At 51.4% G+C, this 243,793-nt stretch overlaps 9 protein-coding genes, 1 long non-coding RNA gene and 2 other non-coding genes across 27 annotated transcripts in view; 6 read left to right on the top strand and 6 right to left on the bottom strand.

Moving 5' to 3' along the window:
- Positions 1 to 6,838: 6,838 nt before the first annotated feature.
- Positions 6,839 to 44,549, bottom strand: MEF2D (myocyte enhancer factor 2D). Of its 5 annotated transcripts, none has more exons than XM_034937610.3 (12): positions 44,202 to 44,548; positions 26,761 to 26,940; positions 25,959 to 26,162; positions 24,335 to 24,472; positions 23,098 to 23,308; positions 22,802 to 22,858; positions 20,525 to 20,715; positions 20,007 to 20,027; positions 18,626 to 18,755; positions 11,887 to 12,127; positions 11,101 to 11,407; positions 6,839 to 10,764 (listed from the first exon to the last, which is right to left on the bottom strand). In XM_034937610.3, exons 2-12 carry the CDS (start codon positions 26,812 to 26,814, stop codon positions 10,753 to 10,755), a joined length of 1,566 nt encoding a protein of 521 aa, XP_034793501.1. In that variant the 5' UTR covers positions 26,815 to 26,940; positions 44,202 to 44,548; the 3' UTR covers positions 6,839 to 10,752. The 5 variants fall into 5 exon arrangements, with proteins under 5 accessions (XP_034793501.1, XP_034793486.1, XP_034793497.1 ...); XM_034937595.3 differs by having other exon boundaries at positions 26,761 to 26,952; positions 44,202 to 44,547; XM_034937606.3 differs by lacking the exon at positions 44,202 to 44,548 and adding an exon at positions 43,146 to 43,166 and having other exon boundaries at positions 26,761 to 26,952.
- Positions 13,139 to 13,276, bottom strand: LOC112438238 (U4 spliceosomal RNA). Its single transcript, XR_003026697.1, has one exon. It is a non-coding gene; the product is annotated as a U4 spliceosomal RNA (small nuclear RNA).
- An 8,946-nt stretch (positions 44,550 to 53,495) lies between the features above and the next one.
- On the top strand, positions 53,496 to 69,481 carry LOC129397900 (uncharacterized). The gene is made up of 2 exons (XR_008625524.2): positions 53,496 to 55,732; positions 56,029 to 69,481. It is a non-coding gene; the product is annotated as an uncharacterized LOC129397900 (long non-coding RNA).
- On the bottom strand, positions 66,115 to 116,892 carry IQGAP3 (IQ motif containing GTPase activating protein 3). 3 transcript variants are annotated; one of them, XM_063604517.1, is made up of 38 exons: positions 116,608 to 116,892; positions 113,468 to 113,555; positions 110,488 to 110,644; positions 110,125 to 110,202; positions 108,709 to 108,785; positions 105,253 to 105,320; positions 105,049 to 105,162; positions 104,630 to 104,808; positions 104,083 to 104,161; positions 103,334 to 103,497; positions 102,430 to 102,517; positions 100,260 to 100,423; positions 97,958 to 98,115; positions 95,705 to 95,826; positions 95,436 to 95,599; positions 93,992 to 94,082; positions 92,311 to 92,478; positions 92,078 to 92,214; positions 91,803 to 91,973; positions 88,134 to 88,217; positions 87,897 to 87,968; positions 87,726 to 87,795; positions 84,455 to 84,663; positions 83,585 to 83,737; positions 83,121 to 83,284; positions 82,556 to 82,780; positions 80,930 to 81,070; positions 78,917 to 79,001; positions 78,255 to 78,487; positions 77,763 to 77,895; positions 77,527 to 77,629; positions 76,734 to 76,860; positions 74,888 to 74,975; positions 73,833 to 74,045; positions 72,641 to 72,807; positions 72,234 to 72,335; positions 71,677 to 71,785; positions 66,115 to 70,321 (listed from the first exon to the last, which is right to left on the bottom strand). In XM_063604517.1, exons 1-38 carry the CDS (start codon positions 116,642 to 116,644, stop codon positions 70,208 to 70,210), a joined length of 4,896 nt encoding a protein of 1,631 aa, XP_063460587.1. In that variant the 5' UTR covers positions 116,645 to 116,892; the 3' UTR covers positions 66,115 to 70,207. The 3 variants fall into 3 exon arrangements, with proteins under 3 accessions (XP_063460587.1, XP_003821099.3, XP_063460590.1); XM_003821051.4 differs by having other exon boundaries at positions 92,078 to 92,217; positions 116,608 to 116,891; XM_063604520.1 differs by lacking the exon at positions 88,134 to 88,217 and having other exon boundaries at positions 92,078 to 92,217.
- On the top strand, positions 73,055 to 73,154 carry LOC112438727 (small nucleolar RNA U13). The gene has a single exon (XR_003027099.1). It is a non-coding gene; the product is annotated as a small nucleolar RNA U13 (small nucleolar RNA).
- An 8,553-nt stretch (positions 116,893 to 125,445) lies between the features above and the next one.
- Positions 125,446 to 132,433, top strand: TTC24 (tetratricopeptide repeat domain 24). Its single transcript, XM_024929828.4, has 10 exons — positions 125,446 to 126,151; positions 126,312 to 126,515; positions 127,123 to 127,251; positions 127,419 to 127,531; positions 127,875 to 127,973; positions 128,945 to 129,042; positions 129,193 to 129,299; positions 129,781 to 129,894; positions 130,017 to 130,113; positions 130,537 to 132,433. The coding sequence occupies exons 1-10, from the start codon at positions 125,446 to 125,448 to the stop codon at positions 130,616 to 130,618; spliced, it is 1,749 nt and encodes a 582-aa protein (XP_024785596.1). The 3' UTR covers positions 130,619 to 132,433.
- Positions 132,434 to 135,641: 3,208 nt separating this feature from the next.
- On the top strand, positions 135,642 to 151,060 carry NAXE (NAD(P)HX epimerase). Of its 5 annotated transcripts, none has more exons than XM_055113106.1 (7): positions 135,650 to 135,898; positions 136,017 to 136,121; positions 136,270 to 136,380; positions 136,462 to 136,575; positions 137,313 to 137,460; positions 137,787 to 137,995; positions 150,609 to 151,060. In XM_055113106.1, exons 1-6 carry the CDS (start codon positions 135,665 to 135,667, stop codon positions 137,987 to 137,989), a joined length of 915 nt encoding a protein of 304 aa, XP_054969081.1. In that variant the 5' UTR covers positions 135,650 to 135,664; the 3' UTR covers positions 137,990 to 137,995; positions 150,609 to 151,060. The 5 variants fall into 5 exon arrangements, with proteins under 5 accessions (XP_003821095.2, XP_054969081.1, XP_054969083.1 ...); XM_055113108.2 differs by lacking the exon at positions 150,609 to 151,060 and adding an exon at positions 145,894 to 149,570; XM_003821047.5 differs by lacking the exon at positions 150,609 to 151,060 and having other exon boundaries at positions 135,642 to 135,898; positions 136,013 to 136,121; positions 137,787 to 138,045.
- On the bottom strand, positions 138,910 to 145,883 carry LOC100972613 (G patch domain-containing protein 4). Its single transcript, XM_003821048.6, is given in 9 exon segments — positions 138,910 to 139,162; positions 139,165 to 139,756; positions 139,988 to 140,038; positions 140,294 to 140,385; positions 141,942 to 142,028; positions 142,134 to 142,226; positions 142,328 to 142,401; positions 142,877 to 143,013; positions 145,336 to 145,883. Coding segments are annotated over 8 exon segments (1,113 nt in total). The 5' UTR covers positions 142,956 to 143,013; positions 145,336 to 145,883; the 3' UTR covers positions 138,910 to 139,117.
- A 12,133-nt stretch (positions 151,061 to 163,193) lies between the features above and the next one.
- Positions 163,194 to 171,264, top strand: HAPLN2 (hyaluronan and proteoglycan link protein 2). Of its 2 annotated transcripts, none has more exons than XM_034937646.3 (7): positions 163,194 to 163,467; positions 163,991 to 164,090; positions 167,406 to 167,514; positions 167,746 to 168,099; positions 168,291 to 168,407; positions 168,541 to 168,723; positions 169,041 to 171,264. In XM_034937646.3, the coding sequence occupies exons 3-7, from the start codon at positions 167,430 to 167,432 to the stop codon at positions 169,322 to 169,324; spliced, it is 1,023 nt and encodes a 340-aa protein (XP_034793537.1). In that variant the 5' UTR covers positions 163,194 to 163,467; positions 163,991 to 164,090; positions 167,406 to 167,429; the 3' UTR covers positions 169,325 to 171,264. The 2 variants fall into 2 exon arrangements, with proteins under 2 accessions (XP_034793537.1, XP_003821094.2); XM_003821046.5 differs by having other exon boundaries at positions 163,195 to 163,467; positions 163,950 to 164,090.
- A 12,863-nt stretch (positions 171,265 to 184,127) lies between these two features.
- On the top strand, positions 184,128 to 203,452 carry BCAN (brevican). Of its 3 annotated transcripts, none has more exons than XM_008974515.5 (14): positions 184,247 to 186,227; positions 189,999 to 190,097; positions 190,747 to 191,121; positions 191,457 to 191,631; positions 191,932 to 192,059; positions 192,517 to 192,810; positions 195,396 to 195,617; positions 196,176 to 196,820; positions 200,210 to 200,317; positions 200,866 to 201,024; positions 201,603 to 201,685; positions 202,055 to 202,199; positions 202,471 to 202,661; positions 202,955 to 203,452. In XM_008974515.5, the coding sequence occupies exons 2-14, from the start codon at positions 190,007 to 190,009 to the stop codon at positions 203,060 to 203,062; spliced, it is 2,724 nt and encodes a 907-aa protein (XP_008972763.1). In that variant the 5' UTR covers positions 184,247 to 186,227; positions 189,999 to 190,006; the 3' UTR covers positions 203,063 to 203,452. The 3 variants fall into 3 exon arrangements, 2 of the variants coding, with proteins under 2 accessions (XP_008972763.1, XP_003821093.1); XM_003821045.5 differs by having other exon boundaries at positions 184,249 to 186,231; XR_008625522.2 differs by lacking the exon at positions 202,055 to 202,199 and having other exon boundaries at positions 184,128 to 186,231.
- A 9,205-nt stretch (positions 203,453 to 212,657) lies between these two features.
- On the bottom strand, positions 212,658 to 221,298 carry NES (nestin). The gene is made up of 4 exons (XM_003821044.7): positions 220,373 to 221,298; positions 219,108 to 219,232; positions 217,346 to 217,419; positions 212,658 to 217,097 (listed from the first exon to the last, which is right to left on the bottom strand). The coding sequence occupies exons 1-4, from the start codon at positions 221,153 to 221,155 to the stop codon at positions 213,217 to 213,219; spliced, it is 4,863 nt and encodes a 1,620-aa protein (XP_003821092.4). The 5' UTR covers positions 221,156 to 221,298; the 3' UTR covers positions 212,658 to 213,216.
- Positions 221,299 to 243,490: 22,192 nt separating this feature from the next.
- CRABP2 (cellular retinoic acid binding protein 2) overlaps positions 243,491 to 243,793 on the bottom strand; it is an 8,396-nt gene continuing 8,093 nt past the window's right edge. For all 3 annotated transcript variants that reach the window (XM_063604511.1, XM_034937739.3, XM_063604509.1), the window contains one exon: positions 243,491 to 243,793. This exon is cut by the window's right edge and continues 168 nt beyond it. The gene's annotated coding sequence lies outside the window, so the exon portion shown is untranslated.

The raw sequence follows: 243,793 nt of genomic DNA, 5'->3' as shown, positions 1-243,793 counted from the left end.
TGGCCGCACCCACTGCAGTGTTAGACGAGCGGATTGAGGACACTTCCCGGCCGCGGGCCGCAGGCTTGGAAGCGTTGGTTGGCCGAACCATTGTCTCATTTGCCTTGTCACAGCAGGGAGGACGCCGGGGGAGAGGGGTGAGGGGACTGCTGCGTAGGGCGGCGGGACTGGCGCTGCATCCGAGCAGGGTCCGATGGCCAGTTGCCAATCAGCCATTTATTGAGCGTCTTCTGTGTGCCATACACTTAGGACTATGTGATTTCTGCCTTCGGGGATTTTACAGCATAGAGGAGATTAAACAAGTGACTTTATTGCCTTCCCTCGACCTCCCTTCTACCCCTTCGCCTTAGATGGAGATTTTCTCTTTCTGAACCCGGAACCGCTCCCTCCTCCCCGCCCGGCTATAGCTGGCAGGACAGGGATTGGATGCCACGGCCGGTGCGAGCCTTCGCTCTCCGCCGAGGGTAGTGACACAGGCGAGGACGGGCCCCGCAGGTCACGTGAGGGCGGGGCCTGGCGGGCTCGTGACCTTCCCGTAGGCGGGGTCCCTCCCCTCCCAGCTCGGGCCGGCAGCGTCGTCACCAGCTTTTATGGGGCACGTGGCGGCTGATGCACAGTAAATAGAAGTGACTCTCCCCTACGAAGGCGGGGACCGCACTTTATGAGACCAAACAAACTGCCCGAGCGAAGCCCTTGGAGCTCTAAACACTTGGCAGCAAGTACAAAGCAAAGGTGGCGGGGTGGAGGGGGTGACGGGGGGCGGGGGGCGGGGGATTGTCAAATGTAAATCAGTCCGACTGGAAGCACTAAATCCTAAGCGCCCCCTCCCAGGCTGATCTGAACTAGACCTAGCAGGGAGAAGTGCAGGAGGCTGTAGGAGCTTCCTACTGCCTCCTTTTCCTCTTGGGCCTCTGGTTTACCAAGTGTGAAATAGGGCAGGGGAATGGACTTTGGATAGTGACACAGTGATTTAAGACAGCAAACAGAGTGCCAGGCGCCGTGGCTCACGCCTGTAATCCCAACACTTTGGGAGGCCAAGGAGGGCGGATCACGAGGTCAGGAGTTCGAGACCAGCCTGACCAACATGGTGAAACCCCGTCTCTACTAAAAATACAAAAATTAGCCAAGTGTGGTGGCACGCGCCTGTAATCCTAGCTACTCAGGAAGCTGAAGCAGGAGACTCGCTTGAACCCAGGAGGCAGAGGTTGCAGTGAGCCAAGATCGCGCCACTGCACTCCAGCCTGGGTGACAGAGCGAGACTCTCAAAAAAAAAAAAAAAAAAAAAAAAGACTGCAAACAGATACGAGGGGCTGATATGAGGGGGCTGTATTGGCTCCAGTAGAAGTGAGCCATTCTGGGACCTGGGGTGGGGTCGCCCAAGTGTCCCTTTCACATATGCTGTTCTGAAACAAGTTTCCACAATCACAAGGCTGGAAAAGTTACTCAGCCCATAGGACTGAGGGGTGTGAGTCAGAAGAACATGAGCTACAGAGAAGTGGTCTGGCCTTCTTGGCTGGAACAAATACCACCCTTTGCCTCCTGCCTACCAAGAGCCGCCTCTTTGGATACAGGAGCCCAGTGGGTGCTAATTCTTCTGTGCACCGATATCTGAGTCCAGAAAACTGGGACCCTAAGGATCTGTGCTGCTTCAGGAGCGATCTTGCAGCTGAAAAGTAAAGGAGAAGCTGCAAAAAGTTGTATGCTCTTGAGTATTATTTTTAAAAATCTATAGGGTTTGTAGTACTCCACAGTTTACAGAGTGCACTTTCACATGCATTATTTCATTTTAGCCCCACTGAACACATACTGTGTGCCAGGCATGGGGACAGATACAAACATGGACAAGGCAGTGCATTTTTTCTTTTTTTTTCCCCCAAGACAGAGTCTTGCTCTGTCACCCATGCTGGAGTGCAGTGGCACGATCTTGGCTCACTGCACCCTCCGCCTGCCGAGTTCAAGCTGTTCTCCTGCCTCAGCCTCCCGAGTAGCTGGGATTACAGGTGCGCACCACCACACCCGGCTAATTTTTGTTTTTGTTTTTTTTTGAGGAGTCTTGCTCTGCTGCCTAGGCTGGAGTGCAGTGGCACGATCTCGGCTCACTGCAACCTCTGCCTCCCAGGTTAAAGCGATTCCCCTACCTCAGCCTCCCGAGTAGCTGGGACTACAGGCGCCCGCCACCACACCCGGCTAATTTTTTGTATTTTTAGTAGAGATGGGGTTTCACCACGTTGGTCAGGCTGGTCTTGAACTCCTGACCTCGTGATCAGCCCAGCTTGGCCTCCCAAAGTGTTGGGATTACAGGCTTGAGCCACTGCGCCTGGCCTAATTTTTGTATATTTAGTAGAGACGGGGTTTCACCATGTTAGCCAGGCTGGTCTTGAACTATGACCTCAGGTGATCCACCTGCCTCGGCCTCCCAAAGTGCTGGGATTACAGGTGTGAGCCACCGTGCCTGGCTGGCAGTGCATTTTTAAAAGGAGCTTCACTACGGTTGTAGAGAGAAAACAGAAACTGGTACCTACATTTCCAGGTAAAATGAGGTAGGTGCTATAAAGAAGGGTTAGATTCCTGGCCGGGTGCGGTGGCTCATTCCTGTAATCCCAGCACTTTGGGAGGCCGAGGAGGGCACATCACGAGGTCAGGAGATTGAGACCATCCTGGCTAACATGGTGAAACCCTGTCTCTACTAAAAATACGAAAAATCAGCCGGGCGTGGGGGCGGGCGCCTATAGTCCCAGCTACTCGGGAGGCTGAGGTAGGGGAATCGCTTGAACCTGCGAGGCGGAGCTTGCAGTGAGCCTAGATCATGCCACTACACTCCAGCCCGGGTGATACAGCGAGACTCCATCTTAAAAAAAAAAAAAAAAAAAAAGAGGGGGGCAGATTCCTGAGACACTTCATTGGAGGATACCACAGCCAGCTGGGCAGGACAAGGGAGGGAGAGAAATCAGGAAAAGTTTCATGATGGGAAAATTGTAGGAGTAAAACCTTAAAGATAGGAAGGGTTGCAAAAATAGAAATAGGCGTGGTAGAGCAGTTTTTTGCTAGACCTCTTCTTACCTAAACCAAGTAAATTCATCTATTTTCATGTCTTTGACTAGTAGCAGTAGTAAGTATTCTCTTCAGTATCTACAAAACTCATTTTTTCTCCATCCTTCTGTCTACGACTTCCTTGGGTGTAGGCTCTCACTATTTCTACTTGTAGAGGATCCTGACAGGCCACTTGCCTCCAATGCGGCATTCCTTTCCAGTTGATTTTCAGCATTACTGTCAGAGGGGAACTTTTACTGGCAGGAGCTTTCTGAAATGCAAGTTTGGTCAAATCCCTCCTCTACTTAAAATCTTTTGATGACCAAACATCTTCTGCAGAATAAAGTCCAAGTCTTGGCAATCAAGGCCCTTCATAACGGGGCCTCTGCCTACCTCTTCGGTTCTATGTGCTGTTCCTTTGACCTGCACCACAGTATTTGATTTCCTGAAGCCACCATAGTCTCTCCATACCTTATGTGTTATTCCTGCCATAAGGAATGTCTTCCTTACTCTCATTTGCCCAGGCGACTCCTATGTCTTCAAAATCCAGCTCAAGCACCTCCTCTAAGAAGCCTCCTCTCATTTTCATTAGTTTGGATTTGGGTGTACCACATCTCTGATCCCAAAAGCCCACTTACATTCTTTCTATGTGACATTTAACACAGACTTAAGTATAAACTGTTGGTTAACTTGTCTCTTGTGGCCATTAGACTGTGAATTGCCTAGAGGTAGGAGCTATCTCATTCCTGTGTCCCCAGTGCCTAACACAAGGTTTCACACAGTATGTTTGTTGGATTTCAGACAGATTATGGCGTGAGCCATACCACAAAGGATCTGTCAGGGAACTGATAGGGCTGTCTGGTCTGCCTAGAGTTCAAGGGATGCAGAGGGAGCCATAGGGACTAAGCCTGGAAAAGAGGTTGTGCTGGCTCTTTGAAGGCCTTGGGAGCAAGGCCAAGGACTTAGGACTTTAGATGGTGGGCAGTGCAGAACCATGACATGTTAGATTATCAGAGCTGGGCCAAAGATGGGGAGGATGGATTGGAAACGGGGAAGGTGGGGGGTGAGAGAAAACAAGCAGCTATTAGCTCTGTTTTATAGAAACAGAGGCTTAAGAAGAATGTGACTACCCAAGACCACACAGCTGGTAAGTGGCAGAACTAGGAGTTGAACCAGTTAGTTCTGGACTATGCCAAGTTCAGAGATCCTTGTGCCACACTAACAAGGAGTATACAGTAGATCAGGCTTCAAGGTTGTCCAAGTGTGAGAGGGATACTTTATCAGTCAGGATAGGTTATATTGCAGACACAGTACTCAAAATCACTGTAGTTTAACAAAACAGAGTTACTTTCTATTCACACAAAGTCCACTCGTGCTGGACAAAACCTTAGGGCAGCTTAGCCGTCTGGGCTGCTTTGATCTGCTAGCACTCCTCAACACGTGCTTCTGCAATTCCCACAACAGGGAAAGAGTGTTTGAAGAATCAGGCACTAGCTGCATTTCAGAAGGGACACACATTACTTTCCATTATAGGCTACTGCCCAGAACTAGCCCAATAACCCCACTTGACTATACAGGGACTGGGATGCACGGCCTTTTGTGTGTCCAGGAAGGGAAGAGAACAGGAAATATGTGTGGGCAAAACTAATGCCTACCCAAGACATCATGGAATGATGCCTATAAGGAAGGAGGTACAGGCCAGGCCAGTCTGAGGAACCAACAGCAGATGTGCAGAAGAGAGTGGTCCTCTCTTCATGGCTGTGGCTGAGCTATAGTGTACATTGTACCAGTGGGTTCTCACCTGTACCAATGTCTGCAGAATTTGGGGAACTACAAGGACAGAGGAGAGGATGGCCTCACTCAGATGGTGGTTGGCAAAAGGCCTCAGTTCTTTGCCATGTGGGCCTTTCCATAGAGCTGCTTAAGTGTCCCACAGTATGGGATCTGGCTTTCTCCAGGGCAAATGAGAGACAGAGAGAGGGAGAGAGAGAGAGAGACCATGACTTAGCGAGAGACAGAGAGTAGAGCCATGACTTAGCCTTGGAAGTCACATGCCATCACTCTGCCTTTTTTAATTGGACACACATACCAACCATGATTCACTGAGGGAGGGGACCACACAAGGGCATGAATACCAGGCAGGGATAATTGGAGGTCATCTTGGAAGCTGCTACAGGGGAGCAGGTAACCAACAGGGAGCCTCCTCTAGAGGGTGGTATCCTCTTAACCCCTTCCTGCTCAGCTCATCGTTCCTCTCTGCCTCTACTGAGGGAGAAGTGAGGGGAAGACTGCAATGACCGTATGAGGGAAGCAGGACCAGTACAGATGGTCATCGGCATTTTGCAGATGAGGAAACCCAAGGCATGAAGCCTGACTCCTGTGTGCTCCCACAACTAAGGCTAGCACACACAGCCTTAATCATGCTTCATGGATTTTAGGCGTTCGTAGGCCTGTCTCTGCCATTGTATATGGCCCCTCACACTCCACGTTCGCCTCTGCAGCACCTGGGCTAGGTACAGAGAAGCAGCCACACCCTGTTCGGAGGAAGCCAAGCCGGATCTGCTTTCCTCCACAGCCGCTGCATCTGCCCCAGGGCACGGCTGTGCCGGGTATAAGGGAGGAGGCAGGGTTTTTTTTTTTTTTTTGAGACGGAGTTTCACTCCTGTTGCCTAGGCTGGAGTGCAATAGCACCATCTCGGCTCACCGCAACCTCCGCCTCCCAGGTTCAAGCAATTCTCCTGCCTCAGCCTCCCTAGTAGCCGGGATTATAGGCATGTGCCACCACGCCCGGCTAATTTTGTATTTTTAGTAGAGACGGGGTTTCTCCATGTTGGTCAGGTTGGTCTCGAACTCCTGACCTCAGGTGATCCCGAGGCCCGCCTTGGCCTCCCAAAGTGCTGGGATTACAGGCGTGAGCCACCGCGCCCGGGCTTTTTTTTTTTTTTTTTGAGATGGAGTCTTGCTCTGTTACCCAGGCTGGAGTGCAGTGGCATAATCTCGGCTCACTGCAACTTCTGCCTCCTTGGTTCAAGCGATTCTCCTGCCCCAGCCTCCCAGGTAGCTGGGATTACAGATGCACGCCACCACGCCCAGCTAATTTGTGTATTTTTAGTAGAGATGGGGTTTCGCCGTGTTGGCCAAGCTGGTCTCAGACTCCTGACTTCAGGTGATCTGCCTGCTTCAGCCTCCCAAAGTGCTAGGATTACAGGCGTGAGCCACCGTGCCCGGCCAAGGAGGCAAGTTTAAGAGAAGACGACCCTGGCTGGAAGGCATGGCAGAGTGGGGTGGGGTGGTCCTGTGGGGTGTGTCAGGTGGGGAGAAAGAGGCTCCTTGGCACTGTTAAAGCACTTTGAAAGGGCAAGAGCGGCTTCCTCTGCTGGAGGGAAGCATGCTGTGAGGAGCACGAGAGTGGAATCCACCTGTGCCTAACATAGTGCCCGGGCAAGTCTCTGCTGAAGGCTTTCAGCAGTCAAAGGTCCTCACCGTGCCAACTCCCACAACCAACACCATTCTGGTTTGAACTCAACCTTGGGTGGCATTTCTATTTTTGTGTCCCAGAATCCCTCCTGAGGCTTCTAGCTGGGCAATCCCTCCTTAGTGTGGGCTGGGGCTGCCTCCTTCTGACAGAACACTTAGAAGAAATTCTCACCTGAAAACCCCACCTGAGACATGTGGAAGTGCCCCGCCCTGAAGGCCGCCCCCCATTCTTCCCTGCTGAGATGAAGCACTGCCTCTCACCCTGATGGGGCCACACCAGTCCTTCCTTCCCATCCTCGCGGCACCAAAGAAACCAAAACCCACGCCGAAGTATCAGAAACGTGTATTCTTTTTCTTTTAATAGTAAACCTCTTTACAACAAATATAGTGAAAGAGTTTTCAAACAAAACTCATAAGAATCTCGAGGACTTTGTCTTTTCTTATTGTGTAGAATACTAAGAAAGCATCACCATACAGCACGAAAAGAAATATTGAAAACAAATCAACAGCCTCACACTTGGACTCGCCCTGCCCCAGGACCCAGGAAGAGCCCCAGGAGTGTGGGTGATTGTCAGGTGTGGGGGTGGGGCACCTCCATGGCCCATCCTGCCCCTCCCTTCCTCTTCCTCACCACCTCCCTCCCTCTGGAGAATGGGGAAGAGGAGAGAATCCAGATTCTCCATTCCAGCCTCCCTCCCCCCATACAAATACCATTCCTTCTACCAACTGCTTTAAGGGGTGGGGAAAGGCAGCAGAGGGGAGAACAAGGAGTTCCCAGGCTCCATGTCTCCTCCCCTCCGCGAAAGCCTAAACTTACCCCTCACCCCACCCCAGGGGATTCCAAAGAGTCAGTTAAAAATATATAGAGATATAGATATTTCTAGATACACTTTTACATTTCTGTCTCTCCAAACAAATAAATAATCAGCAAGAGAAGGTGCATTACTTCCTTCCTGTCCAAGGTGGGGAGGGCTGGGAGGGGGTCAGGGGTCAGTCTTGCTGCACTGAGTGTGCTGTTGAGGGGGGAGGATGGTGTGTTCCACTGAGGTGGTGGGGGGGGTGTCCTCTTGCCCACTGTCCCTGAAAGCTGTGGGAAACCTGGGGAGGGGGAGGGCCATTAGATGACTCCAGTGGTTACTTTGGCAAATGCCCAGTTCTTCAGAGGGAGTGGGTGGAGGCGAATTTGGCTTGAGAGGAAGAAGACATTAAGTCCTCATCTGAGGTCTGGGTTCCCAGGGACCCATTCATCTGGCCGCCCAGGAGCCCCTACCCCCAAGAGAAACCTTCGGATACTGAACTGCAGAAATGTCACATATTCACAGACCACCCCATCCCCAGGGACAGAGAAGAAAGGACACTGAAACATCCACACATGGTAATCAAAAGCCAGGTTTGCCTTTATGAGGCAGAGGGCAAAACTGGTGAATATTGCACCGTGAATTGCAGGGGCCCTCACCCCCACTCCGTGTTTAATGGTGGCCAAGCCCAGCCTAGAAAGGTGGGCAGACTAATGGTGGGAATAGCCTGAGAAGGGAAGGCCATTCATTCATTTATTGAGCACCTATCATTCAACTATTCACCCATTCAGCATTTATTGAGTGCCTACTATGTGCCAGGCACTGGGTGAGGCTCTGGGGACGCATGCATGAACAAGATTACACCCTGGCTTCTTTCAAGCCCTGGATCGAGGCTCATCAGTTTTTGAAACTCCGTCTAGAAGCCTGCAGGAGAGGTGGGAAGGCTGGACGTGCTGTCCCCACCCAGTCAGCGGATTGGGGTTAAGAGTGAGTAAGTGATCACTGCTCAGCTGAGGGAGAAGCTTCACGGAGGAAGAGGGACTTGAGTTTTGCTCTGAAAGCAGGTCTGGGGTTGGGGGAAGAGGGTACTCCAGGAACTGTGTCAAGTGTGGGTGACTAAGTGGACATATGTGGGTGGAAGCAGAGGTCCTTGGAGGGAGAGACCTTGGCAGAGGTAGGGCTGCAGGGAGAAGCACAGAGGGCTAACTGCCAATCCCCCCAACTGCAGTTCAATGTGTCAGAACTGAGGGTGAACACAGGGAAAGGAGCAGGGAAGACAGGAGTTGGGGTCCCAGGGCTGTGGAGCTGGAGCAGCCAACTCTCCCTTTGTAAACACACACCAGGCACACTCAGACACAGAGATGCCCCTAGAGCTCCAGTCACACAGATTTGCACACACACCCAGCCAGGGTCAGAGACACACAGAGGCACACCCGTGCAACCACACACACACATAAATACAAAAGTACACCCGTGCAATCAGACATACACACACACACACATAAATACAAAGCTACACTCAGACACATAAACACCAGATGCCCTCATGAACACACTCAGGTACACGTGTGTACCTGCGTAGAGGCCCCTCTGCTTCTGGTTCCTTCCCTGCATCAAGTATGGGAATACTGCAAGAGGCTGGGTCATAGAGGTGGGCAAAGACGGTCGGCTAACACAAAACTGGGCCTTGTCTTAACTCTACTCTCCAACTGGGAGGAAACCCCAAGGGGGCACCGCACCCCTTGGGCAGAGGAGCTGGGCTTGTGTGAAGGAGTGGGGCAGACAGTCTGCCTGGCCACGTCACCCCAGGCCAGGCTCCTTAGGGCGGGGGGTGATCCTAGAGAGCAGGCTGGGGGCCTGCCCCCTCTGGTTTGATCTCCAATCCTGCCTGAGGTCTCAGGACCCCGTGCTTCGGCTGCCCCTGGGCCCCTTGCCCACTGCCCCACTGAGGAGGCAGCAGGGAGGGGCGGACTCAGAGGAGGGGAGGGGAGCAAGAACAACAGCAGAAGAATCTCGTCTGTACAGTACGGGCCGTTTGAGTCATTATTATTACAATATACTTTGACAAAAATAGAATCTCATTTCATATCAATACAACAACAACAACAAAAAACAGTTTCCTGGACTGTTACACCGCTAACGTTTTCCAAAGGTCGCTATTTACAATTACAGTAGCCAAGAGGGAAGGTGGGATGCAGCCTGGAGGTGGTGGGACAAGGAGGTAGCCAGAGACAATGGGGGTGCCAAGAGCAAGGAGGTGGGGTCAGGAGCAGAAGGAGCTAACAGGAGAAGCTAGGGAGAGGGGCCAAGGAGGAATGAGGGAGGTGGGACCTCTACGGACCCATCCGTAGGCCCTCCCACCCCACAGACCATCCCAGTGTTGACTCCCCCAGGTAGTGTGCGTGCAAGACCAAGGACGTCCCCTCACCACACTCGCCCCAATGAAAGAGCTCTGGCCTGGAGCACCCCAGGGAAGTCCAGGCCGACTCTCGCCCCAGCCACCTCACTGAAGACCCTCTCCCCATTCTCCCTGCACATTGTGGCCAGCTTTACAGGGCTGGCGTCAACTGAGGGGTGGGGAGCTATTGCACTGTATATCTTAGAGAAAAGCTGGGGAAGGGAGGGGCCCAATTTGCCCCCTGCCTAGCCCTTCTGCCCTCCTCAGCCCTCTCCTCATGGCTCTCTTGTCTTTCTCTCCAAATGTGCTTCCAGAGAGGCCCCCACCTCAAACCCCTGTCTCCAGCCTCAGATTCCCAGGCTGCCTTCCCAGCCCAAAGCTCAGCCAGCACCCACACACCTTGGGGGTGCAGCACACACAAGAATCGGCGCAGGTGTGGCACGTGTGTGTGCAGGGGCATTTGGGGGCCAGGCTTAAGTATTCTGCTCCATGTGCCTATGGCTACATGAACACAAAAACAGAGACCCTTTTCAGAACCTCTGCCTCACTTTCCCCTTGAAACACAAACCCACCCATCAAGCCCACCTTGGGGTTTCAGTCTAGAGTGTGGGTTTCTGTTGTTTGGTAGTTTTTTGGTTATTTCCCTCTATCTGGGGGTGGGGTGGGAGGGCTCCACATGCAGGGCTCGGCACCTGTCCTTTCCCAAAGGCCTTATTGGGCCCCCCACCCCCTTCCTGCAGCATATGTGTACAACGTGCAAAGTGTCCCCCCTCCCCACGAAAAAGAGAGCCCCCCAGCCAGTGAAAATGGTGGGGGGTACAGAAAGAGGGGATGAGAGCATCCCCCTCTCCAAAGCGAGAATCCAAATTAAAAAAAATATAATAATAATAATAATAATATAATAATTATACACAAATGTAACCGTCAACAGGACACGAAGCACAAGAAAGGAAGTGGGGGTCGAGCGGGAGGAGCCCGGGGCAGGGAAGGGCGGGCGGTGAGATTGTCAACTCTTCATCAGGGAGGCTGAGAGGAGGGGAGTGGGAATCGTCACTTTAATGTCTGTGAAGAGAGGAGATGGAGAAGGGGGTGTGAGGGGGTGGCCCAGGCTTTGGGTATGCACCCCCCACTCCCCTCTCCCCATAGGGCCAGGATTCTAGTGGCAGGGCCAGCTGTGAGGGGAAGAAGTCATCGAGCAGAAGGACTGATGCTGGAGGGAGGGAGAAGATGGGCCTTTGGCAGGGGTGAAGGGGTGTTGGTGCTGCCCTAGAAGGGCTGGCGGAAGGGGTAGCCGGCCACAAGGCCTCTTGGGTGGGAAATAAAACAGGTTAGGGGGCACGCGGGGCAGTCCCTGGGTGTAGCAGACACTGGCAGACAGGAGAGGTGATGCTACAGTACCCAGGTATCAAGCCGCATCCTCTTCACAGCTGAGCCCTCAGCCTCAGGCTCTGGGGCTGGGCGCAGCAGGCCCAGTGTGGGCCCGAAGTCCCCCCGTCCGTCATCCCGGTCTCCCGTCTCATAGGATCCCCCGGCTGGGCTGCTGAGACCATCGCCAGGCTCAGGGCGGGCAGCTGGGAACACAGCTGGAGGGGGAGGCGCAGGGCTGCGCTCACGGCTTGGGGACACCGGTTCTGACTTGATGCTGATGTGGGGGTGGGTGGTGACTGTGAGGGCAGCACCCACGTGGGGCAGGGGGCTGCCCGGGCTGGAGGCAGGCAGTGGAAATGGGGTACAAGGGATAAAAACAGAGGGGGTGAGTGACAGAACAAGTGATAGGACACCAGACAGAAAGTGAGAGAGAACAGAGGATGAGAATATGGGGGATGGGGTGTTGGGGAGAGGCAATTGGATGGAGAGTGATCAGAAGAGGGTCGAATGAAGGGAAGAGAAGGGAAATAAGAAATATTAGTTCTCTTTCCATCCCATGTCATCTTCTGCAACACAGGGCCCCCCACCTCCCACCCCCTACCCTGGGGCTGGCTCTCAGAAGGGGTTCAGGGTGAGCCTCTTGGGTCTGTACAAGAGACCCCAGGGGTGCCACTGTTGCCTAACAGACTGTGCAGTGCACAGCCTCATAGGATGTCCACTAGAACCCTGCAGGGAACCCAGCTCCCAAGAGGTCCCTCCTCTTCCCGTTCAATTCTCCCTTCCCACACACTCACATGGAGTCTCCCCAGGACTCACATGAGGTTGCTGAGAGATACAGGGACCAGGTGGGACTGTTGCTGAGGTGGCTGTTGCGGCTGCTGAGGCTGCTGTGGCTGTGGCTGCTGTGGCTGCGGTGGCTGCTGCTGTGGAGGCTGTGGCTGCTGCGGCTGCTGGGGCTGCTGTGGCTGTTGCCAGGCAGTGACATTGCCTAGCGACAGCCCCCCAGGTGAACTAAAGGCTGGTAAGGAGGAGAGCTCTGCACTGGTCAACTGGTAATCTGCATGGAGGAAAAGTGAGGATGAACCTGGAGTTGGGGAGAGCACACAGGCTCCTATGAGGGAGCTGCCTCCAGGAGGACTGTGGGGATGAGGGGACAGGGAGTGTGTAATGACAGATGTAAGGAATTCAAGAAGACCACAAAAATTCAGTGAAGACGGTACTCAGAGTTAAAGAAACCTAAGTCATAATAACCATGAGGTGCTGTGTTTTAACAGGATGAAAAGATGTGGTTTTTGTTTTGTTTTGTTTTTTTGAGATGGAGTCTCACTCTATTGCCCAGGCTGGAGTGCAGTGGTGTGATCTTGGCTCACTACAACCTCTGCCTCCCACGTTCAAGCAAATCTCCTGCCTCAGCCTCCTAAATGGCTGGGATTACAGGCACATGCCACCACGCCCAGCTAATTTTTGTATTTTTAGTAGAGATGGGGTTTTGCTATGCTGGCAAGGCTGGTCTCAAACTCCTGACCTCAAGTGATTCGCCCACCTCGGCCTCCCAAAGTGCTGGGATTACAGGCATGAGCCACCGCATCCGACCAAGAGGTGGTTTTTAAAAATAGTGTTGAACTTAAAAAAAAAAAAAAAATCAGCTGGGCGAGTGGCTCATGTCTATAATCCCAGCACTTTGAGAGGTCAAGGCAGAAGGACCACTTGAGCCCAGAGTTTGAGACCAGACTGGGCAACATAAGGAGACTCCATCTCTACAAATAACTTAAAAATTAGCTAGGGTGGTGGGGTGCACTGTAGTCCCAGTTATTCAGGGGGCTGAGGCAGGAGACTTGCTTGAACCTGGGAGGTTGAGGCTGCAGTGAGCTATGATCATGCCACTGCACTCCAGCCTGTGGGATCTTGTCTCAAAAAGAAAAAAAAAAATCATGTGTAGGTATCACTTTCATAACAATTTAAAAAAATAAAAAGATGGAAAAAGATAAGTAGAGAAGGTCTATGTCTAACCGTCGTCTTTTTTCACCTGCCAAGTCTCCAATTGCCTTTTTTTTTTTTTTTGGTTCAGTTTCTGTAGAGACTGTCAAAAATTGCCAATGCCAATTATATTTCAAGTCATCATGGTGGGTATTGGTAAAGTTCTCAATTAGCAACTATCACACCTTGAATAAGCCTCATTGGCTATGATATCCCACTGTCCAAAGCTCCAATTGCCTTTCTAAGGTAGTGGGGAGCCCTGCTAAAAGCTTGGTGAATAGGGCTTCAGAGGCAAATCACTGCAACTACTATTCTACCTCCAGCACAGCCCCCAAGCCTCCTCAACTGTCAATACCTAAAATTTATAGCAGCAGGTTTCAGCTGCTGTGCCCACACACACATGTAAACACAGAGGACACAAGTTAGCCCCTGAGGCCTCATGCCCAAGGGCAGAGGGGCTGCAAGGGTACCATGCCGGGAGCATGGCTGGCCAAGGTTCCAGCAGATCTCCCCATGAGGGGGTGTTCATTACGTCATAAAATGTCTACCTTAAAGAAGAAACTGATGGTTGCACTGTCACAGAATAAATAGAATCACGGAATGTTTCATGATTTACACAGCACTATTGTTTCATGCTGTATCCTGTTTGGGACAGTTTAGAAAATGTCCTCCCTAGTTCAAGATTAGCCTGGCCAACATGGTGAAACCCCATCTCTATTAAAAATACAAAAAATTAGCCGGGCGGTGGCGCGCACCTGTAATCCCAGCTACTCGGGAGGTTGAGGCAGGAGAATTGCTTGAACCTGGGAGGTGGAGGCTGCAATGAGTGGAGATCGCACCACTGCACTCCAGCCTGGGCAACAGAGCGAGACTCTGTTTCAAAAAAAAAAAAAAAAAGAAAGAAAGAAAGAAAGAAAATGTCCTCCCTGAGGCTGTACTGTGGTAGTGGGAGTGCTGTGATAGGGAACGCACCCCTCAATCATCCGAATACCCCACCAGTATGCTATTACTCAGGGAGTCATTTGCTCCAGCCCTTTGTTTTTATGCAGGGAAGACAGTATTATCTCTGCAATATAGCAATAAGGTTAAAGGCATGAGCTATGAGGTCAAACTTCCAGGCTACCTCCACTTAGGCCATGTGACCTTGGGTAAGTTACTTACTCTGCCTATAAACTGGAGGTAATAATCCTACCTACATCACACAGCTGTTGTGAGGACTGAGCAAGTTAATACACAAAAAGCATGTAGAACAGTATCTGGTTCATAGAAAATAATCAAAAGATTTATCTATTATTACTTTACAAATGAGGCAACTGCAGCCTCAAGTTTGAGGAACAGGCTCCAAGTCATGGAGAAAGCCAGCGGCAGAGCTAAGACAGGACCCCAGGACTCTATTACCTTTAAATCTCTCTAGAGGGGGATCTGTGCTTGGCTCTAGTCTCCTAACGTTGGTCAGGAGTTTTGAAATGCTTATTAAAAAAGCAGAGCAAGGGCAGAAACGGGCCCTAGGATCAACTATTTCTTTTCTTTTCTTTTTTGAGACAGAGTCTCGCTCTGTTGCCCAGACTGGAGTGCAGTGGTGCGATCTCCACTCATTGCAGCCTCCACCTCCCAGGTTCAAGCAATTCTCCTGCCTCAACCTCCTGAGTAGCTGGCGTGATCTCGGCTCACCGCAACCTCTGCCTCCCAGGTTCAAGCGCTTTTCCTACCTCAGCTTCCCGAGTAGCTGGGATTATAGGCGCACACCATCACGCCCAGCTAATTTTTGTATTTTTAGTAGAGACGGGGTTTTACCACGTTGGTCAGGCTGGTCTTGAACTCCTGACCTCGTGATCTGCCCACCCTGGCCTCCCAATATGCTGGGATTACAGGTGTGAGCCACCGCGCCCGGCCAGAATCAACTATTTCTAACACTTGTTTTACAAACTAGGAAGCCAAGCCCAGAACAGTACAGTGCCTTGCCCAAGGCCCCTCAGTGAGTGAGTGATGGAGACTAGCTCCCAGCCCTGCACTGTTCCACCAGATTCCAGCCCTATCTACTACTGGGAGGCTTGGCTCCCCAAGGAGGACCATGGCCCAAGGCCACCTGGCAGCCTACTGGTCTGCTCCCAGAGCCACCACAGCCAGGCCTCTGCGGCCAGTGTCAACAAGGGGCCAGGCCCTCACATGAGGCATTACCATAGCCCGATTACCCCCAGCCGGAACTTGAACTGCAGCCAAGGACTGTAAACAGTGAACAACTAAACAGCAATGTGTTCACTGGGGTTTTGTTTATACACCTAGGGTCACCTGAAAACACCTGCTGTTTAAACTGAGATCTGCTTAGCTGCTCCTGTAACAAGAGGAAAGGGAGCCTGTGGTCTCTGAGAGGAGATGAGAAATCTCACACACTTCCCAGCAGGGCTCCAAGGGCGGCCCAGGGGCAGAAACTGCTTTCATGCCAGAGTGACAGATGAGAATCTTTAAGTCTAGCCTTCCTGAGTGCCTGTCCCAGGTTGGCTGACACCAACTAACTTTCCTCCTGCTTCACAAAAGACTGTGGGCCCAACAAGATGGCAGAAAAACAGAAAACCACCCTCACAGAGTACCTGATAAACAGCTCCAGAAAAGTGGTCTAAAAAGTGGTCTGAGCTGCCCTCCGCCAACTGTCCCTGTCCCCAGGCCACCCCACCCTCAGGGCTGGTTTTTCTGGTTGGGCCCCAGAGGCCCAGTGACAGGGCTGGAAAAGCCTCATAGACCTCCTGTCTACCCACTCCTCTTACAGATGGGGAGATGGGCCCACAGCGTGTGTCTTCTGAAGCAGCCATCTGTGAAGTTGCCAGGACATAGTAGCCTGGGGCTGGGCACACACATGGGTGCACATGCAAGGGAGAAGGGGCTCAAAGACACCTGGCTGGTAACTACACACAGACACACAAGCCAGAGTCTGGTCCCTCAACATGAGGCAGTCCCTCCAGCTCTCTTAACCTGCCACGAGGGGCTTTCCTACACAGAGCGCTGGGTTCTGGATTTTTCTTTTTTTTCCCTTTTTTTGAGACAAAAGTCTCGCTCTGTTGCCCAGGCTGGAGTGCAGTGGTGCAACCTCGGCTCACCGCAACCTCCACCTCCCAGGTTCAAGCAATTCTCCTGCCTCAGCCTCCCGAGTAGCTGGGACTACAGGCGTGTGCCACCACGCCCGGCTAATTTTTTTTTTTTTGAGACGGAGTCTCACTGTCGCCCAGGCTGGAGTGCAGTGGCGTGATCTTGGCTCACTGCAACCTCTGCCTCCCAAGTTCAAGCGATTCTCCTGCCTCAGCCTCCCGAGTAGCTGGGATTACAGGCACATGCCACCACATCCCACTTAATTTTCTGTATTTTTAGTAGAGACAGGGTTTCACTGTGTTAGCCAGGATGGTCTCGATCTCCTGACCTCGTGATCCGCCTGTCTCAGCCTCCCAAAGTGCTGAGATTGCAGGTGTGAGCCATTGCGCCCAGCCTTTTTATGTTGGAACTTTTTTTTTTTTTGAGAGGGAGTCTCGCTCTGTCGCCAGGCTGAAGTGCAGTGGTGCAATCTCGGCTCATGGCAACCTCTGCCTCCCGGATTCAAGTGATTCTCCTGCCTCTGCCTCCAGAGCAGCTGGGACTACAGGTACGCGCCACTACACCCAGTTGATTTTTGTATTTTTAGTAGAGATGGGGTTTCACCATGTGGCTAGGATGGTCTCGATCTCTTGACCTCGTGATCCTCCTGCCTCAGCCTCCCAAAGTGCTGGGATTATAGATGTGAGCCACCACGCCTGGCCTGGGTTCTGGATTTTTACATGTGGGGAGGAGGTGGGATTTTGTGGTTATTTGCACTGGTGGCTGGTTCAACTCTGGGAGGCTTGGGGAAGGGGGAGAAGTTTATGAGTCTTTTGGTCCAGACTAAACTCATCATAGGAACTGGCCTGACATAACCATTCACATGTGAGAGAACCTGAGGAAGGCAGAGGTCTCTAGCTGGAAATAGCCCAGGTTCCCCAGCCACATGAATGCTCTGAAACAAGGGGACAAGGCGTTTCCTTATTGGCAAGTCCTTCTTGACACAGTGGCTTAGCATACAGGCAAGGATGGCTGAGAGTATCATAGACTGTTCCTGCGCAGGTGTGAGTGAGTGGGTGACACAGGCCAGGATGGCCCTAGGGACCCAGGACTGCCCGCGCACTGGGTGTCCTATCTGAATTCTTCTATCCAGAGACCTTTCTCATGTCCTTAAGTGACTCTTTACCTTCAGATCCCCTCTCTAACCTTCTTCCCTCTTCTTCCTTCCCCAATCATCATTCCACCACCATGCCAAAACTAGAGGAGAGACGCTGTTCTTCCCCCTCCGCCTTGCCCTGGAGCCCCCATTTGGCTTTCCCAGGAAGCTAGCAAACTGACCCTGACTGTGCTTTCTCTCTGGCCTCCTCAGCCTCCTTGTCTCTTTTCTCTTATTCCTTCATTCTCTTCCAGGAAGCTTTTCTGAACTGACCACGTCCCCCTCACCACTCCCCATACCTGGAGCCTAGAGATTGGTCAGCCTGAATGATCTGCAGACCTGCCTCTGTCCTGTCTCGTCCTCAGGCTGCAGGCTTTCTGAGGACAGGGGCTCCCTCCTCCATTGAGTACTTGTTAAAAAATAAACAATGCTGGCCAGGCACAGTGGCTCATGCCTGTAATCCCAGCACTTTGGTGGATCACTTGAACTCAGGAGTTTGAGACCAGCCCAGGCAACATGGCAAAAACCTATCTCTACTAAAGATACAAAAATTAGCTGGGCATGGTGGCGCATGCCTGTAATCCCAGCTACTCAGGAGGCTGAGGCATGAGAATCACCTGAACCCAGAAAGAAGAGGTTGCAGTGAGCCGAGGTCACAACACTGCACTCCAACCTAGGTGACAAGAGTGAGACTACCTCAAAAAAACAAAAACAAACAAAAAAAACCAATGCCTAGTTAAATTTGAATTTCAGATGAAACAATACATAATTTGTTAGCATGAGTATGTCTTTGGTGCTGGGCACAGTCGGTAACACAGCACTTTGGGAGACTGAGGCAGGAGGACTGCTTGAGACCAGGAATTTGAGACTAGCCTGGGCAACAGAGAGACCTTGTCTGTACAAAAAAAATTTAAAAAGAGCCAGGCATGAAGGCATGTGCCTGTAGTCCCAGCTACTCAGGAGGCTGAGGCAGGAGGATCACTTGAGCCCAGGAGTTCAAGGCTGTAGTGAGCTAGGATGGCACCACTGTACTCCAGTCTGGGTGACAGAGTGAAACCCTGTTCCAAAAAAGAAAAAAAAAAAAACCCAAAAATAAAATATGTCTTTGGGACATACATTAGCAGAAGAATGTCTTTGGGACATATCTGTACTAAAAAACTACTTGTTTTATCTGAAATTCAAATTTAAAAGCATTCTGTGCTTTTATTTGCTAAACCTGTTAACCATAAGTAGGTGGGGGTTCCCCCAAATCAGCAGCCCTCCTCAGATGTGGCCTGTCCAGGGGATATCTAGCATTTCTGTCTGGTCACTTGCCTGCCCCAAGCCCAAGTGCACACATGCACATGTCACATGAACACTCACCTGTGTTGTAGGCAGTGGGCATGGAAGAGAAGGGGAGGCCCTGGCTGAGTAAACTCGGCGTTGCCACAGAAACCACTGGGGTGGTGAGCGAATGGGTAGACTGGGAGACCCCAAGGCGCTGGGCATTGTTCTGTAGGAGAAAACTGTCCGTCAGGAGGTGGCTGACAGGTGGGCAGCTTTATGTTGGCCCTCCATCCCAAGGCCAAGGTGGGGTTCCTGAATCCCAAAGCCAAGGCGGGGTGCCTTAGCACGGAGGCCCCCACAGATATACAAACACACGTTGGCGCATTCACAGAGACACTCAGATCCATGGAGGGAAACATGCACACACAGATTCACTGACACCAACACACGTGAAAGATGAAGGCACGTGTACTGGCCCTGTGGCCCCAGCACCAACACTCGCCCAGCCTCCCAGTGCAGAGTGAGGGAAGGGAGACATCGTCCATCCCCTGTCTCTCTGGAGCCCACTCTCCATCCATCACACTGCAGCACACGCCCCGGCAGAGGCGTGCTGGCATCTGCGAGGGGAATGTGGGGCCTGGCGTGGCGTGTGCCTGCGCGTATGCACACACGTGTGTGGGGCTGTCAGCTCCATCTGCCGCTGAGTCACTTGTTTATTCCAACTCCACGCTGGGGCCGAAACTGCCGCCGTGTTGGCCGCCAAAGCCTGCCTGCCTTTTCCAGCCTCTCTGGCCTCCCGTCAGGGAGTTAGGGAGGGAGGAGCCCCCGCCCCACTCCTGGCTGGGGGTATGTAAGTGTGTGAGACAGAGGAGGAAAATGAGCAGCTGTGCATGCCTCTGAGTGCCCGTGTCATGGACTTAAGTTCAGGAGGGAGCACAGGGAGACAGGGGAGGTGGGAAGCCGCCACCAAGAAGGACAAGTCCAGCCTGGGCCTGGGCCTTGGCTTCCCCTGAAACACCAGCTTCTCCTTCCAGCTGACCTCCCTCCTAAGAAGGATCCTGTCCTGGATCCCAAGAATGCAGTGTGGGCCTGAGTGGAGTCAGAGGACTAGTGGGATCCAGCCCCCTAGTCCAGGGCCTAGTCCAGGCTTCAGGGTGGGACCTCTGAGCCCTGGGCTGGCCCACTCCCCCTCGCACACGTACATACAGAGAAAGGTGTGTCTGAATGAACGTAACACCACATGCAGACATTCATGTACACACAGGCACACACACACACGTCTGACCTCTCACCCCCACCCCATTCACCTTTGAATCCCACTTGGCACCTAAGCACAGCTCCTGGCAACTAAGCAAAGAAACAGCAACAGTTCACGCACAGGCGAGAGGCCAAGGACGCACACATACTTCATGCTGGGGGACCGCAGAGCAATACCCAGAATTCAAAGCCACAGCAAAGAGCTCACAGCCTCACTTACCAGATCTAAATGGTCCTCAGTCTGAGAGCAGAAATAAAACCAAGGGGATGTTCAGTCTCTGGCCGCTGCCCTCCCCCACACCTCTGTCCCCACAGCTGTTCCAGTCACCTCTCTGCATAAGAGTAGGGTGGCTCTACCCAGCCTACAAAGGCAGAGCTCTTCACTGTCCTGACTCATTTCCAGAGATGCTCCATCCCAATCTCCACCAGTGAGGAAATGCTCACCATCTAATCCCCATCCCTCCTGCTATAGTGGCAAATCCTTTCTATGATCCTCCCCACCACTTCTCTCTCACCTCCTGCCCCTTTTTACTGCCTTAGGCTGGTACTTCTTGTGCTGCAACCTCTTAAAAGGCCCTCTGGGAAGAAAAATCTCATAAAAAGCCATGGTTCCAAGATTTCTCTTGGGAAGTCCTAACTGCTGGCTAGCCTTCCTCTCTCCTGCTAGAGGTCTGCTCTTTCCCCTGTCCCTACTCTTCCATTCCCCAGCCCCCACCCTTGGCCCAGACACCCACTTACCAAGTGATGCATTAACCCCTTTCCTGCCTGGGAAGTGATGACTCGCAGGTCGGGCTTGCGGCTGGGGGCTCCAAGCTGGGTGCTGTGGGTAGGTGGGGGTGGAGACTTGGCAGGGATGACCTTGTTTAGGCTGTTGCCATTGGCCACAGGGAGGAGGCCAGGGGAAGCCCGAGCACTGACGTAGCCATTCCCTGGAGAAGTGACAACAAGAGGGTAAAAGGAAAAACATGGGCCTATCCTTCAGCCCTATTAACTTCCCCACACCAATACTCCTGTTACCCGGAACCTCTCAAAGCTATGCTTAGGCTTTGAGTGGGGGCTGAGCTATCTGATATTCCCTGAACACTTCATGTCTTGGGAATAATGGGAGGCAAGTACCCCTTACTCCTGAATCTTTAGGTTCGTTCCCCTAACTCCAAGCTACATGTGATAGGGCTTGGTGATGGGACTCTGAAGTCAGTGGGAAGAACTGGAAAGCAGCCATTGCCTCTAGGCTCTGCGACAGCCAAGAGGTTCTTCTGTACCCAAGCCTCTCCCTGTCTTCTCTCAACTTTAGTCTCCACAGACAGGAAGTCCAGCATTTTTAGGTCCCACAGTCTACCCCGGACAGGACCCACCATGACCAGGATGTGGAAGGGGTGGCAGCCTGGAATCCGGGCCTCACTGAGAAGCCTGGTCACCATGACAAACCAACAACCACTCAGACTGCTCCATTTGCCGTGAGCTGGGGGTGGATGATGTGATTTGGATCAACATGTGACAAGTTGCCCACAGCTTGGGAGAAACAAGCCATTCACTGTTGGTGATGGTGTTATTGGCACTGGGAGACACATAACATAGCCACCACCATAATTAGCCTGGTAATAACAAATGTAATAACTATCTTTTATATCTGCTCCATATTCTACAATCCACACAGGCCTTTCACACATGTATTATCTTATTTAATCCTCACATTAACTCTGCAAGACAGACAGGACATTAGCCCTGTTCACAGAAGAGGAAACTAGAGCCTGCTTGGGAGAAGTGTAATGACCTGCCCAGGGCCACACAGCTGGCTGGAGGCCAAGTGAGGGCTCTCTCCCACTTTCCACATGCTGGACTCAAGGGCCTCTATGGATCACTGCTCACTTGAGGTCTACAAGCATTTCTCTGGCCTTCTCCTTGAAGAGGGTGACATATTCACCCACTCCTTTAATTTCCTGACCCTGTGACACAATTATCACCAGGGAGGTATTATACAGTGCCCCAAAACTGAGCTGGGGGATGCTGAGGTCCAAGGATGTGAGAGTGACCACAGTCAGAAATGCTTCCTTGCTCTGTCCCCTAAGAGCATGCTGTTGCCCTGGAAGTGTGTGCCTGCCTCCATCCCAATTCCCGGATCACTCTGGGAATGGCAGGAATGTCAGGGTGACGTCAATCGTGACATTCGAAGTCACAGTCACCCAGCCAGACAACGGCACAGGGTAGGAGGGGCTGTCCGCTGCCAGGGGTTGGGGGGCAGCCTTTCTTCTGTGGCTTATTTTTTTATTTTTTGAGACGGAGTTTCGCTCCTGTTGCCCAGGCTGGAGTGCAATGGCATGATCTCAGTTCACCACAACCTCCGCCCCTGAGTTTAAGCGATTCTCCTGCCTCAGCCTCCTGAGTAGCTGGGACTACAGGCATGAGCCACCACACCCAGCTAATTTTGTATTTTTAGTAGAGATGGGGTTTCTCCATGTTTGTCAGGCTGGTCTCAAACTCCCGAACTCAGGTGATCCGCCCACCTCAGCCTCCCAAAGTGCTGGGTTTACAGGCGTGAGCCACCATGCCCGGCCTCTTCTGTGGCTTATGTATGTGTGCTCACAAATGCACATCTAACATCTGGATACTTCTGTAAGAGGGAGAATGCACGTATGTGTGTTGAGTGCCTGCGTGAGTGTCTATGTGAGTCTGTCCCTGTTGTTTGTCTAGGGAACGCCTGGCATTCTCATCCTCCAGATCCCAACCACACTCAACTGCAAAAACTTGGGTCTTCCCTTCCAACTAGAAATGCTGGCCCATTCTCACAGTTTGCCCAGAATTCCCTGAGCCTCCATCTCTGCTGATCATCTACACCAATCATTGCTACAGAAAACAAAATCCAGGGGCTTAAAAATCTCTGACTGACTCTTCATCCAGTCCTGGCCCTGGGATCTTCCTCTCCTCTCATCTAGGTCGTTCCTGATCCTTGGACCCCCTGAGGCCACTGAGCGGGCACCCCTCCCCACCTCCAGGTAGAAGGATGACCGCACTCACCAACAGGGCTGGGGCAGGCTCCGTTAGCACTGTTCAGGTCACCCCCCAGCATGGCCCCTGGAGGAAAAACAGAACCAGGATGAGCTGACAACACTCCCCCTTCAAGAGTGAGTCTTGGGGACTGAACATGAAGAGGGGACCCCAGGAGGAAGAGTCATACTCCCTTCCCTCAGGAGCCATACAAATGGCGGAATACTGTGGTGGGTGAAGAGAAATACTTGCTGTTGAAAATGGAATCCCAAAGTCCCCATCACATCTCATTTCCACCTCACCTACCCACCTGCCAGCCCACTCACCCGCACTAGCTGGCCGCTGGGGCAGGCCAGGAGACACACTGTTCCTCTGTAGTGCTGGCTGCTGGGGGGACAGGAGCCGCGGGTCCGTGAGGGATGACGTCACCAGGGAAGGGGTGACCAGGGAGCCGCTGGGATTGCTGAACTGCAGTGAGCTCTGATTGGACACGGGCACCGTGACAGGCATGGCAAAGTTGGGGGCCGGGACAGCTGACTAGACAGAAAGATGGAGGGGCAGGATCAGGCCAGGTTGACCCCTTCCATGGAGTCCACTTTTCCTGGGAGGGCAGGCAAGGGTTCTTCTCATTTCTGGGCTACGCATCCTAGGGCCAGCAGTTCAAGCTCCCTGCCCTGTGCCCTTGTGGAGTCCTGCCTGCCAGTCCCACCAAGGAAGAACTTTGGGGAGAAACTCTGGGTCCATTTCTGGCCCACAGAATGAGAACAAGGCTCTGCTCACTGCAGACAGGACCAGGGACACCCCCTAGTGGAGGTGGGTTAGTCCTCAGCCAGGCAGGACACACGGGGAGCAGGTTAGAGGCCCTGATAACAGACCCAAATTCACACACGGCTGTTAAAGGCTTGCACCACGGGTAGGGATATCATTTCACTTGCAGTCTCCACCCATCTGGCCTGCTGCAGAGAGAGCTCACCCCCACCTTGCTGCCTTCCCTTTCAGCAGTTCTGCTTTCCCTACACAAGGCTGAGTGTCTCTGGTTGGGCTATCAGAGCAAGCCCAAGCAGGCCTCTCCCCCCAAAAAAAAACATCTGGACAAAGAGCACACTCCACTTTGCTGTCCTCTAAGGATCTCATGTCATCTACACACTTCTTGCTGGAGAGGGGGACACTCCAGGCCTCTCCAACTTATGCTCCATCCCAGTAGAGTCTCAGCAGGGATGCGGGTTTATCATGACCAAGGTCAGAGGTTCCTCAGTGGTCACTAAGAACCCGAGCATGGCTCAGAGCGGAGCACCCATCAGGGCAGCCGAGAGCCAGGGCGCGAAGCCACACCATGCACCACAGGGAGGCTCTGCTCCATGCGACTACTCACGGCCAGTCTATAACTCTGCATCATTTTATCAAACTCCTCGTCTATCTTTTTATATTTCTCTTCCGTCTGGGGGGTCAGGGCAAACACCTCGTCCACCTCAGGGCTCTCACATTCCCTGTGCTTCTTGTGCAGCGCCTGGGGGGAAGGGGCCGGAAGGGGGGGCCAACAGAGACAGAGTGAGTGGGGCTCACCCCATAGCGCCGGAAGAGCCCGTCGAGCTCCTCGCTGGCGCGTCGGTACTTGTCCTCCAGCAGGGGGCTCTGTTCCAGCGAGTCCTCCCCGTCGGGCTCGGGGCTGTCGCAGCCGTTGAAGCCCTTCTTCCTCAGGGTCTGTAACCGCACCACTGCCATCAGCTGGGTGAGAGTCCTTCCCGCCCGCCTCGCTGGAGTTCCTTCCAGCCCCTCCCTAAGGGCCCCCTACTCTTCCCCGACCTCCTTCCTCAGGGTTCCCAGCATCTCCCTGGCCCCTCCCGCAATGTAACCCGCCCCTCCCCACTGACAGTGCCTCCTGGGGCATCGTGTGAAGATCTGAAGATGGGCTTGGTGGGAGCTGTCGGAACACAGAGAACAAGGCTGGAAGGTGAGCCTAACCTGGGGGTGCACTTGGCAGGGAGACATGTACTTCCAAAGTGACAGGCAGGGAAGGGGCTTCCAGGGGATGGGGCCTCCAGGGGATGGGCTAAGGAGCTGGTGCCATGGATCAGTCCCTGCCCGACCACCCTGTGGTAAGCCCTGACCAGAAGGCACTGAGTTCTCCAGGGGGAGGTAGGCAGGGGGGCTCTGCTCCCAGTCCCTGGGCTCTGCTTAGGAGAATAGGAGGAAGAGAGAAATAGAGATGGAGACAGAGAGAGCGGGGAATGGGATGTGGAAAAGGAAAGGGGGATGAACACTGACTGAGTCCCTACTGTGACCACCCTACATTCTAGTGGAGGCACAGCTGGGGGATCTGCAGTAGACCCCAAAGCTGCCCTCTTCATGCTCAAAATAGCTTTACAGATACTTGCTTTGTCTTTAAAATGAATGCAAATTTTACCTTCTAGTCTAGAGTAAATCTGTCTTCTCTAACATAAAAATAAGGGACTTTCCTCCAAATCTCTGAGTAGGCCTGTGGCTTCCCGGGCACCCTCTTCGTCAGCACAAGTTCTGTATCCCCAAGGTGCACGCACCTCAGTGTGAGAAGCAGGGACATTCAATTCACACAGCACCCTTCAAAGCAGGCACTGACCCCATTTTGTGGAGGTGGGCACCAAGGCTCGGGAAAGCCTAAGCACCTGCCCAAGGCCATGTGGCCGGTAAAGGTCAGAACTGAATTCCAAAGCTCATGTCCTTCAACAGTTCACAATGTTGGCTCTCTTTGAAACAGAAAATAGAACTACCGGGCCCACAAACAGACAGAGACAGCAGGAGAGATGGAAACAAAGAGGGAGATTTAAAAAAGGAAGAGGCAGGTGCAGGAGCACACCAAAAGATGGAGAAGCGGGGAAAGAGAGACAAAGAGAAAGACAGGATGCAAGAAGGCAGGATAGAGATGTTACATCACACTGGATGACAGCAGACTCTTGGAGAGGGCAGGGTGGGTGTGGGCTGGCAGCCTGGCACTGGCCTGTTCACTTGAACTGCCCTTCCTTCCTCCTCAGACCCTGGGTTTGTATGACAGAAGGAGGGTTTGCATGTGTGTGCGCACAGGTGAGGGGCTACAAGGGGCATGTATACCAGTGTGTGTGCATAGGCAGGTCTGCGTGTACATGCAACGTGGGCACGTGTCCATGTGGATGCAGGCGGGGGTATATCCTGGTGCCTGTGTGTATGGGCCCACCTCGATGATGTCGGCGTTGGTGCGGCTCTCGTGTGGCTCATTGTACTCCGTGTACTTGAGCAGCACCTTGTCCATGTCGGTGCTGGCGTACTGGAACAGCTTGTTGGAGTGGTTGAAGATGATGAGTGCGATCTCGCAGTCACATAGCACGCTCAGCTCATACGCCTTCTTCATCAGGCCAAACTTCCGCTTGGTGAAAGTCACCTGCAGAGAAGGATGGGTGAGCGGCCAGATCTGGCTCAGTTAAGGCCTGATTGGGAGTCCCAGCCTACAGATGGCTGGACATAGCCCCTGCCCTCAGGAGCCCCCATTCTCAGTGTGACACAGCCCCTGGTCTCAGGAGTCCCTGGTTTGGGGAAGGACCAGGCTAGTGCTTGTAGGCCAACACACAGCTTAGATACAGCCCAGAGCCCACTCACTGAAGGGGCAGGATTCAGGTGGACAGAACTCCACACCTCTGTGCTGGGGGCTATGAAGAGGTCAGTGGAGAAGAAGAGGGAGAGGATTCCTGTTGGGAAAGGAGGAGTGCCTGGGGGTATGACCTAAGGCTTGCATATGGCTCTGGGATGGGAACATGGGCTCATCTAGCTGTGGCAGCAGAAGAGCCCTGGAGTCCTGGGACGCAGAGCTCCAAGAGCTGCGAAGAGGTTGGGGTTCCTCTTCTCCCAATCTCCCTTCCCCTTCTGTAATAGCTTATAGTTTCCCCTCTTCCACAAAGCCCTCTTGGAATGCCTGAAGGGAGTAGAGGCAGAGGCCTGCTCCCTGCCCTCACCCGCTTCGTGCGGCTCTAGGACTTCCCTACCTGTCGGTTCCGCTCGTCGGTGATTCGCTGGATCTGAATCTTTTTCCTCCCCATCTTCTCCGGGGGTCCTCAGTGCTACGGAGGGGAGGGGCTCGCTGGGTGGTGGGTCTCGGCACACCTTACACTGTGCTCATGAACGGTCTGGGAACAGTGCTCAGTTCATGGTCTGCAGGATACCTTCTGCACAGCCTCCTGGAAGGGGAGGGTCATGAGAGGACTCTGAGCCCCCAAAACCCCCAGCCCTGCTCCCTGGGCACACAGGCCAGGCTCACAGCACCCCTGTGAGAGGCTGGCAGCATCTGAACTCCACCCTCAACATGAGGCAATGCTGTCTGCCTGAGGCAATGGTATGCCACAGCCAGGCACAAGCTGGAGCTCACACCAAGGCCCAGACTCTTTCCCCTCGGTCACTGCTGTCCTCAGGCTCCAGGACAGAGTAAATGGACTTCCTGGCTTCCAAGGTCTGGGTCTCAGAGAATATCCCATGGCCCATTCTTCTCTCTAGAACCTGCTTGTACTATAGACACCTGGGTGCTCCAGCTGCTCCTCTGGCCTAGAACTATGGTTCCCATTCTGAAGCTTGGAGAAGAGACAACGCTGAGAGGACATCTGCCCAGTCAGTGAACAACAAGCATGGTATACCTGGTGCCAGGATGGGATGTCTCTGGTGCCCCTGGCTCAAGAACATACCAGAGCAGGTCTAGAGCAGTGGGCCTCATACCGACTCATGGAACTCTGGGGCCTGGAGTCCTGTAGTGGGGCTTGGGATTGTAGCACCCACATCTCCCTTCAACTAGAGTTCCTCCACACTAATCTGTTTTACTCAGTGAGCTTAAGCCTAAGGTTTCTTTTTATTTTTATAAGCCTAGTCAAGTGCAGTAGTGAGAAGAGAAGAAAGAGTAGAACAAGGAGTTCGATCTGTAACTGACTGTGAACAATCAATTGAGCTAACTCGCTACCTTTGGACACGCCCAGCCTAAGATTTTTGTTTGAGGAAAGAGTTGTGCTGCTTAAAACAATGAAACCATTCCTCTAGACCAGGAGATGGAAATTTTTGGGCCAGATAGTAATATTTCAGGCTTTGCAGACCATACAGTCTCTGTTGTAACTACTCAACTCTGTCACTGTACCATGAAAGCAACAGACAACAACACATAAACGAATGAGTGTAAGCATGGCTGTGATCCAATACAACTATATTTACAAAAATGGGCATGGGCCAGATTTGGTCCACGGGCCATAGTTTGCTGATTCCTACCCTAGAGGTATGGACCACATCTAGAACCCAAGCTCAGTCTAAGAGTAGTGCTTCCCAACCTTGTACATCTTGAAGCAGACAGAGAAAATACAGGGCCAAATGACATACACTGGGGAGGCCACTGGCAGCCAGGCAGATGCAGGCACCAGGCAGAGAACCTGCTGTCTCAGGACACCTGTAACCCCCTCACGGCCCACTAGTTGAACAGCTCCATGCTAAAGCCAGGATGAGAAACAGCCCCTGCACTGAACAACTCCAGGAGGCACCATAGGATAGGAGGGGGCTCAAGGACGGCAGCACAGCCTGGGCCAGAAAAGGCGCATTCTCTCCGGTATGGGCAGTGCCTACATAGGCTGGGTGAGTCCTTGGGGACTGGAAGGGCCCAAGATGGGACGGAGGCACGGAATGACTTCAGGGCCCCCTCTAGCTCTGATTCCAGGAGTCCTTGCATCAAAAGTGGAGCTTTCTGGAAGATGTTGGAAGAGGATAGTGAACTGGGGCCCATGCTTTCTAAAGCCACTCTATTTGGGTCCTGGGAGGAGCCTGGACCAGAGAAGGCCCGCCCTCCCCTCCAGAGCTCCCCTTCCATAGAGCCCCATGCCCAGAGACCCTACTATAGAGTCTAGGGATGTAGACCCCCAGCCACTGTCTGATCCTCTGCACCCACTGCACACTACCTGGGGAGAGGTGTTTGATGACAGAGAACAACCCTTACCCCTACCCCCCAGCTCCCACTGCCAATGGCTGCTGAGTTTCCCTGGAGCCTTTCCAGCCCAACTCTACATGGCCCCTACGGTACCACAGTAGATGCTAAAGTTCAGCCTTGGTCTCTTGCTCATGAGGGAAGGAGGAGAGGGAAGGCAAGGAATCTATCAATTTGGGAGGAGCTGGGATACTGGCCCCATCCCATTACCAAGACTGCTCCCCAGCCTAGCTGGAGAGCTTCTGCTTTGCCTGGATATCTACAGAAAACAATGCAGATAAATGCATTGCGCTTCAAACGACTCCCTACCCTTCTTCTTCTTCTTTTTTTTTTTTTTGGTGGTGGTTGTTGTTTTTTAAGATAGGGTCTTGCTCTGTTGTCCAGGCTGGAGTGTACAAATCACAGCTCACTGCAGCTTCAACCTTCCAGCCTCAGCCTCCCAAGTAGATGAGAATACAGATGTATGCCACCACACCCAGGTAATTTATTAATAATTTCTTTTTTTTTTTTTTTGGTAGATACAGGGTGTTGCTTTGTTGCTTAGGCTGGTTCAAACTCCTGGGCTTAAGTGATCCTCCTACCTCGGCCTTCCAAGTAGCCGGGACCATGAGTATGTACCACCATGCCAAGCTAATTTTTTTTACTTTTTTTTTTTTTTTTTTTGAGACAGAGTCTCACTCTGTCACCCAGGCTGGAGTGCAGTGGCGTGATCTTGGCTCACTGCAACCTCTGCCTCCCGGGTTCAAGCGATTCTCCTGCCTCGGCCTCCCAAGTAGCTGGGATTACAGGTGTCTGCCACCACACCTGGCTAACTTTTGTATTTTCAGTACAGACAGGATTTCACCATGTTGGACAGGTTGGTCTCGAACTCCTGACCTCGTGATCCACCCACCTCGACCTCCCAAAGTGCTGGGATTACAGGCATAAGCCACTGCGACCAGCCAATTTTTTGACTTTTGTAGAGACAGAGTCTCCTCCTATGTTGCCCAGGATGGTCTTGAACTCCTGGGCTCAAGCAATCCTCCCGCTTTAGCCTCCCAAAGTGCTTGGATTACAGGTATGAGCCACCTGTCTGGCCTCCTCTTCATCTCCTCCTTGTCCTCAAGGTGCTCCATGGGCCCTGGGCCTCCTACTGGTACCCTGGGACAAGAGCAACACCAGCCCAGCCAGTCCTGAGTGGCCCAGCAGACACCTGAGCCCCAAACCAGCTCCAGACACCCCATTCCTCACCTGTGACCCCAGTGTCTGCCAAGTTCCCATTGCAAAGGCTCCAGCCCAGGGATTTCAGCTCCCCTGCTTCCCAGTGCAATCCAAAGACTGTGCTTTCTAGAGCTATAGTGGTGTGGGCTTTGGCAGGGAAGGTAGGGGAGGGCACACAGAGGGCAAGGGGAGGGGGCTACAAATAGTTGGCTTTTTAAATGGGATTCTCTGGCCTAGTCTTGAAAACCCAATCTAGACTGTTAAATGCAGGAACTGCTGGGCTCCTCTGGCTTACAGCATCTACCTTCCCTCTCTCCCCTTTACTATCTCCCTCTCACCACCTTTAGTTCATAACCCAATTCTTGCAGAGATATAACCTCTGTCAGCTGATGACCAATACTGCCTCTTCCTCCAAACTGGAAGAGAAGCCTCTCTTTGTTCTCATGACCCTCAGAAAAGTCACTCTTGCAGTCTTTCTAGCATTTATCACAATTGTGAATAACTATGATTCTGTGCTTCTATTTAACGCCTGGCTCCTCTATGAGACTAAAGTTTCATGAGGGCAGGAATCACATCTGTCTTTTTCACTACTCTATCTCCTGTAAGAAGGAGCTGAGAAAATGTCTGTTGAAAAGAAGAAAATACTATTTCATTGTTGTGGTGCTGTGAGAAGTCCTTCTTGCAGTCTAACCTCCAACAGTCTTGCTGCAGTACCAGTTCCTCTCACTCTATCCTCTATGGAGCTAGAACCCTTCCTCTCCCAACTGCCCCTGAAGATTTGGACACCACCCACCCTCCAACCACCCCTGGTATCCCAGTCCTCAACCCTCCCCACCCTCAGGTTGGTTGGTGCAGAGAGTGAGACTCTAAAGTCTTCTAAGGAGCAGCCCTGAGCACATGGAGATGGAGAGGATGGGGTTGCTTAGGCAACTGTCGCCTGGCAACCAGCTCCCTGGCTGATCTCCTACACCGCCCCCCCCCCACCCCCGCCTCATGCTGGGGGAGCTGGGACGAGAGAGGGATCAGGGCTGAGAAGGCAGGGAAGCAACAGAGATTCACTGAGCATCGTCTGACAGAGAGAAGTCAGGGTTAAAAAGACTAGGCCCCATCTATCCCCACTCCCTACCAAGGTAGCCCAAAGCACTTTTTATAATTCCATGCTTCCCAGGCCCCTTTCCCCACTGCTGCTCCCACCTCTGTGCCAACACTGCCAGAGGAGGAGATGCCCCTGTCTTAGGCAGTCCTTCCTCCCATCTAACCACAAACCCCTCTACAAAGCAGACGCAGTCTATACTGACCTTTTTTCCTTCTGCTATCCATTCCACATTGCTGCAGGGTCTTTGAAAGCCCTGAGGCAAGAACATGAACTCAACCCTGATTTTGGAAGAAGGGGTAGCTGGGGCCTAGGTAGGCACAAAATACCCTAACCTGACCCTATCCAAGGTTTGGAGGCCTATCCTAGCTAAACTTCCCTCCTACCCAATTAGGGAGGTTTTAATGAACACCTGGACCTCCTTAATTAGCCCTCTGCCTAATTACCTAACCAACTGGCAGGAGCCAGAGGCCTGGGCATCTGTTCTCCAGATGTGAGTCTCTCCTCTCCAGCCTCACCTGGCCCCATTCTTCTCCTGTCTGGTCTACTCCTCCTCTAGGAAGCCCTCGCAGATGATCTGGCCCTTGGCTGCTTCTCTTCTAACCATCTCTCCTTCACCCTGCCTAGTATCTGGAGCTCAGGGCTTGGGAGGACTTGGGCTACCAAAGAGATAGGGGGTTGGCCAGGATGGCCTTCCTGTTCTGATGGCCCCAGGGCCTGCCCAATCCTGACCTCAGGCCACAACTATGACTCCTCGGGCTGACAGTATCTATGTCACCAAAAGTTCCCCTTCAAAGGCTCTCAAGGCTCTGGCTGATTGACTCTGATTCACCTGACTCCGTGGACAGGACAAGGGTGGGGCGGAGTGAACCTTGTGGGTGGCAGGGGGTTGGGACAGGCAGAGGCAGGGCCTTCCTGGTGGACATGGGAGAAGCAAAGATGGGGAGGACATTTGGCAATGCCCACCCATATCTGTTCCCATCCTAGTGGTCCCAAGGCTCAAAGAAACTACAGGGCATCTGCTTTCAAAGCTCCCATACCAGCACAGGTCAAAAGGGAGCAGATGCCCAGAGAGGGAAACAGGCACAAACTCACCAACTGTGGAGAAGGGTGGCTGAGGAGAAGCCTTCACAAATGGACAGCAGGGAGCACGCAGGGCAGGAGGCCCCTCTGACAACACCCTTGACAAGGAGAGCTGAGGGGACCAGGGGGAATCAAGAAGGACCCCACTGATAGCCATTTTTCCAATCCCAGGTACCAACCCAATTAGAACTTGTGGGTTGTGTTTACATGCAAATGAGCTACACATGATGTGCAAAATGTACCGTAAAGGAGGACTGGTTTGGAGGGGGCATGGGAGAAGAAACAGGTCCCTGCCTCCCCCAATGCAACACCTCTGGGTACCTGAGCAATATTCAAACCATTCTCGGGTTTCAGAATGATGCTATCTCAGTTCCTGTGTGAAGGTGGCCTGGGGCCAGTGGGGAGAGCGGTGAAGGGGAGAGGTCAGGGCAGCCTCCTTGCAGCTGCAGCAGGGCTGAGCAGGGCTGTCCTTCCCATGGAGCTGCAGGGGAATTCCTTTCCGATAGCCAGCCTCTATCCTCTCTTTCTTGCTCTTGGCAGGGGAGTGCCTACCTGTCCTTCTCCCCTACACCCTTCCACCCATATCTGTTCCCATCCTAGTGGTCCCAAGGCTCAAAGAAACAACAGGGCATCTGCTTCCAGAGCTCCCATACCAGCACAGGTCAAAAGGGAGCAGATGCCCAGAGAAGCTGAGTGAGCAGCCTCGCATCACAGAGCAGTGGGCCTCAACCTGCTCTTCCTCATGGTGAGAAAGGGAGCTCTCATTAGGCGGGCCCTTCATCTCTTCCTCCCAGGCTGCTCCGGGCTGCAGGCTGAGGACTGGAGGGGAAGGCAGGAGGCGCTGGAGACAGCTGTCATCCCTCCTCCCGCCCCTTCCCTGTGGCTGGGCTGCAGGGCATGAAATAAGCAGCAGGCGCTGGGGGAGGGGGTGACAATCCAATCCACCTGTCACCCCCACAGTCAGGCAGCCTCAAGCAGCCTGCTCAGTAACGAGGGAGGAGGCGTGGGTGAGGCAGACACAGAAGAGGGTGGCAGAGGGGGGACAGACACACAGACACAGGAAAGATGACAGAGAAAAAGAGGCAGCGAGGCCAGAAGGCATTATGGGGCAGAGGCAGAGACAGATAAGGAGAGGGCTAGAGGAGAGGGAGAGGCAGGAGACCACAGAGACAAAGATTCAGAGAGAAGCAGGTAGAGAACAAGAGACAAGTTCAACAACGGCTTCCAGGACGGACTCCTGGCCCAGCGCTGGGGGAATAACTCAACAGGACACCATCCCTGCCCTCTGAGAACTTGCAGTCCAGCCAAGAGACAGACAAGGGAGGGGCAGGTCCCACCCAGGGCAAGGGCAGGGAGAGGCAAGGGGGCCCTTGGGGGCCTGGACTGGACCCAGACACAGTCCCGGAAGGAGCATCCCAGAGCAGGCAGGCCGGCCCTGAGAGGCAGCAGAGGTGAGGACCGAGGACCAAGGACGACAGCTGCCCAGCTGAATCCCCAGGCCCTGCCTTATTACCCAGTCTACCCTCAGGTTCACAACCTTCCTAGTCATTCTCTCTTCCAACTTCAGCCCTGGGACCTCCTCCCTAGTACAGAGAAACAGGCTAAGGAGCTCTGGGAGACAGGGCAGGAAGGTGAAGCCGGTGATGCCCCCAAACACCCAGGCAAGATGGTCCAGGATCATTCTGTGGTTCACACAGTGAGCTCTTCCTTCACAAAAGAAGTGGGGGGCATTACCCCTCCGAAGTCTGAGCCAAGGCAGGAGCCTCACATTGTCCCTCTCCCCATCCCACACACAGCCCAATTCTCACACCCCCTCCTGCAAGGCCTGCTCCCCACGCCCCTGCTCCTGGGCCCCTCTCGGGTCTCCCTCTCATGCTCCGTTCCCTCTGCCCCCTCTCTGTCCCCACCCCCTCCCACAGCAGCATCTTTTCTTCACCCCAGAAGTGCTTCTAGGGTCTGATCTCAAAGGCAGGGACCCAGCCCCAACCCTTCAAAGTTCTGTCTGGCAGGCTCACTACCCAAATCCCTGGTTCCCACCGTCTTTCCCTCCCTCGGGGACTCCCCTCCCCCAGTCCAGCAGCCTCAGGGCTGGGCAGGGGCTATTTTTAGCCTGGGCACTGAGCTAATTTTAACTCACCGACAGGGGACCTGGGGGCGGGCTGTTGGTTTGTGGGGGCAGGCAGTCCAGGAAAGCTGGGCCTAGGGCAGGGGTGGTCTCAGGCCCCAGGCACCCTAAGAACTCAAGTGGGGGGCAGGCCCTGCAGTCTCAGCTTAAGGGACAGGAACCGACTTGCCAAGGGGAGCACACGGTATGGAGAGCAGGGCTGAGCCCTCCCCCTAGCTTCCGCTGGACAACTCTCCCGAGCCCCACCCTAGCCTTCCCGCCCTCTTCTCCCTGGCAAGTCTCCTGGGATGGGGTCATCCTGTTCTCTGCCCAGGAGATGCCTCTCCAGTGAGGGTCTGTCTCCTGAGCCTCCTCCATGTCTTCCTCACCCCAGCTTGTTCTTCCTGTAGTCTAGCTCTCATCCTTCCTGTAGCAGCTGTGAGGCCATTTGGCTCTCTACAAGGCAGCAGCCTGTCCGCCAGGGTCCAGCACTTCCCACTCCAGCTCTGACCTTCCCCTTATGGCCTCTGGGCTGGCTCCTAGGTAACCACCCCGCACCCCCACAAAACAAGCTCCTAGAGCTAGCCAGACTGTTCTCAGAAGTATTTGGGGGCAACAGGAGATTGAGTCCCAGTAGAGAAGGGATGGGTGAGGTAGGGCAATGAACAGCGTAGGGAAATATGGGGTCTCTAAGCTGGGATTCTGGATACCTGGGTTCTAGTCCCTGCTCTGGTCTAAGATGTGATCCTGAGTAAGTCACTGCCTTCTACAGGCTTCACCCCACTGGCCAGTATTATGGGTAGCTGGGTGGACTAGGTACCCAAATGCCCTTCTGGCCCAAACACATGGCTCCTGTGCTCTCTGGGGAGGCCCAAAGGGAAGGGAGGTCAGAATTGTGTAAGTCATGGAGAGGAACTGAAGAGATGGCCTGGCTGGGTCTGTCATCCTCCTGCTGGGGAGGAAAGGCAATGAGGGCGCTAGAAGACAGTCAGGATGGGGCGGGCTGGTGAAGGGGCAGGTGCCTTCTAAACAGTAACCCCCCAACAGATGGCCAAGGGTTCACAAAGGCTCTGGTCAGCCAGAACAAGTACCCAGTGGGGCACACAAGGCCCTTGTGGCAGAGGCTCAGTCATCCCAGTCCCCTCAAACACTGGGAATGCCTATCAGACCCACCTGCTTGTGGTTACTGAGCAGCAACTAGCCCAAGGTCACTGTTTGGTCCCTGGTGGGACCAGCTCTAGAACCCAAGCCTAAGGCTGTCTTCATACTCCATCCCCACAGGCCGAGCTGCAATGACTCACCACCACTCATTTGCATGAGGATTTGCATAGCGTCTCTGACCTTATTCCTTCAGGCTCAACTTCCCATTCCAGGACCTGGGTCACCCCCACCCAGGATCCGTAGGCACTTGCGGACACCAAGTGGAGTTCTTGGCACCTCAGGCCTTTGTTCCCATCTTTCCCCTCCAGAAAGCGTTCTTGGATTTATAGTAACTCCCAGTGATACAGTATAGAGCTCTCAGTCCAACTGGGTCCCCTACTCTTGTCTAGGCAGAGGTGGGGAAGGGGTGTGAAATCACGAGGAATAAGCAAGCATGGCAGCTACAGGAGTTTGGTAAGATTCACAGGGTGAAGTGTGGCTCTGTCACTGCCTTGGGGCGTCACAGGAGGAGAATCCCATTCCCCTCTTTAGTGCTAAGGTTGGGGCAGCAGCAGCAGGAGGGAGGTGAGCTGTCCTTTACTTCCATTTGTAGCTCCATTTCCAAAACGCATCCACAGTGCAGGGTGGGAGGAAATGGCCCAGGACAGCAGGTAGGACAGATATAAGACTACAGAAAGAACTTCTCAGGGCTGAGTCTTTGGACTCAAAGTAGTCTCTGGGGCTCAAACTTGTTTTGTCAGAAGCCCTCCAACCAAGCATGTGAGGCTGGTGACACGTGGGAGGGCATGGAGGCCCCAGCATTGTATGCCAACCAATGGCAGCTGCAGACAACCAATCTCCTACCTACCTTTAAGTCTGACCTACATTTGTCCAGAGTATCTACACCTCTCCCATATCTTCTGAAACAATGAAGCCCAGCAGTGGTCTCCAATCCTAGGAAGTCCTTCCTGCTATCTAACTGCCATCCCTCCCACCGCAGCCAATCTTCCACTGTTACCTAACCCAATTTGGTCATCTAGACAAGAGCAATGGACAGGGGCCCTTGGCTATCAGAAGCCCTGGCTGAGGAGAGGTGGGGGCGGTTGGGACGGTTAGTGTGTCACCTTCCACCTCCCCAACACAACTTCCCTCTGGGGTCTCAGGAGACAGAAGTGAAAGTGGCAGCTGGGGCCTTGGGGGCGGGTCAGCTTGAGAGCCGTTGGAATGAGCATAATGCCACCAGTGCTGGGTCTGGGCTGCCTGCCATTGCAGCGGGTGGGCTAATGGTTAGATCAGGGTTGGGACTTCCCATGGAAATAAGTGCATGGGGTAATGAGGAGTGTGGGCCCCTGGCCAAAGGAAGAGCAGGCTGAAGAGATAAAAATGGAGAGAGGCAGGCAGCAGACAGTCTCAGAAGGGCATTCTCTTCCCGGGCAGTGTTCGTCCCCTTTTTTAAAGCAGCAAGATCCTTTCTTCTCACCCACAGCACTGAGACAGGGCTGCTCTGGCTGAAGCAGATGAAGGGGGTCTGAGCCCTGATTGCTGGGACATGAGAGCTAAGAGAAAGGGGAAAGAGTCCAAGGCCTGGGCCCTCAGACTGGACAGCACCAATTATGAGGAAAGGGGAGGTGGAAAACATGAAGGGTTCACCTACGATGATGACAGGGGACCCGAAAGAGGCCAATCCAATCAGGGAAAGCAAATCCTCCTAGAGACATCATGACCTCGAGAAGCCACTGAGGATTTAAAGGGGCCGTTCAGGGCAATAGCTGGGTCTCCTTCTAACTCGAAGGACAGTCCTCTAAGCCCCTGGCAGCAGAGGGAGGGCGGGCATCGTGGCTGCGTGGGCCTGCTGAGGCGGCCAGCCAGGCAGCTCTTACAGGATTAGCTTGCTGCTTTCAGGAAAGGTGCCAGGTGAGGCTAAGATGCCCAGCCAGATGGAGGGGGGGGGCCCAGAAGGAAGGGGGTGGGGAGAGCAGTACCTGCACAAGGCCATGCAGATACATGTCGCCAAATCCGTGCTCCTTACCAATACCTGGCTTCTCACCCTTTCATGAGGATGCCGTGCAGGGACCCCTCAGATTTTTGCCAGCAAGGACCTCTGCCTACCAAGTTTTCCTTGCCATTACTATGATCTGGAGTTATCCTTCCTCTGAGGGGAAGTCCTGCCTGTTGTCTACTCTTGACTCCCCTGCTACAGTTTACAACCAGGGCCCCACCCCTCAGAACAGGTGAGGGGCTAAGCAGTTCCCCTAACTCCCCTCCTTCTTAGCTCCCCACCCCCAGGCTGACAGGTGGGGGAGATAAGAGGGAGCAGCTGGGCTAGGACACCTGTCCCCACCCAGCCATCATGGGCCCCAGAGGCCTGCATAAGGAGACTCAGCATAGAGGAGGCAGTGGTGGTGGCTGGAGGAAAGGGCCCATAGGTTAAGGAGAGAGGTGACAGGAAAGTCTGAGAAACCCACTTTCAGATCATCCCATCCTCCTGGTCTACCCCAACCATCATCCCTCACCAAAAGCACAATACACACATGCTTTAAAGGGAAAATCTCAAGGTTTGAGGTCATCCCTCAAACCCCTTGCTCTATTCCCTTGTTACTTGATCCAACTGGAGTGGGAAGATCCCAGGAAAAGGGACCAAGCCCCACTCTCTTCACTCCACCCGCCTGCCGTGCATTTCTACTTGAAACTCAGGGATGGGCTCTCCCCGTATTCTTTGTTCTCTCAACCCTCAACCCTAGGTATTTGCTGGTGGGCTGAGGATGAGAGAATCACGAGGGATAAGCAAGCATGCAGCCAGAGGGATCTGGCAAGACTTGTGGGGCTAAGTGTGGAGGAGGCAGGTTCTGAGACAAGGAGACGGCCGGATGGGGAGGGGAGGGCTGGGCTCAGCTTCCCAACCCATCCCAGGGCCAAACGGAGCCCTAGGCCAGGAGGAACCCTCAAGGCCTCAATCCCTACCCTGGACACCAAAGGCATTCCTTGCCCCCACCCCTGCTTCTGGGTAGCTGCCTTAGCAGGCAAGTCCTGGGCCACGCTGGGGCTGAAGGTCTGAGAGAAAAGATGCAACCATCACACTTTTTCTGGCGGAAACTCCTTCCCTTCCCATGTGAGGCAGGTAGCACCACCTCCCTTTCACAGGTATGGAAACTCACACAGAGATGGGCAGGGACTTCCTCAAGGTCACCAGAAATAAGGGGCAGAGGCAGACTGACTGTTGGGCACAGGGCTTCTGCTTACAACCTGGATGGGAGTGGGAGGGAGTCTCCCTCCACCTGGGAGTTCTAGCACATTCCTTCCAGGGCCCATTCCCCAGGTCTGGGCCTGGGAGGCTCACATTGGCCTTGTGTCTGCCTTGAGACAAGCCCAGCCTCTTGTGGTCCAAGCCTTCCCACTCTAGTGTCTCTTCTCATTCATCCCATGCGGCAGCTCACAGCGATAGCAGGAGGGGTCTCGGAGTGTCATTTGTTCCTGCCCTCACACCCTTGCTTTGGGGGCTTTCTCCATGACACTCAAGTCAAAACAATACCCTCCTCACCTTGCCACCAAAGGCTGATTCTCTGCCCTCTGCTGAGGAATCCTGGTTTTCTCTTCCCTTCAATTTCTCCTCCTCTCAGGTCTCCGTGGGCCTCCTTTCCATTGCCCCGTCCTGCAGGGCAGGATCTCTCCTTTAATCTCAGACAAAAGCCCTTTATACTTCATAACTAGGAAAGCTTAAAAGTCACTTAAATCTCTGAGACTCAGTTTCCCAATTCAAAAAAACAGTTTTAGAGAGAAACAGTCTTCTTATGTTCCCATGCTCAGTACAAAGCTTGGCACACAGGAACATAAGAAATGGAAGTTTCCTTCCTCCCTTTTGAGAACCCATCACCTCTCTTCATTGGGATCTCAAAAGTTTTGGTTTTTGGGTGGGGCACGATGGCTCACACCTGGAGTCCCAGCTACCTGGAAGGCTGAGGCCGGAGGATCGCTTGAATGGGAGGCTGCAGTGAGCCATGATGGCACCACTGCACTCGAGCCTGGACAATAGAGCAAGATCCTGCCTCAAAAAAAATTAAAAAGTTGTGGTTTTTGGTCTTCAAAGTATACTGGAAAGTTGGGCAAGAGGGGTAATGCTGAGGGTAAAGCTCCTTTGACCAGGGGGCAAAAAAAAAAAAAAAGCTCCCTCTGCATGGTTTCCTCGTCTGCTCAGCTCCTAGGAGAGTGGCCACAGCACCCAGCCAGAGGCACCAAGCCAAGGTCAGTGACCAGGCCTAGAGCCCAGAGCCTCCTGGGAGGGTAAGTTTAAATGAGTAAATATGGTCCCATCTGGGTGTGGCCAGCGACAGGCCAGAGCTTTGGACATGTCCCGCCCCTCCCAGCCTACAGCAGAAAGAAAAGAAGTCAGACAGGCACAAGTGCCTCCCGCCCCCTTGGCTATCAGGGTCCTGTGCAGAATCAATGAATGCATTCTCCTGTCTCCACACCAGCCAGGACTAACCAGAAGCATAACTTGGCTCTCAGAAAAGAGAGGCTTGTAGCCTCGGCCTCAGGAAAAGGAAAATGTCAGATGAAGAGGGCCTTGGGGATCACCTAGGCCAAGGATCTACCCCCAGATGCCTGAGGGCTTAGATGTAGTCTTGATGCCTCACAGTGGCCTTGCTCATCAGGGTGAGTGGGGAGGGCAACAGAGACCAGCGACAAACCACCAAAACACCCAGGTGTTAATCACCGAAAGGCGAAACTCTGTACATCTGGAAAGCTGGGGCCCAAGAGGAGGGACCCGGGGACACACGGTCAGTGTGAGGGGCAGAGGCAGGCTGTGCCAGGAACACAGAGAGGGGCACGTGGGGGAGGGGTAAGGGGCAGGGATGAAAGTCAGCCAAGGCTCCTTGACTCACAAGCCATGCTCTTTATTTTGCAGACAGGGCTCTGCCTGCCCATCTGTGGTCTAACCTTAATCCCTCCTGCTCCAGTCAGCCCTTCTCTCTTCAAAGTTCTTGCTATGCCCTTCGCCTTCTTGCCTCCGGTCCCCTCAACCCCATCCCAACTCTCCAATCCTTTAATCATCTTTGCCATTCACTACCCCCCACCTCCCGCAGTGCAGCAGCTGCTCTGTGGGTGTCTACATACCAGTGTGTATGTGTTGCACACCTTCCTGCATGTGTACCACTAAATGCTATGGACTGCATTGGGCATGCCTGTCTACATGAGACCCTTATCTAGCTCCCACTACTGGGGGAAAGGGGCCTAATGGCTAGTTCTCCCACAGCTCCAGGACAAACGCCTCAGAATACTTTCAGCCATAAGCAGGGAGAGGAAAAAGAAGATAAATATTCCGAGATCCAAATAGCACCAACCCCACCAAGCCAAAGGTCAAGGCCTTTCCTTTCGGAAGAGCCACTGGAAAAGAAAGTGCTTTGAGTTCCCCTCCTTTCCTATGCAAAATTAGAGCCATCTCTCTCCCCTCCAGCTTCCCCACTGGGAAGTTCTTCCTGAAGTCTAAGCTCCATCCTACCTGCTGTGATCATGGATAGACAGAGCGACATCGACCACAATACAGTCAGACGTCCAGCTTCTAGAACACAGCTTCTAGTACCTAACCGCCCCTCCCTCCATGAGTAAGTCACCAAACTGGGACAGAAGAACAGACAGTTGGCCGGACTCCGGCCCCATGACTGGCTCATAAAAGCCACCAGCAATTACAGTGATGCTGAGGTTGTGCCGGCCTGCCACCATTTCCTCCTTCTCTATAAAAAAGAGATAGTTGCCTCAAACCAGCTGGCCTGAGAGAGCCTCGAGAGTCCCAGCCATGGTCCCGTGGGATGGGGAGAATCCCAGCACCACAGTGCCATGAGACTCAGAACCTGACCCTTGATGATGGGTTCCAGGCTCACATCGGATCCTCATACCCACTTATAGAACCTGATGAACACCAACGATGACCTGTGTCCAAGAGGTCAAGGCCTGTATTAAGTCAAGGCCCTCAACTTCTCTTTTCCAGTAAGGCCACCACTCTCTCGACTAGAGGGGCAAAGAAGCAGGGGGCCTGACTCAAATAGAACTAGGGAAATGTTGGGCCCACCCACTTGCTCCTGGACTTCCCTTGTCCCCATAAAGGTACTCAGGTGTGTGGCAAAGTGTCCAACCAAGGGCCCACACCAGGCCAGCGTAAGTCCTGAGACTCTGGATCCAGTGCCAACCAGGGAGAGCAGGGGGCCCAGCTGGTCAGGAAGAGAAGGTTGACAAAATGGGGAGAGGTCCAGGCCTCTCTGGGGGTATAAGAGCCAGGAACGACCACAGCAGAGGGACCCTCTGAGGGCACGGTAGAGGAGAAGGGTCTGAGGGGCTGGGCCATAATCAATGAGGGCCTATCCCCAAGGCCTCCTCGGGGGGCCAAGGCACCTCCCACTCCAAGCTTCCTTACTACTGCTCCTTTAGCTCCCCCCAACCTGAAGAGTCTCCTTCTGGCTTCTCTTCCCTATCACATCTCCCAGGAAAGATTAAAAAAAAAAAAAAAACCCTGCTACAGAGAGATTATATAACAGCAGCCAGAAAGACTATCATATCTCCCAGCCTATGAGAAGAACCAGGAGCCAAGGGGGCAGAGCCAGGATGCCCAGGCCCTCCAGCCCAGGGGCACCAAGCACAGAGTGGGGTGGACACGGACAGCACCTGCCACCCCTCCAAGTCCTCCACCAATCTTTCAGGCATCGAGTACAGCAGACAGAAGCTCTAGCCAATTCCCCATGCCCATCCCCCAACACAAGGATCATGAGGCTCTCTGGGTCCTGCTTCTCCCCTTGGACTGGGGCTTCCATGAACACGGACTGTATGTCTCCTTTCCCAGAATCCCTCCCTACTATGAAGTTGTGCCTAAAAGAGTGGAAAGACGAAAGCTCTGACACAGATTTGCTGTGTGATCTCAGGTAAAAAACTCAACCTTTTGGGTCCCTACAGGGGTGAGTAAAAGCTCCTCCCTTCCTCCCTTCCCCCCTCCCCCCCTTCCCCCCAGAGAGACCAGAGACCTCTCCCTTTACAAATGTACATGCACACACATACATATACACACATATGCAAACATACAGGGTGTGTTGGCGGGGGCAGGGGAGTTACAACAAAGAGAATATAATCACTGAGACCCAAAGGTCCAAATGCCTATGCTGGGGCAAGTGGGGAAGGAGCTCCATATAAGCTCCAGTGTCCCCCAATCACCCCGTATAAAGAGGTCCTCAGCCACTCCCACAATAGTCCTACCCCACCCCCATCTCCTGCCCAACACACTGGGAAACCACAGGAAGGAAATTCATTCCCAGGCAGGGCCGTGGGAGCTGGGACAGCCAGACTAAGTCCTGGGGCGGGTGTGACCCCGTGGCCACAAGCGGGTGGACATCTGTGAACACTGACATGTGCCTTTTCAATGCTCTCCTCAGCTACTGAGACCTTCCTGTTGGGGTTGGGAGAGGAGTGGGAGGTGGACAGCTCCCAAACGCCAAAACACCCAATCTCAGGCTGACCTGCGCTCCCCTCCTATCTCCAGGCCAGAGCAGCCCAAGGTCACCGCCCCAGACGGCAAACTTCCCATAGTCTAGGCTGGACCCTGAATTGCTGCGGAGACCCACTGAAGGGATAGGAGGAGGAGTGGATAAGGGCCACCTCCACCCCAAAGCAAAGAAACCAGGACTCTGAGGAAAACTCAAATGGGGGTTGGGCACAGCAAAGAGGGACACAGGATCCCCCCCAACCCGCTATACCCTCCCCCAACCCATCAACAATGCACCAAGTAATGGGAGGCAGAGGGAGGCTCCCACTCAGAAGGGCAAACCTGGGATAACCCGGTCGGTGGCTCCTAGAGTGCCTTCCTTTCAGGAGGAGTCCTCGGAAGGCTGCTGAGAGGACAGCGTGATTCACTAGGGGGAGGGGGCCCCTTTCCCCATCCCCCTAAGACCCGAACCTGGTAGGAGAGAAGCTGGCATTGGAGTGGGGGACTAAAAGCATTTTGGTCTCCTTGGCCCATCCTCCCAAAAGCCCCCCCCAAACTCCCTAAACCCCCGCTCGCAGCCCAGCTCCGCCTGCCATAGGTGGAAAGGACTAGAGAACTCTTGCCCAGATGTTGAACAGCTGCAAACTTCTGGCCAGGGAGTTCTCCAGTTGGGGTTACTGACAAACCACATCAGGGGTCTCGGAAGCGGGGCTAGGAGGTCTCAAGGAAGGGTACTGCGTGCCCACCTCGTGGCGACTCCGCGTCCCAACTCCACAGGCACCCGGCAAACACGGGCCCCGGAGACACACACACTCACACACCCCAACCCACTACCCCGGTGTCATCTGAACAACATCCCCCCTCCCTCCCCCGCTTCCCAAACAGCTGCGGCTCCCCCCGCCTCCACCCTCCCGCCGCCCTCCCAGGCCCCCTTCTGCACCATTTCGGGCCAAGGAGGAGGGAACAGGCGGCGAGAGGAGGGAGAGGGAGGGAGGGCCGGCTGTTAAAATGTCAGTCGCTCCCGGCTGTCACCGGAGACCCCCTCGGAGGATGGCGCCCCGTCCCAGACCGCTCGGAGGCCGTCGTAAACCCCCTACACGAACAGGCGGGCGCGCCCCCAATCCGCCCGTCCCCACCCCGTACTCCCAACACCCAAGGGAATTGCAGCCCCCTCCACTTGTCCCCCACGACAGACTCCCTGACACAAACAGTCCCCTAGGTAATCCCCGCCAACGCCACACGAAAACACAGCCCGCTTCGCGAGTTCCTCCCGGCCCGGGGGCTGCCCCATCCCACCCCTCAGGGGGACGGTCTAGACCACCCTCCACTCCCAACCCCTGGACCGGGTGGGGGAGGGGGCCTCTTAAAGTGGCAGGCGCATTATTTTTCTCTACTCACCAGCCCGGCTGGGGGAACGGTGTTGTCACGGCAAAGAGCGGGTAGCCCTCGCCCCTGGTCCGGGGGATCTTCAACACCGGGAAGCCGCAGCTCCGGGCGGGGGGAATAATAAATGAGGCCGGCGTCCGCGCGGGCCCTGGGCGGCGCCGTGGGGCCTGGGCCCCCGTCGTGGGCGCGGGGGCCGGCAGGCGGGCGGCAGGCAAGCGGGGAACCGGGGCCGAGCGCCTGAGCCGCCTCGGCTGTTGTTGATATTTTGCTTCCTTCCTCCTTTCGGGCTCCAAAGGTAACTCCTCCAGCCCCCGGGAGTCGAGGCCGACGTAGGCACAGCTCAGCCTAGCTTGAGGGGTGGGGGGAAAGGGATGACGGACAGGCGTGGGGGCCAATGGGAGGCACCTGTGGGGGTGGCGGGGCGGAGCCGTGGCTGGGGCGGTCCCGAGGACGCGGCCCCGCCCCTCGCTTCCCCAGGGCTGGCCGGGCCAGGCCGGGTCGGCCCCCACCCCACCGCCCTCCCAAGCTAGGCTGCGGCGCTGGGAGCGGCGGATCCCTCCGCCTGCCAGGAGGGAGGGAGGAAGGGACGAAGCGAGGCAAAGTAGGGAGGCGAGACCCAGAGGCCTTTAAAGGGATCGGTCCGCTCCCACGGTGCCCCTCGGAGCACGCCGGCCGCCCGCCCGTCCGCCTGGCGCTGCTGCCACCGCGTGCTCCAGGAGGTTCTTTCCGGGGAGGCCGTGCGAGCTGCACGCACACTCTCAACACGCGCCACCTCGGCACCTCCTCGCGGCCCCGGGCCCCAGGAGAGTTGGGAGGTGGGAGTCTAAGTAGATAAATTAAGGGGAGACTGGAAGTGGTGAAAAGCTCCCATCTCCCCCACTTGGTGTGTGACAAAGCCCCACGCACGGGCGACATTCTTGGGGTTGGGGGGTGTTACCTAGGGAGCTCAGTTGCTCCCTCTACCTGTGACAGGCCCCCTCCCGTCCCAGGGCCCGGCTCGGCAGACGCCCAGCAATTTAAAGCGACAGCTCATAGTTCTTGGGTGACCTAATCTCCAGTGCTTGCGGGGCCCCACAGCACTTACTGCCGAGGGGGCAATTTAAAGGGGCGGGACCCTAATTCCTACCCACCTCCCGCCGCACAGTAAACACCCAGAAATGTCTTATTAAAGAAGCAGTAGTAGCTCTTTAAAATTTTTTATTTTTATATTCCTGGTTGCTCCAGGGTGTGGCGAATATTTACGTGCCCTACAACAGGAGTGTGGGTGCCATGCCTACTGGACAACTGACCCGTCAGGCTTCAGCATCCCTGTTACTTCCAAGTCCTGCTGCTTTCTCCCAGGAGCGTAAGGAAATGATGGCATCTGGCTTAGATCTCAAAGAACCTTGCAGAACAGAAGGGCACTCACTCAGTTCTTCACACACCCCGAATTTTTTTTTTTTTTTTTTTTTTGAGACGGAGTCTTTCTTCGTCGCCCAGGCTGGAGTGCAGTGGCGCGATCTTGGCTCACTGCAACTTCCGCCTCCCAGGTTCAAGCGATTCTCCTGCCTCGCCTCCCCTCCCGCCTCCCGAATAGCTGGGACGACAGGCGCACGCCCCCACGCCCGGCTAATTTTTTGTATTTTAGTGGAGATGGGATTTCACCGTGTTGCCCAGGCTGGTCTCGAACTCCTGAGCTCAAGCAATCCGCCCGCCTCGGCCTTCCAAAGTGCTAGGATTACAGGCGTGAGCCACCGCGCCCAGACACACACCCTGATTTCTGGCTGGATCTGATTTACCGGACAAAGACTCCAATATATAGAGAGAGGCAACATGTCATGGTGGTTAGAAATATCAACTTTGCCGTCAAGCTGTCCTGGTTCAGATCCTCACTCCACCATTCATTAGCTGTGAACACAGGCACATTATTTAACTTTCCCCTACCTCATGGTGACCATGACTAGAGATGGTGATAATAGTAGCTAACTCAGAAATTTAGTGTGAAGATTAAATTAGTTCTTCTAAGCAGATTGCTTAGTACAGTGTCTTATGCTGTGTAATAACCCAAACCAGACCATTGGGCCAAGGGCTGGTCTGCAAAGAACCCTCTAGGCCTCCATTGGCTCATGCAAGCCTTAAAGGAGGTGAGTTCAGTGGAATTGCTCTGCAAATAGGTTGGAGACTTATCTTGTGTGTCCTAAGACAGGAAGCCAGCAAGCTCCTACTTCCTTGGCCTCAGTTTCCAACCCTTCTACCTGACCCCCCCCTTTCAGGAAACAGTGTCCCACCGTGTCCCCAAATATAGTTTCTCAGTTCCTCATTGGATCTGGGAGGCTGGGCCCCCAACACCAGAAGATGTGAGTTACCCCTGCCAGGCAGGGCTAGTTTGCCCAAAAGACTTCAGGGTAGGCAGAGGGAGCCCATCTGCCTCTTCTCCCAAGGACAGAGAAGAACAGAGCCCTGTGCCAGGCTTGAGGCTGTGGCAGTAGCAGGATGGGAAAGTGCCAACCCCCCTCAAGTGGGGAACCTCCCCTCACTTGTGGCCTCTATTTTTAGTGCTTCCCTAGGCTCTAGCTGGAGAAACCGTTTAGTCATCAGGGTGTTTATTTTCCGGCTGTTTCCGACGTCGGGAAAGCAGAATGTTGAGACTGAAGAGATCCAAGGCTGCTGGAAAAGACTTCTTAGGGTCAGGCCTGGGAATTCAGCCGTCAGACCCCTGGGTCCCAGATCACACACACACAAAAAAGAAAGTGGGCAGGGGTCAGCCAAGCCCCCAGGAGACCAAGAGAGCTGGGTTCTCAGCCGCCTCCAGTTTCGAGGCTCTCCAAGCCGAAGAACCCTCTGGCTCCAGCTCTACTTGAAGGAGTCTCTACAAAAACTAACCAACCCGAGAACAAATTCTTGCCCAGGGCCGATTCCCAGAAACCCCCTCCCCAACATCCTTTATACCAGCGTGGTGAGCCTCCCGCCAACCACAGTTCCAACCAATCTCAAGCCTGAGGTAGGCTTGCCAGGGCTATGATTGGCTGATTGATCCTCCCAGTCTTGGAATGTTGGGTCCTTAACAAAGGAATGAGGAAGGAAGGTGAGTCACCTGGGGAGGGTTTTAAAGGGCCAGGAGCAGGAGGGAAAAGGGAAAGGAGGGAAGAGCTCAGTGGGTGAGATGCAGTGTGCTGGACCCCGAAGATGCTGCCACAATTCCCTAGAGAACAGAGTAGGAAAGACAGACACTACAAGTGGGATAGAATTTAGAATATAGAGAAAACTAAATGGGAGAGCAAAAGTAACAAACACAGGGCCTTAATTCCCATGGAAGGGTAATAAAGGGTCTAGGGAATAATGTTGCTGGAAGTTAGATTGAAATAAGGACTTCCTGAAAGTGACTCACTAAATCTTTTTCTTCTGGCCCCTGTATTTCCCATTCCAGAATCCCCTGGGTAGGAAATACCTGAGCGAGTTCAGATGCCTCGGTCTCGTTTTTCCTCCTCCCACTCTGGCTACCCATCCATCTTTCCTAGAGAAAAGTTACCTAACAGGCCAAAGCTGCTATAAAATCCTTTAGGAATCAAACACTTACATGCTCATTGAAGTCTTTTAAAAGTGTGTGTAAACTCCTCTCCACCATATCATCGTTGTAAGTTTATATGGCAAAGGGACATAGACAACTCCTTTTGTTCACCCCTTCCCAAGCATCCCTAATCCAACTTAATTTGTAAAAGTCTTCCTCATCCTCATGCCCCAAGGGCCGTTTCTCTGCCTGCCTGTCCCATAGCCCTGGGAAGCCATTACTGCTGCTCCAGCCTCTAATCTGTCTGGCAGCTTGGTTGGCCCCCTCTCACCTTCCCTACAGCCATCTGGACAATCTCCAGCCCCCTATGTCCATCCACCTCATCCCTTCCATTAGCTGATAATTTTCCCCCCAGTTTTCAATTGATCCCGGCAGTCCCTTCATCTGCCACCTTGTCTTGTGAGAGGAAAGGCCATCAGCAGGTATACAGCAGTTCTGTGTATACATGCTCTGTGTGGACTTGGGTATTATTCTGCACCTGCTTGTGTAGTGCACTCTACTCTGTGTATCTGCCTCCTCTGTACACACTCCTCACCAGATCCTGGGCCCCTTCAGGGCAGCAATCTAACTCTACTTTGAGTCTTCAGAGCCTTGCAGGACCTGGCATAGAATGCGCTCAGCAAATGTGTTAACACGAATCTGTATTTGTGTGTGCGTGTGTGTGTGAGCTATGTATCTGAGTTCAGATTATAAAAACGTTTATTGAACATCTCATTTGTCCATTGATAACTGTGCTAACCTGAGGATGGGGCTGTGGTCTGGCCTGTCCCACCACCCCGCACAAGTCCCACTTCAGGCCAGAATTGAGGGGAAAGGGCAGAGTCAGGCAGAGAGGTGTCAGGCTGAACCGGCAGAGTTGTGCCCCAAGCTCAGGGCCAGGGTGCCTGGGGCCAGGCCTGGGGCAAAGGGCAGACGGCCCACCCTGGAGCTGAAGCGGGCAGGGAGGGGGTGCCAAAGCCGGGTCCTCGGTCAGTGCATCACCCCCACAGAAGCTCCCTGCCCCCGGCTGGGCAGGATGTGGTGGCAGCTGCAGGAGAGTGGGCAGGATGTGGGGGTGGGGGCAGCTGAAACACAGCCTGACAGTCGTCTCCCCAGCTCCTCCCTCCTTCTCTCTTGCCCCCCCCCACATCCGCCCCCTCCCGGTCACGTGCTCCCAGCCAGGGCACCGACGGACTATTTCCCCCTTTCCGCGGAAGGACATAATTGTCATCGCAAACTCTAGTCGCCGCCGACTTCAGCTGTACCACGCCTTTTTCTTGCCCCATAACCCAGGACAGAAAGTTTGCCGAATACGCATTTCTTTAAAGCCCTGATCGCTAACCAGGGAGTGGCCCCTTTAAATGCAAATTAACCGCCTTCTCTCTCGCCCCCCCCCCCACCCCCACCCCCATCCCAACTTCGCTCCTCGTGCCCAGACTCCACCAGCTGCCATTGACGTCACGCGTGCGTCAGCGTCGCCAGCCCAACCAGACGGCACGTGGGGGGAAGAAGGCAGACTTAAAGGGCCAGACGCTCGCGGCCTGCCAGGTTTTGGCTATGAGACTTGGCCTGGGAGGAACGAAATGGGATGTGGGGAAATGTCTTGGAGCAGAAAGAAATGCAGGGTAGAGCCGGGCGCGGTGGCTCACGCCTGCAATCCCATCACTTTGGGAGGCCGAGGCGGGCGGATCACGAGGTCAGGAGTTCGAGACCAGTCTGGCCAATATGGTGAATCCCCGTCTCTACTAAAAATACAAAAATTAGCCTGGCGTGGTGGCGCGCGCCTGTAGTCCTAGCTACTCGGGAGGCTGAGGCAGAAGGATCGCTTGAGCCCGGGAGGCGGAGGTTGCAGTGAGCCGAGATTGTGCCACTGCACCCCAGCCTGGGCGACAGGGCGAGACTCCATCTCAAAAACAAGAAAAAGGAAATGCAGGGTAGACGTTTAGAAGGACTTCCCAGAGTAGGAGAGTATATTTGCTCATGGGAGAGAAACCCAGGAGCAGGAGGAGCAGAACCACTGTGAAAGTGGAGGCTTGGCATTTAAGACTCGCCCAGTCATAATTTCAGCCTTTCCCTTATCCCTGCCCCGCATGTGCATAAGCACAAGGACTTCGTTCACTTCTGTGTTGCCAGCACCTAGAACACAGCATGTAGTAGGGACTCAATTTAAGTCCAGTCCTTCCTCCTTACCTGATGGGGTATTGGTTCCGGGACATCTCCCATAGGAAAATCTGCTGAATCTGTGAGATAGTGTAACATTTGCATGTAACCTATGTGCCACCTCCGATACACTTTAAATCATCTCTAGATAACTTATAGTATCTAATACAATGTAAATGCTATGAAAATAGTTGTTATACCATATTGCTTAAGGAACAATGACAAGAAAAAAGGTCTGTTCAGATGCAATTTTTTTTCTGAATATTGACCATCCAAGGTTGGTTGAATCCACGGATGCACAGTATTTGTAGAATGAATGAACTGATCCATTGAGTCCAATGCAAAGCCACCTCCTTTAGGAGGCTTTCCTTGATTGCTCCACCCAGCATGCATAGCACAATCAGCTAAAGACAATTGAACTGTCTTTTGAACGCTCACAGCAATTAATAAACCTGTTGCTTCCTTCCATGCATTAGAGACCATGAGAGCAGTTGTTAAGAGCACAGAACTAGGAATAATATAAACTTGGGTTCCAATTCCATTAATACTGTTTACTAGTTGAGTGACCTTAGACAAGTCTCTTCATCTTAGTTGTAATAACTGTCCTTTGGGGTTAATGCTACTTAGACCTAGACTTGCTGTTTGAATTAAATGCAACCATTTCTGTGAAGTTCTAGTATGGTACCTGTTGCGTAGTAAGCATTCAATAATTGTGGGGGGTAGGTTTTAACATGGCCCTCTCCCCCACTAAAGTGTGAGCTTCTTGAGAACAAGGACCTTGCCATCCTGAATTACTCCCCAGCATCAAGCTGGGGGATAAAGTCTTATAATTGGTGCTTTAAAAATGTTTTTGGCCAGGTGCAGTGGCTCACACTTGTAATCCCAACACTTTGGAAAGCCAAGATGGGAGGATCACTTGAGGCCAGGAGTTCAAGACCAGCTTGGTCAACATAGTGAGAAATTGTCTCTATTTAAAAAAAAAAAAAAAAAAGGCCGGGTGCGGTGGCTCACACCTGTAATTCCAGCACTTTGGGAGGCTGAGGCGGGCGGATCACGAGATCAGGAGATCAAGACCATCCTGACCAACATGGTGAAACCCCGTATCTACTAAAATACAAAAAAATTAACCAGGTGTGGTGGCCTGCGCCTGTAGTCCCAGCTACTCAGGAGGCTGAGGCAGGGGAATTTCTTGAACCGGGGAGGCGGAGGTTGCAGTGAGCCGAGATCACGCCACTGCACTCCAGCCTGGCGACACAGCGAGACACCGTCTCAAGGAGAAAAAAAAAGTTTCTAAAATGAATAAAAATGACGGAGTGAAGCCGGGCAGGGTGGCTTTCATTTGTCATCCCAGGTTCTCAGGGGCAGAGGCAGGAAGATCCCTTGAGCCCAGGAGTTTGAGACCAGCCTGGGTAACATAGCGAGACATCATCTCTTAAATAAAAATGTAAAACATTAAATGAATATGTGAACAATTTCAGTATTCCCTGAAATTTGACCTCCAAACTCAAATCTGAAGTTGTTATCCAAAGGAAGAAAACATTATAAATACCCCTTTACCACCTGTTGTGCCCCTCTGTGCCCCAGGTTTTAAGGCTCTGTGGTAGAACCTCAAGGTAGAGTTGAGGTTAATCTCTGCAGTTGAACCAAAAGTACTGTATTATGCAAACAAGTCACAGAGGGTTGGTCTGCGATGAAGACCTGGGTGGGAAAGGGGACTTCTGACCTCTCCTCATCCCCGGCTTAGCTACTGAAACCCTGTCCCAAGAAACCCAGGCTGGGCTTCTGCCAAGGACAGCGGACACTAAAAGAGAGCTGGAAAAGGGGAGCTTTTCATCCAAACACTAACCCACCTTTGAGCTTTTCTTCTCTGGAGCCTCATCTTACTCCTCGACCCCGAGCCAGTTCCTCTCCTGTCCCTAGCTCTGGCTCCCACTCCCCACCCCAACCTTCATTCCCTCCACAGCTCCCCAGTGGTTATAGTGGAGGGGGGACGAGACCTCCTATCACCTGGTTCCGGCTCCTTGGCCAGAGGAGCAGTAGCCACCTTGTCCTTGTTCAGCCTGTCTTGCAGCTGCTTATCGATCTGATTTTCAATATCTGTCACCATCTCAGAAGTAGAAGGCCTGACAGGCAACAGGAGGGACTTCCTGCCAGGGGAATAGCTATGATCAGAAGGCAGTGAGAGCCCTCTCTTTCCTTGAGGAGGAGGAAGAAATGGTGAGACCCTCCTCTGGCTGAGAGCAACCTCCTCAACACAAGGAACCCTGGGGGTGTGGGTGGGTTTCCCCCCACAGGAATCTCCCATCAGCCTTGATGTTAGCTCCGCCCCCCTGCAGGGGTGGGGTGACACCCAGGAGCACTGTGTTCCAGAAAACCCCAAAATAACCTGCTTTCACTGTCCGGCTGCTATTTCTGTCCATCTTGTTTAATTATTCAAACCTAAGTTGGGGAGTGAACTATAAAAAGCTCTCCTACTTGGGGACCCAGGAGAGCTGGGAGGCTCGCCAGGTTGCAATAGCAGCAGACCACAGTGTTTGGGTGAGGTCACTTGGTCCGGCCTCCGGCCTAAAAGTTCCTTCTGCTGTTTCGCTGCTTCCTCTGCTAGAAGGCAGAACCCAGGCCTCCCTCCCAAAGTTCCCTTGTGCCCTCACTTCAGCACCCCTCCAGCCCCTATCCTGCCTGGGAGCTGTCCTCCACCCCACCCCACTTGACTCTGGCCATACTTATTCTCAGCTGTCCCTTTGCCAACCTGCTCCCTAGTTCAGGATTCTTAACCCACAGATAATATCATTAGACCCAAACATCAGCAGTGGAGGGAGGTGGGATGGCAGAGGACTAGTTTAGTGGACACAGAGATGGCACCAGGCCCTTGGGTGGCATCACCATCAGCTGGGGGTGGAGAACACTGTTCTGGGTGGGGCAGTTCTTGGCTGTCACGGGTGCTGAGCCTCTTCAGGAGCTTCTCTTTGGAACTCTGACATGGTAGCCGAAGGGATGGAGGTAAGGCAGTCCTTCTTTTCTTTTCTGGGCCTGGTCCTCTTCTAATTGGACTAGGCTGAAGTCCAATGTCAGTTTCCATTGAAACAGAAGCACAGGGCAGGCTAAGTGAGAAAGGCAGGTCTCCCTGAGGGCCACTTCTGTGACCCTCCTACCACAGGCCTTTCCTAAAAAGGTAGTAACAAAGGATTATAGTCATGGTGGCTCTAGCAATGTGGGGTTGTCACAATAAGCAGCCCTTGAGGGTGGGAATGAGGGGATTCTTGCTAGTGAGGGAGAGACTGGCAGTTACACAGCTTGAGCAGGAAGAAGGGCAAGAGAGACTGTGGCAGCCACAGAGACCCAGAGACCCACGCATGGACAGGAGTTATAGGATGGGCAGAAGGACAAGGGGCAGCAAAAGTGACACTTGAGCCCCAAGAGAGGGAGAGACCCCAGGAGCAGACCCAGAGACCCACGGCAGACAGAGGGGCAGACAGCCGAGAGCACAGAAGTGGAGTAAGAGGCCCAGTGTGGGAGGGAGACGCAGCAGCCTGGCAGAAGCTGGGGACAGGGGAGCATGGCAGGGCTTTCCAAGAGTCAGTGTGGGACCTGAGTATTTAAAAAAGCCTTGGGTTTCACACTCAGGCCTATTTTGGGGCTTGTTCCCACACATCTCCGTCAGCAGCAGTGGCAGCTCCTGCGAGGTCCAGCCCAGCTCTCCCTTTCACGGCTGCTCCTTGCGCTGCTGGGGGAGGTTGCTGAGGTATGGGGAAGAGGTACGCCGTCGCTAAGCAACAAGAGGCTGTGCACCTGGAGGTCCTAGGAGGAGACCCTGGCACCATCGGTATGGGGGAGGCAGGGAGACAGTAAAGGGTTGATCAAGCTCGAGGCTCCCTCTCCCATCCTCCCCAAGACAGTTACAGAGGAGGGATGTACCCATCGCTCAAGAAGCCTGTTGAATTGGCTCACAATCCTCCAGAAGGCTGCGATTGTGCATGCAAACCTGTGTGACATTCCATAGACTGAGACTTGGAGAGGGCAGGGGCTGGGGCCTGAAAGACAAGGGTGAGCATCTTTCACATCAATCTTGGAGGAAGGTCGAGGACTTGCCTGTCTGCTAAAAGGTAGGAACTTCCGTGGAAGTGCAAAGGTCTGAGGGCGGAAACTTAGTAGGGAGGCGACAGAATGGGAAGGGAAGCCGGTTGGACCCTCGGGCAGCCTCCCAGTCACAGAGGCTACCAAGGAGCCTACACAGAAGGGAGGTGGCAGGGCAGCAGGGGCCCCACACCCATCAGCCATCTGCTGGAATTCTCAGTGTCCTCAAAGCTGAAGTGCTGCACTGTATGCCGTTATTTTTCTTCTCTTTTATTATTGTTTTTTGGTGGACTGGAGTTTGAACGAGGTAACGAGCAAGAGGGAAAGACTCGTCGATTGACCCTGTCACCCGCCTCACTGCATCTCTAACAGGCCTGTAGGCCTGTAAACGTGAGGAGCAGCTCAGGGTTGACAGAGGGCCATTGCCTCCCTTTTTCTGTCACTTCCTCCATTGCCTCAACCCCTGTCCAGAAGAGCGCACCTTCATTCAACAAGCATGGATCAAGCACTCGTGACGTGCCAGCCAGGGCGCTGGGGAAATGATGAGGGGTGGGTTCCGTGGTGGCCGACACCCAGCCCCTCCTCCACAGTGCCTGTCTCCTTGCTGGTATCTTGGCAGGCTCCCGTTCTCCCATCAGACGCTACACTCACACATGCTGCACATACTGGTGAATAGCTTCTTGCAGTCCATCCTGGCACGGTCCCCAAATTCCGCAGGGAACAGGGTGTGCTTCAGCCCTCTCCCTCTCTCACTAAGGGCTAGGAAGTTTTGAGTCTTCCATCTCACACACCCCAGAGGCTGCATTGCCGAGAAGACACAGGGGCAATGTGAGGCCTTCTTATTCCTGACCCACGAGAAAGATGCCAAGTTGGGGACAAGAAGGGTAGAGGCTTGTTTTGCTTTCATTCCTGCTTTATGCCAGGCACTCTGAAAGGCATTGTGTACACTATTTTCATCATCAGACAATAGCCCATAATACTTTGTCTGACATCTGACAAAGAACGATCAGCCTCATTTTACAGATGGTGAAACTGAAGGAGCATGTTCATGTTCATACAGCACAAAGTGGCTCTGGGATTTCAACCCATAGAGTAGTGTTAGAATAATACCCTCACAAATTCAATGTTGAAAGTGCTAATGAAGGCCGGGTGCCTCATGCCTGTAATCCCAGCACTTTGGGAGGCCAAGGCGGGCAGATCATCTGAGGTCAAGAGTTTGAGACCAGCCTGACCAACATGGAGAAACCCCGTCTCTACTAAAAATACAAAATTATCCGGGCGTGGTAGCACATGCCTGTAGTCCCAGCTACTTGGGAGGCTGAGGCAGGAGAATTGCTTGAACCTGGGAGGTGGTGGTTGCAGTGAGCCGAGATTGCGCCACTGCACTCCAGCCTGGGCGACAGAGCGAGACTCCATCTCAAAAAATAAATAAATAAATAATAAATAAATAAAATTTAAAAAGTGCTAATGAGACAGAAAAGGGCACTGAAAGATCCGGTCACCCAGGGACCTCTCAATTGCTCAGATTTGGAGAAGGTGGGGAGAGAAGATTGCGTCAAACAGACCTGAGATCCAATCCCAGCTCAGTCATTTCCAGCTGTGTGACCTTGGGTGAGTCACTCACTTTTTCTGAGTCTCGGTTTTCTCAATGATGATGTGACGGCAATGTTCATGAAGTGCTGCCAAAATTACAATAGATCATGTAAACTATGTGCAATGTACTTCGTTGCCTTGCAGCAATGGATGGCGCCTCTCCTTCCATCCTCTACAGAAGGAGGAAGAGGTAAGCAAGAACAAATTCAAGAGGGTGCCAATCTGCTGGTATAGTATCAGGAAGCCCAAAGCCTGGCAGAGGTTTGTAGAACAGGCAAAGGATAGCAAAAGGCCCTTTCTCTCTCTCAAGGGGGCGTGGGGGTGGGGGGTGGAAGGAGGGCACTGGGGGAGGGGAGTCATTTTTGGAGCAAGAGTATCAAGAAAAGCCAAAAAAGGGACCTCTGCTGAAGCAGGTAGAGTAATGGTGACAGATGACAGAGTGAATAGAACTCCCAACTCCTATTTTCTTCCCATTTCTCTCTTAAGACAGATGTTTAAAGTGGAAATAAGAGAATTGGAGTTCTGAAAATGTGAGAATCAAATCTACAGCCCCATTTGTTCAGTGACTTCCTATCTCCACCCCGTGAAGTTCACCAGAGGTACCGAGCGAACTTGCCCAGATGGTTGTGGTGGCATTGTCCCTGGTGTGTGAGGAATTTTGGAGAATAGAAGAGGTGTAAAACTACTGTAGATGAAAATAGGAGGTTCTAATCTTTAAGAAGAGGGAAAGATATTTTCAAAATTCTGGGGTTTAATTACCACAACTGTTGTGGAAGTTTAGAGAAAAAAAGAGGGACCATCAGGAGCTAGATGGGGTTCACTAATTAATCCCCGACTACTCAAGTGAGAATGGGCATCACCCAGGAGACTGTCAGAACGTCAAGAGGATCCCACTCCACTCCGCACCTGTGAATCACAGTTTGCACTTAACAAGAAGCATAGATGAGTCAAATGTACACTCAAGACCAAGATGCACACCATAACCTGTTCGTTTTTGTTTATTTGTTTGTTTTTGAGACGGTCTTGCTCTGTCACCCAGGCTGGAGTGCAATGGCACGATCTCAGCTCACTGCAACCTCTGTCTCCCAGGTTCAAGTGATTGTCCTGCCTCCACTTTGTGAGTAACTGGAATTACAGGGGTGCATCACCATGCCTGGCTAATTTTTGTATTTTTAGTAGAGACAAGATTTCACCATGTTGACGAGGCTAGTCCCGAACTCCTGAGCTCGTGATCTGCCCGCCTCAGCCTCCCAAAGGGCTGGGATTACAGGCGTGAGCCACTGTGCCCAGCCCGTAACCTGTTCTTCAACCCTATAAGTAGGTGAGTGATTGTAAAGGTGCCATGGAAAGCTAAAAGTTCCTTCAGGAACCTCTTCCTCCAGGAGAGGATTGGAGGGGCACTGTGCAGGGCAGGGTTCTGCCTCCTTTGCCCCATGGTTTCGTTCACTTGTTTTACACAGTGGGCTTCCAACTAAACTTTCCTTTGAAGAGCCGGGCCACAGCCAAAGATGTTTGAAAATCGTCTGTGCTGTGTTATGGAACATCTGTGCTATGGAATGTTGCACAGCCTTACGAGGCATGAACTGGATCTGGGCCCACTGACAGAATGGTCCCAGAGACAAATTGTTTAGTGAAAAAAGCAAGTCTCAGGCCAGTCATGGTGGCTCACACCTGTAATCCCAGTGCTTTGGGAGGCCAAGGCGGGCAGGTCACCTGAAGTCAGGAGTTCGAGACGAGCCTGGCCAACATGGTGAAACCCTGTCTCTACTGAAAATACAAAAATTAGTTGAGTGTGGTGGCAGGTGCCTCTAATTCCAGCTACTTGGATGGCTGAGACACAAGAATCGCTTGAACCAGGAAGGTGGAGGTTGCAGTGAGCCGAGATCACACCACTGCACTCTAGCCTGGGTGACAGAGTGAGACTCCATCTCAAAAAAAAAAAAAAAAGAAAAGAAAGAAAGAAAGCAAAAAGCAAAAAGCAGCCGCCAGGCACAGTGGCTCACGCCTGTAATCTCAGCACTTTGGGAGGTCAAGTAGGGTGGATTACCTGAGGTCGGAAGTTCAAGACCAGCCCAACCAACATGGAGAAACCCCGTCTCTACTAAAAATACAAAATTAGGGCCGGGCGTGGTGGTTCACGCCTGTAATCCCAGCACTTTGGGAGGCTGAGGTGGGTGGATCACCTGAGGTCAGGAGTTCGAGACCAGCCTGACCAACATGGTGAAACCCTGTCTCTACTAAAAAAAAAAAAAAAAAAAAAAAAAATTAGCTGGGCATGGTGGCAGGCACCTGTAATCCCAGCTACTTGGGAGGCTGAGGCAGGAGAATTGCTTGAGCCCAGGAGGCAGAGGTTGCAGTGAGCAGAGATCGAGCCACTGCACTCCAGCCTGGGCAACAGAGCAAGACTTCGTCTTAAAAAAAAACAACAGAAAAACAAAAACAAAATTAGCCAGGCATGGTAGCACATGCCTGTAATCCCAGCTACTCAGGAGGCTGAGGCAGGAGACTGGCTTGGACCCCAGAGGCGGAGATTGCGGTGAGCTGAGATTGAGCCACTGCACTTCAGCCTGGGCAACAAGAGCGAAACTCTGTCTCAAAAAAAAGAAAAAAAAAAAAAAAGGCCAGGCGCGGTGGCTCATGCCTGTAATCCTAGCACATTGGGAGGCCAAGGCGGGCAGATCAGAGGTCAGGAGATCGAGACCATCCTGGCTAACACGGTGAAACCCCGTCTCTACTAAAAAATACAAAAAATTAGCTGGGCGTGGTGGCGGGCGCCTGTAGTCCCAGCTACTCAGGAGGCCAAGACAGGAGAATGGTGTGAACCCGGGAGGCAGAGCTTGCAGTGAGCCGAGTTCGTGCCACTGCACTCCAGCCTGGGTGACAGGGCGAGACTCTGTCTCAGAAAAAAAAAGAAAGAAGTAATTCTCAGTGCAATCTATAGAATAGGCTATTTATGTAAATAAGCATGTATAGGTATGTGTGTATTCATCAACTATCTATACTAAGTGACTTAAAACAGCAATGACTGCTTTTGGTTTTGGGGATTGACTGGGTTCCACCAGGTGATTTTCCCTCAGAGTCTCATGCTGTTGCAGTCTGACAGGGTTTGGATCGGGGGTCTCAAAGTCTTCTTCACATGTCTGCCACCGAGGCTGGGAACACTCAAGCAGGTGGAGTCCAGAACAGCTACAGTCTCTTTCTCTCTCTGGTCTCTCCTTGTGGTCCTTGTGGTCTCTCCAGCACGGTGGTTCAGGGTAGTCAGCCTTCTTACAAGGAGGACTAGGGCTCCAAGGACATTATTCTGAGATAGAGAGCTAAGGGGAATCTATATTGCTTTTTATGACCTAGCCTTGGGTGTCACCCAGCATCACTGTCATACATTAGTGGAGGCAGTCACAGAGGCCTGCTCATGTTCTAGGGTAGAGGACAGAGCCTTCCACCTCACGGAGAGGCTCCAAACCTCAGGGTTTTTGAAGAGCCCATGGAATGGGAAATGTCGTGGCCATATTTGGAAAATACATTCTGCCAGAATATGAACATATATATGAGGGCAAATGTATAGAAAGAAGGCCTGGAAGGATCTATACCAAATTATCAATAAGGCTTATTTTTGGGGAAGATGCAGATATATTTTACCTTACTTTGTACATATGACTTGAATCTTTTACATTGAGATGATATATACATTATTTCATTTGTTTAATGAGAAGGGAACTCAGAAAAAAAATTGCTGTAGGCTTTTTATAATAAAAGGGTTTAATAGATGGTATTTCTGAGGAGTGTTGCATAATGCATCTGAATTTTATGAAAGCATTTCATTAGGTTGATTATATTATCTTTTTAAAAAGATGCAGGAACATGGACAGCATTACTCATTCATTTAACAAATAGTCAGTGAATGCCTACTGTGTGTTAATGGAACAGCTATACCCAGAAAATCTTGTTAATAAATCTGCGTCAGCTTGGAGAGATATCACTGCTAGCTCCATCCATTGCCCTGTCCTGGTTAGCACTTTTGTCTGGAAAGAGAAAAGTCAGATTTGGCAAGAAGGTGGCTTATTGGTGCAAAAACACTTGAATATATTAGATTAAAACAGTGGCAAATATTCAGCTCCACTCTTCCATTTATCTATTGCTGTGTAACAGACCACCTTAAAACTTAGAGGCTTAAAACAACATTCTTTCATTATTATTATGGTCCTGGGCTCTACTGGGCTAAACTAGGCAGTTGTTGCTTGTCAGATCTCTTATGTGGTTGCAGACAGCAGCTGGAGTCATCTCAAAGGCTTCCTCATGTATCTGGTTGTCAGCTAGGACCTCAGTTGGGAAGGTCAACAGGAACGTCATATAGATGTTGACTTCTCCATGTGGCCTCAACTTCCTCACAGCATGGCAGTAGGGTTCCCAGAGCAAATGGCCCATAGGACCAGGTGGAAGCCATAAGTCACATAACCTCACTTTCACTGTAGTTAGAGGCCTTCCCAGATTCAAAGGGAGGGACTGTGGATGCCCCCTCTCAATGGGATGACGGATAATGCCCCTATAAAAAGAGCATGAAGGAGCAGAGATTTTGTTATGGCCATCTTAGAAAGTAAAACCTGCTGGGCCGGGCGCAGTGGCTCATGCCTGTAATCCCAGCAGTTTGGGAGGCCGAGGTGGGTGGATCATGGATCCTTTGAGGTCAGGAGTTCAAGACCAGCCTGGCCAATGTGGTGAAACCTGGCTCTACTAAAAATACAAAAGTTAGCCAGGCATGGTGGCCTGTGCCTGTAGCCCCAGCTACTCAGGAGGCTGAGGCAGGAGAATCGCTTGAACCCGAGAGGCAGAGGTTGCAGTGAGCCGAGATTGTGCCACTGCACTCCAGCCTGGGGCACAGAGCGATACTTCATCTCAAAAAAAAGGAAAAGAAAAGAAAAGAAAACCTGCTGCATTCACTAATTATCAAATAAATAAAAACTAATCAATGATGCTTCCCCTTCTTCAAAGAAACAGTTGACTCAGTTAACACAGAGTAAAAAATTCAAGCTCTTCTGTATTAGGCCAGATGGGCTAAGTTATGCTGTAGTGGTAACCATCCCCCAAGTCTCAGTAGCTTAACGTAATAAGTCTCAGTGGCAGATAGTGGCTGTCTTTCTTTCCAGGTTGCTACCAGCTGGTGATAGCTCATGACACATGTCACACTCAGGTTAGTAGGGGAGGCTCTGCTCCACATAGTCACTCAAGGACCCAGGCTGATAGAGGCTCTACCATCTTCTAGCTCCACCATCTGGAACACAGATACCATATCTGGGAAAGAAAGATATGAGAATCGCATATGGGATTTTTATACTTTTTATTTCTTTTTCTTTTTTTTGAGACAGAGTTTCACTCTTGTTGCCCAGGCTGGAGTGCAATGGCGCGATCTTGGCTCACTGCAACCTCTGCCCTCTGGGTTCAAGTGATTCTCCTTCCTCAGCCTCCCAAGTAGCTGGGATTATAGGCACCTGCCACCATGCCCAGCTAATTTTTTGTGTTTTTAGTAGAGATGGGGTTTCACCATGTTGGCCAGGCTGGTCTCAAACTCCAGACCTCAGGCGATCCACCTGCCTCAGCCTTCCAAAGTGCTGAGATTACAGGTGTGAGGCACCACACCCAGCCTTTTTATACTTTTAAAATTTTTATTTTTCTTAAAAAAAAAAAAAAAGTCCAGGTGTGGTGGCTCATGCCTGTAATCCCAGCACTTTAGGAGGCCGAGGTGGGGGATCCACTGAGTCCTGGGCAACATAGGGAGATCCTGTCCTTACCCGCCCCACAAAAAAAAAAATTCAGCTGAATGTGGCGACACATGCCTATGGTCCTAGCTACTTGGGAGGCTGAGGTGGGAGGATTGTTTGCTTGGACCCAGGAGGTTGAGGCTGTAGTGTGTCCTGATCATGCCACTGCACTCTAGCCTGGGCAACAGACCGAAAGCCTCTTAAACAAACAAACAAACAAACAAACAAACAAACAAACAAACATGTAATGGGGTTTGCTATGTTGCTCAGGCTGGCCTCAAACTCCTGGGCTCAAGCGATCTTCCCACCTCGGCCTTCCAAAGTGTTGGGATTACACGTGTGAGTCACTGTGCCTGGACTTATATGGGATTTTTATTGCCTAAGCATGGAAATGGTACACTGTGCTTCAGTCACCTTTCATTGGCCTAAACTAGTCATATAGTTCTCCCTAACTGCAAGGAGATTGGGAAATGTAGCAGAGTAAATGGAGTTATTGGTGAGTGATGGTATCTGCCACACCTTGTTACAGCCCACAAGGTTATGTCAGATCTGTCCTTCCAGCTTACTTTTTAGACCTTGTCTCCAGGCATTCACACATAGCTCACCTTTTAGCTTCTTCAAGTCATTGCTGAGTTGTCTTCTCAAGGAAGCCTCTCCTGATCACCCTATTTAAAATTGCAACCCATCCCTCACTCCTGTCCTCCACCCTTGATGTCCCTTACCCTGTTTTTCCTTTTTCCTAGGCACTTATTACTTTTTTTTTTTTTTTGAGACAGAGTCTTGCTCTGTCACCCAGGTGGGAGTGTAGTGGCGTGATCTTGGCTCACAGCAACCTCCGCCTCCCAGGTTCAAGTGATCCTCCTGCCTCAGCCTCTGGAGTGGCTGGAATTACAGGAGCGCACTACCACGCCCAGATAATTTTTGTATTTTTAGTAGAGACGGGGTTTCACCGTGTTGACCTGGCTGGTCTCAAACTCCTGACCTTAAGTGATCTGTCTACCTTGGCTTCCCAAAGTGCTGGGATTACAGGTGTGAGACACTGTGCCCAGCCACAAGGCACTTATTTTTTCTAACATACTAAAGTATCTGTCTTTCTCTGCTGCAACGTCAGCTCCACTAGGTCATTGATCTATGTCTGCTTTGTTCAATGATGTATCCCAAGTACCTAGGGCAGTGTCTGGCGCACAGAGGGCACTTAATAAATATTTGTTGAAGGATTAAATTTTTAAAAAAATATTCGCTGCTAGCAAGGGTGTGGTTACACTAACACTTCCACACACTTTTAATGGGACTCTACATTGGTGCAATACATTTTTTAAACAAAATTTTAAATTTTGTACTAATTTTAGATTTATGGAAAAGTTGCAAAGATAGTACAGTGAGTTCCTGTGTACCCCATACTGAGTTTACCCTAAGGTTAACATCTTACATTACTGTGGTACATTTCTCAAACTAAGAAACCACTATGAACATATTACTGTTAAATAAACTCTAGAATTTATTTAATTTCACCAGTTTTCTATTAATGTCCCTTTTTCTTCTGTGCCAAGATCCAGTTCAGGTTACCAAATTGTATTTGACAGCACATATTTTTTAAATGTCCATGTTTCTTGCAGAGAAAGGGGCCCTCTTACCTACACTAGTAGAAAGGCAACTGAGAGGTTTCATAAGCCCCAGCAGAGGCAGATTTGTGTTGATTTGCAGCAAAGTCAGTCTGGGCTTCTTTCTTGACCCTGGACTACTGGCCCCAGCAGTGTAGACCATTTTCTCTCACTTTCTGTCCCTTCTTTCTTTCTGTGAATTGGTACAGATTTTCTGTAGACATTAGGCCACATGTAAAAAGATCCTTTATAAAGTGCCCCAAGCATCTTCTCATCTAGACATGTAGTCCAATACAGCATTATTTTGTTTTATTTTTTTTTTTTTAATTTTGAGATGGAGTCTCGCTCGGTCCCCAGACTGGAGTGCAGTGGCGCGATATTGGCTCACTGCAACCTCCACCTCCCAGGTTCAAGCAATTCTCCTGCCTCAGCCTTCCTAGTAGCTGGGATTACAGGTGCACGTCACTGGGCACAGCTAATTTTTGTAGTTTTAGTAGAAACGGGGTTTCACCATGTTGGCCAGGCTGGTCTCAAACTCCTGGCCTCAAGTGATCTGCCTGCCTCGGCCTCCCAAAGTTCTGGAATTACAGGCGTGAGCCACCACGCCCAGGCAATACAGCATTAATTTATATACTAAAACTTAAACAATCTAGTTATTTTATAGTGGATGGATTAAGTAGATTATGTTATATCCCATTTAATATGGGAGAATGTTTATAATGATACGTGGAAAAAGCAGGTTACAAGAGAAGATACAAATATTATTGGAAGAAAATATATCAAAATGTTACAAGTGGTCACCACTTGTTATGGTATCATGAATTATTTTCACCTTTTTTTTTTTATATTTTCTAAATTTCCCACAAAAAATATGTATTATAGTCAGGAAAAAACCTATAACTTTTAAGAAAGTGTCTACTCTTTGAACTACCTTCTGTTCTAGTATTCTATTCTAAGGAGTTAATTAGAAATGTAACAAAGGACCCAGTGCAGTGGCTCACGCCTGTAATCCCAGCATTTTGGGAGGCTGAGGCAGGAGGATCACTTAAGTCCAGGAGTTTGAGACCAGCCTAGGAAACATGGTGAATACCCTGTCTTTACAAAAAATAAAACATAAGCTGGGCATAGTGGTACACGCCTGTAGTCCCAGCTACTTGGTAGGCTGAGGTGGGAAGATCCCTTGAGGCCAGGAATTGGAGGTGGCAGCGAGCCGTGATGGTGTTACTCCCTCCAGCCCAGGCAACAGAGTGAGACCCTGTCTAAAAAAAGGAAAGAAAAAGATGTAACAAAGATTTTGTCTACAAAGATATCCATTACATAATTACTTATACTAGTGAAAATGGAAAACAATTCAACATTGTAGGAATGTTAAATACATATGGGCTATATTATAGGCATTAATAATATTTTTGAAGAAATTTTAAAGACAAAGGAAAATATTTTTCATGGCTAAGTGAATAAAGCAGAATCTAAAATTGCATATACAATGTGATCTCAGCTACTCTCAACTCAAGTCTCTTTATTTTTTATTGTAAATTGACAAATTATAATGCTATATAAGTCTCTCTAGTTTGATTCAACAGAGATAATGCATTCTTATATCACATTATTAAAGTATGCCCTCTAGAACAGTTCTCAAACTGTCTGTAGTGAAGGATGCATTTTTAAAAATTTCCAATCTTTTATGGACTGATATTTTTGTGAAGTGCAAGAAATACTAGTTACTAGAAAACTGAAATAAAAAAGACCTATTAAATACAAGCCTCAATTTTTAAAATTATTACATTTAGATGAAAAATTACTGGCAGTTCCTGTAAGCTTCTAAATGTTTGCTCTCAATTATTGCATTTATCTAGTTGTGGACCAGTAACAGCTTGTGGAGCCCACTTTTAGAAGCACTGCTCTAGCAGAAGCAGCATGCCACTCTGTCATGTTGCTCACATCTGGGCAACAGAGGGAGATCCCATCTCTAAATTAAAAAAAAAAAGAGCAATATAAGCTTATCGTAATAATAGTACAAGAAGAGCCTTCTTCTCATCTCTACTCTCCAAAGGTGACCACTGCCAAGCTTCTTGTGTATCAGTCCAAAATGACGGCTTTCTACATTGGCACACACAGATCCACCTCATTTTTTTTTTTTAAGAGACAGGGTCTCACTGTGCTGCCCAGGCTGGTCTTTTTTTTAAAATTTAATTAATTAATTAATTAATTATTTTTGAGACAGAGTTTCGCTCTTTTCACCCAGGCTGGAGTGCAATGGCGTGATTTCAGCTCACCGCAACATCTGCCTCCCAGGTTCAAGCGATTCTCCTGCCTCAGCCTCCTGAGTAGCTGGGATTACAGGCATGTGCCACCACGCCCGGCTAATTTTGTATTTTTAGCAGAGATGGGGTTTCTCCATGTTGGTCAGACTGGTCTTGAACTCCCGACCTCAGGTGATCCACCCGCCTCAGCCTCCCAAAGCGCTGGGATTACAGGCGTGAGCCACCACGCCTGGCCTTTTTTTTTTTTTTTTTTTTTTGCCTGTCGTCCAGGCTGGAGTGCAGTGGCGCAACCTCAGCTCACTGCAACCTCCGCCTCACAGGTTCAAGCGATTCTCCTGCCTCAACCTCCCGAGTAGCTGGGATCACAGGCACGTGCCATCACGCCTGGCTAATTTTTTGTATTTTTAGTAGAGACAGGGTTTCACCATGTTGGCCAGCCTAGTCTTGAACTCCTGACCTCAGGTGATCTGGCCGCCTCAGCCTCCCAAAGTGCTGAGATTACAGGCGTAAGCCACCACACCCGGCCTTCCCAGGCTGGTCTTGAACTCCTGGGTTCAAGCGATCCTCTGTCCTTGGCCTCCCAAGTGCTGGGAATACAAGCGTGATCCACCATACCCAGCTTCCAGCTGATAATTTTTATTGGCTGCTTAATGTTCCATTGTGTGACTACCCTACTGAGTTTATTGCCAATACAAACAATACTGCAACAAATCCTCCAGAGCTCTTTGCCCACATATCCAGGTATATCCACAGGAAAAAGTCCTTGCTGGGTATGTGCACTTATACTAAGAAAAACAAGCTTTATTGAAATATAATTCACAGACCATACAATTCACCTTTTTAAAGTATATAATTGTGTGATATTTTATTATACTCAGCATTGTGCAGCTATCACCACTAATTACAGAACATTTTTGTCACCCCTAAAAGAAAGCCCATACCCATTAGCAGTCACTCTCTGCTCTCCCCTTTTCCCGGGCCTTTGCAATCACTGATCTACTTTCTGTTCCTATGGATCTGACTATTCTGGACATTTCACATAAATAAAAGTATACAGTATGTGGCATTTTGTGTCTGGCTTCTTTCACTTAGCAGCACATTTTCAAGTTCATCCATGTTGTTGCATGTGTCAGTATTTCATTCCTTCTGATAGGTGAATCATATTCCATTGTATGGAGATACTACTTTTGTTTATCTACTCATCAGATGATGGCCATTTGGATTGCTTCCATTTTTTGGCTATTATGAATAGTGCTGCTATAGATATCCATGTGCAGATATTTGGGTGGACATATGCTTTCAATTTTGTTGGATATATACCTAGGAGAGGAATTGTTAGGTCACATGATAACTCTATGTTTAACATTTTGAGGAGTGGCCAAATTGTTTATCAAAGTGGCTCCACTATTTTAACCCTTCCAGCAATGTATGAGAGTTATTTCTCCACATCCTCACCAACACTGATCACTGTGTCTGCTTTATTTTAGCCATCCTAATGGGAGTAAAATGGGATCTCATAGTGATTTTGATTTGCATTTCTCTAATGGCTAGTGATGGCCAGGCCCAGTGGCCCTGGCTTGTAATCCCAGCACTTTGGGAGGCCAATGAGAGCAGATCACTTGAGCCCAGGAGTTCAAGACCAGCCTGGGCAGCATGGCGAATACTTTGTCTCTACAAAAAACACAAAAATTAGCTGGGCATGGTGGCGAATGCCTGTAGTCCTAGCTATTTGGGAGGCTGAGGCGGGAGATCACCTAAGCCTGGGGAGATCAAGGCTTCAGTGAGCCATGATCACGCCACTGCACTCCAGTGTGGGTGACAGGGTGAGACTTCGTTTCAAAAGAAAAAAGGCCATTTGTATATGTTCTTTTGGGAGAAATGTGAATTCAAATCCTTTGCCTATTTCTTAATTAGGTTGTCTTTCTATTGTGATGAGTTCTTTATATAGTCTGGATATAAATCCCTTATTACATATATGATTAGCAAATATTTTCTCCCACTCTGCGGGTTTTTAAAATTTTTTTTGTTGTATTTTTATTTTATTTTTTGAGATGGAGTCTTGCTCTGTCACCCAGGCTGGATTGCAGTGGTGTGATCTTGGCTCACTGCAACCTCCACCTCCGGGTTCAAGCGATTCTCCTGCCTTAGCCTCCCAAGTAGCTGGGATTACAGGCACACGCCACCATGCCTAGCTAATTTTTGTATTTTTAGTAGAGACGGGGTTTCTCCATGTTGGTCAGGCTGGTCTTGAACTCCCGACCTCAGGTGATCCACCTGCCTCGGCCTCCGAAAGTGCTGGGATTACAGGCATGAGGCACCATGCCTGGCTTAAAATACATATATTTTTTAGAGATGGGAGTCTCACTATGTTGCCCAGGATGGTCTTGAACTCCCTGGACTCAAGCAATCCTCCCATCTTGGCCACACAAAGTGCTGGGATTACAGGTGTGAGCCACCATGTCTGGCCTTTTTTAAAGAGTTTCATAGTTTTATCTCCTACAGTTAGGTCTGTGGTTCATTTTGAGTTTATTTTTGTATCTGGTGTGGGGTAGGGGTCCGACTTCCTCCTTTTACATGTGGATTTCCAGTTGTCCTGACACCATTTGTTGAAAAGACTACTTTCGGTTGAATTATCCTGGTACCCTGCACTTAATTTTTTTCATGCCACCTTGTCTAAGAAGCACTTATATTTTTTATATTTCCAAATTGTCCTCCAAAGAGGTTACACTGGCATATAGTCCCATTCATAGGAGCTAAGAAACTGTATCTCAGATTGGGCATTGAAGGTTAGCAAGGACACTAATGAGCTCAAGCTTATCAGGGACCCACAGCAGAGTGGAGTGTTGGGGGAGCTTGAGAGTGTCACAAAAGGGGAGGTTGAAGGAAGTAAAAATGTTTCTCAGAGAAGAGAAAAAATGCTGGGGAATGTGTATCTGGTGGGCCTGCGTTTAAAGCCCTGTTCTGCTCCTTTCCAGCTGAATAGCCTTGGGTAGTTATCAGATCCAAATCGGAACCTCAGTTTCATCATGTTAAACCAAGATGAAGACCACAACAACCTTTGTAGGGTTGTTGTGAGGAGTAAATGTATGTAAATATCCCAGCCCACGACAGACTCTCAGTAACGGTAGCTATTGTGACATTTCTATATGTGGTATATGTGGCTGAGATCATGTGATTGTGGGGGAGCATTGCAGCCATTTGGTGAGTATGAGATTTTTAATGATGGCTGATCACATGTAGAAACTTGGATCTACTGGTAAATGTCACTGTCACCCAGAGCAAGGCAGTACTTGAAGTCTTTGCTGTGACATGTTAAGGGGGGGGAGAGGCTGTGACTGAGATTGGATGTGACAGCAAGACAGATCCTGAGTGACAGAATGGAACGGAGTGGAGGGAGGCAGACTGCACCAGGCAAAGGTGTGTCCCCAACAGGAGCTGCCTGAGAGTTCAGATGTCAGGGCAGGTGTCTGTCTCTACTGTCCCCTCCCCAACAGACTTCCCTCCCTACTTTCTGAAAGCAAGGAGGAAAGGAGGGAGTTTTCCCTTCAGAAAGGAGATTTTGATCAGAGTGTAGAATCTACAATACCTAAGGAGTTATGGCTTAAGCACCTTTGATATCACCACCCAAGGCTCAGGAAAAGAACCTGCAGGAACTGTGTGTAAAACGGGTGGGGTAGAAGTTAGAGTGGCTTCTCTTCTCAGCTTTAGTCTTCAGAGTGGCCGATAAAAACAGAATAGAAACCTAAGCATTCCTTCCTCCTCTCTGTCCCCTGGGGGAAGGAAGAGAGAATAAATGCCACATCTCATTAAGCTTTTACGAGCTCAGGCAGGCAGAGTAGGCCCACACCGGAGGCAGGCAGAGGGCTGGGGGAGGCTGCAGGAAGGATTCCCCAGTTCTCTCAGGGAGCTGTGTTCCAGAACTTAAAGGCCGGCTCTACAGAAAATGAAATAAGGGTTAACAACAGATGTGGGAGTAACAGCTGCTTTTATTAACATCAGAAGGGCAACAGTACAGGAAATTGGGTAGATGTGGGGACAACAGAGAGACTGTGGCAGAGGCAGGACTGCAGATCTATGGAAATTGCCTGGAAGAGTCAGCTGTAAGGGATGAGAATCCTGAGGGTAAAAGAGAAAAGGGAAAGACTCCTCTTTGATCTTATGAAGCTGAAATAACAAGATCTTAAACATGAGTGAGAAATCTGTTGCCCCAACCTAAGGTGACTTTAAATCCAAGGTAAAAAACACGGCATGGGTATTAGTTTGAATAGGGAAAATGAGAACTCTCTTTGAGCTCAAAAAAAAAAAAAAAAAAAAAATGAAAGCGTTAAAACCCTGATTAAGTCTGCACAATGATCCAGAGTGTAAGGATGGGAGAAAGAATAAATACCCTAGTGACCCACATATTAAACAGACCACAGACAAGAGAACAAGACTTGAAGCTAATGGAAGGTCATCTTGCCCATGCCGCCATGGGGGGCAACAGTGCCACAATGCCACATGGGCACTAACACACACTGCATCCCCCCAGTCCCTGCCCAGGTTGGAGGGTGTGCAGATCACAGCAGCAGAGCTGCCTAGACTCAGGCAGGGCAGGAACACCCACTGCTGATGCAGTGGGAGGTAGGGATGGGGAGCCTGGCCCTGGCTTTGTGGGAGTGCAGAGAGAAGGAAGGCAGAGGGGAAATCAAGCCGCTGGGGCAGTGCTTGTAATATTGGGGTGACTGTGGGAGGGCAGTAGCAGACACAAGAGTAATGGCTTTCCCAGGTCAAGGTCCATGTCCTACCATCTGGCAGGAAAGCCAGGGGTTTGTCATGCATGATAAAAGCCACACGGCTGGACTCTGGGCAAGGCCCACTTTAGCCAATTAGAAGATACACTGTCTGTGGCCAGGCAGGCAAGCTCCTCCCAGCTGGGGAAGGGGTGAGAATCCCTGGGCCTTGCCCAGTCCTGAGCTCTGGGTGTCTGCAGGGAAGCACAGTGGTGAGTTAGTGTTAAAGAAAGCATCCAGAGAGGTAAGAGGGGCTTGGGTAGCACCCTTTGCCTCTGTCACTTCCGCAAAAACTTCTTGTTGAGGAGGAAGATGAGAAGGTTGACATTGACTTTGGCCTTGTTGAAGAGTTTCATGACAGCCACACCCTCATACTGGAGCTGCAGGAGATCCTAGGAGGGAAGAGGTAGGGAGGGGAGTTTAAGGGCTTCTGAATGTGGTCCAGTCAGATGGTGTACAAAACACTCACATCATGGGGCCTTCTGCAGTCACCAGTGGCACTGGCCACTGAAGTAGGGCATTGAAATCCCACTTCACAAATGAGGAAACTGAGGCAAGAGAGGTACAGTGACTTGATCAAATGTCAACTCAAGCAGAACCAGGGCTTGAAATTGTTTTTCTTATTTTATTTATTTATTTTTTTGAGACGGAGTCTCACTCTGTCTCCCAGGCTACAGTGCAGTGGCGCGATCTCGGATCGCTGCAATCTCCGCCTCCCAGGTTCAAGCGATTTTCCTGCTTCAGCCTCCTGAGTAGCTGGGATTACAGGCAGGTGCCACCACACCAGGCTAATTTTTGTATTTTTAGTAGAGACAGGGTTTCACTATATTGGCCAGGCTGGTCTCGAACTGCTGACCTCGTGATCCGCCTGCCTCGGCCTCCCAAAGTGCTGGGATTACAGGCGTGAGCCACTGCACCCGGCCAAAATCATTTTTCTTACTCAAAAGGCAAAACATCAGAGCAAAAAGATTTGGATTAAAAACTACTGCTCGGCTGGGCATGGTGACTCATGCCTGTAAATCCCAGCACTTTGGGAGGCTGAGGCGGGCGGATCACAAGGTCAGCAGTTCGAGACCAGCCTGACCAACATGGTGAAACCCCATCTCTACTAAAAATACACAAAAAGCCGGTGTGGTGGCGCACGCCTGTAATCCCAGCTACTCAGGAAGCTGAGGCAGGAGAATCGCTTGAACCCAGAAGGCAGAGGTTGCAGTGAGCTGAGATTGTGCCATTGCACTCCAGCCTGGGTGACGGAGTAAGGCTCCGTCTCAAGAAAACAAACAAACAAAAACCCAAAAAAGCAACAACAACAACAACCACAACCAAAAACACCGTTGCTTCACTCCTTTCCTGAACACTGGCCTATGACTTAGCCAGCTTCTTAACCTTTTAGCCTAGAGCCTGTAAATTAGGGATAATACTTCAGGGCTGTGGAGAGGATTAAAGGAGGTAACATGTAAAGTCCCTGACATGTGATAGGGCTTCAAATATTAATCCTGCTTCTGACACCAGCAGCCCACTCCACTCTCCCTGATGCTTGCCAGTGGGGTCTGTGTCAGGGCATGGGGAAAGGGGGGCTTGGGCTGCACAGACCCCCACCCTTCTCTTCAGGAACAGACGATACTGATTGGGTGAAAAACTGAGCTGGTGTCATCTGAGGACTAGGAAAGTGAGGCCAGCTGCTCTCTTCAGGCCAGCACCTAAAGCCCAGCAGATGTCCTGCAGGCTCATGGGACTGTCCCCTCACCTGATAGTGAAGCTGAAATCGCTCCATGTCCACACCCAGGAACTTGGCATTTACTTCAAACTTTCCTGCCTCATCTCCCGGCGTGATGTCAAAGATGACGTTTCTGAAGCTGTCAGGAACAGGATTCAAAACAGGAACCCACTGCCTCTTTCCAGGGCTACAGCCACATTCTTGCACCCACTGCTCCTCACCCTGGGCAGCGGTGTCATCCAGAACCAGCTTTCCCTCTGTCACTCCCAGAGGGCCCAGCTCGCTGTCTTCTCCGTTTTACTTCTGCTCCCCACACCATCTCTTTATCTGCCCCGCCCTACCCAGCTGTTCTCACCTCTGGAAAGCTTTCCCAGTACCCTCTGCCTCAGGGCATCTAGAACTGTGCTAGACCATGTCCACGGCCCTTCACTTTCTGTCAGGGCATGCTCTGTCTCCACCATCATTCTAGCAGCTCCTTCAAGATCGGGACCATGCTTCTTCTCTTCCACCCGGTGCCCAGCCCAGAGCTCCACCCCCAGGTTAGAGGACAGGAAGGGGCTGACATCCTGCCCTCCAAAGACACATACTGAGAGGCGGGAAGATCTTCAATTTCCACCAAGACACCCTTTTCCAGGAGCTGAGCAGCAGTGTAATGAAGAGAAGGCTGCTTCTTCCCCTTCCCAGAACTCCTGATTAAAAGAAGGCCCCAGAGAATTCATCCAATAAACACTTTACCACCAAAGAAACTTGTTTTCTGTGGCTGGAAAGGAAATGAGACCCCGAGGAAGACTTCTCACTGATGGAAGACAGAGGAGGGGGGCTGCACTTGAGCCCAAGACTTTGTAAATGAGGCTCAAAGACCAGACTTAGGAAGGGACTGTGCTGTGCTGGGTGAGATTCCCCTTTCAAAGCTGGGAGATAGCAGGGCAAAGGTGACATGGGCAGGGGTGAGAAGTCACATGTAACCTTCCAAGTACGGGAAAGCAGCACCTACTTGGAGTCGGGGGCCAGGTGGTCCAGGCAGGCCCGGATGTACTGGCTGTAGTAGTCACCCTGCTCCTCATAGAAGGTGGTCTTAGTGCTCAGGCCCTGTAATGTGGCCTGCAGCTTCACCAGCTCTGCCTTCCGCCTGTGCCTGTGTCTGTGCTGGTTGCGGATGTCCTGGGGTTGGGGAACAGATGGAGGAATGAGTGGTCCTTCCTGGCAGGAGAGCCTTAGGGCCTGACACAGGCCCAGGAGCTACACACTGTGAGGCTCTTCGGAAGAACAGGCTTCAGGGCTGTTTTCCTAGAAGGAAAATCTCAAGGATGGTATTCCAAATCCTCAAGGCATGTCCTCAGGGCCTCTGCCCGTTGAGGACTAACTGGTTTCAAGGCTTTTTGTTTTTTAGTAAAAGAAAGTTGCAAGGATACTTTTGTAGGTCATAAGCTGAGGATTGGGTTTTCATGCTCTTGTGTGAGATATGCTTCTCTCAAACCTTCTGACCTGGGCACATTACCCAGCTAATGTGGGGAAGAAAAAAAAAGAGAGAGTTGCAAGAACACCCTCCTCTCTAACTAATTTCAAGATCTTTCCTTCAGGCTAGGAGTGGTGATTCACACCTATAATCCCAGCACTTTGTGAGAGCCTAAGGTGGGCAGATTACTTGAGGTCAGGAGTTTGAGACCAGCCTGGCCAACATGGTGAAACCCTGTCTCTACTAAAAATACAAAAATTTGGCTGGGTGCAGTGGCTCACACCTGTAATCCCAGCATTTTGGGAGGCCAAGATGGGCGGACCCTGAGGTCAGGAGTTCGAAACCAGCCAGGCCAACATGGCCTGAAACCATGTCTCTACTAAAAATACAAAAATTAGCCGGGCGTGGCAGCGCACACCTGTAATCCCAGCTACTTGGGAGGCTGAGGCAGGAGAATCACTTGAACCCAGGAGGTGAAGGTTGCAGTGAGCCAGGATCACACCACTGCTCTCCAGCCTGGATGAGAGTGAGACTGTCTCAAAAAAAAAAAAAAAGAAAAAAAGAAAAAAAAATCTTTCCTTCAAAAAGGACCCTCAGCCTTCCTCTGGCTGGAGACAATTTTGGGTGAAGACTCATCAGGAGGGGCCCACCAACACTATGGATTAACATGTATATGCACGCACACACACACGTACACACAGGCACACGGAGCCCAGGCCCAGGTTGTTACCTTGGCCAGCTCGTCCACTAGCCCCTGGTAGCCATTTCTGGCGCTGACCAACCCCAGGGCTTCAAGTCGGCGCAGGTTCCGCAGGACGCGCCGCTGCTTCTCTGCCAGTGGCAGGAGGGAGTGAGCTGTCAGTGAGCGGTGTCGTCGCAGTGGCTCCGGTGTCTGGGCTGTACAGGCCTGGCGTCGGCTCATCAGCTGCTTGTGGGCTGCTTCCTGGGGACACACAGACGCTGGAGGGGTCTACCAGGTCCTACCATTCTGCTCCCACACCAGTGAAGGTCCCATGGGCACCAGCAACAAAGGGAGGCCTGAGCATTTTTCTGCGTATCATTAAGAAAGTGCCCCAGAGCCCAGCCTCTGCAGGATATGGCTGGGGCAGGGCATCGCTTATGAAGAATATCAAGGTATAACACCATAATACATGGTGTCACACATGGGAGGGCCTCATAGATCACCACAGGGGAGGAGTGGCCCAAAGGAGACCCAAACCCAGGCCATGGCATAAAGGATTCCGGACAGACACTAGCTGTGACTTCCCAACAATGGATCTTTCTGACGGCACAGGATGTTTGGGGGCATTTCCCTGTCTGTTCTGTTTTGGGACATACCTCTACTGGCCATCCCCACCTTTTCTTTGGGAAGACCCTGGTTCAGTCTTCACTCCAGCGGGCCCAACCTGCCCCTGGCCCCCCACCTGCCTACTACCTTCTCCTGCCTCCAGGCATTCTAGCAGACCACTCTTCTGAGTGCAGGCCTTCCAGGGGAGCATTCCCAGACGGTCTCTCAGCGCCCCCCATAGCCCTAGTGTTGGTGCTTGTTTCAGTGTGTGAAGTGGGGAGAGGGGTGGGGCCCCATGACTCTGCAGCCCGAGGCTTCCCAAGGCTAAAGCTGTATCCCTCATCCTGTAGGCCTCCAGAGTTCTCATTACTGGTGAGCACAGGTGTCTGCTTCTGGCTGATGTGGGTGAGGTTCAGAGGAGGGAAACAGCAGCGGTGCAGGTGGGATGAGGTGGGGGATGAATGAGACAGAACCTATGGGCTAGCCCGGCTACTCACTTGCTCTCTGGAAGCCGAGAGGGACAGGATCTCCTTGAGGGTGTCCCCAGGATGGAACTGTATGATATCGGCCAACAGCTGCTTGGTGCTGCACAAGGAGGACAGTGACAGAGGAGAGGTAAGGGGCAGGGGAAGGGCCTGGACATGGGACTGGCCAGAGGTCTGAGAGTAAGTGGACCGTGCTCTATAGCATGGCTGCTAGGATATAAGGAGAGAGAGCGAGGGATAGGGGATGTCGTTGCCTGGAATACCTTCCCAACAAACTATCTTGCCTGGAATACCTTCCCAACAAACTATCTTCCTTTGAGTCCTTCAGCTGAGCACACATGTCCTTCCCACCCAGCCATCCCTTCTCCTTAGCTCTCAATGCATCTGACACCCACCACCCTCTTGGTGGTGCTCTGTGTTCAGCCCTAGCCCGATCCTGCTCTCAGCCCTTTGATGGCAGGACAAAGATGATACTCAGCTCACTTGTTTTTTTTTTTTTTGAGATGGAGTTTCACTCCTGTCACCCAGGCTGGAGTGCAATGGCATGATCTTGGCTCACTGCAACCTCTGCCTCCCAGGTTCAAGTGATTCTCCTGCCTCAGCCTCCCAAGTAGCTGGGATTACAGGTGCCTGCCACCACACCCAGCTAATTTTTGTATTTTCAGTAGAGACGGGGTTTCACCATGTTGGCCAGGCTGGTCTCGAACTCCTGACCTCAGGTGATCCACCTGCCTCGGCCTCCCAAAGTGCTGAGATTACAGACATGAGCCACCGCACCTGGCCAGCTCACTTGTTTATTGAGTGAATGAGTGGGTGCAAGGGGTTGCCTTGTTGGCAGGAGCTTGAGCTGGCACTTTGGCTCCTCTTCTGCCCAGATGACCAGCTCACCCCTACTGGGAGTCCTCCCTCACTTTTGTAGAACTGGGGAAGAAGAGCTCCATGCCCATCTCCTGACCATCACACTCAACAAGAATGCGGAATTAGGCTGGGCGCAGTGGCTCACGCCTGTAATCCCAGCACTTTGGGAGGCCAAGGCAGGCAGATCACTTGAGGTCAGGAGTTCAAAATCAGGCTGGCCAACATGGTGAAACCCCATCTCTACTAAAAATACAAAAATTGGCTGGACATGATGGCGAGCACCTGTAGTCCTAGCTACTCAGGAGGCTGAGGCAGGAGAATCGCTTGAACCCAGAAGGCGGAGGTTGCAGTGAACTGAGTTCGTGTCACTGCACTCCAGCCTGGATGACAGAGTGAGACTCCATCTCAAAAAAAAAAAAAAAAAAAAAGTGGGATTAGAACATGAGCTCTACAACCCACTGGCTGTGGAACTTTGGATAAATCACATAACTACTGAGTCTTTCCTCAACTATGAAGAGGGGAAGCCACCATCTACCTCATAGCTTGTTTCTAAGAATAAACGATAACTTATTAAAAAAGCATTTGGGCCAGGTGCAGTGGGTCAATCCTGTAATCCTAGCACTTTGGGAGGCTGAGGCAGGTGGATGGCTTTGAGGCCAGGAGTTTGAGGCCAGCTTGGGCAACATGGCGAGACTCTGTCTCTACTTGAAAAAAAAGAAAAAAGCATTTGGTAAACAGCACGATATGCAAACACCTGCTGTTGCCAATATCTTCACCATTCCTTTACTTTCAGTACAACACAGAGCAAAAAGCTGAGGATACCAGATGGAAAAGAGCCAAGGCTGCAGCGAGGGGAATAAAGGTAGGCTTCAGGGAGAACTTCCTGAAGGATAAGGGAGCCCAGGAAGAAGGTGGAATGGGCGCCTCAGAATAAGGCCATTTTACTGGCCTCAGGGCTGGGGAGCTCAGGTATGCAGGGGCAGAGGCTGGCATCACCCACCTCAGAAGCAGGCTACGGGTGTTGGAGTCATCAGCATCTGCCTCTAGTCCTTCAAACTTGTTGGTCAGCGTCAGGGACACTTCTAGCTTGCTCAGGTCCGTGTGCCCATCTGCAGCGATGCTCTCACCTGAGGTGTGGTGAGGAATGAGAGGGAGACAGGCATACACACACACATGCGCACACACACATACACACACACACATGCACCGATGGGGTCACGTTAAATCGGCTGCTCCACATGCCCCTCTTCCAGGAAGTTTTCCCACACTGGCCTGCAGAACTACCCTGTGTCCCCAACCCTTAGCACCGATGGAAGGGCTGTTACCCACAGAGCATACCCTTGTGTTACTGGGGCTGTGCCACCCCCACACCCTCAGCCCTGGGTGCCCTGAGGGTAGAGGAGCTGTGCCTCCCTGAGCCTGCAGCTCCTGGTTCTCTCCAATCACCATCTTCATTCTGTCCTTCCTCCCAGTAAGTTGGCTTCCTCCTATTCCATGGCCCGGAAACCCCTCCTTCTCAGAGAAACCTAATGAGGCCCTGATCCCTGTGCCTCTTTCAGATCATTTCATTGACCGTTTTCCATGATGATCGTGGGTCCCTCTACTGTCTGTCTACCTTCTCCACATCAATCTGTGTCCCTGTGCCCATGTCAGGACCAGAGGGAGAGTATGGAACTAGCCGCCTGGCACAAGACCTAGACTGCATGGGCACGCTCACATGCCCTGCCTGCCTGCCTGTCCCTCCCTCCATGCAGGTCCCCTAGCTGGCCCCAGCTGCTAAGGAGGGCACGTACCAATAAGGTCAGGGATGGTGGGCAGCTCCCCAAGATCCTCCAGGAGCTCATGCAGGGGGTCTTGGTGATCAGGGGCAATGCAGTCCTGGTGCTCCAGCAACAGCTGCAGGACGGAGAAAGAAAAGGAGATGCAGGGTCTGAGCCAGGTCTTCCCTCTGGGGCCAGCCCACTACCCCATCACAGGCTACCAAACCCTTGCCCACCCAGCCAACACCCTCCAGATCTCAGCCCCTCACCCTGTGCGTGTTGACCAGCTCCCCCACGGTGATGTACACCACGGGTTTGGCCACAGCCACCATGTCTGAGTACTCGTCCACTGCAAAACGCTCCTCTGGCTCTGGCACCTGGCAGGCTCTATGGATGAACTTCCTGTCCAGAAGGCGGGCATGTGAGAGAGCGGGAAGGGCCAGCACCCCACACATCTTCTGTCCCCATCATTTCCCCAGCCTTCTCCAGTGATTGCTCAGGCCAATTTGGACTCTCCAGTCTCAGCTTCTGCCCTCTGACCTGCCCTACCTCTGTCCCAGTGACCCCTCAAGCCAATCTCTCTTAATAGTCTCCTTTTCTCTCCACTGGGGAGTCCTTCCAACAACCTATCCTCCACCCCGCTCATTATGCTCATCCCTTCTATTTATGCCTCTTGTCCTCATGGATTCTGGAGGGGACAAGTGGGATGTCAAAGGTGAGAAGAGGGAAGAAAGGGGACAGAGAGGAAAGGGACCCAAGACCTGAACTTGAGGTGTGTTTCCTCCAGATAGTCATTCAGGACCCGTAGGTGCTGGCTCTGCCCAGAGAAGGCCTTGCCAGCCGCAGCGTGCTGTAGGAGCTGAGCCACAGCCCCCAGGGCATGGCGCTGGGGGGCAGCCAGGGCTCCACCAGCTGCCATGGCCACAATGTCGAAGGCGTCAGGAGCCACCACAGCTGGGTTCAGGAAGCGGTAGTACAGGAGGTTCCCGACCACCTGAGGGCAGAGGAGACTCTCCCAGAAGTGTCCAGGGGCCGCCTTGACTGGTGCGGCCCCACATTCTCAGCTTGCTTGGCTGGAAGGGACACCTGGGCCAACCCCCTCACTTCAAAGAAAACAGGCCCAGAGCAGGCAGACAACTTGCTTAAGGCCACACAGCAAACCTGAGCAAGAGCTGGGACTTGAACCCAGATCTCCTGACAAGAAGCCAGTGTTGCCCACTCTGTTCGCTCACACCCCAGCGTGAGCCATCTGCCACCTGAAGCCCTGTGGGTGAGCCAGGCTCCATTTATAGGGGGCAGCATATTTCCCTCCTTGGATTTTTATGGCATAGGATTTTTTGTGTTTTTATCTCAGTCTGGGGATTGCAGGTACCAGCAAAGCAAAGGAGGGATTGGGAGGTGGGGGTGGGGAGACAACACTTGCCTTATAGACCTCGCTGTCTGTGGCGTCAGGGAATTTCTCTGCCAGAGTTGCCTTCAGGACTTTGGCCACATATCGCATCCCATACCTGGGGACAAATAAACAGGTGCGCGTGCCTGTGCCTCTGCCCATCTCTCTCTGCCAGAGACAAGAGCTTGAGTGCCTGGCTGTCTCTTCTCCCCCAGGCTCAGCCACTCCAGAGTGGAGCTCAAGCACTGTCCCTCCACTAGCCATAGCCAGCTCCCTGCTGCCTTCCTCCAAACGTCTCTGGGCCTTGTCCCTTCCTCCTGCCTTGTGTCAGTAGTCAGGACCAGGGCCCTATCATCTACTAAATCTCTCACACAGCCTCCAACCTGGCTCGAGAACCTCTTCTTTGAGACTCTCTGGGTCCCCTGCAGAGCACCCCAGATCACCATAGCCATCCCCCATCCCCCAGAGGCACCATTAACCTAAAGCTTGGGTATCTGACACTCACAGCCAAAACCCTGTCCTAGGACAGCCTAGGTGGCTCCGAGGTAGTCAACCTTGTCAGCTGTCACAGAGCATCTGTGAGTGGCCTAGTCTGGGCTAGAGGTAGGGCCCCAAGGAGATCAGTGAGCCGGGAGGAGAAGCTCCAGTTTGGACTCCACCACCAACCAGAGATATTATCTTAGACTATTTCCTTCTCCTTTGTAAGTCTGTCCCCTGGTCTAGAAAATGGGAATGATCATTCTTGCCTTCTCTTCTCACAGGGCTTTTTGAGGATCAAGTGAAATTATGTCTGCGAGAGTAAGTATAATGGTAGAGTACTATTCAAATGTGCTAGACTGTATTATCATTATTATTCCTATTATGGATGTGCCACCTACAAATGTAATTAAATTCACTTAAAAGCAATTTCCACTCCTAGGGTACCAGAGACAGAAGTTTACAGCTCATTGTGTACTTTACTTTCTTAAGCCTAGAACAATCTTTTCTTACTCCTAATTGTAAACTCTTAATCCGGTTCTCCAGGTTTGGGGAGCAGGGTTATAAACTCTGTGGGTTCCCCCTTTCAACATCCTCATCTTGCCCTGGGCACTCCAGCCTGGGCAATGGAGTGAGACCCTGTCTTAAAAATAATAATAATAAAAAATAAAGAAAAACAAACAAAAAAAGAATGAAAGCCTGTCATTTTCGACAACATAGATGAACGTAGAGGTTCGTGTTAAGTGACATAAGCCAAACACAGAAGGACAAATACTGCATAATCTCACTCATATGTGGAATCTAAAAAAGGTGATTTCACAGGAGTAGAGAGTAGAATGGTGGTTACTGGAGTCTGGGGAGGGTAGGAGAAGGGGAGAGAGGATGGGGAGAGGTTGGTCAATGGGTACAAAGTTACAGCCAGGTAGAAAGAATAAGTTCTGGTGCTCCATTGCACAGAAGGTGACTATAGTTGATAATAATGTGTTGTATATCTCAAAATAGCTAGAAGGATTTTGAATGTTCTCACCACAAAGAAATAAATGTTTGAGGTAATAGATATGCTAATTACCCTGATTTGATCATTCATTGCACAATGTATACACGTATCAAAACATCACACTATACCCTATGAATATGTACAATTATCATGTGTCAAAAATAAATGTAGAAAACCAAATGTATTGACTAAATTTTAAGAAAAGAGAGAACTATAAAGTACTTTATGGGCTTAAAATATTTATTTTTGATATTGGGAACTGAAGAGTCCCATTTTCTCCTCATTTGCTCTTAGCTAATAAAGTGTCCCTGAGATCATTTTAGGGTCCCTTCTCTGGTTCCACTGACATCCTACCAGGCCACACACAGACTTGCACGCCGTCTCTCAGCTCAGCTCTCTAGCAGGAGCTTCGAGCATTCCCCACATCTCTTCAGGAACCCCTCTGAGTACCCCTGGCTCCGTCTCCCTCCCTGCCTTCCTCCCTGCAGGACTGTCACCCTGCTCTGCTCCCCATGGTGGCCTGGCCCTCTTGAAATCCCATGCGTAGGCTGGGGTGGGGCTGTTGCACATACGGAATTTGGTCCACAGATGAGGTGATGGCTAAAAGGAACTTATCAGTCATGGCGAGGAGGTTGCGTAGGGCGATGTCCAGTCGTCTCTGGACCTCGGGGTGGCTCAAGGCCTGCTCCGGGGTGACATCATATGGGAGATGGCTATGAGCAGAGAGAGACAAGGTGTAAGAAGGAGCCCCCTCCAATGGCCTCCTTCCCCAAGGCCCTATTCCTTAAATGCTTGTCTAACAACAAGATCTCATACGGATGTGCTAAGGACAGCTCAGCATGCTAAAGGAGAAAGGGCCAGAATGAGAGAAAGGACTGGAGAAATGCAGTTGGGAGGTAAAGAAGAGTTGGAGTATCTACAGGGAAGCTGGAAGAATGTAGGAAGGAACAGAGAACCTGGAATCTAGGGACCCTTCTAAGGGGAACAGATGACAAGCAGGCGGCTGCGCTGCAAATAGTCTTTGGGAGTTTGGAATAATGGAGAGGCTGGGCCAGAGCCTTATAGTTCCCTCACCTAAAGCCTCCTGTGCCATCCAGAGCAGCCACCAGGATTGCCTGTTCGCCTCTGTGGCTAGGTTTCCCTAGCACCTAGGGACCTGAGTAATGACCCCAGGCTATAAGGGCAACCTATCTCTCCCACTATCTCATTTGCCTATTCATCTGTAAATAGAAATATTCTTCTATACCCCTATCAATAGGAGTCCATATCCTAACTCCCAGCAAATTTTTTTTTTTTTTTGCGGGGGGACAGAGTCTTACTCTGTTGCCTAGAGCTGGAGTGCAGTGGTGCGATCTCGGCTCACCGCAACCTCCCAGGTTCAAGTGATTCTCTTGCCTCAGCCTCCCGAGTAGCTGGGACTGCAGGAGTGCGCCACAACACCCGGCTAATTTTTGTATTTTTTATTTTTGAGACAGAGTCTCGCTCTGTCGCCCAGCCTGGAGTGCAGTGGCACGATCTCGGCTCACTGCAAGCTCTGCCTCCCAGGTTCATGACATTCTCCTGCTTCAGCCTCCCGAGTAGCTAGGACTACAGGCGCCTGCCACCACGCCCGGCTAATTTTTTGTATTTTTAGTAGAGATGGGCTTTCACCATGTTAGCCAGGATAGTCTCGATCTCCTGACCTCGTGATCCGCCTGCCTCGGTCTCCCAAAGTGCTGGGATTACAGGCGTGAGCCACCACGCCCGACCTATATTTTTAGTAGAGATAGAGTTTCACCATGTTGGCCAGGCTGGTCTCAAACTCCTGACCTCAGGTGATCTGCCCACCTTGAGCCCCCCAAAGTGCTGGGATTACAGGCGTGAGCCACTATGTCCGGCCCTACTACCACCAAATTTGACACATCATTTGCAAGCACTGACATAGCAATTAAGCACATTTGCATATTCATCTGTACTCATTTTATGTTAAGCCCACCAGGTCTGAAGTCATTTACATCAGTTTCATGTTAATTATCAGAGGGGGTCTAAAAGACTACCTTATTCATGCCTACAAAGCTGGTGTCATATTTGCATAAATCAGCATGCCCATTTATATGCCACCTTCAAAGTACACCCAAGCTTCCCCAGTAGGGTCCAAGACACAGCTGATCAAGACACAGCTGATCAAAGAGAGCTCCTCCCTCTGCCCATGTGCTCACCTGCGCTGGCCTGTCTGGGCCTCAGTCTGGTTGATCCAATTCTTATAGAGGTGGACAGGGTCTGTGTGGACGCTGAGCACTTTGTCTTCTAGCACATCCTGGATAACCTTGCCCAGAATCTCCTGCAGGGCACTCTGTCCCCGCCCATTACGGTAGAATCTCACCACCAGCCTCACCACTGTTGGGTTGCCTGTCACCACGTCCTGGGGCTGCTCCACCTTTGACCTGTGGTTTAAGAGGTCATTGAAACCAGTCTTCTGCCTCTGTGTAGGACATACCGTTGCTTTTCCTTTTTGAGATTTTGGCTCTCAAAGCCTGCCCTGGTGTCCCCGCTCTTAAGGAATGTCTTGATATCTCTCTCATCCTTTGTGTTAGCATGTCAGCCCATATCCTCCCACTGTGCTCTCCCAGATGTTTTACGGTTTCTCCACAGGAGGTAGAGAAAAGAGGTCTTCTGATTCCATTTCTACCCTTAAGCCTCAACAAGTTGTCACCTTGTGAAGGAGCCAACAGGGGCATCTCTTAACCCATTCTCTCCCCATTCCTTTGTGTCTGGAGAGCCTACTTGATTTCCTCCTGGAGTGCTGTCTTGAACAGCTGGAGCAGGAGATAGGCCTCTCGGCGGCTGGAGGCATAGTTGTACAGGCTGAAAATCACTGCCTCCATGAACTTGGTGGTTTTGTTCTGTGGCATCTGAAAGATCAGCTTGGCCAGGTAGATGGGCTGAGTCTGCAAGCAAGAGGGGAGACAGGAATGGCTGACCATGCACTTCGAGGACCAGTGATAGGATAAGGAAAGGCTTTCCCCTGATGGAAATCTGGAATGCAGAAAGCACTACCACACTTTCTCCAGGTGCTAGTAACATTCCAGACAAACAGGGGAAGAGGTAGTCTCCTTTCCTGGGGATAAGGAATTAAGATTATGGGAAAGGACACCTTGCATGGTGCCAAAGGCACAGACAAGAAGGCCTTGAAGTCTCAGACCCTCAGGAGACGGGAGAGACTTCTCCTTGGAAAGTCCTCTGCTAACCTGGAGCAGGTAGAAGAGGTGTTGGTATGCTTCTAGTTTCTGCCGTTTCTCTTTGCTCAGCGACTTTAATCCCTTCTGCTTGTCCAGAACCATCATATCTGACAGCTGTTCCTTATTCCTCTTGGTCAGCTTCTTGCAGTGGGAGACCACTTCCTGCAGGGGTGGAGGAGCGGGTGATACAACTAGCCTAGGCCATCCCAGGGCACAGAACATACGGTCTAGAATCAGTGCCTTGAAGAGCCAGGGCTTTCTGCTGTTCAAGGAACAGGCATAAGCTGGGGGACAGAAGCAGTTCTAGGGTGAGGAAGGGCCCCTACTAGTGCCCTGAGACTCCATCTGTTTCCTCTCCTGTCATGGGAGTGAGTCCCCAAAGAGAACTGGGTTGCCAGGCTGAGGAATTGTGTCTATTTGGCTTTTGCTATCTCTTCTTATTAGACTGCTACACACATTTGAGGTGGAGCTATCACTGTATCACTATTACCCTGTCACTGCATATTTATATGGTAATTTATGATTTAAACAGCTTTCATATCTGTCTCTATATTTGGCCTGGAGAGGTGGACATTCTCATTATTCTCAGTTTGCTAATGAGAAAACAGACTTAGAAGTGAAATGAGCACCCACAGCCCCATCCCTGGGAATCAGCAGAGCCAGGCATTCTGATTCTAGGTTTCATGCTCTTTCTACTCTGTCATGGGTCCCCCAAAATGATTTATTAGAATGGCAGAGGGCCACTGGAACAAGGACCTGAGTCAGGTGACAAAATCCACAACATTTTGAAAAAAATTGATTAGCAAGCAGAGAATGGTCAGCATCACATCTCCAGAGGCAGGCAGATCTCGGGGAGGGGAGGACTGGTGGGCCCCATACCTGCAGAGTGATCCTGTTCTTCACCAGCAGGCCAATCTTGATGTCCATGATGTTGAGGTCCTGCTCCAGCTGCTGATTGGATCGGATCTTCCTAACTACCTCTTCCTGGAGCCTCAGCAGCTCTGCCTCAGCCAAGAAGTCTTGCTGGCTTTGATTCAAGAGATGGGCAAATCTGCGTACCACACTGAGAGGAGGGTGGGGTGCATGCACTGGGAGGAAGGGAGGAGGCATCAGGATTAGCCATGCCTCATCAGAGGCCTCCTCGCCAGCCCCTGCCCGAGTCAGCCCACCCCAGTCCCCGTTCTGCTTGGGATCAGCAGGTCCCCAACCCCAGTCCTCTTCTAACTGGTTCTGCTTGCACTTGGAGGGCAGTGGGTAGCCTCCTAGCCAGGCCTGTCCCTGAGCTTCCTGTCTTATAACTGGAGATGACATAATAGCTGCTCTTCCCATGCCTCTGATTCACCCCAGCCTGGGTCTATCCCAGGGACCTCTGACACCAAAGCCAGAGCCACAGCTCCCTCTGATTATCCTCCCAGACCTCCCTAGTCTACCCCAATCTATCACTCACTTCTGCTGGGCCAACCTGCTCCTCCTCCTCCTCCTACCTGCCAGCCACCACTCAGCCCTGCTTGCTCCCACAGTGCTCCTCTGTCAGGAATGTCTGTACACACCGGGAAGGACAGGTAGACGGGATGGACAGTGGGCTTTATAATTTAGGGGAGGTCAGAGCTAGCTGGTGATTCTCCTTGAATCACCTTTGGAATTGGCATTTGAGCAAAAAAGAAAGAAGCCTCTGAGCTAATTTATTGGAAATAACAACAAAACAACTAATACATAGAATGTTTACTATGAGACAGAACCTGTTCTAAGTACTTTACGTACTTAAGACCACCTGTGAGGTCAGTACACTATAACTATCCTCTCTTACCGATAATAACTCTGAGACTCAGAGAAGGTAAGCAACTTGCCCTATGTTACACAGTTAGTAATAAATGAAGGAGTCAGATTTGGAAGATGAATAAAACTAGTCCCTGTCCCTAAAGGCAGTCTAGTAGGGGAACTAGACAAATAAACCACAATTCACTGCAGTGTAGTTAGCACTTTGAGAGGAGCAAGCATGGGGATCTTTGGGAAAACAAAAGTGGGTTGCCCAACCCCACCTGGGGAGTGAAGAGACACTGCAAGGAGGAGGTGAGACACCCCAGATGTCGGTGAAAAGGAGGCAGAGAGGGTGAATGTGGGGAGTGCTGGAAGTCCACTGTATCTGGAACACAGTGCAGAAGGTGTAGGTGGTGAGGGGCAGGTCAGTGAAGTTAGAGGTGTAGGGAAAGGCTGGATCACAGAAAGCCCCAAAGCTGTGATTAGGAGGTTGGACTTTATCCTCAAGGCAACAGGGCATCATGATAAGTCTTAAGGAGGTGAGTGACATGATCACATGTACAGGTTTAATGGATTAATCTGGCTACAGTAGGGGAACAAATCTTTTTTTATTTTTATTTTTAGACAGAGTCTCGCTCTGTTGTCCAGGTTGGAATTCAGTGGCATGATCTCAGCGACTTGCAACCTCTGCTTCCTGGGCTCAAGAGATTCTCCTGCCTCAGCCTCCCAAGTAGCTGGGATTACAGGTACCTGTCACCATGTCTGGCTAATTTTTGTATCTTTAGTAGAGACAGGGTTTCACCATGTTGGCCACGCTGGTCTTAAACTCCTGACCTCAGGTGATTCTCCTGCCTCAGCCTCCCAAAGTGCTGGGATTACGGGTGTGAGCCACCAGGCCCGGCCTGGGGACAAATCTTTGAGGAGTGAAGAAGGGTAGAGGCCAAGACAATTCATGGCATCTTGGATTCGATGAAATACAGCATATTAACTCCTCAAAACAACCCTACAAGATAGGTATTAGCAATATGTCCAGTTTATAAAGGAGAAAAGTGGGCAAGAAGGAAGTTAATTGGCTGGGTGTGGTGGTTCACGACTGTAATCCCAGAACTTTGGGCAGCCAAGGTGAGTGGATCACTTGAGCCCAGGAGTTTGAGACCAGTCTGGGCAAAATGGGGAGACCCCCATCTCTACAAAAAATCAAAGTTAGCCAGTTGTGGTGGTGTATGCCTCCAGTCCCAGCTACTCAGGAGGCTGAGATGGGAGGATCACTTGAGCCTGGAAGGTTGAGGCTGCAGTGAGCCGTGATCATGCCACTGCACTCCAGCCAGGGTGACAGAGCGAGACTCTGTCCCAAGTAAATAAATAAATAAATAATCAATTAAAAAAAAAAGGAAGTTAAGTAACTTGCCAAGGGCCACACAGCTAGTAAATGGTAGAGCTCTGAGTAAAGTTTGGGGGCCAGTGAAGTGAGGAGACAGCACTAGGGAAAAACAAGTTCTTCCAGAAAAACCATAAACTGAAGAGAAGAAAAAGAAGATAAAGAATGGCCAGGACAATGGTGTTAGTGTAACCACAGAGACAAAATAGAATGGGCTAGGCTGGGGATAGGGAAGGAGAGAAAGAAGCTTGTTGACAGGAAGCAGATGGCCTGAGTGTGCATGGCCAGAGAAGGGACAGGCAAAGCCCCTGTGGGCAGGACAGGGGCGAAGAAGGACTGAGGAGGTGAAGGAGAGGATTCCTGAACAGGACATTTCACCAGAAGCCCAAGAGTGCAGCCTCAAGGCCAGGAAGGAAAGGGGCCTACTGCTTCAGGAACCCAGGGGCTAGAGGTGAATGTAGAAATGGACTACTTGTCAATTTCACAAAAAGGAAGGGGATGCCATTTGCTGGGCTTCTGAACTTGAAGAACAAGAGCCAGAAAGGACCTCTTTAAAGCTTTAAATGAGCACCCAACTAATGGGGAATATGGAGCAGGAAGATGGCACTCCCTTGGGTGCTTCTCACATTCTCCACACCACGGAATGGATGTACTCTGTGTGCCTCACCAGGCCTTGTTTGTGCTGGGCCACAGAGGTCTGGAGAGGAGAAGGTTGAACCCTAAGAAAAGAAGCAAGATCCTTTTCTTTCTGCTTTGGTGGTAGCAATAGGCAGATAATCTAAGCCTGGTCCAAAAAGAGCCTGGTTAGAAGAACTTTCACTGTGACAAGGCTATCTGTGATTGGGATGAGCAGGGGGGCTTTTGTTACAACTCCTGTTCCATGCTCCTGCACAGACAACTTGTGACTACCTTCCCCTTACCTGCTGTGCAGTCGCAGAAGGATGTCTAGACCTGCCTGGCTCTGTGGGGTCCTCTCCCTCCCAACAGCTGGGGAGGGTGGATCAGGCAGCTCACCTAATATCCTGTAGTCATCCTGGGCTTTCCTGGCTCGGAAAAATGCCTGGATCTTCACAATGGAGTTAACCTGCCACAAACACAGATGGGAAAAGGGTTGCTGGCTGTCCTTGCTCTAGTCTCATGGGCAAAGGTTGGGTATGTGGGCAGGGGGAACAAGGTGACACTCACATTCTTCTGGAAGTAGTGCAGACGCCTCAGGTATTGCCTCCGAGCTGCCCACATCCGGGCCCAGGCCTGGATCTGGGAGAAGAAACACACTGCCTCAGCTCCAGCTTGGGGCCCACCCTCACTCAGTCTCAGGTCAATTCAGCTAAATCTAGAGGTCACAAGAAGGTGACAAGACTACAAGATTGTTCTCAGACGGTCCTTTGAGAGAAAGGAGCCTGCCAAAACCACCGTAGCTACCTTGATTATGGCATCCAGGTTTGCTTTAAAATACTGCAACCACTCCAGGTAAATCTTCCGCTGCCTATAACCCCGCCAATGAGCCTGCACATCAGGAGAGAAAGGGAAGTAACTCAAGCAGGTCTCCTTTGGCCAGAAAGGCTTTTAAGAAAATCTTTGTCCTGGGCCCTCCAGGGAATGGAAGGGGGCAGTTAAATAGAGGGGGAAGGGGAAAGTGGCCCTGTTCTCAAAGAACTTCCAACTTCATGGGGAAGACCAAATGGCTTCACATAGCCAACAATGCCCTCTGCCATACTCCCTGGTCCCAGAACAAACACCCACATACCCACACCCACACACCTCTAACCAACACCTCTTCACAGAAACTCAACTATAAGATACAGTCCTAAAAGATAATAAAGCATACACCTACTCACCAACTTCACCAAAGTATGTACCATATCAGCCTAAAATATACTCATACACCCATATGCAGACCACCCACACCCTATCACACACTCCACCCTCCCTCATGTGCACAGAAAGTGGGCAGAGAGCAGTCTGGAAATGCATGCAGTTGTGTGGATGAGAAGTGTGTACAGGCACAGAACCGTGTTCTCACCATCTCTGCCCGCGGCCACCTGGGCAGCAGGTCACTAATGCTCTCATAACTCACATTCTCTTTAAAACACAATCCAGCTCCTGACCCTAGTTCTCAGCAAATCTTCCCACCAAGGTCCCCAGTAACTCAGCTGTCAGGCTGATGGCCTCTCCCCTAGCTGATCTGCTGCAAAGGGCCCAACCGACGTCTGCACAAATCATGCCTCCTTTGGTCTCTAAAATCTCAAGGCCCTCTTCCATTCCGGTCTCCTTCCTAGGAGACTTTTCCCTTTCCCTCCAAGCTTGTGTGGGATTAATTTTCCTAAAGTACCTCTTAGACTATAGACTATCCCAGCCTGTTTCCAGAAGTTCTCAACCATCTGACCCCACACTCCCTATTTGACTTGCCACTGGTCCCCACCTTCTTAAGGATCCTAGATGCATCAGACTTTTCACTTTCTTGTAAACATGCCTTATGGTTTTCTGTCCCTGAACCTTTTATACTCACCTTTGTTCCCACTGAAATACTTCCTGTCTTTTTTTTTTTTTTGAGACAGGGTCTTTCTCTGTCACCCAGGTTGGAGTGCAGTGGTGCTGTCATGGCTCACTGCAGTGTCAACCTCCTGGGCTCAAGTGATCCTCCTGCCTCAGCCTCCTAAGTAGCTGGAATCACAGGTGTGTGTCACCATGCCTGATTACTTTTTTATGTTTTGTAGAGATGGGGTCTTACTATATTGCTCAGGCCAGTCTTGAACTCCTCGGCTCAAGCAATCCTCCCACCTCGGCCTCCCAAAGTTCTGAGGTTACAGGCGTGAGCCACCATGCTTGGCCCTTCCTGTCTTTTAGGCCCCATGTCCAGCATCTCCCAGTGCACAGGCCCTGGGAGATACTCTATCACTGACATTGTCTCAGTTTGGTAAGACTTGGGAGCAACTCCTTTCATTCAGTTGCCCCTAGCCCTTCCTAAAGCCAGTTCTGCCAGCTTTCCCTCAAGGCTTACACGGCCCCTCTGTTGGGATAGGATGTAAAAGAGGATAGCTTGGTCCATGATGCCAGCTGTCCATGTTGGAGCCTAGAGGTCAGGAAGGCCCATTTCCAAGCCTGCCCTCAGGACTCTTTCCTTTCCTCCTCCAGGTACTGACTGGAAAGTTGCTGTGGGAAAAGGCAGAGTGGTCTGCTCTCTGCTCTTACTCACTACCCAACCTCCACCAGGCTCCTTAAGGCCTCTGAATTGGTCAGAATTCAGGACCCTGGATGGGGTTCTGGCCAGGGTCAGAGCTTTCAGGAGATAAAGTCTCAATACACCCAGGAAGCCTCATTTTGGATTTTCCTTTCCCCGGGCAAGAGGCTCAAGGCTCTGGGCTACCCCTCTCTTTCTCTGTCTCCCAGGACCCAGGCCAGAGCCCACACAGCTTTGGTACTAGTGACAAATGTTCCCTCTGACTCCATCTTCTCTCCCACTGTTGGTGTGGTTTTTCATCGCCTTAGTGTGAAATTCCAGACTGGGCTCAGGAGGGAGAAATCCCTATGATTCAGACCACTAAATACAGATCACTAAAGTTCTGTATTGAGTTCTGGGACCAATGCCCTGAAAACAAAATCTCATAATGGCTCCCATCAATGGAGCACTTACCATGCTAAGTGCTACATGTAATTTTCCTACTGAATCCTCCTAATCAACATATGAGGTGAGTACCATCATTATGAATGAGGAAACAGAGTGCTGGAGAGGGCATAAGTAAGGTGCCCAATGTCATATGACCCAGAAGTGGTAGGACCAGGAGGCAAACTCTACCTTCTGACCCCAAAGCCTGAGCTCTCAATTACCCCCCAACACCCTCAGTCATAATCAAGGGCCATTTGCCAGTCCCGATCTGCACATCTGTCTCCCTTGGTGTCCTCTGGTGTTGTCTTCATGTCCCTCCTATCACAATGTCTAACATCAAGTGTACTCCAATTTCTGTGAGGGGAGAGAAGTGATTACTCACCCATGGGCCTTGCACCCATCTCCCACCCTTGCTTAGTGCCAAGTGGCATGCTCTTGGCATTCAAAGAAGTTTGTGAAAGCATCTTTACATTGCCAGCACCTCCACGAGGCCCTCCAGATCACATCTGCCTGGGAAGGTATCTGCTCAATTGCCATCATTCCTGGCTTGCACAGTGTCTCTGGCTATCTTCCCTACCAGCCTCATGTCTCAATTACTTATGGGTCAGTCTCAGAGGCCACACTGGACCATCCACAGGTTGGAAGAATAAAAATGGGAAGGGCTGGTAGGAGAGGAAAGGTAGAAGGCTATTCTCTTCCTAAAGGATATTCCACCCCTTTTCTGTTTAACCACCACCACTTCTTCGAGCCCTCCTAGTGTCCAAGCCTTGATGTCTCACTAAATACACAGACACACAGACACATACACACAGACACACACACACACACACACACACAGACACACACACATTTTTAGAGACAGGGTCTCGCTCTGTTGCCCATGCTGGAGTGCAGTGGTGTCATTATAGCTCATTTCAGCCAGTACACTGCCCTCTAGCCTGGGTGACAGAGTGAGACCCTGTCATGCAATCCTCCCACCTCAGCCTTCTGAGTGGCTGGAATCACAGGCATGAGCCACTGCGCCCAGCTAAATCTTATTTCACTCTTCCCTTGGGGAAGCTAAGAAGCAGCTCTCACTCTCTGGATAGTGACAATAATGATATAAATAGCATGGTAACTTCTACCATGTTCTTACCTACCTCCCAGGCCCAATTTATAAACACTTGAGATATTACCTAACTTAATCCTCATAACAACTCTATAAGGTAGGTGCTATCGTTATCCCCATTTTCAGATGAAAAGACTGAGGGACCAGTGAGGAAACTGAGGGAGAGAGGGTAAGTAACTTGCCAGGGTCACACAGCTAAGAGGTGGTAGAGCTGGGATTCAAACATACATGGTCTGGCTCCAGAACCTATGCTTTTAACCACTACTATTCAGAGGCCGAAAGATCATTCCCATGTCAGTAAAAAGGAAGCAGCGTGGATACCCTGGAGCCCAGATAAGCCCAGGCCCTGAAGACTGAGAAAGCCAGAGCCTGCCACCTGGATCTTGATGACTGCTGGGAGCCAGGTCCTCAGAAAGTGGGAATGCTCAGCAAACTTCTGCCGAACTAGGAAGCCACGGAGGCGGGCCTGGAGCTGGATGACAAAGCCGACGTTGGCTTTCCAGAGCTGTTGGCGGTCATAGGCAGCAGTGACCTTGGTGACAGCTGACTGTGGAGGCAGGAGAGAGACGCTGTGGTCTTTTGGGGAGTGGGAGCCTCTTCTTCAGGACATTCCTATCCAAGATCCCCTACCCTTGCAGGGGCTCTGCCAACCTGGATCTCCTCCCGGGTCAGGTGAGAGGTGTTGAGGGGGCAGCCAGGAGGTTGCTCCCAGATCCCCTGGAAGGTCTGCAGATGGAAGTAGTAGGCAGTGCCATCCTTCATGTCATGTTGAACCCAGAAAGCTGTGTCTGCTAAGCAGAAACCAAGCAAGCAGAGAAGGTTCAGAGCAGGCAAGGGGTGGCTGGGGCAGGCAGCGAAAAGGAGGGTCAGGTTGGGGCCATTACCTGGACGCTGTTTCTTTGCCATGGCACTTTCCAGGGCTCGCTGGTAGCCGTTGGCACAGTCGGGAACTACCCCTCGAAGGGCCACTGCGGGGTTCCTCAACACCCGCTCAGTCTGGGCTGCCTTGCCCTCCTTGATGGCTTGATTGATGGCAGCCACACCAAGAGCCACTGACAGGGGCATCAGGAGAGAGCAGTCAATCCTTCCCCCGAGTCCCTCCCATGGGCCTTGGCCGGTCCACTAGGGACAGATTCCATGAAAGAGGACACAAAATCACCCTTCTGAAGGAGTAGACGGGAACATCCCAGGATGGACAGAGACACATACATGAAAAGCAGCAGCATGCAACTGTGCTTGGAGGGAAAGGCAGCAGCAGTCAAGGAAGCACTCCTGAGGGAGGCAGCGTGGGGCTAGGCTGAGTTGGGGCTTGATAAAAGGAAAATCAGCTTGAACAGAAGCATAAAGGCCCAGAGCAGTGGCTCCTGCCTGTAATCCCAACACTTTGGGAGGCTGAGGCAGGCAGATCACTTGAGCCCAGGAGTTTGAGACTAGCCTGGCCAACATGGCGAAACCCCATCTGTATAAAAAAATACAAAAATTGGCCAGGCACTGTGGCTCACACCTGTAATCCCAGCTCTTTGGGAGGCTTAGGCGGGCAGATCACCTGAGGTCAGGAGTTTGAGAGCAGCCTGGCCAATATGGTGAATTATATGTATTATATGTGCCTACTAATAATACAAAAATTAGCCAGCTGTGGTGGTGGGCGCCTATAATCCCAACTACTCGGGAGGCTGAGGCCCAAGAATTGCTTGAACCTGGGAGGTAGAGGTTGCAGTGAGCCAAGATTATACCACTGCACTCCAGCCTTGGTGACAGAGCAACACTCTGTCTCAAAAAAAAAAAAAAAAGAAAAGAAAAAAATTAGCCAGGTATGGTAGCGCATGCCTGTGCTCCCAGCTACTCAGGAGTCTGAGGTGGGAGGATTGCTTCAGAGGTTGCAGTGAATGGAGATCACAGTACACTGCCCTCTAGCCTGGGTGACAGAGTAAGACCCTGTCTTAAAAAAGAAGCACTTTATGCAGGATATGGGCAGAGGACCCTGGGACAGTTTCTTAGAAGAGAGCCTAAGAGGTGGGAATGGCTGCTGTAGCATCTGCCTTCCAGTCACTAGCAGACAGACAGATGGACAGAGAGACCCCAGCCACTGAGAACTAACACCACCAGCACCACACATCAGCACACCCCTGCCTATTTGCACTGAGTCTGCCTGTTTTCCTCAAACTCCTGCCAATTCCTCTTCTCTCATTCCAAGTCTAAACATTTTCTAGCCAGAGCTGATTGACTGCTGGAACCCAAACTCAAGCTACCAGCAGAAATGGGATTTCTGACTACCGCATGATCTCACATGCCCACATTACAGGGAAAGTGTCCACAGGAAGGCATAGAGGGAGGCAGCAGGTGAACTATGGATTCTCACCTCCTGAGAATTTCCTGCCCCGCCGACTGCCAGGAAATCCATCCTGCAGTCTGAACAGCAGCCCTCCTGCTCTGACTCTGGCCTGCCTCCCCACAGAGGTTGAAGGGAGAGGGTGGTGACCAGGGAGGCTGCCTGATTATCTGGGCTGCTGCTGAGCCCACATCACCATCCCTCCCCTCCCAGGGTCCCCCAACCAGTCCATTTACTTCTCTGAGCTGTATTAGTGTCCTGGTTGGCTCTGACCACTCCCTGGCGGATCTCCTCAAGCCACAGCACAGCTCCAGGATCCCCTGTCACCTGGCAGATTGAGGGAGAAAAAAAAGATGAGACCCCAAGCTAGTCTCTCTAGGTTCCCAGGCCAAGATGCCCAAGGGAACCAAACTGCAGGCAGGCATTGGGAGCCACAGGGACAGTGATCTCCACTCAGCTCTCTGCCCTGTGTGTGGGCATGTGTGGCATGTGGTTCCCTGGGATGCGGCCAGGCTCAGAAGGCTGTCTTATCCTATTGGGCTTTCAGGTCTACTCGGCTTGGCCACAGCACCTCCAGAACCACAGAGGCTCTGCACAGCTCCTCAAACCCTCAGCATCCACCACCTTCTCAACAGCTCAATTCCCTGCTCTTATGCCTCAGCCATGTCCAGGGATAGCCTACGCTGGAGGCTCCAACTACCTGCCCCCACGCCCCACTCCCCTATGCCTCATTGCACACCTTCTCAGGCCAATCCTGACCCTGACCCTTACCTTCTCTTTCCTTTTCTTGCTCCACACTCCTCTACCCGACAAGGTAGTGGGAAGATTACATTAGCCCACAGGTCAAGTAAGCCTATGCCTGCCACACTGTCAGACTGATAAAGGCTTGAACCCTTCCTTGCCTCACACAACCCCAGATTCTACTCCTTCCCAACTCTCCTCATTAATAATAGACTTTGTAAACTAACATTTTATTGAGTACTGACTATGTGCCAGGCAGTATTCTAAAGCACTTTCTTATGCATTAATACTTGTAAAGCACATAAAATGATGCTTGGCACAGAGTAAGGATTCAATAAATGTTAGCCAGTACTACTGTCATATTATCTCACTTACACCCGATAACTATGAGATACGCTCTTTACTGCCACAAGCTTCTAGGTGATGAAACAGAGGCACAGAGAGGTTACGTAACACGTGCAGGGTCAGGCCGCCAGGATGTAGGCTCCAGTAGTCTGGCCCAGGAGTCTGAGCTCTCAACCACTCTCTACTGCAATATACTAAGGGTGTTTCAGGTTCAGAACCCTGCCCCATTTGTCAATTCATTTGATTTTCACCCTCATTCTGGGAGCTGGGTAGGACTAGGGTAGGCAGTACTTTACAGATGAGTAAATAGAGCTCAGAGATATCAAGGGATTTGCTCAAGGTCACATGGTCACTAAGGGTCAGAGTGGGAAATCCAGCCTGGTTCTCTGGCTCCCAGGCCTGTGCTTTTCCCATGGACTGCCCACTGCCCTGGCAACAGGGCCATCCTTCTTTACCAGATTGGAACACCCCCCTCACCCCCACCCAGAAGCCATTGTGTCCATCAGAATAGAGCTCTGCCAGACTGGGTACAGTGCAACCCACAGAGAATGTTCTTCCTGCTCTGATGACCAACCCAGCCAGCCCTAACTTCACCTGGGCCTTCTGCCTTTTGGCTGCCACAAGGAGGAGATGGTACCGAGGGGCGACAGGGAGGCTGACATCATCTAGGCCAGCTGCAGGAAGCAGTAGGGCAGACAGAGTCTTCTCAGGGCTGCCTTTGTCCAGAGCCTCATTGATGAGGCTGACTGCAAGGACCCCTAAGAAAGAGAGATCTAGGTGGGCAGGGGGCCCCTAGACTTAATGGCTAAGGGACAGGACTGCCTAAGTTGGGCCATCTCCACCCAGCTCCAGACTATACTTACGGTCAGTCTCTTCCTGGGTCTGTGCATTGACCTGGCTCATGGTGGCCTGCAGGTCATTCCAGCTCAGGAACTCCTCACCCATCCCACGCTCCTGTCGCAATTTCAGCAGGGCATCGAAGTAACTGGCAGTGGGGTGAAGGGCAGAGAGGTGAGTAGCATGTGAATCATCAGCCAGAAGTCAGGGGAAACAGTTGAACGATTTTCCTCACTTGACCTCCAGGACACCACACTCTTTTAGTTCTCTTCTTGCCTCACAGGCTATTCTTTCTGAGACACCTCTGCTGGTTCCTCCCTGACATCTAAACATGGAAGCATCCCAATCTTCAGTCTTCAGACCTCTTCTCTCTCCATACTTACATTGTAGATGATCTCACCCAATCTCATGACTTTAACACCATATGCTCCCGAAAGCACACCTCCAGCCCATTCATTTATCCCAGCCAGCTCCTTGTGATTTCCAAGTGAATGTCTAACAAGCACCTCAAACCCAACAGCTCACATCTGAACTGGTTCCCCTGCTTAACCTGCATGTCCCACTGTCTCTCCCATCTTGCCCCAAATCTTGGAGTCATACCGAATTCTGTTCTCTCTTCTACCCCATATCTATTATATGACCAAATCCTGTCAGTTTGCTTTCAAAATGTATCCAAAATCTGACTCCTTTTTCCCATCTCCACTACTGCCCAAGGCCAAGCCCCCATCATCTCTTGCCTGGATTACTCCAATAGCTGTCTAACAGGTCTCCCTGCTTTCCCCTTGTACTCCTGCAGTCAATTCTCAGCACAGCAGCCAGAAAGATCCTATTAAGTAGATCAGATCGCTGGGCACGGTGGCTCACGCCTGTAATTCCAACACTTTGGGAGGCCAAGATGGGAGGATAGTTTGAGCCCAGGAGTTCAAGACCAGCCTGGGCAACGTACAGAGATCCTATCTCTACAAAAAATTAAAAAATTAGCCAGGCATGGTGGCATGTGCCTGTAGTCCTAGCTACTTGGGAGGCTGAGTTGGGAGGATCACTTGAGCCCAGGAGTTCAGGGATGCAGTGAGCCATGATTGCACCACTGCACTCCAGCCTGGGTGACAGAGCAAGGCCCTGAGCTGTGATTGCATCACTGCACTCCAGCCTGGGTGACAGAACCAGACCCTGAGCTGTGATTGCACCACTGCACTCCAGCCTGGGTGGCAGAGCAAGACCCTGTCTCTAAAAATAAAAAAAAAGAAGTAGGTCAGATCAACTCCCTCCTGGCTCAAAACCCTCCCGTGGCTTCCTTCCTCACTCAGAGTAAAAACCAGAGTCCTACATGGTCTGGCCTCGGCTACTTGGTCTTCATCTCCCACTCCTCTTTCTTCCTTACTTCACTCCACCACACTGGCTTCCTGATGTTCTTTGAACACACCATGCACATTGCTTTCTTAAGGCCTCTGCCCCAGGTAGCCTCATGGCAATCATTTATGCCCTTTAGGTCTCTTTCAAAATGACCTCCTCAGCAAAGAGATCTACATTATGTAAAACAGAAAAACTGTCCCTACTATGTCTCTACCCATTACCCACTTTGCCCTATTTTATTTTTCTCTATGCCTCTTCTTCTTTTCTTTTCTTTCTTTCTTTTTTTTTTTGAGATGGAGTTTCGCTCTTGTTGCCCAGGCTGGAGAGCAATGGTGCGATCTCGGCTCAACACAACCTCCACCTCCCAGGTTCAAGTCATTCTCCTGCCTTAGCTCCCAGAGTAGCTAGGATTACAGGCATGTGCCACCACGCCCGGCTAATTTTGTATTTTTAGTAGAGATGGGGTTTCTCTACATTGGTCAGGCTGGTCTCAAACTCCTGACGTCAAGTGATCCTCCCGCCTTGGCCTCCCGAAGTGCTGGGATTACAGGCGTAAGCCACTGCACCCAGCCACCTCATCTTCTTTTCTCATCATCTGTCTCCCTTTACTAGCATGTAAGTTTGACAAGAGCAGAAAGTGTTTTGTTCACTGCTGTTTCCCAGCACCTAGAGTAATATCTGGCACATGGGTCAGTACTCAAACGTCTGCTAGGAAAGAATGAATCAATGAAGAAAAGAGGAATGACTGTGACCCCATCCACTCCCAGGAAGAAACACAGGCCAAGGAACTGTGAACAGACCCAGAGGGTGGGCCTGGGCCCAAGAATGGGACATCGTACACAAGGCAAGTCTCCAACAGAAGAGTGCTGAGTCTTGGCTGCATTCCCCCATCCCTCACTCCCAATGTGTGGCTAAGCCTTTCTCACCGCTGGGCATTTTCTCCTTCCACCTCAGCCAGGCCTGTGGCAGGGTTCACCAGGCTGCTCCAGAAGCCACTGGCATCCCGGGCCTCCAGGGCCCGGTTAATCAGGACCACAGCTGAGAGCATCTCCACAGCCACGAAGAGCTCCTCCTGGCCAAGCTCCTACAATGGGTGGGAGGGCCAATTCCCAAGTGGGCAGGTGAAGGGTCTAAAGGCCTATTCACCATCCTGCCCCCAAGGTTCTTGAATATCCCAGAGTCTCTATCCCAAAACCCCAGTGGCCTGATTCACTCACTAATAATCATCATACAAAACACCTGAGAATACTTACTATGTGCTCAATTATAAGTACTTCACACACATTATCATTTAATTTTCATAATAAGCCGACAATAGAACCATAGTACCATTAACATCCCCATTTCATGGATGAGCCCACGACCAATAATGTAAGTCAAAACTAGCTGTCTGATTTCAAAGCCCACACTTAACAAGTAAGCTCTACCAGCTCCCATTGGTCCCTACTGCATATCAAGAACTGTATTAGCCGGGTGCAGTGGCTCACACCTGTAATCCTAGCACTTTGGAGGCCAAGGTGGACAGATCGCTTGAGCTCAGGAGTTTGAGACCAGCTTGGCCAACATGGCAAAATCCTGTCTCTACTAAAAATACAAAAATTAGCTGAGCATGGTGGTGCGTACCTGTCATCCCAGCTACTCGGGAGACTGAGGCAGGAGGATCGCTTAAACCCAGGTGGAGGTTGCAACGAGCCGAGATCATGCCACTGCACTCTAGCCTGGGTGACAGAGCCAGACCCTGTCTTAAAATAAAAAAAAAAATTGAACTGCACTAGGCCCTGGGTATACAGAGATGAAGATGGAGTAGTCGCCTCCACACTGCACTGCACCGCACACCCAAGAAGCTCCGGCCCCATTTCCCTGCCCTGTCCTTCTTCTGCTTTTCAAACATCTGCTTATGCCGTGCCCTTTGTCTAGAGCACCCTTCCTATTTTCTTCTCTGTTTTTTTGAGATAGAGTCTCGCTCTGTGGCCCAGGCTGGAGTGCAGCTGGCACAATCTTGGCTCTCCCGGGTTCAAGTGATCTCTGAGCCTCAGCCTCTGGAATAGCTGGGATTTCAGGCATGTGCCACCACCACACCTGGCTAATTTTTGTATTTTCAGTAGAGATGGGGTTTCGCCATGTTGGCCAGGCTGGTCTCAAACTCCTGGCCTCAAGTGATCTGCCTGCCTGGACCTCCCAAAGTGCTGGGATTATAGGCATGAACCCCCACACCCAGCCCCCTTCCTATTTTCTCCTAACAGAATGTTGTGAATATCAACAACAATAATATTAATAGCTAAAGTTTACTTTCTTCTCTAAGGTTCTTACTTTCTTCTCTTAGGTTCTTCTCTAAGCAAATATGTTCCCTTATTTAATCCTATAGCCTGAGGTAAATATATTATTGTTCCCATTTTATATTCAAAGAAATTGAGCAGCAGAGAAAGTAATTAACTTGCTCAATGTCACATAGCTAAGAAGTAGCAGAGCCAGATTTGAACTCACGCAGCCTGGCTCAAAAGTCCACAACTTTAGTCACAATGCTTTACTTCTTAGTACTTATTTTATGCTTCCTTGTACATAGTCATTCCTATGTTGAGACTGTGCCTTTCCTGAGGGCTGTGCCTGTATCCAAGTCATGCTGGGAGTAGATGCTCTATAAACACCTGCTGTGGGTGTAGTTCTCTATTGATTCTCTTCCAGGAAGACTTCCCGGCTCTGCTTCCTCCATTTCCTTGGTCTGAAGACTTCTTCCACTTATGTCATCTGCTCTTCTCTCCCTGTGTGTCTCTATTTGGACCCTCAGGTGTATTCTAACTCCTCCAACAGACTGAAAGTCCCTAAGTGAGGGCCCTGTCGCTTCACTGTCAGAGAAGAAGTATGGATTGGGATTAGGTGGGACAGTGAAGTGCTTCAAAGCATGGGCTTCTGCATCCACTCCCAGCACTGGCACTCACAGCTGTGTTGGGCAAGTGACTTAACCTCTGCATCTCAGTTTCCCCATCTCTAAAATAGAATGCCTCCCTCATAGGGTCCTTTTAAGGATTAAATGAGTATGTAAAGCAGTGTTTGCTCAAGGTATTGGCTATTAAAATACGCTCAGTAAGGCAGGGATGGTAGCTCTTTCCCCATCCTAATCTCGTGCCAGCATCTCATATTGCACTCACAAGAGGGTGGCCTGGGCTGCCTGTCCTGATCCCTCCAGCTGCATGGGGACTGCAGAGCTAGACCCACATTTCTGGGGCTTACCCCCTGCTGCTGCTGCTGGAGCACTGCCAGCTCCAGCTGGTACATAGACGATGCAACAGGGTACACTGGAGGCAGCTGGGCCTCAGGGCACATCAGCTCCTTCACAGTGTCAGCCGCCACTCCCCTCCGGATGGCTTTGTTGATCCGCTGCACAGCGTGGAGCACTGCAAGGGAGGAGAGCAACAGGTTGTACTGGTCGGGCATTCAGTGGCATCTCCACTCTCCTCACCAACTAGGCTCCGCCGGGGGATCTTGGTGGGGAAATGGCTTTGCAACTGCTCTCAAAAATCTGCTAGGTTTAAAATGCATTTCTAAGTGTTCAGGAAGAAAAGGGGCTGGGTTGCTTTAAGAAGAGGCTCTGTAAGAAGCAATTTGTCAGGCCTAGAAATTGAGTAGCTCAGCATGTAACACAGAGTGGCTGTCATGGCAGAGGGTGAGTTCCTAAGGTGGTGAGCACAAGATTGACAGGTGGCTATGGAACGTAACTAAGATGAGGTTAGTCAGGGGGCTCTAGGGACCAAGGCTTGATGACAGCACAGAGGAATAAGGAACCAGCTCCAAGGTGGAGCCGTTTGCTGCAAAGGGCAGTAGTAAGCTTAAAAGGGGCTGTGGTGCCTCAATGTAGTCTGAGTTTACAAACTCTGTGGCTTACAAAATGCTTAGCAGATACGGGCACTGACATCAAGGAGAGCACAAGATGGGAAGAACTAAGGATACCAAAGTACCTACAGTGCACTGCTGTCAATGTCATGTTAGAAGTCCACCTCCCGCCACCCCCACACAATGCTATGGCAGAGCAGGGGAGGAGGGATTCTGCCTGGGAGAGAGCAGAAGACTTCACAGAGGAGGAAGCCTTGGAGACAGCTCTGGAGAATGTTTTCACCCGCTCATCAACAGGTGAGAATGTGGGAGAAATGTAACCCACAGGACCAGAAGCCCGGTGATGGGAAAGGCTGGAGGGCAATCTAGGGAGAATAGATTGTTTGCTCGGCTGAATTGGATGGAATGTGAACAGAAGAGCTGGGGACGAACTCTGGAAAGGTCTTATCTGCCAGGACAAGGAGATAGGACTAAAGTGTGGGCTAAATAATGGAAGAACCCATGAAGGTCTGAAGATGTTCAACAAGGGAGATAAGATCAGATCTGTGCTTCAGAGATTACTCTGGCAGCAGCAATCGGGAATGAACTGAGTGGATTAGGAAAGCAGCCAGTCAGGAGTGGCCTGGGGGCTACTGAAAGCTAGTGTATGTCGGAAAGCTCTGTTAGACAAAGGTAAATGGTTACTGAGCAACCTCTAAACCTGACAGCAAGTCCAGACTAAGGCAAGCAACTGTAACAGGTCTAGTGTCCACAGGCTACTGCATTTTGCCTCAGCACTGTTTCTCTTCATACTTGCAGTGCAGATAGATCTCTTGGAGGAAGACAATTACTAACTCACATTCTTGTAATAAATAATTATATTTATGGCCGGTCACAGTGACTCATGCCTGTAATCCCCAGCACTTTGGGAGGCCAAGGTAGGCAGATCACTTGAGGCCAGGAGTTTGAGACCCACCTGGCCAACACGAAGAACCCTACCTCTACTAAAAATACCAAAATTAGCCTGCGATGGTGGCAGGTGCCTGTCAACCCAGCTACTCGGGAGGCTGAGGCAAGAGAATCATTTGAACCCAGGAGGTGGAGGTTGCAGTGAGCCAAGATTGTGCCACTGCACTCCAGCCTGGGCAACAGAGTGAGCCTCTGTCTCAAACAAAAACAAAAACAAACAAAAAAGAATTACATTTGTATATAATGTTTTTAAGGGAAACTGAGAAGATTAGTTTTTTGCTCATATTCTGGAAAATTACTACATTTCCGAAGCCAAAGGAATTCAAGCAGGTTGAAACTGTCAAAATTACAGGCAAACTGCCTGGAAGAAAACTGCCTGCCCCAGGAGAACAGCCCAGTGCAGTATTGGCATGTCATTATCTCTAAGGCCTTAATGAACTTATCTGTAGTGTCCCCCCAGGCAGCAGGAATAAAGCAGATTATGTGAGGGGAGAAGTTCCTAGCCAGGCTGGAAACAGCAGCAGTGTGTACTGCCTAATACAGAAGCCAGCAAAGAGGTGGGATACTCTTCTAAGAGTCAGAGATACGCACAGAGCAGGCCTCAGACCTGCAGATGACTTACTGGCTTGTTCCTGATCACCCTTTGTGTTGGCTGCAGCCACACCAGCCTGGACTTCCTCCTTTTCCAGAAGCTCCACCAGGCCCAGCTCCTAAGAGAGGGAAGAGATACAGTAGAATGGAGTCCTTCCGGGGCCATGACCATGCTTTACGAGTTGCCAGCATGAGCTCCCAGGTCTACCCAGCCACCTACCCTCAATCCTACCTCTCTCCGTTAGGCTGGCTCACTCATCCCTATTAACCCTTTTTTTTTTTTTAAGATGGAGTCTTGCTCTGTCTCCCAGGCTGGAGTGCAGTGGCACAATCTCGGCTCACGGCAACCTCTGCCTCCCGGGTTCAAGCGATTCTCTGCCGAAGCCTTCCAAGTAGCTGGGATTACAAGCGTGTGCCACCACACCAGCTAAGTTTTGTATTTTTAGTAAAGACAGGGTTTCACTATATTGGCCAGGCTGGTCTCAAACTCCTGACCTCAAGTGATCCACCCACATCAGCCTCCCAAAGTGCTGGGATTACAGGCGTGAGCCACGGTGCCCAGCCCTATTAACTCATCTTTAATCTTTCTTGCTCAGCAAGCATCTAAAATAACAACATAGACAACACGAATGTGTCAGGGGAAAAGTCAACTACTTTAAAAACAAGATTGCTAAGTGGAGGCACCAGTTCAACAATGGGGGAGCACATTACTGCCTATGGGACTGTCCTTGGGTTCCTCTTGGTCAGCCTGGGGGACTCTCAGGGACAGAAGCTGATCAATCTGGTCTACTAGGCCTTGGGGTGATTTAACCATTTAAACACGTAGTCAGCACTTACAGAATACAAAGGACCAACAGTGGTGATCTTTGAGTAAGAGGCCCTCTCCTATCCTATGGTCACATAGAGGGGGTGGCAGGTAATAGACAGAGGCTAACCTGTGCCTTCTGCTCTCTGTCTGAGTTCAGTTGCTCCAGGTACCAGTCAGCAAAGTCTCTCCTCACCCCTCGCAGGGCCAGGGCAGGGTCTTGAAGGGCCTTGAGCAAGGCTTCAGGGCTCTGTCTTTCCAGGGCATCATCAACAACTTCTAGAGCCCCATGGACTGAAAAAAAATGACTCCATAATGGACAGTGTGAGAAAGCCACCTCTCATAATCCCCTAGTCCAGCCCTAGGAATCTGCCCTCTTCTTGCCTGCCCAGAATTACCCCCACCCTTTCCCCCTTGGTTCCTGGGCCCATTTGGTTCAGCCCAAATTCTTCAGCTTGGTCTTCACAGCCTTCTCACTTTGCCGCCCCAGACCCCAAGGATATCCTCACCCAAATAGGCAAATGCCCACCCATCCTGAGCCTTCACACGGCTCCTACCCAGATCCCCCCATCCTCATGTATTCTCCACATTGCCCCTCTCGAAGGACCCCAGTCCAACTGCCCCCCCGGCATCAAGAGCAGCTCCTCTCTATGGTTCTCCAGTCAGACAGAAGCTTCCCGGACATGGACTACTTCTCTAGACACTGACGGCCAGAAAGCAGTGCACATACTCCTTGGACTCTGATCTTTCCCCGAGGCAAGAGTTGGCCCAAATGAGACCATAGGGCTTTCTGGCTTGAGAAAAGCTATCCCCAAACCTCCCAGTGCAGGGGCTTACCCTGAGGGCACCCCCAAACCACTCCTGCTCAATGTCTCTTACCGTTGACATGGTTGATATTGCCCTGGATTTCAGCCTGAGTTAGGTAGTGGTCATAGATGTCCTGGCTTTCTCTGTCATCCTGCAAAAACTCCATTGAAAGGGAACCTGGGAAACCCAATTTAATCTCCTTGTCCTGCTCTTCCCTGCCTGGCTACACTTATTTCTTCTTCTGGGGACCTTCCCAAGGCCAAAGGTCAGTCTGCTCAGAATTCAGGAATTGTGGGGTCTAAAACACTTGGCACTGACATAATTAAGCCAAACCAACCTTTGGAACCTCCAGTCCAATCTCATTCTGTTCTACATTCCAGCACCCCTCTCAGGCTTCCCTGAAGATCATCCCCCAAGAACCTCTTCTCCAGTCTTCTCTTCGGAATTCTCATCATTCTTCCAAGTTCCTTTCCTATTTCTCTAAAATCACTGATAAATTATGGTTTCTCTAAGAAGCAATTTTGGATACTAGAGACATGACAGATAGGAGTCCCGGTTTCATTTGAGACTTTCCAGCCACTCAACTTTTCGGTCCCTGCAACCCAAGACTACTCCTTACATGGTTCCTGGCATTGGCTGCCTTCTCCATCTTGGCCTGGGCCAGCATCTCCTGGTAGACGGCTGCCAGAGGCTCTTGGAGATTCTCCAGAAGAGCACTGGGATTCTGCAAGGCAGCCAGGGTGTCCTCCACCACCCCTCGCTCCACTGCTTCATTGATGGCAAGAACAGCTGCATGGACTGGGAGAGGGCATGGAAACAAGGTCAGGAGGCCAGAGTGAATCCCAGATTGGAGCGCAACCAGTAGCAGCCCACTCTAATGTCATCCTTTTTCCCACCCTCAAGGGCCAGACAAACCAGGTAGCCTGATGGCCCTATCTGTGGATGAGAGCTGGCCAGAACCCATCCAATGGCTGTGAGGCTTGGAGCCCTCCCATACGCATTGAGCCTACTCCTGGCAGGGCAGAGCCTAGTCCTTACCTGCAGCCTCATCCACCGAGAGCTCATTGGCCAGGATGCCCCCGATCTTGCTGAAGGCAGGCAGCTGGAGGCCATATTTGGCCAGTTCGGACGCCATGTTGCTGAGTTCCTCAGCTGCAATGATGCCACAGGTGCCCTTCATCAGGCCCAGAACCCCCAAGACCCTGCCCAGGCTGTGGTGGTCAGGGAAGGAGCTGGGCTTACCTGTGAATTTCACTTTCCCGTATAGATCATGTATCTGAGGGGCCAATCCCAGCCGGAAGAGGAAGAGACTAGGAAAAAACGGAAGGCATTGGAAGGCACTGGGGCCTATTCATTTTGACACTCTGCCCACGATGGGTTTGAAGGAGATACTATGGGGACCTAGAGATGAAGACCACTCAGCACCTGCCCTCAAGTCATCCCCAACCCACATAAAGAAATATGACCGATATTCAGAGAAGGACTGTGTGGTAGATAGAGCTCCCTCTCCCCTCTCCCCTCTCCCCTCTCCCCTCTCCCCTCTCCCCTCCCCCCTCCCCCCCCTCCCCTCCCCCCTCCCCCCTCTCCCCTCTTTCCACGGTCTCCCTCTGATGCCGAGCCGAAGCTGGACGGTACTGCTGCCATCTCAGCTCACTGCAACCTCCCTGCCCGATTCTCCTGCCTCAGCCTGCCGAGTGCCTGCGATTGCAGGCGTGCGCCGCCACGCCTGACTGGTTTTCGTGTTTTTTTGGTGGAGACGGGGTTTCGATGTGTCGGCTGGGCTGGTCTCCAGCTCCTGACCGCGAGTGATCCGCCAGCCTCGGCCTCCCGAGGTGCCGGGATTGCAGACGGAGTCTCGTTAACTCAGTGCTCAATGGCGCCCAGGCTGGAGTGCAGTGGCGTGATCTCGGCTCGCTACAACCACCTCCCAGCCGCCTGCCTTGGCCTCCCTAAGTGCCGAGATTGCAGCCTCTGCCTGGCAGCCACCCCGTCTGGGAAGTGAGGAGCGTCTCTGCCTGACTGCCCATCGTCTGGGATGTGAGGAGCCCCTCTGCCTGGCTGCCCAGTCTGGAAAGTGAGGAGCGTCTCTGCCCGGCCGCCATCCCATCTAGGAAGTGAGGAGCGCCTCTTCCCGGCCGCCATCACATCTGGGAAGTGAGGAGCGTCTCTGCCCGGCCGCCCATCGTCTGAGATGTGGGGAGCACCTCTGCCCTGCCGCCCCGTCCGGGATGTGAGGAGTGTCTCTGCCCGGCCGCCCTGTCTGAGGGGTGAGGAGGCCCTCTGCCTGGCAGCCGCCCCGTCTGAGAGGTGGGGGGCCCCTCCGCCCGGCAGCCACCCCATCTGAGAAGTGGGGAGCGTCCTCCCTCCTCGTCTGGGAGGGAGGCGGGGGGGGTCGGCCCCCCGCCCGGCCAGCCGCCCCGTCCGGGAGGTGAGGGGCACCTCTGCCCGGCCGCCCCTACCGGGAAGTGAGGAGCCCCTCTGCCCGGCCAGCCGCCTCGTCCGGGAGGGAGGTGGGGGGGTCAGCCCCCCGCCTGGCCAGCCGCCCCATCCGGGAGGCGAGGGGTGCCTCTGCCCGGCCGCCCCTACTGGGAAGTGAGGAGCCCCTCTGCCCGGCCAGCCGCCCCATCCGGGAGGGAGGTGGGGGGGTCAGCCCCCCTCCCGGCCAGCCGCCCCATCCGGGAGGGAGGTGGGGGGGTCAGCCCCCCGCCCGGCCAGCCGCCCCGTCCGGGAGGGAGGTGGGGGGATCAGCCCCCCGCCTGGCCAGCCGCCCCGTCCGGGAGGGAGGTGGGGGGATCAACCCCCTGCCCGGCCAGCCGCCCTGTCCAGGAGGTGGGGGGGGCGCCTCTGCCCGGCCGCCCCTACTGGGAGGTGGGGAGCCCCTCTGCCCGGCCAGCCGCTCTGTCTGGGAGGGAGGTGGGGGGGTCAGCCCCCGGCCCGGCCAGCCGCTCTGTCTGGGAGGGAGGTGGGGGGGTCAGCCCCCGGCCCGGCCAGCCGCCCCGTCCGGGAGGGAGGTGGGGGGGTTAGCCCCCCACCTGGCCAGCCGCCCCATCCGGGAGGTGAGGGGCGCCTCTGCCCAGCCAGCCGCCCCGTCCGGGAGGGAGGTGGGGGGGTCAGCCCCCCGCCCGGCCAGCCGCCCCGTCCGGGAGGGAGGTGTGGGGATCAGCCCTCCGCCCGGCCAGCCGCCCTGTCCGGGAGGTGAGGGGCGCCTCTGCCCGGCCGCCCCTACCGGGAAGTGAGGAGCCCCTCTGCCCGGCCAGCCGCCCCCTCCAGGAGGGAGGTGGGGGAGTCAGCCCCCCGCCGGGCCAGCCGCCCCGTCGGGGAAGTGAGGGGCGCCTCTGCCCGGCCGCCCCTACTGGGAAGTGAGGAGCCCCTCTGCCCGGCCAGCCGCCCTGTCCGGGAGGGAGGTGGGGGGTCAGCCCCCCGCCCGGCCAGCCGCCCCGTCCGGGAGGTGAGGGGCGCTTCTGCCCGGCCGCCCCTACTGGGAAGTGAGGAGCTCCTCTGCCCGGCCACCACCCCATCTGGGAGGTGTACTCAACAGCTCATTGAGAACGGGCCATGAAGACAATGGCGGTTTTGTGGAATAGAAAGGGGGGAAAGGTGGGGAAAAGATTGAGAAATCGGATGGTTGCTGTGTCTGTGTAGAAAGAGGTAGACATGGGAGACTTTTCATTTTGTTCTGTACTAAGAAAAATTCTTCTGCCTTGGGATCCTGTTGATCTGTGACCTTACCCCCAACCCTGTGCTCTCTGAAACATGTGCTGTATCCACTCAGGGTTGAATGGATTAAGGGCGGTGCAAGATGTGCTTTGTTAAACAGATGCTTGAAGGCAGCATGTTCGTTAAGAGTCATCACCACTCCTTAATCTCAAGTACCCAGGGACACAAACACTGCGGAAGGCCGCAGGGTCCTCTGCCTAGGAAAACCAGAGACCTTTGTTCACTTGTTTATCTGCTGACCTTCCCTCCACTATTGTCCTGTGACCCTGCCAAATCCCCCTCTGCGAGAAACACCCAAGAATGATCAATAAAAAAGAAAAAAAAAAAAAAAAAAAAAAAAAAGAAATATGACCATAAATCAGCCCAAGGAAAGTGCTGCAGAAGGTAAATTAGATGGTGTTGGGGGTCTGAGGGGATTAGGAAGGCTTCACAGAGAAGGCCACATTGCAGTAGCAGGTCATTCAATGGAGAGAGAGGACAGGAAGGCGCAGCAAGCAGATACCTGCTGAGCTAAGGCACAGGGGCACAAAGGAACATGGGAAGTGGTCAGAAAGAGATGGCATGGTAAACACAAGGAACCGGTCGGTCACTTGCTGTGATTTAGCCAACTGGTTGCTGATGGCTGGCTGTAAGTAGGACCAAAGAGCCTACACCATTCATACTAAGTGTCTTGCCTGTGTTGCTCTCAATAGGTCCTGTTCTGATTCCTTTATACCCAGTTACAAACTGAAGGCCCTACCCTGCTACTTTCCTATCTCTGGTACCCTGCCTGCCCTTCCCCTTCACCCACACAGGCCATACATAAATGTGCCCACAGACATGCACAAAAATCTAAACACAACTCTGTAAATCTGAAACCTCACTCTCCTGAGCAGTGCTCCCTGTGGTCTACCCTTCATCCTTCTTGCTGAGTTTGTTGCTGTTGATTGTTGGTCGCATTCACCTAGAGGAACCTGGATGATAAAATTTGAGGTCTCTCACCTGAGAGCATGGATGCAGTAGACTACCCGGGGCATGTTCTTTTTGTCATAGATGTCCGTGGTCTCTGGGAAGAAGGTCTAGAGGAGAAACCAGCCAGTTACTGCCATTGGGAACCTTTAAGCACCACCAAATACGCAGAGGGGGTGCCGAGGAATGGGTCTTCGTCTCCAACCTGAGGTGTGTGTTCCCTTGTTACCTGGGGTGTCTAGGTCAGTCTCCCCCAACCATTTCTAGTCAGCCTAGTATAAAAGAAATTCACTGAGGATGCATACTAAGCCAAGGCTCAGCCACAGACACATAGTCCTAGGGTGCCCTGGATTAACCAAACACCAGATAAGGCCATCAAGGCTACAGGATATAAGCCATATCCTCCAAAAACAATAACAGCAACAACAACAAAAAACCAGGCCCCCAGTTGTCTTCCAGATGTCTATAGTGAGCCTGCATGCCTCACCTTAGACCCTTGCCAGAGATGTGGTATGCTGGAGAGCTGGCCTACTCCCATGCAGGGCCCAATGAAGCATATATTGCCAAGGACCACAAAAGTGTCAGGCTGTTATCCCTGTCTCCAAGCCAGCGGCTTCTGATCAATGAGAGCCCTTCTAAGAACCGAGTGGCACCAGGTATGGCTTCTCAATGCCACCTGACAACTGTAATGAGGCCTAACCTCAATATATCTTGGTTATATTTAGATTCACAATAAAAGACCAAATTTAGAGACCTAGAGTGTTCCAGTCCCACTGAAGACACATGACCTCTATTGCTTCTGCCTCCCATCGAAGTGTCTTTCTTTACTGCTGTTTCCTGTCTTATAGTGCCTTTCTACAGGGAAGAAAAACAAAGCAGAAAGAAACCATACATTGTAGAATCCTATCATGCCTTCATTTGTATAGCTCTTCACAATTCACAAAGGGAGTTCACACAGACCATGTGATCCTCCTGACAACACTATAAGGTAGACAGGGCAGGGCTCACTATCCCCATTTTACAGATGAGTAACAAATTGAGGTTCAAAGAGTGAAATCATGTGTCCAGTTGGGGTTTTGGACCTAGGCTTCTAACTCAAAGTCTGCCACCTAGGGATGTGTATACCCTTGCTTCACACTGTGAAATTTGGTGGAGACAAGGCTGGCCAATACGAGCATGACATAGCAGCCTCCCACCCCCTGCATAATGGGAACCGTGCCACTCAGGCCAGGGAAACTTCACCTCCTTTCATCCACAGGGAAGAGGAGGCAGAGAAAAAAATAACCTGGTTCAAAGACACACAGCTGCAAGGAACTGTTCTCTTAGATTAAGTTAGTTTAGAAGACACATGGAAATAGGGCTAAAGGGTCCAGGGAGATAAAGCATGGGATTGTAGGAGGTGGCTGGTAAGGAGTAAAGATGAATACCAATCTTCAGGCCCAGTATTACCGAAGGCAGACCGATGTGGGCTATTGCAGATAGCCAAAAGTTGATGTTGTCTGTGTGACGGAAATGTAAGCCAGTTGCCTGAAAGGGAAGGAAAAAGAAAATCTATTTCCACAGTTCTCAGCACTCCCTATGGGTAAAGCCCAGACTACAGCTTAAAGATTCAGGAGAGATGGGCAGAGGGGAACCAGAGGACCACATCCTGCGGATTTTCCTTCCCTACCAGGACAGAGAAACATAGATTAATAACACTCCCTTTTATCCAGATTTGGACAATAACTTATATGGTCACTCTACCCTCACAGCTTTGAGGAGAAGGCATAGTTTGAGGGGACGAAGGTAGAAGGTGGGGTCCAATCCTCCCACCTGGTACCGCAGCTGCTCCACATCGTAGATCTTCTTCAAGGGAACCACGGAGGGTGCAAAACAGTGGCCCAGCTTGGCCAGCAGCACTCCATTCCGAAGGCTCTCCTCCAGCTCCACCGGGGAAGGAAGCTCCTCCTTCAGGCAGGCCTCCATCCAGCTATGAACATGAGAGCACCTTCTCATGCACTCTGGCAGACCACAGTGATTTATTCTAACAACAGGAACTTCCCTCTGTCCCTCCTTTTAAGTGGCCCCTGACCCTCCTCTGCTTCCTGTTCCTGCTCTACCTCCAACTCCCCTCTCTGCCCATTGCCTGGCTGTTCCCACCTTCTCCTAGGTTGCCCCAAATATCTGGACTGGCCAACCCTCAGCCCCGCCCACCCCAGCAAATCTTCCTTGACAGATCCTGAACCTGCCCATCTTCAGTGAGGCTTAACTGTTACATAGCTTCTCACTCAGTCTAGTTACATGTTTTTTTTTTTTTTTTTGAAATGGCGTCTTGCTCTTGTTGCCCAGGCTAGAGTGCAATGGTGCGATCTTGGCTCACTGCAACCTCTGCCTCCCGGGTTCAAGTGATTCTCCTGCCTTCAGCCTCCCGAGTAGTTGGGATTACAGGCACACCCCACCACGCCCAGCTAATTTTGTATTTTTAGTAGAGATAGGGTTTCTCCAGGTTGGTCAGGCTGGTCTCAAACTCCCGACCTCAGGTGATCCGCCCGCCTTGGCCTCCCAAAGTGCTGGGATTACAGGCATGAGCCACCGCGCCCGGCCCTAGTTACATCTTTGACTGCTAAACAAAATAGAATGTGCTCACTTCTTTCATTCTGGGTTGTTCTCTGAGAACCTGGGTGCAGAAAGGTCATGTCTGCCTGAATGATCTACATGGCTCATAACCCAGCTTTGATGATGATGAGAGTAGTGGGGCTGGTGGAAGGGGAGCAGCACAAAGGGACAGAAAGACCACAGCTCTTGGAGTCCGAAGGCCCCCTTTCCAACCATCTCCCCTACTTCACCTCTGTGAGCCTCAGTTGCACAATTTGCAAAATGAGGATAATGCCACCTGTATTTCCTTCAGTGGGCAGCTGCCAGGATCAAATGAGCTAATGAATGTGAAAACACTTTGAATATAAAGTATTATTATTACTGATGGTTGTATGAGGGAGAGATTAAAGTCTACTCAGATGGAATCTCCAAACTTCCCTACATATTGGGGTCTAATTGGAAAGTATCTGTTTCCAAAAAGAGAGCCAGTTACACATTGTTCCATGTCTTCCCTGCCTTAGACACCTGATTTTTCCTGATTGCCCCATCCTCCTGACTTCCTTTAAGAACATTAAAAGAATCCTGTTGATTAAAAGCAAAGAATTAAGTACGTATCCTGCTTTTCCTATACAGATTGACTTTTAGAGTAACCAAATAGTCCTAAGATGATGAGGGAATGTTCTTTAGGATTTCAGCTAGTAAATATGGAAGAAATGACAGAACTAGAAAATAGTCATTTTACACCCTTGATAAAATAATAAATTCTGATGTAGACCAACAATGAATGAAGGCATTAGATGAAAGTTAATGGGAAATTTTATGATGTGTAAATCAGGTTGGTTTCACCTAAACTCCCAGATTGAACTTAGCATCACTAAAAGTGGAACAAGCAGACATTGTATTCTTTCTATAAGATGTGATATGGAACATGTATCTTACATATGTTAAATATCACATATTTTAGATATATGTATTGCAGTATATAAGGGGTAAAAGGATCTGAGTGGGGGAAAAAAAACCACCAACACTAATGAAGTCTTCTTGTCAAAAATGGCTTTTTGTTTTTGTTTTTTTTGAGACAGAGTCTCACTCTTTCACCCAGGCTGGAGTGCAATGGCATGATCTTGGCTCACTGCAACATCTGCCTCCTGGGTTCAAGCGATTCTCCTGCCTCAGCCTCCTGAGTAGCTGGGATTACAGGCATGCACCACTGCGACCAGCTAATTTTTGTATTTTTTTGTAGAGACAGGATTTCACCATGTCAGCCAGGCTGGTCTCAAACTCCTGGCCCCAGGTGATCTGCCTGCCTTGGCCTCCCAAAGTGCTGGGATTACAGGCGTGAGCCACAGCGCCCATCCAGGTTTTTCTGTTTGTTTTTGGAGACACAGTCTCACTTTGTCATCCAGGATGGAGTGCAGTGGCGCCATCTTGGCTCACTGCGGCCTCCTCGAGCTCCCAGGTTCAAGCAATCCTCCTTCCTCAGCCCCCCAAGTAGCTGGGACTATGGGCACACGCCACCATGCCTGGCTAATATTTGTATTTTTTTTAGAGATGGGATTTCGCCATGTTGCTTGTCAAAAATGTTGAACCCAAATCTAATTAAGCCAACATTCATTTATAGGAAATACAGGGTATACAGGAATAAGCTGAATGACACAAGAAAGCAAACAGACACCCATCTCTAAAAAACAAAAGGAAAGAAAGAAAAGAAATAGAGACAAAATGTAGGATGTACTTCAGGAAAAATGACCCAGTTTTCTTCAGCAAGTCAATAAGATAATGAACTGAAAAAAGGAGATGGGCTGCTCTGGATTAAAGAAGACATACAAGCAGATGTAATTAGTGAGCTTTTTGGATCCTTATTTGAATAAGATAACTGTAAAAACAGATTTTTTTTTAAGACAAGCAGGAAAATTTGAAAATGGCTTGGGTATTGATCTTCCAAGGATTTAAAATAATTTAGTTGGATATTATAATGGCATTGTGGCTATATAAGCGAACGTCCACATATTTTGGAGATACGTATTGCGGTATATAGTGGATAAAAGGATGTGACTGGGATTTGCTTCAAAAAAAAAAAAATTAAAAAGCTATTTCAACTCGCCCTTTCCCACAGGATGGACTCTCGATCTGTTGCATTTGCTTTAGCGGCAGATGCCTAGGGTGGGGTGGTAGAAAGGGAGAGCAGAAAGAGTCCATCTTCCCGGACTCCGCTCACCGCTTGGCCTCCTCCAGCCGGCACAGGTACTGATAGGCAACGTTCTGCCGCCTCTGCTCATCCATCTCCTCAGCTGTGAGGCGTTCATCTGAGGAGTTAAACGGGATAAGGTCAATGAAGAGAGCATTAGAGGTGCCTTAGCACTGAAGGGTCTTTTTTTTTTTTTTTTTTTTTTTGAGACGGAGTCTCGCTCTGTTGCCCAGGCTGGAGTGCAGTGGCCCAATCTTGGCTCACTGCAAGCTCCGCCTCCCGGGTTCATGCCATTCTCCTGCGTCAGCCTCCCGAGTAGCTGGGACTACAGGCGCCCGCCACCACGCCTGGCTAATTTTTTATATTTTTTAGTAGAGACAGGGTTTCACCATGTTAGCCAGGATGGTCTTGATCTCCTGACCTCGTGATCCGCCCGCCTTGGCCTCCCAAAGTGCTGGGATTACAGGCGTGAGCCGCCACCATGCCCAGCCGAAACGTCTTCTCAACAGACTTGTTTAGGCAACCCTGCTCAGAGACCTGAAGCATCTCCCATGTGTCCCTCCTTCTCTTCCCAGGATACCCTTTAATAGGCAGCCTCCTCCTGTGCTGGAGGCATTACTTCTCTTTCCTCTGTAGCCATCTTCCTGTCCTCTTCCTCCTCAAGTCTACTCATGGAACTTCCCTCAGTACCTCCCAGCTGGGACATCCAGAGCCTTCCTTGGCTTGAAACTTAACTCCTTTTCTTATCCCTAATTAGACTGAGTTCTCCAAGAACTGGACCTGTGTCATCCTCGTTGGTTACTCTCTCAGAGGTGAGGTAATAGAACCAACCAGAATTCATCATTCACTCATTCATTCATTCATTCATCAATACCTCCTTTATGCCAGGCACTGGACTAGCCGACCCCTACTCTTAAGAAATGCAGAGATAAAGGCCTGCATGGTGGCTCATGCCTATAATCCCAGCACTTCTGGACGCTGAGGTAGGTGGATCGCTTGAGCCCAGAAGTTTGAGACCAGCCTGGGCAACATGGTGAGACCCTCTCTTGACAAAAAATACAAAAATTAGCCTGGTGTGATGGTGCACACCTGTACTCCCAGCTACTGGGCCTAGACGTGAGCCCAGGAGGTCTAGGCTGCAGTTAGCCATGATCGTGCCACTGCACTCCATCCTGGACAACAGAGATATTGGTGGGTTTGTTTTGTTTTTGAAACAGGGTGTCACTCTGTAACCCAGGCTGGAGTGCAGTAGTGCAGCCTTGACCTCCTGGGCTCAGGTGATCTTCCCACCTCAGCCCCCCCACCACCAAATAGCTGGGACCACAGGTGCGCACCACCATGTCTGGCTAATTCTTGCGTTTTTTGTTGAGACTGGGTCTCACCATGTTGCCCAGGCTGGTCTTGGACTCCTGGGCTCAAGTGATCCTCCCGCCTTGGCCTCCCAAAGTGCTGGGATTACAGGCGTGAACCACAGCACCCAAAGATTATTATCAGAAGAGAAAAACATCTGAATAAATTAATCTAACATGATAAGTATGATTATAGCCCATGCATAAAATCTATGGAAGCAGCAGAGGAAGCAAAGGACTCTAGCTATGAACTAGATCTTAAGGAATAAATAGGCAGAACACAGGGAAAGGCAGTCCAACAGAGGGAAACATGCCACTCACTTGGGATTAAGTGGAAGGACAAAGAAAATTTTAAAAGATCACAAAGGTATCTTCACTATCATTTTTGGTATAGGTCACCCGAGGAGGAAAAGAATCTTCAAGCTAAATAAAATACAGAGTACTGATTCCAAAACTCAAGAATAGAGAATCCCTCAAGTGAGACAGCAATCATAATTTGCCTTAGTTACAGTCTCCCTTAATCCTTCTCCCTTCTCTCCCCTCTCTCTATTCTCCTTAGAAACACAATACAAAATCAAACAGAAAGAGTAAGAGAAAGCTACACACACAGTAAGAAAATAAACTCAAGAGAGCTTGAAAAAAGGCAGAGCTTAGCCAATCTGTCTTTGACTCAGCACTTAATGTCATTCCCGGTTGTTATCCTATTTCCTTATGTTGCATATTCTGCAATGATTCAGGGAAGGGCAGAGCTTATTTGAATGAGCAGTTAAGTAAATTAAAACACATGCGCGCACACACACACACACACCCCTCCAAATACAGATTTGAAAACACTGGCCAACCACAGGAAAGCCATCAGTTCCTCCAAGGGGGTGTACAAGGAACAAGTGTTGGTTGTTAAGCATGGAAAATAAACCAGTAAGTGAATGACATCATCTCAGAGTTATGAACTGAGGACTGTGGGCGATGGGAGGGATTTTGTACATACACATGCTGTCTCAAAAAAAAAAAAAAACACCGAAAAACAGTTTTCCTGTCCTTCTCAGGTCTGGAACTAGTTTTCCTTTAACAGAAGACTGGACATGGACTTTGCTCTTTGAATCCTAATAGAAAGGAAGGGAGTGGTGGAAGGAGCAGGTTTTCCTTTCATTCAGAAAATCAGATAGAACCTTTCTGCCCCACCCATCCTTCCAGCTCCAGTCTCTCTCTCTAAAACAGTGTCTTTGAAAATGTGGCCCAGGGACTACCTTCCTCACAATCACCTGGGGTGAGGGAAGAAGCACAGCAGTGCTTGTTATAAATGCAGATTATGGGCCCCAAGCCAGACCTTCTGGAACTGAAGCTCTGGGACAGGTCCCAGGAATCTGCATTTCAAACAAGCTTCCCGGGTAATTTCACCCCGTTTGACAGGCATTGTCTGAAAGCGGCATCTCAAAGCCTAAGAGTCCCCCAGATCCCTTGAGGCGTCTTGTCCGGTGGCATCGCTGGGCAAGTTTGGTAGCCAGCAGTAACTGCTGAATTTTAAGGAGCCATTAGGATCACCTACATTCTCCCGACTCCGGAACCCCAGAACTTGGAAATAGGAAGAAAGTTCTTTGTAAGCTTTAAAGCGCAGCACATTAGTCAGGGGACAACGCGCCGCTCACAGTTCCACTCGGGCCCGCGGCGCCCGGGCTGAGGATTCCCGTCCCACTGAGCAGTCCCACCGCCCTCGCCCCTCAGGCTTCACGCCCGACACACGCCCCAATCTCTCCCGGGACGGCCAAGCCCCCGACCAGCGGCACCACTGCGAGACCCTTCTCTGACCCTTTCCGCACTCACAGGCTGCCCGGCCTGGGCCCGCTGCTCTCCTCTCCATGTTCCTCCTTCTTCCAGGTTTGAATCTCCCGCCGTTGGGCCACCGCCCCTCACCGTCGGCACCGCCAGACAGGACACTTCCCGTCCACACCGCTGAGAATCCTGGGATTTGTAGTTCCCGGCCGCGGAGCCGGGCCGCCCAGGTGCTGGGAGAAGAGGCGCCCCAGGCCCAGGCAGTACCGCTCCCCTTACAGCAGTTCCTCGTCTTGTTCCTTCCAGGCTCCTTTTCTGCTTAACAGTCTTATTCTAGCTGCTGCCCCTGACATTGCCTCTGTCATTTCCACCTAGTATTCCCATTAACCCCTACTCTGCTTCCTATGTGTTCCCGAGTCCGGCTAACTTGTGGGCCTACTTGGCGCTATGCACTAAGCTAGGTGATGCGAATGCAGAGATGTATGAGGGCAGTGAATGCTCTAAAAGAGTTTGCTGTTCTGGCACAAGTGATAGACATATAGTCAAATAAATTAGAGGTCGGTGATGCACAGAGGGAGGGGGTCATTGCTGTGATTAAGAGCAGCGAATGACAGGGAAGACGTCCTAGTGGAGGTGACAGCTGATTTGGGTTGAGAAGTGAAAGAGAATTCATCAGATTGAAGAAGAGAGGCAGTGCAGTCAGTGGAAACAGCATGTGCAAGAACAAGGAGGTGAGTTCGGGAACTTAAACTTGGTTCAGTTTTAGAGGAGAACAAAGCTCAGCCAGGGAGAGGCCAGAAGGGATCCTGGAGGCACAGGGCCAGGTCCAGTAGCACCTTGGGCACCATGCTAGGGCCCTGGCATGGGGTCTGGTGAGCAGTCACCAGCCAAGGAACACTTTAGACATAGGTCAGAGCCAGATTTGTCTTTTAAAAAGAGCCATCTTATAGCAGGGGATTGGAAGGGGGTGAGGCTAGGGGGAGAGACCAGTTGGAAGGCTACTGCAGTAGCACAGAAGAGAGATAATAAGAGCCTGAACTAGGCTGGGCACGGTGGTTCACATCTGTAATCCCAGCACTTTGGGAGGCGGAGGCGGGCAGATTACCTGAGGTCAGGAGTTCAAGACCAGACAGGCCAACATGGTGAAACCCCATCTCTAGTAAAAATACAAATATTAGCCAGGTGTGGTGGGGTATACCTGTAATCCCAGATACTCCAGAGGCTGAGGCAGGAGAATCGCTTGAACCCGGGAGGCAGAGGTTGCAGTGAGCTGAGACTGTGCCACCGCACTACAGCCTGGGCGACAGAGTGAGACGCCATCTCAGAAAAAAAAAAAAAAAAAAGAGCCTGAACTAATAAAAAATAATTATGACACCAACAACTATGCTGAAAAAATATTCTCTGATAGGTTTCCCCATCTTGTATTTCTCCTTTTACCCTTTCCCCACACTCCATCCAAACAACCAAGCAGCCTAGGCTTATAGCTTGGGCAGGTAGGAGAGGAGAATGTGAAAGAACAGAAAACAGAAATCCATACCTAGAGCCTTCAGAGGAACAGAGGAGACTCAGGGGCTGAGACAAAACTGGGAAAAGTGTGATTTGAAGAGAGTGGATGCCCCCCTGAAGATCTGAGGGATTCCCCTTACCTCTCACCAGCTGCGGGAGACAGAATCTAGATGTTGGTGGCTCCTGGCAACTGGGGTCCTATTCTCTGCTTCCTGGAAAGGACCCTAGGTGTACAGGACCCTGAGAAAGAACAGTTATATAACTAGCCAGGCAGACAATAGACAGCTTTGCAGAAATTCCTGACCTAGACAGAAAGGAAGTATCCGAACGAATTACTCCTCTCTTCTGCTTGGACCCTAGGCTTGAAAGGGCCAGGTAGATGAGAAGAAAGAAGGTGTCAATGGACACCTTTGTGAATAGACGGCTGAGGACCAGATGAGCCTCAACTTGGCATCATATACCTCCCCCTACTTAGACTCCACCCTGGGGAAAAGGAGGGGGCAAATCCCCAGACTGGTTCACATTGTTTCCATCATCCCAGTGGAAGCAGGGCTTGAAACAGAAGTTGAGTAGAGATTAATTTCTTCCACACCAGAGTTATGGACCAACACACATATAGTGTTTACTATAGGATGGGTACTATATTTAGCATCATCTTAAAATAACTATCTTATTTAATCTTTATAATACAGATTAGAAACTGAGGCTTAGAAAGGTCACACAGCTAATAACTGGTAGAGACTAGAGCTAAATACAGATAGTCACACTCCAAGCTTGAGTTCTCTTTTTTTTTTTTGAGACGGAGTCTCGCTCTGTCGCCTAGGCTGGAGTGCAGTGGCGCGATCTCGGCTCACTGCAAGCTCCACCTCCCAGGTTCACGCCATTCTACTGCCGCAGCCTCTCGAGTAGCTGGGACTACAGATGCCTGCCACTACGCCCGGCTAATTTTTCTTTTTTGTATTTTTTAGTAGAGTTGGGGTTTCACCGTGTTAGCCAGAATGGTCTCGACCTCCTGACCTCATGATCCACCCACCTCAGCCTCCCAAAGTGCTGGGATTACAGGCATGAGCCACCGTGCCTGGCCTTATTTTTTATTTTATTTTTTATTTTTTTGAGACAAAGTCTCACTCTGCTACCCAGGCTGGAGTGCATTGGCACGATTTTGGCTCACTGCAACTTCTACCTCCTGGATTCAAGCAATTCTCCTGCCTCAGTCTCCCAAGTAGTTGCGATTACAGGTGCCCACTACCACGCCTGGCTAATTTTTTTATATTTCTAGTAGAGATGGGGTTTCACCATGTTGGCCAGGCTGGTCTCAAACTCCTGACCTCAGGTGATCTGCCCGCCTCAGCCTCCCAAAGTGCTGGGGTTATAGGCGTGAGCCACCACGCCCGGCCCCAAGCTTGAGTTTTTAACCACTATATACTATACCACCTCCAAGGCATGAGACTGCAGTACAAAGGGTATACTAGAGGAGGATTTCAAAGGTAGAATCAACAGGCTGAGATTGAGAGCCAGAGAAGGAGTCAAGAATGGCTCCTCGGTTTCTGGTTTAGAGACTGGGTTGTTGGTCTACTATTAACACTGAGAACGCTGGAACGGTAGAGTTAGGGAAATGTGAGTTTCCCTTGGACAAGTTACATCTATAGGTATACATTTAGAAATTATGAGTCTGTCAGTGGTGTTAAAACCACAGGAGTCAGTGAAATGTTCTTAGAAGAGTACATAAAGTAAAAAGAGAAAATAGCAAAGGGCAGCATGTTGGGGGACATTAGCATTTAAGAGGTAGACAGAGGGCCCAGCAAAAGAGATGGAAATGGAATTTTCAGAGAAGGAAAGAGAGAGCCAGGAGACAGAACGTTATGGAAGCCAAGTGAAAAGAGAGTGCAAGGATGTGGTGGGTACAGAAAGGAATCAAACAAGAAAATGATTCAGAAATGATCACTGGATAATTGGGAGGTCATTGGAGCCTTGGTGAGAACAGTTTCAGTCCCTGCCCTCTCCCTAAATCATCCTCCCTTCTTAAGGGAAGCCTGCTGAGTGAAGGACAAACTGAGCTGCATATTTGGCCCTGACCAGGCTGTGGTAGCACCTTAAAAGCCCAGCTGTCTGCAGAAGCTGCAGACAGCTGGGTTAGCCTGCCTTGGGCATGGGACTCAGGACACACCACCCCAAAATATGACTGTAGGAAACTAGAATATGCCACCTCAAAATATACGTCTTTGGCATATTTTGAGCAGGTTATTCTGAGAAACTGCAGACACAGGAGTAGCGCTGAAAAGTTGTCCTTTCGTAAAAGAAATTTATATCTGTAAAGGAAATCTACATTAGTAAAGTATCTGTATCAGGAAGAGGGCTGCTGAGATAACTTCTGTTTGTCCTAGCTGGACAACCTCTGTTCACCATGCACTTGCTCCCCTCACCCTCCAATAACTTGGATCAGCACCACCCCCGAGATGCCCCAACCCCTATTCCTTTCTGTAGCTGGGGATGCTGTATAAACGTCAATCATCTGACCTTTCTTTGAGTCTCATGTGTTACGGGACTCCTGTGTATACGCACATACAGTCATGAGCCTCATAAAAACGTTTTGGTCAACAACAAATCGCATATACAATGGTGATGCCATAAGATTATAATAGACCTAAAATATTCCTATCACCTAGTGATGTTGTAGCCACCCTAACATCTTAGTACAATGCGTCACTCACATGTTTGTGGTGATGCTGGTGTAAACAGACCTACCGTGCTGCCAGTCATATATACATGTATAGTAATGTCCTAGGCTGGATGTGGTGGCTCATGCCTGTAATCCTAGCACTTTGGAGGCTGATGCAGGAGGATTACTTGAGCCCAGGAGTTCAAGGCCAGCCTGGGCAACATAGCGAGATCCTGTCTCTACAAAAAAAAAATTTTTTTAAGTTAGCTGGGCATGGTGGCACACGCCTATAGTCCCAGCTAGTCAGGAGGCTAAGTTGGGAGGATTACTTGAGCCCGGGAGGTCAAGGCTGCAGTGAGTTGTGATTTCACCACTGCACTCCAGCCTGGGTGACAGACAGAGACTCTGTCTCAAAAAACAAAAACATAAACAAAAAACAGTAATGTCCTAGGCCTTCACATTCACTCACCACTCACTCACTAACTTGCTCAGAGCAACTTCCAGTTCTGCAAGCTCCATTCATGGTGACTGCCCTATGCAGGTGTACCATTTTAAATCTCCTTTTTTTTTTTTTTTTTTGAGACAGGGTCTCCCTTTGTCACCCAGGCTGGAGTGCTGTGGTGTGATCTCAGCTCCCTGCAACCTCCGCCTCATGGGTTCAAGCAATTCTCCTGCCTCAACCTCCCGAGTAGCTGGGATTACAGGTGCGCACCACCACGTGCAGCTAATTTTTAGTAGAGACAGGGTTACACCATGTTGGCCAGGCTGGTTTCCAACTCCTGGCCTCAAGTGATCCACCCACCTCAGTCTCCCAAAGTTCTGGGATTACAGGTGTGAGCCACCGCACCCCACTTAAATCTCTTATACCATATACTTAGGGTACTTTTTCTGTTTAGATATGTTTAGATACACAAATACCATTGAATGACATTTGGTGACAGTATTCAGGAGAGTAACATGCTGTCCAGCTTTGTGGCCTAGAAGCAATAGGCTATACCAGAGAGCCTGGGTGTGTAGTAGGCTACACCATCTAAGTTTGTGTAAGTAAACACCATCTATGATGTTTGCACAATGACAAAATCACCTAATGATGCATTTCTCAGAACATATCCCTGTTGCTAAGTGAAGCATGACTGTAATTAAAATGGTTTTTCTCCTGCTAATCTGTCTTATGTCAATTTAATTTGTAGCCCAGCCAAAGAATCTAGAAGGGTAGGGAGAAGCCATTTTTTCACTCTGCCACAGCACCATCTGTAGCACCCAGCACTATGCCTGCACATAGCAGGCATTTAGCAAAGGCTGCAGGCCAAACGCAGGTGAGCCCCGTCACTTCATAATTTTTGTTTCTGGCAAAGGCCTCTTTACTTAAAAGAGGCCTTTCCCTAGGCAATGAGGACATTTTCTTTCTGATGCAGGCCACCCTTGGTGAGTTGGGGCATTATATTCCCATCGTCCTGGGGCCTGCTGTCCTCTCATTAAGCAGAAACTGTAGGTCGCAGATCAGTGGAGTTGGAAAAGGAGTCTTGGGGGAGTCTCTTCTGATCTCCAGGCCTTTCCTGACTATCAATCTTTCACCCTGTTCCCAAATGTGAAACCACCACACAGAAGCACAGTATGTAAGAGAGAGAGAGAGAGAGAGTGTGTGTGTGTGTGTGTGCGCGCGCGTGTGAGAGAGAGAGAGAGAGAAAGGGTTCACTTCCAGGACAGCTCAAGCCCCATTAAAGCTTGCTATCACAGGTCATGCCAGGTGCAGTCTGTAATCCCAACACTTCGGGAAGCCAAGGCAGGAGAATCATTTGAGCTCAGGAGTTTGAGACCATCCTGGGCAACATATCAAAACCCCATCTCTATAATAATAATAATAATAATAATAATAATAATAATAATAATAATAATTAGCCAGGTGTGGTGGTACATGCCTGTGGTCCCAGCTACTTGGGAGGCTGAGGTGGGAAGATCGCTTGAGCCCAGGAGGTAGAGGCTGCAGTGAGCTGTGATCATCTAGGCACTTCAGCCTAGATGACAGAGCAAGATTCTGTCTCAAAAAAATAAACAAACAAAAAAAACAACTTGCAATCACACAGTGTAGTGGAAGGGACCCTAGGCTACTCACCTTGAATCAAAAAACCTAGAGTTGGCTGGGCGTGGTGGCTCACGCCTGTAATCCTAGCACTTTGGGAGGCAGAGGCAGGCAGATCACCTGAGGTCAGGAGTTCAAGACCAGCCTGGCCAACATGGGGAAACCCAGTCTATACAAAAATACAAAAATTAGCCAGGTGTGATGGCAGGCACCTGTAATCCCAGCTACTCAGGAGGCTGAGGCAGGAGAACGGCTTGAACCCAGGAGGCAGAGGTTGCAGTGAGCCGAGATTGCACCACTGCACTCCAGCCTAGGCAACACAGCAAGATTCCGTCTCAAAAAAAAAAAAAAAAAAAAGACCGGGTGCAGTGGCTCACACCTGTAATCCTAGCACTTTGGGAGGCCAAGGCAGCCAGATCACTTGAGGTCAGGAGTTTGAGACCAGCCTGGCCAACATGGTGAAACCCCATCTCTACTAAAAATACAAAAATGAGCTGGTCGTGGTGGCGTGCACCTGTAATCCCAGCTCCTCAGGAGGCTGAGGCAGGAGAATCACTTGATCACTTGAGCCCGGGAGGCAGCGGTTGCAGTGAGCCGAGATGGCGCCACTGCACTCCAGCCTGGGTGATAGAGTGAGACTCCATCTCAAAAAAAAACCTAGAGTCTAACCCCAGCTACGTGACTGCTCTGTGACCTTAGTTAAGTCACATCTGCTGTCTGAGGCTTGGTCCCTTTCTCTGTGAAATGAGGGGATGAAGTAGATGATTTCTGAGGGTGTAACTAGTAAGCGCCCCTCTGATGCCTTGATTCATTTCTTGAAGTGAGGGACTTGAGGGGGTGTGTCTGCAGCACTACCGAGGTTTAGCACTAAGATACGGCTTCAGAGCTGTCACTCAAATAATTCCCTAGGACTGGAGGGTGGTACCTGGTTGTCTAGTAACCTCTAGGGCTTTGAGCTAACAGCTTGGGAGGTAACCCAAGCCAGAGGGGCCATTCCAGAGAGCCAGCTGCGGAGAAGACCCGAGGAGGTAAGGTGTCCTGCAGTGGGGATCCCCACACTGGATGGGGGTGGTCAGGAATGCCCTGGAGTGGAAGGCCTTGAAAAGGCAGGATTTCTGGGTGTTCTTAGAAGCAGGGGGAATTTCTTTTAAAAGAGACTGCTTTTCCTCTGCCTGCCCCTCCTAAAAAAGGGGAAAAAAAGAATAAAATGGGAGGGGTCAAGAGCCCAGGGCCTGGGTCTTTTCCACTCTTTTTCCCATCTCCTGGGAGGAGAGTTCATAAAAAGCTTTTGCCCTTCAAGGGGAAAAATACAAACAGGATATACAAGCTGCTGAGATGCTTGTATTCAGGTTTAAGAGGGCTCTGGAGACCAGAGCAGGAGGCTGGGGGCCTAGAACCAGCCAGCAGACAGAAAGCGGAAGAAATGGAGAGAGAGCTTCCCCTTGAGCTAGGGAAGGGGCAGTAAATGCATGTTCCGTCCCACACCACACTCCTTTTCAGAGAATCCTTCTCTCCTGGAGGTTCGCTCCTTGCCAATTCAGGAGCCTCCTCACCCTAGGGTCCCCAGTGCCTAGTGTGGCTCCTAGCACATAGCAGGGGCTCACTGAGTGCTTGTTGAACTGACCTGAACTACGTCTTGAGATTAGATAGCAGGAGTACCTAGATGATGAGTGGGGGGGGGGGGGGTGTCTGTGGAGGCACAGTGTGAAGGAGGTTATGGAGGAGAGGCCCTGCATATGCGGTTCCTTCATCTATTTATTTGCAGTTTTTTTTTTGAGACAGAGTCTCTCTCTGTCACCCAGGCTGGAGTGCAATGGCGCGATCTCAGCTCACTGCAACCTCCACCTCCCGGGTTCAAGCAATTCTCCTGCCTCAGCCTCCCGAGTAGCTGGGATTACAGGCGCCCGCCACCACACCCGGCTAATTTTTGTATTTTTAGTAGAGACGGGGTTTTGCCATGTTGGCCAGGCTGGTCTCTATCTCTTGACCTTGTGATCCGCCCACCTCAGCCTCCCAAAATGCTGGGATTACTGGTGTGAGCCATCGCACCTGGCCTATTTGTTCAATCCAAAAACACTCGTATGGTGGTAACATATACATAACATACAATTTACCATTTTAACCATTTTAAAATGTGCAGTTCAGTGGCATTAAGTACACTCACATTATTGTGCAATTAACACCACTATCCATCTCCAGAACTTTTTCATCTCCTTTCGTAAACATTTATTGAGAATCTACTGTGTGCCAGACCCTGCAAGTTGCTCCAAATCTAGTAGTGGGGGGAAGACAATAAAGTCATCGACTCTGACCCAGTGTGATAAATGCTATAAAAGACATAGGCATCAAGTGCTATGGGACCACAGGAGTACCCAGTTGGTTGAGAAGAAGGTGCGTTCTGAAGTAAGCTGTTACTTGACTTGAGTCTTGAAGGAGGACTAAGAATTAGTCAGGACGTTAGAGTGAGAGTGGATATGGTGCCCAATGGGACAGAAGAAACAAAGTGAGAGATCAGAGAGCAATCCTTGAAACCCTGAGGGTCATGCTAGGGCAGGGGTAGAGCTGAATTGCCCTAAGGGGGTCCTGCTATCTAGAGGAAGCCAAGGCTGACATACTGAGCCCTATGTTCCCCTTTGTCAGCCCTATGTCTTCCCCCAACCCTGAGGATGTGCCCCAGAGGCCAGAACCTGAGCCCTCAAGCTCCAATAAGAAAAAGAAGAAAAGAAAGTGGCTGCGGCAAGAAGCCAGCATCCAAGCCCTCACCAGGGCTGGCCATGGGGCCCTTCAGGCTGGCCAGAACCATGAAGCCTTGAACAACTTCCAGAGGGCCTTCCTTCTGGCCTCCAAAGCCCCACAAACCAGGGATACCCCTGTGCTCCAGGCCTGCGCCTTCAACCTGGGGGCTGCCTATGTGGAGACTGGGGACCCAGCCAGAGGCCTTGAGCTACTCCTGCGAGCCCACCCTGAAGAGAAGGCACAGGGCAGGCGACACGGCGACCAATGTTTCAATGTGGCTTTGGCCTACCATGCCCTCGGCGAGCTGCCTCAAGCTTTGGCCTGGTACCACAGGGCCCTGGGCCACTACCAGCCACAGGGTGACCAGGGAGAAGCCTGGGCAAAAATGGGAGCCTGCTACCAGGCTCTGGGACAGCCTGAGCTAGCAGCCCACTGCCTGCAGGAAGCAAGCCAGGCCTATGCTCAAGAGAGACAGCTGCGGGCCGCAGCCCTGGCACTGGGGGCTGCGGCAGGATGTATGCTGAAGAGTGGGCGGCATCGGGTGGGGGAAGTTGTGCAGGTGCTGGAGAAAAGCCGGAGGCTTGCCGAGAGGAGCACTGAGAGGCGACTGCTGGGTGAGACCTTCGGGCAGGGAAGGCATGGGATCTGGGGAGACACAGAGCCTGGTGATACTCAGAGGGCTGGGTTTGGGGAACCCTGGAGGAGTCGATAGGGGCTGTACCAGCCTCATTTATATCTGGTCCAGCTACCAGTGACCCTGGCTATTCCCTCTAGGGCACGTCTATAACGATCTAGGCCTGGGCTACTCCCAGCTCCAGCTGTTCCCGCTGGCCGTGGAGGCCTTCCTGCAGGCCCTGCCCCTGTGCTGGGTGCCAGGAGAGCAGGCCACAGTGCTAAGAAACCTCGGGATGGCCCACAATGCCCTCGGCAACTATCAGGAAGCTCGGGAGTTTCACCAGAAGGCTGCTGACCTACACGGTGGGTGCCTGGGGCCGGGGAATGGGACTGGGACTAAGACACTAAGAAGGGGTTCCAAAAGGGGCCCAAGGCTTAAGGGTGGATGGCCCTTTGGGACCACTTATGGAGCCTGAAAATCCAGAACCAGTGGGGGAGAGCTGGAAGTGCAGGAGATGGGACAGCCAGACAGGACAGAGGGTTGTGGGCCCAGAGGCGGAGGCCTCAGGGTTGGGAAGGCAACAGTGGGCAGGGGGAAGGGTACTGGCTGCGAGAGGAGGCCTGAAGCGGAGTCCAGCCCCTCTGCTGACTGTTTGTGTGACATTGAGGAACCACTTTCACTCTCTGAGCTTCAGTTTCCACATTTTTAAAAACGGGGCCATTAACACCTGCCTTGCCTGCATCACAGGGTTGCTGCCTGACTCAAACTAGCCAGGTGGAGGCACTCACACCATAACTCATAATGGGGCCAGGCTGGGTGTGGAGGGTTCAGGCCTCTCGGATGCATCTGGAGTGTGCTGGGGCTGGGCACCAGGCCTCCTGGGAGGTCTGTCTTGGTTGCTGGAGGGTGGGGTCCTGATGTCCCAGCAGCCAGAGTCCCCTCTGAGGATGGGGTGGGCTCTGTCCTCAGGCTCTGTGGGGCAGCGGTGGGAGCAGGGCCGGAGCTTTGGCAGCCTGGCCTTTGCATTGAGCCAGCTGGGGGACCACAAGGCTGCCAGAGACAACTACCTGCATGCCCTGCAGGCTGCCCGGGACTCTGGTAAGCGTGAGAGGGTTGGGATGTGACTGGGACAGTGGGGAGGCTGAGGGTCCTAGGGGCTGGCGGGGAGGCAGATGGGGGGAACTGAGGGTAGGGAGTGCCTCTGAGGGGGTGGATCAGTGGGGTAGGAAGTCATGAAAGGACCTTCCAGGCTCTCTTTCTCTCAGGGGACATGAAGGGACAGTGGCAGGCCTGTGAGGGTCTGGGGGCTGCTGCAGCCAGGCTGGGGCAGTATGACCAGGCCTTGAAGTACTATAAGGAAGCACTGGCCCAGTGTCAGGTGAGACCCCGCACACCGGAATCCACCTCTCCCCTGCTATCCCTCTTCTGGCTGACATTCCTGCCTTCACTCCTTGTCTTCTCCCCATCACTCACTCAATCAGCAAACATGCACTGGACACACTGTGTGCTAGGTCTTGGGATACTATTGTGAGGAAGAGTTCATCGCTGTCCACAATTCTGGGCAGGTGGTGGCAGGACCCTGGGAAAGGCATGGGGATGGGGTAGAAGAGAGGGGAAACAAAGCCCCCCCCACTCCCTTTCCTGTTTCCTTCTTCCCCAACCCCCAGAGGACCATAAGGTCCAGGCATTCCCCATTACCCTATTATCCACCCTCTTCCCAGAAGGAGCCAGATTCTGTGCGAGAACGGCTGGTGGCCAAGCTGGCAGACACCGTGAGGACGCGCTTGGCCCAGGTGGGGCTGGTCCAGACTCACACCCTGGTGAGATGACACCTGAGACAAGGAGATGGGGGTGGAGAGAGGTTACCCAGAGAAGGGGTTGGTGGTAAGCAGAGCCGCTGTTCCCTGGGATGCTGCGCGCTTGGCCGCTCATCTGTGTTCATCCGCCTTGAGCCTGCGCATGAGATATATCACTTTCCAAGGGTGGGAGGTGGGTGGGGGACTGTGGCACGTCTCCAACACAAGGGCTGATATGTAGGTGATTAAAAATAAAGAAATAAATTTAAAAGAATCGGTAGGCCATGTGTGCAAGGAGGTAGAAAGTTTCAAGTCCTTGACTGCAGTTCCCTAAATGGCCACAGGATGGAGATGTGCTCCAAGGAAGTCCCTCTCTCCCGTCTTTAAGTCTCTGGAGGTCATTTCTCTGTGGGTTCTCCACCGTGTTCCTCCTTCCAAGTCTCTGCTTTAACCTGTTTCTACCTCCGGGTCTCTCTGTACGATTCGTTGGCTCTCCAACCGCCTCCTCCTTCACATTTTCAGACAACCCCAGAAAACCTCTTCCCGCTCCGGGAATTGAAATGATACTTTAATATTTATATGTATTTAATAGGTTTTATGCCCTTGCATTTTAAAGACCATATTTAAAGACACCATATTTTAAATCTGCAAGCAAAATTAAATTAGCCTGGTACAGGCAGAGGATTGGATTGAGGGGTCAGAATACCTGGGTCCCAGCCAATGTCTGCCACCTATTTTCTGTGACTTTACGGTATCAGGCCCCAGAAGGGATGGGGTGGTCATCAGGCGCTGGCCAGGTCTGCTAGTCCCTAAATCTGAATTCAAGCTTGAGAGTTACTAGCAGGGACCTTAATAGAACAAAGAGCCTCACCCCAGAATTGTATTCTCCGAGACAAGCGGCAGAGCCCGAATTGTCTCTATCACATAAGTCTCTGGAGGGAGCTGGGATGGCCGTTTTTCTCAGACCTATTCCCTTTACTCCACTTCATTCCCAGACTTCGGCTCCGGGAAGACTCCAGGCTCCAGGTGGGGCCAGCCAGGCGGAGGGGACCCCAGCAAAGGCAGGAAGCAGCACAGCAGGTGCCCAGCACAGGTGAGGGTGGGAATGGTGCAGCAGAGATGCATGCGCCCTCTGCAGGGTGTTGGGGGCTGTCGCAGTGGGGTAGGACCCCATGTGTACCCCCAGGGAGGAGGGGACTGGTGTCGCTCTGCCAAGCTGTGCCCTGGTTCCTTGCCCCTACAGATCTTCCAGTGGGTGGGAAGATGAAGAGTTTGAGGAGGGCCACCAGAAGAAAAAAGAGGAGAGGTCGGCAAACGTTCCGGTGAGGGCTGGGCCGGGAAGACCAGAGCGTGAGTCGATGTAGAGTATTCCTGGCGGTGCCTCTCCTTACTGCAAATATGGCACTCCCACCCCCACCCGCCTGCCTCCGCTTCTTATGCCCATCCCACCATCCCGCCTTCCTGTTGTCATTTCTTTGAGGCCTGGCACAACCTCGCGCCACCCCTGACCCTGGCTGTCCCAGTTCACAAGTCCCCAACAGCCCTCCCATGATTTCTGCTTGTCTCTCAAGGCCCTGGACCATTTTCCCTGAACCCTTCCAGAACTCCCTCTTCCTTCCTGCTCTCATGGCTTTCCTAACTTCTAGAACTTTGCATCTTGGACCCCAGGGTTTTGTTGAAAGCCTACTCTGTGCCCAACACAGCGCTGGGTGCTGTTGGTAAACCCCAGCTCACTACTTAATAGCATCTCCCACAAAGACTTGCAACTCAGGGAGCAGAGTTCTTTGCTACTTGTTGAGCTGACCTGAATTTACCGATGTCTCCTTTTCAGTGTGTTTCCTTCCAGGCACAGTGAATCATTCGCACCATCTAGCTTCTAGTTGCCCCACGTTTACCAAGCACACGCCCTGCAGAGGGACAGTCCTCGGCAAAGCCTCCATCTATAGTGAGCAGTGCATCCCCTGACACCGCCCCAACTCGTGGTTCTTCTCTCAGAGCTTTTTTCCACCATGATAGTTCTTGGTGCAGAGAGGCACGTGATGAATGTGTCTGTCCTTCTCCATCTAGGTCCAGGACCCAGGGCCCATCTTCCATTTGTAGGTCCAGGCCCTCCCAGAGCGGAGTACCCTAGCATCTTGGTACCCAATGGCCCTCAAGCCAATAGGTGGGTCCTTGGGGGAAAGAAGGAGGCCTGGAGAATAGCAAAAAAAGTAGAATATGTGGCTTGGGATGATTTTAATGAAACACGACTGCTGTTGAAGTTGGGGGAAGCTGGGATCTCATGATTGGGATATAGGGCCCCGAGCCCCACTTTGTCTTTGCCCTTTAGCAATGTGAACAACCCTCACCCGGCTCTGGAAGCCCGGGGTATGCCCTGCTTCCTAAATGGCCTGATGGTAGGCCTCAGTGAAAGACAGGGTGCTGCAGGATGGGGGGATATGAAGCTTAAGCCAACTCCCTCCTTCTCTGGAGCCCACCAGCAGAGGTAAGGGCCAAATAGGGCAGAGGGAAGCTGAGGCCAAGGCAGGCTGCCTCCTGCTGTCTCCCCAGTCACCCCCACTGGCAAGCCCCTCCCTGCCTCTTTCAGGTCATCCAGGTGGCCCAGGGAAAGCCTCAGCAGGAGCCGCCAGAGGAGACCCACGGAGTCGGGCATCTGCACTATTGTGTGACCTCCCCCTGCCAGCCTCAGCCCTCATCCCTGAAGCACCTGTCCAACACGCACACACTAGGGGGTCCTGGGGACCAAGCCTCTTCCCAGTTGCTCAGCCCTGCAGGGATGTGGAACACAGTGCAGCCAGTGGACTCCTGAGGAGGCTGGCCAAGGGCTTTGCAGGCTCGGCCCTGAGAGGTTCTGTTTGTTCCTCCTTGGGATGTTTGGACTCAGTAGGTAAAAGAAAAAAGGAAAATGGATGGCAAATTCCCTGTCTTTCTGGATCCAAATCTTATGATTGCTAGGGGCCTGGCAGTTCTAAAAACTGACTTCGTGGTCAAGTAGCTTTGGAGTCACTGACTGTCTCCAGACGTCCATTTTTGCACATGAGAAATGAGGATATAATACTACAGAAGAGGCATCTTACCCAACCAATGCACCTTACTTCTCTGTGAAACACAGGGGATGCTGGGCGCAGGCCTAGGCTGTGGCCTGTAGCCTGTAGGACAGCTCCTGCCAGCAGCCACAGGAACAGTGATGTGATGTAACATTTCCCAAGTACTTAGCTCATGCCCCACCCTATTCTAGGTGCTTAGCTCATGCCCCACCCTATTCTAGGTGCTTAGCTCATGCCCCACCCTATTCTAGGTGCTTAGCTCATGCCCCACCCTATTCTAGGTGCTTCACAAGTGTATTCTCCTCTAATCCTCACAACAAATATATGAGGTGCTATTATCCCCTTTCACAAATGAGGAAAATAAGGCACAAAGCTTCAGTAATCTGAATTCCCAGGTCACGTAACTAGTATGTAGAGAAGCTGGGAATCAAACCCAGGCAGTGAGCACTTTCTAGAATGCTGTGCAGTTCCACTTCCCCAGCTAAGCCCTTGCTTACCCAGAGTCCATTGTGATTTAATATCAAGTGTGTCTATGTCCGTTGTATGTGTTATTGTAATTCATAATGTAATTAAATACTATACACATTGATGAACAGGCCAGGTGAGATGGCTCACCCTTGTAATCCTAGCACTTTGCGAGGCCAAGGTGGGAGGATTGCTTGAGCCCAGGAGTTTGAGACCACCCTGGGCAACATAGTGAGACCCCATGTCAATGTAAAAGAAAATTTATCTTTAAAAAAAAAAATTGATGAACTGAGAGTGGGAAAAGCAGCACTGTTTCTATAAAAACTAAGTTGGATCCTTAGAAGACTCGACTAAGATAAGTTACTTTTTCTTTATTACTCTTATGCTTTATCTTCCAGTGATGGAGGAAAAAGTGAGTTTATTTATTTATTGAGACAGGGTCTTGCTCTGTTGCTCAGGCTGGAGTGCAGTGGCACGATCACATCTTACTGCAGCCTCAACCCCCTGGGCTCAAGCGATCTTCCCACCTCAGCCTCCCACTAGGAGTACAGGTGCACCACCATGCCAGGCTAATTAAAAGATATATATATATAGAGAGACAGGGTCTCACTATGTTGCCCAGACTGGTCTCAAACTCCTGGGCTCAAGCCATCTTCCCGCCTTGGTGTCCCAAAGTGTTAGGATTACAGATGTGAGTCACTGCGCCCAGCCTGTGAGTCACTTTATTTTTTTATTTGTTTGTTTGTTTATTTATTTATTGAGAGGGAGTCTCGCTCTGTCTCCCAGGCTGGAGTGCAATGGCGTGATCTCGGCTCACTGCAACCTCCACCTTCCGGGTTCAAGTGGTTCTCCTACCTCAGCCTCCCGAGTAGCTGGGATTACAGGTGCATGCCACCAAGCCCGGCTAATTTTTGTATTTTCAGTAGAGATAGGGTTTCGCCATGTTGGCCAGGCTGGTCTCAAACTCCTGGCCTCAGGTGATCCGCCTGCCTCGGTCTTCCAAAGTGTTAGGGTTACAGGCGTGAGCCACTGCGGCTGGCCTCTGTGAGTTACTTTAAAAAGCTACCGTGGGCTGGGCACAGTAGCTTATGCCTGTAATCCCAGCACTTTGGGAGGCCAAGGTGGATGGATCACTTGAGGCCAGGAGTTTGAGACCGGCCTGGCCAACATGGCGAAACCCTGTCTGTACTAAAAATACAAAAAATCAGTGGGGCATGGTGGTGCATGCCTGTAATCTCAGCTACTTGGGAGCCTGAGGCAGGATAATTCACTTGAAACTGGAAGGTGGAGGTTGCAGTGAGCCAAGATCATGCCACTGCACTCCAGCCTAGGCAACAGAGTGAGACTCTGCCTCAAAAGAAAAGATAAAAGCTGCTATGGAATTAGATGTGAGCAACAAGATTATTACAAATTGGGGGAATAATAATAAAAATATAAATTCTGCACTCAAGATTGCTTCAAACATGCCATTAACTGTTTCACTTTAAGGAAGCAAACTGGAAATTGCGGGTGATACATAACTGGTGAGGTTTATATAAGAAAGAAGATGAGGAATCTAATCACAGGCTCCATCCTCAAAGAAAAGACCCTGGCCACACTTTGACAGATGGAAAATTAATGTATTTTTTAAAGTTGAAATAAAATAATCCACTCCTGATCATGTCAGATAAGAGAAAGTAGGGAAGGCAAAACTTTACCTCCACTCTCTTAGGGTCTCTAGCTGGGACAGATAATTAAATTGACATAAAACAGATTAACAAGAGAAAAGCATACAGATTTACTTAATATAAATTTTATGTGACACAGGAGCCCTCATAAAGCAATGAAGACCCAAAGAAGGAAAACCTAAATGTTTTGTACTAGGTCGAACAAAGAGCCAATTGTGGAAAAGCAGCTAAAATATATGGGGAGGCCAGTCGCAGGGGCTCACACCTGTAATCCCAGCACTTTGGGAGGCCAAGGTGGGTGGATCAGTTGAGCCCAGGAGTTTGAGACCAACCTGGGCAACATGGTGAGACCCCATCTCTACAAAAACTACAAAAATTAGCCAGGTGTGGTGGTGTGTGCCTGTAGTCCCAGCTACTAGGGAAGCTGAGGCAGGAGAATCGCTCGAACCCAGGAGTCAGAGGTTGCAGTGAGCCGAGATCATGCCACTGCACTGCAGCCTGGGTGACCGAGTGAGACTGTATCTCCAAAAAAATAATAAAAATAAAATATATGGGGAGGCTAAAGGAAGATAAGAGATATTTTAACAAGGTCTGTTTGTACAGAATTCTCTCAGCTTCGACTCCCTGTCTCTGGTGATAAGAATGTTTCTTTCCTCCTGGAGGAAGGCATTCATTGTTCACACGGGAGTTTTGTTTCCTGCTTTCAGGAAGAAAAGGGGAGGTTAGAGCACTCTTCTTATACTTACCATTTTTCTTTTTCTTTTCTTTTTTTTTTTTTTTTTTTTGGGATGGAGTCTGGCTCTGTCGCCCAGACTGGAGTGCAGTGGCATGATCTTGGCACACTGCAACCTCCTCTTCCCAGATTCAAGCGATTCTCTTGCCTCAGCCTCCTGAGTAGCTGGGGTTACAGGCGCTCGCCACCACGCCCTGCTAATTTTTTTTGTATTTTTAGTAGAGATGGGGTTTCACCATATTGGCCAGGCTGGTCTCGAACTCCTGACATCAGGTGATCCACCTGCCTTGGCCTCCCAAAGTGTTGGGATTACAGGTGTGAGCCAGTGCATCCAGCCCTAATTTTTGTATTTTTAGTAGAGGTGGTGTTTCACCATGTTGGCCAGGCTGGTCTTGAACTCCTGACCTCAAATGATCCACTCACCTTGGCCTCCCAAACTGCTGGGATTACAGGCGTGAGCCACTGTGCCCTGCCAAGACCTCGCTTCTACAAAAAATATGAAAATTAGTCGGGTGTGGTGGCACGTGCCTGTAGTCCCAGTTACTGGGGAGGCTGAGGCTGGAGGATCACTTGAACCCAGAGGTCCAGGCTGCAGTGAGCCATGATCAGGCGGCTGCACTGCAGCCTGAGTGACAGAGCGAGACCCTGTCTAAAAAACAAAAAAAAACTTCCCTTTACCTGTGTCTTAGCTTGGGCTATCATAATAAAATATCATAGATTGGATGCTCAAGCAACAAATTAATTTCCTGACAGTTATGGGGACTGGAAGTCAGATTAGGGTTCCAGTATGGTGACAGAGAGGAGGGGCAGCGAGAGGAAGAAAGTCTTATAAGGGCACTAATTCTACCAGATCAGGGACTACCTACCCCTTATATCCCAACTAATGCTAATCCCAACCACCCTGTCTCCGAATACCATTACATTGGGGGTTAGGGCTTCAACATATGAATTTGTGAGGGAGGAAGGGAAGGGAACACAAACATTGAATCCATAGCAGTCTGGATAATTATCTTTATCTTAGTGCCTTGATGGTAACTGGTTTGTTACTCTCCAACCTTTTCCCCTAACCACGCAAGACAGTGTGTTTGCATTCTCAAAACCACTAGCCTAAACTCTACTCCTCCTCTCAAGACTTCTAGTGAAACATCATCGTGACCTGGAGCCTATGGTTTCAATTACGTTTTAAACCATAGCTTACCCAAACTATTTAAGGATAATTTTATATTTCCATAGCTATTATCTCAGTAAAGGGGTTAAGCATGACTCGGGAAGTACAGCATGATACCCTGGTAAAACAGAGGTAGGGGAAGCTAATGTAGTGTAGAGGGGGCCTAAGTTACATAGGCTTGGTGGTGTAAATAAGAACAGTAGCTTAATTTCTATACCACGCCCTCTGCGACGGTTTGCAGGCATTAGCACCTATGGAAGTATGTACTCGTTTCCCTGTTGTATAGGCGAAAAACTGACACCAGCAGTTCCCACATTCACTCAGCCACTAAGCAGTGGGGCAGGAATCAAGGCTAACTGCTATGCCATCCATACACCTTTCTGAAAGAGTTACAAAATCAGCACTTATTATCAAAGGGCCGTTGGGAGCAACGCATTTCGGCGTATCTGGAAATGTGTGGCGATCTGTAAACGCTCCTGAGGAGAGCTGGAATCCCAAGTGGAAGGGAAGCTGGACCGGGTGGGAACGGCTCCCCAGCCCAAGGGCTGCTAGAACCCCAAGACTCCAGCCCCGAGCGGCTTCCGGAATCCGCTCGTGCTGGCCCGGCCTCTTCGGGGGCGGGGCGAGCGCCGCACATGCGCCGGGGTCGGGCCGGGCCGGGCCGGGGGCGCGCGTTCTGCGAGCTGGATGTCCAGGCTGCGGGCGCTGCTGGGCCTCGGGCTGCTGGTTGCGGGCTCGCGCCTGCCGCGGATCAAAAGCCAGACCGTCGCCTGTCGCTCGGGACCCACCTGGTGGGGACCGCAGCGGCTGAACTCGGGTGGCCGCTGGGACTCAGAGGTCATGGCGAGCACGGTGGTGAAGTACCTGAGGTAGGCACGGGTCTCGGGTGGCCTGCTCTGCCCCGGGGCGGGGCCTGGGACGGCCGGGCCACCTGCGCGACAGAGAACACGAGGGGCGGGACTCAGGCCGCGGGTTTTCCTCAGCCAGGAGGAGGCCCAGGCCGTGGACCAGGAGCTATTTAACGAATACCAGTTCAGCGTGGACCAACTTATGGAACTGGCCGGGCTGAGCTGTGCTACAGCCATCGCCAAGGTCAGTGGCACAACTCTCGACCTTTGGGAGCAGCCAGGGAGGAGTCACTGTCCCAGCCCCCTGGCCTAGGCACAAAGAGGTGGGAGAGACAGCTGGGCCAATATTACCGCCTGAAACCCCGCCGAACCACCCTTAACTCTGCCTTCAGGCATATCCCCCCACGTCCATGTCCAGGAGCCCCCCTACTGTCCTGGTCATCTGTGGCCCGGGGAATAATGGAGGAGATGGTCTGGTCTGTGCTCGACACCTCAAACTCTTTGTGAGTATGTGGGGAGGGGCTGTGGGGGAGGAGGGCGTGAGGGCTCTGGGATCTGGGGTTGAATTACCACTTTCTTCCTAGGGCTACGAGCCAACCATCTATTACCCCAAAAGGCCTAACAAGCCCCTCTTCACTGCATTGGTGACCCAGTGTCAGAAAATGGACATCCCTTTCCTTGGGGAAATGCCCGCAGAGGTAGGTGGCTCCAGTTGAATACCTCCATCCTACAGTAACCACTGCCTGTGCTCTGCTCTTCCTTCGTGTTTCCAGGCTGAGCTCATTTTAGTGCCTGGTACGGAAGGTGCCTAAAGGATGGTATTCGAATAAGTGTGCAAGAGTCTTCTCCTCCTTCATAAAGTGTGCTCCATGAGTCCCACACACCACCTTCTCTAAAGCTTCCTTGCCCTTTCATCTCCCTGGTCCCTCCTTCCACTCTGTAGTCAGATCCTCTTGCCCTAGCATGCAGTAAACACATGATCTACCCCTCAGGGGCCGGAGTGGCTGCCCTATCTGAAACCCTTCCTGCAGATGCATGGATTAAGGGATGGGAAATTGGGTAATTTTTTTCCTTAACCCATTTTACAGATGAAGATACTGAGGTGCAGAGAAGTGGTTTGCTTAAAGTCACTAAATTGTATCATGGCAGAGCTGAAACCAGAATCCGGCTCTCCTGACTCGTCTCAGGCTATCTCAGCCTGTAGCCTCCCCAGTGGCGGGCAGGCAGGCAGGCACCGAGAACAAAAACTGTCTGGTCTAAGTTTGGCCTGAATCAGTGACCAACTCACACTTTCTCTAGGCCTCAGGCTGCCCTCTGAATGAAACACAATACTTGTGCCTCTGAGAATGGTCTGCAGGTGCAGAGGACAGCCCTCTCCAGTTAAGGCTGTTTGTGCAGCTGCTGGCTCTGACATCCTTTTCCTGCTCCACCACAGCCCATGACGATTGATGAACTGTATGAGCTGGTGGTGGATGCCATCTTTGGCTTCAGCTTCAAGGGCGATGTTCGGGAACCGTTCCACAGCATCCTGAGTGTCCTGAAGGGACTCACTGTGCCCATTGCCAGCATCGACATTCCCTCAGGTGCTGGGATCCAGAAGGTGGGGTGGGGGAGATTGGGGCCCTACCCTCCTGACTTTTGCCCACACCAGGTCTAAAATAATTTTAGTCTAGAGGGGCAGAACACAGCTTTCTGGACCCCCATCAGGGCTGGGGAACAGTGTTCAGAAGTCCCCTTTACATGTTGGCCCCATGAAGAGACCACGGCCCAAGGGTACGTGGAGCTCGTTGGACGAGAGTTCCTCAGGTGGGAACTGAGGGGACTTCCCACTCCTCTGGGACTAGGGTAAACTAAGGTGTAGAAGGGGACGAGGCATCTGGCCTCTTCCTGAACACCACCCTCTTTTCAGGATGGGACGTGGAGAAGGGAAATGCTGGAGGGATCCAGCCAGACTTGCTCATCTCCCTCACAGCCCCCAAAAAATCTGCAACCCAGTTTACCGGTCGCTACCATTACCTGGGGGGTCGTTTTGTGCCACCTGCTCTGGAAAAGAAGTACCAGCTGAACCTGCCACCCTACCCTGACACCGAGTGTGTCTATCGTCTGCAGTGAGGGAAGGTGGGTGGGTATTCTTCCCAATAAAGACTTAGAGCCCCTCTCTTCCAGAACTGTGGATTCCTGGGAGCTCCTCTGGCAATAAAAGTCAGTGAATGGTGGAAGTCAGAAAGCAACCCTGGGGATTGGGTGCCATCTCTCTAGGGGTAACACAAAGGGCAAGAGGTTGCTATGGTATTTGGAAACAATGAAAATGGACTGTTAGATGCCAAGTGAGTTGTGCTGTCCTTTACACAATTCTTATTCATTTGGGACACAGACAGGGAGCTACTTCTACTTATCAGTGTAGCAAGACTACAAAGAGGTTAACCGAAGGAATTTCTTCAAAGGCCTCCAAGGAATATCTTCTAATTTGTATTCAGGACCTTCCCAGGCTGGGAACAGAGATGCCAGTCAGGATTTATCTCTAGGCTAGGAGCGCAAGCTCATGTTTATTCATTCATTTGGTAGCGCTAGAAACTGGCAACTGTGGGCTAAATCTAGCCCATAGACCTAAATTTATGTTTTTCTTAACCTTCACAATATTTAGAAATCAGAGCACTTCACATAGGTCTACATTTTCAGCTTCTTTTAGCAGGAATGCTCCTTCAAAGGGTATCTGCATTCCTGTTCCCACAGCCCCCAGCATTCCTTGTCCTTTAGCTGCCTGGCTTCTCTAGGCACCTGAGTTCATGGTCCTGGGTTAGAAGCTGCAGAAGGGACTGTGCTGACTCCCTCAACTAAGGGATGGTACTACCGCTTGCTCCTCTCAGCAGCTGACGTCCCAGAGATCAGTTTCCTTTCTGGGAGGGACTCCTCATTGAGGGGGGTGCAGAAGACCTGCAGACCTGCATCAACCCTGGTCTTTGAGGCTTCAACTCCTGAAAATCAATCAATTGAGCCCTACCTTTACCAGACCTTTAGTCTCTCTTCTTCTGTTTCTTTTTGGCTTTCTGGACAGTGCTGACTCCAGCTCTTTCCTTCTTGGGATGCTGCTGCCTCTTCCTCTTACCTCTGCTGCTTGAGCCAGTGTGTGCTCTGCTCTCTGCTTCCCTAGCCCCGCCATCCTTCCCATCCCTTACATCCAAGATGTCCTCCTCCTCTTGATGCTGCTGTCTTTTCTTCTTGCTTTTCCTGCTTCTTCCATCACTGCATGCTCTGCTCTCTGCTTCCCTGGTTCCACCACCTAAAACAGTTTCCTCACCTCCATCTTCTAGGTTCAAGTCCTCCTCCTCCCGTTGCTGCCTCTTCTTTCTTCGGCTGCATGGGTCAGCATATGCCCTGCTCTCTACCTCCTCTGTCCTGACACTGCCTGCAGCCTCCTTGCCTTTTCCTCCTTCCTCCAAGACCCCCATCTTCTCCTCTTCATGGTGCCACCTCTTCTTTTTCTTCCCTTTCCTGAGGGACTGATTGGTTTGCTCTCTGCTATTCAATTCCCCAAGCCCACTTGTTCCTGCAGCATCCTCCTTCTCATTCCCTTTAGTTGTACCCTCTCTTTCATCTGAGACCTTTCCTTCTTGATGTCGCCTTTTCTTCTTCTTGCTTTTTCTGATGTTCTGCTCAGCATGTTCTGGGTGCTTCTCATCTGCATCATTCCTTTCAGATGCTGTAGCTTCTTCCTCCTCTTTCTGCCTCCTTTTCTTTTTCTTTTTTTTGGGGGGCTTGCTCTCTGACTGCAGTTGAGGGGCCCCAGGGTCCTGGCCTTTGAGACGAGCCAGGAAGGCCTGCTCCTGGGCCTCCAGGCGAGCAAGCTTGGCCTTCATTGTGATCCCAAGACGGGCAGCCCTGAAACAGACAGGGTCCAAGTCAAAGCGAGGGTATCGGGGGAAATGGGCCTAGTCCTTAAGCCTGCAGGGAAAGTTGGTGGAGGGTAGGAGTGGGGAGCTGCCTATCTTCAGGCAATAGATGGGTAGGTAATAGGAATCATTTCCCTGGGGTAAAAAGAACCAAGAGGTGGCACAGGCCATGATCAAAGGTGGGGAGAAAAGGGAGCTCAAGGAGCTGACCACTACTTACTTGTGTGCTGTTCGCCCCTCACAGGCTTGGAGCAGCATCTCATCAGTCAGACTGTTAGGGGAGATCAGCAGTTACAAACAGACCTGGTGGAAAGGCTGGACCTCTCCTCCTTCTAAAACATTCCTTCAACACTGAGTTCTTGTTCAGGACCTGGCACTTTCTGAGGTACTAGGGATACAAAGATTAGTACAACACAGTTCCACCCACCCCCAAGAAGCCCCCAGTCAAGCATTAGATTTAGCCCTTTCTCTTGCCATCTGAGGACATCTCTTCCCACGTTCCCCAAGAGCTAAAATGAAGTCTCACATCTTTGGGGACTTGGGCCCCTGGTTGTCGTCATCACTGCAGCTCTCCAAGTCTTTGTTTGGCTTCTCTCCACCTGAAGTCAATGTAGCCATCTAGGAGGGGTCATGGGGGTAGATAAGGCCTTCTCAACACCATCACCATCACTATTCCCTTGTGGAAGCCCCCTAAGAATTTATAGCTCCAGGCAGTGGTTTGCCAGCCCCCACCATTGCTCCTTGAGGAGCCACAGGGAGGTGTGCCATCCTGCATACTCGAACTTGGATAGGAGATGGGCTGCTGCTGCTGGGATGTGCAGCAGCTTTGGCCTCTCTGGCCCACAGCTGGCTGGTGAGCAGAACAAGAAGAGGAAATGCTCTGGTTCATCAGGTCTTCACAGTGGACAAGTGCCAGTGACTGACAGTAAAGATGCCCCGCTCCACCCTGACCATAGTACCTGTTCACAGTACCTTCATTTAATCAGATTAATTGAGAGTCTACTATGGGCCAAGGAGTTGGGGATTCAGAGTGGAATAAGAATGAGATGGGCCCAGCCCAGATGGAATCTACATAGGCAATTATGATGGAAGTGTTGCCTGTGATAGAGGAAGGGTACTCAACTCAGACTTCAGAGAATGGCTTCTAAAAGTAACTGATGTATAAGCTGAGCTCTGGAGGATAAGAGAAACTCAGAAGGTAAAGGGGGAAAGGGAGAAGAATGTCCCAAGCAGAGGGAGCAACATGTGCAATAACCTGAAGATGGAAGAGTGTCGTACCTTCAAAGAAAAGAAACAGATTGGAATCTGTTATGCTAATGGTTAGGCTAAAGTAGTGGTCCTGGAGAAAAGTGAAGAGATGAGGCTGGAGATGGCAGGAACAGGCATGCAGAGCCATATAAGCCAGTCCGATAAATCTGGATTCTGTCATCCTAGGTCAAACAAGACCCAGTGACATGATGACATTTATGTTTTAGAGAGAACACTGGATGCTTTGTGGAGAAGTCCATCCTCCACAGAGGTTGGGGTGGGGAGTGAGACTACAGGTGTTCTTAGGAGGCTGCTGGAGAAAGAAATTAGGCAAGAGATGATGATGGCCCAAAGTGGGGTAGTAGATGGTAACAGAGATGTAGAGAAATGGGAAAGATTTGCTAGGTAACATGTATAGCCCTTAGCACATAATGACCATTACATGTTAGCTTCCTCCTATTGGTACAGTAGAAAGTGGAGGCCTGAAGTCCTGGGTTCCAGTCCTGTTTGCCATTACTAGCCAGCTGTGGGCTCTTCAGCAAACCACTTTTCACCCTTTTAGCCACATCTGCAAAGCAGGGATGGTCCAGATAATCTCTCAGGTCTCCTCTGGCTTCTAAGTCCTTTGAATTAGATGTCTTCTGGCCTCCCCAAAATTTGGCAGCTCCTGACTTAAGAGACTGTACCCTACCTCCCACGCCCTATTGCTGCTCCCTTAACAGATGGCAGGATCCACGGAACCTGAAGATCTCAATTCCTGCTGAGGGTCTGGGCAGTCTAAGTAAGCAACAGCAAGGCTGGTCACAGGATCCCACTATGTTAGGAAAGTCCTGAGAATTGATAAGGCATACAAGGCAACTGTTCAGGCCCCAGGGAAACCAGGGAAGAGAAAAAGGATGGACTCCGTTACCCACAGCCTCTAATACCTTCACAAACTTCTGATACAGCAAGTTGGGCTTGGGATGATTATAACGGGTGGTCTCCTTAGAAAGGCTCCTTATCTGTACTCCATCCTGTAGAGAATTATCAGTACCAGTGAATGGGTGACATATCATGACTGCCTACGCCACAGGTCCCAGGCCCTCTGTTTCATGTGCCCATCTATCAAGAGCTCATACCTGCCCAGTTTCCACTACCAAGTTGGCCGCAGTCTTGTTGAAGAGCTCATTCCACCAGTGGTTTGTGAACTCCTTGGCAGGGTCATGTCCTACCTGCCAGGGGAATAAATATGAGCTCTGAGTGCCTGCCTCACCTGCCCTCAAGGGTCCCCTCTCCCACACATGCTAACCTTCCTCAGTCCACCCAGTCTTACCCCATGAGTGTCTTGCTTCAGTGTCACCCTGAGAGCCTGGGTGATACCATTCTCCTTCCGGCCAAGGCCTTTGCCTGCAGAGGACAGTGAGCGATTTGGCTTATTCTCCTGCCTGCTGTGAGACCTCACAAGGCACCCCCCACACAGGCCTCTTGCCATTCCACACACCTGACATTGGGGTATACTCTGTACCTCTCAGAAGACCTCCTAGCGCACTTCTTTCTAGTACCACTCCATATAGTCCCCTGCCTTTGTGTGAGCCTGAACTATCTCTTCCTTCAAATTCTTTGGTAGAGAGCCCATATCTCTTTTTCCCTCCCCTAGTCCTCCCAACCACCACTTCTTCATTATCCACTGTCAAATTTCTTCCTTTCTTCCCTTTTCTGGGAAAGTTAGAAATTTTCTTCTGCAAATTTCCCTTTAAACTAGGTTTTCCTCCTTTAATTAAATGGACTACATGGGGGGTGGGTAATCCAGGATGATGCCTTTCCCCTGGGCAGATGGTAGGCAGGGAGCTGGGGGATGTGGAAGAGGCCCCATGGGGATCACCTTGAGTCCATCCATGCTTTAGCAGCTGCTCCTCAGCAAACTTCATCCCACGACTCTTGACCTCTGGGGTGACATTCATGGTGAGAAAAAAGTCTCTATCCTCAGACTCTCACCAGAGAAGAAGAGGTGATATCATCCTTTTAAGAAGAAAGTAGAAAGTGCCCAAACAGCCATCAGTTCCATCCTGACTGCTTGTTAAGAATTCTCTGCTAGTTGGGTGCAGTGGCACACACCTGTAGTCCCAGCTACACGGGAGGCTGAGGCGGGATTGCTTGAGTCCAGCCTGGGCAGTATAGCAAGACCCTCTCTCATAAAAAGAATAAAGCGGCCAGGCGCAGTGGTTCACATTTGTAATCCCAGCACTTTGGAAGGCCAAGGTAGAAGAATCACTTGAGCCCAGGAGTTCCAGACCAGTGTGGGCAACATAGTGAAACCCTGCCTCTAGAAAAAATAAAAAATTAAAAAGAAAGAAAAAAGAATTCTCCTTCCTGAGCCAGAGACAGAGGAAGGAGGTGGCCTGGTCTTTGGGGAGCTCCCTATCTGGCTACAGAAAGACCAGAATATAGAGAAGTCAAGGAGGAATGGTGTCAATTCTGATACCTAAATTTATGGTGTGCTCACCACATGCCAGGATGTGCTAAGACTTTACAAAGATTATTTCATTTAATCTTCCCAGCCCATTCAGGGAAATATTAACTTATTTTACAAATGAGTAAAGTGAGGCCTAAAGAGGTTAAGTGACTTCAAGGTCACACAGGTAACATGTAGAATTCAAGCCCAGGCAGCTTGTCTGCAGAATCTGTACTGTACCACTACATAGTATCTCCCAAAATATATTACCTTGTAAACACAAAGCTAATGAGGTGCTTATTAACCTAAGTCATACGATAATGGTACTCGGTAGAGACCGGATCCTGTACTTATGCTTCAGCATTTACACTGTCCTCTTGGTGTGGGGGCTACACACTTCTCCCACACCACTGCAGTATTTCAGTCTGGCTGGAGTTCCCCTTTTGAAAGTGTCCAACTTAGGAAGGGCACTCCTATTGAGCACTTAATGCATAACAGGTGGATTACACATATTGCCACACTGTCATATTAACTCAGTCAACCTTTTTTTTTTTTTTTTGAGACAGGGTTGCTCTGTCGCCCAGGCTGGATGGAGTGGAGTGCAGTGGCACGATCATGGCTCATTGCAGCCTCAAACTTCCAGGCTCAAGCAATCCTCCCACCTCAGCCTCCCAAGTAGCTAGGACCACAGGCACATGCCACCACGCCTGGCTAATTTTTGTATTTTTTTTTGTACAGACAGGGTTTTGCCATGTTGCCCAGGCTGGTCTCTAACTCCTGGGCTCAAGCTATCTGCCTACCTCTGCTTTCCAAAATGCTGGGATTACAGGCGTGAGCCACTATATGTGGGCTTAACTCATTTAGTCTTGATAGTCCTGTGAGATAGATATTATTCTTATTTTACAAATGAAGAAAACAAGGCCTGGGTTTCTTGCCTAAGGTTACATGGCTAGTAAATGATGGAGCTGGAATTACATGATGGAGGTGGAATGAGCCCAAGTTGCCTGACTCCAAAGTGGTTCTCTGTCTTTCTTTCTTTCTTTTTTTCTTCTTTTTTTTTCTTTTTTGATACGGAGTCTCACTCTGTCACCCAGTCTGGAGTACAGTGGTGCGATCTTGGCTCACTGCAACCTCCGCCTCCCAGCTTCAAGCGATTCTCCTGTCTCAGCCTCCCGAGTAGCTGGGACTACAAGGCTCATGCCACCATGCCCGGCTAATTTTTGTATTTTTAGTAGAAATAGGGTTTCCCCATATTGGCCAGGGGCTGGTCTCCAACTCCTGACCTCTGGTGATCCACCTGACTCGACCTACCAAAGTGTTGGGATTACAGGCGTGAGCCAAGGCGCCCGGCCAAAAACTGATGTTCTTCATCACTACACTCTTCAGTCTCTTACAGCTCTTTGTGCTTTCTCCTGTAAGACCACACACAGCCTAACCTTTGTCGCAATAATTGAAAACTACATGCCCTGGAAGTTAAGAGACCCGCTTTATTCCGCAACTCCAGAGCACGTAACGCGGCGCCAGAACTCAAGAACACATTCAGTCGTTATTTGTTGAACTGAATGGCATAGTTAGGAATGGCTTTACCGGATTTTCAGTGGATAATTGGGTAGAAGCTGTGCGCCCCAGTCTTTCTGAAACCTGTGATCACACTTTGGGCACTGTCCCCTCTACAGTCAATCTGTGTTTTCAGAAGTGGCCCCAGGTTCACTCGTCTTACAGTAGTCCTAAAGAGCCGGCTGCCCTTTCCCTAGGCTTCCTTGCTCTTGAGGGCTAAATTCCAGCCCTCCTACCCCAGTGCCACTTGGGTAAAAATACTCTGCTCCTCTCACGTTTGCTAATAAGCCCGGGCTCCGACTACCACCGTTCGGGGGAAGGGAGCCCCTTACCGTCACTGCGGGCTCCGCTCCGCGGAAACATGTGCTGGACCTGACTTGTGCGCCGCCATCTTCCCGGAAATGCCGTTTTGTTCCTTCTAGGCTGTCGAAACCATAGAGACGTCCGCGGGAACCAAAATCACGGTCTTTCCAGGAGAAACCATTGCGGAGCCCAATTAGCCAGTATGGTTGCCATAGAAACTGGGACCTGGAGCGTGCCCATTTTCGGAGGTTCCGAGGCTGTTCCACTTGCCTCATCCCTGCAATCCTTGAGCAGCCAAGGGACTTCAGTACTAACTGGCCCTCTCAGGATGCCAAGAACGGCTATGTGTCCTACACTGAGCTAGTCCCGGGCGCAAATACGAGGAAGGAAAACTCCAGGGAAGCATTGAGAGTAGCCTGAGAAATTCGTGGAGGCAGAGTAGGTGATAGCTGTGTCCTGATTTTTCAGGGTTGAATACTCATGAATACTCAGCCTTCACAGGAACAGTTATTTATGAAAGCCTAGAGACTAGACATCTCAATAGGTTCATCAAGCACTTTTTTTTTTTTTTTTTTTTTCTGAGACAGGGTCTCGCTCTGTTGCCCAGACTTGAGGGCAGTGGCGCGATATCGACTCACTCACTGTAACCTCCGCCTCCCGGGCTCAAGTGATCCTCCCATCTCAGCCTCGTGAGTATCTGGTACCACAGGCATGCACCACCACGCCTGGCTAATTTTTGTATTTTTTTGTAGAGAAGGGGTCTTGCCGTGTTGTACAGGCTGGTCTCCAACCCCTGGCCTTAAGTGATACGCACACCTCGGCTTCCCAAAGTGTTGGGATTACAGGCGTAAGCCACCGTGACCGGCCTCATCAAACACTTTTTGACTCACCATTGTGTGCCAGAACTTGTCCCTTTGGTACTGGGAGATACAAGGACGCATAAGACACAGGTCTTGATTTAGGGGAATACCCAGTTTAGCCTGGGAAACTTGGGACCTTGAGTGGGATTAGATGGAGGACATGCCAGTGGAACTTGGAGAAAGATACAGGATGGGTGAGACGCGGTGGCTCATGCCTGTAATCCCAGCACTTTGGGAGGCCAAGACAGGCAGATAGCTTGAGCCCAGAAGTTCAAGACCAGCCTGGGCAACATGGCGAGACACCGACTAAAAATACAAAAAAAAAAAAAAAAAAAAAAAAAGCCGGGCATGGTGGTGCACGCCTGTGGGTCCCAGCTACTGAGGTGGGAGGATCCCTTCAGCCCGCTGTGGGAGTGAGGGGAGGGCGGAGGTTGCAGCGAGCCAGAAAAAAAAAAAAGCAGGATCCCAGAATGCATGCCAGGCTGAGTTTGGACTTGCCCTGTAGGTATGAGGATGTATTGAGCAAAGGAGGGAAAGAAGATACAGCAAAAGGGACTGCACATGCCCCTACCCCTGCAAGCTGTTCCTTGGCCTCACTGAGCCACCCAAGAACTAAAACCCGAGAAAAGTATCCTTTTCTGCCTCCCCATATCGGTATTTCCTTTCACTTAGCGCCCCCTAGAAACTTCCAAACAGAAAAATCGCCATTTCACAGGAAAGCCTTGTCATAATTTCTCTGTATGTCATACCCATTCATCCCCATAATTTTTTCCATAAAATTAATTTTACTTTCAAAACATGCTACATGGGGACAATACTTTAAACGATCGATCTTAATTACTGGAATTTTAGACACTTGCAGAAGGGATGTGGGATGCTTCAAAGGCATTCGTTAGAGATGGATTCAACAGAGAAACATTTTGTGAAGGAGAGACATCTGACTCCTTTTCCCATTCTGCCACTCATTGTGTGACCTTGAACACTTCTTTTTTTTTTTTTTTGAGATGGGGTTTCCCTGTGTTTCCCAGGCTGGCCTTGGACTCCTGGGCTCAAATGATCCTCCTGCCTCAGCCTCCCAAGTAGCTGGGAGTAGGGTGCATGCCACTGTGCCGGGGCAAACTTGAGTTTCGCTGCAGTGTCCTGCAGCCACTGAGAAAATTCCACAGACAGGGCTTCAATTTCCACCCACCCCCACCTCTCCATCTCTTCTACCCCTTCTATCTAAAATATATGTGTGTGTGTATTATATACAAAATTGTATGTTATATAGAATATTTCATATATGTGTGTATGTATGTACATATACATATACATGTATATATATGAAATATATAAGAAGTTTTAAAATTCCGAAGAGGTAACCCTCAAGGACCCTTTCCAACTTAGAGTTTTTGTGTGATGCACTTTGCCAGCCACTCCCAAAACTTAATGGCCATAAATCTTTGAATCAAGATTCCTAGTCTGGCCTAAGTCTTTGAGCTCACTGTTCTGCCTGATTCACTCATTCAATAAATATTTATTAAAGATCTCCTATATACTAAGGGCTAGAGGTATAAAAAGGTCCATCTCTTGTCCTGTCAGGCCTCACGATCTTGTGGGGGTTTAAACTAGTTACCAGGCATTTATATCATTGAGTAATAAGAGTTATGGCAAGGTCAGGACCCAGTGCTATGGGGATAAGATGAGAAGCATCTGACCCAGTCTGAGACCCCTGGGAGCTTCTTGAAGAAGTCACTGAGGCTGCAGCCTGTCCCTGGGGGCTATGAGGGATCACAAGAGAAATGGGTCTCAAGGAGTTCGCAGTTTAATGGGGTCTCATACCTCCTCACAAGGGTAGAAACAAAGGCCATTATCAGAGAAAAAGAATACATGAATACTTATAAGGAAATGGCCTGAAATGCAGATAACAAGATGCATAGAAATATTTATTACAGTAATATTTATAAAATGGAAAAATTGGAAAGAATCAAAATATCTCACAACAGGAGAAAGGCTACATAAATTACAGTGTAAACATACAATGGACTAATGTGTAGTCTTCAACGATGATGTTGAAGAATTCTTTTTTTTTTTTCTTTTTTTTGAGACGGAGTCTCTATCGCCAGGCTGGAGTGCAGTGGCACGATCTTGGTTCACTGCAACCTCCACCTCCTGGGTTCAAGCGATTCTGCCTCAGCCACCTGAGTAGCTGGGACTACAGGTGCGCGCCACCACGCCCAGCTAATTTTTGTATTTTTAGTAGAGATGGGGTTTCACCATGTTGGCCAGGATGGTCTCGATCTCTTGACCTCATGATCTGCCTGCCTTGGCCTCCCAAAGTGCTGGGATTAAAGGCGGAGCCACCGTGCCCGGCCGAAGAATTCTTAATAGCTTGGGTACATGTCTGTGATATAATTGAAATGAAAAAAGAAGATACAAAATGTTACCTACAGTAAGAACCTATCTATGTTAAAAATTCATAGGCAATAGGATCAAAAGTAATAAAATACTTAGGAATACATTTAACAAAAGATGTGCAAGCTTTATACATTGAAGCTACAAAACCTCATTGAAAGAAACTAGGAAGAGCTAAATAAATGGAAAGATACCCTGTGTTCATGGAATAGAAGACAATATTGTTAAGATGACAGCACTCTCCAAATTGATCTATAAATTCAACACAATCTCTATAAAAAATCCCAGTTGGCTTTTTTTTTTTTTTTGCATAAATCAACAAGTCCATCCTAGAAGTCATATAGAAATGCAAAGGACCAGCTGGGAGCAGTGGCTCACACCTGTAATCCCAGCACTTTGGGAGGCCGAGGTGGGAGGATCATTTGAGGTCAGGAGTTCGAGACCAGCCTGGCCAATATGGTGAAACCCCGTCTCTACTAAAACTACAAAAATTAACCAGGTGTGGTAGCAGGAATCTGTAATACCAGCTATTTGGGAGGCTGAGGCACGAGGATCGCTTGAACCTGGGAAGTGGAGGTTGCAGTGAGCCGAGATCACACCACTGCACTCCAGCCTGTACGATAGGGTGAGACTCCGTCTGAAAAATAAAAAAAAAGAGAGAGAGAGAAAAGAAAAGAATAGAAATGTAGGCCGGGCACGGTGGCTCACGCCTGTAATCCTAGCACTTTGCGAGGCCGACATGGTCAGATTACCTGAGGTTGGGAGTTCAAGACCAGCCTGGCCAACATGGTGAAACCCTGTCTCTAATAAAAAAAAAAAAATACAAAAAATTAGCCAGGTGCAGTCGTGTGCACCTGTAATCCCAGCTACTCTGGAGGCTGGGCAGGATAATCTCTTGAACCCGGGAGGCAGAGTTTGTGGTGAGCTGAGATCATGCCACTGCACTCCAGCCTGGGCTACAGAGCGAGACTTGGTCTCAAAAAAAAAAAAAAAAAAAAAAAAAAAGCAAAGGGCCCAGAATAGCCATAACAATCTTTAAAAGGAAGAAAGTTGTAGGACTTACACTTCCTGATTTCAAAACTTACTACAAAGCTACAGACTGTGGGGTTTTCAAAGAGGATAGACATATAGATCAATGTAATGGAATTGAGAATCCAGAAATAAACCCATACGCTTATGGGCAATTGATTTTGCACAAGAGTGCCAAAACAGTTCAATGGAGAAAGAATAGTCTTTTCAACAAATGGTGTTGGCCGGGCATGGTGGCTCAAGCCTATAATCCCAGCATTTTGGGAGGCCAAGGCAGGAGGATCACTTGAGCTCAGGAGTTTGAGACTAGCCTGGGCAACATAGTGAGACATCGTCTCTACTAAAAATAAAAATTAGGCTGGGCATGGTGGCTCACGCCTGTAATCCTAACACTTCGGGAGGCCAAGGTGGGTGGATCACCCGAGGTCAGGAGTTCGAGACCAGCCTGGCCAACATGGCGAAATCCCGTCTTAGCCAGCATGGTGACAGGCGCCTATAATCCCAGGTACTCAGGAGGCAGAGGCCGGAGAATCGCTTGAACCCGGGAGGCGGAGGTTGCAGTGAGCCAAGACTGCGCCACTTCACTCCAGCCTGGGCAAAACAGCGAAACTCCATCTCAAAAAAAAAATTAAAAATTAAAATTAAAAATTAACTGAATGTGGCGGCCCACGCCCATAGTCCCAGCTACTTGGGAGGCTGAGGTGGGAGAATCGCTTGGAGCCTGAGCTGTGGTTGTGCCACTGTGCTTCAGCTTGGGTGACAGAGTGAGACTCTGTCTAAAAAAAAAAAAAAAAAAAAAAAGGAAAGAATCCTGTGAAGTCAATTTAGCATGAAGCCCTCCACTTTTTTTTTTTGACAGAGTTTTTCTGTGTTGCTCAGGCTGGAGTGCAGTGGCGTGATCATGGCTCCCTGCAGCCTCAATCTCCTGGACTCAAGCAATCCTCTCACCTCAGCCTCCCAAGTAGCTGGGGCCACAGGAGTGGCCCACCATACCTGGCTAATTTTTGTATTTTTTGTAGAGACAGGGTTTCACCATGTTGCCCAGACTGGCCTCCAACTCCTGGGCTCAAGCATTCCTCCTGCCTCGGCCTCCCAAAGTGCTGGGATTACAGGAGTGAGACACCGCGCCCAGCCTAAGCCCCCTTCTCTTGATACCTGATCACCCTTGATATCTGATCAGGTTCCTCATCCTTCACCATCCATCAGGTGATATCTGATTACCTCAGCCTGTCTTTGGCAAGAATCTTGTAAGGTTTTAATGCAAATCCCCTTTACCCCTGGTGTTTTTTCATAATAATTTCCCATCTCCTAACCCCCACCCTGCACCTCAGTTATAAATTCCTCAGTTATACTTCCCATGCTGTATTGAGAGTTGAGCCCAATTTCTCTTTCTCCCTCACTGCAAAATCCCATTGTCATGGTCCCTATACCTGTCACAATGGTCCTGAATAAAGTCTGCCTTACCATGCTTTGACAAGTGTCATCGAATAATTTTTTTCTTTAACAAGATATTTTCCCTTCATTTAAAATTGTCTACAATTAATGTATTATTTTTTCAGGAAAGTGATTTTAAAATAACAAATGGTTTTGGGAGGCCGAGGTGGGTGAAAGACCTGAGGTCAGGAGTTCAAGACCAGCCTGGCCAACATGGCAAAACCCCATCTCTACTAAAAATACAAAAATTAGCCAGGCATGGTGGCACGCACCTGTAATCCCAGCCACTCGGGAGGCTGAGGCAGGGGAATCGCTTGAACTCAGGAGGTGGAGGTTGTAGTGAGCCGAGATTGTGACACTGCGCTCCAGTCTGGGTGACAGAGCAAGACTCTGTCTCAAAAAAAAAAAAGAAATGGTTACAAATGAGAGCCCCTGAGTGCTGAGGGAGGTGGGGCAGAGGTGAGGTGCATATGACTGGCCCCAGGGGAAGACCTTCAGGAGGAAGTATGTGTGGCCCCTGAGACTGACTACCAAACCTTGAATGCCTCTCTAAATTCCTGGAGCAGAATTGAATCCTAAAAGTTAAGGCACTGTGTTATTTTTCTATACTGGGTTTAAATCTACACATAGTGTTGTAAAAGTCAGGCCAAGCCAGCATCTCCCCATGATTCATAAACTAGTACACAATTTATCTTCCTCCACTTCTTCCCAGTTATTTTTTCTGTCAGTAAACCCTGAGACTGAGGAAAGAGAAAATATCTTGTGGTTGCAATGAGTGTGGGATTTTTAAAAAAAAATCTATATAGCAAATACTGGCAATGCTTACCTATTTGAATATTATTCACTTTTCTTTCTGTTGAGGAAAAAAAAAAAAGGTGAGCCTGTGTCTCACAGGATTCAATCCTTAGCCTAGGCAGGTTCTAATTTTCTGACTTCATTAACCCTTTGAGTTCATGATAATAAAGATATTATGATCCCTTGCCAACAGTACTTTACTATTTAAAAATAATTTTCACACGGTGGTTTACAGTTTAGAATATCATGTTCACAAACATTACCATATTTGAGTCTCACTGTAATATTGCCCAGATTTGTGCTTACCTACAAATAGGGGCCGACAGAGCACAGAGAGAGATGGAATGAGACGTGCTCTCAGCACTATCACTGCTGCTCTCTGATGCCATCTAGTGCAGGTTCAGCTGAACACTTATTTCTATTTAAAGCACTATTGCCATCTGCCCCTTGGTGTCATCATTCTCTCCGATCTGGATGAAGCCCTGTCTCTGACCTGCATCCCTGTCCCTCTGGGTCTTGTCTCTGCCTTTCCCTGGCCTCATTGTCTCCTTTAAAACCTTCAGTGTGTGTAAATGCTGGTCATGGTGTAGGTGAAGGATGCCAAGAAGGGAGGCAGGGTATAGCAGGGCCCTTTTCTTTTCTTTTCTTTCCTTTCTTTCTTCCTTTCTTTCCTTACTTTTTTTTTTTTTTTTAAAGACAGAGTCTCACTCTGCCACCCAGGCTGGAGTGCAGTGACATGATCTTAGCTGACTGCAACCTCTGCTACCCAGGTTCAAGTGATTCTTCTGCCTCAGCCTCCCGAGCAGCTGGGATTATAGGTGTCTACCACCACACTTGGCTAATTTTTGTGTTTTTAGTAGAGACGGGGTTTCACCATCTTGGCCAGGCTGATCTTGAACTCTTGACCTCGTGATCCACCCGCCCTCTTTCTTTTGCAGTGCTTGCTGTGCTTCTAGAGTTCTCCTAGAGGGTGCAGGTTTCAAGGTAGCAGACACATCCATTTGGGTTGCTTTTTTATGTTTTTCATACGACGTATTTCCAGATACATCAGTAAAGATGCTGTGGAAAAATTTCTGAAAGGGGCAGTATAGAAAACACCAACCCCAGTGGGAATAGAGCTGGGAAGGAGGACCGTGATGGTAAGAACACCAAGGAATCCCAGCCTTATTCATTCTCCCTTCGAACAAGAGCTTAGCTGAACACAGGAAAAGCAGAGATCTGAAGCGCTGAGTCTGAAGGATGCCCCCAGAGCTTTGAGGGCTCTGCTATAGCATCTTTATCTTTGAGCATCCTCCACCATGGACACCTGGTGATCCCCTAAACATGCACGGGACCTGAGCCAGGTGCAGCGCCCAGAACGCTGCAGGGGCCCTCAGCACTGGGGATACAGCCTTCCTGCCCCACCTGCTGGCTGTCTGCCTTATTACATGTTACCATTTCAATCATGACTAAATATATTCATACACATCTTATATGAATGTATATAAATGCCTTGAAAGATTGCAAAGACAACAAAAGATTAAAAGTCATTTTCTCTATGTGGTAGGATTAAGGGGGCTTTTCACTTTTTAATGTTGTTATGTTTGTTAAATTATCTACAATTAAGTGCATCATTGTGTAATCAGTAAAAAATTAATCCAAGTAGTCTTCCAATTAAAAAATTATTATTCTATGATTCATCCTGGCATTTTGATGGCCTTATTTTTACATTTATATTTTTGAGCCTTCTGGATTTTAGTTTAAGGACAGTTATAGATCTGCTGTTTTCTTTTTCCAGATAACTAGTTGTTGCAACCTTTAGCAACCTAAATGTCCATCAATAGGCATCTCATTAAATAAATTATGCTCCATACGGACACAAATAAAGGAACAATAGACACCAGGCCTACTTGAGGGAGGAGGGTGGGAGGAGGGTGAGGATTGAAAACCTACCTATCAGGTACTACGCTTACTACCTGGGTGACAAAATAATCTATACACCAAACCCCCACAACATGCAATTTTCCTATAGAACAAACCTGCACATGTACCCCTGAACATAAAATAAAAGTTAAAAAACAAATAGAGGCTGGGTGCAGTGGCTCACGCCTGTAATCCCAGCACTTTGGGAGGTCGAGGTGGGCGGATCATGAGGTCAGAAGATGGAGACCGTCTTGACCAACATGGTGAAACCCCGTCTCTACTAAAATATAAAAAATTAGCTGGGTGTGGTGGCACGTGTCTGTAATCCCAGGTCCTTGGGAGGCTGAGGCAGTGAAATCGCTTGAACCCAGGAGGTGGAGGTTCCAATGAGCTGAGGTCGCACCACTGCACTTCAGCCTGGTGACAGAGCAAGACTCCATCTCAAAAAAACAAAAACAAACAAACAAATAAATAATGCTACAGCCACCCACTGAAATACTATGCAGACATGAAAAATGAGAGAATTTGATGTCATGTGCTGATAGGACAAATGCTCACATCATATTATTTGGTGGAAAAGCAAAGTAGGAGGCCAGGCGCGGTGGCTTACGCCTGTAATCCCAGCACTTTGGGAGGCCAAGGCAGACGGATCACCTGAGGCCAGGAGTTCAAGACCAGCTTGACCAACATGGAGAAACCCCGTGTCTACTAAAAATACAAAAAAATTAGCCAGGCATGGTGGCGGGAGACTGTAATCCCAGCTACTCGGGAGGCTAAGGCAGGAGAATCGCTTGAACCAGGAAGGCGGAGGTTGCAGTGAGCCGAGATCGTGCCATTGCACTCCAGCCTGGGCAACAAGAGCAAAACTCCGTCTCAAAAAAAAAAAAAAAAAGAAAAAAAGAAAAGTAGGAAACGGTTTGTATATCATGATCTCAGGTTAGAATATATGTATGATGTATGTTTCCATTTATCTACCTTCCTGTAGCTTCTTAAATATTTTTCTGGAAAGATACAGCAGAAGGCTAATAATGGTTCAGTTGTTCCTGGGGGAGGTGAGAAGAAAGAAAGAAAAAAGGAAAGGAAAATTTTACTTTTCATTTTATTCCTTTGATAGTGGTTGAATTATTTTTCAATATGTAATGATATTACTTTTGTTTCATAACAAACATAAAAATCATAAGTGGAACATGACTTTCATGTGTGTATGGATTTTATGTCCTCTTAAAAATTAGGTGGCCAAGCATGGTGGCTCACACCTGTAATCCCAGCACTTTGGGAGGCCAAGGTGGGCGGGTCCCTTGAGCCTAGGAGTTTGAGAGCAGCCTGGGCAACCTGGTGAATCCCCATCTCTACAGAAAAATACAAAAATCAGCTGGGCATGGTGGTACACGCCTGTAATCCTAGAGACTCAGGAGGCTAAGGTGGGAGGATCAGAGAGGTCGAGGCTGCAGTGAGCTATGATCGCACCACTGCCCTCCAGTCTGGGCCAGAGTGAGACCCTAAAAAAAAAAAAAAAGGCCAGGGGCAGTGGCTCACATCTGTAATCCCAGCACTTTGGGAGGCCGAGGCAGGCAGATCCCTTGAGGTCAGCAGTTCAAGACCAGCCTGGCCAACATGGGGAAACCCTGTCTCTACTAAAAATACAAAAAATAGCCAGGCGTGGTCATGCGTGCCTGTAATCCCAGCTACTTGGGAGGCTGAGGCACTAGAATCACTTGAACCTGGGAAGTGGAGGTTGCAGTGAGCTGAGATCGCGCCATTGCACTTCAGCCTGGGCAACAAGAGCGAAACTCTATTTCAAAAACAAAAAACAAAAAAACAAAAAAAACCCTAAAACTTAAAGTATAATAATAAACAAACAAACAAACAAACAAACAAAAACAGGTGATCCCTTCAATCAATCAGTAGCTGTCTGTGTTTTGATTGATTCTGTTCCCTTTGAAACTTCTTCCCCTACCAGTGATAATGCCTAAAATGTATTGATTACTTTCTATGAGCCAAGCACTGTTCTGCTTATCAATGCTGTAGTTATCTAATGTTCCTTCGTTAGTAGGTAACAGGGCTGAGATTTATGCTTAGACTTTCAACCCAGAGGATATGGAACTTTTTTGTTAAGTTTGTTTTGTGCACAGGGAAAGAAGGAACAGAGCCTGTGGAACTTAACCCCTACTCCATACTGCCTTTTTGTTAAACTTGCAGAAATTGGAAGAAAACTTCAATTTTATTTATTTATTCAGAAAATATCTTCTGGGTTTTTGTTTTGTTTTGCTTTTTTGAGACGGAGTTTTGTTCTGTTGCCCAGGACAGAGTGCAGTGGCATGATCTCACTTCAAGCTCACTTCAAGCTCCGCCTCCAGGGTTCAAGCAATTTTCTTGCTTCTGCCTCCCCAGTAGCTGGGATTACAGGTGCCCACTACCATGCTCAGCTAATTTTTGTATTTTTAGTAGAGACGGGGTTTCACTATGTTGGCCAGGCTGGTCTTGAACTCCCAACCTCAGGTGATCCACCCGCTTCTGCCTTCCAAAGTACTAGGATTACAGGTGTGAGCCACCGTGCCCGCCAGTAAACATTTTCTGAATGCCTGGTATATCCAGGTGAAGCTGTTAAGTTGCTTCTTCCTTTTGTTTGGATATTTTTTTTGGAGGGAGGAGTGGTCCCACTCTGTCTTCCAGAGTGGAGGGCAGTGGCTAAATCATAGCTTACTGCAGCTTTAAACTCCTGGGTTCAAGCAATTCTCCTGCCTCAGCCTCCCAAGTATTTGGGACCACAAGCACATGCCACTGCTCCTGGCTCCTGTTTCTTGCTTCTGTTAAAGAAAGCTTCCCGGAGGAAGCACAAATGGGTGAACCTAAAGTCTCTTTGATGTTGCTAGTGGGACTGAGGAGCAGGAAATGGTGGCTCACGGGAGCAGCAAACACTAAAGCTGTCCTTAGCTACGCGAAGGACTTGCAGAGGAGTCTTGCTGATAATGGCCACTTCATCTTGGAGTTCATAGCTGGTTCCTTGCATGCTGGAGATACAAAGTGGTCCTACCCTTCCAAGAGTTTCAGCTTCCTAAAAACTCTTGCAGTAATTCTGCCAGTGGATTTATTATTAAAGGGAAGCGGAGGGTGCTAGTGTGTTGCCCTCAATAAAGGGAAGTTGAGAAGTGGAAAAACACAGTTCTCAAACTTTTTTGTTATTCATCATTTTATTGAACTCATTAATGAGAGAACCAATAAGGAGACAAAAGAGCTGCTTTGAGGAGGATTTGAGAAACAGGAATTTAAACAGTCAATAAGAAAAGAATTGTCAGGCCAGGCATGGTGGCTCACGCCTGTAATCCCAGCACTTTGGGAGGCCGAGGCAGGCGGATTGTGAGGTCAGGAGATCGAGACCAGCCTGGCCGACATGGCGAAACCCTGTCTCTACTAAAAATACAAAAAAATTAGCTGAGCGTGGTGGTGCACACCTGTAATCCCAGCTACTCAGGAGGCCGAGGCGGGAGAATGGCTTGAACCCGGGAGGCAGAGGTTGTAGTGAGACAAGATCACACCACTGCACTCCAGTCTGGGCAACAGAGTGGGACTCCGTCTCAAAAAAAAAAGAAAAGAATGTCAAAATTAGATTGATAATTTAGATATAGGACTGGCTAACTTTCTAGCACAGTAAAACCAAAACCCCTTTGTGATTAACTTCTCAATTGGGCAATAAAACCCTATCATTGTATCAAGTTCTGCAGGTTAGCCTTTACCCAACAGGACTATAAATGTCTGTGCATTTGTAAGTTGTAGATTATTTATCAAATGTACTGTGACAACAAAGTCACATTCCCTGGGAGAGTCAGATGAGTGTCAAGCAAGCTTATTAGAAAATGCTCTAGACCAGGTGTGGTGGCTCATGTCTGTAATCCCAACAATTTGGGAGGCCAAGGCGGGTAGATCACTTGAGGTCAGAAGTTCGAGATCAGCCTGGCCAACATGGTGAAGCCCCGTCTCTATTAAAAATACAAAAAATTAGCTTGGTGTGGTGGCTCACGCCTGTAACCCTAGCTACTTGGGAGGCTGAGACAGGAGAATCACTTGATCCCAGGAAGCAGAGGTTGCATTGAGCCAAGATCATGCCACTGCACTTCAGCCTGGGTGACAGAGTGAGATTCCTTCTCAAAAAAAGAAAAAAAAGAAAAAAAAGAAAAAATGCTCTAGTGTGATATAAAAAAAAAAAACCCTCAATTTTACCATTTCCAAGTTTCAAGAAATTATTCTTTCACAGCAAAGAAGAACTCATCTAGCTTTAGAGATAGGCTACCTGGGTTACTTAGTAAGTATATGAACTTGAACAAGTTACTAACTTACTAACCCTTTCTGAACATCAGTTTTCTGGTCTATAAAATGGGAATAATAATACTGTGATAGAGTTTATTTCTCCCATGTGAAAGAACATACAGCTATAAGTTGGGGTTCACTTTTTTTTTTTTTGAGACAGAGTCTCACTCTGTCACCAGGCTGGAGTGCAGTGGTGCAATCTCAGCTCACTGCAACCTCCGTCTCCCTGGTTCAAGCGATTCTCCTGCCTCAGCCTCCTGAGTAGCTGGGATCACAGGCACGCGCCACCACACCCAGCTAATTTTTGTAATTTTAGTAGAGATGGATTTCACCATGATGGCCAGGATGGTCTCAATCTCCTGACCTCGTGATTCACCCGCCTCAGCCTCCCAAAGTGCTGGGATTACAGGTGTGAACATGGCACCCAGCCAGAGTTCACTTTTTCAAATTATTCCAATCCTGGTCTGAGAATGGTTGATTAATACGTGTAGATCTTACTTCTGGGTTTGTTTGACCAATATGAGATTGGGAGTGAGAATCTATACAAACTGAAGCCAGACCCCATTTAGACTGGCCAGAATGAGAAGACAAGCCAGCAATTTGAGAAACCAAGCTTTGAGGCCTGGGAGAATAAGATGGGCTTAGAAAATAAACAGTCAAGATTTTGAGATGTTTATTTGGAGGGATAGTTGAGCAAAAATACAGTTTAAACGGTCCACTTGAATATCAGCAGTGAATTGACCGTTATAAACAGAATGACAAGTGACATGATTATTAATAAGTAAAATCTAATTTTACATCTTGGTAACTTTGCAAACAGCTTCTTGACATTTGCCTTTTACTGTTCCTTGTGCTTTCCATTATTTCACTTTATCCTTATCCACCTCTGAGATGGGCAGAAGAGGTACTATTTTGTTTGACTGAGAACTTCATACAGTCAGGAGCTTCATACAATCATTTGCTCCTGTGTCTCTGCAGACTGAGGCCCTTTAGAAAGTAATTTAAAGAGAATTGAGTTTCCATTGTGCAGATGAAGTAATAGGCCCAGCAGCGAAGCCTGGGCCTGTGTCACCTAAGGTGACACTGTGGCAGAACTGTAACTAGAACCCAAGCCTCCTGTCCTCTACTAGAAGGTCTCCTATGCCCAGCAGCTGTAAAGGTTTGTACTGCAGAGTTCTACCTTGCACGCTCTGGGGAGTAAGCCTTGCATACTTCAGGCCTCTATATGTGGCCAGGAGTGGAGTCTAGGAGAGCGTCCAAATAAAGCACCAGGCTGAGTTCAATGTTGCTGCCTTTTGGCCCTGGAGAAATGCTGGAAAGCCAGGCATGGGGGTGCCCGCCTGTCCTCCCAGCTAATCAGGAGGATGAGGCAGGAGAATCACTTGAACCCAGAAGTTTGAGGCTGCAGTGAGCAATGATCACATCACTGTACTGCAGTTCTGGGTCACAGAGACAGATCCCATCTCACTCTCTCTCTCTCTTTTTTTTTTTTTTTTTTTCAGACAGAATCTTGGTCTATCGCCCAGGCTGGAGTGCAGTGGTGCGATCTCAGCTCACTGTGACCTCCGCCTCCTGGGTTCAAGTGATTCTCCTGCCTCAGCCTCCCAAGTAGCTGGGACTACAGGCACGCATCATCATGCCCGGCTAACTTTTTGTATTTTTAGTAGAGACAGGGTTTCACCATGCTGGCCAGGCTGGTCTTGAACTCATGACCTTGTGATCCGCCCGCCTCGGCCTCCCAAAGTGCTGGGATTACAGGCATTAGCCACCGCGCCCAGCCAAATCCCATCTCTTAAAAAAAATTTTTAGAGATCCCATCTCTTAAAAAAATTTTTAGAGATCCCATCTGTTAAAAAAATTTATTAAAAAAATGTTGGAAAGAGAAAGACCAGAGAGAGCCATGCCTTTTAAAGTCCTCCCTAAAGTGTCATCTTGCCAGCCCTTCCAGTCATTCACACAACAATCCTAGTCATAAACTGGGGCCATGCTTGCCATCACCAGGGGTCAGGAAAACTGGCCAGCTGAACCTGCTTGGATGGTGGAAGCGAGTGTGGGTGTTAGAGAAGGAGATGTCGGGACTCCGTGCTTGTCTGGAATCACTCCACCACACTCTGGTCAGTAGGTATAGGACTGACAAAGCCCTTCCTCAGAGATGCTGGGTCAGTGAGGAGACCCCAGCTTGTCTCAGCCATCTCACCCCACTCCCATTTTAGCGTCTGGGGGGAAACTGAGAATGAAAGTGACCTTGAGTAAACTAAACACAGTTTGGCTATTCATTATATGTATTCCTGTCTGTTCCTTTCTCATTCTATCCTCACTGGGTTGTTTTTGCATCTGTCAAATAGTTCTAGGCTTTCCTCCCCATCAAACTCAGCCTTTTATGGATTTACATACCAGAGACTTCCAAGCCACAGTTCAGAAGTGATTTGTGGAGAAAGGAGCAGTAAATTTGTGGAGAAATGAGCCTGGGAATGGAGGCAGTGGCCAGGCTGTGGAGCCATTTATATCTACTTCTCCCTCTGCCGGAGACTGTTTGTTTGAGTTGGCAGGAAGCCAATCAGATGCACTGGATCAGGGTGTCCTGTCCAAGGAGACAGGGGGCTATTTGTCTTCTCTCATGAGAGAGACAGTCGTGGGAGGAGGAGGGAAGCGCTTAAGAACAGGGATGGAGTAGATAGGGAAAAGATAGTCAATCAGATCTCTCAAGAGTATAGTCGGCCGGGTGCAGTGGCTCGTGCTTGTAATCCCAGCATTTTGGGAGGCCAAGGAGGGAGGGTCACTTGAGTCCAGGGGTTTAAGAGCAGCCTGGGCAAGATAGGGAGACCCTGTCTTTACAAATAATTTTTAAAAGTTAGCTGGGTGTGGTGGTGCACATCTGTGCACCAAGCTACCCGAGAGGCTGAGGTGGGAGGGATCGTTTGAACCTGGGAGGTCGAGGCTGCAGTGCGCCATGATCGTATCACTGCACTCCAGCCTGGGTGACAGAGTGAGACCCTGTTTCAAAAGAAAGAAAGAAAGAAAGAAAAGTATATTCAAGGTGAGCTTCCTATTATTAGATATGGCCCAAGTGAAAACCTGGAGCTTGTCTGAATTGGACAGCCAAGGAGAGAGGCAGAAGAGGATTAGTGGAAAAAGCAGAAACTTCTAGGCTTGACTCAATGACTGTATTGTGCGTGATTTGGGGCAAGCCACCTTCCTCTCCATCTCCTCCTCTAGTAAATGTTCAGCATCCTGAGGTCTCCAGTTCTGAAAGGGTATGGTTCTTTTTTTTTTTTTTTTTTTGAGATGGTGTCTCACTCTGTTGCCCAGGCTGGAGTGCAGTGGCACGATCTCAGCTCACTGCAACCTCTTCCCGGGTTCAAGCGATTTTCCCACCTCAAGCCTCCCGAGGAGCTGGGATTACAGGCGCACACCACCATGCCTGGCTAATTTTTGTATTTTTAGTAGAGACAGAGTTTCACCATGTTGGCCAGGCTGGTCTCGAACTCCTGACCTCAGGTGATCCGCCCACTTTGGCCTCCCAAAGTGTTGGGATTATAGGTGTGAGCCATAGTGCCCAGCCTCTTTTTTTTTTTTAATTTTTAACTCACAGAACATGAAATTATATGGTTTTAATAATGCAAAGCTACTTCCATGGGGCTACAGCAGAGAGAAAATAAGGCTAAAATGGAACTTAAAGCTCAAAACATTTCTACATGGCTGTTTACAGGGGCAGGTGGAGGGAGTCCTCCCTCTGCATTGATAGAAAACAAAAACAATTGGGCCTATTCGGCATTGTTGGAAATGTTCTATATCTTGATCTGGTGGGTTTTTACCTGTGTACAATATATGTACACAGGTAAAAATTCATTTAGCTGTACACATAATTTCTATGACTTTTTTGTATGTAAATTATACCTCAATGGAAAGGTTTTAAAATGGACTTAATTAGGCCCAGCATGGTGGCTCACGCCTGTAATCCCAGCACTTGGGGAGGCTGAGGTGGGCGGATTGCTTGAGCCCAGGAGTTCAAGACCAGCCTGGGCAACATGATGAAACCTCATCTCTACAAAAAAATACAAAAATTATCTTGGCGTGGTGGCGCACGTCTGTAGTCCCAGATGCTCTGAAGGCTGAGGAAAGAGGAGGATGGCTTGAACCCGGGAGGCAGAGCAGAGGTAGCAGTGAGCCGAGACTGCGCCACTGCACTCCAGCCTGGGTGACAGAGCCAGACTCTGTCTCAAAAAAAAAAAAAAAAAAAAAAAAGTTAATTAGACGGGTGTGGTGGTGCGCGCCTGTAGTCCTAGATAATTTCGAGGCTAAGGGGGAAGATCTCTTGAGCCCAGGTGTTCGAGGCTGCAGTGAGCTATGATTGGGCCACTGCACTCCTACTTGGGCAACAGATAGAGGCCTTGTCTTAAAAAAAAAAAAAATTTAAAAAGGCCGGGCACGGTGGCTCACGCCTGTAATCCCAGCACTTTGGGAGGCCGAGGCAGGCGGATCACCAGGTCAGGAGATCGAGACCATCCTGGTTAACACGGGGAAACCCCGTCTCTACTTAAAATACAAAAAATTAGCCGGGTGCCTGTAGTCCCAGCTACTTGGGAGGCTGAGGCAGGAGAATGGCGTGAACCCGGGAGGCGGAGCTTGCAGTGAGCCGAGATCGCGCCACTGCACTCCAGCCTGAGCGACAGTGCGAGACTCCGTCTCACAAAAAAAAAAAAAAAAAAAAAAGACGAGAGAAAGTGAATTTCCATCCAGGAAGATTAAGGATCCCCTTCTGAGTACTTTAAAAAGGTTATCTATTTGTGCTGAGGGAAGAGGTAGAATATTAGGGAACCAATAAGATAACTTCTCTTTTGGAGAGATTTCCAAAGTCCTTCTATCCTCAGAAATTCTCATGTTCCTCCCCAGGGACAGAAAAATCCTCCTTACTGTCTAATCTCCATCTCTCCTATTGCAATGCTAGCCACTCCCTCTGCCCTCATGGAGCCCAGCCTTTCCCCTGGCCTCAGACAAAATCTCTTTAGAGCCCTGTAGTTTGGAGTGTTGAGAGAGATTCCATTTCAACCTTTTCACCATCCGTTCTCTGCCCCTCACCCTATTCTCTTCTTCTTGGGGATGTCAATTCCTGTTCTGAGCCCGCCCCCCACCCAGGCCCTTTTCCGGTGGTATGTGCCAGCCGGTCCTGCATCCCACATCCCCAGCTGTTGACATTTCATTGCCATTACCCACAGAATAAAGAAAGAGGCCCTGTTATTCAACAATAGGGGAAAAGACAGAGACAATGGGAAATTGTGCTTCCGATGGGGTGGGGACTGAGAAGGAAAGGACAGACAGACAGACAGACAGGGGGTTGTACAGAAGAGGTCCGGTTTCCTGAAGCAGCTGGAAGTCCTGGATAGTTCCCACCTGAAAGTCTGTTTGCAAAGGCAATGCGCACTCAGGCACCAGAGGGCAGAGGTGAGTACTCTGTTGTGGGGAGAGGGGAGATGGGGATGCTGCTTAGATGAGGCGCATATGGAAAGGGAGGCAGCTCGAGCTTGGCAGTTATGGATCTTTGAGCCACATTTAGAGTTCATCCCCATCCCCATCAGTCCAACACCTTCATATCCACCGATCAATCTACACCTCTCTGGTTCAAAGGCATCGAGAAAAAATGAAGCACCTCACTTTCTGCACTCTTCCAGGTCATCATTCCTGGGTTGCTCCCTTTATTCCACTCCCCTTCATGGGTTCCCAGCCCTCATCCCAACCCCAGCATCTTCCCCTGGTCCCAGAATAGTGATTTCCACAGATATAGTCACAGGGCTGGACACAGGTCTCTTAACATGGCTTAGTGGACTGATGGGGGTGGGGGTCGTTCTTGGCACCTTGGCTTCTTCTTTGAGCACAGGACAGAAGCTTTTCCTCAAAGGTGCAAAAGGAGCAACTGTGTTGAACAGGGGCTCAAGTTCCAGGGTTTTAAGGTGCTTGGAACTCCCAGGAGCCTGGCAAACCTTCATCCAGAACCTCTTCCTCAAGCAAGACAAAAAGCTGCTAAGCACTGCTCCCTCCGTCTCTGTGAAGAGACCAGCTTCTAACAGGTAGGCAACGGAGCTGCTGACTACTCTCATTTTCTGTAAGAGGTATGAAGAGCATGTGTGTGCACTGTTTTGAAATGCAGAAATATAGATTAGTGATTAAGCGCTTGAGCCTCACTGTCAGATCTGGATTCAAATCCCAGCAAAACCTTCCTCTTACTAGCTGTGTGACCTCATTTCCTAAAATAGGTGCACCTTGGTTTCAGCATGTGTACAGTAGGATTTATAATTGTTTCTGCCTCAGGATTGCTGGGAGGAGTAAATATAAAAATATACATGTAAAGTGCTTAGAGCAGTGTCAGGCACATTCAATTTTAAACGTGTTCATTTGAGCTATCATTATTGTTGGTCTCAGTCAATCTCAGTCCTCACGATCATTCTTACTTACCAAGTTCTCCTATAAAGAAGTGGTTCTCTTGCTCATGTTTGCATCCCAGATACTTTCACCTTTAACCACTGAGAAGTTTTCTATGCCTAACCTCCGTTTCTCCTACTGCAAACTGGTCTTTGGTCCTCATTTGCAGGAAGATGGAGCTCCATTCTTTAGATTTCTGGCAACTTCTCAGGGTGCTTCCTCCATCTCCCCATTCCCCATCCCATCTTCCCATGAATCCTTAATGTAAGTTCATTAAACCATACACACTTATTTAGCACCTACTATGTACCAGAAACTATGCTGGGAACTGGAGATAACAGCTAACACATAGACAGCACTTATTACATTCCAGACACTATTTCAAGCATTTTGCATATATCAATTTATTTACTCCTCACAACTACTCAGTGAGGTAGGTGTGCTATTATTCCCCACATTTCACTGATGAGGACACTGAGGCAGAAAGAGGTTAAGGAACTTGTGCATGATAATTAACTTATGCATAGTCATGCAATTAGGAAATAGAGTAGCCAGATTTGGAAAACGAATGCAGTGAAGTCAAGAAGTCTTCATTTTTTTTTTTTTTTTTGAGACAAGGTCTTGCTCTATCCCCTAGGCTGGAGTGCAGTGGCACAATCTTGGCTCACTGCAGCCTCCATCTCCTGGTTTCAAGCGATTCTCCTGCCTCAGCCTCCCAAGTAGCTGGAATTACAGGTGCATGCCACCACGCCCAGCTGAATTTCGTATTTTTAGTAGAGACAGGGTTTCACCATGATGGCCAGGCTGGTCTTGAACTCCTAATCTCAAGTAATCCACCCGCCTCAGCCTTCCAAAGTGTTGGGATTACAGGTGTGACCCACTGTGCCTGGCCCAGTCCAATTTTTTTTTTTTAAGGTCAGAGGGATAAGAATGATACAATAGGTGCTGGAGGCGATGGCTCACACCTGTAATCTCAGCATTTTGGGAGGCCAAGGAGCGTGGATCACCTGAGGTCCGGAGTTCTCAAGACCAGCCTGGCCAACATGGTGAAACCCTGTTTCTACTACAAATACAAAAATTAGCCCGGAGTGGTGGTGGGTGCCTGTAGTCCTAGCTACTCAGGAGAATCGCTTGAACCCGGGAGGTGGAGGTTGCAGTGAGCCAAGATGGTGCCATTGCACTCCAGCCTGGGCAACAAGAGTGAAACTCCCTCTCAGAAAAAAGAAAAAAAAAAAAAAGAATGTTACAATAAAGGAGGAGCTGGGTGCAGTGGCTCAAACTTGGGAGGCTGAAGTGGGAGCATTTCTTGAGCCCAGGAATTGGGCAACCTAGTAAGACCCTGTATCTGATTAAAAAATTTTTTTTACCGGGAGGTGGAGCTTGCAGTGATCTGAGATCGTGCCACTGTGCTCCAGCCTGGGCAACAGTGCGAGACTCCATCTAGGAAAAAAAAAAAAAAAAACAAATTTAAAGGGGGGAATAACTACAGTACTGAAATAGATAATTGCATTTGAAGTAGTTTTTAAAAATAACTTTATAATTTTATATTTTTTAACTTCATAATTTCTGGAAAACCTCCTTGATGCAGTCTATATATGGATACATATTATGTTCAAATTCACACTGTTAAGTTTAGGTGCTAATAAAAGTACTTGTAAGACAAAAAAAGTCCTGGCTGGGTGTGGTGGCTCATGCTTGTAATCCCAGCACTCTGGGAGGCCAAGACAGATTACTTGAGCCCAGGAGTTCAAGACCAGCCTGGGCAACATTTTGAAACTCCATCTCTACAAAAAATAGAAAAGAAAAAAAATTAGTGGGGTTTCATGGTGTGCGCCTGTAGTCCCAGCTACTCAGGAGGCTGAGATGGGAGGATGGCTTGAGTCTGGGAGGGCGAGGCTGCAGTAAGCCATGATCATATCACTGCACTCCAGTCTGGGTGAGAGAGTAAAACCCTGTCTCAAAAAAAAAAAGGTCCCCAGTCCAGCAGATCACAGTGCACTACAGTGTGGCAAACTGGGGGTGAGTAAAGGTTTCCCAAAGGAGGTGAGGCCTGTGCAACCAATGCAGGCACAAAGGAAAGGAAATGAATGCAAACTTGGACTGTGTGGGAAACTGCCAGAAATCCAGCATGTCAGGGGAATAGTGCAGAGGCCAAAGTGGTTAAGAGGCGAGGCGGGGGCCATGCTGGAGGTGCAGGGAGCAACTGGATTATAGACAGCCTTGGAAGCTGTGGTTATGAGATTGGATTTTATCCTCAGGGCAACTGGGAGTCACTTTCAAGCAGGAGAGTGACAAGGCCAGGCACGGTGTCTCACGCCTGCTGTAATCCCAGCACCAGCCTTGTCAACGCAGCATGACCTTGTCTCTACTAAAAACTTAAAAAGAAAAAATTAGCTGGGTGTGGTGGCACATGTCTGTAGTTCCAGCTACTCAGGAGGCTGAAATGGGAGGATCACCTGGGGCTGGAAGTTAGGGGCTGCAGTGAGCCATGATCATGCCACGGCACTCCAGCCTGGACCATGGAGCGAGACTCTGTCTCAAAAAATAAATAAATAAATAAATAAATAAATAAATAAAATAAAAAAGCAGGAGAGTGATAAGATCATTTTGACTCTGGCTTCAAGATGGAGAATGGGTGTTGGGAGAGGATAGAGACGAGCTGGCAGTCCAGATGGCAAGCTTGGGAAGTAGCACTTGTGATGAGGGGGACAGGTAGAGAAGATGCTAAATTAGTACCTGCAGGCTGAGAGGATGTGACAGAGGAAGAGAGGGAGAGGAAGGGGATTGCTACTGCCTTCTTCCCCTCATCACCTTCCTTTTGTCACCAACGCCTTTTCTCTGCCCCAGTGGCTTCCAGCTGGACAGTCCCTTCTAGGATCTCTGATGGGAGTTCACCCACAACCCTGCTCCTCCCCACCCTTTTGCCCCAGTCCTAAGAACTGCCCACTCTTTGTGCCCTGCAGACAGTGCTGGGCTGACCCCCCATCATGCCAGGCTGGCTCACCCTCCCCACACTCTGCCGCTTCCTTCTTTGGGCCTTCACCATCTTCCACAAAGCCCAAGGAGACCCAGGTAAGACCCCAGCCCAGGCCAGAATCTGGGGGAGGCTTGGGGAGACTGCAAGGGTGGGGAAAGGGGAAAGGGCAGTTGTTGCAGGTACCCAGGGACTGAAAGTCATTGCTGAGAAGGCAATGGAGGAGAGGGTTGGGGGGCTCTGGAGAAAGCATTTGGGGAGCAGGGTCTGATGGGCACTTGGGGCAGTGAGGATTGGGGGTTCCTGCCACTGTGGCCCCCTCTGCCCAGCATCCCACCCGGGCCCCCACTACCTCCTGCCCCCCATCCACGAGGTCATTCACTCTCATCGTGGGGCCACGGCCACGCTGCCCTGCGTCCTGGGCACCACGCCTCCCAGCTACAAGGTGCGCTGGAGCAAGGTGGAGCCTGGGGAGCTCCAGGAAACGCTGATCCTCATCACCAACGGACTGCACGCCCGGGGGTATGGGCCCCTGGGAGGGCGCGCCAGGATGCGGAGGGGGCATCGACTAGACGCCTCCCTGGTCATCGCGGGCGTGCGCCTGGAGGACGAGGGCCGGTACCGCTGCGAGCTCATCAACGGCATCGAGGACGAGAGCGTGGCGCTGACCTTGAGCTTGGAGGGTGAGGCCCTTCCGCTCCCGCCCCATTCCTGTGTAGCAGGCGGGGCCGCCTCGCCTGGGTCTCCCAGGGCTCCTTCCCAGTATCTCCTCCGCACCCCTGGGGACCCCAGCTCCCTCTCCCAGGCCGCGCCGCCCTTCCTCCCCCTCCGCTCCCATCCGCTGGCCCTCCCCAGGATCCCCGCCACCCCCTAGGTGTGGTGTTTCCGTACCAACCCAGCCGGGGCCGGTACCAGTTCAATTACTACGAGGCGAAGCAGGCGTGCGAGGAGCAGGACGGACGCCTGGCCACCTACTCCCAGCTCTACCAGGGTGAGCGGCCGAACCCAGCACTTCCCAGGCCCCGCGGAGCTGTCTCAGGGGCCCGAGAGAGGGCGCCAGGCGAGCTCAGTCTGGCTCCTGCCTGTGACGCCTCTTATCCCCGACCTCCGCCGTCTCCCGCCAGCTTGGACCGAGGGTCTGGACTGGTGTAACGCGGGCTGGCTGCTCGAGGGCTCCGTGCGCTACCCTGTGCTCACCGCGCGCGCCCCGTGCGGCGGCCGAGGCCGGCCCGGGATCCGCAGCTACGGACCCCGCGACCGGATGCGCGACCGCTACGACGCCTTCTGCTTCACCTCCGCGCTGGCGGGTGAGGCGCGGGGCGAAGACAGGGTCTTGGGGCGGGGTCTGAAAAATGTGGGGGACGAGGAGTGGACCTCAGCTTGAGATCAGGGCAGGGTCTCCGGGTCCCTCCAAGGCACCGCCCCTCCATCAGCCCGCCCGCCCGCCCAGGCTCCAGCTCACCTCTCCAAACCCTCCCTGCACTTCTGCCTCGATCCCCCAACTCCTCTTACCCAAGTTCCATCCAGCACCTCTACGGTCCCGCACCCCAACTCCGCCTCCTGAGTGTCAGCCGCCCCTCTCCGCCCACCCTACTTTCGGTCGGTGACCCGCTGTGGTCCCCAGGCCAAGTGTTCTTCGTGCCCGGGCGGCTGACGCTGTCTGAAGCCCACGCGGCGTGCCGGCGACGCGGCGCCGTGGTGGCCAAGGTTGGGCACCTGTACGCCGCCTGGAAGTTTTCGGGGCTAGACCAGTGCGACGGCGGCTGGCTGGCTGACGGCAGTGTGCGCTTCCCAATCACCACGCCGAGGCCGCGCTGCGGGGGGCTCCCGGATCCCGGAGTGCGCAGTTTCGGCTTCCCCAGGCCCCAACAGGCAGCCTATGGGACCTACTGCTACGCCGAGAATTAGGCGCCCACCGTGTCCCCTCCAGCGCGCGCGAAGAAGCTTGGGAGTCGTGGCGGGGTTCTCTCGCCACCCCTTTCCGGAGAGCCTCCCCTCCCTCCAGACCCGGAGCGGCCTCTCCAGACCTGCTTTCCCAGCCGGGGGCTGCGGGCCTCGGACCCCGGCTGGCCCGGCGGCGGGGAGGGGAGGCGGGGGCGCCCCCGGCGGCGAGATGCGGAGGTGACCCTCGGACCTGCTGCCGTTCGCGAACCCTAGCAGAGGACTCAGCCACCGCCGGGGGGAGGGAGAGGCGGCCGGGGGCATTAACTGACCTCTGAGTACAGCAATAAAATAACCTGGGGATCTTTTGTGTTGGGTGGAGCTGTAAGAGCTGCGAGGCGTGGAGGGGTGTGTGTGTGTGTGTGTGCACGCTCATGTCGGGGCTGATGACCCGGGATCCTGCGTGCCCACTGAGCACCTAAGACAGGGTAAGGGGCAGGGCTGTTGCTGTTAAGGGATGGGTCAGCGGAAGAGCGGGAGTGCGGCCGGAGGGCACCAATAGGCCAAGGGAGAGAGAGAAGTGGAGACTTCTCTCTCTGGGCGCCTGGCCCAGGACCCACGCAGAACCCAGCATGTTGTTGTGCCAGGCGCCACGCGGGGGCGCCGCACACTCACCTAAGATTAGTTCAAATCTGCCAGGGGCGCCCCATGCCACCAGGCCCAACCTATGTGCCCCAGATAACAAATATAAGACAACTTAAACATATTTCAAAATGTGCAGGCTGCAGACCTCCCTGAAGCGTTTGCGGGGACTACTGTTAAAGATAGGAAAGTCATATTGTTGCTAGAATTGACAGGAAATTAACCTTGCGGAAGGAGGAGGCAAATACCAAACACCAGGGCCACCAAGGCAAATGGGGAACTGGACAAGTAACATTCTTAACCTGTGGCTAAAGGAAACATACTAGCAATTCAAGAGACAAATTCTAATGTTATTAATTCACTTTTCACATATATATTGGTGTGTATATACATAGGTTTCTAACTATACTACAAAAAAGCCTGAGCTAGATAATACTAATGAATGGGGCAAAGGGCACGAACACGCTAATGGTGCGTGATATATGTTGTAAAATTGATTTCCAAGGGGGTTCTTGCTATAATTGCTAAAGAAAATTCATCCCATGGAACATTATATAAGGGACAGAGAATGATAGAATGAACAGAGTCTTCAATAACCATCATGCAGCAAATGAGATATTTGTGCCATTTCCTAAACCTTGATTTTCTCATCTTGGCAAGGGATAATAATGTTTGTCTTTTGTGTCTGTTGTGAGAATCAGTTGAGGCATTGCATGTACTGGGTAGTACATGCCTGGTACACATAATAGGCACTCAAGTGGTACCTATAATATAATAATTAATAATTATTGTGATTACAGTAATATGGCAACAATAGTAGTTTTTCAGCTTCTTATCAGGCAGCCTGAAGGGTTGGTTGTCATATGGCACTATATTAGTCAAGATCAGGTAGATTATGCTGTGAAAACAACTCCCAAATCTCAGATAACAAATATAAGATGACTTAAACATATTTCAAAACGTGCAGCCTGCAGACCTCCCAGAAGCGTTTGCGCTATTAAGGATAGGAAAATCAGGCCCAGCGCGGTGGCTCATGCCTGTAATCCCAACACTTTGGGAGGCTGAGGTGGGCGGATCATTTGAGGTCAGGAGTTTGAGACCAGCCTGGCCAACATGGTGAAACCCCGTCTCTACTTTAAAAATATAAAAATTAGCCAGGCGTGGTGGCGGGTGCCTGTAATCCCAGCTACTTAGGAGGCTGAGGCAGGATAATTGCTTGAACTCAGGAGGCGGAGGCTGCAGTGAACAGAGATCGCACCACTGCACTCCAGCCTGGGCGACAGAGCGAGACTCCATCTCAAAAAAAAAAAAAAAAAGATAGGAAACTCATACTGTGGCTTAAAATAACAAAGGTTTATTTCTCACTCAGGCTACACGTGCGTTGTGGTCAAAAAGGGAGTTCTTATTTTTGTCATTCAGGGACACAGGCTGATAGAGTAGCCACCATCTTGAATACTGTCAGTCACCACACTAGCAGGAAAAAATAATAAGAGCTCTGCAGGGTTTCACAAAGGCAATTAATAGCTTCCACCCAGAAGTGACACCTGTCCCTTCAGTTCACAACTCATTTGCCAGAACTAATCACATGGCCCCACCCAACCACAAGGGGGCAAGAAACAGCAATCCTTCTTTGGCCTAGAAATAGGAAAACCGGAAATATTTGATGGACAGCATCAGTGTCCACCATAAGCACCAAGGAGAGCAGTCTAGACTCTCTCTTAGACATAGTGGTAGTCACCCAATCTTTTCTGGGTTTTCTAAGCTATTGCCTATGATGAAGTCAGAGCCCCAGAAAGCCAAGATACTGGACCCCAGCAGCTCAGCCAGCAGGAGGATGGCTTTTCTTCAGTGTAATGCCTTCAGCCTAAGGGCAAGAGATCATACAAGAAATGGTCACGGGCCAGGCGCAATGGCTCATGCCTGTAATCCCAGCACTTTGGGAGGCTGAGGCATTTGGGATCAGGAGTTTGGGACCAGCCTAGGCAACATGGCAAAACCTCATCTCTACAAAAAAATACAAAAATTAGCTGGGCTTGGTGGCACACTCCTGTTGTCCCGGCTACTCAGGAGGCTGAGGTGGGAAGATCGCTTTAGCCAAGGAGGTCAAGGCTGCAGTAAGCCAAGATCGCACCACTGCACTCCAGCCTGGGTGACAGAGCAGGACCCTGTCTCAAAAACAAAAGCAAACAAACAAACAAACAAACAAACAAAACGGTGAAAAAGGCCATAAGAAGAGCTTTCCATTTGCTGCAAATCTCCATTTCTTCAATCACAAAATCACAGTACCACTCATTCCTACAACTACTCTGTATATTGCTATCAGCATTATTTCTTATTATAGAAAACTTTAAACATACACAAAAGTAAGGGCCGGGCGCGGTGGCTTACGCCTGTAATCCCAGCACTTTGGGAGGCCGAGGCGGGCGCATCACGAGGTCAGGAGATCGAGACCATCCTGGCTAACACGGTGAAGCCCCGTCTCTACTAAAAATACAAAAAATTAGCCGGGCGTGGTGGCGGGCGCCTGTAGTCCCAGCTACTCGGGAGGCTGAGGCAGGAGAATGGCGTGAACCCGGGAGACGGAGCTTGCAGTGAGCCGAGATCGCACCACTGCACTCCAGCCTGGGCGACAGAGCGAGACTCCATCTCAAAAAAAAAAAAAAGTAAGGAGAATAGTATGATGAACTACTCCATCACCTGGCTTGACCATTATCAAAATTCTGCCCTTCTTTTTTCATGGGTCCTCTCAGTCATGTTGGGTTTTACTGGAGTATTTGAAAGTAAATCCCAGATATCCTATCTTTTCACCTGTGAGACTCAATATGCATTTCTAACACACAATGACTTCTAAAAATAACCATAATTCCATTATCACACTTCCCCAACAAAATTAAACTAAATATTAGTCATCTAATATTTAGTTCATGATCATTTTTCCCTGAATGTCCAAAAAATAAAATTTTATAGTTGGTTTCCTCAAACCAGAATCCAACTAAGGTCTACAATGTTGCAATTGGTTAATTTGGGGGCTGAGGGAGTTAATTAATGCTTTTTTTTTTTTAAGGGACAGGGTTTCACTATGTTTCCCAGGCTAGACTTTAATTCCTGGGTTCAAGTTATCCTCCTGCCTCAGCCTCCTAATTTTTTTTTTTTTTTGAGACGGAATCTTGCTCTGTTGCCCAGGCTGGAGTGCAGTGGCCAATCTTGGCTCACTGCAAGCTCCACCTCCCAGGTTTATGCCATTCTTCTGCCTCAGCCTCCAGAGTAGCTGGGACTACAGGCGCCCGCCACCACGCCCAGCTAATTTTTTGTATTTTTAGTAAAGATGGGGTTTCACTGTGTTAGCCAGGCTGGTCTCGATCTCCTGACCTCGTGATCTGCCCGCCTCGGCCTCCCAAGTGCTGGGATTACAGGCATGAGCCACCGCGCCCAGCCTGAGTAATTTTTTTTTAAGTCTCTGTTAAGCTGCAATACTCCTGCCCCCTTCATTTTATCTATGCCATTGTATTTGTTTGCTTAAGAAACTAGGTCATTTTTTCCTGTCAAGTTTCTCACATTCTGGATTTGGCTGAGTGTACCCTTGCAAATGTCATTTAGCATGTTCCTTTGTCCCCTGTGATTATATTTAGAAGTTTGATTAAATTCAAGCAAGCACAGTGGCTCACGCCTGTAATCCCAGCACTTTGGGAGGCCGAGGTAGGTGGATCACCTGAGGTCAAGAGTTTGAGACCAGCCTAGCCAACATGGAGAAACCCCACCTCTACTAAAAGTACAAAAAATTAGCCAGGCATGGTGGTGGGTGCCTGTAATCCCAGCTACTCAGGAGGCTGAGGCAGGAGAATTGCTTGAACCCAGGATATGGAGGTTTCAGTGAGCCAAGATCACGCCAATGCACTCCAGCCTGGGCAACTGAGTGAGACTCCACCTCAAAATAAATAAACAAACAAATTCACATTCACTTTTTTCTGGAAACATTCCATAAGTGATACTGTATACTTCCTCTTTCATCACATCAGGAGGCACCTGGTGACTGGCGGTTCTACTTTCTTTTGTTTGTTTTTTTGGTTTTTGAGATGGAGTCTTGCTCTGTCACCCACGCTGGAGTGCAGTGGCACGATCTTGGCTCACTGCAACCTTTGCCTCTCAGGCTCAAGTGATCCTCCTGCTTCAGCCTCCTGAGTAGCTGGGATGACAGGCATGTGCTACCACACCCAGCTAGTTTTTTGTTTTGTTTTGTTTCGTTTTCATAGAGACAAGATTTCACCATGTTGCCCAGGCTGGTCTCAAGCTCCTGGCCTCTAAACATCTTCCCGCCTTGGCCTCCCAAAGTGTTGGGATTACAGGTGTGAGCCACCACACCTGGGCCTTAATCTACTTTCAATGATGTTGAGATTGATCAGTAAATTCAGGGTGTCTGTCCATTAATTATAAGGTTATCCATTGTAGGTCGGGCGCAGTGGCTCACGCCTGTAATCCCAGCACTTTGGGAGGTCAAGGTGGGAGGATCACCTGAGGTCAGGAGTTTGATACCAGCCTGACCAACAAGGTAAAACCCTGTCTCTACAAAAAATAAAAAAATTAAAAAAATTAGTGGGGTGTGGTGGCAGGCACCTGTAGTCCCAGCTACTCGGGCGGCTGAGACAAGAGAATTGCTTGAATCTGGGAGGTGGAGGTTGCAGTGAGCTGAGATCACGCCATTGCACTCCAGACTGGGTGAGAGAGCGAGACTCCATCTCAAAAATAAGTAAATAGATAAAAGGTTCTCCATTGTATTAGTTTCCGGTGTCTGCTGTAACAAATTACCACAAATTTTGTGTTTAAAGCAACAGACATTTATTCTCTTACCACAGAGACATTTATTCTCTACCAGCCAGAAGTCCAAAATCTACGTTTTCAATAGCACAGTGGTAAACAACAACAACAACAGCAACAACAACAACAACAACAACAGCAACAACAACAAAAACCTAGGTGTCAGCAGGGCTGCACTCCCTCTGGAGATTGTGGGCAGAACCCTTCCTTGCCTCTTCCAGCTTCTGGCGGCTTCTGTTCCTTGGCTTCCTTAGCCACATCACTCCAATCTCTGCCTTTGTGGTCATGTAGCCTCCTCCTCTTCATGAGTCTGTGTCTTTTCCTCTTCTGTCTCTCATAAGGACACATGTCGTTGGATTTACCCCACCTAGCTAATCCAGGATGAACTCATTTCATGACCCTTAACTGAAGTTAAGGAATGAATTCATGTAATGAATTACATCGGCAAAGATCCTTTCCTCAAACAAGATAACATTCACAGTTTTCAGGGATTAGGCCATGGACATATTATCTTTTTTTTTCTTTTTCTTTCTTTCTTTCTTTCTTTTTTTTTTTTTTGAGACGGAGTTTCGCTCTTATTGCCCAGGCTGGAGTGCAATGGTGCGATCTCGGCTCACCACAACCTCCACCTCCCGGGTTCAAGCAATTCTCCTGCCTCAGCCTCTCGAGTAGCTGGGATTATAGGCATGTGCCACCACACCGGCTAATTTTGTATTTTTAGTAGAGACGGGGTTTCTCCATGTTGGTCAGGCTGGTCTCCAACTCCTGACCTCAGGTGATCCTCCCGTCTCAGCCTCCCAAAGTGCTGGGATTACAGGTGTGAGCCACCGTGCCCAGCCTATGGACATATTTTCTAGTGGCCACCATTCAACCCTCTACACCTATCAACCTTTTATCTGATGGCACTGCTGATCATTGTCTAGATTCATTCATTCATTAAGAGTTGCAAAATGGAGATTGTCTAATTTTGTCATTCCTCCTTCTTCTTCTTTTTTTTTTTTTTTTCGAGATGGAGTCTTGTTCTATCACCCAGGCTAGAGTAGAGGTGCAGTGGCTTGATCTCGGCTCACTGCAACCTCTTCCTCCTGGGCTCAAGTGATTCTCCTGCCTCAGCCTCCCTAGTAGCTGGGATTACAGGTGCGCGCCACCATGCCCAGCTAATTTTTGTATTTTTAGTAGAGAAGGGGTTCCACCATGTTGGCCAGGCCGGTGTCGAACTCCTAACCTCAAGTGATCTGCCCGCCTCTGCCTCCCAAAGTGCTGGGGTTACAGGCATGACCCGCTGCGCCAGGCCCACCTTTGTTTATTAGCTGTGAATCATCTGTAAGAAAAACTGCTCTCAATAACTGCTTTGTTGCTCTGACATTTCACCCATTCAGGAAAGGTAGAATTAATGCTTGATTATCTCCCATTTGTCTTAGGTGGGCTAAGAAGGATCTGCTTCCTAGAAGCAGATCTTGAGTCAGGAACAAAAGTAGTGTATTTGGTAAGTGATGTTAACAGGCACTGGGAGAGGAGTGGAGAAGTGGGACAGGAAAGGGAAGGGAGCCAGTTAGAGGCATGTATTAGAGCAGGTGGGCCAATGGGGATCAATCCTGCTGAGGAACCTGGGAGAAGTGTAGAAGCTGCCTCAGAGAATCCTACCCAAGGGGCAAAGAAATAGGATATAATTGTCAACTCCCTCTCTGTTGGTTGAGAGCTCCTTCTGGGAGCATTAACTCTCTAGCATTCCTGGCTTGCCCTGAGCACAAACATGCTCCCACAGCCAGAACAAACGCCTCCAGGCAGAGTCACAGATGTTCACAAAGATGCCTTCTCCTTTAGAGGTGAATGCTGAAGGATATGGGTCACAGTACTGTCCACCCTTTGCACTGCGTGGATCCATTTGTGCCTCTCGTTCCATGAGTTCATTCTATTCTGTCTCTGATGCTACAAGGTGGTGGCTGATTGCAATTTCTAATTCTTTTAAAAGAAAGTCTTAACAACAGGCTGGGTGTGGTGACTCCTGCCAGTAATCCCAACACTTTGGGAGGCCGAGGCTGGAGGATCACTTGAAGCTAGGAGTTTGAGACCAGTCTGAGCAACAAAGCAAGACCTCTGTCTCTAAAAAATAATTTAAAAATTCACCAGGCGTGGTGGCGTGTGTCTGTAGTCCCAGCTACTAGGGAGGCTGATATGGAAGGATTTCTTGAGCCTAGCAGTTTGAGGCACAGTGAGCCATAATCATGCCACTGAACTCCAGCCTGGGTGACAGAGTGAGACTCCATCTGTTTTTTTTTTTTTTTAAATTGTACAATGGGTGGGTTAGTAGGACAAACCATAACCATTGCTGCAGTTGGTTGCAAGGCTGAAATCAACATTCAACATTTCCCTCCTCTACAGTTCATTCTGTTAGTCTGCAGGGCTTTCTCAGTGGAAAATCCAGACGTTCATGACTGAAGATCTCTGCCTTACATTACCATGCCCTTGCCAGGCCATCATTGATACAACTGCCTGTTCATGGGATAATGAAGATCAAATATCTCTGCTTGCATAATTCCTTTCTTTGTGTACTGGCCAATTGGTATGAGATGCCCCAAATGACCCAATGGCTGCTGTAGCCTTAGGTTTAGTAGCATCTTCACTGTGACCTCTGGGAGCTGCATCTGCCACTTCAAGAACCAGGGCTTCTAATCCCACAGACCTTAAATATATAAGGACAGGAGGCACAAATTCCCCCAAGTGAGTCACTAGGACTGATGGTGAGAGGGCTATTCCTTCTTCCATACCTTGGTTCCTGTACCCCTGATTTCTAACTGTCTGGCATATAGCACTATATAATGGCCATTAACTCAAAATATATACTGCATTTTGCAGGACTGCACCCAAATCCCACAGGATCTTTTCCCCAGGCTGGCTTTAGATGTGCTGTAAAGAGGCCACAGTAATGTACTAACAAGCTGGCAGTTTCAAGGTGATGTGATATATTATAGCATAGAACCAATGGATCCAGTGGCTGTGCATCCATTGTCACATTTCCTTCGCTATAAAGTGCAGACCCTTGGTTAGAGGTGAGACTATAAGGGGTCTCATAAGGACAAATCATTGACTTTGGGCTCTTGATATTTGGTGCTGGCCCAGGCATTTGGTCAGGAAAGACAAATCCATATCCAGAATATGCACTAATCCCAGTGAGGACATATTGCTCCTCCCCCAGATTGAAAGAGATACATTGAAATCAATATACCATCAGGCAGGCACAGTGGCTCACACCTGTAATCCCAGCACTTTGGAAGGCCGAGGCAGGCACTCACTTGAGATCAGGAGTTGAAGACCAGCCTGGGCAACATAGTGAAACCCCATATCTATTAAAAATACAAAAAAAAAAAAAAATTGCCAGGCACAATGGTGTGCACCTGTAATCCCAGCTACCCAGGAGGCTGAGGTGGGAGAATCACCTGAGCCTGGGAGGTCGAGGCCACAGTGAGCCGAGATCACACCACTGCACTCCAGCCTGGGCAACCAGAGTGAGACCCTGTTTCAAAAACAAACAAACAAACAAACAAAAAACATACTATCAACTGGCTGGTTGATCTCCTTGAGGGCTGGTACCATGTTGAGGGGTCAGCATCTGTCTCTGCTGCAGACAGGCCAAACATTCAGCAGTGGCAGTAGCTAGATGAGCCTTGATGAGAGGTCGCCCATGCTGGTGGGCCCTTGCATAGATTCCAGATCTACTGCCACAACTACTCCATTCATGGGCTCACCATGGAAGCCCTGGCATGACAAAGGCTGGTTTATCCACTGGAGTCCTTCTGTCCCCTTAGCTCTTCAATGCCCCCTCTGCAATGAATGTTCTTTGATGGTACTGACATAAGACACAAAGATTTATCACTTTGTGCCCACTCCTATAAGTCCATCCATATACCTCTTCCCTGGACATCCTTACCTCCAACCTTCCAATCTTACTCTCTTCTGGGCCCTGACCAGCCAACTAAGCCACTGCCACTGCTCAAGAATCCATGTGTATATACTTTCCTCAAGTCACCTCTCTCACTGCAGAGTAGACCACCAGCATGCTGCTTGAAACGTCCTCCCTGGAGGATTTCCCCTCATGTTGTCTTTCAAGGCCACCCCTGAGTGGGGCTGTAGTGTGGCAGCATCCAAGTTTAGCTCACATCAATAAATCAGACAGGCCCATCCATGAACCTGGCCTGCATTTTTTCCTCCTCTAAAGCCTGGTTATAGGGAAATTCCCACAAGGCTACAGGGTGAGCTAAGAGAGGTACAGGAGCAACAGGGACAGGTAAAGTGGGATCTGGACTCCCTGCACTTGTAGCTTATTCGTGCCCTCTGGACATGCTTACACCCAATCCTAAATGTACCATTTTTTGTTGCTACTGTGCCCATATGTCCTCATGACTTGGTGGGTCTGAAAATTCCCAGATCTTGATGGCAAACAGAGACAAGAAAGGGAAGGAATCCAGTAAAGGGTGCATAATGGAATAGGCTATGGCCATGGACAAATGAAATGCACGCTGCTGGGGCACTCTGGGAGCCAGTGTAGAACTTGCCGCCGTTTTCCCACCTGAGAGATGAGGAGGCTGGGGTTTTAATTTACCAACTCTGGCAAGGTGCGGTGGCTTACGCCTGTAAGCCTAGCACTTTGGGAGGCCGAGGTGGGCAGTTCACCTGAGATCAGGAGTTTGAGGCTAGCCTGGCCAAAGTGGTGAAACCCCTGTCTCTACTAAAAATATAAAAATTAGCCCGGCATGATGGCATGTACTGTAATCCCAGCTACTGGGGAGGCTGAGGCAGGAGAATCACTTGAACCCAGGAGGCTGAGGTTGCCGAGCCGAGATCACACCACTGCACTCCAGCCTGGGTGACAGAGTGAGACTCCGTCTCAAATAATAATAATAATTTACCACCTCCCCACCTGTTACTGGTTGAGGACTGGTCCCAGGGGCATTAACCTTCTGGTGCTTCTGACTTACTGTGCATTTAGGCCAAGCATTTAGGTACAGACACAAATATCCTCGGGCAGCAAGCAGTCTTTGGTTTGTTGAGTGCTAAGAGAATATGGGTCAGGCCACCAACAGGATCTGCTACCCCCTATTAATTTTCAAAACCTTAAATTGGTGCCCTATCAATGTCCAAAGGTGACCAATGGTTTTATTTTTCAGTATCATTATGAACTTATGGAATTTTCATGTATTTGATGTGTTTCAATCTCATACAGTCATTATTCATTTTAATGCTGAAACTGTTTCATCTTTGGCCAGTGGAAGTCTTCTCAAGTTGGCTACTGGATCTTTTTAAAATGACCCTCACCTGACCTGAGTTTTATAACTGTAACTTCCTTATTCTCTCTCCCTCTTTTTTTCTTTTTTGTTTTAGAGAGACAAGGTCTTGCTCTGTTACCCAGGCTAGAGTGCAGTGGCACTCTTCCAGTTCACTGCAGCCTCATACTGTAGGCTCAAGTGATCCTCCTGCCTCAGTCTCTCAAGAAGTCAGAACTACAGGCATGTGACACCATACCCAGCTGATCTTTCCTTCCTTCCTTCCTTCCTTCTTTCCTCCCTCCCTCCCTCCCTCTTTCTCTCTCCCTTTCCTTCTTTCTTTCTTTCTTTTTTCTTTCTTTCTTTCTTTCTTTCTTTCTTTCTTTCTTTCTTTCTTTCTTTCTTTCTTTCTTTCTTTCTTTCTTTCTCTCTTTTCTTTCTTTCTTTTCTTCTTATTGGTAGACACCAAGTCTTGCTATGTGCCCAGGCTGGTCTCCAACTCCTGGATTCCAGCAATCCTCCTGCCTTGGCCTCCCAAAGTGTTGGGATTACAGATGTGAGCCACCACACCCAGCCAAATTTCCTTATTCTCTAGTCTGACAAGCTATCCTGGCCCAGACCTGGAATTTCTCCAAAGAGTCCTTGTTCCTTTTAGCAGGAAGTGCTATGTAGAGATCACAACTGGGACCCACAGGGGATTCATTGTTATTGGGTTGTCACTGCTTCTGAGCCTTTTCAGTGGCATGAGTTCATGCTGATAGTTCCAATTCAGATGAAGGATTAGCAGTATTTGCTGGGCATGGTGGCTTATGCCTGTAATCCCAGCACTTTGGGAGGCTGAGGCAGGCAGACCACCTGAGATCAGAGTTCGAGACAATCCTGGCCAACATGGTGAAACGCCGTCTCTACTAAAAATACAAAATTAGCCGGGCATGGTGGTGCGCTCCTGTAGTTCCAGCTACTTAGGAGGCTGAGGTAGGAGAATCGCTTGAACCCAGGAGGCGGAGGCTGCAGTGAGCCAAGATTATACAACTGCACTCCAGCCTGGGCAACAGAGAGAGACTCTGTCTCAAAAAAAAAGAAAAAAGAAAAAAAAGATTAGTAGTTTTTGCTTAACTCTTCTTCTCTTACAGTCAAAATCTTGGTTTCTAACACTATTAATATAACTAATTACTTATTTGCTTTATTATGATAAATAGTGTGTTATAATAATGCTCAAAATAATGCCAACATTAAAATTAATCCATGGCTCCTTTTGCCCTTAGAGGGCTGGAGACATATAGTCAAAATGTTGAGTTTTATAATCACTTGAAATATTTTTTTTTTTTTGAAACAGAGTCTCACTCTGTCTCCCAGGCTGGAGTGCAGTAGCACAATCTTGGCTCACTGCGACCTCCGCCTCCCAGGTTCAAAGGATCCTCATGCCTCTGCTGCTCCAGTAGCTGGGATTATAGGTGTGCACTACCACACACAGCTAATTTTTGTATTTTTAGTAGAGATGGCGTTTCACCTTGTTGGCCAGGCTGGCCTCGAACTCCTGACCTCAGGCGATCCGCCCATCTCTGCCTCCCTAAGTGCTGGGATTACAGGCTTGAGCCTGGCCGAAAGAAAATTCTTCTATGTGGTTTTGCTCCAACTTCATATACAGTTAGGTACATTTGTTACAATTTGTTTTATACTTTTAGGGATTGCTTCATTTTTCTTCATTTTAATTTAATTAAAATTAATGTAAACTCTCTCTAATTAATTTCGTATTTTAATTATATAAAATATTTACATGGCTCCAACATCAAACCCATACAACAAGGGGTTATTACCATTTTACAGGTGAAGAAACTGAAGCACAGGGAGATTAGTACCTGCCCCAACATCACAGACAAATGAGTGGTCCTTCCCCATAGGAGGCTGGGAGAGGCACTACAGGCAGCCTTCTGGTGGGACCTCAAGAGGTAAATTCAGATGTACTCGGGCTCCAGCCCTCCAGTTCCTCCCGCTGTTCTTTGTGGAACAAGCTGATGGTCTCCTCTGAACACATGGGTTTGCAACCCTCAAAGCGCGGTCTGACCAGCTCATGGGGACGCTGGCTCCTGCTGGTGCAGCAGGGGGGCTCTCTGATGATGCTGTTCAGCCTGTAGTTCCCATTGCTGTCTCCCTACTGCTCCACATCCCCTCCCACTCCACACTCCCCGTCTTCGGCAGCAAGAGCCCTCAGAGCCACACTCAGCCATTTCTGCCCCCCACTCCCTCCTGCCTGGGCTGGGGTCCCGTGCTTCCTGGCCTCTTTCAGAAGCTATCAAAGCCCCCATTCTCTGAACACAGCTGTGCCAGCATTCAGAGCCACATCCCCCTCTTCAGCCCTACTCCCACATGCCTATGGCACAAGACCCAGATGCCCGTGCAGGGCCTTGGAGAGGAACTCAGCTGCCTAGGCCCCCACTCCAAGTCTGGGAGAAAGGGGGCAGGTGTTCAAGGAGGTTGGCAGGACAGGCTCTCCCAGTGGCCACTGTGGAATAGAATCCAGTGAGGAAGGCCCAAGGCTAACACTGGAGATGGGGGGAACTCAGGGTGCAGGAGTGTGGAGGGCAGATTCTCTTTTCTCAACCTGGGTCATGGCCTCGGCTTTGGCATGGATGGGGGATGTTGGGGGTCCGGTGGAGGCAGGAGATTGATTGTTCTCATCCAGAGAGGCTGGAAAATTCCCCAGGGCCCAGGAGACTGGGAGGCAGCCAGCTGGGCTGCACGTGGGAGAGGGAGGAGAGCTGCCCACGCTCTCCCTCTCTCTCTTTCTTCTCTCCACCTCCCTCTTTCTCCCTCCCCTGATAGACATCTGGGGAGCCCTGGCAAGAACCTTGGCCTGGGAGTCAGGACACTTGATTTTTGGTCATGGTTCAGCCAGTTCCATGCTGTGTGACTCTGGAGAGTTGCTTGACCTCTTTGGGTCTCAGTTTCCGTGTTCAGAAGATATTCAAGGTTACTGGAGAAATTTTTCTCCTGTTACTGAGACAGGAGGTTCTACCTGAAATCTGACTTTCATTCTTCCCGCTGCCATTGATTCTGTTTGCTTTCAGCCAATCCCCAGGGATCTCTTTCTGAGATCTGGAGGGGCTAGGCAGAGCCCCTCCTCTGGAGGGGGTTCTTGCCTCCTCTCAGAAAGTAAATAGAAACGGGGGAAGACACATATGGCCAAGTGTCCGTAATTGTAAAGAGAGTCTCTGATCAGCAATTCCTGGTTCAAACTGCAGGTTAGCCTTCAGTATAAATTTTCTCAGCTGGAAATGTTGGAAAAGCCTCAGAGTGCCCATTTCCTCCCCTGAGAAATCCTCTGGAAAGGTCTCTACTCCCAAATAATGAGCTCTCCAGGGCAGTGGTCCTCTGACCTCCTGGCCAGTAGATCTGGGCAGATTAGGTTGCTGTGTGTGTGCGCAAGTGTGTGTGACTGGGAAAGGAAAAGAACTAGATTTTGCTAAGCCCGAGTCATGGGCCAGGGGTTTCTCTTGCTTAGAACAGGTACAGTAGATATTGCCCAGTGCAGTAGATATTATTCAGCCCACTGTTCAGAAGAGAGAGTTTCAGAGGAGGAATGGGGCCCTTTCTGAGGTTTGCCACTGCAAATGACAAAACAGGAATTTGACCTCAGTGCCTGTGATGCCAGAGTCCTCGTCTGCGCAACAGCAGCTGTCTGTTCTCTCACCACGTCTGGTCTCCCACCAGGGATCTGCTTTTTGGAACAGACTGTCTGGTACCAGCCCTTGTCCAGACCCAGGTGCTGCTGGCCTCAGTCAAGGGTGGATTCCCCCAGGGCACCGAAGTGAGTGCCAGTCCTTCTGGTCATGAAGAGAGGTGGTAAGGAAGGTCACTTTCTCTGCCTTCTCTGGTCACAGCCAGGTTTCCCTGAGGCAAGAACTGTGGTTACATCTGAGCCACCACTGGGATTAAATTTCAGCCGCTTGGTTGCCTGGCTCAGCCTGGCTGGCCTCAAGCCCTGTAGAGCCAGTGTGGAGGTAGGCTGGACACATGCATCCATGCTGAGACTGTCCTGAGGAAGGGGGGTTTTCTTGCAGCTCTGAAATGCAACGTCTAAGGGGAGCAAAAAGACATCCTAAGGCTGCCCAGATCTGTCCCCAAAGGCCTTCTCAGATCTGCTCTTTCTACTAGAAGAATTGGAACTGCATTTCCAGGCCTCGAGCAGTTCCTGGTCCACAGCTGGAATTCAATTCAACTCATATTGGTCTAACGAAGTAAATAGATTGAGGTCCCTTCCTCCCCAGACTGTTCCAGGCACCTTCCTCTGTCCCCTTCAGTCTTGCGTCCTTTCTGGGGCATTTTTCTTTTCTTTTCTTTTCTTTTTTTCTTTCTTTTTTTTTTTTTTTTGAGAGGGAGCCTCACTCTATCACCCAGGATATAATGCAGTGGCACGATCTCAGCTCACTGCAACCTCCACTTCCCAGGTTCAAGCAATCCTCCCTGCCTCAGCCTCCCAAGTAGCTGGGATTACAGGTGTCCACCACCACACCGGCTAATTTTTGTAATTTTTTAGTAGAGATGGGGTTTCGCTATGTTCACCAGGCTGGTCTTGAACTCCCGACTTCAGGTGATCCGCCCACCTTGGCCTTCCAATGCTGGGATTATAGGCATGAGACACCGCACCTGGCTGGCATTTTTCTTGGTAAGGAAATTTACCATCTACCCCTCCCTACCCCCCAGGTCTTCTTTTCCTGTCCCTACAGTAGATGGATCTCTGGGAAGGGGCCAGAATCTTCCCTTTAGACCCTCAAAGTTTTGGAGTGGGTTTTTTTGTGAGGTTCTCAAAGCCCTTTGGAACCAAGTCCATGGCACTGGGAGTGAAAGCCAGGCAGTGGTGAGTGGGGGCGTTGGCACATTCAGTGGGGAGCAGTCCAGAGTTCCCAAGAGGGACCTAGGGTGCAGTCTAGATGGAAGGCTGGGGATCTGCCTTGAGGTTGCATTTGCATTGAATGCACCTTACTTTACTTGGGGTATTTTGAAGATGCTGTGGAGATTATGGGGATCAAAGCCCTCCAAAGCTATCCTTGGTGCCAATATTGGTATCCAGGGGAGGGAATCTAGGCATCTGGCTGTCCTGCCCACTGTCCGTGCCAGGGGCTTTGCCTACAGTCCCAGGAGGGAGGAGGGAAAAGCAAAGAGAGCCTGGGAAAGGAGAGGGAAGCAGAGGCCCTGGAGCTGGGGGAAAGGAGGGTCATTGGTATTCTGGGCGCTGAGGAGTTCCTGGCTGGGCAGCACTCAAGGCCCACCCACCCCCTGGCATCAGGCTGCACATTCAGCATCGACAGCCCTGGCCAGTAGGCCTTCTGGGCTCCCAGCAACGCCTGCATTTTGCACATTGGTTTGCATGACTGGTAATGTCCCTTCACAGGGCCACCCGCACCCCACCCCCACCCCAGGTCTAGAGATTTCCTGACTTGCTTTGCTTAACCCATGATTCTGCTGTCTAACCTCCATCCTTCCAGCTGCAAAGTCAGCTCCTCCTCTGTGCAGGGAGTGGGAGCACCACAGGAGCCAATGCCCAATCATAGCTGCCTCCAGGGAGGTAGCTACGGTCCTTTGCACCCCATTCTGCCTCCAGAAAAGAGTTTTCCATTTTTTTTTTTATTAGAGAGGGTGTCTCTTTTCAGGAGCAAAGCCCCCATTCTCCTTTCATCCACTTCTTACAGTCTAATTGACTCCCTCCTCCTCCTTCTTTGAACAACGAGAAGACCCTCCAGTTGTCCAACTTCCACCCCCCCAGCTGCAACATCGTCATCCTTTAGCTCAGCGAACGCTGGGCGAACGCTCCCTCCCCGCCCCTCCTGCCCCTCCTCCCTACTCCAAGCCCTCGGCTTCTCATCCGCTGAACGATGTCCTATTTCGCTCGTCCTTGCTCTTGCCGCTGCTGCCGGGAGCCGAAGCAGAGAAGGCAGCGGGTCCCGTGACCGTCCCGAGAGCCCCGCGCTCCCGACCAGGGGGCGGGGCGGCCCCGGGGAGGGCGGGGCAGGGGCGGGGGGAAGAAAGGGGGTTTTGTGCTGCGCCGGGAGGGCCGGCGCCCTCTTCCGAATGTCCTGCGGCCCCAGCCTCTCCTCACGCTCGCGCAGTCTCCGCCGCAGTCTCAGCTGCAGCTGCAGGACTGAGCCGTGCACCCGGAGGAGACCCCCGGAGGAGGCGACAAACTTCGCAGTGCCGCGACCCAACCCCAGCCCTGGGTAGGTGAGTGCCTCCGCAGCCCCGCCGCCCGCCGTGGGGTCGGGGACAGGGAGAAGGGAGTGCCTGCCTGGTCTGCGCCCCCCGCCTGTCAGCCCTTGCCTCGAGGCTCTGGGGCACCCAACTCGTCGACTCCTGACACCGCAGCGGGGTAGGCTGCTGGACAGCCCCGAGCGCCTGCAGCTGCTGCTGCCATCTCTGATCTACATGCTTCCAGCTCTGCCAGTGGCAGCCCCCCTGCTGCTCGCAGTCTGATCAGCAACCCCTCGGGTCCTCGCGTCTTCCCTGCTGCGCGCTCCTGTCCCAGCGCGGCCGCCGAGATTTCCGACCTTGTCCCAGGCAGGGCGGTAGCGTTCCGGATCAGTCCTTGCCTCCGTGCCCCCACGCACTGGCAGCTCCAGGAGCAGCGGCCAGCAACCCTTCTGGGGACACCTTACTGTAGTCCGGCAGGACAGCCGATCAGAGCCGCTCTAGGGGGTGGTCGGGGTGCCCATTTCGGCTGGAATCCCAACTCGGCTCCTTGCTCTGTGACCTTGGGGTAGTTAGTTGACTTCTCTGAACCTCGGGTTCCTCATCGGTGTCATGAGCAAAACATAAACAATCTTTTTCTCACAGTTGAGGTTATCAACAGGAAGCATTTAGGAGAACTGGCTCAGGTAGACATCAGTAACTATTAGCTGGAATTCGGTTACCACTATTGCATTCCTTCCTAGCACTGCCAGGGGCCTGGGAATTCCCTCTCCCAGGTATTTCCATATCCTGTCAGGTATTCCCCCACCTATTGGAATAGCTCTGCCTACATGGTTCTAATAGGACCAAGAGATTGGCGTCAAGTCCAAGGGGCACCATTATTATCTGCATTACTTAGATTGCAGATGATGACAGTAAGATCAGGGAACAGTGTTACCCTTAGACCCACCCACAGTATTACCAGTGCCTATGTTGCTATGGCTAACTTTGCTATTTATAACAGCATCATCCACATTTCAGATTCTTTACGAGAGGGATCTGCAACTGCTCGGCTGGTGTCATTGCTAATAGTATTATTAGTTTTGCTTCCAATAAAAAGGACTATTTATATGATGATTGCAATTACTCCTACAGGCCCTAAGGCCCTGCTTATATTGTGTAGGCTCATGTTGCTCCTCATGAAGCCGTTAAGGGGGTAGCAGAGAGCTTCCCTCCTGCTATAGCCAAAGCTCTGGCTTCTTGTGCCTCCCTGCTGACCCTGCTGAGTGCTGGAGCTCAGTTCCTATGGGACAGACCTTGGCTGCCGGCTGATGGGCATTCAGCATGGAGGTGGTGGGTGTTGTTAGATATGTGTACACACGTGCATGCCTACACACACACACACACACACAGAGAGAGAGAGAGAGAGAGAGAGAGAGAGAGAGACCTGGTCTTAACTCTCTGGGTTGGGTCTATGAAGACTGTGAGGGAGATGGACATCCAGGGTCAGACAGAAATGATGTGACAAGAGGAAAGTTTCCTGAACAGCTCAAGAAATTCAAAACAAGGGCAGAGATACAGACGCTGGAGCTGAAACAGAGAGGGGGATGTTGTGGCGTCAAGGGAACGGACCGCATGACTGCTGAGCTCTCAGGGTTAGAGTTGGAGAGGTGTGGCCTGCTCTGGAGGAAGAGAAGAGGAAGTGGAGATGAGTGGTGTGTGGGATAGAGAAGGCCACAGAACCCTGGACCCCTGGGTTCCGAGGCTGGTACCAGATGTGGGGAAGTCTGAGTTTCCTCAGGGCTCCTAGCTGCAATTGGGAGGCTGAGGCCCGAGACTGGAGAGACAGAGCTCTCTCAGAACTGCACGGGGCTACCCTCTTGGCCTCACTGGTCAGTGACTCCCATTTTTGGGGTCAAGGGTAGGTTGCCCTCCATGTTCCAGAGCAGTTAGGTCCTCACTGGCCTTAGGCCCTCTTCCCTCACTCTCCCACTGTCAGACAGAGGTGAAAGGGTGGTCCAGGGTGTTGACCCCAAAATGACTCCAACTATATGGGTCTCTGGGCTGCCCGTCAGAGAGATGGGAGCCAGGTCTGTGAGCAGCTCCAGCTCCAGCCCAGAGAGAAGGGAGGGAGGGCACCAGAAGGGGGCCAGGCCCAGGCCCTGGCACAGCTCAGATGCATGGCAAACAGTCTTCCCAGCACCCGGTGGGCACTGGCTGCTCCTGCCCAATGGTCCCCACTCCAGCCCCAGAACAGTCCTCCCAAGCACCCCGATGCCTGGAGCTGGTCTCCGCACCTCTAATCTGGCCCCATCAAGAACCTCGTCCCTCTGAAAGGTCAGAGAGAGGCCCTAAGCATCTGGTTGTGCCACTCCTCTCCCAACTCTGACCCTAGGGAATGATATCCAGACACAGTGGGGGAGATGGGGGTTATGATGGCAGGGAGGTGGGAGGATCTGGGAAAAGTAGGAAATTTCCCATCATCTCAGGCTTAGGAAAGTGCAGGGACAGGTATGAAGGCAGACGCTGAGAGGGCAGGGAAGATGGGGGATAAACAGTGGGCCTGGAATGGGAGTGCCCAGCCAGTGGAATAAACCTGATCTCTAGGAAGTCCTGCCTGTAGTCTAACCTTCAATTCTCTTGCTGCATCATTGGCCTATTCCATGGCATACCTGGATCTCCATGCTCTTCTAAGTTTAGCCCAACCCTTCAAGATGATGTAGCTCTGAGTCTTCTCTCCTGGGAGCACATTGCCCTCGTGCCTGACTTGGCTTTACTAGGGATCCAGGGTCAGCCCTATCCTTCTCTGAGCCTCAGTCTCCATTTCTCAATGTCACAACACATCCTTTTTATGAGAGTGTAAGTGCTTCGAGATCTTTGGAGGAATATTCTGGGTTCTAGAGCTTCTGATAGCCAGGGGTAGGAAGGGGTAGCCCCTCCCATTTATTCTCACCCCCCTTAGTCCACCCTCCAGCCCAAGGCTTTCACAAAAGGTAGGGTGGGGGAAGGGAGGGGCTGGATAGAGGCCAGACTGGCAGAGACAGGGGCTTTGTCCCAACTGATTTCTGAGCCAAGAGTTCCGGTGGGAAAGCCCGTGCCAGGCAGAAAGGAGAGGCTGGGAAGAAGAAGGGAGGAGGCAGCCAAGGAAGGGGGATGGAGAATGTTGGGGAGTAAAGAGAAGAGTTTCCTTACACATAATGGTGGGGAGGAAGTAGAGGAGAGGGTGGGCTCAGGAGAAGCTGTGCTTACTTGCGTTCAGTCTAGGAGGCCCTCCTGGAAAAGGCCAGGTGAGTATGGTGTCCCTGGAGGCAGGGACAGTCTAGAAGGCAGAAGAGGCTAAAGAGATACTATGGGAGAAGGCTCTGGGTTCGAGGAAGGAGTCTGGCACTGGGAGGAGCAGATGGAATTCTGAGTATAAGAGCACCCACCATTCATGCTATAAACTGAGCTCCTACTGTCTGCCTGGTGCTATGCATTTGTACAGGATTTTTAAGATACTAAACACTCTCAAAGCACATGGTCCTATCTCAACTCATGAGATAGTAATGATGATGCTTTTTTATAAGTAAGAAAATAAAGGCTCAGAGAAGGTAAGGAGCTTGGCTTAGGTCACACAGTGAGTTGACTAGGACTCGGGTTTTGGATCTGAGAAGAAATCACTTGCTGGGAAGATGGGGATCAGAAACAGAGAGTCCATGGTGATGTGAAGGTAGGGGACTTCTGGAGCCAGGATATGTGTGAACCCACATGGGTGTGGTAGGGAGCAGGGGGGAAGTCCATCCTGAAGTCTAACCCCATCTTTCCTTCTCATGTCCCTCTGTCAGCCTGCAGCATGGCCCAGCTCTTCCTGCCCCTGCTGGCAGCCCTGGTCCTGGCCCAGGCTCCTGCAGCTTTAGCAGATGTTCTGGAAGGAGACAGCTCAGGTAAGCAACCCCACTTGGGGTCACCGTCTCTGTCTTGTTCAGCCCTAACCAACTGCTTCCAGGCTTAGGGGCCCCAGGAAGAGAGAGAATTGGAGGGCTGTGGGGAAGCATCCAGGCTGGAACACTTGGAAATAAGGGCTGAGCTGTGAGGTGGGTTGGAGAAATCACGGGGCAGGACTAGGGAAGGGCACTGGGTGCAAGGCTTTGGGCCCCTAAGGTGGAGGATAGGGGATCCTGAAGCTAGGAGGTGGGAAAGGGGTGGAACTGGGAGAAACCCTGAAGGAGGCCCTAAAGGGAGCAGACTGGGAAACTGGGCTGGAGGACTCAGGGGGCGAGGTTGGAGGACCCTGGGGTGTGGTCTAGGAATTTTGGAGAGGAAGTGGAAGACTCTGAGAGCAGGGCAAGGAATCCTGGGGGCTGAATTGACTGGGAGACTTTGGGGGATGGGTCTGGAGACCGTCGGGGTGGTCCTGGAGGACCTAGAGGTAGGGCTGCAGGACCCTGGCCCCTGGCCCCTGGCCCCTGGTCCTAGGGGGGCCGGGGAATCCTGGGGCCGGAAGGAGGGATCCTGGAGCGGGGCTTGGAGGCCACCGGGTGGGACTCTGAGGGTCGACAGCGTTAAGTTCCAGCCGGCTCCACCCGTTCACAGAGGACCGCGCTTTTCGCGTGCGCATCGCGGGCGACGCGCCACTGCAGGGCGTGCTCGGCGGCGCCCTCACCATCCCTTGCCACGTCCACTACCTGCGGCCACCGCCGAGCCGCCGGGCTGTGCTGGGCTCTCCGCGGGTCAAGTGGACTTTCCTGTCCGGGGGCCGGGAGGCAGAGGTGCTGGTGGCGCGGGGAGTGCGCGTCAAGGTGAACGAGGCCTACCGGTTCCGCGTGGCACTGCCTGCGTACCCAGCGTCGCTCACCGATGTCTCCCTGGCGCTGAGCGAGCTGCGCCCCAACGACTCAGGTATCTATCGCTGTGAGGTCCAGCACGGCATCGATGACAGCAGCGACGCTGTGGAGGTCAAGGTCAAAGGTGAGAGGGCAGGGAGGTTCCGGAGGGAGGGAGGGAGGGAGGGAGGGAAGGGAGGACTCTTGCCTTCGGGGATCCCACAGTGTGAGAGGAAAGCAAAGGTAGCTGGAAGGCACAGCCTGGTTGGAAAAAGAGTGAGGAGACACAGGCCTTTGTTGTCTCCTTTCTCTCTTCAGGTGGAGGACATTCTACCCACAATCTAACTTAAGTCCCTCATGCTGTAGAGTGAGCACAATTGAACTTTATTTACCCTTGTGTACAGAGGAGTGACAGGGAGGGTGAGGGGAGGCCAGCGTGCTGGGTGCTCACCTGGCTCAGGGGTCCTCTCTGCCCTACAGGGGTCGTCTTTCTCTACCGAGAGGGCTCTGCCCGCTATGCGTTCTCCTTTTCTGGGGCCCAGGAGGCCTGTGCCCGCATTGGAGCCCACATTGCCACCCCGGAGCAGCTCTATGCCGCCTACCTTGGGGGCTATGAGCAATGTGATGCTGGCTGGCTGTCGGATCAGACCGTGAGGTGGGCAGGGGCTGTGGATTGGGGCTTCTATTGGCCCCTGAGGTGGCCATGGCCCCCCTTCTGCCGGGTGCTGCCTGCTGTGTCAGGCTGGACATGCAGGGCTTTTTGCCTCTGGGGGATGAGGCTGGTCTGAGGAGGGGAGGTGAGGACCCTGAGCATGTGCATCCCTGCAGTGCTAGAAGGACAGCCAGCTGTCAGCAAGTGTCTGCACTGTGGTGGCAGTGGGGTTCAATAGAATCAATATGGGCTGGCTCCCTGGTGAAAGCATCTGTACTAAGTGATTCTGTCCTTCCTCCCTAGGTATCCCATCCAGACCCCACGAGAGGCCTGTTACGGAGACATGGATGGCTTCCCCGGGGTCCGGAACTATGGTGTGGTAGACCCGGATGACCTCTATGATGTGTACTGTTATGCTGAAGACCTAAATGGTGATTAGGAGTGAGAGGTTCTCAGGGGACAATTTCCTACTCCCATGCTGCCCATAGGTCCTCCCGGGGCCTCTGCAGGACCTTACTATCCCTCCTGAGTTTAAGGGGGCAAGCAGGAGTAAGGAGACAATTGGAGTCCCTCTCTCCAAACACTGTCACAGAGGCAAGCTCATGACCAAAGTCTCAGCCAGGCAGCAGGATACCGAGTTTAACTCATCTACCACCTGCCAGGTGGACTCTGTGCATGACTCTGCAGAACAAGAAGTTTGGGCCCCATCTCTTTGAGCTCTAATATCCATCTTGAGGTTCTATTCAGACTATGATCCTATGAAGTAGAGTAGTTGACTCCCTGCCACAGATGAGGGAACTGGAGAAGCTTGCCCAGGGTTCCCATGGGAGACCAGAGTGGAAGGAGCTACCAGCTGCCTGATAACCCAGCCTTGTCTTCTCCACCCAGGAGAACTGTTCCTGGGTGACCCTCCAGAGAAGCTGACATTGGAGGAAGCACGGGCGTACTGCCAGGAGCGGGGTGCAGAGATTGCCACCACGGGCCAACTGTATGCAGCCTGGGATGGTGGCCTGGACCACTGCAGCCCAGGGTGGCTAGCTGATGGCAGTGTGCGCTACCCCATCGTCACACCCAGCCAGCGCTGTGGTGGGGGCTTGCCTGGTGTCAAGACTCTCTTCCTCTTCCCCAACCAGACTGGCTTCCCCAATAAGCACAGCCGCTTCAACGTCTACTGCTTCCGAGGTGAGCCCACCTCCCTGCAGAAGCTGAGACCAATCTCAGAAAGGCAGGGTTGAGTCCTAAAAGTCCTAACCCAGTCTGATCAGTTTAGCTCAGGGCTTTGCCATTTGCCTGAAGGGGTCGTGGGTGAAATCCAGCTTGTCATCTAGGGTTCTAATTCTGGGCATGCCCTCTGGTGTGGTGTCTGTCAGCTGTTTGGCCCAAGGAGTAGTCACCTTTTGGCCTCTCCTTATCTGCCTTCCCACCAGTAGTCCATGCCTTGTTTGCTCCAGCTGGGCTGCTGAATAAGCTCCCATCTCCTGTCAGCTTATTGGCAGAGCAAAGACGACCAACATTCTGTGAATTCAATGAGTAATCTGCCCAAGTTCTTCCAGTCAACAACCAAATGCCCTCAGGAGCCCTCTGGAGGATTTCCAGAAACTACAGCTTAAGAAGGTGTCAGATCTTTAACTACCAAATACTGGTGGATGGATACAATTCCCCCTAAAGGGAGCAAGACCTTAAGTACAGTTGGGAATAGAGATAGCTTTCTGCCCACATCTTATGGTTTGTTTCTTTTTTTGAGACAGGGTCTCACTCCGTCCCCCAGGCTGGAGTGCAGTGGTGTGATCATGGTTCGCTGTAGCCTCAACCTCCCTGGGCTCAGGGGATCCTTCCACTTCAACCTCCGGAGTAGGTGGGACCACAGGCTTATGCCACCATGTCTAGCAAATTTTTGTAATTTTTGTAGAGATGGGGTTTCACCACATGCCCAGGCTGGTCTTGAACTCCTGGGCTCAAGCAATCTGCCTATCTTGGACTCCCGAAGTGCTGGGATTTATAGGTGTGAGCCACTGCACCCAAACCTGCCCATATCTTATGTTGGGAGCTGGAGCGGGAGGCAGTTTCTGGGACTCTCAGATGCAAAAGGCCCAGGCCAAGGGTGACCGACAATAAGAGAGGCATTGCCATGCGGTGTCTCGGTCCTTCCCCAGTTTTAAGCCTGAAATACTGTTACAAGAGCTGGAAGCAGAAATGGAAGGAGCAGACACAGCCTTGAACCTCAGGGAGCACTTGGTCTGAAGGATGAAGACACAGCTTTTGCCATGGGAACCCCCAGCAAAGGGGAGACAAGATGCCTCACTCCCAGGATGAGGAGAGACTGAGAGAAAAGCATTACTTCCATTCGGACAGATCTGTGGACATATTTGGCTGGGGTTGGGGAGGGGTGGGGAAGTAAAAGTCCATAGGAAGACAGGTCCATCTGAAAAGACCTCCTGGAACAGGGGTAGTAGTAGTAGTAATAATAATAATAATAGTAATAGCTAAAACTTCTGTGTGCTGGCTATGATTGTGTGCCAAGCCAAGCACTGTTTTGGAAAGAAATGGCCTGGATCATGAGGAGGGGCAGGGGAGGGGGAATATGACTACATTTGGGACTACGATTGGTGGAGGACACAGGCAGCAAGGACACAAGGTCTGGTGAGGAGTAAGGCTCACTGGAGCAGGTGATGAGGGCAGGGACTCACTGTCCTGTCTTGCCTGGCTGAGCACAGACAGCCCTCAGGACTTTTCTTAGCCCAATTCCACCTTCACTTCATTGGTTTTCTGCTCTTGGCTCCCTTCCCTAGAGGACAAGTAAACCATTCTAAACTTCTGGTTATTTGAAAGGAGTAGGTCCCAGAAGGAGGTGGCCTTTTCCCTTGCCTACTTGCCCCACCACTGAGATCCTCAGGTGATGCCTGAAGTTATTCCTGCACTCTGCCCTCCAGCTATCCTGAGGGGATGACAGCCTCTCCCCTTCTATTTCAAGAATTTTGGAGGCTCGGTGCAGTGGCTCATGCCTGTAATCCCAGCACTTTGGGAGGCCAAGACCACTTGAGGCCAGGAGTTCGAGATCAGCCTGGCAAACACGGGGAAACCCTGTCTCTACTAAAAATACAAAAATTAGCCAGTTATGGTGGCACATGCCTGTAGTCCCAGCTACTTGGGAGGCTGAGACGGGAGAATCGCTTGAATCCAGGAGGCGAAGGTTGCAATGAGCTGGGATCGTGCCACTGCACTCCAGCCTGGGTGACAGAAGGAGACTCTGTCTAAAAAATAAAATAATTTGGGGATACCTGGGACACCTCACACCTTGCCCCAAGCCCAAGATCACAAGGTGGTGAAGCTATTTCATCCATCCTGCTGGCTCCAGCCCCTCCCCCTAGGGAATATCTCTCACCTGAGCCTTTCCTGACCACTCCAAAGTAGTACTTTCCATCACTCCATCTTCTAACTCTGCTCAAGTGTTCTTTATCTTGTAAGATTATAATATATGTTTGTTTGTCATCTCTTCTAGAATATAATTTCCCTTGAGGGTAGGAGGTTTGCTATTTTGTTCTACACTGTATCCTCAGTGCCCAGGGGAATGCTTGGCATGACACACTGTAGGCACTTGATGAATGCTTGAGAAATGAGTGACAAAGTTCTGGGATGCTCCCTGGGCCCCAGTAGGTGCTCCACAGGGAAGATGTGAGAGAATTGAGAGAATTCCATGGTGCAAGCTGTGACCTTGGAGGGCAGAGCTACCTATTCAGCCTCGCATCAATACTTTCCTCCTGCCACAGACTCGGCCCAGCCTTCTGCCATCCCTGAGGCCTCCAACCCAGCCTCTGATGGACTAGAGGCTATCGTCACAGTGACAGAGACCCTGGAGGAACTGCAGCTGCCTCAGGAAGCCATAGAGAGTGAATCCCGTGGGGCCATCTACTCCATCCCCATCATGGAGGACGGAGGAGGTGGAAGCTCCACTCCAGAAGACCCAGCAGAGGCCCCTAGGACGCTCCTAGGTAACTCGGATCCCTTATCCTAAGGATGTCTTGATTGAAAGAAGTTGGGGGCAGAAGAGGCAAGCCCAGGCTGATGCTAGGGTGATGGATGGCATGACTCTGCCCTGTCCTTTCTCAGTAGCTCAGGGGTGCAGGGCACCTTTCCTGTCCCTCTCCCAACCTTTGCTTTTCCAGTAAATTCCACCCCCAACTCTATGGAGCTAGAGATGCTTGCACTAAGGAGCTGCGCCCTGGAAAGGTGGAACCTGCCTTCTTTGGTCCCTCTTCCGCCTCACACACCCAAAACAGACTAGAGTTTTCACAGAGTAGGAGGGAGACAAATGACCATGTTCTCCGGGGCTAATGATGGCTCACAGAGCCTTCTCAAGTGTTGCCTCAACAATATGGCTGGGGTCAAGTTCTTCCAGTGTGGCGCAAGGACCACCTGTCCTCAGGGCGGGCTCTTCCCTATTCCCCAGGGCTCACCCTCCTGAGCCCTACTTTTCTCCCCTTCCCTTTTTCCTTTCGATCCTTGGACAGACGCTGTCCCTGGTGCTGAACCGTTTGTGCTTTGCCTAGAATTTGAAACACAATCCATGGTACCGCCCACGGGCTTCTCAGAAGAGGAAGGCAAGGCATTGGAGGAAGAAGAGAAATATGAAGATGAAGAAGAGAAAGAGGAGGAAGAAGAAGAGGAGGAGGTGGAGGATGAGGCTCTGTGGGCATGGCCCAGCGAGCTCAGCAGCCCGGGCCCTGAGGCCTCTCTCCCCACTGAGCCAGCAGCCCAGGAGGAGTCACTCTCCCAGGCGCCAGCAAGGGCAGTCCTGCAGCCTGGTGCATCACCACTTCCTGATGGAGAGTCAGAAGCTTCCAGGCCTCCAAGGGTCCATGGACCACCTACTGAGACTCTGCCCACTCCCAGGGAGAGGAACCTAGCATCCCCATCACCTTCCACTCTGGTTGAGGCAAGAGAGGTGGGGGAGGCAACTGGTGGTCCTGAGCTATCTGGGGTCCCTCGAGGAGAGAGCGAGGAGACAGGAAGCTCCGAGGGTGCCCCTTCCCTGCTTCCAGCCACACGGGCCCCTGAGGGTACCAGGGAGCTGGAGGCCCCCTCTGAAGATAATTCTGGAAGAACTGCCCCAGCAGGGACCTCAGTGCAGGCCCAGCCAGTGCTGCCCACTGACAGCGCCAGCCGAGGTGGAGTGGCCGTGGTCCCCGCATCAGGTAATTCTGCCCAAGGCTCAACTGCCCTCTCTATCCTACTCCTTTTCTTCCCCCTGCAGCTCTGGGTCACCTGACCTGTAGTCCTTTAACCCACCATCATCCCAAACTCTCCTGTCCTTTGCCTTCATTCTCTTACCCACCTCTACCTATGGGTCTCCAATCTCGGATACCCACCTTGTGGGTATCCCAGCTCTCCGCGTCTTTACCCTGTGATCCCAGCCCCGCCACTGACCATCTGTGACCCTTCCCTGCCATTGGGCCCTCCACCTGTGGCTCACATCTCGCCAGCCCCACAGAGCATCCTCAGGCCTCTCCAAGGGTCCTCATCACCTATTGCAGCCTTCAGGGCTCGGCCTATTTTCCACTACTCCCTTCATCCGCCTGTGTGCCGTCCCCTTTAGCTGCCTCCTATTGATCTCAGGGAAGCCTGGGAGTCCCTTCTCACCCCTCAACCTCCGGAGTCCAGGAGAACCCGTACCCCCACAGAGCCTTAAGCAACTACTTCTGTGAAGTATTTTTTGACTGTTTCATGGAAAACAAGCCTTGGAAATAAATCTCTATTAAACCGCTTTGTAACCAAGCTCTGGTACCCTCTGTCTCCATCTCCTGCTGTCCACCCCTCTCATTTCATGGGTCTGTGTCATGGGGAGCACTTGGATGCTTCTTCTCTGGCTCCCTGTCTCTCCCTGTCTCTGTGTGTGTCTTGGCCTCTCTTCCTTTTTCATTTTCGGCTTCTCCCCTTCTCTGTCCTGGCAGTCTAACAGCCCCTCATTGTTCCCCCAGCCTCTCCTTCTCAGGCCTGTCTACACTTTCCTTCCTGGCTGCTAAGATCCCAAAATTTGACTGTTCACATTACCCCTGGAGAAGTCATCATCCATAGTCTGAGGCAGTGCTGGGAGTTGTAGTCCCTCACTCCTGATGAGGAGAAACCCCTGCAGCCCGGAGTGCATGTGTTGTGCATTTATATTCACTTCCAATCCATCTTGGTGGTGCCAAGGGTCATAGTAACTGAGGGAACCGAGGGTCTCTCAGCATAGAGGCAGTTCCCTGGCATTCAGTTGCCCTCACCCCCATCCCCTAGCCCTGCATCTCAGCAGGGGGTGGTATCTAACTCTCATCCCACTACCTACAACTTCCGTCTTCTCCACTAACTCCTGCACTAATGATCATTCCCTACTCTCCAGAAGGAATGGCTTCACCCTCCCCAGACCCAAAGGGTCTCAAAGTACCTAATGCTGGAGAAGACACTGATCAAAAGCAAGTGATGGAGAGTGTGAAGGAAGGAATCAGGTTCTGGGGTCTGAGAGAAGCCCTCCCTACTCAGGAAGGCTAAGATTCCCAGTGGAGGTTCCTGGAGAAGGCTGGGATTCCCTTAGCCCTAGGACCCCCGTGTTAGATGGATCACATCCTGAGTCCCACCCAGGCTTACCCATGTCAACTGTTAGGTCCCTGCACAACTGGCCTTGGAGTTCAGCCCTGTGGGGGATAGGGAGGGGGTTTGGTGGGAAGAGGAGCACAATTGGAGGTATCTACAGTGTCTTAGTTTCCCCACCGGGAGGGTAAGTGAGAGGTCTCCTTGGCTGCTGTTTCAATGGAAAGAAAGGGAAAACTTTCTGGTTGTGTAGAGTAGTTGTCCCCAAAAAGGGAGAGGGAAGATGACAAGAAGAAGAGTTCTTCACCCGACTCTGCCTGCGCTGGGTTCAGGTTCTGTAGCCCACAGCCAGGGGGAGGGGCCCATGGTTTGGGTAGGGGACCAAAGACCAAGTTTGAGAGCCTCTGTCCCCCAAGGTTGGAGGGTTGAATGGGAAGGAGCAGAAAGGACAACAGGAGGGACAGGAAAGTGTGAGGAGTGGGAGGGGAGTTCAGAATTCTACCCTCTGTGGGGCCTGGTGCTTAATGGGTTAAATGAAATACCTCTTCCTCTGGGGTTGGGAGGTGGGCAGCACCACAAGCTGGGAAGAAACTATTGGCAGGAGGGAAGATGACAGAAGGAGTGCTGCTGGAAAAGCTGATTCATTTCACCCAAAACAGCTAGGTCATCCCAGCAAAATTCTTTGAATCCACTCCAGCTTCTCCTCTCTCCACCCCTACTGATTCCCACCAGGCAGTGGGACCTGTGGCCAGGCCAGCGTGAAGCACTGTGGACCTTGGCCATGGCTTCTAGAGGTGGATGGTAAAGTCTGAAGGGTTCTGCCCTGGAGTGGTTTTGCCTCTCATGGCTGAGGGCCTTGACCTTACCATGGCTGAGGGCCATGACCTACACAGTTGGTCTGTGGAGCCATCTTCCTTTGGGTCATCTGAACCAGAAAGGATTGGAAACTGACAGCTCCTGTAGCACCCAAGCACATCCTAAGGACAGCCACCTCCTACCCCAGGATCCAGAGAGAAAAAGTCCAGTAAAGCAGATGGCCTAGCCAGATGGAGCTAGATCCAGGCAACAGATTGCAGACCTTCAGGGTAGTGTGTTAGTCTAAGAGGACTGCCTGGAGGAGAGGGAGCCAGAAGGAGGGATTGAGATGGATTCTAGGTTGGAGAACCTGCAGAAGGCCCAAAGTGGAGTTGGGAGAGGGAGCCTGGTAAGTGGAAGAGTCTGTGGATATAAGAAGGGGAAGTGAGAGGTTGGGTGATGTTGAGAGAAAGCTGCATGTGTGAGGCCAGTCAGCACTGCAGGACAATGGGAGCTGCTGCGACTTAGTTCCTAAGCTGGGGGAGAAGGGGCAGGGCCTAGAGTGAGGAAAGTGGGCTGGATCTCCACTAACCACTTCTGGGACTGGCTGACTGCCCAGTGGACAGCAGGAGGAATGGTTAGTATTCACCTGGACCACACCAATATCAGGTCTCAGGAGCAGTCAAGGGATACCACCCTCCACTGTTGCTGTGGTAATCCTTCTGTCCCCTCCTTCACTTCCATTCATTCCACCTGGACTATACAGAACTGTGCTGGGACCTGGCACAAAGACAAGGGGGTGTGGCACTAAACTCCAAGCCTAGAGAAGGAAAATGACCTGCCCAATATCACACAGAAGCCAGATAAGAGTTTAGAGCTATAACTTTCTGTGCCCAGTATCTTTCTCCATTGTGGGACTGGGTTCTCAGGGCTCTCCTGGCCACTTCTCCCCAGCCCCTTTTGGGCTGGGCTCACACTGGTGGCCATAACAATGGAAGGCTGAGCCAATGCTGAAGTCGGGAGCGGGAAGAGGAAAGAAACCCAGAACTCAGGGCTGGGTTGTGACCAGAGACAGGCTCTAGGGAGAACTTTTAGGGTGCTGTTATAGCTTCCAGGACAGAGAGACCAGGGCTGGGGGACCCTCTGCACCCTCTCCTGGAGGGCTCAGGCTGCAGAGTGCGGCTGCCTCGCTCCCCCCGCCTCACTTCTTTCCCCCTCTCAGGTGACTGTGTCCCCAGCCCCTGCCACAATGGTGGGACATGCTTGGAGGAGGAGGAAGGGGTCCGCTGCCTATGTCTGCCTGGCTATGGGGGGGACCTGTGCGATGTTGGTGAGTGTTGAGGGACGGGGGGCAGATTTGAAGCCTGGCCCCTGCCACAACGTGCTACTTCTGGAGGGGGGAGGGAGAACATTGGTTTTGGCCTTGTCATTAATGAGTCCCTGTTTTAGGCAAGTTGCATAACTTCTTTGAGTCCTACCCTCAATTTTCTTATCTAAGTGAAACCAAAATGCCTCTCATAGGGGGTCCATTTGAGACCAGTGCAAAGCATACTCCTGGCATTAAATCGGTGGTCAATACATGACAGGCTCCATTCTCCTGGAGAGGAGAGCCACTGCTCGTTAGGATGGAGACACAGGCCGGAACTCCATCCCTCACCCTGGTTCCTGTCTCTTAGAAAAGGCACCAGCGCCCCTGCCCAAGAGCCCCTCCAGGCTCCTGCTACCCCCTCATTCTCTACTAGCTCTTTTGCACCGCCCTCCTGCCCCCCTTAGTCCCGCCCCTCTCGGCCTGCGGTAGTGGAAGGAGACCAGCCCCTTCCAGGGGACCTGGCCCTCTGGGTTTTGGGGCCCTAAGATGCCCGCCCTTATGTGCCGCAGGCCTCCGCTTCTGCAACCCCGGCTGGGACGCCTTCCAGGGCGCCTGCTACAAGCACTTTTCCACACGAAGGAGCTGGGAGGAGGCAGAGACCCAGTGCCGGATGTACGGCGCGCATCTGGCCAGCATCAGCACGCCCGAGGAACAGGACTTCATCAACAGTGGGCTGGGAGACAGGGCGGGAGGGGCCCCCGCCATATGCTCTCACTCTCTCTCACTCGCCTAACCGCCTTCCTCATTAACCCATGCACTTATTCCTTGGTTTTCTCAAGCGTGCATTCCCTCACTCATTCGTTCACTCCCCTTCTCATTCTCTCTCCCTTCCCACCCTACGCTTAGGCAGTGGCCTTCGGGAACGGAGAGTGGAGGTTCGCGCAGTAGAGTGCGCCTGTGTGGGCCGGGCCACCGTGCAGGGGGCCGCCTCCAATCCCTCCAACCTCCCTGCTCTCCGACCTCCGTCGGCCTCCTCCGACTCCAACTCCAATCTTGTTGAAAGTTTTGACTCTTTTTCCAAAACTCCCCTTTTCTAGCCTGGGTTGATATCTTCCTTATTCTCCCACCCCCATTCCCCTGCTTTCCATCTGGCCCTTGAGCAGAGGCTGGGGTAGAAGAACCCGACAAGGGCAGGTGCTGGATCGCGGGGAAGGGTTTCCAAGGCAGTCACCGCAGACCGCCCGGGAGCGGGGAACGGCCGCCATCTGCTGGCGGCTGCGCTCACTGCACGCCTTCGTCTCCCTAGACCGGTACCGGGAGTACCAGTGGATCGGACTCAACGACAGGACCATCGAAGGCGACTTCTTGTGGTCGGATGGCGTCCCCCTGGTGAGAGGCCCCAGTCGAACCCCGCCGTCTAGCTCACTTCCTCTAAGCACTTCTGTTCCCTACCACCCCCACCCCTCCCGACCCTGTCCCCTTCTTTTTCCGGCCTCCTTCCCTTTCTCGTGCCCTGTGCCTCTTCTCCCTGGGCTCTCCTCCCTTCGTTGTGTCCTCTTTCTTCCCTTCTGGCTCCCATTCTCCCTCCCCTAAAGTCCCTGCCCTCTCCTTTCCCCTTCCCCGGGAGATCCCCTACCCCCTAGCCCTAACCTTCCCTCTCCTGGGGCCCCGCTCACCAGTCCTCCTCCCCAGATCCTCTAGGCCCTCTCCCGGTGCTCCTGGTGTAGGAGCTCCTCACCACCTCCTCCGTTCCCCCAGCTCTATGAGAACTGGAACCCTGGGCAGCCTGACAGCTACTTCCTGTCTGGAGAGAACTGCGTGGTCATGGTGTGGCATGATCAGGGACAATGGAGTGACGTGCCCTGCAACTACCACCTGTCCTACACCTGCAAGATGGGGCTGGGTGAGGGCAGGCAAAGGAGGGTCCCAGCAAGGAAGTGGAGGGGTGGGCTAGGGGACCAGAGGGACTGATGTTTGTAGACAGAGAGTGCAAAGCAACATAGAGGAGTCAGAACGTGTTCCAGACCATGGGAGAGCTAACAAGTTACGTGGGTCCACTCGGAATCCCTGATCTTTTTTTGTCATGTTGTGGCCCATTTTTCTCTTCCCCATGGAGATTCTGGGAACTGTCACCCACAGAGCCAGGCTCAGTTCCTAACTGTCTTCCTTTGCAGTGTCCTGTGGGCCGCCACCGGAGCTGCCCCTGGCTCAAGTGTTCGGCCGCCCACGGCTGCGCTATGAGGTGGACACTGTGCTTCGCTACCGGTGCCGGGAAGGACTGGCCCAGCGCAATCTGCCGCTGATCCGATGCCAAGAGAACGGTCGTTGGGAGGCCCCCCAGATCTCCTGTGTGCCCAGAAGACCTGTGAGTGCCAGGAGGAGGCAGGTGGGAGTGGGAGACAGTAGCCAACAGTAGCCTTGGACTCCACTCAAAGTCCTGCCTGTCACTGGCCATGTGACCTTGGAGCCATCACTGCCCCTCTCTGAGGCAAAGGGGAAGAGGTGGGCTGGAGGCTCTGGGGTTCCTTCAGTGCTGATGTCTGATAACATGCAGCCACATTCTGGGCTCTTACGGGCTGAGCAAGAACATCAGAGGGCAGGCTCTGAGGAGAGGAGAAGGAAGAGCCAGGGTGGAGGGTGAGTGTGTGTCTTCCCCAGGCCCGAGCTCTGCACCCAGAGGAGGACCCAGAAGGACGTCAGGGGAGGCTACTGGGACGCTGGAAGGCGCTGTTGATCCCCCCTTCGAGCCCCATGCCAGGTCCCTAGGGGGCAAGGCCTTGAACACTGCCGGCCACAGCACTGCCCTGTCACCCAAATTCTCCCTCACACCCTGCGCTCCCGCCACCACAGGAAGTGACAACATGACGAGGGGTGGTGCTGGAGTCCAGGTGACAGTTCCTGAAGGGGCTTCTGGGAAATACCTAGGAGGCTCCAGCCCAGCCCAGGCCCTCTCCCCCTACCCTGGGCACCAGATCTTCCATCAGGGCCGGAGTAAATCCCTAAGTGCCTCAACTGCCCTCTCCCTGGCAGCCATCTTGTCCCCTCTATTCCTCTAGGGAGCACTGTGCCCACTCTTTCTGGGTTTTCCAAGGGAATGGGCTTGCAGGATGGAGTGTCTGTAAAATCAACAGGAAATAAAACTGTGTATGAGCCCAGGCAAGTTGGATGCTTCTGTGTGTATGTCCGTGACAGACAGAGAGAGGTGTGGTTGGGCAGGGCATCATAGGATACATAGAGCTTCGGGGTTTATTCGCTTCCAAAGGTCAGAGACGTCCCCAAGATGTCAGCAAGTAGAACAGTGCCAGAATAGCTGCCAGGAAGTACTTATGGAATGAAGGAAGGCACAGGGGTTGGGGGACAGCTGGAGTGATGAAGCATGTTTGCAAAGAGATGGAGTGCCCTGAGTGCCTAAGAGTCAAGTGAATGTCAATGAGTTCTGTCTTGGGAGGGAGAAGGGCTGGGGTCCCAGAGAGGAAGGCAGAGGTTGGTGCCTTGGTGTCGCAGTTCTGAGCTTCCGGAAGGGCCGGCCTTCCCTCATGGGGGTGTGAGAGTGAGGGTGATGGGAGAGCTCCGCTGGCACTGCAGCATGTCTGGGGGTTAGGCCGCAGGAAGGTTTACGTCCAGCAGAGGAGGCAGAGATGCAAGAAATAGGGAAACAAACTAAGGGCCAAGGGGAGGTTCCCAGCCCTGCGGTGGACTGGGCTTCGGGGAACGAACTGGGGGCCCGCACAGGCAGCGGCCAGCAGAGGGCGCCGCGGACCCAGCACGGTGCTCTGAGAGTGCCGTGTACGCGTGCGCCGGTGGAGACCGGCAGAGGGGTGCGAGGAGCCCCAGGATCCCGCCAGGGGGCGCCGCGGACTTGCGTCCTGAGGAGGCGGGAGGGGAAGGGGGGTGGCTGGCTATGTGGGGGGGTTAGACTTCCGGCCAGGCTGATCTGGCCCTGGGGGCTGTGAGTCAGCGGAGGTTGAGAGGATGAGGTCACTCAGAGAACTGGAGAGTGACCCAGCGCCCGCGTGTGCGTGTGTGTGTGTACGCGCGTGCGTGTGTGTGAGTGTGCACCCTTCTCCCAGTGCACAGAATTGTTGGTGAAGTGCATGTCAGGATGCGGTCTGTCCTCATGATGAGGATGAATCATTGCTGCAGATCCTCAGGCACACACGGTCACACATAGGCACACACGTGCACACTGTCGTGTGTACACACTCCTGCATGTGCCCACTTAGTTACAGCACATCACCCACATGGGCAATACTTATTCCTTCTCTGAAGCCAGTAAAATCCAGAGACAGGGAGACAGATCCGGAGGAGCAAAGGCTGATAGTAATACGGGGAGACCCAGAGATAGTGGGCAAGACAGGCAGACACAAGTTCAATACAGCTCTGTGTTGGTGGGAGCTGGGGCTCTCCTAGGCCATCCCTGCCCAGCTCCTGGGCCTTCCCCACCCTATTTCTAAACTTGAAACCAGCTGGTCTCTGATATACCAGTGTGACCTCCCACACCCACCTACCACCACATTCCTCCCTCACCCCAGGCCTCACCTCCCCCACCTTCTGCCCCCCGCACAACTCAGCCCTGCGTGGCTAGGGAGCAGGGGCTTCTGTTTCTTAAGGAGCTATAGGGAAGAGGATGATTCTGGGGCCAGAGTAGATCCTCACTGTATCCTGTATTACCCTGTGATTGTCCAGTCAATGCATTTTTAGGGCTCTCGGGGGCATTTAGGTGGAACTGTGAGTGGATGAAGATCAAGGTGGGCCTTTGAAAGTAGGGCCTGAAGAGGAGAAGGCTGGGGAGGGGCAGTGTCTGTCCTTGGGCTCTTACGGGAGGTTCCCTGAGGTGGAGTTTAGATAGTATATTGGATTCCCCAGAGAGCCCATGGTGGTGAGCTGGAAGGGGCTTTGGTTTCCCATCAAGGCATTCTCACCAACTCTCCCCAAGAGCGGCAGGAGGGCTCCATCATCTTCTCTGATGTATTGATCAGGAGAGCTCCAGAGGTAGACAGGCTGAAGCTGGAATACTGCCCTGTCCCTGACACCTGCTGGGGTGTTCTGGCGGGGCCCGGAAACGGAAGCCCTCTCCTGGCTTTGTTGGGTTTCCTGGGGAAGGCGGAGCTGGTCCACGGGTGACTCAGCGTCCTGCACAGAGTCCAACCCCTGGCCCAGTCCGTGTGTGTGTGTGTGCGTGCGTGTGTGTGTGTGTGTCCTATCCTGGCCTTGGGCAGGAGGAATTGGCCCCTCATAGAGTGTCAGCCCCATCTCTGGGGATGTGGAGTAGGGGCCACATCTGTGTCTGCCTCTGCCTCCAGGGCACAGCACTAATCTAACGATGTGCTCGCCCCTGCCAAGCCCCTGCATGTGTGGTTAAGCTCTCAGCCTCCTTCCCACATGTCTAAACAGGGGTCCCTTCGCAGAGTTTTCAGTTTCCTGGGAATGAAGGAGATCAGAATGTGTATGGAGGGAAGAGACCCAGCCTGGGTGAGATTTAGGGGCTTGAACATTGCCGAGGGGCTTGGCAGCCTGATGAGATGGCCTTCCAGAGAGCCCCAACTTATCTGCCAGGGTCTCCAGCTTCCTTCCTTCCAGGCTGCTCTACCACACACCTACCTCCCCATTCCTCCCCCACACCCCCAACTCCCACAGCACTGTCCTGACCTCACTGGGGCCTTTGTCCCAGCCGTGAGGCCCTGTCTGTGGGCCTGTCTCCTGCACAGGGAGAGAAAGAGCCCCATTGTTCTGGCTGCCTGCTGTGACACAGCAGCTCGCAAAGACTTCCAAAAATGCTCAGCCCGTCAGGCTCCCGTGGGTGAGTGGACTTTCCCTGGGGGCTGCAGGCAGATCTCTGCCTGGAATGAGGGCCCAGGTGCTGTCTCTCCCAGCTGTGCAAGAGTTCTTTCAATCTGCAGACTGGAGGTCCTTCCTGAGATCTGACTTCCGCTCTGCATGCTGCAAAGCAGCCTACTTCCTCCCGAGAAGGGAGAACTGAAAAAGGCAGGGACAGAGCACGAGGAACGAAAGGAAAGGAAGGAAAAAGAAAAGAAAGCAGGAGAAAAGGAAGAATGCGAGGAAATTCCCCCCACTGAGAGACTCTAGACTAGTTAATTGTCTGAGTGGGTGGATCTTGTGGCTTCTGTGTTTATTCCCGGATGCTTCTTCCTTAGTATTTAGAGAGCTTGCTAATGGGGAGGCTGTTGACCACAGGACTGGAATATTTAAGGGGGCTAGCCCACAGTCCCCTGGCCCATGGATTTTTGTTTCATTTTTTTGAGACAGGGTCTCACTTTGTTGCCCAGATTGTAGTACAGAGGCACGATCTTGACTCACTGCAACCTCTGCCTCCCAGGCTCAAGCGATTCTCGTGCCTCAGCCTCCTGCGCAGCTGGGACTACAAGGCGCATGCTACCATGCAGGCAAATTTTTGTTTCTGTTTTTGTAGGAACGAGGTTTCTCCATGTTGCCCAGGCTGGTCTCGAACTACCGGGCTCAAGCAATCCTCCCGCCTCAGCCTCCCAAAATGCTGGGACTACAGGCATAAGCCACCTCGCCTGGCCTGGCCCATGTTCTATAGACCCCAAGTGGCATCTAGGAATTCCTAGTATCATTGGCAAGGGACATCGCTCTGTGCCTCAGTTTTCCTGTCAGGGTGAACTGAAGTTCTCTCTGACATAATTTCCTGGCAAGTGAAAGGAAGAAATCCTGGAGAGACCAAAAGACTCAGAAATTGGGAAGGGGCCAGGGAGGAGGGAGGAAAGTAGGTAGAAGACAGAAGAGAGGTGAAAATGGGGAGACAGGGAAGGAGAGTTGGGTCCCTGAGTGGCAAATGTCTCTCCTTTATGAAGAAGATGGAGTCCTGAAGACCCAGGAGGGGGCCAGAGTCAGTGGAGCATTCCCGAACTGTAAAGTCTCCCAGCCACCCTTCCTGGGGCTCTGGGGCCCTGGCGCTTGCAAGCAGCTGAGACGGCAGCTGTTGGGAGGGGGGGTTCCTCGACAGAGGCCTCCTGGCACCTGCCTCGGTTTATTTCTGGAGACACAGCTGAGTCATGGGGGTGGGGAGAGTGAATGGGACTGGGGGAGGGGAGACTGTGACTAGAAGAGAAGGTTGAGGAAGGAAGAGGGCTCTAGGGCCTGGGACTCTGGGACCTAGGGTCCATCCCTTTGGGGCCAGAGCATCAAGAACAGGAGGGACATCCACATTGGAGCCCCTGGAATAATGGGGCTTGGGGAAGGCTTTGGGGAGTCGGAGGCAGGGCCTCTACCCTTGAAATGTTGGAGAAGAGACAAGCCTGATCTGGGTGTGGGAATGCTGTGTTAGAAAGACTGGGAGGCCAGTCACAGTGGCTCATGCCTGTAATCTCAGCATTTGGGGAGGCCAAAGCAGGCGGATCACTTGAGCCCAGGAGTTCAAGACCAGCCTAGGCAACATAGCAAGAGCCCGTCTCTACTAAAAATATAAAAATTAGCCAGGCCTGGTGGCTTGTACCTGCAGTCCCAGCAACTTGAGAGGCTGAGGTGGGAGAATCGCTGTTGTGAGCCAAGGAGGCCAAGGCTGCCGTGAACTAGGATAGTGCCACTGCACTCCAGCCTGGGTGACAGACAAGATCTCCATCTCTTAAAAAAAAAAAAAAAAAGAAGAAGAAGAAGAAAAGAAAGAAAGCAGAAGGAGAGGGGAAAGAGGGCTCCCAGCAGGGAGGTAGATGGGAGACCCCAGTGCCATGAGAGAGGAAAGAGAGAGGGCCACGTTTTCCTCTGTGGGCCATTCTTTCTGTCCCTCCCTCTGCTTCTGAGCCAAGCCGCCCCTCCCCTTGTTCAGCCACTTGAGATTCTCATCCTAGTCTTTCTAAGGTCGGCCTGTAGATTCAGGAACAGAGTACTTGGGTCCTTTCTTCAGGCACTCGAGCTGCATTCAAGAGACATCCTGTTTTCCCACCTCCCAGAAAGACCCTCAAGTCTAACTTCCATCTGTCCTGCTGCAAGACCCATCCTGGAACTTAGCTCTCCCCTGTGGGTGGGGCTGGGGGTCCAGTTGGGACCCAGGAGCCTGTGCCCAAGCCCAGAGTTGTCTCAGGTTTCCTGGGCTTAGGTGGGCTTTTTTTCCATCCCCTCTCCCTTCCATGGGCAGCCTCAGAGAGCACATTCCAGCTGAAATTAAATCACATTCCTCTCTCCCTGCTTCATGAGGATGGCATTGCTGACAGCAGCTGTGACACCACAGGGTCAAGTGGCAGCAGCTGGTTCCCCAGGGAGGGGCTGAGAAGGGGGCAGGGAGGGAAGTGGAGGACCAGGGCCTTTCTTTGGAGGCAATAAATGAATTCTGATTCTTTGATCTCAAGAGACCAGAGAAAGAGGCATAGACCCTGCAGTGGCAGGGATCAAGGTTAGACCACAGGATGTCCTAGCTGTGTGGGGATGACCCAGTCCCAGGAAGGCCCCGTGGGGGAAGGAGGTGTCCGGCATCTCTTTCTGAGAGGACACTGGAAGAACGCGCTCTCCCCACTCCAGGGCTGGGCTCTCACACAGACATTGAGGCTGAAGGAGCCCTTTAAGAGGCCACGCTCTGCACTCCCTTGGCCAGAGCCCAATGCCTAGGTCTTTGATTTCCTCTGAGACTCTGGTGGCAGTGGCGGCAGGAGCAGCAGCAGCAGCAACGGGACAGCATCAGGCTGGGTTGAATGGAGAGCTCAGCCCCTGACCTCACCCTCTGAGGCGCCTCAGCCTGCACAGCCTTATAAGGAAGTGCCCCAAACAAACCGAGGAAGCAACCTCCGGCCCCCCACCCGGCCCCACCCCGTCCAGAAGCTATATTTACCCAGAGGAGGCCCCAGAATAACCTCCCACTTGTCCTTGCACTGATTGGAGGGGTGGGGGAGGGGGGGGATACTGTCCCTCTGTGCTCCCTCCCCTGGGACTCCACCCTCAGAAGTTTGTCCCGTTGTCTGTCATGGTCATTCATTTATTTAATACGCATTTATTCAGCACCCCCTGGGCTCCCAGGCACTGAGCTAGGCTCTGGGCGATGACCAGGACAAAGGTCTTGCTATCCCAGAAATTCCCATGATGACAACATGTCTGAGACCCCGCAGTCTCCTGGTTTTACTCCTACTCTGGCCTCCTTTTCCAGCTCCTTCCCAGTCATCTCCTGTCTGTCAGGAGCTCCTCTGGAGCTCTGTCCAGGGCTCTCTTCATCCTATATGCTCTCTCTGGGGAATCTCTAGGCCAGTGACCCCCTAATTCTTGTCTCCAACCTGGCCCTCTCTCCTGTGCTCCAGTTCCATGTGTCCACCCACCCCAGGCACCTCCTCCTGGAGGTCACAATTTCCTGCTGGACTCTGCTGCTCAGAAAATAGTCCTACGTCTCCCAGCTGCCCAGGCCAAAAACCTGGGACCCTCTGCTGGCCTATCCCCCTCCCTACCGTGGATTACCAAGTCCTGAGATTCCCTTTCCTCACATGTCTCTTCTCCACCACCACTGCCACCACCACTGTCTCCTGCCTGCACTGTGGCAGGCAGCAGCCTCCCTGAAGCCCTCCTGCCCACACCAACCTGTTTCCACACAGCAGCCAGAGAGTTTGACTTGAAATGCAAACCTGGGCAGGGGGCGGTGGCTCACACCCGTAATCCCAGCACTTTGGGAGGCCGAGGCGGGCAGATCACCTGAGGTCAGGAGTTTGAGATTAACCTGGCCATCAAGGTGAAACCCTGTCTCTACTATACAAAAATTAGCCGGGTGTGGTGGCAGATGCCTGTAATCCCAGCTGCTCTGGAGGCTGAGGCAGGAGAATCTCTTGAACCTGGGAGCAGAGGTTGCAGTAAGCCGAGATCGCACCACTGCACTCCAGCCTGGGTGACAGAATGAGACTCCCGTCTCTAAACACAAACAAGCAAACAAAAAATACAAAAATTAGCTGGGCGTGGCCTCGGGCGCCTGTAATCCCAGCTACTTGGGAGGCTGAGGCAAGAGAATTGCTTGAACCCAGGAGGCAGAGGTTGGAGTAGCCAAGATTGCATCACCGCACTCCAGCCTGGGTGACAGAATGAGACTCCTTCTCAAAAAAAAAAAAGAAACGCAAACCTGGTCAGGTCACCTCTGCTTACAACCCTTTAGAAGCTCTCACTTCAGAATTCATTCATTGCCTCCAAATACGAAGAATTCTTTGTTTCCTGGCTATCTAATGAGACCTCTGTCCCCGAACCCTGGCTCTCTCTTCAGTCTCATCATGAACTTTCTCTTCCCTCCTCCACCGTCTGGCACAGGAGCCTTCCTTCTCTTCCTCAGTTGCCCAGGCTCTCTCTTCCTGCCTCTGAACTTTGCACGTGCTGTTCCCTCTGACCAGAACCATTTTCCTCCCCCTCCTCCCCCACTGGCCACTCCTGCTCATCCTTCAGGTTCTCAGGAGAGCCTTCCCTGTCTACCCCCTCCCGTACACCCCCCAGCCCAGGTCGGGCGAGGTCCCCTGCACTCTGCTCCCATAACCTAGGGCACTTCTCCGTTTTCAGATATGATTTCCACTGAGAAGCCCTTGTTTAACTGGTAGGTAAAGCTGCCTGAGTGAGGAAACACATTGTTCTTTATCTGTGGCTCCCCAGTGCCTGCACAGCGCATGGCATGTAGTAGATGCTCAGTAAATAGTTGTTAACAAATGATGACTACTCCTGTTCTCACCACCAGGAATGTCCCTGTTACTGTCCAACCCTCATTCCTCTTGCTGCATTGACAGACAATCACTTCCAAAGAGAACACGCCTCCCACGACATATATCCTTAGGGAAGTCCTCGCTTCTACCCTGTTTGAGATTATTGGCAGCAATGGCCAGTTTGGTAACTCTATAGGCGATCAGGGGCCCTGTGTGGGGGGTAGGGTGGGCACCAGGCACAGGGAAGGACTGCTTGGCTAGGCCCCTGTCCTTGGCCCTTGCCCAAGCGGAGGTGCCCAAGGGCCTGGGGAGATCAAGCACAGGGCACCTCTGTCCCATTGGAGGGGCAGGGAGTGGGACTTCCTTGCCTGGATGCCAATGCACTGGCCCCAGGCCTAGCAGCCTGGCAGGATTAGATAGGGCCTTGTTAGCAGTGGGTACAGGAAGGAGAGAGCGGAGGTTTGGGCTGCCAGGAGGGTGGGGTGGGGAGAGACAGGATCTTGGCCCCTGAGGGATGGGGCATAGCGGCTGTGAAATGGAGCCTGGGTGCCCGAGACAGAGGTGCTAGATGGAGACGGGCAGAGAAGCAGACAGTGAGGGCCTGTCAGGGAGGCCCCTATCCACCTCTCTCTGGCTGGATGACAGAAGTAGGAGCCAGAGGGGCTGGGACTTCATCTTCTCATCTTTCTCCAACCCTCAGCCCTGAGCCCAAAGGGAGGAAGAGCCTGCTCCTGGACTTGGGATTGACTCCAAATTGGAACATTTGTTTGGCAGCCCCTATCCCACCCCCACCCGCGCTATTTAGAAGTGTTGCCAGATCTTCCTTCCCTGCAGAGCTGAAGCAGCGAGTGGTTTCTATTTGGGTATCCTGACTTCAAGGCCTGCAGGCCCCACCTAATCCAGGAACCCCTGGTCCCCTCCCTGTCCTACACAGGGACACAGAGAGCTCCTGGGAAGTGGGGTGAGGAGGAGACACTGTGGCTGGAGGCCCCTCGGGCTAAGCTGCTGCCAGCACAGCACTGTCATCAGCACACCCCTAGCTCCCACCCTGACAGTTCAGCTCCCCCTCCACTTTCCCTTCTTCCCTGCCTCCTGCTGCAGCGTGTGAAGGAAGTCCTACTGAAGAGCTACGCTGTCTTCAGCCTCCTTCCTGCTCTCCTGGGCCCTGGGAGGCTCCCAGGTCACCTGGCCCAGCCTCTCTCATCGTGTGGCAGAGTCTGAGGCTCAGAGAGGATCAATGCTGACCTGAGGCCATGCAGCCAGACTGAGGAAGAACAGGCCTGCCTCTTCCCTCACCCTGCTCCCACCCAGTCAGGCTGAGGAGATCAGGCCAGACAACTTGTTTGGGTTTAGAGACAAGGGGGCTTATTATGCTGGCGGCACCAAGGCGCTAATGGGGGGGGATATACAAGGGTGGGGGTGGCCCCAAGGCCTAATCCCTGTAATCAGTACTGTGGGCAGAGATGATGATGGGCCTGGCTTCTGCAGGCGCTGAGATCACCTGGACTGGCCTCCCCCAGCCAAGCAACAGCCCCTGGCCCTCCCCAGGCCCCAGCACTGCTCCCTGCAGCTTGGGTCTGTCTGCCTTCATCCCCCCAGGTCCTCCTCTCCTCAGGAGGCAGCCCCTCCCCAGCACCAGCTTCCTCCTCTCCCCCGCCCCCCCCCGCCCCCCCCCCGTCTCTCTCCTGTACTAACCCTGAGGGTCCCCTCTGAGTGGGGGAAGGAAGAGTCCAGACTTTGAAGCAGAGGCATTACTTTATTCAGGCAGGGACTAGCCAGGCAGGGCCACAGCGTGGCAGGGATGGGGGGAGTCAGGACATGGGAGTGCCGTCACCTCCATTAGCCACAGGCCAGACGGCCCAGGAGGGCGTGCTACTGCAGTGAGATGGTGCGCTACTGCAGTGAGGTGGCGCAGGGCTGGTGAGCTTGGGCACAAAAGCCAGCATGTCACCCTCCCTTTGGAGAAGCCTCTGGGCCACAGGCCTTTTCCAGCTGACGGGATTCGGAGGGAAGGGGACCTAGTACTATCGGGATTCAGCTGACTTAGCCTATGAGATGGAGCAGGCAAGAGATTCCCTTTGCAGGGCGGGAGGTTATATTCCTACAGCCTCCATTCTTGGAGTAGGCTCCTTTGCCACACCCCTTTTCACCTTAGCGGGCCAGGCCTCTCAGCCAGAAACCGTATGTCAAGAGATCGTAAATTAAGAGTGCTGCTCCTGAGCAGGGAGCGGGCTTGGAGGCATCCTTCCCCTCCCCGCACCCCTAAGTCCCCAGTGCCGGGCAGATGGTCTTTTCCTAGTCCTCCCCTGAGGACCAGGACTCTCTATCTCCTTCCCTCTGAGTGAACTTCAGGAACTGACCCTGGCCCAGGTGAACAGGAGCCCCTGCCCAAGAGGTCTTCAGGGCACTCCCCTCCTCCTCCTGAAAGGGGCTCCCTCGGTCTCCCTCAGAGACCAGCGGCATTCCTTGCCCCACTTCCTCAGACTGCTCCAGCCCGTTCATCACTCCCCCATTCACATGCTGTGACTTCCCCTCCAAGTTGGGACCCTGGCCATTAACACCAATGATGTCTGCCCCTGGGCCTGCATCCTCCATCCCACTGGGGATCTCTAGAGGGCCAGGGACTTTGTCCTCCCTCTCCAAGGAAACAGGGTCAGACTCTTCCTCTGAGCCAGAAGGCTCAGCACTGTCCTGGGACTCCGTTTCCAGGGCAGTCTTGGGGGCACCAGCCACTGCACCCCTCAAGCTGTCATCCCAGGGGACACTGACACTCACAGAATCAGACTCCAGGAATTCCCCTCTCTGGGAGCTACTCAGGGCCTGGAGGCTGCCAACAGAAGACCCTGGCCCCCACCGCCCAGCCCCTGGCTCCCTCCCCTCCTCCTGATCCTCCTCTCCCTCCTCCCCACTTTCTTCCTCATCTGCAAACCCATCGGACTCCCCATCTCGATCCCAGGCTGCAGGATCCAGTAGCAGCTGGGGCACCTGGCCCAGAGGTTCTGCCACCTCCCCAGGGACCCCAGGAAGAAAAGGTGCCTCAGTCCCCAGGTCCTCAAATTCTTCTGACATGTCAGAGTCACGGCCACACTCCTCTTCTCCCTCCTCCCCCTCCTCCTTTTCTGAGGGTGGGGCCTCAAGGCCCTCGGAAGCCAGGACAGCAGGATCCCAGCCCTCCTTTCCAGTCTCCCCTTGAGGGGGTGGCCTCTGCTCTCCAGTGGGGTCCCACCTGGGGGAGGTGGGGGACCTGAGGTAGAAGCCCAGGGGAGTGGAGTCTGGAAGGGTCTCCCCGAGCTCATCCTCCTCGCTCTCTTCTCTGCTCTCCTCCCCTTCCTCCTGGAGGCCCTCGGGGATCTCCCCAGAACCCAACTCCTCCTGCTCGCTCTCTACTTTCCCCAGGGCTTCAGCCCTCCCCTGCACCCCCCAGCTAGCCTCCTGACTCCCTTCAGCCTGAGGCTGAGGCCCAGGGGCATCTTCCAGGATCGGGGTGTACGTTGGGCTGGGGGAGACCAGCACTGGTGGTACATCCTCCTCAGCTTCCTCTGACCCCAGAGGCCAAGGTGAAGGGGCATCACTTCCAGTGTGGCCCAGGGTCTCAGCAGGGAACGCCTCCTCTGCTCCCCTGGGGGCCTCAGCCTCTGACTCCTCCCTACCCTTGGGAGGCTCCCAAGGGTCTCTGCTCTTCCCAGGCAGCTCGGAGAACTCTGTCCCCAGACCACCTGCCTCCTCTAGGTCCTTTCTAGGCCCTTCCAAGCCCTGAACCCTCTTTGCCTCCAAACTCTCCTCTTCCAGGGGTGGTTCCATCACCTCTCCCCTGGTCAGATGGCCTGGGTCCTCCAGCCCTCCCACCCCCTGCCCCGGGCCTGGCTCAGCTCCCGCAGCAGACTCACCCATGGCAGGCTCTGACCCCAACATGACCTCTGGGGAGGCTTGGTCACCCCCTGGGGCCACATCATCTTCCACCAGGGGCTCTATCGCCTCTGGCAGCCCCTGGGGAGCCTGGAGGCCTGGGGCCACCACCTGTTGTGATTGCCCTTCAGGGTCCTGGAGGCCCTCAGCCCCTCCCTTCACACTGGCTCCCTCAACCAGGCCTCTCTGCTCTTTGGGCTCAGGGCTCTCTGGGTGCCCCTCGCCTGGGATCCAGACCTCCTCTGTGGCATTCAGCTCTCCCTGCTCTACCACCTCCTCCTTCCCAGTGAAGCCATCCTGCTCCCTCAGATTCAGCTCTGCCTCATCCTCATTTTCCACTCCAGCCATCCCAGGAGGGCTTTCCTGAGCCAGTTCTTGGTCCTTCTCCACCGTATCTTCCCACCTCTGCACATCTGCAGACTGCGGCAGCTCCTGTCCCTCCTCCTCCAGAGACCTCAATGACTCTTGGTACTCTCCCTTTCCCAGGTTCTCTTCCTCTTCCAGATTCCTTTGACTTTCCTTGTCTACCTCCTCTGGAGATCTCAAATTCTCCAGGTTCCATGCTCCCAGAGATCTCAATGATTCCTGATTCTCCTCTTCCAGGAGTCTCAATGTCTCTTGGTTCACTTCCACAGACTCCAGTGGTTCTTGAATTTCCTTTTCTAGAGGTTTCATTGTCCCCTGATTTATTTCTTCTGGAGTCCACAGTGGTGCTTGAGTTTCTGGAGATTTCAGTGTTTCCAGGTTCTCTTGTCCTGCAGACTTCAGTGATTCTAGGATCTCTGTTTCTAAAGATTTTACTGCCTCTACACTCTCTTCTTTGAGTGACTTTAAGAACTCTTGATTCTCATTTTCAAGAGGTCTAGCTATCTCCTGGTCAAGAGACTTCAGTGGTTCTGGATCCACTTTTTCTGGGGGTCTTAATGTCATCTGATCCTCTTCCCCTAGAGACCTCCGTCGCTGTTGAGTCTCTTTTTCAAGAGTTCTCAATGTCTCTTGGTCCTGTTCTTCTAAAGACCTCAGTGATTTGTGATTCTCTGTTTCTAGAGGTCTCACAATACTCTGGTCCTCTTCTTCTAGAGTCTTCAGTGGCTCCTGGTTCTCTTTTTCTAGAGATCTAAAGGCATCTTTGTTCTCATCTTCAAGAGACCTCAGGGGTTCCTGATTCTCCTTTGTCAGAGGTCTCAGTGCCTCCTCATCCCCTACTTCTGGAGATCTCAGTGGCTCTTGATTCTCCTTTTCCAGAGCTGTCAATGACTCTAAGTTCTCTTGCAGAGAACTTACTAATTCTTGATTTTCCTTTCCTGGAAATAAAAATGTCTCTAGATTACCTTCAAGAGATTTCATTAGTTCTTGATTCTCCTTTTGCAGGGATTGCAATGTCTGTGTGTCCTCTTTTCCTGTAGGCTTAAGTTGGCCTACAGCCTCTTTTTCTAGAGGTCTCACTACCTCCACATCCTTTAATAGCTCTTTATTTTCCTTTTCTAGACTTTTTAGTGTTTCTAAGTCTTCTTCTAAAGACCTCGGACATTCTTGATTCTCCCTTTCTAGTGTCTCATGGCTCTGGTTTTCCAGAGTCTTCAGTGACTCTTGAATCTCCTCTCCCAGAGACTTCAGGGTTTCTTTTTCCAAAGGAACCTGGGAGTCCTGGATTTCCTTCCTGTTTAGATCCTCTTCTTCCCATATTTCCTGCTGCAAGCTGCTTACCACTTTGCCCTCTATGGCTGTTTCTTTCTCTACCAACCCCCAGATTTGCCCTTCACCTTCCCCTTGGCATATGCTGAACACTCTAGACCCACCGGATTCTCCATCCTTAGCCTCTAAACTGGAGTGGTCAGGGCTGAGGGGTGGGGCCAAGGAGGCATGGTCCTCTGGGGACTGGCCTGTACTGGCCTCTTGCTGCTGGCCCCCAGGCTCCTCTGGTCCAGGCAGGACGCTGGCAGGAATGGCCACCCTGGCTTCAGCCCGCAGGGGCTCTGGAGCCTGTTTCCTCCCACCCTGTGTCTGGAGCAGAGAGAGAGGAGCATCCTGGGCTCTGATCTCTGCATCTGCAGCAGGAGAGGGTGCCTGAGGTGTGGGGGGGATGGGGGTGCTGGCCAAGGTAGGGGTACGGGCCTGGAGGAATTCTTGGTTCTTAAGAAAGGCTGGCACAGGTGTCTCAAGGGTAGCAGGCAAGGGTGAGGGGAGGGAAGTTGGGCTCAGGACTGGGAGCAAAGATCCAAGACGCCGGCCCTCTGGGGTCCCAGGGAATTGCAACTCCAGCTTGGGGTCTGGAAAGGCAGAGGGGGAAGAAACAGCATCAGTATATCACTGGCAATGAGGGGAGCCACAGAGCAGCCACCGCTGGCAAGAGTATCCATGCGCCTGCCCCTGGCGCCCATGGCTGGGCTGAGAGCATGCTCACTGACACTGGAGGCCACGGACTTGAAATTTAGATTGGTGCCTCTCGGGAAAGATAGGTCTGGGTATGAAGAGCAAAGCAGGGTAGTTTCTGGGGGAACTTGGCCCCTCCTCTTACCCTGAAAGCTGAGGGAAGTCTTGGAGCCACCGCCAGGTGTTTGCAGCCGGGAGTTCTCAGCCTCCAGGAGGGTCCTGGAGAGGACAGAGGGAAAGTGGGGTCAGCCCTCTGCCCCCAGGCCTGCAGGCAGCAAGCCAGCTGGGGACAACTCAGGCTGAACTTGCACCATCCAGGCCCTGCAGGCTTCCTCTTCATTTGACACTGTCACACAAAAGCCACACTCAGGGTGAAATCACACAGTCACATACCCACAGACATCACACACTTGGTCACACAAAGTCACACTGTATTTGGGATACACAGCAGAGCGCAGACATAGAAGCAGATTCCCACACAGTCGGACATTGCCCTACACACACCCACACAAGGCTTAGGCTAGCCTCCTCCTCCCACCCCAGGCCAATGACCTCATCCTCTGTGTGGGGGACCGATTCTCATGCTAATTGCTGCCATTGTCCAAGCCACCATCTGGAGGGTCTGAGAAGGAGAGGATTCTGGGGAAGTGGGAATTCTCAGGCCGTTCCCATGGGATGGGCTCCCTCCTCCTTCCCCGGTGGCCCCCAGAGCTAGCGACAGACAAAAGCAAATGAATTCAGCTCCCCCTCTCCAAATCCTTTTCATGCCTCAAAAAATAGCAGTTAAATTCCTCGGGGCCCACCAGACCCTTCCCCTCGGTGGCTTCACTGGGGGTCAGGGCCCTCATCTCAGGATCTCTAAGCACTCTGGATCCTAAGCTCTTCGGGGCACAGAGGTCTTTGTGTCCAGGCCCCTTCCTCAGCGCCCCTTGAACCAAAGGGGGGAGCAGGGACCAATCAATTCAATAACTTAGGATGAGCAGCTGCTTCTCTCTGCTTTGCTCCATGATCTCTGAGTCTGGTTAGCACTCGCTGTAGCCTCACCTCTGTCCTTGCCAGTGCTGCGGCCTTCCTTCTGGGCTTCTCTTCCCTGGCGGTGGAGCCCCTCTCCTCCACGTCCTCCCCAGAGCCTCACTGACCTTCCATCTCTGGGCCTTGCCTCCCCTCCTTTCCTGGATCTCATGTGGCCCCTCACCAGCCACAGAGCCCCTTCCTCAGGCCCCATCAATGGCCCCTCAGCCAACAGGACCAGTTTCCCAGAAGAGACTGCGGGCTTTGCCCAAGGCCACATAGCAAGTGAGAAGCCACCCCTCCTTGGTCTCAGCCATTTCTAGGATAACAGAAAATGTGGACAATGAAGGGCTGGGCAGGACCAAGGGCACTAGGGGCATCAGAGGAGTCTGGCCCCATGACATCCAGGCTAGAAGAGGCCTTGGAAGTCCCCCAGCCCAGCCCTCAGCCCCTAGACGAGGCTGAGGCCCAGGTCAGGTGGCAAGTCAGTGCAGCCACCCCATGCCTGCAATGCCTCCTTTCCGTGGCTGCCAAAGGACATGACCCCCTGGGTGTGGGCACACATAGAGTTGGAGCTTTGCCCCTTGGGGGAAGGGTCTGGATGCAGTTGCCCCACACGGGCCCAGCCCCTCTCCAGAGGCTGTCTCGCTCGGCAATATCATCTCTCCTGGGGGGATTTCCCGGGCACAGGACATTTCTCAGGTCTCCAGCCTATGGGGGAGCAGATGGTTTCAGGCAGGACATGTTCCGGTGTGGAAGTGACCAGCCTAGAGTCACAGAACCCAGTGGCAGCAGAGTTGCCATCACCTACACCTCTGGTCCCCTTCAGCCACGTAGTCTGCCCCAGCATGTGTGTGTGCCTCTGCGTGCCTGGGTGGACAGGGCTCGTCTCGTACCTGTACGTGGCCACCTCCAGGCTGAGGGACATCTTGAGGTGCGCCAGCTGCTGCCGACCTTCCAGGACCTGAGCGATCTGGCTCTGTAGGCCCTGTTTCTCCTGCTCCAGGGCCTCCACAGCCAGCTGCAGGGCAGGCGAGAGGCAGTCAGTGGAGGGGCTGGGGTCCCTTCTGTGAACCAACCTGCATCCTGCCCGCTGCCGCTGCCCGGGAAGCACCTCCTGCTCCCTGGCTGACTTATCTGTGTAGCAGACCCCCGCCTCCCCTACCCTATTCCCTGCCCAGAGAGCCCCCTCTGGATCAGCCAAGATGAGCCCAGGGCCCCTGTCAGCCCTCTCAGCTCTCTCCCATGGCCTGCTCCTCCTCTGAGGATGCTGATTAAATGGTAGCACATGTTGCTCAGAACACAGCTCCCACACGAAGGGGAGGTGAGGGAGGAGACGAGATGGGTTATGGAGAGAGAAGAGGGGAAAAAAAAGCAAAAGCAGAAGGAAAAACGATTAATCAAGATGGCTGGAGCCTGCAGGACTGGAAGGCAAACAGCCCCTGTCCCCCATTGGTCCCATCTCCCACAGCTGTCTCCTGCTCCTCACAGCAGGCTCTCACCCCCGCCCCACCCCCACTTCCCACATGTTCTGGATTCTCTCTCCTCTGAGAGGAGGGATGGGGAGGTGGCCATGGCACCTCTGTGTGGCCCAGGCAAGAAGCTGTTTTCTCAGCTGCTGGTCACATCTGTGCCCTGTGAGAAGGAGCAGCTGTTATGGGCCTCTGGAATGTGCTCCAGGGAGCCGAGAAGCCATGGCATGGGAGGGGGCTGGTAGCCATTCATTCACGGCCCCTCACTCCTCCCCTCAGGGGGAGGAGGGCTGTGAGGAACTTGGTGATTCTGAGTGGCCAGGCCACCAGATTCAGCGCAGAGGCGACAGTGCTGGGTGTCCTCCTAGTAATACCAGAGCCTGGGAAGGGGCCCGGAGCCCCAGTCATCATCAGAGCCAGAAGGTGCCATCCAGAGAGTGGCGGGGCTGCTGCAACGGGTCTTGGGCCTGACTGCCCACCCGGGATGTGCTTCGAGAAGCCCCACCATTCGCATCCTACACTAGACGGGCTGTAAAAGTCTAGGACGTGTGGCACCAGGTTTCTGAGAACTGGCTCCTGATTCAGCAGCCAGCTAGCCCCACTCCCTTCCCAGAAGGTCTCTGAGCTTCATAAGGGACTTTCTGGAGCGTTCTGGGACTTTCTCTCACCCAGGCCCTCAACCTCCTCACCTGGAACTTTTCAGTAGCCCGCAGCCGCTCCTGCCAGCGGTCCTCCAACCTCTGTTCCAACGCTGCCCTGCGCTCCTGGAGGCCTCCGCGCTCAGCCTGGAGCTGCTGCAGCTCCAGGCGGCCCTCGCGGGCACCCTGCACCGCCCGGCCCAGCCGCTCGCGGGCCTGGCCCAGCGACGTCTCCATGTGTGCCACGCGCTCCTGGTAGCCGCGCACTGCCCCGCGCCACGCCTCGCCCAGTCGCCTTGCCAGCTCCTCCACCTCCGGGGCCGGCGCGGGAGGCCCGCGGGGCGGCGCTGGGCAGCGGGGGGCACAGGCAGCCTGCGCGTTCAGGCCGACGCGCTCCTCCTCGTGCGCCACGCGTAGAGCCTCTAGCTCGCGCTCCAGCTCTGCCGCCTGGCTACTCAGCCAGGCCCGGGCGCATTTCTCTGCCTCGACGGCGCGCCGGTTGCGGGCTACCTCCTCCGTCGTCCGCTCCCGGGCCAGCCGCAGCTGCTGGCATCGGCCTGCCACGCCCTCCAGCTCTTCAGCCAGGTTGTCGCGCGCCACCTCGGCCGCGTGCTTCTCCCGCCAGCGTTGGTCAACGAGGGCCCGCAGGGCCGCCAGCTCGTCGTCGGCACGCGCCCGCCAGGAGGTGTCCGCGGATTGTGCCCGGAGCCCCCCGAGCTCCGCGCTGAGCAGCTCATTCTGCTCCTCCAGCGCCTTGACCCGGGCCAGGTAGGCCTCCAGGCGCCGATTGAGCTCCCACATCTGAAACGACTCCTCCCCCATGCAGCCCTCCATCCTGCTCGTCTGACCCACTGAGGATGGACAGACGCGGGGCACCGGGAGAAGGGAGCGGCTCGCAGAGCTTTTAGGACGGAAGAGAAAAGAGACCGACGGGGACAATGACGGGGCGGGGCGGGGTGGGAGTAGCCTGAGCGACTGAGAGTCGGGAGTGGGAGCGAGGCTATTCATACTCCCGCCAGGCGGGCGGGAAGAGGGGCGGGACCCAGGCCTTAACCCCTTAGAGGTCAGAGAGTGGCAGCAGCCTCTGTCCCTGCTTCCCCAGGGTGCTGGAGAGTGGAACCAAAGAAGAAGCTGTACCATGGAGAATCGGATCTGATGGTGGTGGCTTTCTGAGGGAGGAGGCTGTGAAGAAGGGTCACAATCCCCGAAAAAGGCAGATAATGCACAGAACTGAGCCTGTGGGGGTGGGAGTGCCAGGACGTTCCAGCCTGGGAGGGAGTGCAGTCTCAGTTACTCAACACATCCGAGAGAGGTATCACTTACTGAATTCCTCTAAGACTCAGTTTCCTCATCCATAAAATGGGAGCAATGATGGAAATCGCATAGCTGCTGAAAAAAATGGATGTGGCCAGGTTTTTGTTTTTTGTTTTTAAAATAGCAAATGCTCCTCCTCCTGAAATACTGGAGAGAGTACTACAGCATTGCAGAAAGAAGCTAGAGAGACGCTGCCTGGAAAACAAGAACAAATGTCTGATATTAGGACACACGGATACACACACACACACACACACACACACACACACACGCTATTGCCTGAGTCTCCATCAGAAAAGGGAGCGACCAGGTTAAGGGCCGTCATGGGCTTAAGAACGTTTGTCCATCCTTCCTACAAGTCTTCTGTATAACTGCGAGGTTCAAACATCCGCTTTAGGAAGTTCTGTTCTTGGGGAAGGGCCCCTTCTCCCGCACCCCCTGCCAGGGAATGTTGGGTAGTGGACGCCCTCTGGCGGCTTTCAGAAGTGGAAGCAGCAGGAAGAGGCCATTCTTTTCCTTCCTAACGACTAGCCCAAGTTTATCCAGCCTTTATGTTGTGCCCAGTCGTGTTCCAATATTTTACTTCCATGATCTGACTTAATCTTCAAAACAACCTTTTAAAGATTCTACAGTTTATGAAGTAGAGAGCTCACCAAGGGTGAGAGTAGTAGGGAAGGCTTTCTGGACGGAGTGCATCCTTGAGCTGGGAGGTAAAGGACAGGTGGGATTTGGGGGATTTACAGTGAAGGAGAAGTAGGGCTGGGGAGGAGATGCAGGGATAATGAGACGGAGGGGATCTTTGGGGAAGGCGTTTCTGATCAAGCTGCTAAATCCAATTTAGCTCAAGTGTTAATTGAGTACCTACTATGTGTCAGCACCAAAGAGATTGCAGGAACTCTGTCCTAGCCCTGGAAATGCTTATAGTTTGGTGATGTGAGGTCAACAGTGATGGGCACTCATAGTCTGGTGGTGGAGGTAAACATAAAAAGATGACTACAATACTTAATCAGCCTCCAAGGTGCTGGGGACAGAGCCAGGCAGCACAGAGGATGGAGAGGGTTTTCTGGGTAGAGGGTACAGCCAGGTCAATAACCAGGAAGTCATCCCTCCAATATTCCCTCCCCTTGAGGAGTCTCTCAAGGACCCCATCCCTGTCCCCAGGCCAATGGGGCTTTGGAATTCACCACCAATATGTAGAATAGAGGCCAGGGAGGGGTTAGTGACAGGACATTGACTGAGAGTCAGTGCAGGCCGGGAGGCTGAGGATCTGGGATGCCCAGGCTCCTTCAACCTTGCATTACCTCATAAATCCTGCTGTTTGGTTTGGGCTGAGGGCTCCCCAAAGTTGTGGCCAGCAGAGCTTGCTTGGAATCTCCTCCTCTCTTTCTTTTATTTTTATTTTTATCTTTGAGAGGGAGTCTTGCTCTGTTGCCCAGGCTGGAGTGCAGTGATGTGATCTCGGCTCACTGCAACCTTCGCCTCCCTGGTTCAAGTGATTCTCCTGCCTCAGCCTCCCAAGTAGCTGGGATTTCAGATGCCTGCCACCATGCCAGGCTAATTTTTGTATGTTTAGTAGAGATGGGGTTTCACCATGTTGGCCAGGCTGGTTTGAACTCCTGACCTCAGGTGATCCACCCGCCTTGGCCTCCCAAAGTGCTGGGATTACAGGCATGAGCCACCGCACCCGACCTCCTTCTCTCTTTCACTTTCTGTCTGGGAGGAGAGGGATGCTAAATGTTTGAGATCCCCTGGGATTCTTGGGGGGGGTCCCCTAAAGAGGTAGGGTGGCATTGGGCTGGGGGTTCCTCTCTGAACCCCTCACCCTAACCCAAAGGGGAGACATTTGGAACTGTGTCTCATGCAAAGATTAGCTGACTTTTGCACTTTCTAACTGAATGACATTGGACAAATCACATAACTTCTCTAAGTGAGCCTGAGTTTACCTATTTGGTAAAGCAGATTAATACCCACCTATCCCTATAAGTTTGTTCTGATAATCAAATAAGACCAGGTATAGGGAAGTCTTTGTATAAAGCCTTTTTTGAGGACCGTCACAATGAAAGCCATTAAGCTAAAGAAAACCTCCTCTTGTGAATCACTCTTGTGAGTTTTAGGAATTATGGGGAATAGAGATTGTTAAGAATTCTGGGGAAGAGTGTGGTGTTGATTTTCCTAAAACAGGAGATGGTAGGTTCCAGCATTCACAACCTAGAGGATCTGACGTCAGTGCTTACCAGATTCTAAACAGATACCTGATATTTGAGGCACTTAGAGAAATAAGGCCCTCCCTAGAGAAACTTAGGCCCTCCCTTCCTCTCCTTCCCTGGTGACTGCATTTGGTTACTGGGATGTTTGTGGGGCCATTGGCCGTACCTTTTATTGGGTCTCTGGACCCAGGACATATGAACTATGTGGTACTACAGCTGGTGGATACAAAGTCAGCCCAGCAGTCATCCCCAGAGATGGCCATGAGCAAGCTTAGGGGGTTCTGTGTGCTGCCCCGAGGGAACCTGTCCTTGGTCCTGACAATTAAAAGTTTTAATTAAAGACTTGAATGAAAACATGGAAGCCATGTTTATCAGATCTACAGACTATGCAAGAACTGAGAGTTATATTTTAACAAAATAGAAAAAAAAAAACCAGATGACATTTAATTGGGATAAGTGTAAAATTCTGCTTTTGGTTTCAAAAAATCAACAGCATAAGAAGAGGAGAATAAAGACCGGCTGAAGAGTAGGGAGTGTCTAGCGAAGAAGAAAGAGCTGGAGGTTTTAGAAGACTACAAGCTTGTTAGGAAGAAACCAATACTGGGTGGCTGTCTAAAAAAGTGAAAAGGATAAAAGTGACTATAGATTCAAGGTGTCCAGATGAGCAATGGCAACACTCCCATTGCCCTCCACATCTGGAGTGTTGTACTGGACACTATATTTTAAAAGGGACCTTGATGGATTGGAGTTAATCCCAGAAGAAGATGACCAGATGGTAAGGGATCTTGGAATAATGTTTTTGTATTTTTAATTTTTAAATTTTTTAAAATTTTATTTATTTATTTTGGAGACAGTCTCGCTCCATCACCCGGGCTGGAGTGTAGTGGCGTGATCTCGGCTTACTGCAACCTCTGCCTCCCCGGTTCAAGTGATTGTCAGTCTCCCGAGTAGCTGGCACTACAGGCTTGTGCCACCATGCCCAGCTAATTTTTTGTGGTTTTTTTAGTAGAGACGGGGTTTTCACCATGTTCGCCAGGCTGATCTCGAACTCCTGGCCTCAAGTGATCTACCTGCCTCAGCCTCCCAAAGTGCTGGGATTACAGGCGTGAGCCACCACACCCGTCCCAGAGTGTTTGATAAAGACTTTCTGAATGAACTTGTGTCTAAGCTCTGAAACTAAAAATAATGGCCTCTGAGTAGCGCACACACAGCCTAAAGGAAATTGCCAGCCCCCACCCTGAAGGCCTTCTCCCCACCGAAGTCTGCATTAGAGAAGGCAAGCGGAACGTGAGGAGACTGTGACCAGCAGCACTGGAGTGTGGAGTGGCCAGTCCAGGATGGCAGGCTGTGGCTTTCCCTCCTCTGCTCAGAGGGCAAGGACGATGCCCACCAAGGAGAGTGGGTGCAGCCTCCCCAAGGAAGGACTCCTCAAGGCAGGGCCTGCCAAAGGACACATTGGCATCCCGCTCCAGGCCGGCTGTCTTTTAGGGTGGAGGACTTGCTCATCCACTCTCTTAGCCTCACTGAATAAGGGACACAGAGCCTGGAGAGAGATGAATGGGGAAAGGAGAGGGGCACAGGAGGAGACAGGTGAGGTTCTGTGGGCCAAAAGGACCCCACAAACGGAGCCCCCATGGTGCAGCCGGCTTGGGTGTCACCACACCCAAGGGAGGTTCACGTCTGAGGGAGGCTGACTGTAACACTAGGTAAGTGGCACCTACCCCGGTGTCTTCCTCTCTCCTGCAGAGGGGAAATAAGCCTCAGAGGGGGCCACAGGGGTGGGGGTGGGTGCAAAGAGCAGAGCATTCCTCTCCCCAGTGCCAGCCTTTGGACCTGGGGCCAAGCCTTGGCTAGCAGGTAATGAAGAATGTTTTAATGGGACAGGAGATTGAAGTTTAAAACTGGGTCAACTGAACTATATAGGACTTGTATAGCCCAAAGTACCTAGAAAGCTCTAGAATCTGCCAAAAAGTCATTATAGGACAGGAGGAGGAGATACAACAGAACACTGCAGGCAGTGGTCAGACAGATCTAAAACTCTTTCATTTTTGTTACCTCCCCTATCCCTTACCTTCTTTGCCTCACAATGCATGGGCTAGGGCAGGGGCCAGGAAGTCGCTCTTGCCCTCATCCCTAACTTAGCCCCTCCTCTACTCTCCCTTTCCCTCCACTTCCCAGCTAGACAGGTCTTACTGGACGCATGTGGCAAGGATAAGGTCAGCAATGAGTCTTAGAAAAGAGATGGGGAGAGGGAAACAAACAGGATGGAGACCAGGTGGCAGGGGAGCAACTTTGAGAAGCTCTGTACCAAGGCACCTGGGAAGCAGGGAAAGGGAAGGGCCTCTTCTGGGCAGCCTGGCTGGGACCTGGGAGCTCTGCATCCTGGCTGGGCCCTGCCTTTCTGTCCTGCTTTTCCCCGGCCACAGGAGGGAGGCTTGGAGCTGGCACCAGGAGGTGGGAATGTCCCTTCTCACTCTATTTTCTCCTTTCCCTAGTGGAGGGATGATGGGACTGGCTTTCTTGCCCTCTCCTTCCCTTCATGTCCACAGCAGGAAAGGTGGCCTTCCCATTCTCTGTCCTGGGGGTAGAAGCTAAGGAGCAGCCCAGTGGAGTGAAAAAAACATTGAACGGGGAGCCCTGTGTCACTATGGGATATTTGAACTAATCAAGTCACCCCTCTGGGACTTGGTTTCCTTACTGATATATTTTTTTAAATTTTACTTCCTTTTATTTTTTGAGACAGGGTCTCGCTCTGTCACCCAGGCTAGAGTGCAATAGCGCAGTCATGGCTCACTGCAGTCTTAACCTCCCAGGCTCAAGCGATCCTCCTGCTTCAACATCCCAAGTAGCTGGGACTACAGGCACGTGCCACCACACCCAGCTAATTTTTTATTTTTTATTTTTGTAGAGAAGAGGTCTCACTGTGTTGCCCAGGCTGGTCTCAATCTCCTGAGCTCCAGCAATCCTCCCACCTGGGCCTCCCAAAGTGCTAGGATTACAGGTGTGAGCCATCGAGCCCAGCTTTTTTTCTTTTTGAGACAGGGCCTCACTCTGTCACTCAGGCTGGAGTGTCGTTGTGCTATCAGGGCTCACTGCAGCCTCGACCTCCCGAGCTCAAGTGATCCTCCCACCTCAGCCTCCCGAGTAGCTGGGACCACAGTTGCATGCCACTATGCCCAGTTAATTTTGTTTATTTTTTGTAGAGATGGGGTTTTCTTATGTTGCCCAGGCTGGTCTTGAATGTCTGGGCTCAAGTGATCCACCCACCTCGGCCTCCCAAAGTGCTAGGATTACAGGTGTGAGCCACCTCACCTGGCCAAACAATATTTATTAAGCACCTATTGAATACCAGGTGCATGGCAGGCACCCAATAAATGTTGCAAAGGAATCAAAGGTGACCAATATGGAGCCCTTCCCCAAGGAGCCTATGGGTGTGTTAGAGGGCAGGCCTGGGAGCCAGGGAATATGTCCTGTGCAGACAGGCAAGCATGAGCAAGGGAAGTTAGAGGAGGGGGCAGGCATGGTGAAGGGGCAGGCATGGTGAAGGGAGGAGCATCGGCCTTTGTCCTCTGGGCAGCAAGGAGCCATGAAGGGTTTTAACCTCAACCAAAGGGTAGCCTGGTCAGATTTGCATCTTAGAAAGATCATCTTGGAGGGTTGGGGTAGTGGCGAGTTAGAAGGCAGTTGCCACCAGCAAGGTCAGATGAGACCTGAGCCTAGGGGTGGAGAGGAGGGAAGAGACATGAGAATTTCTAGGCTGTGTGTGTTCCAGGATAAGTTAGATGTGGGTTTGGAGGGAGGGGACAGGGAAGACTCCCAGGTATGTGGTTAAGCCTTGGGGAAGGGGAGGGATAGTGGCATGGGGGAGATACAGCAGCTTCCAGATATGCAGCTTTAGGTTTGGGGGCTGGGATAGAGATTTAGAAGGATGCTGCCTGGTTAGAGTGGATAAAGGGCGACTAAGAGCATGGATGAGGTCACAGAGGATAAGGGTAAGGGTATAAAACAACAAGCTGTTCCCTTTTAACCCTAACTCTCTGGGTCTGTGGGGTTTTTTGTTTGTTTTGTTTTTGTTTTTGTTTTGAGACAGAGTCTCACTCTGTCACCCAGGCTGGAGTGCAGTGGTGCAATCTTGGCTCACTGCAACCTCTGCCTCCCGGGTTCAAACAATTCTTCTGCCTCAGCCTCCCAAGTAGCTGGGATTACAGGCACGTACCACCATGCCTGGCTAATTTTTGTATTTTTAGTAGAGACAGGGTTTCACCATATTGGTCAGGCTGGTCTCGAACTCCTGACCTCAGGTGATCCGCCTGCCTTGACCTCCCAAAAGTGCTGGGATTACAGGCATGAGCCACCACTCCAAACCTGGGTCTGTGGTTTTGATGAGCAACTTCAGAAAAGCACCCTGCCCACTTCCTCACTCAGCGCAGGTCTCTGTTCTGCAGAAAGTAGTGGGGTCTGTTGGGGCATGGCCACCAGGGGCCATTATTGCCTCAGGAAAAGCTACATTCTCTGGGAAACAATTTTTGAAAACCTTAAGATTTGCATAGTGAGACAGGTAATATCATCATCATTATCATCCAGTTTTCTACCTGAGGAAACAACTCAGAGAAATTGAGTAACCTATCCAGGATCACACAGCTAGAACTTGAACTTCACTTCTGACTCAGCCTGTACCTCCCCCTTTCTGGGAAAGAAGGCGATGTTGGGGGATCAGAGGATGAATCAGAGAGGAACTAGTAGGGAGCCTTCAGTATCTTTGCCATCCCTCATGCTCCTCCTACCATCTCACTCAGGGCCAGCTTAGCTCCCCTGGAGCCAGGAAATGACCAGCTCTGGATTCAAAACCCTCTCCCTAGGTTAAAATCTAGTCTTCCTATCCCATCACCACCCACCTACCTAGTTTTTGGGAGAAGTAAATAGAGGAGAACTAAAGGCCAGATGGGGCTGGACTGGAGCTGAGATTAGGGGGCCAGGGTTAGGCTGGGCTGGGCTGCCAGGAGAGGCTGAAGCTGAGGTCTATGTTTGGCAGTACCTCTGTGCCCTCCCACACTAAGTTCCCATTAGGGAGCTGACTAAATGTCCACCCTCATGCTAGCCTGATCACATCTCCAGGGCTGAGTGTGGCTCTGAACACCCCACTGAAGGAGGGCACAGATACCACAGTGTGCTGACAAGTGAAAGATGCATTATCCAGAAGCAGTGTGGCAAAGCTATTAAGAGTACAGGTGCTGGCCGGAAGCGGTGGCTCACGCCTGTAATCCCAGCATTTTGGGAGGCCGAGGCGGGCAGATCACCTGAGGTCAGGAGTTTGAGACCAGCCAGACCAATGTGGCAAAACCCCGTCTCTACTAAAAATACAAAAAATTAGCCAGGTGTGGTGGTAGGCACCTGTAATCCCAGCACTTTGGGAGGCCGAGGCAGGAGAATCGCTTGACCCTGGGAGGCAGAGATTGCAGTAAGCTGAGATCGAGCTATTGCACTCCAGCCTGAGAAACAAGAGCACAACTCCACCTAAAAAAAAAAAAAGAGCACAGGTGCTGGAGGCAAACCTGAGTTTGAGTTCTGGTGAGGCACTTAATCTTTCTGAGTCTCAGCTTCCTTATCTATAAAAAGGGACAATAATACCCACCTAATCCGAGCAGAGAGCGATCACCCCTGTAAGGGACTGGGTCTATCTTATTCAAATTCCCCGTGCCTGATCCTCCACAGGTACTCAAAGTATGCTTATGAAATGAATAAATTAATGAATAAAGGGGTGTCTAGGTTTTTACTGATTGTGCTGCTGTGAACGCTCCTGCCCGTGCTCCTGGGCACATGCACATGCCCATTTCTCAGGTGCGACCTGGGAGGGAATTGCTGGTTGTAGGGAAAGCATATCTTCAGCTTCACCTGATAATGCCACATTGATTTGTGTTTGTTTGTTTGAGATGAAGTCTTGCTCTGTCACCCAGGCTGGAGTGCAGTGGTGCGATCTTGGCTCACTGTAACCTCTGCCTCTCAGGTTCAAGTGATTCTCCTGCCTCAGCCTCCTGAGCAGCTGGGACTACAGGCCCACACCACCACACCCGGCTAATTTTTTGTATTTTTAATAGAGATGGAGTTTCGCCATGTTGGCCAGGCTGGTCTCGAACTCCTGGCCTCAAGTGATCCGCCTGCCTCGACCTCCCAGAGTGCTGGGATTATAGACATGAGCCACTGCACCTGGCCCCCAAGTTGTTGTATTTATTTATTTATTTATTTATTTTGAAGACAGAGTTTCGCTCTGTCATCCAGGCTGGAGTGCAGTGGCTCGATCTTGGCTCACTGCAACTTCCACCTCCCGGGTTCAAGCAATTCTCCTGCCTCAGCCTCCCGAGTAGCTGGGATTACAGGCACTTGCCATGATGCCCAGCTAATTTTCTTGTATTTTTAGTAGAGATGGGGTTTCACCATGTTGGCCAGGCTGCTTTAGAAATCCTGACCTCGAGTGATCCACCCGCCTCGGCCTCCCAAAGTGCTAGGATTACAGGTGTGAGTCACTGTGCCCGGCCCACATTGCTTTAAAAAATGCTCATACCAGTGGCCGGGCACGATCGCTTATGCATGTAATCCCAGTACTTTGGGAGGCCAAGGTGGTCAGATCACCTGAGGTCAGGAGTTCAAGACCCGCCTGACCAACATGGAGAAACCCCAGTCTCTACCAAAAATACAAAATTAGCTGGGCGTGGTGGCACATGCCTGTAATCCCAGCTACTGAGGAGGCTGAGGCAGGAGAATGGCTTGAACCTAGGAGGCGGAGGTTGTAGTGAGCCAAGATTGTGTCACTGTACTCCAGCCTGGGTGACAGAGGAAGACTCCGTCTTAAAAAAAAAAAAAAAAAAAAAAAGTGCCCATACCAATTTACTCTTGGTACTGTGAGGCTTTTATTTATTTATTTATTTATTATTTTTTGAGATGGAGTCTCGTTCTGTCACCCAGGCTACAGTGCAGCAACATGATCTTGGCTTGCGGCAACCTCTGCCTCCCAGGTTCAAGCGATTCTCCTGCCTCAGTCTCCCGAGTAGCTGGGATTACAAGCTCATGCCTCCATGCCCACCTAATTTTTTTGTATTTTTAGTAGAGACGGGGTTTCACCATGTTGACCAGGCTGGTCTCGAACTCCTGACTTCAAGTGATCCACCCGTCTGGGCCTCCCAAAATGCTGGGATTACAGGTATGAGCCACCATGCCTGGCGGTACTGTGAGACTTTTAAATTTTTCACAATTGTGAACTATGCTCACTTAATACAACTGGGGAAATATTAAATGAATGAAAATTGCAAACATCATGTGAGCAGGAAAAGCAAGCTGCAGTAAAATATGCACAGTGGATGCCACTTATTTAAACGTTTAAAACCCTGCTAAACCAAACAATATGTTATTTATAGATACTTACATATGTAGTGTTTATATATAAATATATATATATATATATTTTTTGAGACAGGGTCTTGCTTTGTCTCTCAGGCTGTAGTGCAGTGGCAAGATCACAGCTAACCGCAGGCTTCACTTCCTGGGCGCAAATGATCCTTGCACCTCAGCATCCCCCGAGTACAGGGACTACATGGGCGCACCACCACGCCGAGCTAATTTTTGTATTTTTTTTAGAGATAGGGTCTCACCATATTGCCCGGGTTTGTCTAGAACTCCTGGGGTCAAATAGCCTGCCCACCTTGGCCTCCCAAAGTGCTGGGATTACAGGCATGAGCCACTACACCTGGCGGCAAAAATATTTTTTTAATTATTTTTTATTTTTACAATTATTTTTAATTATTATTATTATTTTTTTTTGAGACGGAGTCTCACTCTGTCACCCAGGCTGGAGTGCAATGGCAGAATCTCGGCTCACTGCAACTTCTGCCTCCTGGGTTCCAGTGATTCTCCTGCCTCAGCCTCCTAAGTAGCTGGGTATACAGGCGCCCGCCACCACGCCCGGCTATTTTGTATTTTTTAGTAGAGACGGGGTTTCACCATATTGGCCAGGCTTGTCTCTAACTCTTGAGCTCTGATGATCCTCCCACCTCGGCCTCTCAAAGTGCTGGAATTACAGGCGTGAGCCACCATGCCTGGCCTTAAAATGTTTTTTGTTTGTTTGTTTGCTTTTGAGATGGAGTTTCACTCTTGTTGCCCAGAATGGAGTGCAGTGGCGCCATCTCGGCTCACTGCAACCTCCACCTCCCAGGTTCAAGTGATTCTCCTGCCTCAGCCTCCCAAGTAGCTGGGATTACAGGCGTGTACCACCATGCCCACCTAATTTTTGTATTTTTAGTAGAGATGGGGTTTCACCATGTTGGTCAGGCTGGTCTCAAACTCCTGACCTCAGGTGATCTGCCTGCCTCAGCCTCCCAAAGTGCTAGGATTACAGGCGTGAGACACCACACCTGGCTTAAAATGTTTTTAAAAATAGAGATAGGTCTCGCCACTATGTTACCCAGGCTGGACTCAAACTCCTGCACTCAAGTGATCTGCCCTCCTCAGCCTCCTACAGTGCTGGCATTACAGGTATGAGCCACCATGCCCAGCATGCAAAAATATTTTCAAAAGGCAAAATAACAATAAAAAGAATGGAGAGGACAGTGGCTCTGACTTGGGAGGAAGAAAGAGATGCCAGCAGGGGACAGGTGTGGTGGCTCACGCCTGTAATCCCAACACTTTGGGAGGCCAAAGCGGTCGGATCACTTGAGGTCAGGAGTTCGAGACCAGCCTGGCCAACGTGGTGAGACCTCATCTCTACAAAAAATACAAAAATTAGCTGGGCGTGATGGCAGGTGCCTTTGCCTGTAGTTCCAGTTACTTAGGAGGCTGAGGCAGGAGAATCATGTGAACCCAGGAGGCAGACGTTGTAGTAAGCCAAGATCACGCCACTGCACTCCAGTCTGGACGACAGAGTGAGACTCCATCACAAAAAAAAAAGAGAAGCCAGCAGGGAATTGATGCTTGGGAGCTGTGGGGGCTTGAGAGGCACACCACCGTCTGGAATGTGATTCTTTATTGATCGAGTACATGAACTATTTCAAAATAAATAAAACCTAGAGTGGGGCCATCTTAAGTGTCTAAAAGGCTCTTGGGTAAAAGAGATCGGACTTTTCTTATATGGTTCCAGGAGGCAGAACCAGGTCTGAAGGGTAGAAGCTACAGGCACCAATTTCAGCCCAAACGAGCCAGTCACAATACTTGTCTCTGTCCTGGAACGAACTGCCACCAGAGGGAGTGAGGACCCTGTTCCTGGGTGTTCAAACACAGACCAGATAACCACTCTTGGGGGATTCATTTTGAGATCTGTTCTAGAGGACTGGTGGCTTCTTGAATCCCAGGAACTCTAACAAGCTGGGAATGAACAGCAGTCCATCTTGATCCCTGGGCTCCCCTTCTGTCCTCTCTGGGGAGCTTCAGTTCCTGCCCTTAACTATTTCCAGAGACCTGGAAATGAATTCCAAGAACCTCCCTGGATTGTGGGATCTAACAACGGTTTGGAATCACAAGGAGGAAGAGGCAGTGGGCTGTAGTGCCCCTCGCCTGGCCAAGTGGGAGAGGGGTCTCAGGGCCCAGGCTCAGCCTGGAGGCTCAACCACTAGCAGAAGCAACTTCTGCGCGGCGCCTCCTCCCCGCAGTGTTGTGAAGTCGTGCCCCAGCCGGGTGGCATCAAGGCGAGGCTCCCGCTAGACCCCTTCGCTAGGTGTGGTGTCTCGAGAAGCCACTAGGTGGAGCCAAGACACCGAGGCTCTCCTCCCGTCCCATTTCTGAGATTGGGGGTCAAGCTGTCTTTCTGCAGGGAGTCCAGGGTCCAGAGGGACTGACTAGGAGAGAATGTGAGCAGAAGACGTTCGGGTGAGTCAACTCGACGTTGAGGTGAGTGGATGAACGGTAGGAGAGGGAGTGAATTGGGAAGGGATGTGTTACTCCGTCCAGGACGGCTGGGGGGAGGGGAGGTATATTTATCTCCTGAGCTGGTGGCATTAAAAATAACCAGGGGCCTGGGTAACCCAAGCTCCCCAGCCTCCTATGCTGGGTGGGGGCCATCAATGGGGACTGGAAGGGAAGAGTGAGGAGGAGGCAGAAGACGGGGCAGGAAAGGTCTTGCGTGCTGCCCTGCCCCCCAGCTGGGGCTACCGCATGCCAGGGACTGGGCTGGCTGGAGGGGGGCGCAGAGAGGGAAGGAGGAGGGGAGAGGGGAGCCAGGCAGGAACAATGCTGGCTCCCAGCCAGCAGCTGAGAGTTGAGTGGGAGACTAAAGAGAGAGGAGGGAAGGAGAAAGAATGAGGCGTGGAGAAGAGAAAGAAAAGAAAGCTGAGAGAGGTGGAGAAAGTTTTCCCACTTGTGCGCCCACAGCACTCCCCACCCCAGTCCCTGAGCCCCTTGAGAAAATAAGCCTATCTTCTGGGTTTCATCCCCTTGAGAAGTTAAAGCGACAGCAGGAGGCACTTAAGTTAGCCCCCAGGAAGGACTTCCCTGGAGGAATGTGGGCAAACCCTGGGGAGAAGTGAGCCAAAGAAGGTTGTGGGAGGGTGGACTCTCTCTGAGACTCAGCTGGGCTGTGGAACGCGTTCTTGCCCTGAGACTGGGTGCTAGACAGGATGACCTCACCTTTCTGCCTCTGTGTTTCTACAGCTCCTTGGTTGGTTTCTGCATCAGGGGCTGTGATGACAGAAGGACAATTGCAGGAAAGTTTTGATGAAAGATTGAGCCTTTATTTGCAGCTGTGAGGACGGGGGCTGGGGCTGAGACACAGGCAGCCTGCGGGCAGCAGAGGCTGGCGGTGGTAGAAGTGGGTTCTTCTGGACACTCGTCCCACAGTGCTTGCTCTGGAGGTCCCATCCTGGCTCCAGAACTTGGTGGGAGGAGCGGGAGTGGATGTGCTTGGCAGAGAGTAGGAGCTCAGAAAATACTTCTTCAATGGATGGAAGGCTGAATGAAAGTTCTGGAGTCAGAGAGTGCATGGGTCCCGCTCACGAGCCTGTGACACATAGCTGATGCTCAGCAAATGTTTGTCAAGGGACTAAATGCTGCCAGCCTGCCCAAGGCCAGGCACAGGCCTGGGTCCTTCTTTGTAGGCACCCCAAGTGAATATGAAAACAGTCATGACACCTGTGCCTGTGTCTTGGGTCTCCTTCTACTCAGGCACGTCCTGGGGTGGGCTGCGATGGACTTAGGGGCTGGTTGGGCGGCTGAGGAATCTTCTGGGTCCCCACTTCCGGCTGCAACCTGCATCAGGCAAGGTGGCTCCTCCTCCCCATGCAGCTCTCACTGAGACCTGGGTCCCCTGCTCTCAGGCTTCTCTTGAAACCTTAGCTCATAACCCCTCACCTGAGCCTAGAGGGCCCCACACCTGTCCCGGCCTCATCATCTGCAGCGGGGAAGGACAGGAGAGAGGCCCAGCACAGGGGCAGGGGCTTGCCCACTCCGGGATGAGAGGTGGGAACGTAGGCTGTGGGAAAGACTGACATTTCTTTCCACACTGAAGAACCCAGGCCCCTCGCTGGTGAGGAAGAGGGTGCGGAGGGGTCTGGCTGACACCCGTTGGGACTAAGCTGGTTTGTACTGAACCCAAGCAGCCCCTCTTCTGTGACTAATGATTTCCCTGACACCTGGTGACCCCCAAGCTGGCCATGCCCTTTTGTGGTCCTCCAGTTAGCTTCCTCTCACACAAAGGAGAGGCAGGATCCCTGAGGTCCCTTCCTTCTGGGACTCTGCTCTCTGGTTCTAGAATTCCCAGCTTCTAAGATTCCACCTTGGGGCGGCGGGAGGGAGGACTCCTTGCTGAGGACCATGCAGCTGTCAGGCTTGAGTCACCAGCTTGAGTCCCTGCCTGGCCTGACACACCCGCTCACCTCAAGCAGCGGGGGTGGGAGCTGAGGCTCAAGTCTAGACTCCTCCAGACGCCCCCAGATCTGCCCTGACGGCTTCCAGAATTGCCCTCCTCTCTGCCTCTGCCATTGGGTCTCTCCACCGCCCCCTGTGAGCGGCTGGATGCCTGGAGGAAGCTGGAGAGGCTGGCCAGCGCTGCAGTGGGCCGGGACAGGAACAAGGAGCAGCCCACAGTTTCTGGGGTGCAGGGCAGGGACGGAGAGCAGCAGACATGTGATGAGGAGGGAGAAGAACAGAGAAGATGAACTTTTAAAGTCCCTTCCCGCTGGAGGAGCGGGGGCTGCATGTCCAAAGGATGAAAAAGGGACCAAATGTCACGGGAAATGAATGATGGGCCAAGAGGAGACCTAGGGCTGGGGTTAAGTGGGGTCAACCCTGTCTCACTCGACGCCCTTCAGTGCCAGTGATTGGGCAAGGGGCTGACCCTGCCGTTGGGGAGCGATTGATGAGAGCAGATGCGGGGAGCCTGTGGGGACTGGGGAGGAGGCTCAGGAAGGGGAAGTGGGGGGGAAGGAGCAGCCCGGCTTCTGGGACACCCAAGGAAAGAGCAGGGAGGGACCCTGACTCCTGCAAGGGTGTTCTAAGGAGCTCTTCTCTTCGACTGGAAATGGGGACGGGCAAGGCACTCTAGAGGGCCAAGTGTCACAGAAAGAGAAGGAAGTTAGACAGGAGAGGAGGGGGAGGGGGCTCCTAGGTCCCATCCTTCCATAAAGAGCCGTGGGTCTGACCCCGATGCAGGGGAAACCAAGTGTAGGCAGCAAGGATGTGTCCTCGGGGCTGCAGGGAAGTGGCACTGGACCCTGGGAAAGATGGTAGGAAGGGGCCGCCTGCAGCTGGGGTGGGCCTGCAGTGGGGAGATCTGGCCCTGGCTGGGGGCGGGGGTGCTGTCTTCCTGCCAGGTTTCTGCCGCTGCCTGGGAAGAGCCCAGCCCAGAGATTCTTATCCAGGGCAGGAACAGAACTGGTTTCTCGACTGGCAGCGCCAAGGGGGACAGGGCAGGAGGAAGCCAAAAGGTCGGGAGGGCAGTGCCAGGCCCAAAGGAGAGAGGTGGGAAGCCCTGGCCAGGGGACCTCCGACGGTCACTAGAACAAGAGCCTCAACCCCTTCTGCTGGGGCCCTGTCGGCCTGGCCCATCCACCTTATTTGCCTGTGACTGATTCACTTTCCACAAAGACTCAGGGAGCCCCTCCCAGGCCCCCCACAGCCCACAGCCCTGTCCCCCTTTTTCCTCAGGTGCGACTGGCCCAGCCAGGAGAAACACCTGGTTGGACTCAGCTCCTCCCCTCCCCACCTCCCACCACACTTGAAGCCTCCAGAGGTCATTGGGGGAGGGGCAGGGGAGCCTCAAGCGGTGGGGAACCCTGAAGACTGTCCTCAGAGCCTGCTGCCTTTTATCCCCCGCCACAAAGGGGCCGGCAGCCACATGCCCATCCATCTTGCGCCTGTGGCGGTCCTTAAGCAGTTCTTTGTTGGGACCTAGGGTCAGAGGTCCTGGCCAGTACGCCCCCTCTCCTGGGACCACCGCCCCTGGGGCCCTTTCTTCCTCCTCCTCCCCTCCTCCCAAGTGTCTCAGGATCTCCCCACTTTCTCCTGTGTCACCTCCCCAGTCCCCTCCCTTTCCTCTCCTCCCACCCAGTCTCCTCTCTCTCTCTTTTTTTTGCCTCTCTCTTCTCTCATTTTCTCTCTGTGTGTCTTACACTCTGTCTGTCCCTCGCATTCTCCATCTCTGTCTGTGTCTCTCATTCTGCCTCTCTTTGTCTTTCTCGGGGCTTCCATCTCTGGTTCTGCAGTTCTGCATCCCTCCTTTGAGGACCCCTGTAACTTGGCCCTTCCTGCCACACGTAGGCATGAAGTTGTCCTCAGGTGCTGGGGTCTCAGAGGCCCCACTGGGCCCTGGGCTCCTGCTGGGCTTTGTCCTCTCTGGTCTCAGCTGTGCCCTGAGCATCTCTGGGTTTTGACTTCACTGGGCCTTTCTCTCAGCTCCATACTCCCGTCTCTTGTGGGGGAAGAAGAGGAATCAGTCCTGCCTCAGTTTCCCTAAGATGTAGGTGCAGACTCTCCCAGTGCCTGTCAGGGTCTGCCATGTATGTCAGCCTCCCAACCCCAAGGCAGAGTCATTCGCTTCCTGCACCCCCCTCCCCTCCCCACTTGCCTTGCCCTTCCACCTTCTCTGGGCCCCCTTGTTCCAACTGTGGCAGGACTGGAACCATGTTTCGGCCTCTCCTGTGGTTGGGCTCTGAGAAGCTTGGACTTCAGAGAAGAGAAGCCTCTCTGCCCACAAAGATCTCACAGTATTTTGGGGGCACAGGCAGGAGGTGAGAGCTGCTGTGCCTTTTCTCCCAAACGCATTGCTGAGTAACAAAGGCCCAGGTAACGAAAGAGGAGTCCAGGAGGGCCTGGGGTGGGAGGGGAAGCTGGAGGGACTTTCTCACGGATGGGGCCAGGCTGGGCCAGCAGGGTGAGGTAGCCCCTCCCTGATCCAATCTCCCAGTCCATGACTGTAACTGTAACTTGTAACTTCCTTGTCATCTCAGGCTGGCCCTGGCGGGCAGGAAAGTAACTGGAGAAGCAGAGCCAGGAAAGGGAGCAGCCCCCGCTCTGCACTCAGGGAGTCTCCCCATCTCAGGGATGAGACACAGCCTCTGCCTTCAGGGAGCCCCCAGTCTGAGCAGGGAGCCCCAGCTCCTGCTCTCAGGGATCTCCTGAGAAAAAGAAAGAGGCCTCCTCTCTCTGCCTTTCTCAATAACTTTGTTCTAGGAAGAGACAAACTAGGCAGAGAAATAAGAGCACGCGCTCCAGACGAATGGAAAGACAGAGCTTCAGCCTCCAGAGCCTAAGGACGTGGGGAGTAGGGAGCCAGGCTAAGGTGGGAAGGGGTAGGGGGAGCTGGGTGACCTGGATGGGAATGAGATGGAGCAAGGAATCTGGAAGGAGGTGAGATGGGAGGCGGTGATGCAGAAAGGAGGAGAGGAAACAAACAAACAAACAGGCTGGGGCACAGTGGCTTACGCCTGTAATCCCAGCACTTTGGGAGGCCAAGGCGGGCAGATAGCTTGAGGCCAGGAATTTACCAGCCTGGCCAACATGGCAAAACCCCCGTCTCTACTAAAAATACAAAAATTAACTGGGCATGGTGGCGCACGCTTATATTCCCAGCTACTCAGGAGGCTGAGGCAGGAGAATCGCTTGAACCCGGGAGGCGGAGGTTGCAGTGAGCCCAGATAGCGCCACTGCACTCCAGTCTGGGTGACAGAGGGAGACTCTATCTAACTTTTTTTTTTTTTTTTTTTGAGATGGAGTCTCCGCCGGGCGCAGTGGCTCACGCCTGTAATCCCAAGACTTTGGGAGGCCGAGGCGGGTGGATCACGAGGTCAGGAGATCAAGACCATCCTGGCTAACATGGTGAAACCCCGTCTCTACTAAAAATACAAAAAATTAGCTGGGCGTGGTGGCATGCGCCTGTAGTCCCAGCTACTCGGGAGGCTAAGGCAGGAGAATGGCATGAACCCGGGAGGCGGAGCTTGCAGTGAGCCGAGATCACGCCACTGCACTCCGGCCTGGGAGACAGAGCGAGACTCCATCTCAAAAAAAAAAAAAAAAAAAAAAGAGATGGAGTCTCATTCTGTCTCCCAGCTGCAGTGCAGTGGCGCGATCTCGGCTCACTGCAACCTCCACCTCCACCTCCCGGGTTCAAGCGATTCTCCTACCTCAGCCTCCTGAGTAGCTGGGACTATAGGCATGCGCCACCACGCCCAGCTTATTTTTTATTTTTTTATTTTTTTGAGATGGAGTCCCCCCCTTTGCCCAGGCTGGAGTGCAGTGGTGCCATCTTGGCTCACTGCAAGCTCCGCCTCCCAGGTTCAAGCGACTCTCCTGCTTCAGCCTCCCAAGTAGCTGGGACTACAGGCACGTGCCACCATGCCCACCTAATCTTTATATTTTTAGTAGAGACAGGGTTTCACTATGTTGGCCAGGCTGGTCTCGAACTCCTGACCTCTTGATCCGCCTGCCTCGGCCTCCCAAAGTGCTGGGGTTCCAGGTGTGAGCCACCGTGCCCAGCATTTTATTTTTTGTTTTTAGTAGAGACAGGGTTTTGCCATGTTGGCCAGGCTGGTCTCGAACTCCTGACCTCAGGTGATTCCCCCGCCTCAGCCTCCCAAAGTGCTGAGATTACAGGCGTGGGCCACCATGCCCAGCCCACTTTTTTTTTTTTTTAGGTGGAGTCTCACTCTGTCTCCCAGGCTGGAGTGCAATGGCGTGATCTCGGCTCACGGCAACCTCCGCCTCCTGGGTTCAAGCGATTCTCCTGCCTCAGCCTCCAAGTAGCTGGGATTACAGGCGCATGCCACCACACCCAGCTAATTTTTTTTTTTCTTTTGAGACAGAGTCTCGCTCTGTCACCCAGGCTGGAGTGCAATGGCGTGAGCTCGGCTCACTGCAACCTCCACCTCCTGGGTTCACGCCATTCTCCTGCCTCAGCCTCCTGAGTAGCTGGGACTACAGGCGCCCGCCACCACGCCCGGCTCATTTTTTGTAGTTTTAGTAGAGACGGAGCTTCACCGTGTTAACCAGGATGGTCTCGATCTCCGGACCTCGTGATCCACCCACCTTGGCCTCCCAAGGTCTGGGATTATAGGCGTGAGCCACCGTGCCTGGCCTTTTTTTCATATTTTTAGTAGAGAGGTTTCACCATGTTGTCCAGGCTAGTCTCGAACTCCTGACCTCAAGTGATCCTCCTGTCTTGGCCTCCCAAAGTTCTGGGATTACAGGTGTGAGTGCCTAGCCTGGGAGACTCTATCTAAAAACAAACACAAACAAACAAACAAAAAGCAGGCATCCAGAAAGACTCTCAGCAGCCAGTCCAGCAGGCTTCATTTTTCCATTTCTGAAAACAGCCCCGCCAGCCACTCAGTGACCAAAACCAGAAGCCGCAGAACCATTCTCCACACCTCTCTTTCTCTCATCCTTTCACCTCCCCTCTACACATCACTGTGCCCTGTGCCTGACTCTCTCCATCCTCTGCCTGTACACTTCGCCAGCCTCCTGCTGGCTTTTCCTTCACCCATTTCTCTAGTCCCTCTCCACCTCGGTGCCAGAGAGAACTCCTAAAAACACACAGGCAATGCTACCCCCTTCAAAAATCCTTTGATGGCTTCTCATTGCTCTTAGAATAAATAACTACTTGGCGTGGAGTTCAGGTTTTGCAAGACTGGGCGCTGGCCACCCCTCCAGCCTCCCTGCACTCCGGTCAAGCCTCCGATGCTTGGCTGCCTCCAGGCTTTTAGCCTGTGGTTTCCACTGCCCAGAGCACCTTCCCCTCTGCTTTTACTCCTCTACACACCTCCTCTGCCCGTGCCCGGTCTACCTGAGGCCTGCTTTATTATTCTCTCCCTCGTCCCCCTTTTCCTTATAGCCCTTACCACAATATGCAATTATGTATGTATTGGTACACTTATTTTTAAATTATCTTTCCCCACTAAAGGTCTGTTTTCCCCTACAGGTCCCATGAGGGTGGAGAGCTTGTCTGTTTGATTCATTTCCGTGTTCCTAGTACCTAGCAGGGTGCGCAGCTCCTAGGAGGCTTTCAGGAAACAATATTAGATGAGTACATGAAAAAGCCCCTCACCTCCCCCATCCCGCACTCAGAGCCCAAGGGCTCTGGACACTGTCTCCCTACTCCCCGACCTTGGCCCTCTGCCCTCAGCCGTAGTGTGTGGCTTCTCATGGGGCAGAAGTGGGAGGCCCTGGCCCCGGGGCACCCTGGTCTTGCAGGGAGAGGAGGCTCATAGGCTATGAAGCGTGACCACTGACTGTCAGCGCTGATGAAGGGAGAGGCCACTTAGGGCTACACAAGGAGCTAAGCGTTGGAGAAGCGCTGGGTGCCAATGGACAGAGAGGATGGCAAACCATACAGTGGGTCCTTCTCAGAGGAGCACATGTGGTAAGGGGAGGGGCCATGGCTTAAAGAGCCTCCAGTACTGCTTTGGATTTTATTCTGGGCAACAGGAAGGGCTGCAGCTAAGGTGAGTTTTTATTTTGTTGTTTTTTAAACAGGGCACTGACATGATGAAAGTTTTGTTTTAGAAGAATCCCCTGGCAGAAGTGTAGGGGGTGGGTCAGAGATAGGACCGTCACTCTCTGAGGGCTTCCTGTGGCTAAGTGCTATGTGCTGAATGTGACTTATTTTACTTAACTCTTGTAACAACCCAGTGAGGTATTATTTATAATTGCTAGATATGGATTAGAAACCTGAGACTCATGGTGACCCTCTTCATTGGAAAACTGTCCCTTCCCATGTCTTAGGATTGAGGGATTGTCACAGTGCCCCACCTGTGCCAACAGCACCTAGTCCAAGGGATGGTCATGTGACCAAAGCAGAACAGAGTTGAGTCTTGGAATGTTGAAGATAGGGACCCTGGGTCTCTCTTTTTTTTGGATCTCAAACTGTAACTGTAAGCTTAGGGCATCTGAAGGCAATTTCCCATGACTTGGAGAAAACTATGTGACAGGATTGAATGTGGCTGATGCACAAAAGAAACAGATGAGGCCGGGCACGGTGGCTCACGCCTGTAATCCCAGCACTTTGGGAGGCCGAGGTGGGTGGATCACCTGAGGTCAGGAGTTCAAGACCAGCCTTGCCAACCTGGCGAAACCTTGTCTTTACTAAAAATACAAAAATGAGTTGAGTGTGGTGATTCGTGCCTGTAATCCCAGCTACTTGGGAGGCTGAGGCAGGAGAATCACAGAATCACTTGATCCTGGGAGACGGGGGTTGCAGTGAGCCGAGTTTGCACCATTGCACTCCAGCCTGGGTGACAGAATGAGACTCCATTTCAAAAAAAAAAGAACAAAGAAAGAAAGAAACAGATGAGCAGGATGTGTGGAGAGGGAGAGGTTGATGACCGTCACTGAAATTCTGGATCCAGCCATACCTGAAGCCAGACCCAGCTGGAGCTTCCTAGTACGTAAGCCATTAAATTACATTATTTTGTGTTTTAAAAACACAAAATAACTGGCTGAGTACAGTGGCTTGCACCTGAAATCCCAGCATTTTGAGAGGCTGAGGCAGGAGGATCGCTTGAGCCCAGGAGTTTCAGACCTGGTGTAGACCTGAGTGTGGAGGCTCAGGGAGAGGGTTGGAGGAGGATCCAAGGGACCTGGAAGATTTAGAAGCCAGAGGCAGAAGGGCACGTGGGAGATTGAGGCAGGGAGGAAGGATGGTAGCAGAGATGGCTTGTCTCAGACACAAAGGGCTGACAGGCAGGATGAGACCTCTCACCCAGAGGCCCAGGCAGCTGCAAGGCCAGCTTGTGGGTGCCGTTGAGCTCATCTGGAACCATGTGGGAGGCCAAGGCCAGGCCTGGGGTCACCCATGAGCTGAAGTTGGAGGAGAGGGAAGCAACAGCTGGAGGAGGAGGAGGAAACTGTCACCATGATGGAAAACATGGGAGAAGGTGGGAGTCAGCTCCTCAGAGCCCAGTGCCCCAGCTGAGAGGTCAGGAGGAGGAGGCCCTTGTGACCTTGGAAGCCAGAGCAGGACACCAAGGAAGGACCTTGGAGAAGGGAATGTGGAGGTGAGGCTTGTGGATTCAGCAGCAAACGAAGGGGTGGTGGTTAGAACGGTGACTGGAAGGACTGTCCCCTCCTGTTGTATAACTCAGTTCCATGCTGCAGAAACACAAGTCTTTCCCATACTACATTTCAGAGGCAAGGTTGAACTCAGGTGACTTATCTACCCCCTGCCCAATGAGCCAGAGACAGGTTTTATTTTTTTAAAGCATTTTAATAAAATTAACAAATAAATATTCTAAACTGTATAGGCTACAGGGACAAAGGGTAGAAGCTAGAGGGCCAGTCTTTCCTGCTCAGGCCCTCAAGTCCCCTTTAGAGAGACCCTGCTCTGGGCTGGTTTGGGGCTAGGACTGCTGACTTGGGGAGGTGGGGAGTGAACCCGGAATGGGTGATCTGGGCTCTTGCAGCCATTCCTCTTTGTTGGTGTAGGGGAGGAGAGAAGAGGTCAAAGAAAGCAAGACCCTGCAAGAGGCATCCCAGTGACCCCCAGAAG

This window comes from Pan paniscus, chromosome 1 (genome assembly GCF_029289425.2).
Source record: "Pan paniscus chromosome 1, NHGRI_mPanPan1-v2.0_pri, whole genome shotgun sequence".
Lineage (NCBI taxonomy): Eukaryota > Metazoa > Chordata > Mammalia > Primates > Hominidae > Pan > Pan paniscus.
The sequence above is the reverse complement of the archived record's forward strand: the minus strand, read 5'-3'. Positions and strand labels throughout refer to the sequence as shown.

Excerpts from the sequence above, each read along its gene's own strand:
- MEF2D (XM_034937610.3), bottom strand. The coding sequence starts at position 26,814 with ATGGGGAGGAAAAAGATTCAGATCCAGCGAATCACCGACGAGCGGAAC. Across the intron at positions 24,473-25,958 it reads CCAACGCCGACATCATCGAG|ACCCTGAGGAAGAAGGGCTT; the intron begins GTGGGCCCATAC and ends GTGCGGTTACAG. Across the intron at positions 11,408-11,886 it reads GTATCTCTCAGCAACCTCAT|CCCGGGCAGCCCCCTGCCCC; the intron begins GTGAGTCCTGGG and ends GCCTGCCTCCAG.
- NAXE (XM_055113106.1), top strand. The coding sequence starts at position 135,665 with ATGCGCCGGGGTCGGGCCGGGCCGGGCCGGGGGCGCGCGTTCTGCGAG. Across the intron at positions 135,899-136,016 it reads ACGGTGGTGAAGTACCTGAG|GAGGAGGCCCAGGCCGTGGA; the intron begins GTAGGCACGGGT and ends TTCCTCAGCCAG. Across the intron at positions 137,461-137,786 it reads CAGCATCGACATTCCCTCAG|GATGGGACGTGGAGAAGGGA; the intron begins GTGCTGGGATCC and ends CCCTCTTTTCAG.
- IQGAP3 (XM_003821051.4), bottom strand. The coding sequence starts at position 116,644 with ATGGAGAGGAGAGCAGCGGGCCCAGGCCGGGCAGCCT. Across the intron at positions 100,424-102,429 it reads GGGTGATCAGGAACAAGCCA|TGCTCCACGCTGTGCAGCGG; the intron begins GTAAGTCATCTG and ends CCTCCCTTGCAG. Across the intron at positions 76,861-77,526 it reads CACCATCCCTGACCTTATTG|GTGAGAGCATCGCTGCAGAT; the intron begins GTACGTGCCCTC and ends ACCACACCTCAG.
- TTC24 (XM_024929828.4), top strand. The coding sequence starts at position 125,446 with ATGTCTTCCCCCAACCCTGAGGATGTGCCCCAGAGGCCAGAACCTGAG. Across the intron at positions 126,152-126,311 it reads CACTGAGAGGCGACTGCTGG|GGCACGTCTATAACGATCTA; the intron begins GTGAGACCTTCG and ends TATTCCCTCTAG. Across the intron at positions 126,516-127,122 it reads GAAGGCTGCTGACCTACACG|GCTCTGTGGGGCAGCGGTGG; the intron begins GTGGGTGCCTGG and ends CTCTGTCCTCAG.
- BCAN (XM_008974515.5), top strand. The coding sequence starts at position 190,007 with ATGGCCCAGCTCTTCCTGCCCCTGCTGGCAGCCCTGGTCCTGGCCCAG. Across the intron at positions 201,686-202,054 it reads GGTCGGATGGCGTCCCCCTG|CTCTATGAGAACTGGAACCC; the intron begins GTGAGAGGCCCC and ends CCGTTCCCCCAG. Across the intron at positions 202,662-202,954 it reads CCTGTGTGCCCAGAAGACCT|GCCCGAGCTCTGCACCCAGA; the intron begins GTGAGTGCCAGG and ends TGTCTTCCCCAG.
- NES (XM_003821044.7), bottom strand. The coding sequence starts at position 221,155 with ATGGAGGGCTGCATGGGGGAGGAGTCGTTTCAGATGTGGGAGCTCAAT. Across the intron at positions 217,420-219,107 it reads CTGGAGGTGGCCACGTACAG|GACCCTCCTGGAGGCTGAGA; the intron begins GTACGAGACGAG and ends TGTCCTCTCCAG. Across the intron at positions 217,098-217,345 it reads GACTTCCCTCAGCTTTCAGG|ACCCCAAGCTGGAGTTGCAA; the intron begins GTAAGAGGAGGG and ends CTGCCTTTCCAG.
- HAPLN2 (XM_034937646.3), top strand. The coding sequence starts at position 167,430 with ATGCCAGGCTGGCTCACCCTCCCCACACTCTGCCGCTTCCTTCTTTGG. Across the intron at positions 167,515-167,745 it reads CAAAGCCCAAGGAGACCCAG|CATCCCACCCGGGCCCCCAC; the intron begins GTAAGACCCCAG and ends CCCTCTGCCCAG. Across the intron at positions 168,100-168,290 it reads GCTGACCTTGAGCTTGGAGG|GTGTGGTGTTTCCGTACCAA; the intron begins GTGAGGCCCTTC and ends GCCACCCCCTAG.